Source organism: Lontra canadensis, unplaced genomic scaffold, assembly GCF_010015895.1.
Source record: "Lontra canadensis isolate GAN:19392208 unplaced genomic scaffold, GSC_riverotter_1.0 scaffold89, whole genome shotgun sequence".
NCBI lineage: Eukaryota > Metazoa > Chordata > Mammalia > Carnivora > Mustelidae > Lontra > Lontra canadensis.
In genome coordinates, this window is record NW_022631083.1 from 7,003,328 (window position 1) to 7,291,685 (window position 288,358).

The window sequence follows — 288,358 nt, forward strand, 5'->3', positions numbered from 1 at the left end:
GAATCTTACTTGCAAAGTCCCATTGGGATGAGGAGATAGGGGCTAGCTTCTTTTAGGGTATATATGTTCATATCTACTATGGAGGCCTGGATTTGCCTAGGAACAGCCTCATTTCTCTTTTGGCTTTGACACCCATGCCGGGAGCCCACCAAGAACCCACAGCCTCCTCCTGCTCCCTGAGCTGGCTGACTCGGTACTTGAAATTTTGGGAGGCTTTCTTGTAAAAATTATTATTCACTGCTTCAGCACACCCTTGTTGATCTGGAGTAGGTTGCAACTCAGTTTGGTCTCCACCTCAGCCTGTCCCACTTCTTTTGGGTCCTGTAGATCATTTCCAAAGCTTCTGGCCTACTGGTAGAAAAGTTCTTAGCTTTTTTTTACTGTTTCTATCAAATAATTCTTACTTTTATTTTTACTTTTTTCACCTCAGTGAGATTTTTGGAGGACGACAAGATCTTTACTTTACTTGTGGTTTAGTATCATTCCGCTCTGGGTACAAAAGATATTCAACCAGCAGCCTTGGTCTTACCCAGTCACTGAGCCCAGAAAACCAGGGCTGGCTTCATCAGACGCCTGAAGCAGATCAGTCATCTGGTATATACAAGAATTGTTCTCCTGCCTCAAATTTTGAGTGCATCTCTGACATTCAGGTTCCTGCTTGAATGGGGCCCTCAAGACACGACTGATCCTTTGATAGGTGACTTTCACGAGAGACTTTGAAGTTATCCCAGTAATTCCAGCTGCTGCTTGGGATCATGTCCTAATCCAGAGAAGTGCTGGAGCAGAAAGTCCCTTCTCTTTGGCATTGATTACTCTCCAGAAGCTTCAGACACTTTGACCTGGCTGTTCGGGCTGGCTTATCAGACATCGAATAGAACTTTTACACACGTTTGTTCGCTTGCTAACAACTTTATTTGGCGGTCCAATTCTACTTGGACACCACAGACTCAACCTTTGCCCCACAATATCCCATGTGCTTTTATGGCCCATTGCTGGGGGAGAAGAGAGTCTCTTGATTAATTTTATGGTAGTATTCAGGGGGTAGTTTCAATTTTAACAATATACCTGATGTTATGTTATGGTTATCTTTTGGGGGTTATTATTGTCAGAGATTTTCTCTCTTCCCCTAAATCTACAATAAGAATGGATTGTCTTTTAAGGAAAATAAAAGGCTCAGGTTATTTTGATTTTTTTTTCAAGATTTTGTTTATTTATTTGACAGACAGAGATCACAAGTAGGCAGAGAGGCAGGCAGAGAGAGAGGAAGGGAAGCAGGCTCCCTGCTGAGCAGAGAGCCTGATGAAGGGCTCCTTCCCAGGACCCTGAGATCATGACCTGAGCTGAAGGCAGAGGCTTTAACCCACCGAGCCACCCAGTTTTTGAATTATTATTTTGAATTATTATTCTCAAGAATTAAATCTCTACCTAGAATGGAATGCAAGGACACTAAAAGACTATGTAACAGGTAAAGGAAGCAGTTTTGAGATGGGCAGTCAGTAAGTCTGGATGTCTCCCTGCCTGCCACTTCTCTCCAGAGACTCCCAGGCCTGTCTTCCTAAAGAAAATTGTTAGAACCAGATAAATGGAAGCCCTGCATCATTAGCAGAAGGTAGAAATTTAATGTGCTATATGCAGTTCTAGTGACTGTGGGGTTTGCTACCTATGTTTCAGGGGCAGAAATGTTTAAATATTTAAATTCTTGACTTTGATAAGTTGATTAATAATGTATAGTCTATTGACATTTCTGAAGGTCTGTTCCACCCCAAATCACAATATCCACTGAATAATTAATATTTAAAGCTTTTTATTCTTCTCCGGCTCCCATGCTGGTGTCACTCGAGTTTTGGACCAGTGTTGGTACGGTATGAGTTTTGGCAACTCTCACACTTGAATGTCAAGGCTAAGCTGATGAATTTGGTCAAGTCACTTAATAGTTCCAAGCTTCTGGAACCAAGAGTGAGGATAATACTCTGACCGTAATAATGAAGGGAGTAATGCCTACTCCACAGGGTAGGATTAAGAGAATAGGGTCTGGAATTTTATTGCTTGAGTTTGGATCCCGCCCTGCATGCCTCGCTGTGTGACTTGTTAATGGCACTGATCTCTCCCCAGGCTCAGTTTTCTCATACATAAATTGAGAACAATTATGGTATCTTCTTCACAGGGCTGTGATGAAACCTATAGGTATATTGGTTTTATTTCAGAGTTTAACATGTTATAAATATTTTAGGATTTATAATGCACAAAAACATAGAGTTACGGGCTTTTCCTTTCTTTCTTACTCTCTTAACTTCATTTCATCCTTTATTTGTTCTGTACATATGGGACGCAATCACAGCCGATTTATCTATTGTTTGTCTACCCCACATGTTGTTGGGAAATCCAGAAATAACCAAAACAGCTGTCTAGAAGGCAGGCAAAGGGATTTCGAGAATCGAAATCCGACTGTTACCATGATTAAAAAATTTGCCAAAGAAATAAGCATTTATTCCATTTTCATTCAGTTTTTATTTCATGTCCTTCAAAAATATTTTATCCCTTTGGTCAAGGCGTGGTGCATTTTTTTTTAATACACCGTAGAATTTGCTTATTTATTTATTTTCTTATTATTGTGAGCAGTTGCTCTCTTTGGAATACAGTTTTCAAGTAGATTATCCTGATTCGGAGAGATGCTACTGATTTTCTGTACATTGATCTGGAGTCTGGAAACTTTTTTTTTTTTCTTTCCCCATTCTACTAGTTTGTTTGTGGATTCTGTTTGATTGATTCCGTTTGACCTACTACATATTTATTATTATGTAGACCGGGGGTGTGCAAACTTTTCCTGTGCAAATATTCTTGTCTTTGAGGGTCGTGCAGTCGCTACTAACTCTGCTCTTGTCATAGGCTACATGGAAACACATGGGCATGGCTGGATTAGAACTACAGTAGGGCTTGATTTGATACACATAATCATCTTATTTATAAATTAGGACATTGTGTTCCTGTAGACTTACCTTAAGCCTTTTGCTTCCTTTTCATATATTTTATGGGTTAGGATTTCTAGTATGGTATTATTCAACATGAATAAGTGAGAATTCTTGGCTCTTTCTTGGCTTTATGGCGATTCATTAGAAAGTTTGATACTAAGAATGACATCATCTTTGAACGAAGAAGGTTTCTCTCTGTTGCCACTTTGCCAAAAGCATTTATATAAATACATGTTTATATTTACAACTTTTCTGCATCTGTTGAGATGATCATATCATTTTGTTCTTTAGGTTGATTGATTTTATAACTTTGAAATATCTTTACCTTAGTAATATAAATCTGACTCATTAATGACACGTTATGATTTTTTTTAAGATTTTATTTATTTATTTGACAGACAGAGATCACAAGTAGGCAGAGAGGCCTACTTTTTTTTTTCAGAGCAAAAAAATAATAATTTTTATTTATTTATTTGAGAAGCTCAGGGGCTGGTGAGGGAGGGGAAGGAGAGAGGCCTGGCGATGGCACCTCTCTCTGTACCCTGCCTAGTGCATTCTTAACGGAAATGAGCACCTGACAAAACTAGGTCAGGAAGGGGGGGGTCTGGATCCCACAGCGCATGTTAGCTGGAACAGCAAAGTCTATCTGCTGAGGCTTGGGCAAGTTCAGGTTGTCCATGACCTTGACAAACTCCTCACAGCTGAGGGTGAGCCGCGGGTTCAAAGTCCGCTCCTCCTCCACGGTGGACACCGTGAGCCCACGGTAATCATGAGCAGGGTAGATCAGACAGTCTCCTGGAAGCATGAAGATCTTTTCGTGGACTGAGTGATACAAGGTCTTAGCACAGCCTTGCTGGAAATCTGTCCGTCCACACCCTCGAATGAGCAGGGCATCTCCAGTGAAGGCCATGCTGTGGTCATTCAGAACAAAGGTGACACAGCCCGGGTTGTGGCCAGGGCTTGCTCGGGTCTCCAAGGCAAAGCGCCCGAAGTGGATGGAGTCTCCATCCTCAATGTGCAAGTCAGCCTGGACCCCACTAAGGGGGAGATGACAGACTGGCAGCCGAGGAGAAGGGACCGGAGCAGCCCTGAGCCCATAATGTGGTCCGCGTGGCACTGGGTATTCACAGCATACAGCAGCCGCAGCCCCAATTCCTTGACCAGCTGGGCATCCCGAGGCGCCATCTCCAGAACCGGGTCGATCAGAAAGGCTCCCCGCTGAGCAGAGAGCCTGATGCAGGCTTGATCCCAGGACCCTGAGATCATGACCCGAGTGGAAGGCAGAGGCTTAACCCATTGAGCCACCCAGGCGCCCCACCTGTTAGTTTTATACATTGTTGATTTGACTTGACACTATTTTGTTATTGTTACATGTAGGCTTATAAGTGATTTGGGCCTTTAATTGTCTTTCTGCACTGCCCTTGACTGGTTTCAGAATAGGGCTATAATAAGATCAAAAAATGAGTTGGAGAGCTTTCTCTATTTCTTTATTCTGAAAAATGTTGGTTAAAAAAATAGAGAGTTTTGGGCTCCAGGTAGTTAAAATTATCTTGTGAAATTGATTGAGGAGAGAGAGTTTTTAGACTGCTGATCCAGATTACTTAATGGCTGCTGGCTTGTTCACAATTTATTATTATTATTATTATTTTACTCATTTTGGTGATTAAAGTATTTGGGGGGAATTTGTCATTTCAACATTATTTTCAAATGGATTGGTACAAAATTGTTTATAGTGTTAACTTACAACTAATCTATAGCCATGGGGGCACCCAGCTGGCTCAGTCGGTGGAGTAAGCAACACTTGATCTCAGGATCAGAGTTCAAGCCCAACCTCAGTGGTAGGGATTACATAAAAAAAAAAAAAAAAATCTAAAAAAAAAGTAAAACAAAATTATTTATCCATAGCTATGTTTCTTTTCCATTTCTGATTATGCTAACTTGTGGCTTTGTTTCCTCTTGATCAGTCTTACTAGAGATTTGCAAATAATACTTTTTCAAAGAACTAGATCTTGCTTTTGTTGTTTTTCTTCATTATTTTGTAAAAAAAAAAAAAGCAACTTTACTCTTATGCTTAGTTCCTTTCCATTTGGATTTGTTTTCTTTCTCTTTTAATGTCTGCTTTGGTTGGATATTTCATTCACTTATTTTCAATCTTTTAAACTGCTTATTAAGGGGGCACTGGGGTGGCTCAGACAGTTTAGCCTTTGACTCTTGATTTCAACTCAGGTCATGATCTCAGGGTCCTGAGATCAAACCCTGTGTCCCCCGCTCTGCTCTGGGCATGGAGCCTGCTTAAGATTCTCTCTCTCCCCCTCCCCCATTAAAAAAATAAAAATAAAATAAAATAAAGTGCTTCCTAAGGCTACAAAATATCCTCAAAGAACTCATTTAGTTGTATCCTTCAAGTTTGATATTTACTATCATTTAGTTATACATATTTAATAATATTTTACAATTTAGAAATGTGTTTTTTAGTCCCCACTATATAGTGGTATTTTAGGGCTTTTGCAGTACAGTTTGAATATTATTGCATCCTGATTAAACAGTATCTTCATCATATCAAATTTGGAACTGTGTTGAGCCTTCCTATGTAGTTCTGTGTGAGTTAAAAGTATCGGTCCTGTGTTTCATGTGTTCTTTGGGGTGTCAGGGTGGCGTGAGGTGAAGGGCTGGGGAATTCAGGCGTTGGCAGGTTGAAAGATGCCGCGGGTGTGGCGCACGGAGGAAGCAAGCGTTCGTGCGTTTGTCAGTTGTCTTTACCTTTCTCATTTGTCAGCCTATCAAACTTTATGATGCAGGTTTCTGTATTGTACCGTATTGTATTTTTACACTCTATACCTTGGCATCAGGTATGTATTTTACTTAAGGACAATTTACAAATCAAAACAGAAACTTGCAATAAACTCCCTTTACAGTTGTGGTTATAAGAAGCCTCCAATTCCCTAAGGCTTGATTGATAAAACATGGCGTTTCTCCTATTCCTACGATAATGTTCAGCAAACTTTATGACAGAGGGAAACAGCTGGTAAAGTGGGTTCATGGGAAGGTGAAGGTAATATAGCCATAAAAAACAAGAGGATAATGATTTTAAAAGGGATAATAGTTGTAACAACACCATTAACCTTTTGCTTCAAATTACTGAGTGTGTGGTCTTCTTTAGGGATCTAATCAAAGGTTTTCAGTAACTGCACTGTGGGAAAAAGAAACTATATAGAATTTGCTGTAATTTTTTCCCCTTCAAATTATTCTTTTCCTTAATCCATTAAGAAATCAAGACCATTGCTGGGCTTGGATTTACTTTGAAAGTGTCTATAATTTGCTTCAAAGTGGAGAGAATGTTGAAGGATATATAGATAGAGATAAAGAATAACTATCTAGGATATTATATGTGTGTACATGTATATAATATCTGTATAGTAGACCAGGATTCAAATACCTGGTGTTAAGAACAGAGACCATTGCTGAGAGGGGAAGGCATTTTTATGAAGCTTAAGCATAGAACAGTATTTCCTATTCTCGGTTTATAAGTCCATTTGGGATTTCATATGCCATGTGGATGATAGTTTCATTTAGTGGCAATGAGAATCAGTCTCCCTTTAGACTTTGTGGTTTTACAGCTGACCAAGGTTGCGTGCATGCAGCAAAGGTGAAATTAATAGCAGAGTGAATGGATCGATGAAAGCCAGATAAGCCAGACACTGCAAACATTAGTAAGACTAATTTAGATGAAAAACTATGATAACAGAATGTTTGTTGAGGAAAAGGAGAATTTTCGAGACGGGGGCTCTTAAGCTGGTGTTAATGGTCACATGGAGTTTCTTGGACTAGAGAGGTTTTGAGAACTTCTCAAAATAGCGTGCACAATTTTGTAAGAAGATGCCTGTGTGAATTGTGTTGGGAGAAAGTCTGTAAGGTTCCGCAACTTCTCAAAATTGTGGGGGTTATGGGTCTCTAACCTCCATAAAAGTTAAAAACAGGGGCACCTGGGTGGCTCAGTGGGTTAAGCCGCTGCCTTCAGCTCAGGTCATGATCTCAGGGTCCTGGGATGGAGCCCCACATCGTGCTCTCTGCTCAGCGGGGAGCCTGCTTCCCCCCTTTCTTTGTCTGCCTCTCTGCCTACTTGTGATCTCTCTGTCAAATAAATAAATAAAATGTTAAAAAAAAAAGTTAAAAACAAATGATCTAGATTTTTCTTTCTTTATTTACCTTGTTGCCTGGTAACGGTTAGATTTTCTAGTTCTAGAAGTTTCTGTAGCTAGAGTTTTGAAATTTGGTGCTTCTCAGCTCTCTCCTCTTCCAGAAGAGGCTACTAATGTCTTCTTTGGCCAACTTCTCAGAGTTTTGAACTTACAGGGTATTTCCTTTCCAAACCAACCTTTGGGATACATGGTCCAACAAGCAAGAGAACACTTGGAAGTTAAAGAAGATACAGGAAGATGGGATAGTGAGGCGATCTGGTCCATCCTGGAAAATCTATGGCAAGGTTCTGATATATGCATGAGTTTCTCAACTTTATGTGTATCAAATATGACCCAAATATAGTTGGCTTATTGTTAAGGCCTTTGCTCATTTGTTTTTTAAAAACTTAGATGCAAATACTGCATCTCAAACTCTATTTGTTTTATATGTGACTCCTACTTAACTCTTATGTTTATCTCTCTCTTTATTTTTTATTCCACTTTTGTGACCTGAGTGTAGGCCAGACAGTTTTCAACTTTAGGATGTTATTGTCCTTCTTGTTCTGGGTTTCTGGGGTTTTTTTTTGAGAACCTGGGAAAGGTACAGAGCTTTTCCTCAGAGACATGCTCATTCTGACATTAGGGGCAAGCAGTTGGAGAGCTTCCATAAATCCTTCAAAGAGTGTGGGTCTGAGAGGAAGAACTCTTGAGTTAGGCTCTGCTCATTTCTTGCCTGGTTCTACTGCCTGTGACTTGGGGAACTCCAGCCCAGTTTCCACAGTGGTCTTTTTCAAAGGCCAATGTGATTGTTTTGCACCCCTGCTGAAAACCTTCTGGTGGTTTCCCAGTGCATACAGGCTAAACTCCATAAGGCCCAGTCTGCTCCAAGTACCTGAATGCTTCTCACAACCATCTTCTTGTCTATCTCCTCTGCTGTCCCCTACCTCATGCTATATACTCCAGTGTACACCCTGCTTCTTGTTTGCCTCTATTATGCACATACCCTGCCCCGTTTTTCTTTGAACTTGCCATGCTGTTCTGGTGTCCAGTCCTGACATTTGCTCCTCCCAGTTTGGTTATGCTTGGTGATCTCCCACCTACCCTTCAGGTCCCATCCATCTCTTCCTGAGTGAGGCCGCTCTGACACCCTCCTTGCCTACTCACACCTGGTATGGTGGCCATTACCTCCTATGTCATGGATCCTTGGGTCCATGTCATTGTAATTCTCAGCATACTGTAGTTCATTTATTTATCAATATGTTTGTAAGTTTACTATAGACAGAAACTAATTTTTATTAATATCGGTAGCCCATTTCCTAGTAGGTTTCCTTTTAGTCAACTTCCTGTTTAAATTTCAGCCTGTTGCATGAATGTTTCATTTGGGTTTATTGGGTGCCACAAGGAATTTATTAGCAGGAAATATTCCAAAATTTGAAAAGCAAGTCACCAGTAGATAATGTACAATCACTCTGATCTAAGTCAGTCTATCAGGAGAACAATTTTCCTTCTGTCCCTCTCTTTCTTTCTTTCTCTATCATTTTTTGGAATAGTATTGTGAGAAAAAAAAAAAACATGTTGTTGTTTCTAAAAGAACTAAATTCAAATTCTAGATCTTCCATTTGTTATGAGGTGACCTTAGTGGAAGCCCACTCTTCTACTTAGCACTTACTCTATTCATCTCCAAATTAAGGGTCATAAATATACTTTTTTTTTTAATCTCATAAGAAAACTATATGGGAATCATGCCTGTATGCATATATTGCTTTGGGTGATGTAACATAGAAGTGTTAGGAGCATTAGTTGTGGACTGCTGGACTTCTAGAACTATTATATCAATCTGAAAGTGAGTGCCAAGTGAGAGTGTTCAGACAGGAATAGAAAAGGAGCATCTTTCTCCCCACTCTCTCTTCCTGTATGCATTACAGGCATCACCAATGGATAGCAGAACTCTTTGTTTCAGACTCTTTCTCAAGATGTCATTAACCAGTGTTGATGATTAATCAAGCAGTCCTTCACTGGGTTAAGCTATTAATCAGAGTGGGCTCGAGAGAGAAAATATATGTGCTATTTTTAATGTTAGAGTCTGTGACCCATGAAAGAAACAATGAGTAGGGAAGAATCTTGTTAATATTACAAGTCCACAGACAAATGCCCATTTCACTGCCAGCAGCAACTGTGGTGTTCCATTGTCTTCCTTCCTGATGGCAGAATTTTGCCCAGGCCCAGGGTTCCTCAAAATCAAAATGGAATATTGTGTTCTTTTCTTTGCAGCAGGATGTGGTCATGGAGCATGAGTTTTGGCCAATTGGATAGAAGCTGAAATGTTGAGTGGCAGTTTCTGGGAACTGCTCTCAGGAGGCGGCTGATGCCAGCTCTTTGCTTCGCCGTCCCTACGTGTCTTCCCTCATTCTGCTGCTGGCATGAGGATGTGCCCCAAGGAGTGATGACAAAGCAGTCAACAGGAGAGCTTGTGTCCTTGAGGACAATACTGAGTTGGTCCTCTGGACCAGCCCCAGACTAAACTTCTCTTTTGTTTAAGACACTGTTAAATAATCACTGAAATCTGCTGAGAGTCTGCCCTTCCCCATAACAGTCTGTTTATTTAACCTCCCTCCTTGGAAGTTCTTAGCACATTCACGTTGTAAGGCAAAACACACTTACTGTAGGGGTAGTAAGGCCAACAGAAAGACTTTTGTGTACTTTTCCAAGTTGGAAAAACATGTCCGGTCGATGTCTGCTGGGACTGTTGCCGTAAGTGGCAGCAGGAATGTGATGAGGTAACAGAGCTACGGATTGGGAAATTGGGATGTTGGATTTTGATCGGGGCCCTACATAAGTTGTCTGAGATTGTCCTATGCCCCTAGAGCCTTGGTTTTCTATTTAAAATGTTGTGTCATGGGGCGCGCCCCACTGGCTAAGTTGGTGAAGCATCTGACTCTTGGTTCCAGCTCAGGCCATGATCTCAGGGTCATGGGATCGAGCCCATCAGGCTCCATGCTCAGTGCAACGTCTGCTTGAGGTTTATCCTTCTCCCTCTCCCCATAACCCTACCTCCTCCTCTCTCTACCTCTTGTGCTCTCTCTTCCTAAAATAAAGTTTTAAAAATAAAAAAATAAAAAAAATAAAAATGACATGTACCTCTGAAGGAAAGTGGGGAGAAGTTCATGCCAATGTAGGGGGGAAGGGTGTGAGGCTGTGAGGTGGGGACAAAGCCAGGAGGAGCCTTTCCAAATCCAAGAGATCTCACCACCAAGTTGGGGGCTGACCTGTTAGCTGGCAGGGGCCCCATCAGGGGATTTGTGAAAAAAGGACATTAGATCCCTGACACCTTTGTATTGTGACATTCCCGTATCCGTACATATAGCCAACATGCCTCATCAATTTTCCATGGTGAATAGTTCTCTGCATTTGGTACATGCTGCATGCTTTAAATTTCTGTCACAGAACTCCACTTTCCCCCTTGTCTTTATATTCTGTTTAGGTTTGAATATCTATATTTATACTGACTACAGTAAAAAAAAAAGTATATAATAAAGTCATTCGACATCAAGAACAGCTTTTTATCTGCTTTGTCAGAACATCGTTTAAACAGCTACATTCTCTTAATGCACAGTAGTTAAATAAACTCCAAGATTCTTATCCTGCAATAACCCATTAAATCATCTTAAATACTGTGTCATAATGACAACTTGATGCAACCAGATGTGATATTTGGGGATTTAAAAGAAATACTTTTCTAAAGACACAGCCTCCTGATTTTACGTTCTTGAGGCCGTTTGCACAGCTGTTAAATCTCACCGTTCCCACTTTCTGTGGCTGTATATCACTTCTGCTCTGCCTCACGCATGGCATTACCGAAGTGCAAACGAAATGTTCCCCAGGACATTGTGATGTGCGCAAACGAAATGTTCCCCAGGATGTTGTGATGTGCACTTTTGAGAAATCCACATCCGCCATGATTTAGTTCTCAACGTCTGATTTCCTCACTCTGGAAATGCACAAACAAGTGTCATCCCACTGCAACATGACAGCACTAATATCAGGCCTTGGAAGATGTCCCGTGATCTGGACGCCTTGGTAAGTCCACTGAGCCCCAAAGGCAGTATTCATCATACCCAGGCTAATAGAAGGAAGGCACAGCCTTGCATGGTACACAGCTGAAAAGTATAAACCCACATTCGGGTTAGGAATCCCCTACCAACAGTGTGTTTTCAACGCCATCAAAATACTAACCCGAGTATTCCGTTTCACCCCTGCAATGAATTATTTATAAAAGGTGTAAGCTTCATAGTACTTGAAATTTCCACGTCACATGGGATCAGAAGTGAACTTTTGAACTTCTGATTGTATCAGCCAGTATAAAAGTTGGCACAATTCAAAGCTGGGTATGTGATGAACCATCAAAGAGAGAGAACCCATTTGACAATGTTATACATCGTGTGCAGGGAAAGATAATGCCATCATCAAGCAGGAATCCTAGAAATTAGGTCATAACAGGCAGTACAAGTGGGCCCTAATGAACCCGGATTCATATCTGTGGTGAAATTATATGCTGGATAATGTCCTCGGAAAAGCTGCCATATTTCAGTCTGGAAAGAAGCCCATTGCTGATACAACAAATCAATTGATAAGAAGTGTCTTTATTGCACTCAATAAAAAAAACAGTGCAACCCCAAATAAACATACACGGCTCATAAAACAAATTGCTCACCTAAAATGAATTACACTCTAAGTTTTTTTTTTAAAGTAAATTACACAGAATATTCAGTGATGTTTCCATCCACTAAAGAGTAAGATTATAAACAGCACTAAAAGTAAATGTTTCCACGTTTCTTTTTAGTTCTGTTTTTTTTTTTTTTTTTTTTTTGGGTTGTTGTTGTTCAATCTACAGGATTACCAAGAGCAAAATGTAAAAGGAAAAAAAAAGTGGTAGAAATTGCCTGTTTTGTGAAATATAGGAAAAAATATACCATCTGTGATTTAGCACGGTTCTCCATATCCCATCTGTGATCTAAGCACGGTTCTTAACAAAGGCTGAATCCATTGTAGTTCAATATGATTTTAAAGAAAGTTTTCCTAAGAAGACTACTTTTGTTAAGACGCTAGTATTTTTGGCATGGAGTTCCTTCTGAATGAAATAGTAAATAGTAAATATGGTCTTCATGACTATTTTAAAAATTTGTCATTTTTGTTGCGTGCAAGGGCTTCACAGTTCTGAAAAGCTAATAAACCAGACCCACCTTCTATCACCTTGTCCCCGAAAACTTGATAAATTGTTTATTTCAAATTTTAAAAAAAATTGTTAATTTCAAATAAATTTTGAACCCTGTGTGATGGGTTTCTGTTTCTTTGTGGTTGCTTAAACCACAAAGAAAAGTCTTACGAAGACTTTATTTATTTATTTATTTATTTATTTATTTATTTTTATGAGAGTGAAAGAGAGCACATGTGAGTGTAGGGGAGGGGGAAGGTGCAGAGGGAGAGGGACAGAGGGAGGAATCTTAAGGCTGAGATTCCTCTGAGAATCTGAAGCTCCACACTCAGTTCGGAGCCCAATGTGGGGCTCAAACTCACGACTCTGAGATCATGGCCTGAGCTGAAATCAATAGTCAGACACTCAACCAGTTGAGCCACCCAGGCTCCCCTATTACCAAGAATCTTGTTAGGTGGGTTTTCATGTACAAGGGAGTCTAAAAGCATTGAATAATGTCATTATGCTGTTTTAATAAATGTAGTTTGGTTCAGTATTAATTAGAAAACACAATTTGCTCATCCCAATCTTTTCTTAGGATGATGCTGCTGCCTACCCACTTCCCTCCAATGAACTCATTTGGTGATATGAACCCCTCGTGGGCACCCCTGCCTGTCACCATCAAGTAACATAAAAATAGCCTTAAAATTATTGGGACTTTTGAATGGATAATTCTATGTTGGGAGACTGTCCTGGGCATGGTAGGATGGTAAGCAGCATCCCTGACTTCTAGCCACTACAACCCAGGAGGACCCCACTCCCCCAGCGTGACAACCACAGAAATAAACCACCACAAATTTCCAAATGTCTTCCGGGGTGGGGGGGTGGATCACCTTTGGGTGAGAACCACTCATATAAAAGGAGTTGTTAAATTCTCATATTAGCAATTGTCGGAAACACTTTTTTTTTCTCTTTTTCTTTGCAGAGTAATAGTCAATGATTTATTCCTAACTTCGTATAGTGAATAAAGATGGGATGGAGACTACTGCTGATTAGAGAAAGGAAAAAAGGTGAGAAGTGGTTGAGGAGAAGCTAGGGCCACAAAAACTGTTTTGTAATGTGTGAAAAACAGAGAGCAGACAACACCATTGTCATCCAACACAGTCCAGTTCTCCAACTACCTAGAACTGTTCTTAAATTAACCAGGTTGTCTCAAAGCACCATTCCTTTCTTCATGCTGTGTCCTGGGGGTATGTGTGTGTTTGGTGGGGGGGGGGTGAGGTTGTCTAGCTTTCCTTGGCCTGAAAAAATCCTCTTCATTTGGCAAAGTTCAACTCCCATGTCTTGTCCATTTTTTCTTTGAGGGTCTCCCAGTTCCCACTGGTAACCTAACCTTTTGCTTTCTGTTTCCACGTTGTGGACTTCTGTTAATTTCAATTTAGTGCTTTTCATATTCTGCTCCATATTTCAGTTAAGTGGTTTGATATCTGCCTCTCAAGATATTATAAACTCTTGGAAGCTAGGGTCTCATCATTGCTGTCTACAACATCTAGTCTAGGGATTGTGTTTGACTGTGACTGACAGAAATCTGGCTTAAAGAAACTGAAATAGGGAACTTGTTTCCTTTATATGATAAGAAGCCTAGAAGTAGGCAGCTGAATCCACTGGTTCAGCAACTCGACAACAAGTCTACATCTCCAGACTTCTCTGGGTGTTTTCTTCTTGGTGGCAAGATGGCGGCATCTCAACCAGCCTTCATCTCTGTGTTCTGGGCAGGCAAGTGTAGGGTTCTGCAGAGACCAGCACACTTCCTTATCTCTTAGGTCAGAACTGACTCTCATGGCAATTCCTGAGCATAGCAGGGGTGGGGGGTGGGCAGTGGTGTTGAGTTTTATAGCCTATTATAGAAACTGACAAAAGGAAGCAGGTTGGAATAGGTTTCAAGTTAGCTGCCCTCCCGATGGCTGACAACTCACTCAGTGCTTGTGCAAGGTGTGCAAGGTTAGACAGTGGTCCAGCAAGAACTCTTCCTCACAAGGCCTTTGGAACAGTAAGAACAATCACCGGCATTTTAAGAAATGTAAAAAATATAAGAAATTTAAGAAATTTCCTCAAGTGTGCCGTGAAGCTATAAATTAAGCCTTAATTCAACAGTTGCTTTCAAAAGAGTTAAATAAATATTCATGCATCCTTATTTTTTGCTTTTTGATTCTTTATGGCACAGGGGATGGATTTGATAAAAATAATATGTAGGGGGAGGCACAGAAGTCAGAATGAGGGGGTGCCCGGATGGCTCAGTCAGTGAAGCGTCAGCCTTCAGCTCAGGTCATGATCTCAGGGTCCTGGGATTGAGCCCCACGTCGGGCTCCATGATCAGCGGGGAGTCTGCTGCTCCCTTTCCTTCTGCTGCTCCTCCTGCTTGGGCTCTCTCTCTCTCTCTCAAATAAATAAAGCCTTAAAAAAAAAGTTGGATTGCAAGGATGTGGGGCAGAAGGAAAGCACAAGTATGATTTTACTGTGTTGTGCCGTGAGGTTCCAGGGCCAGAAGGACCTGAAAGGCAGAAAGAAATATGGATGGCTGACATGAACTGTGTCGTCACACTAGGATTAGAATAGAGGTGTCACATGTTAAAACTTGATTTTAAGATTTATCTGTCAGATGATTTATTTTTCAGGCCCATCTGAAAACTTACATAAAGACATCTCATAACCATTTGAGATGTAGTTTGCCTTTTTTTCCACCCCAGTCTTACTGTTTCCCCAAGGAGCCTACGTAAAGCCCAGAAATAGGTGTGTTAGGCTGTCTGCTTGTATTTTTTTTTCCTCCCAAATATGGATATTGGCATATTTAACTTGTAACCACAGTGTTAGGTAGAAAACATTCATTTCATTTTCTTCAGTAACTGTGACAATTTTAACCAAGAAAGGCCACATTGTTTTCTTTTCTTTTCCTAAGTCAAACTCTTGTCTCCTCAATAGAGGCTCACTTTGGGGTTGCGTTAAACAAAGGAGCACATTCTGTTCAGATATTTACTAGGGCAAACCTCAGTCTCTCCCTGTCTTGGGGCTTTCCTCACAGAAGAGCTCACTAGAGGAGCATTTTCCCCCAACAAGAGATCTGCAGATCCACATTCCTCCACCACATCTTTTCCCTAGAAATTTCTTTCACTTCGTCTGGTCTTGGGTGTGATAAATGACACGGGGGTCATGGTGGCCTGAATGCAAACTCAGAGAAAGAAAAATTGGGGAGCGGTTGTAGAAAAATAGTATTTCTCTTTTCTTATCTTAAATAATAAAATTATAAAAAAATAAATAAAATAAAATAATAAACTTACATCTAATTGATTCATGGGTCTTTTCTCATGAAACAGTAAACACTATTAGGAGACATGATGATAAATTATGGGGGTAGGATCTTTGTAAACATTTGCCATTGACTGGTAATAATGGCAGGGAGTGCATAAGATTGATCACACCTGGCTGGCTCTTGAGTCATTGGGTCCAATCGCCTGTCATGGCAGCTACACCAAGAAACCCAAGTGTTCATGATGTTTCTATTACCTGCACTTTCTTCCTAATCATCCCAATGGACAATTAATGAGGGGACATCTATGCATTTGGCTAAACTACAGATTTATGTTTGTACTTTCTACAAGCTCCTGAGGAAAATAATTATTGTTTTGTGTAGCCTTTTTTTCTTTATTATTCACTTTTGGGTGTCCTGATACTCACTTAGATGCTGTTGCTTTAAGGGAAGAATTGCACTGTAGAATTTTTGGGTTTCCATTGGGAAGCAAGCTAATGTTCCTCTTATCCTTAATCTTGTTGGTTTAAAAATTATTTCAGATTGTGAAAGTAATGCAACAACATCCTAAAAAGTATGCAGAATAGGGAAAAATAAATTATTCATGGGCCCGGACAGGGGTGCAGAAGGCTGTGTGTTGAAGTGTTGATGGCAAGAGTGAAAATCAGAGAACAAACTATATGTCCATCACTAAGGAAACAGGTACATAAAAGTTGCCATGAACATGTTAGGGAAATCAATGCTGCTACTAACAAGTAAGGTAGATATTTGTGTACTGATACAGAAAGTTTTTTTTTTTTTTAAGACCAATGTTTAATTGAAAAAAGAAAAATTGCAGAATAACATGTAAAAGTGATAACTTATTAAATATATTATCGTATTATTAAAGACACCCAATACTTATATACTTCTATAATTATATATCTATGTTAATGCATAGGAAAAAATGTCTAGAAAGATGCTCACTACCCTGGAGAGGCTGGGAAATGGGGAAGGGTTATCACAAAAATATATTCATTTTTGTCTAGTGCTTTTGAAAACAAAGACAAAAGAACTGTTTAAAATGAAGGAGAAAAAAAAAAAAGTCCCGAATCTCCTTACTCTAACAAAAATGCTATCAGTCTTCTGTGATTTTTTCCTTCTAAGAGTTTTTCATTTGTGTATATCATACATAGTTGTGCTTTGAGTGAACATAACATTTAAAACTATAATATTGTTTAAAATCAGAGAAGGATGAGAAAGAAAACCAATGTTGGGTAAATCCACCATCCACATTTAGTCCTGCTAAATTACATTTAGTAATTTAGGAATTACATGTTTAGGAAATGCTAAACATCCTTTGAGTGAAAGCCTTCTTCCCTTTGTCCATGAGCACCATTCACCCATCCCTGTCTTTCCCTCCTAATTTTCAAAGGACTACCAAAATTTCCAGAGGATTTCTAAGACTTCTTTTTAGGAAGAGAAATAAAAGCATATATACCAAGGTATGTAAAATAATGACCACAACTAACATTTGGTGAACATTTATCATAAAACTGTTAGACACTCTTCTAAAGCACTTTGTGTCTCAACCCATTTAACCCTCATAGATCTGTGAGTTACAAGGTATGGTTGTTACCATTTTACTGAGAGGAAGGACAGAGAAGCTAGGGAAACTGTTGACAGTTACGCAGCTAGAAAGTGATGGACCCGGGATACCAATCCAGGGAATATGGCTCCCAAGTCTCCACAGGCATTTTTGCCAACCTGCCCCAATGATAATAGATCCTTAATAGTAGAAACTCATGATACTGTATTTCCATCTGAGTCTTTAAATTTTACACAAAGGAGATCCCACCACACCTGCTACTCTGCACCTTACTTTTTTACCTTTGAATTTAAAAGAGTTTTTTTTTTTTCCCATAGCTTATTCAAAAGAATCTTATTTTAATACATTGCAGAGTTTTCTATTGTAGGAATGCAACTCTACTCCTAAATGTTATAGCCCTTTTTTTCTGTTTCTTTTTGGTGTTTTCACCTCTATTGCTTTATTTATGTTTCTCCCTCTTCTGGGGTCAATTTTGTACATTGTGTTTTTCTAGAAAATGCTTCATGTCCCTCTCTGTTATTTCTTTCCTTTTCTGCTCTTACCTTTATTATCCTCCTTCATCTATTAAGTCGGCATATTTTATTGTTGTTTTTCTTAACTTCTGGAATTGGATACTTAATTAATTCCTTTTTACTTATTTCATTATATAAGTTTTTAATGCTGTGAATCGAGACACACACATTTTCCCCCCTCTGATATTCTGCTTAAAACAAAATCCATGAGTAATTCCTTGTTTAAAACTATCTAGTTGGTGGACTTTTCCCCTTCTACACACTTCTATATCCCTGCCTTGTATTACTCTTGTTCTTGCCTTGCGTGTCCTGGTTGATGATGGTTACATCTTCATATTTTATATTATTAAGGTTGATAGTCTTTCCCTTGTCCTCTCCTATTTCCCATAGTAAGTTAATTGCTTATTTAAATTGCTTTATTTAGCAATGAAAATAAGCAAATAATTGCTTATTTTCATTGCTTATTTAAATAAATTCGATGCCCATACACAGTATTTTGTGTCCCGAATTTGAAACTAAACGTGATCGTTTTGTTTTTTATCCTTTTCGACAGAAGCAAGGGTAGTATTTTATGTATATGGTAAGGTACTTGGTGGTTGCTTCAACATTGGATGTTTAGATTTCTTCCCATTTTCCTTTCTTGCACGTTATACTGTAACGGTGTTTTTAAGGATTTATCTCCAACCCTAGACTCTGCGTTATTTCCACAGTGAGAGAGCTCAGTAGGTGGGATTGTGAGTGAGTGGGGGTTTTGAAGCCTCTGGTAATTTATGCGTCTCCGCCTGGGGCGGCCCTCACTCCTGCAGGAATCGTGCTAGACTGCCCTCTTCTGGCACACACTTTAACTGCAGACAGATTTCCATCCCCACACCCCTCCTTACTTACATAGTTGGTAGCCAGACCTGGACCTGGAATTCAGTGGAAAGACTGCTCTCCTGGCGGTGGGACCGTTTCTCCTTACTTCCAGAACATTTTTTCTTGACGTTCAGCATATTTCCTGGACTGAATCTCAGAACCTTTCCCCAAACTGTCCCCGAGAGTTGAGACTGACTGCATTTGCTTTAAGAGAACCAGAGAATTTGGACTCTTAGGAATCTGTTGTGGAATCCTCCCCTGCTCCTTGAGATAATTTTCATGTCCTTATCTGCACAAATATCTACCTGCTCTGTTTTACTTTCACGCAAAACCCTGCAAATATTTTTGTCAAGTTAGTACCCAGCAGGGGCTAACTTCAGATGTAGCATGTTACCTTTGTGATTTAAAAAGGGTTTTCTTAACCAAAAACCAACCCAGAAAGGCTTTCTTACCTAGTTTCAGTAGTAAGGGCCAGCTGGGTTGGGGCTGCCTTGTTGACAGGCCCACAAGTGAGGTGTGAGCACAATCTATTGCTATCAAATAACCTTTTCCTGCAATGGTGTAGGACACAAAATGACCCAGACTGAGCTGATTCTCTTGTCCCCAAATCACTTCAAGCCAGTATATTGAGCCCCTCTCTTGGCCTGTCCTACTACCTTACCTTCTCCACATATTCTATCTGCCACATATCACTTAAAATCCATCCATTCTCTCCCTCCCACTGCTAGCACCCTGCCTCCTCCAGGCTGCCTCAGGATCTCACCTGGACTCCTGCACTGGCCTCCAACAGGTCTACTTTCAAAGCTCCCCTTTCGGTCCCTTACTTGGCACAGCAGTCTGGGGAATTTTTCTAACATGTAAATTTTTACTTAAAAGCCTTCTGCAGCCACTACAACTCTTATGATTAAGTTCAAGTTCATTAATAGGACAGGGTTTGCTCTCTGTCCTGCCTGTGGGTTTTTGTGCATGCTCCATCCTCTTCTGGAACACTCTTCTCTCCCTTCTCTGTGAGTAAATCCCACCCATTCTTAGACCTAACCTTAGATTTTACTTCTCCAGACAAATCTTCCTGCATCTTCCAGGTTCTCTGGATTTATGGCTCCCATGGCTCCCTGTCCCACACTTGTCACATTGTATTAATTCCAGCTGATGAGCCCCTAAGTTCTGTAAAGTCAGGGTATCTTGGTTTGGGGCATTCTATCAATTAGAAATTTCACCTGACAGTGACAAAGGCTAAGCAGAATAAGATAAAAGGATATTTTCCCCACATATCACAGTCCTGAGAAAACTACCTCAGAGTTGGTATGGGGGTTCCAGTTGCCCACTGGAGAGAGTTCCCCTCTAGTGCTGCTGTGCAACCTTAGTCCTTGGCTCTCATCCTTAAGGGTACCTCATGGTCCAATGTGGCTGCCAGAGCTCTAGCCATTACAGCCATGATCCAGACAGGAAAAAAAGAGGAAGGAGAGAAGGACAAAGAAGTCTGCACAGCCAGTTGTCCCCCCTTTAAAGAGCTTTCTCATAATCCTTCCTTACAATGTCTGCTTCTGTTTCATTAGTCAGACCTTATTTACATGATGATACCTAGCTACAAGGACAGTTGGGAATTAGTCTTCCCCTAGGTATAATGCCACCCCAACTAAAGTTGGGGTTCTGGGACTGGGAAAGAAGATGGGACTGGGTATGTTCAAACCACCAGTAACTTCTGCTGTGGTCATCATAGTATCTCAAGGTCTACCTTTTTGAGTTCTCAGTAGATGTTCATGAAAGAGTAAATGTGCCTCACTCCAACCAAAGGAGCAGACAGCCCTGGACACAGAGGGTAAAGGTAATCAAATAGTTAGGATAGGAAATGTTATACTTAGGTCAATAGAAACTACCTCCCTTATAACGATGAGCTTGACCCATCAATAAGTGACATGGCAACACCTGTTTCCCTGATCTGTTCTTCGCTCCAGGTCCAGCACATAGAAGCAGGTATGTGTGGCAAAGACATTCCTGGACTTGGGGCTCAAAGCTAGGGTTCTAGGCTTTGCTCTGTAACTAACAAGCTAGCTGGCTTTGTTCTCCTCACTTAACCTTCTAAATCATTTTCTTCAGTTGTAAATGAGGGCCTGTGCCATCTCTTCTATTCACCTGCTGTAGGGTGGAGGCAGCCTAAGAAGAGAATAAGATGATGTCTAATGGGCTAATGTGTGAACGCGCTGGCCTGAACAACAGTGGGCCAGCACAGACCTGGGGTCAGCTGACTACAGCCCTGCTTTCCAAGCCATGATGTACCCACACATCACCTAGGGCTCTTGTGAAATGCACACCTTCTTCAGTAGGTCTGGAGTGATACCTGATGTTGGTGCTCTGCCCATTGGAACTCCAGGACCAGCTCTACCTTATGGTTCTCTGGGGGTCTGGGGGAGGCTGTGGGGTGAGCAAGGAGGAACTCAATGCTTGTGATCTCTATCTGAGTGCTCCAAGGATTCTGCCTTTCCCTGGAGAGCTGATTGTCTTTGTCCTTTCTTGTCCAGCACATTCCCTACCGAATGGAGCCTGTGTTCCCCAGTGAACCGGCCTGTGTCCTCTGGGGAATCTTTGGGAGTGTGGCCTTGACCTTATTCATGCCTTTGCTTTGTGCCTTTGCTTTGCTGGGTCAAGTGGTGTCCAGACCACCACTGAAGGCCAGATCGTCTTTTAACCCTTGTGTGCAAAAATATCCACTTGGAACCTTAAACAAACAAACAAACAAACAAAACACCATTCAGATAAAAATAAAGTGCACAAAGCAAACAGGATGTATAAACTCGGATTTGCTGATAATCAATAAACACTTCGAAGGACTTGCTATGAACGGCTTTGCTTTCCCTCATTGCCCTTCAACCTTTGCAAGCAGCTTACATGCAACAGAGCCCCAGGCCCAGGCAGGAAGGGTAGAAGGAGGGATTTTTGTTTGGCTAGCATCACAAAACTGGCTCAGTTTTAAAAATGATGTTAAATTTTTTGACTTTTGAAAACAATAGGTATTTACTTGAAAATAAAGGTGGGAGACAGAAGACGTGGAGGAAGGCAAATCCCTTCTCTCTGGGTACGCACTGGTTCTCTGTCTCTCTCCCTCTGTTCCTAATGAGCACGAAAGGAAGTCATGCCCTCAATTTCTGAGCAACGTGGAATACCACAGAGGCATTAGACAAATGAAGGGGGGTGTTTTCTGTTTAATCTTTGGACCGACGTGTGAAGGTGGGGGCCTATGTTAATCCCATTTTATAGATGAGGGAACTGAGGCCATGAACTTACTGGGTTTTGGTTGATGATTTTTTTTTTTAAACGTGCAGTACACATAGGAATATATGTAAATTCTGACACCATTTGTCATAATTATGGGGAGACTTGGCCTAAGCACTAGCATTCTGGGATGCACTAGAGCGACTCCCAACTCAAAATAGGAAAATCAAATGTGGCCTCTCAGAGGAAACACCGAACAGCGATGGGCCAAGTGAAGAGGGTGAGTAGGAAGGACTCAGCTTCCAGGCATTACGGTACACTTCTTGGCTCTAAATTCTTTGCAGGAGGTGAGAGGGACATCCACTTCCTCTTTGCATTCTTCATAATAGGCACGCAAAATAGGTGTGTTGACCATAATAGCAATATAATCTTCCAGAAACCAAATCTAGGCCCATGCTAGCCTCAATAGTTACTTGTCCGAATTATAAAAAGATGATCCCTCTGGGGGTAGGTGTTAGGCACAAGAACAAGGCACCCTCTCTAGACCCTGCTCTAAAGCCTATGGCTTTGAGCTTGGCCCCCACTCGCCTTAGGTATCTTGTTCAGTGCACCCTCTGCACAACACTACCCATCAGAAGTCCTTGGTCATGAGCTCCAGGCTCCTGGTCCTTGGCCCCTGAGCACCGTAACCCCATCTCCCCATCCCTGACACTGGGGAGAAGTAACAAGTGTGGGTCCTATTGGCATGGAGGCATGATGATGAACACCAGATACTTTCAAGACTGGATTTTGATGGTGGCAACAGTGTCCCAAGTGCCTGGAGGGACTGGGATGGAAGCAGTTCTGTGGATAAAACATGCAAGTCAAAATACCCAGAGACAGGCCTTTCTTCTTTCTAGAGATTCTCAGAGTGGCCTTGCTTAAACATGCCCTTTCTTGTACCTTGAAAATAACTTCAGGGAAAATAATTTTATTTGTCCCTCATTATTTTTATGTGACTAATAAATCACATATAATTCTGGCACTTCTTCCTAATAGCAATTAGAATAAACAATAAGAATCATTTCAGCTGCTTGACAATTAGGGTTCTAATGAGTGAAATGGAAGTCGTGTGATGAGGATTTGGACAATTCATTAGTTGGAAACATAAGCAGTTTAAAAAAAAAACCTAACCAAGTCTTTAGCTAAATTATTCAAAACACAATGAAAAATTGGACGGGAGGGACAGATGCCAGAAATAGGCCATATTCTTCACATTAGAAGGGGGGGAAAACATGCTGAAACAAATCCTAAAAAGGATATAAGAATCAAGAGACAGGATGGTGTGAAATCTTCCTATCGCTGAATGGTAGGAAGGCACATTTTTCACTGTGCCAAAAGGCTTCCTCACTTGGCCTGACGATATCCCCCGCTGGCTGAGTGACTGTTTCTCATTGGGCTACTTGCCCAGAGCTACCCAGCCAAGTGACCCAAATGCCTATCTCTGTACCTGTCCACCCTGCCATCTCCAAGGGCCAAGGTAAACTTCTCCTGAGGGGACATTTTAGAAATGGCAGAAATCAACACAGGAAATACGGAACTGGAGGTCATCTCTATCTCCTTTCCTCCTTCCTTTTAACGTGAGCATAATTTCCTATAGTAAAATGCACAAATTTTACCCAAGTGTACAATCCGCGAATAGGGGCACATATGTGCCCACCTGTGTAGCTACCACTCACACCAAGAACTAGAACACAGCCATTATCCCAGAAACGTCCACATGCCCCTCCAAGGGATCAGCACCCAGAGGCAACCGTTGACCCGCTATCACTGTAGGAAAGCTTGTTCTAGAACTTCTTATAAATGGAATCATAAGAGTAGTCAGTGTTTGGTATCTGGCACATAAAGCCATGCTGTGGCACATTGATTGCTGTGAACGATTGCGGGTGTATGAATATACCACATTTTGTTCATCCATTCTGCTGCTGATAGACACTTGGATTATTTCCAGTTTGGGGCTATGCTGAATGAAGCTGCTCGGAGCATTCTCGCGGCACCCACGTTTTGTGGCCATCAACACTCCTCCCTAATAGGGGAATTCCTGGGTCCCAGAGCGGGCTCTGTTTAATTTCACTAGAAAGTGCCGTATGATTTTTTTTTTTTTTTTAGCTCGATCTTTTTTTTTTTTTTTTTCCTTTTTACATGAGCACTTCCTAAATGTTAATTGTTCAACTCAGACTTTATCCACAGGCGAGAGTCACAAAATTTAGAGCAATTTTCGTATCTTTGCGTTCCCTGGTGAGCTGTTCTTTACATCTCATTGTAACTAAGGAAAAACCAGTGAGTCCTTCAGAGTCTTGTGTTCATCAGGTTTTGCTTGTACCTGCTGTGAGGGATTGACTGTTACACAATTAAAAAAAAAAAAAATGGTGTTTTACTGAGCAAATACAAAGGGGAAGGCAGAAAGAGCCCATGGGTGGGGCAGAGCCCCTCCGGTCCTGCGGGAACCGGGCACCTCCCTCCGCTTCGGGCTGCCTGGCTGCGCGGCGCCACCTAGCGTCGGCCGGGCTCCCTGCCGCGCTTGCTCAGCGCCTCGTTGCTTTTGGACGTTTGAAATCACCCACCAGCAGTCCTGTCCTGGTGCCATCTTTTGCCAAAAACCGGAGAGGTCTTCTGAGCGTGCTTGGCTTTCATCTTGCATAGTTTCTAAGCCTTCTGGAAAGGGCGCCTCAAAGCGACTGGCATCTTGATCCCCAGTCCTCGCTGTACCCTGTGGCTCTAAGCGCAGGACGACCATGGACAGCAGCCAGGGCTGCGCTAACCTGCAGGGGCGTCCCCTCCTCCCCTCAGTCCTTCCCACTGTCCACCGCAGTCCTCCCCTCCTGGACAGCTCTCTAGGATGGAGTTTCATTTTTAAAAAGTCCTTTGGGAAAGCCAGAAAGGGGAACTGTGAATACTAAGAACTTAACTTCTCTTGGAATAGGTGTGCCGGGTTGTGGGGTGTTTTAAGAGGCAACAGATTTCTAGGATCTGAAGAGACACAGAGTATATGTGGGGTATTTTATATTTAATGTTCCAACAGGCCTCTGAGGGGGATATCATTAACCCATTTTATAAATGAGGAAAGGGAGATTCAGAGAGGTTCAGTATTTTTTCCCAGGTCACACAGCCATTCCAGAAAGAACCAGATCTCAAACTCACTACTGGTTGTTTCCTTCTAGGCCAAAAGCACTTTTTATGATTCCCTCCCTCCTTCTTGTTTCCTTCCCCCACCCTTTACATCTTGTCCTGCTTTCCCAGGATGCTCATAAAATGTCACTCCCCTTACTTTAGATGTCACGTGTCACATGGTGGGAAGGAACTCCAGCTGGCCCTTACAGACACTGCCTGGCTCCCAGCCAACTGTCCTGAGCCTCCTGGAAAGGCCTAGTCCAATCGTGGCTATGCCGAGATTTCCACACCCCTCCCATGTGACCTTCTCTGCTCTTTGCTTGTATGAAAAAGAATCCCTCTGGGATTTGAAATGTGTTGATGCTTCAGCTCCCTTTTCCCAGGAAGGGGTGCTGATAGTGAAGCAACTAGAAAAGTAAAAATCCAGGGCAGGAAGGGTTCTTGACATTCATTTAGTTCAGGTGCTGCAGGATACTGAGGGAGGAGGACAGTGTCCTAAGTACTGACCCAGCATGACTCGGTGGTGTGGAGAGCAGAGCCAGCATGGGTTACCATGACCTTGGCTGTCCTCGTACTGTCCCTGTGTGGAGAGAAGCCTACAGGGTGTCCATGGAGAATGGGTATAAAGACATGCACAGGCAAAAATGAAACTGGAGGGGAACAGTTACTTGTCTGAGGGGACTTGGGAATTCATAAGTAATACTGACCAGCCTGTGTAGAGATACTCTATGAGGGGTTGAATTGTGACCTCTGCAGCCTAGGTGCCTCTTTTGCCTTACCCTGGTCTAGACCCTGTACGTTCATACCTGGAACCAAGGAAAAGGAAATAAGCCTACAGGATGTCTAGAAACTGCTGTGTGATTGCAGGAACTGCTGTCACAAAACCCGAGATGATCATAGAGAAGATTCTTCTGGACAATGCCTTCATTTCCCTGAGGTTTCTCTATTGGCATGGCTGGGTGTAGGCCTGGTGCCATGATTTTCATGTTCAGTAATTCTCAGAGTGCCGTTTTGAAAGAATCCAGGGAATCCATCAGCAAACATGACCTGATTTTATGAGCTCGAGCTGGCCTTGTCATGGTGCTGGGAGCACAAGAAGAGCTTCAGCCGCGCTCAGAGACAGCCAGCATGGGCGGGGCATGAAAAACAATTATTTTCCACATGGCAGAACGAAGCCAAATGATAGAGCTTTTGTTTTGAACTCTCAGTAAAAGAACTCCCCTCATAGGAATCTCAAATGAGACACCTGGCCTTCCACCATTAAGTTAGGGTTGACAGATAAAGTAAATAAAAAGAAGGGACACCCAGTGAAATTTGATTTCTGGATCACCAATCAACAATTTTTTTAGTATAAGTATGTCCCAAATGTTGCATGAGACAGATTTACTTAAAATTATTATCCTTTATCTGAAACAAATGTAACCTAGGTATCCTGTGTTTTATCCAGCCACTCTAGGATCCCATATAAGGCAATTACCTGGAATGATTGCTGATATGTTTAAGAGCACATGATAGTATGATAAGGAATGGAGGGTTGTGGCTGGTGAAAGTTTTGACCCCTCTCTCTTGCAATCTATATCCAAAAAGAGAGCATTAATCTCAGTAGATCAAGTGCCTCTAATTGTGGAGGCAGGCGTGTCTCACCTAGAAAAATTCAAGCCCGGCTATATAAACTACAGCAGAACTACGTTTTTTGGCTAAAAGAGAGGGGAATGGTATAGCAACCTGTTTGTTTGGAATTTAAATGCAGTCCAGCCTCTAAGACAAGTCTTTCGTGACTTAGAGCTGTTTCCTTGACACTTTCTTCAAGGGTTGGTGTTCTGGGACTGTCTTTGAATGTAAATTACATTTTCATTAAAAATAATTTGTTCTCAAGGACTGCCCAAGCGATGCAGCGGAGAGGACAGTCCTCATGACAGATGTGATTTGGGCTGGTGTCCTTGGCAATTCTACAGGACAAGGGGGAAGCCAGGGTCTTCTTGTTGGAAGTGCTCCTAACTGTCCATCCACCCACACATCCATCCCTCCATCCATCTGCCAAACACCTGGGTTCAGCACAGACGGAGAAGAGAGAGAAAAATGATCCAGTTATATTCTTGAAGAAGCTCAGGGTCTTTAAGGGAAGACAAGCATGTAACTAGGCAATTTTAATAAATTGTGACTTTGTTTCGATAGAGGTAGGCACAGTGGATTATGGAAATACTCAGATGAAAGATTTAATTTAGGAGCAGGAGAGGAAAGAAGAACAAATTTTCAGGAGGAACTGAGACCTTCATAAGTCTGGAAGGATGAGGAGGAGTTATGCGGCTAGGTGAAATATTTAGAAGATCAAGGCAAGCATCATTCCTGGGTCATTATTTGGGTAGAGACTACAGAGGGAAAGCAGAGGGAAAAATCAAAGATGAATCCTAGATTTCTGGCTTGGTACCTACCTCCTTAGGCTTGGACCTTCAAAGCAGTCAATGTTGGGAAGACTTCAAAATATGCATTCTCTGTGAGCTTGCTAGAGCTCACGGTACTCAGTGAGAAAGAGTCACCTCTGCTTTCTGACAACCAAGACACAGGAGGGCCGACCAGTGGGCTGAGTTATTAAATACGCATATGTCTGATATCACTGTAAATGTCAAAGGTTTCCTTTTCTTTCTTGATACCTTGGAATCCATAGTATCGGAAGTCGGGCACATCTAGGAGACCACGGGTGAAACGGAATGGATGTGGGGAAGAAGTCAGCTGTGCAGTCCTGCTGGGTATGGGGCGGTGCTGCTTCCAGACAGCTGCTCAGAGAACTTGACACATCAAATCTGGCAGACTGCCCTTAAAAATTGGACTGCGTCACCGCATGGCACGCTTCAACAAAATGGGTGGTACTGAGTTCCATAGATTGTGTTTTTGGGCAAAATGTACTAGATGAGCTTACAGATTGTATTTTCCATGTCTTCATGACTAATGTTTGCAATTACTAATAGTTGGGGACAGTTCCCACTGGAACAGACGTCTTCAGTATTTTTTTAAATAAAATATTCGTCATGTAGATTCCCTGGGACTTGGTGTTTTATTAAGCCCCCCTCTCTCTCTTTCTCTCTCTCTCTCTCTCCCTTTCCCTTTTCAGAGGAAAGCTTTGTGCTATGCACGCCTAAAAGATTTTTTTTTTTTTTTTTTTAAGTGAGATGTGCATTCAAAGCAAAGTGGACCGGTTTCTGCTCAGAATTCAAACAAATGCCTTTTCTGGTCAAAATGATGAAAGGATCTAAAAGACAACTCTTTGATCAACTATCAGATGATACTTTTGTTCTACACCAGTGCAGCTTGCAGAATGTTTATTTGGCAATAGAAAAAAGGTCACCATTTTAAGGCAGTTCAGAAACCAAATGTTCCCATAATATGGCAGCTTTCTCACAAAGCACCCCTTGGCTTTGCTGCTTTGGAATCCGTGCTTTGGACAAGCACAAGCTCTCTTAGATGTGTGCTGTGTGTGTGTTGGGGTGGGGGGTGGTGGCGGTGTTTGGAGGTCTGTGAATTGCAAAAACGGAGGTCTCTGCTGCAAAGAAACTATTTATATAGCAAGGTGAGTTCTTTAAATAAGAGAAGGAGGTGATGGGGGAAGAGTATCCAGGCTAGGTGCGACATATGTAGAAACAGAACTGCGTGTGCACAGAAATTTGAATCAGGTTGTGTGTGTTCTTCTTTTTTTTTTTTTTTTCCCTACCCAATCCTTTCTTTTAAGCAGCATTTGCACACCCCCTCCCACCACAGAAACCTCTCTAATTAGCTCCCGCAGAATGTGTCTCTTTACTGCCACCTGTTGTTCAGGAAAATATTAGGGCTCAGCTGGGGGCTCTGGGAGCTGGTGGGAACTCTGGAGGGTCTGCCTTGGTTCCCCCTGGCCATCCCCCGCTGGAAGGAACCCTTGGAGGCACAGGTGACGGAGGCGATTGAAGCCACGCTCATCCAGAACCTGCAGAGGCAGATGGGAAACTACGTAGTAGTTTCTTGACACCGAGCAAGCTGCGTACTTAGTTGCTAATCGTTATTGATTTAGAATCTTAAAAAGCCATGCTTCCCCTTTCAAGAGAAGCCGTGGAAAGTATTTTAGAGGTGGAAATTGCCTCTTCAAACGATATCAAGGAAAAAGAAAGTGAGTGGAAGGAATCCAAGGTTGGGATTGTGCGAAAGGCTATCTCAGCCTTCAGTATGCGAATTACAAATACCAGGGAAAAGTTGAAACTAATCACAGCCGCAGGTCAAAGCCCTAGTCACCGCAAGTTAACCCAAGAGGCCCACTGTATACATTATATTTATTTTTGCTTCTCTTGGGTATAGTAAATGTGTCTGGTTTTGTTCATTAAAGCCTCAGATTGGGCTTATTTGGTTAACATCTGTTAGGATGAGGGTCTTACTCTTAATTGGTACCATCTGGAAAGGAGGGGGAAACCCACAGAGGATCATCATAATGGATTGAAGGCCCAGCCTTTTTCTATCTTGCAAAAAAACTTGTTTTTGTTTGTTAAGGTGGTATTATATACAGGAATTCATACATACATGTGCATATATATGTGTATATACATATATACATGCACACCTATACATATTTTATATATGACATATATAAAATATTTGCTCATGTGAGAGACTATAATTTTATAGTTTCCCCACCCAGCAATACCATAAAAAATGATCGGGATATTAGAGTCCCTCATTTACAGTACCAGTGAGATGTGTGTGCGTGTGTGTTTACATTGAGGGATGCTGAGTATCTTCCTTTGCTGGGGTTTCTCCTCTTCGCAGCTCACTAGTGCCTATTCTGGGCATCTCCTTCCCCCTTCCTCTGGCTCTGGTTTCCATAGCTGCGGCGGGCAGGTCCTCCTCACTTGTGCACAGATGCCATTCTGTGCTCAAAGCCACAATGCCATGGGCCATATTCATGTTTCTGGGCTTTCGATCTCTCTTTATGTAATTTGAGATCTCATTAATAAGTACCATTTTGTGTGACTGAAAAATAGAGAGGGAGTCCTGGCAATAAAAATAAAATCGGAGAAGAATCGAGTTAGGAACACAATGCACTTCTTTTTTTTCTCCTTATGTTGATTATAGTCTAGAGATAAGTGGGGACCTAGACGCTCCGCTGCTCAGCTGCCACCCAGACCTCTGCAGGAAGCAGAAATCCGAGTAGACTCTTAGGATTGACTTGCAGGTGCCTCTTGGCTATGGAAGGTCTGCTTCTAACATTCTAATTTTATCCCATTTAATTCCTGCCATCCTGTCCTTGCTGGGAAGCTTATTTTTGTGTGTGTGTTGAAGGGGGTGGTAGTAAGCTTTTGAGGACTGCCTGAGGACGTCTATACAGGGGATTCTGAGCTGGGGGTGGGGGTGTCCCTCCTCTTCCAAGTTTCCTCTACAGCAGACTGTGCCTGTTGCCTTAGAAAACTCTGGCTAAAATGAGAAGTCACTTCTCCAAACTCCAGCTTCTTGTACTTTAAGGCAAAGGGAGTCAGGGAATGCCCCCACAATGAGCAGTGGAACTGGCCCCTGATGTGTTGATATACATGACAGCCTCACCGGATGGTTCCTTCTGCACATTGTGGTTGATTTCTTTGCAAGTTCCGAAAAGAGTGGCAGGACACTCCCCTCTGTTACTGCTGCCTTTTCAAAGACAGACCTGAGCATAGACATAAAGTCAGCCTGTGTCCTTGCTGGAAAGTTTGGAAGAGAAAAATGTGTATTTGAGAAGAGGCTCAATGTTATATGGGGCTCCATCCATATGGCTGGTAATATTTTCCCAGTCATCCATTTTCTTCTCATTGTTTGATAGACGTGTGCGTCTTGGAATAGTCTCTCTCCAATCATGTATCTGCTCATACTCATAGATTTGATTAGGACTATACATGTTTCTAGGGCCAAGTTATCCCATTCTCCAATGGGCCGATTATTCAATGATTTGGATAATTTTTGGAGCCACCAGTGACTCAAGGTCCAATATCATGATGATTTTTCAGGACTGGCTTCAGGAGGGAAGAGTTGGGTCGGAGTTGAGGCAGTTTTTTACCAACCGGAAGGCAGCCTCCAGCCATCCATGCATTCCCAGTTCGGTAAAGTGTTCTTGGACTCCGGTGCTGGGCAGCCAGGCAGGTGCACCCACCAGTGACTCCGGGTCGGCTTCACAGGTGCTCAGATGTCTTTGAGCAAACGTGGCTCCGTGCCTGGGAGCAGGCTCTGCAGGCACTGAACGTGGCAATGGGATCATGGCAGTCACGGGGCTGGAGGAGGACTCCGTACTCCGCCATTCGCTGAGTCCAGTTAAAGCCAGCCTGCCTTCCTTCCTTCCTTCCTTCCTTCCTTTCTTCCTTCCTTTCAAAAAAAAATTATTTATTTTTGAGAGCGAGAGAGAGAGAGCAAGAGAGCGAGCGAGAGAGAAAGAATGCATGAGCAGGGGGAGGGGTGAAGGGAGAGGGCGAAGCAGACTCCCTGCTGAGCAGAGAGCCTGATGCAGGGCTCAATCCCAAGACCCTGGGATCATGACCTGAGCTGAAGGCAGATGCTTAACTGACTGAGCCACCCAGGCACCCCAGTTACAGTATTTCTAAAGGGAAACTCGACTTGCATAGGATAAGATGTTTGCATTTCATGTGGAGAATGCATTTTTAGAGACACAATTCCAGAAAAATGTAGAGTCAGGGGACTGTGTTCTCAGGACACCCAATTTGAAGAAGGTAGGGCATTTAAAAATGTCCAAATACGACTTTTTAATCTATAAAAGTAGATAAATCATGGATAAATGATTGAGTTGCTTCTTAAGATGGTGTCACTTCTTCTGTCCCAGAGTTATTTATTTTTAATTATTATTTTTTTCAATATTAGTGATGGTACCACCAAATAAGAGCTTGTATTTCAAGACTATAGCATAGGGAAATACTAAATTTCTGACAGTATTTAAAAATAATAAAATCAATACTCACTAAAATCATACGCTATATAGTTGAAAAGTCACTGACAAAGAGGATGGGATTTTTACCAGTTAAAGCTGCCATGTATCTGATCTTAAACACAATTTACAATTCCCATAGCTTCAAGTTAAATGGTTCTTAGCTAAGTACAAAATTTTATAGGGAGATTCATATTTCCATTTTTTAAAATATAAGGTCATAGTTGTTACTATCTCAATTGTATATTTCAAATTTGCACAATACAAATTTTTATAAAATATAACTGCCCAGTATTTTTGTAAGTATAGAGGTCTAGTTAGAAGATAATGTTTTATAAAACTCAGGGCTTAGTGGTTTGGTTTGCACTTAAAGAAAATATATTAAATACTTTATTCATTTATTTGAGAGAGAGAGAGAACACATGAGTTGGGGGGAGGGGCAGAGGGAGAGGCGCAAACAACCCAACTTGGAGCTCTATCCCAGGACCCTGAGATCATGACCGGAGGCAAAGTCAGATGCTTAAATGACTGAGCCACCCAGGCTCCCCAACTTTTTTTTTTATTGTGGTAAAAAATTCACATAACATAAATTTTACCATTTTTGACTAAGTGTAGAGGCAAGAGGCACCCAGTATATTCATTATGTGGTAAGACCATCACTACTATCTGCAGAACTCTTTTCATCTTGCAAAACTGAAACTCTGTACCCATTCAATAGTAACTCTCTATTCCCTACTCATCCAGGCAACTACCATGCTACTTACTGCCTCCAAATTGGGCTGATCTGGGTACTGTTATGAATGGAACCATGCAATATTTTTTTGACTGCCTTATTTCACTTAGCATTATATCCGTAAGATTTATCCATGTTGTAGCATATGTCAGAATTTCCTTCCTTTTGGGTGCCTGGGTAGCTCAGTGGGTTAAAGCCTCTGCCTTTGGCTCAGGTCATGATCCCAGGATTGAGCCCCGTGTTGGGCTCTCTGCTCAGCAGGGAGCCCGCTTCCCCTTCTCTTTCTGCCTGCCTCTCTGCCTACTTGTGATCTCTCTCTCTGTCAAATAAATAAATAAAATATTAAAAAAAATAATTTCCTTCCATTTTAAAGCTGAATTAGATTCCATTGAATGGATAAACCACTTGAGTTTGTCCCTTCATCTGTCATTGATCATTCAGGTGGCTTGCCTCTTGTGGCTATTGTGAACAATGCTGCTATAAACATGGTGTGAGACTATCTGTTTGGATCCCTGTTTTTAATTCTTTTGGGGTATGTACCCTGATTTCCATTTTTCTGTCTCTGTATTTTTTGTTCATGGTGTTCACTCCCATGGGTGAATATTCTTCCTCCTACTTGCCACCACCACCACCACCATCCCACTCAAGTTTCAGGGACTGATTTTAATGTCTGCTCTTTGGAGTACCTTCCTGGAAATGCTCAGTAGAAAGCAGGCTACTCTGTGTATCCTTAACACTTTGTTCCCATGGTGGGTACGGATTATGGGAAGAATGAGTGGGGGCATGGTGAACTCTGTTGTTGGCACCAACCTTCACAGAAAGACCAGGCCCTGTGGCTGGAGCCAGCAGGACCATGTTGGTTACCATGTAGTCCCTCTCTTAGAGGCCCTCCTGGTCTCCTTGTGAAGACAGGACATGTTCATATAGAAGACACATGACAGTCTCCTATCTATCTCCCTTGACGAACATGATAGTAGTAGACCATGTAGTTCTAGTTTATGATACCGGAAGTGTATTACCATTGACCAGATTTAACTGAGTACATACTATGTGACTTGGGGAACATACTATGGGGAACACTAATCTTAAGGAGTGTGCAATTGACTTGATCACAAAGATGTTGCATGAAACACTCACTTCCCATCCTGGTGTCTGAATCATTTGTGGCCCACAATAGGTGCCACACATGGTTTTGAATGAATTGATTCATATTTTAGAATCTTGCAGAGCGTTACCATATTTTTACTTCTTTTCTGTGCACGTGATATTTTCTAGCATTTGATAGTGAAACACAACCACAATTTTCTTTAAGGGAAGACCCCGGTCAACTGAGGATTTCAGAGTTGCCCTCTCAGTGGTTCCCCTTAGGGGTGATTGTCCAAAGAAAGTTAGGGCATGGAACAGAATAGCCTCTTTTCAAAGGGGTGACCTCTGCTACTTGTTCCAGGCTTTCGTCCAGAATTCTGTGCTGTTTCTCAACTTCTGCGTTTCATAGTTGGACCCCATTTACAGACGGCTTCCAACAGGTTCATCAATAATTATCAGCCACCTGTCAGGAGGTCTTAGAACTTTAGCCATTTCGTTGGTGGCTAACAAAATGACAATGTCCTCTATAACTGCCCCCACCCCTGATTGTTTTAGTATTCCACATGCTTGAGGTCAACCACAGAACACATTAATAAAAATCATGAAACTCTCAATAGGTAGGCTGATCCATGGTTTCACCTAAAGGACAAATTTGGTTTACCCCTAAGAAACTAGGTACCCCCCTCCCTGCCACCAGTTCTAATGTATCAGTGTAATTTGGTGGGAAAACAGTGGAAGGTTAAGGCATAAATAGGCCAGTTAGACTATGATATTCATCAAATTATTTTTGTTAACAAATTGAATGATAAATTCTTCTGATTGATGTCGATGAGATAAAGTCATTTGGGTCAGTTTGGGTTTTGACTTGAGAGAATTTTATGGACTCTTCCCCACAGTGCTTAGCAGTGGCCAAGGGGGAGAAGTCGGGGGCTTCCTCCATGCATCAGGCTTCCTGAGTCAGTGAGGATCCATAAGGTCATTCAGCGAGAAAATCATGGCCACCACAAGAACAGCTCCCAGTGTTTCCGGCGCCTTCCTATGTGCTGGGTATTGTGTATGTTTGCTTATGTTATCTCACAACATCCTTCACGAACTCTGAGTTAGATGCTATTGTGATGATGAAGATTAGGATATCAGAGTTCCTAGATGAGGAGACAAGGCACAGAGAGAGGACTTCACTTGCCTCTCTTTGTCCAGCTGTGAAGTACAGGACCCACGATTCAAACCCAGGCAATCTGCCTCCAGGATCAATGGCATAAGCACCTTCATGACGCTGCTGCTTCTACTGAAGCCAGTCCATCCCGGTGCTGATTCCTCACAGCTATGCTGCGAAAGAGGTGCCTTCATCATCTCCATCTTAGAGATGAAGCGACAGGTGCCCAGAGAACATACCGATTAACCAAGGTCGCACAGTCCATGGCGAGGTCAAGGTTTGAGCTCTTTAGTTTGCGATGACAGTACCAGCTGGTTCACACTGTGTATCCCCGTGTGGGACTTGTAACAACCAATGTCTGTCATTCTAAGTGAGAGGAAGCACTGTGTTTTTTGAAGAGTTGACATGGTCTCTTCTTTTTCAGAAATGCAGCCTCTTAGATGGGGCTTTGTGGACCACTGGAGCAGGCACCCCTGCCCCCCACCAGTGGCTTGACTGCGACACAGGTGAAACCTCAGTGACCCTCACTTGCTGGAACCCTTCCAAGAGCCCGGGAGGGACCCTAGTGGTGTCATGTGGGGTTTTCAAATTTTCTTTCTTTCTTTCTTTCTTTCTTTCTTTCTTTCTTTCTTTCTTTCTTTCTTTCTTTCTTTCACGTGTCTATGTGTGTGTATAAAATATGGACGAGTAAATACAATTTCTGTAAAATGTGAAAAAGAATTTTGTACTATTTTTCTTAAAGAACCACCAACTGCCTATTGTATAAACCTGTGATTTTCAAAGTGTGAAGCCCAGCAAAGTGTGGGTCCAGCAACTATCGCCTCCCAAGAGAATTCCTTAGAAATGCACATTTTCAGTGATCCCCCCCACCCCTCACGGTCATCTGCCTGAATTGGAAGCTCCAGAGAGGTGTGTTTTCAAGCCCCCAGGAAGATTTAGCTGTAAATCTGAGTGGAAGCACCCTTCCGTGCAAGGGCCATTCTAAAGCCTGGCGGCTGATTTTATAGGACTGACTTCAGATTCTCTTTCTTAAAGGGCTTCCCTGGATTGGGTGAACCTCACGACTTCCACCTCCACCCACCCGTGGTCCCAACTTTTAAATGTGCTTGTTTTCCTAATGCTGAAGCAGAGCACGTTCTTGTCTGGGGCAACTCTGGCAACCTGGCAGGGAGAAGCAGGTAGCACGTTGGCAGCTGTCTTCCAGCCCCTGCCAAGGTGTCCAGGCCTCCAGGTTGAAGGGCTCTGCCGGGCTCTGTCCAGGAGAATCTTCTGTGGGTGCTGCTGCCTCAGCCCCAGTCCCTGGCCCCCTGGGGGCTCTCGGGAATGGCAGGGACAGGGCTGAGTGTTGCAAACTAGACTTGTGGCTTCACTTTTCCCCTAGGGATAAAGACCTTGGGCCTGGAAGGAGAAGTGAGGGGTTTAGGTTGGTGATGAATCAGGTACAAATGGGTCTTCTCTATTTTGTGGTCTCCTAGAATAGTTTTTATCACTAACGCTCAAAATTTTCTTTTTCCTTGTTTTTTTTGTTTTGTTTTGTTTTAAAATTTTAGTTATTTATTTATTTGAGAGAGAGTGAGAGAGAGCACAAACAGGGGGAGGGGCAGAGGGAAAGGGAGAAGCAGAACCCCCGGTGAGCCGGGAGCCCAATGGCAGGGCGGGATCCCAGGACCCTGGCACTCTGGGATCTTGACCTGAGCCAAAGGCAGACGCTTAAATGACTGAACAACACAGATGCCCTGAAAATTTTTCTTGAGAATCTGTTATTCAGAGCTGCACAGGGAGAGTTACCAGCAAGAACATTCTGTGCAATATTTTTTTATCCTAGTGAACAATAGATGCCATGAAGATCCCAAATTAGCAAAATGCTACCTGTATTGCAGGACCCTTCCTATATGTAGTCATTAAAATGGCGACAGGGAAAATTGCCGAATGGCAAAGCAGAGGAATGTTCATGATTGTTGTTTATTTTTTTTAAGATTTTATTTATTTATTTAAGAGAGAGCACACTAGCAGAGGAGAGGGGTGGAGGGAGAGGGAGAAGCAGACTCCCTGCTGCACCAGGAACCCAATATGAGGCTCCATCCCAAGACCCTGGGATCATGACCTGAGCTGAAGGCAGACACTTAACCGACTGAGCCACTCAGGTGCTCCCTTGTTGCTTTTTTTGTTTTGTTGTTGTTGTTTTTGGTTTTAAAGAGTTTGGAAATTACCACGCCCAGTTCAATCTTCTTTTTGTAAATTTTGCAAAAAGAATGAACGGTGGAGATGTACACTCTAAAATGTTAATAGGGTTATCTTTTACACATAATGGGATATTTAGTTCATTTGTCTTTTTCCCTGTCTTTGAAATAATAGATATTGAATGAGTTCTACTTCATCATCACAGAAAAGACGTGCTAAATCAGCTCCTTCGATGGAAAATACCATTTGTTAGTATCGTATCATCATTTTAACGTTTCTGGACTTAAGCAAGACTCTCCAGAGTGTGTCAGCTGAGAGATCAAATATACAAATTACCAAAGGCCAGACCATGAGTAAACACAGAATTCTGACCCACAGCCCACAGCAACAAGTCCAGGAAACCAAAACTCTGCAACAGTGGGCCCCAAATGGCCAACACTTGGTCAGCAACTGACACCTTCCCTAATTTTTGTCCCTGCTTCCAATTTAGGGTCAAGTGGAGAAAGCAAATATGCTCCCCTCCCGATGACATAGGATGTCCCCCTTCTAGTTAGTCCATTTCCTGCCTCTACTTTGGGCACACCTGAACCCTTCCCTTTCCCCACCCCAGTACTGCTCTGCTTGTCTCTGAGTCTCTGCAAAGCACATTTGATGGTGGCTGGTTCCCTTGATATAGTAAACTCAAGGTAGATGGATAGCCTCTGCTTGTTTTCTTTTGGGTGGTCTTTGTTTATTTCCTCAAAAGTGCAGCCTTTTGGAAAAATGTGTACATTACACATGTTATTCACCATGTATGTAGTAGCGTTATGCTAGATCCTACTATGAAAAATCCAGTTCCTCGTTGGAATTATGCTAGTTCTGCTATGAAAAATCCAATTCCTCATTGAAGAGAAATTTTTCATCAGCCGATCACGAAATCTGAATGGTCCAGAATTATTTGGAGAGATGAGGGTCCAACTCATAGTGAATGAAATAAACACCGAACTTGAGACTATAATTAAGATTTCCAGGCGGGGAAGTTAGCATCAGGTGTAGACCTCGCTGGTTTTTGCAGGCCCATGGGATTCTGACACTCCCTAACTATTTGCTAATCTCATTACCTTGTCTCTGGAGTATGAAGTTGAGGTTACAGAAACATTAAGTTTGATTTAGTGGCAAATGAGCTAAAAAACAAGAAAACCCATAAAGGGCTTAAATTTAAAGAGGGTGCTGTCAGCCATGTTGTGAGAAGTTAAATTGCAAATTTCTACTGGCTAAATTGTGTAAATGACCATACAACAGTTGATTGGATCAATCAAACTTCATTACTAATAAGAGTTGCTTAGTGTGTTAGGCAGTTTTCACCTGAGAGAAAGCTAAGGCTAACTTTAGAACCTTTACAGGAGAAGAAGAATGGCAAACAATTTGGAAAAATGTGTTGAAATCCTGCAGAAAAGATTGAGACACTGCGTGAATATGAATGAGGGATTCTGGTTATCTAACAGGTTTTCAGAAGACATCTGTGGTGAATTGCACTGATATGAATAAAACAGGGGTAATTTGATTCCTGTGTTAATGGGCATGTGTAGGTGGGGATGGAGTGAGAGGGAGAAAAGTCACAAATCCGAGCCACTGAAAATGCTTCTATACGAATGCCAAACAATTGGCATTTGAAGTCAGACAATATTGGTGTCAACATACGTCATTGATTCTGATGGCTACTTTGTATATGGTGGGTCCATGATAGATGTGTAACAAATGTGTTAATTCAGTACACTAATCTAAAGATCAAATGGGATTATACAATGTCAGAAAGGTTTCTCCAAATTCAACCTAATAAGATTTGCTGAGTAGAATTTTCAGGTGGGGGGCGCCTGAATGACTCAGTCGGTTAAGTGACTGCCTTCGGCTCAGGTCATGATCTCAGGGTCCTGGGATTGAGCCCCGCATCGGGCTCTCTGCTCAGTCGGGTTTCTGCTGCTCCCACTCGCTCTGCCCCTCCTCTTGCTCATGCATTCTCTCTCTCTCTTCCGAATAAATAAATAAATAAAATCTTTAAAAAAAATAATTTTTAGGTGGGCTGCTTTTCATTGTGAGTGAACACTGCATGCTTTTGCCATACACTTGAAAAACATGCTTACAAGTTTAGAATTGGGTGACATAAAAACACATTCCTGTGCATATGGCATCCAAGAACAGTGGTGATTTATGTTGTTTTTCCACTGAATTTAAAAGTTTAGGGAAGGTTTTGTTGATTTTAAGGCTTACGACTTAAATCATTAAATAGGAAGAAGGTGGCTTTATCATCACAGAATTTATTGGACTGTAGGGGTCCTTCTGTCCTTACTGTACTGAATCAGGAGTAGATTGTCTTTTTTTTTTTTTTTACATTTATATATATATATTTTAGAAAGAGGTAGGGAGGGGCAGAGGGGGAAGGAGAGAATCCGAAGCGACTCCCATTGATGTAGAGCCTGACGTGAGGCTCAGTCTCAAGACCCTGAGATCATGACCAGAGCCGAAATCAAGAGTTGGACACTTACCTGACTGAGATACCCAGGTGCTCCTGGAAGGGTTATATTTAAGGTTGGGTCAGTTTCATAGGTAAGTGGTAGGGCATCATTGTAGATTCATTGGAAGATCCACTTTACCTATGACAAGGTACTTATCTTGCCCACCTCCCTTGGCAGCTAGCCATGCTTCTCTAAGCAATTGTAGTTTTTTTATTTTAGAACCTAAGGCCATGATGGCAAATAGTTTCCATCTTTCAGGCCAACTTTAAGCCACTGGAAGTGGTTACTTGCAATCCAAGATTGCACCTGGGCTCAGGGGAAACAAATTTGAGACCCGCAGATAAGAACTGGGAAGCCTTGTCTTGGATCTATGGCATTACTCTCAGAAGCCACTAAAACAAAGTTTACATTTAAGTTCTTACTTTAACAGCTTAATTGTTTGTACAGATTGGTAGGGTCTACACAGGTGAGGCATGTTTGGACAGAGTTGGAAGAAAAGATTCCACTGCTAGAAACCGCTCAGGTGAGGAAGACTGGTCCAGTTTGAGGTTCTGTCACGGGGGAGATGGGATGCCTGGTCAACCATTGGGGAGGTAAGAAAGCGCTTGGAAGGACTAGCAGAAGGGCAGAAGAGGAGTTTGTGGGAGGCACGTGTATATGAGAGAACTCATGTGGCCGTTTTTTTTCTTTTCCTTTTCCATTTATTTATTTATTTATTCGTTCATTCATTCATTCATTCATTTATTTTTGCCAGCTCTGGTTTCAGAGTTTTGTTTTGTTTTGTTTGCCTTTCTGGCAACTTCTCACAAATTCTCAGGCTTCCCAGTTTGAGGAGAGCAATGGTTTCTTTCTTTTGACTCAGACACTTTTTATTTCCCATTGTTCTCAGGACAGTCAGACTGGATCTCTCTTTGGAGTTCTTGAAGGAACAAAAGAATATCTGGGTAACGAAAACTAGATGCGGATGCCTAGGAGGTGGCCCAGTGTGGATATCATCCTGGGAACTGCTACAGGCAGAACTGTACATATTGATTTTCAAGTAGAATTAGGTGGGTGAGATCGTCTTTCAAAGTTGGCTAAAAAATGAACTTGTCCTTTCTAAGGTCTAATTAAGATCCTCTGTCACAAACCATATAAAGAACTGTATATAATATCACTGGGGACAAGGCAAAGCGTTGGCCCCTTTTGCAGTTAATAGGATGTCATGATTCAAAGAAGTTACCTTAAAAAAAATCAAAACAAACAAAAAATACAAACCAAGACTGAAAAATAAAAAAGAAGCTCTTCTCATTAGATTATATCTGAGTGACCCTGCTGGTCTTATATTTGCAATGTGTTTGGAGTAAAATTCATGGATCGATATGGTTTCTGAGACAGGTTACATTTCATGTGGATGAGATTCAGGTTCCCTTCTGTTATGGCATTATTAATGGATGCTACTTGCTCATCAACCAGTATATACTTTTTTTTTTTTTTTTTTTTTTTTTTTTTTTTTTTTTTTTTTTTTACTTTCTAATCTAGAGAAGTTAGAAAGAAGAGAATATTAAGAAATACTTCTGGGTTAAGCTTTTCCTCCATTTTTCCTCCCCCCACCCAGTGAAATATAACTGGACCAATAAATGGTTCCTGGCTACATATGGAGGCAATATGGGTCCCACAAAGCTTGATGACAGAAAGCAGAGTTGTAATCTATTCCAAATGGACCATCATCTGGATATTTGAAATGTCATGCTGTAAACAGTGTTCCCTTGTCTTATAGGATGTTATGTAGGGTTGAATGCAGATGAAAGCCTAAATTTATATCATGAAGCAAAGTATAAAATGAATGTTAACCTTCTAAGTACTTCTTTTTTTCAATGTCAGATTCTGTTAACTGCCTGTCTTCTAATAGCAGTGCACCTAAAATCCTTAATGCTCTGGCCATTTGATGACCCTCCCCCACCCCCAAGGGGTAAGAAATTTAGAATTCAAAGGAGTTTTGGAATTCTTTTTGATAAACCCGATTTTAAAAATCAGCTCCACCTTATTTTGCAAATCAGAAAACTATGATCTAGGGAAGCTATCTAGTGGCATAGCTCTGTAGGTAGTAAACGATCCAGGAATTTCATGTGCAGACTCCTAGGATTTGATAATTTGCATCATGCTATGTTGCCTTTCAGTAAATACCTATCTTATCTTGTAATGTTTCCATCCCGAGGAGAAGACTGATTTCAGCAGCTTGTCCTCACAACCAGAACAGGTGTTCAGAATGAGCCATTTGATAATGCAGGCTTCATTCATTCAACTTTCATTCATTCATTCATTCAGATAATATTTATTTTCCTCAAGCTTTTCTTATAAAGATATACATTCGAGTATCAGCAGCACCAAAATTCATGTAAAGGAGTACAATTCTCCTTTTTTTTTTCTTTACCACATCATGCTTCCCAGAGAGTTGGCGAAAAAAGCATCCTGTATATCCTTTCAGACATTTTTTGATTTATAAAAATATGTTAAAGTACATAATATAACATATATGTAGGCACTGGTTAAAAAATGGGGGAGTAATATATATATTTTCTGCAATGTCTTTTTTTAACTTTTTTCACATAATAATATCGTGGACACTTTGCCATGTCTTATCTCATTTGCTACTGTTATCAAGTGTGTGTATTTTTTTTTTTTAGATACGTAGCAACCCATATTTTGGATGCTACGGATACTTATCTCACCATCTCTCTGCTTATGAGCATTTTATGTAGGTCCTAATTTTTATGGTGGAAGGCAATGCTATGAGGAATATCTGTTTTTTTTTTTTTAAAGATTTTATTTATTTATTTGACAGACAGAGACCACAAGTAGGCAGAGAGGCAGGCAGAGAGAGAGGGAGAAGTAGGCTTCCCTCTGAGTGGAGAGCCCAATGCGGGGCTGGATCCCAGGACCCTGAGATCATGACCCAAGCCGAAGGCAAAGGCTTTAACCCACTGAGCCACCCAGGCGCCCCAAGGAGTATCTGTTTTTGCATATGCAGGATGCATTCCTAGAAGAGGAATTTCTGGGTCCTTCCATTTATATTTACTAAGTAACTGTAGTTTGCAAAGTGGTCTAAAATGATAGGATGGTCTATAAAATGATATGATGCAATCTTTGCAGGGAGGTGGCTCCTGTTCTCATGAAGCTTGTAGTTTAGGTAGCAAGAAATATATACAAATAATGGATTTCAAGTAGAAAATGATGAGCGCTATTTGAAAAATACAGAGAAACTGCCACGGGACGGTAAAGGCACCTTGACTTTCTAACCCAGCCCCTGCAAACTGACAGTTACCTGGAAATGGGAGTCCCAGTGGAAATGCACTGAGCATTTCTGAATATAGTCACCTGAATGAGTTGAAACATGTGAGAATGTGGGAGGGGGCTTGGGTCTTGGAAGAGGTGTACAAATGTCCAGAAAACATAATTGGTTTTTAACTTTTAGGAAGTATCTGTATTGGCAAAGGGAGAACTGTTGTCATCCACTAGATCATATAAAACTGAAAGAACTTTTGTTTCAAAGGTCTTTCCTCATTGTCTGATGTAAGATGGTTTTATTTGGACTCAAGGCTAACTTGCTTTAGGTTCAGCTTCACATATGTGTGGGGTCAGCTACGGGTAGCCTTTTCTTGAATCTGGACCATTTTGATAAATCACATATCCATCTTCAGCGTAGCAGAGGTTAAGAATGAGCACTTCTATTTTTTTTTTCTTTTTTCGGTTACCATCCCAACCCCATTGTTGCAGGGAAGCTTCTCTTGAAATTTCAGCAGGCTTCATTAAAACATCCTCCTGCATGGAAATCTTACAATAGGATGCAGATTTATGGTTTTTAAAAATCTCTTCAAACATAAAATGATTTATGTGGAGATGGAGGTTATGAGCCATGTGCTCTAACATTTTCATCTTGCCAGTGAGAAACTTGGTGGGGAAAAGTCCAGATACTTATTATTTTGAGTATGATGTTTGGCAAAAATTCCTCCATTAAAATCTTAGAATCCTTTTTTTGCTCCATTTGACTTCATGTCCTTGAAGTTACCTACTGCATAATACAAGCTTAGCCCCCACTTGTAACACCCAGCAAGTTCAAAGGACCCATCAACATGCAGTGAAAACCCGCAGGGTAGAGGGGAAGGTGATCAAAAAACCAGAGAATCTAAGCCTAGGCAGAATAAGAGGCAAATTTCAGAAGAAAAAATGGGGGGAATCTTAAAACATTTTGATCATCCAAAGCATTTCTCAACTCCTAATAAGAGAGGGCAATGCACTAAATCATTGGCAACTGGATTAGGAGTGAGGTCTGGATTCTTCCATCCATCCCAGGGTATGAGGTAGGGGGAGGTGGTGTGGGGGACAAAGAGATTTGCATTCTGAGGAATGCAAAGCAGCCAGCTGAGTTTAAATGTTCCTTTTTGTGTGTGATGTCTTCATCAGGCAGTGAGCAGGCTCCCCAGGAGCCTGTCAGGTCTGGGTTTCCAAAGAGATGCTACAGGAAGCACCATGGGTGGATGCCAGGCAAGGGTCCCCAAGGTCTACCCTCAGTAAGGCCCCCAGAACCTGCAACCCACAAGCAACAAGCAACAGGCAACAAGGGAAAATCAATTTTGGCTTTCACAGGTTATCAGGACTACAAAGAACTGTTTGTAAAAGATGCAACCACCCCCTTCTTTAAAGTCAGCTTGGGTGATTGAAAGCCATGCTAGGTGTTTTCAGATAAGAAAGAGTTTTAATAGGGATGAACGCTCTTACAGAGAAACCCTCTGGAAATGGGTTAGTTAACTTGTTTGTTGATTATCAGAAATATAAAAACGGATGGATGCAGTTAGTTTTCAAGTAGATTTTACCTATCAGAGGGAAACTTACCCTAGATGTTTCTTTATGTTGTGATTTCTTTTTTTTAAATTTTAATAATAAAGAAATCACAATAGAGAGTCAATTATCATAAATTGTGATTTCTTTATTATTAAAACTAGTAACTGAAGCTGGGGCACTTGCCTGCCTCAGTCAATAGAACGTGTGACTGTTGATGTCAGGGTCATGAGTTCAAGCCCTATGTGGGGCATGGAGCCTACTTAAAACAAACAAACAAACAAACACACAAACAAACAAAAAAGTAGTAACTGTATCCAGTCAGTGTGGTCATGGGTTAGGGCAGTGTGGGTTCAGAACCAAGTGGCAACTGGATTTCAGTCTCACTTCTGCCATTCACTACAAGTAAAACCAGGTACAGATGACCTCACCTTTCTGTGCCTTGGTTTCCTTGTCTATAAAATGAGACCCATAATGAACTCTCTCACATAGGTTAGTAGGAGTGATAAAGGAGATGATTTCTAGAATGTACTAAAAAATTATTAATCATCACAATTAATACTAGTCATAATTTGTGTCGTGGTTCGACTATCAGTTACTTAGTATTGAGGCACCTGGGTGGTTCAGTGGGTTAAGGGTCTTCCTTCAGCTCAGGTCATGATCCCAGGGTCCTGGGATCGAGTGTTAGGCTCCCTGTTCAGCGGGGAGCTTGCTTCTTCCTCTCCCTCTGCCTTTACCCTGCTTATGCTGTCTCTCTCTGTCAAATAAATAAATAAAATCTTAAAAAAAAAAATACTTAGTATTATGTTCCAGAATTAGAAGATTTTAAACCAATATGGCTAATTATTAGTGTTTGGTTTTAATAAAACTCCACTTCATCCACATGTTCACAAAATAAGACTTAATTCCTACTCAGGTCAATAAGTAGCCATCATACATACATCTACATACATATACATACATTATATTATACATCACTGACAGTAAAAGTAATTTAGTTAATTAATTAAAAAATATTTTATTTATTTGGAGAAAGAGAGAGAGCATGAGCAGCGAGAGTGGCAGGAGAGGGAGAAGCAGGCTCTCCACTGAGCGGGTAGCCTAACACAGGGCTCGCTCCCAGGACCCTGGGATCATGACCTGAACTGACGGCAGATACTTAACTGACTGAGCCACCCAGACACCCCAAAAGTAATTTAATTTAATACCTACATTGTTCAATATCTCTCTGATGGTGAAGATGATGAAGAGCCCGGCTCTTGGTAAGCACTTAATAAACAGATTATTTTTTATTATCATAAATGCATGCTTCTCTGGTCTGCCTTTTGACTTCCCCTTGCAGATGTCTCTTACAAGTGTCTATAAGCCAGTTACCATGGGACTGCTTTGTCTATAAAGGTCTAGGTTTGAGAACAGGAACAGTGTCTTCAGCACATGAAGGAATAATGGCTCCTGGTGGGCATGAAGCATCTAGCATCGTATTTGGCACATGGTAGGTGCTCTGGTAATTGAATTCCCTTCTGCTGTGAAGCCGTGTTGTTGACTCATTGGATTCCTCTTCATTTGGGGCATGTGGTGATCTACGTTCTCCATTAGTCTGGTGTCATTCCAGGACTTCCCTTGTATATTTTATCCCTCTGGTTAAGAAATCAGGATTCTTGCAAATCAAGGGACAACACAATAGATCAGGCCATCAAAAGCGGCACTTACCTTCCCCTGCCAGGCAGCTGAAGTGGGTGCTGGGGCAGGCTTTTAGTTGCTTATAGTTGTGCCTCAGGTTTATTGTATTTGTTAATTAAAAGGTAAGTTAATCACTCATCATTGCACATTAATGAAGTACAGAGGTTGAAAATATAGAGATGTTGAGGGAGAGTATGCTTTGTTTCAGAGAGGGAGTTGGATTAGCTGAACTAATCACTGGGTACTATTCTGAATCATGGAGAGAAAGGGAGCTGTTGACAGTTCCAACCTGATAAATATACTTGGAGTTAGCGAGATAACAATAAAAGAAAATAAGAGAAATTAAGGTATAAAGGAAAGCCAGATGGTGCCCAGTAGAAGCTGGGTACAACCAACCCACAACCGAGAGAGGATGAGGAAGTTACTGTACAGGACTTGCAGATTCTCAGTCTGCAATCAGCCCACTGGCGCTCAACACACTGGTGGGTAGAGGAGGAAAAGGTGAGCCATCGCACACATCCCACCCTGCAGAGGTGGACCAGCAGCCCTTCTCCCATCTAGGTCCCCATCTTGTTAGCACCACCCCAGCCCCTCGGGTGTTCAGCTGGACTCTGCAGAGATAGGAAAGTGTGTATGTGGATCGGGAGAATCAGGGTGGGATGGAAGGAAGGGAAGGGAAGCAGGGGCAAGAAGGAAAGCTTTTCCTGCCCAGGGACCAGTCCACAGCCCAGAACCTGGCTGACTCTGCTCTGAATATCCTTCCTTCATTATTGGTCACATGGCCAAAGGAAAGAAAGCACGACAGCATCTTAGTTTCATCCCCTTTATGCTTATTTAAAGAATATGGCTTCCCATCACCTGCTCTAGCTCCAGAGACTTGTCTCTTGATTTCTTTTTCCTCTGTGAACCTCCTTCCCTCTGGCGGATGTCTCCACACACTCCCATGCTTCTCCTGCCTCTTCAGCTCTCTCTGCCTTCTGCCCCTCCTGCTGCCTTCACACACTTCCCTTCCCCCACTCCCAGCCCAAGAGGAAGGGAAGTACCACTGAGAAGTGCAAGAGGGCTGTCACCCAGCAGACTTTTCTCTTTTTCTTTCCCCTTTCCTTTCCTTTCCTTTCCTTTCCTTTCCTTTCCTTTCCTTTCCTTTCCTCTTTCTTTCTTTCTTTCTTTCTTTCTTTCTTTCTTTCTTTCTTTCTTTCTTTCTTCCCTCCTTCCCTCCCTCCCTCCTCTCTTTCTTTTCTTTCTTTCTTTCTTTCTTTCTTTCTTTCTTTCTTTCTTTCTTCTTTCCTTCCTTCTTTCTTTCCTTCTTTCTTTCTTTCTCCTCAAGAGTGTATCTCTCTGGCCTTGGTAAGAGTGGGCAAAGGTTTTGGGAGATAGCGCAGAGACTGAGGATGGGAACAGCAACAGTTGCGGCAAGGCCACCAGTGCCAGCATGAGGGAAATGTTAGCTTGCCATTTCTGGAAGCATTTGGAGAGCCCGGAACTGCTATCAGCAGCCCAAATCAGGGCTGTGCCATCCTGGCAGCTTTGCTGTGGCTTTAAGGAAGCATTTCAGTATGCTCCCTTACCTGTGGTTGTCAGCAGAAGTGCCCCCATACTGGTCCTGGGTAGTTTTCTATATTCCTAAATAAATATGTCTGCACATCATGATAAAAGGCTGCATTGTACTCTATAGTGTGAATGTCTCGTGTAACTTACCTAACAGAATCCTGACTTTAGGACATTTGGTCTGTTTCCATTTTTAAGAATTGATTCTAAACAACACTATACTGAACATCCTTTTAACATACACTTTTGTCTATTTCTCTTTTGACTTTGTTAGCAATGTCATTGCTAAACCAAAGAGTACATGTGTTTAATTAATTAAACAAATTAAACATGTGTTTAATTAATCTACATGCGTTTCTAAGATTTTGGTATATAATGCCAATCTGGAACCTAGAAAACATAAACAAATGACTATATCCTTCAGCTAGACAACGCAGGATCTTATTTATAGGTGTGGGTATATGTGTATTTATGTTTTAGCTTAGGAGATATTCTGAAAGATAGACACTACCATGTTGAGAATGACTGTTTCTGGGTACTAGGGTTTTAAGAATATTTCAGGGAGGAGGGAGAGACATTGTTTTCTTTTTTTCTACAATGAACATTTACTACTTTTGTATTTAGAAACCTAATTCTATCATTCTCTCTAAGGCTGGAAGACTAGAAGTGAAAATAACACCCTAATGAATCTTAACTGATTCTTAGTTATTTTCCTAGACCCACACACTGTCAGGGCTATAAGGGATCTTGAAGTTCAGCTGGTCTCACCCCATCCGTGTACTTACTGATGTGGACATCGAGTCTCCAGGAGATGGCTCTAACTGCCTCAAGGGAAAACCAGACCCTAGAGTCCGAGAACATTCCTCACTGTTTGTTGACCAGGCATGTTTTCATATTCTTCCTCCTGCTATTAAAAAAAGAAAATCTTGGGGCACCTGGGTGGCTCAGTGGGTTAAACCTCTGCCTTCAGTTCAGGTCATGATCTTAGGGTTCTGGGATCGAGCCCCGCATTGGGTTCTCTGCTCAGCAGAGAGCCTGCTTCCCCATCTCCCTCTTCCTGCCTCTCTGCCTACTTGTGATCTCTCTCTCTGTCAAATAAATAAATAAAATCTTAAAAAAAAATTACTTGCTTTTATTTATTTCCCCTAACATTTTACAATTATTCATAATAGCTAATGATTACCTACCAAAGCACTGCTGCAGTGCTCTTGGAGACCCAGAACAGATTTCCTAGCTTTGCCTAAGGAAGGAAGATGTAGATTCCATCTGATTTAATATGTGCTCATTTAAAACATTGGATGATAAGAGCTGTAAGAAGAACATGAATGAATACTCAGAAGATCGACCACTGCCATTTCACTACTGGAGTTGCCTGTTCTCTTTTTTCTGTCTTTAAAAAAATTATTTTTTAATTTTCCAGTTTTTCACCCATTCTTTGTTATGTGTTCTTAAATTAAAAAAAAACAAAAACAAAACACAACTTCAAATTGCCCACCTAGGGCAATCATTTTAGACCACAGAAAATGGTCTCTAAGTCTTCAGAATGCCCAAATAAACTCGCTACCATTTAATGGGAATGGGGTTCAGTTACATTGCTGCTTCCCAGGAGGACAGATGTGTGAGCAGGGGAGTTCCACTAATAACTGACCCCACATGTCACGTAGAGCCTTTAAGCTATTTAAAGAATTTTGATAGAGATGTTAAAAATGGGACACAATGAATTGTGGAACACTACACCAAAAATTAATGTCATACTGCATGGTGGCTAACATAACATAATAAAAAATAATAAAATAAAATAAAAATGGAGAAACCCCGATACTGAATTCCGCAGTGCATGGAATGCCTAAACATTTGGGATGTAGATGCCCTCCACCAGTCGTTATTTTCTCGCAAGCTGTAAAAGCAACCTTGGATTCTGTTGTATCTGCTGTACTTCCATTTGACCAAAATATACAGCAGGATCCTGGAACTACAAGTCCTTCCCCTTAATGGGTTGTTAGCTAGGCCACAAGAAGGCAAGCCACTAAGCATTTGACTTCAGTTCAGTTCATCTATGACCTCAGAGGAATCCTGACTTTAGATGGGGAAGGTGGGTCTGGGGGTACTGTGGTTTTTCCCAACATGGTGGACAATGTGCTCACTTGGTGATGGGACAGGTTGTGTTTGATGGGCATTTGTCTCCATTTTTCTGTCCATATGTGTGTGTGTGTGTGTACACATATTTACATAACAAACAATATGATGTAATATAAATGGCATAATAAAAATCAATTAAAAAACATATATATACACCCACACAGAGGTTTTCTTTCTATATAGAGAGCTTCTCTTCATATAATACCTTCCTGAAAAATCAATGTAATATAATTTAATAGCAGGAACAATACTCAGTGAAATCTTTCCTTTCTTATAGTAAATGCAGGTTGGAAATAATGCTACTTAGATTAAGAAAAAAATTGTCATTTTTGGGAAAAATAATAGGAGGAGATCTACTGGATCCTTAGCTATGAAAACTCTGCATTGTCTCCCCCACTTGCTTCTTTTTTTGTTTGTTTATTTATTTTTTAAAATTTTTATTATTTTTTTAAATTTATTTTCAGTGTTCCAGAATTCATTGTTTATGCACCACATGCAGTGCTCCATGTAATACGTGCCCTCCATAATACCCACCACCAAGCTCACCCATCCTTCCACACCCCTCCCCTGCAAAACCCTCAGTTTGTTTTTCAGAGTCCACAGTCTCTCATGGTTGTCTCCCCCTGTGATTTCCCCCAACTCAGTTCTCCTCTCCACTTGCTTTTGTTCATCATCCTGAGTCTGATTGCACGTTATCACCTTCAAGAGAACAGCTGGGTCACTGTGAAAGGGTGTTAATCTTCCAGTGGCTTCCCTAACACCTTATTGACAGCTCAAGTCAGGGTGGCCTAGTTTGGCTTTGGTGAATCTGACTTGTCAAAATTCCTTTTCAACTTTACATTCATTTAAAAAAATATGTCCTCTGTAATTTCCTGAGTCAGATATGTAATGATAACTATTTTCAATGACCCTGCAGAGTTGCACGATAGCTCTCCCATTCCGGGAGGCATTCTGTGCAGCAGCAGGCTCCTACCTGCATGCCTCAGCCAAGCCTGGGGTCTGTCTCCAGAGACAAACTAACATGCAACTAATGAATGAAAGACAGTTCTATGCATTGTACAGAGGCGCTCCACAACTCTGCTGGTCTGAACATTTTTAGTGTTATTACCTGTGCCTGTTAGCTGGAGAGGAGGGAGGACAATCAGTTCCAGATTCTCTGTTGTACTCCTGCCTGGACTTCAGTCTTCCTGCAATGGGCCTGCCTTGGATCAGAACCCATCAATCTAAGAGCAAACCCTGGTTGAGTGTCCACCCATTTGATGAATGTCTAAGCAAGTATGTGAATAGGAGTGAGACTTCAGCAAAGTCCCAGGAAAGCTGGGACAAGTCAGTCATCCTACAGGAAAACCAGAATTGAGAGGAGGGCTGTGGCTAGCCTGGAGGGTCATGGTCTCAGTTCAGTGACAGTTGCCATTGGTTTAAAAAAAGAGAGGAAAGAGCACCACATGGGGCTTGCTGTCTAGCTGATAAAGTAAGACTAGTAAGCACAGGATAGTTTTAGCATTAAAAAAGAATATTTGATGCTGAGCAGATTTAGTGTTAATTTGTGCTTTGCATGTAATTAAAGCATGATCCAGGTACTAATTGGGTAGCTAGGATGAATTACAGACAAGGGGAGAGGTCTGTAGGGTTCCATGTAGGCCTTGAAGTAGATAGATAGGAAGAGAGAATTTGAGTTTAGGCTTGGGTTTTAGGGAAGTTCTAGTGTGGGTAAATTCTACCTGTTAGAAGGGAAGATGTTCTTACCACATAATAATGGGGACACATGACTAGACAGGGCCTGAAAGCCCAGATGGCAACTAGAAGTATAAGAAGCCAAAATTTCCAAGAGGATGTTGTCCAGGTGACCAGGCACATGACATCCTCAGAAAGACAAAGGGTTCCCTGAGGTATTCAGTCTGGGAAATAACCCATGCTCTCTTCCCTTAGTGAAAACTCACAATTAACAGTTACACACTTCAAGTTTGGAGAAGTCTTGCAATAATGAAACAAAGCAACCCATCCTTTCAAACGCAAGAGGCCACCAAGCCCCTTTTGTGTGGAGACAGTCAAGATGGAAGGCAGGCATTGATAATATTTTGTGGAAGAAAGATTCTTTGAACAGTGCTTTGGAGTGCATTACTATAGAGATGAAGGAGGCTTTTTTTTTTTTTTTAATGCTAAAGTGACACTATTAATATGTTTTAGGAGGCTTGCCCTAACAATGATTGCAAAGAAGATCAGAAGAGGTACAATGGGAGCAAGAGCTGTTAGAGGGACAGGCAGACCTGTGCTCAGATTTGCCACTCACTGCCTGTGAGACAGGCCTCACACAGGTTTAGGTGGTTCAATTAAAATTTGGTTTAAAATATCTTGGCACAAACCCTATCACATGGCAAACACTCTAAGGAACTGATTGCCATTATTTTCACTTTTTAATGACAAATTGGAACAAGGTCAAGCCATCAAAGTTTGCATTGCCTATGGGATTTTAGATGTTCCCAGAGCTTTCCCTCCTTCCCTCCCCAGACAAAACTCCCTCACCATTAATAGTCTGCAGGAACCGTCTTTCCTTCCCCAGTGAATGAACTGCTAAAGGGATAAGCAGCTCCCAGCAGAAGCAGAACTCAGCAATATGCAGCCTGTTGTCTGTCAGACGATACAGTAGCAGTCCTAGTGAGGGACCCAGCATGCACACCCCAGGAGAGAAAGTCTTGCTGCAAGGGACATGGGAGATGCTGAAGAGGTGAGGGAAGCACCATATGTTACTGGGCCTTTGTGTGTGTGTGTGTGTGTGTGTGTGTGTGTGTGTGTGTGTGTGTGTAGGGAGAAATAAACAATGACAAAAGCTGGCATAAGACTCAGGCTGAAACACCCACCAAGATGGTTCAGGTACTAGAATGGCATCTCCTAGACACACACACTTGCTTTCCTTCTTCATTTTGGAATAAAAGAATGTTCTTAACTTTGGAACAAAGGGACAGCAGCAAAGCATGCTCAGCCAAAACAAAAGTGAGAAGAGAGGGAAAGGAGAAGAGAACCCATATACTCATGTTCATCTAAGCAAGCCACACTTCCTTTTGAAACTGGGGAGAAGCCATGATGTACTGTGGCCAGCTGTTGCCTACCTAGTCCTGATTTCCTTACCCAAATCCAGCAAAGTGCCAGGTAAGCACAACTTCCCTCAGGGGAGCCCCATGTTTGTACAAAGGAAGTATTTGAGAGGCAAGAGGGGGCAGGCAGATCTGGTGAGTAGAGTTGAAATGCCATCTGTCATTCTTGAGGCATTTTATGAATTCTGCTGCTACCGTAGAGTGAACGTGGGGTTGGTCATTCAAACAGGAATGGTTTTGAGAGTGAGAGGGTGGTATTTAATAATTACATTGGGACGAGTTCACCCTGGATCTCCCAGGTGAAGCAGAGTACATGGCCCCTGTTGTGATCTGAATCGTATGCCTCCACTCATTCATATGCTGAAGACCTAATGCTCAGTACCTCAGAATGTGACTGTATTGCAGATAAGGCTTTTAAGGAGGTGATTAAGTTAAAACAAGGCCTTTACATTGGGCCATAACTCAATCTGACTGGTGTCTCTATAAGAAGAGAAAATTTGGATACACAAAAGAGGAGAGACATCAGGGAGCACACATAGGGGAATGTGAAGGCCCAGAAGGAAGGCAGCCATCTGCAAGCCAAGGGGAGAGGCCTCAGAAGAAACCAGTTTGGCTAACACCCTGATCATGGACTTTCAGTCTCTAGAACCATGAGAAAATAGATTTTTTTTCCTTAAAGATTTATTTATTTAAGAGGGAGGTCTAAGGAAGAGGGAGAAGGGGAGAAGCAGACTCCTTACTGAGCACAGAGCCTGACGTGGGCTTGGATCTCAAGACCCTAAGATCACAACCTGAGCCAAAGTCAAAAGTTGGAAGTTTAACCAACTGAACCATCAAGTGCTCCAATATATTTCTGTTGTTTAAGCCACCCAGTCTGTGATACATTATTATGATAGCCCTAGCCAATTAATAAAGTCACTGATTTTCTCTGATTTCCCTCATCTGTAAAGATATAGAGAAACATGCATAGCACCCAGGATTAAATTGAACAATATATAAGATGCTTAGTACTATAATTGTGCTATAATGTAATGTATGCACCTTGGCACATGTAAGCCTACTAAGGGCCACATCCTGAAAATTCTTGGTTTTACCAGTTCTAGACAATGCATTGGGATCTTAATTATAAAAACAAATAAATATCTGTTTGTCCCATGGAGCCCTTGAAGATGATAGCCTGAAGGGTGTTTTTCATTTGGAACTTTAAGAGAAAAACAAAAGGATCAGTTGAGAATGACTAAACGCACACTCTGGAATGTGAACTAGAGATACCATTTATTATAATATGGTTAAGTTAAGTATGATTCCCCATCACCGAATATTCAGTGATGTGCACTGGCTTTCTGATATGGAGGCTTCCCAGGTCTCTGATGCAAGGTTACACCCTTACTCCTGGGTGGGGTTCATCTGCATGACTTATCCCCTGGCATTGCTCACATTGGGTTGACCGCCTTTTGGGTGCCTCCTGTGGTTCTTACTGTTCCCTGCCTGTGGTCCAGTCTTCCCTGCTTATACCCCAACTCTCCTGCCTCTGGTCATGTGTTTACATCCCATTGGCCACAGCTCCAACTTCATTCTGGGATTAAGCTCAGTGGATTCTAAGAAGGTCTGCTTCTTTCACATACTCTGCCAGTGGCTGAAGCTGGTTACCAGGGCTTGGGGGACAGGGAAGGTGTGGAGGGGGGCTTTGTCTCCACTTGGGCTGAATTTTTATACAGCTTTGCCTTCTCACTTGAGTGTTCTTCCCCCTCAAGATCTGTGGCTTTTGTGGCATGGAGCTTACATGTGGGCAAAGGTCTGCAGAGGAATCCTGGCATGTCCAGAATCTTGAGACTGGTCAGAGAGTCCCAGGAGGGTCTGCTGGACCCCTGCATGCCAGTTTCAGGAAGAAGATTCCACTGAGCCACACTCGAAGAGCAGCAGGCCCTTAGTACTTGGTGGCTTTCCTTTCCTGGTGGCTTTACTAGGAATTATTCCAAGGTTGTCACCTTTCACTCTTCTGAGGAATAAAGGCAGCCTTGCTTCTCCCCATGGGATGTGTAAGGGAATCCATGACATACACAGAAATAAGAGGCCATCTTCAGTCAGCCATAAGAACAACACTGCTCCACCCCTACTCTCTCTGCCCAGGAGTCTTGAGGGGGCTGTAGGTCCAGAGAAGAGGGAGCAAGGACAAGGCAATAGTGAATTAAGGCCTGAACATCTAGGCCAGTTCCCCTTACCCTGACTAGTTTTCCTCTCTGGGCTTCAATTCTTCTCCCTGGCTGAGTGTTTTATTGATACTTTTCCACCAAAACATGAAGACGTCCAAAGACATGACTCTGCCCCACAAGGGCTGATTCCTTTTTAGAGCGAAGTCTTATTCAAAGGACCAATTCCTTGGTTGTGTATAACACCCAGTGCTCATCCCAACACAACTTATGAATCGTTGCACACTACAACAAAGACTTATGATGTACTATATGCTGGCTCACTGATCATCATCATCTTTGTCATCACCATAAAGGACCAATTCTCTTCCATTCAGTCACTCAATGGGTATGCAGGGTCTACTGTTTGTCAGGAGCTCACTCATTTATTTCCTTATGTATTTATTTACCCATTTATTCCCCATCTTTTTTTTTTTAAGATTTTATTTATTTATTTGACGGAGAGAAAGGGAGAGAGAGATCACAGGTAGGCAGAGAGGCAGGCAGAGAGAGGGGGAAGCAGGCTCCCTGCTGAGCAGAGAGCCTGATGCGGGCTTGATCCCAGGACCCTGAGATCATGACCTGACCCGAAGGCAGAGGCTTAACCCACTGAGCTACCCAGGCTCCCCTCCCCATCTTTTTTTTTTTTAATGGAATACTAGATAATGTTTCTAGGCCCTTGGGATTTATCAAATCAAAACAAAACAAAAATTACACTTTTATCCTTAGGGGAGTGAACAAGATATTAATGTTTAGGAACCAACTAATATGATATGCTAGAGAAGATCAGTGCTGTGGAAGAAATAGAGCCAGAGAAGGAGGTAAGAAGCCCCAGAAGGCATGGCTGAATGCAAATTTATATAGGCCTGTGTGTGAAGGGTGCTCTGATTTAAACAGAACACAGATGGGATGGTAGGACAAACCTGGTGGGGAGCCAGAGGAAGAACATTCTAAGTAGTGGACACCAGGATCTGAGCTTGTCCTGTTGGTCCCCATGTGTAGCTCAGGGCAGCTGTCCTGGGTGAGTGGACAGGTGAATGCTGGAGAGTAAGGCCCAGGGTGACAGTGGTTGGGTGGGCTCATATGACATTTATGTTTCTATCAATTTTGAAATAAAATTGACCCACATCAGCTAAATATTTTCCTTCTCTAGAAAAATAAATTAATACCCTGACCATTATAATACAAGGAAAATATACTTGATGTAATATTGCATTTCTTTCAGGTCAGGTCTCCCCCAGCAAAGAGAAGTCAAGAAATGAGATAGTTGTCTGGATAATCAGACAAAGTCATTTTACCCTCAATAATCTATGGAATTTAAAACAAAGTGTTTTCATTTTGTGAATTACCCATGCAGTTCTATCTGCTTTTACTATTAGTATTAGAACCTGAAGGCATCTAAGATTGTTCTGTTCTTCAGTTATTTTTATGTTCAACAAACTTTGCCAAGGTTGGCCCAAGCTTTGACTGGAGGCTGTGGGTCTTTCTTCCAGCTCAGAAAACCTTCACAAAGGGTCTGAAACAATGTGGCCTGGATTGCAAGGTAAGTCACTGGGAAGGTCAGGTAGGGGCCTGGAGCCCCTCCACTTGAACCCAAGCCTAAGCTAGTCCAGGTGGCTGCAGGTGTCTTTATGACTCCCCACATGTATTTTGACTCAACATTCTGCCTGAAACAACTGTCGGGAAAGAACAAAGTGGTGTTTTCTCCTGGGGTCCTGGTTGCTGACCTGGAAAGCGTGGTGTTTATCGAGTGGATTTGGACAGGACCCCAGCAGGTGGGAGCAGGGTCAGGCTACAGGGAGGATAGTTGTGGCTGGATCTCCAACACCTTGAAAGAGCAGTATCCCTGAGATGAGACTTTTTAGTCCCTTTCTGGAGATGTTCTGCCAATGTGTGGAGTGTGGGACTCCTGTAAGTTTTCAGCCTTGTCCCATGTTTTTGTGCTATATCCACTTGTCTCCTCCACCATGTGCTTAGGTAGGAAATTCCTGACTATCTTCAGCATCAGGCTCTCTTCGGGAGCAAAGATGAGCTATGGTTATACCATGTATGTTCCTTTTATATATTCCTTTAAAAGTACAATGTGCTCTTTTTTGTATTTTTATATATTTATCTGAGAGAGAGAATGAGAGAGAGAGAGAGAGAGAGAGAAAGAGCAGGAAGAGGTGCAGAGGGAGAAGCAGACACCCTGATAAGCAGGGAGCCCAATGTGGGACTTCATCCCAGAACAAGGGAATCATGACTTGAGCTGAAGGTAGACACTTAACTGACTGAACCACCCAGGTACATCTGGTCTTTTTTTTTTTTTTTTTTAATTTCAAGATTTATTTTTTTTTTTGAAAGAGAGACAAAAAGAGAGAAAGAAATAGCATGAGCAGGGGGAGGGGCAGAGGGAGAGGAAGAGAGAAAATCCTCAGGCAGATTCTCTGTTGAGTGTGGAGCCCAGCATGGGGCTCTATCCCAGGACCCTGAGATCATGACCTGAACCAAAATCAAGAGTTGGAAAAAGGAAGAGTTAGACGCTTAACTGACTGAGCCACCCAGGTATCCCTCCTCAGGGATCTTTTAGAAGTCTGAGAAGCACTGTCCCTGAGTATGGTGCCTCTGTCCCTTGACAGTGGCGGTGGTTACACGAACCTGGGCACAGTATTTAACCTCCCTTGCCCCTGCTTTCTCATCTACACACTGGGATCAGGGGAAGCTGGATGAGGGGAGGAATGTCCAGTGCTCCGCCTGGTGTTTGGTGGAAAGCAGGGGCCATGGAGAACCCAGGGCTCTTCCTCTGGCAGGTGGAGTGTAGTGCTCCATGGGAACTGGGAACATGTGACTGTGGCCTTGGACAGACAGCTCAGGAAATGCAGCCAGCCCTGACTTGCAGGGAGCTGTGGGCTCTGCTGTGATGCCAACCACCTGCCAGGCTCGTCCCCGCCCCCACCTTGAACACACTGCATCCAAGTGCCAATCAGCTGCAATGAACCCCAGTGGGCCCCCAACAACAGGTGTCTCATTAAACATCTCTCGCCCTCCCAGGCTTACCCACTGACAGGCACCAAACTCACACTCAATCACCGCTTAATCACAGCCAGACTCCATTAACAAGTCATACTAATTACCAACTTCTAACAGTGTCTCCGGTTCGGAGGCAAAATACCTTATTCTTTTTAGATGAAAACTGGCTTGTGATCCTTCAGAAAGACCCATAATTAGGTCTTTTAAAAATGGGGATCAGGGGAGGAGGCAGGAGAGAAGCTGATAGACCCAGGGTGGGTACGGCCCTAAACATGCACAATGAGAAGCTCTGTTTGTTTTAATTTTGTGCCTGCCGGTGGCCCACAAGGGTCCAATTAGCTTGTTACAGATGCTTGTATTGGTTCCATCCTCTTGTCTTGCACTTCCTTCCTTTAAAAAAAAATTTTTTTTTTCTAAGAGGGATAAACTTGTAGCACAGATTGCTGGTCTGCAGGCATCCAAAGATCAACACCTAATTTTCTGTGATCGAACCCCCCTGTGAACCGTGAACGCTTCATTTGCAGAATTCCTAATGCATAGACTGAAGCAAGGAGGGAGCTTGGCCTGGGTTTGAGGTGACTGTAACAGGATCGATCACATTTTTTAAATGGCCAAAATGTACATATTCTTGGCATGGGAACAACTTTTGTGACTGGCTTTTATGCCTATTTCAGTTATATTTTGAGTAATAATAAAGTTATTATCCTTATCATTATTCTTTGTGTTCCCTTTTCCATCATAAAGCACTTCATTTTATTATTTGGAAGGGATCTTTCTTTTTCTTCTATTTTTTTTAGAGAGAGAGCAAGCTTGGGAGCTGGGAGAGGTGGGGAGAAGAGGGAGAGAAAGAATCTTAAGCAGGATCCATGCTCAGTGTGGAGCCTGATGCCCGGGTCAGTCTCATGACCTTGAGATCATGACGGGAGGTGAAATTGAGAGTCCAATGCTTAACCAACTGAACCACCCAAACACCCCTGGGATTTTGCTTTTTAGAAGAACTTATACTGTGTACAGAATAGTCATTGCCAGCCAAACATAACAAATAAACAAAAATGAATTCCTTATTAGATTGAATGTGCTTGTGGACTCAGCCCATGGATGGTAAATACTCTGAAGTCAAGACCAGTGTACCAGCACCCAGCAATGGTGGAAGAGTTAGGACAAGAAGGACAAATACTATAAAAAGTTGCAGAAATGTGGATAATCACTTTTTGTCCCAATTTCTCCTATTGTTAAATGAGGGGGCTCTGTAGCCCAAATATTTGAATCAATTCTACCATTAATTAAAGAATTTGAGGGGCACCTGGCTGACTCAGTTGGTAGAGCATCTGGTTCTTGATCTCAGAGTAGTGAATTCAAGCCCCACGTTGGATGTAGAGATTACTTAAAATAAAATCTTAAAAAAAACGCAAGAATTTGAGATTGAATCAAAATCATGTTTTGAAACACATGATTTGTGTTCCTTAATGGAGATATGATAATTGTTTAAAGGGTTCTGATTTATAAAATGTTTCTTTTAAAATTGCAAAAATTCCAAAAGTTTCCATGGTGCCAGCCAGCAAGTTTTTCCTTCCTTCCTTTCTTCCTTCCTTCATTCCTTCAAAGATTTAATTAATTAATTTATTTGAGAGAGAGCAAACACGAATAAGGGGGAGTGGCAAAGAAAGAAGGAGAAGCAGACCTCCCCCAGAGCATGGAACCCACGTGGGGTTTGATCCTAGGACCCTGGGATCATGACCTGAACCAAAGGCAGACAATTAACCAAATGAACCACCCAGATGCCCCTTCCTATCCTTTTATATTTTTGGTCATTCCAACTCTAGCTGATCAGATTTAGTTTCTAAGGTGGGTGATACCACTTGATGACACTCATTGGAGGTGATGACCATAATCTTAGCCATAAAGCAAGTCATTAATTTTAAATGATTAAAGTCATAGAAGAATGTTCTTTAGCCACAAGGGAATTGAATTCAAATCAATAATAGAAATATATATGGAATATCCACAAATATTTGAAGACCAAATGACATACTTCTGAAAAACACGTAGATCAATGAAAAATTCAAAAGGGACATTAGAAAGTATTTTGAATTCAATTAAAATGAAAATATGTCATGTCAGAATTTGTAGGATTCTGCTAAGGCCATGCTTAGGCAAAATTATAACATTAGATGCCTTTATTATAAAATCTTAAATATCTACAAATTAAACCCAATGTAATAAGAATAAGGGAAATAATAAATATCAAAGTGAAATTAATGAAAGGGGAAAAAATCTTCTGAATTAGTCAAAGAAATAAAATCTAATTCTTTAGGAAGATCAGTAAAATTCATAAACCTCTAGCCAAACTGGCCAGGAAAATGCAAGACATGAATTATCAATATCAAGAATTATGTTGGTGACATCACAACAGATCCCACAGATATTAAAAATATGTGAAGATGATATCATGAACAATTTCAAGATGATAAATCTGCTAACTAAGTAAAAATGGCCAAAAATAGGGGCCAGCTTTCTTGAAAGTCATAAACTAAAAATGATCACTCAAACATAGCTCTGAATCTCCTAAAGATGTGTAATTTTTAGTTTAAAAATTTCTCAAAAGACAATTTCAGATCCACGTGCCTATGCCAGTGAACTTTACCAAATATTTAAGAAAAAAAAAACAACAACAATTATTTACAAATTCTAAAAAAGATTTGAAAAGAAGAGAATATTTTTAAGTGAATTCTTTGAGGCTAGCACTACACTAATACCAAAATGAGACAAAAGAAAACCATATACCCATATATCTCATAGAAATATACAGAATATTTCTAAACAAATTTTGAACAAGTCAAATACAACAATATATAAGAAGGGTAAAACACAGGATAAAGGATTGCTGAGCCATTGGTCTTGAACTCCTGGGTATGTTGTGTTTGTAGCAATGGGCTATGTCCTCTGGAGTTAGGATAGCCCTTCTGTGGTAGCACAGGGACACTGATCAGCAACCACAGTCATGGAGACATGGACCCCACAGAGCCCTCTGAATTCTTCATTTTGTTCTTCTTAACATTCCAGACTCAGCTTCTTGGGTGGATAATATTCTGTCCAATATCTAACCTAAAGGACTTCTTTGGAAGGGTCTGTATTTACATAATGAGCTGGAACCTAAGGGTAATTTAGCAGCTCAATGGAAGGTGAAAGGTGCTGAATTTTAATCAAAGAATTTTCCTTGAATTTTCCACATTACCAGATATAATCATCCTTATGCCTTTTCTTTTATTAGGTATTTATAGCATCGGGTTACCAGTGCTTAAACTTGTACATGATGTCACTCATGTGTGATTTGAAATGTACAACATGGGAGCCTACAATTCTCCTTGGCCCCAAAGGGCCTTCTCAAAATGTTTAAACCAAGGGCTCAACTACACTATACAGTATACACAATAGTATACAGTATGTAAAACATTATATAGTATATAATGTAGACACAGGCTTGAAGATATCAGCTTGGGTGCTTATCATGGGCTTAGTTTTGAAAGGTGGGCTCTTATTTATTTATTTTTTAAAGATTTATGTATTTAGGGGCACCTGGGTGGCTCAGTGGGTTAAAGCCTCTGCTTTTGGCTCAGGTCATGGGTCCCAGGGTCCTGGGATCAAGCCCCGCATCAGGCTCTCTGCTCAGTAGGGAGCCTGCTTCCCTCTCTCTCTTCCTGCCTCTCTGCCTACTTGTGATATCAGTCTGTCAAATAAATACATAAAATCTTTAAAAAAAGATTTATGTATTTATTTGAGACAGAAAGTGAACATGCAAGTGGGGGAGGGGCAGAGGGAGCAGGAGAGAGAAACCTCAAGCAGACTCTGAGCGGGGAGCCTGATGTGGGGCTCAATCCCAGGATCCCCAAAGGAGATTATGACCAGGAGATCATGAGTTGAGCCAAAATCAAAAGTCGGATGCTCAACTGACTAAGCTACCCAGGAGCCCCAACTGTGGGCTCTTTTTAAAATGAGTACTAAGCTTTTCTCCAGGGGTTTAAACAGTGCTCAGGGCCAACACAACCTTTACCGACATTCATAAGCAACATTTGTTAAATAAAATCATTAATTACTGCAGGAAGGAGGAGTCCTCCCCCTTTAAACATCAAAATATGTTGATACCTCTCCCATCTTGAAAACAACACCCCAAATCAACTTTTCTTGACCCATTTACTCAGCTACCTACCACCTATATTCTCTGTCCTCCCTTCATCTCCCTTCAAGAAAGAACTTGCCTTGCCCTTCAGTCTCAGGGAATATGGTTGGCTGTCAGTCTCCAACTTCAGTACCTTTAAGAGTAGCTGCAATATTTGAACTGGGGCAAGACTCTTCCCAGCCAATGAGTCATCACCAGCCAATGACTGAAGACAGCAAGGATACTTGAACCTGACCATTTCTGTCCAGTGTGGGAATTCTCTAACTGGCTCTTAACCCCAGAGCACTCAACTGGCTTGGCTAAGATTTATCAGATCTATATCATAATCTGTACCTCTCCTGGTCTAATCCTGTTTCTTACACTTAATTATAGTAAGTTTTCTTTTTTCTCAATAAAGTTCATGAACTCCCAACTCTGTTCCAGTGCCTACATCCTAGCGAGCCCTACTTGACAATAGCCAACTGCCTGCAACAGTTTTGCAGAGTTGTCTGTTAGCTACATCAACATAACATGTCAAAAATCAAACTCCTGTTTTTCCCCAGTCTACTGGCTCCACAAGCAACTTCCTTCATTTTGCAGGATGGAGGTTCATCCAAAAAAAAAATTCAGCCAAGAACCTTCTTTATCTCTCACGATTCACCTTTAATTCATCAGCATAGCTTGGTGTCTCTACCTTCAAAATATATTGAGACTCTATCCATGTCTCCCACCTTCTACTGCCTGAACCCTGGCAGGACCCCTTAATAGGCGTTACCAAGGTCTATCCACATAGTCTGAGTATCCTTTGATAACTGTTTTAGGTCAGATCTCCTTAAAGCAGACCCCGTGATAACAATTCAGGCATATGGGAGTTATTGAAGGACATGTACCTGGGTGAAACTAACAAGGGAATGAAGAAAGGGATAAAGGAGTGAGCAAGAAAGGGTGTGATTGAAGTAAAGTCCCAGCCATAGAGCAAGGGTGCTCTGGAGTAACATTTATGTCCTAGAGTTCGTCCAACTTGAAGGAAGGGAGTAGTGCTGGGCACTAATCAATGCCTGGCTCCAGCCTGGAGATGTAAATTCCCAGGTATTATGCATCCTCTGTGCTGGGGTGAAGACCGGGCACTAATCAATTCCTGGCTCCAGCCTGGAGATGTAAATTCCCAGGTATTATGCATCCTCTGTGCTGGGGTGAAGACCCTAGTAGCCCACGGACAGTTCTCCAGAGAAAAGTCACAGGTGTGTTTGTGAGAAGGAAAAACACACAGAAGCCAGGGGAGGGGTGCACAGAAGTGCCCAAGGGATTGAATGAAACTGAGAATATCTGCTACAAAAAAATTAGATCATGTCACCCTTTTGATCATACCCTGCAGAAGTTCCCCATTTCTCCTCTAATTGACCTAAGCCTTTACATTAGTCCATAAAGCCTGATACAATCTGTCCCTCTCCAACCATAGACTACTTGTGTGTCTTCATCTACTTCTCTACTACTCTCCTTCCTTCATCTTGCTCTGGCCACACTGGACTCCTGCTGCATATTTAACATTCCAGACGTTTCCTCACCACAGGACCTTTGCACTGGTTGTTTCCTCCCCTGAAAAGCTCTTTCTCCAGATAACCACAACACTAAATTCTCCATTGCTTCTAAGTCTTTGCCCAAAGGTCACTTCCTAATGAGGTGAGATCTCCTCAATCTTCCCAGCCTCGTAATTAAAACTGTAATCTACCTACACTGTGACCCGTTGTTTTCCTGACTTCTCTCACTATGTCCTATTTTTTCCTATAAACTCACTATCTTGTAACTAGAACTTACCATCTTCTACTATATAAGGTAGGTGTTTATTATGCTTATTGTTTACTGCATTTGTTTTTATGCAAAGTCAACACCAGGGTTTCTGTGTCATTCACTGATGCAGACCAAGGACCTAGAACAGTGCCTGACATGTAATAAATAGGCTTCTCAATAGATAATTATCAGATCAACCCTAAAGGGTACAATAAGGTTAGATTCTCTATGCTGGAGATCCTAACAACAGCTGTGGCAAATGTTTTTAAACTGTTTCATTTCACTGCTCTGTGTGCTAGAACACACATCTCATCATGGGAGATTTCTTCAGGATGCTTCCTTATGATTCTTGGCTCTGAAGGAATGGGTTAGGTCCCAGGATGGATAGAACAAATACCCTAGAAAAAATCATGCTCTCTATTTTATCTTAAAGGCCAATGATATGTCAAAGCACGCTGTGTGAGGGCAGAGGCAGTGTGTATTCATTCTGTGAACTTGGCTTTTTTCTTCCCTGCATATTTACATGCCTCGAGTAAGGACTCAATCATGGTCTTGAATGAATAGATGAGTGTATTATCTATTTGTCTCTTCTTCTTCTATAGCCTTCTTTTCTTGAATGGGAGAAGGAAACATTTGACCAGTGAGACTAGTTTTGACCTAGGTTTAAGGATCAGTCTTGAACCCAAGAGTAATTTCATTGCAAGGAAACCTGGGTGTGGTTCTGTTCTCGGTGTGTGCTGGGAACTGTGCTTTTCAGGGTAATGCAGAAAAAACTCTGGTCTTAGCACCAGAATTCTCCATGAATCTTCTGGACACTGGTCTTGTATCTTCTGCATTTGTCTTTTGCTTGCATATTACCTGCAGGGATAAAGTCAGCTCTGGTTCTTTCAAATGGTTCTACTACCTAACACACACACACACACACACACACACACACACACACACACACACACATTGCTGATATCCTTTGAGGGCAGCACCCAGGTGACTGCTGATGGATTTCCTTCTTGCTTTTTCTGTGCTAACTGCCAGGCTTGTCTCTCCCAAATGACCTATTTCTGGACTTTAGATGTATCCCCATGTTGATTGTTTGCCTGGAATGTGACTTGTTTTTGGCTATTTTAGCTTTTGGACTGTCTCTGCTGAAATTTCTCTCATTACCAGCTTCTAAAGCTCATGTCCTAGCCTCTCTTTTTGTATTACCCACAAAACAAATATTGTTTTAGGTTTTAATTCTATTTACCTCGTTCTACTATATTTAACTTTTACTTTTTTAAAAAGAGTTTTATTTATTTGACAGAGAGAGACACAGTGAGAGAGAGAACACAAGCAGAGGGAGTGGGGAGGGAGAAACAGGCTCTCCATTGAGCAGAGAGCTCGATGTTGTGCTTGATCCCAGAACCCTGGGATCATGACTTGAGCCAAAGGCAGACGCTTAACAACTGAGCCACCCAGGAGCCCCTTTATTTAACTTTTTCTCACCTGGCCAGGCAACCATGTCATAAAGTAAACCATATATTAGAGAAACCCTATGTAACTTAAAAATCCATTCTCAAATTTATGTAGACCCAATGTAGAGACCTTTACCTGTGTTAAAGTATCACTGCAAATAAATAAAAAAATCTTAAAAAAAAAGTTCTAGGAAAATATCACTTCAGTGCCTTGATGCTACCTCAGGAGCCCACCACCATTTGGTTGACATGAATATCTCTAGAGACACTTTTTCCTTACTGCTTTAGAATTTGACAGACTTGAGCATTTTCAATGCACACAAATCAGAAATTCTGGAGCTCACATTCCTCTTTGATCAGGGCTTCCTGTGACATTCCCCTGTGTGCTGCATCAGTGAATTCCATGTCTATTTCAAGACTGCAGTCACTTGGTAGGACTTCCCTTCAAAGAATGTTGTTAATGCAGCATGTACAGATGAGAACACCCGCCATCTGCATTTCAGGAAAACAGAAGACGGAGAAGAAATATGCTGTTTAAGCTAAGGATTTGCAATTTCATCAAACTGCTTTGAAATGTGTATTTTGCATTTTTAAAAGGCCCTACAAACAACAGAACCACTGAAATATCCCCAGAGTGAAGAAGACAGACTAGACGGGCTGGTGTCTAGGTTATAAATACAAGTATTACTGAATTCAGACATATCAAAGTTAACATATCTCTTGGCTTCCAATTCATTTTAAGGAAAGACAAATACTAGAGTCATGGTATTGGTATAAGGAAGGCCCTGAAAGATCTTGATTCAAGAACTTTTGAACTGTGTGTCTGAAATCCCAGAATTCTCATCATTACCTCCAAGGGTTAAGACAGGGTAGGGTATAGAATGTGGAAGTTTGGGATATGACAGTGAAATAGTCAAGGCTTTGGACAAACAGGCCCACTTTTCCTGTAGTACATATGAATGATTATAACACGATTTTAAAAAAGTTTTTTATTATGTTATGTTAGCCATCATAAAGTACATTATTAGTTTCTGATGTAATATAACATGATTTTTTAAATAAAAAGGTTATTATTATTTTTTTAAGATTTTATTTATTTCTTTGACAGAGACAGATCACAACTAGGCAGAGAGGAAGGCAGAGAGAGGAGGAAGCAAGCTCCCTGCTGAGCAGAGAGCCCGATGTGGGACTTGATCCCAGGACTCTGAGATCATGACCTGAGCTGAAGGCAGAGGCTTTAACCCACTGAGCCACCCAGGCACCCCAAAAAGGTTATTATTTTTAAGTAGATTTTATTTTCAGAGTAGTCTTAGATTTATAAAAAAATGTACAGAAAGTACAGAGCATTTCCATAAATCCTTTCACCACCCCTGGACCACTTTTCCTATTGACATCTTACACTGGTGTGATCCATTAGTTATAACTAATGAACCAATACTCATACATTACTATTAACCAAGGTTATAGTTTATATTGGGTTCACTCTTTCTATTGTACATTCTGTGGGTTTTGACAAATGTGTAATAACATGTACCCATCATTACAGTTTCATGCATAATAGTTTTGCTGCCCTAAAAATCCCCTGTGCTCCACCTATCCCTCCCGTGAAAACCCTGGTAACCATTGACCTCTTTAATAACTATAATTTTGTTTTTTCCAGAATGTCATATTGTTAAAATCATACAATATGCAGCCTTTTCAGGCTGACTTCTTTCACTGAGAAATATGCAGTTAAGATCCCTCTATGTTTTTTTTTTTTTGTGTGGCTGGATAATTAATTTTATTTTATTACTTATAATACTCAATTGAATGGATGTGCCAATTAGTTTATTGGTTTGCCCGGTGAAGGTCTTCTTGTTTGATTACAATTTATGGCAATTATGAATAAAGCTTCTATAAACAGTAATGTGTAGAAGTGTGTGTGTGTGTGTGTGTGTGTGTGTTTGTGTCTAAGTTTTAAGCTCATTTAGATAAAAACTTAGAGTGCAATAACTGGATCATACGGCAAGTCTATATTTATCTTTGTAAAAAACCTGACAAATTGTCTTCTTACATGGTTTTACATTTTGCATCCCCATCAGCAAAGAATGAATTCCTGTTGCTCAATATCCTTATCAGTTTTGGTATTGGAAGAATGGGGTCTCAGCCATTCTAATTTCTTTATATCATCTGTATATCTTCTTTGGTGAGGTATCTCTTCAGATCATTTACTCCTCATCTTTCAGTTGTATTATTTGCTTTCTCACTGTTGAGTTTAAGAGTTCATGGGGCGCCTGGGTGACTCAGTGGGTTAAAGCCTCTGCCTTGGGCTCAGGTCATGATCTCAGGGTCTTGGGATTGAACACCACATCTAGCTTTCTGCTCAGCAGGGGGCCTGTTTCTCCTCTCTCTCTCTCTCTCTGCCCGCCTTTCTGTCTACTTGTGATCTCTGTCAAATAAATAAGTTAAAAAATCTTAAAAAAATGCTCTTCATATGTTTTCAATACATGGTCTTTATCAGATATGTATTTTGTAAATATTTTCTCCTATTCTGGGACTTATATTTTTATTATCTTAATGGGGCCTTTGTGGAGCACAAGTTTTTACTTTAATGAAGTCAAACCTATCAATTTTTAATTTTATGAGTTGTACTTTGATGTTGCATCTAGAAAGTCATCACCACCCAAGGCCACCTAGATTTTCTCCTTTGTTATCTTCTAAGAGTTTTATTTTACTATTATGCATTTTCAGTTAATTTTTGTGAAAAGTCTTAAGTCAGTGTCTCAACTAATTTTTTGCATGTGGATGTCCCTTTGTTCCAGCCTCATTTCTTGAAAAGACTATTCAGTTTGTTTTTTAAAGTTTTTAAAAGATTTATTTATTTATATTCAGAGAGAGAGAGAGAGAGCAAGAGTGGAGGGGAGGGGCAGAGGGAGAAGGAGAGAATCTCCATCAGACTCCCTGCTGGGCATGGAGCCCAACATTGGGGCTCAATCCCAGGACCCTGAGATCATGACCTGAACTGAAACAAAGAGTCACCTGCTCAACCAACTGAGCCACCCAGGTGCTCCAAGACTGTTCATTTTTTGTTGAACTTTCTTTACTCTGTTTTCAAAGATCACCTGACTGTATGCATGTGGGTCTTTTATGGGCTCACAATTCTGTTTCATTGATCTATTTGTCTGTTATTTTACCAATACCAATGCAGTTGATCACTGCAGCTTTTTAGTAAATCTTGAAGTTGTGTTGTATCAGTCCTCTGAAATTGTTCATTTTCAGTATTATGTTGGCTATCCCATTTCCTATTTCTAGTCTCTTCAATTCCATGTAATTTATTTCTCTTTGTGTGAGTTTTGATAGATTGTTTTCAGAGAATTTATCCAGTTCATCTATGCTATTAAATTTGTGGGCATAAGGAGTTCATACTCTTTCCTTATTCTCTTTTTAATATCAATGAAATCTGTCATGAAGGCCTATTATTTTCTTTCTGATATTAGTGTGTGAGAGAATTCTTTTTTTCTCATGCAGGCTGTCTATAGGTTTACCAATTTTATTGATCTTTTCAAAGAACCAGATTGTGATTTTTATTGATTTTCTCCATTAATTCTTGTTTTCAGTGATTTTTGCTCTATTTTTTATTTCTCTTCTGCTTACTCTGAATTTAATGTGCTCTCCTTTATCTAGTTTCTCAAGATAAAAGCTTATATTAATGATGGTACATCTTTGCTTCTTTTCTAACATATGCATCCAGTGCTCTTCATTTATCTTTAAGCACTGTTTTTGCTACAATGACTCATTTTGGTAAGTTGTATTTTCATTTTTGTTAAGTTTGCTTTAATTTCCCTTGAGACTTCTTCCTTGATCCATGTGTTATTTCTAAATATTTTGCTTAATATCCAAATATTTAATATTTTGGGATTTTCTTGCTATCTTTCATTTATTAATTTCTAATTTAAATCTATTATGGTTGGACGCTTGGGTGGCTCATTCAGTTAAGCATCTGCCTTTCACTCAGGTCATGATCCCAGGGTTCTGGGATCGAGTCCTTCATCAGGCTCCCTGATGAGTAGGGAGTCTTCTTTTTCTGCCTGCTCCTTCCCGTGCTTGCTCCATCTCTCTCTCTGACAAATAAATAAATAAAATAAAAAAAAATCTATTATGGTCTAAGAGCATACTTTGATTTTTTTTTTAATTTTTAAAAAGGGTCTTTCATAATTCTGAATGTAGCTTACCTTGGCAAATCTTCCATGTGAGCTTGAGAAGAATATATATTCTGCTGTCATTGGATCAAGTATTCTATGAAAGCAAATTAAATCCAGTTGATTAATGGTGTTTTTTCTTTATTATATTATTTATTTTCTCCTACTGGGTTTGCCAGTTACTGAAAGGGGACAGTTAGAGTCTTCAACTATAATAGTGAATTTGTCAATTTCTCCTTCAGTTCTTCAGTTTTTTACCTCATGTATCTTGATGCACTGTTTTTAGACACACACACACATTTAGGGTGGTTATGTCTTCTTGGAGCATTGGTCCCTTTATTATTAAGTAGCCTTTATTCTTGATAATTTTTCTTGCCCCCAAATCTACTTTGTTCAAAATTAATAGAGCTACTTCAGCTTTCTTTTGATTAATATTATGATGGTATCTTTTTCTAACCCTTTACTTTTAATCTATCTGTATTTTATATTTAAAGTGGGTTTCTTGTGGACAACATATATACTTTGGTATTGTTTTCTTATCCACTCTGATAGTCTCTGTCTTTTAATTGGTGTATTTAGACCATTTATATTTATTATTTTTTATTTCTTCTAATAGTTTTTATTGTGGTAAGATATGCCTAACATAAAATTTACCATCTAAATCATTCTTAAATATACAGTTTATTGATATTAAGTATGGTTCATAATATGCTACCATCACCACTATTAATCTCCAGAACTCTTTTTATCTTGTAAAACTTAAACCCTATACCTATTAAATAATAATTCTTCACTACACCCTACCCCCAGTTCCTGAAAACTCTTATTCTATTTTCTGTCTCTAATTAGTTATGTACCTCATAAAAATGGAATCATAGTATTTGTCTTTGTATGCATGGTTTATTTCACCTAGTTTAATGACCTCAAGTTTCATCCATGTTTTGTTATACAACAGAATTTCCTTTATTTTTTTTTAAAGATTTTATTTATTTATTTGACAGATAGAGATCACAAGTAGGCAGAGAGGCAGGCAGAGAGAGAGAGGAGGAGGCAGGTTCCCTGCTGAGCAGAGAGCCTGATGTGGGGCTCGATTCCAGGACACTGGGACCATGACCTCAGCTGAAGGCAGAGGCTTTAACCCACTGAGCCACCCAGGTGCCCCGAATTTCCTTTATTTTTAAGGCTGAAAATATTCCATTGTATGTATACACATTTTACTTAATCATTTATCCATCAATGGACACTTGAGTTTTTCTAATTTTAACTATTGTGAAAAATGCTGGTATGAATAGGTGTATAAATATCTGTTTGAATCTCAGCTTTCAATTCTTTTGGGGTTACATCCAGAAATGGAATTGCTGGATTATATAGCAATTCTGTTTTTAAGTTTTTGAGGAACTACCATGTTGTTATCCATAGCAGCTGTACCACTTTTTTCCTACTAACAGTGCAGAAGGATTCCAATTTCTCAATATTCTTGCCAACACTTGTTTGTTTGTTTGTTTGTTTGTTTTAATATAGTAGATATTCCAATGGGTGTGAGGTGGTATTTCATTGTAGTTTTGATTTGCATTTGATTAGTAATATTGAGCAATTTTCATGGCTGCTTAGCCATTTGTATATTTTCTTTGGAGAAATGTCTGTTAAAATCCTTTGTCCATTTTTAAATTGGGTTGTTTGTTTCTTTGTTGTTGAATTTTCAAAATTCTCTATATACTCTCGATATTAATCGCTAATCAGTATATGATTGCAAATATTTTCTGCCATTTTGTAGGTTGCTTTTTTTACTGTGTTGTTAGTGTCTTTTGATGCATGAACTTTTACGAATCCAATTTGACTAGGTTTTTTCTTTTGGGGCTGGTGCCTTTGGTGTCATATCCAACAAATCATTGCCAAATCCAATCACATGAAATTTTTGCACTTTATTTTCTTTTAAGAGATTTATAGTTTTGGGTCTTATGTTTGGGTCTTTGATAGATTTTGGGTTAACTTTTGTATATGGTATTATTTTGGAGTTCAAATTCATTCTTTTGCATGATATCTAAGGACTATTTATTGAAAGAGCTGTTCTTTTCCCATTGAAGTTTCTTAGCACCCTTGTCAAAAATCACTTGATATGTGAGGGCTTGTTTCTGAGCTCTCTATTTTAGTCCATCTATTTCTATATCTGTCTTTACAGTAATACTGCATAGTTTTGATTACTCTAGTTTTGAACTAAGTTTTAAAATCAGTAAGTGTAAGGGTGCCTGGGTGGCTCAGTCAGTTAAGCATTCAACTCTTGATTTTGGCTCAGTTCATGACCTCAGCGTCCTGAGATCAAGCTCCGCACTGAAGTCCATGTTCAGCAGGGAGTCTGCTTGAGATGTTCTCTCTCCGTCTTCCCCATCCCTCCCTCCATAGGCACCCTCTCTCTCAAATAAATAAATAAATAAATAAATAAATAAATCTTTAAAATCAGGAACTGTGCATCTTTTGCATTTCTTTCATCTTTCTCAAGATTGCTTTGTCTGTTCAGAGTCCCTTGAAATTCCATATAAATTTTAGGATGGGTTTTTCTAGTTCTACCAAAAATAGTATTGGGATTTTATAGGATTACATTGAATATGTAGATTGCTTTGGCTAGTATTGACATCTAGTTAAGTCTCCTAACCTTGCTTTTCTTTTCAGATTATGTCTTTCTGCATGACAATGTTTAGTGTGAGGTTTTATGCTTACCTTGCTAAGACTTACATTGTATTTACTCTTTGCTGTACTTACAGGTAGGGGAGGCCCAAATTTCCTCATGTTCTTGTTTTTGTCTCCTCTGTTGTCTTTGGGTTTCCATAGAGGCTTCTTCTTAAATAGGTCTGAGCCCCACAGTTTTTCAGTTGTATTCCTGTTATTATACAGAAGTATGGATGCTATGATAAGATACGAAGGAGGGAGGGAAACCTTTCTATAATTCTATGATTAGATTTCAGCCTTATGGTTAGCCTGTAACCCTGGGCTGTGACCTTCACAAATGTTTCTCAGCTTTCTTTTTAACCTCTTAGAGAGACAGAAAGGCTAACAGGAGCTAGAGTTGGATATTTCCTTTTTTTTTTTTTTTAAGGAGAACAGAACATTTAAGCACATATTTCAAAATGATTAATGTTCCCCTTCCCTTGCCAAAGCAAGAGGGAATTTTCTGTAATCTTCAAAGGGAGAACCCAGTAGGATTCCTGGAGGTATGACTCATGAAAATGTGCACCCTACCCTCCCTGCAACAAGCCTGGGCCCCGGGAGACTTTACCTCTCCAGCTAGTTGGTGTTCAGTCTCCAGTAATTAGTCAATTTCCCTTTGAGTATTCATAACATTTGCTGGCTCCAGTGATGTTTTTTTTTTGCTCCCAATACACTGTGGTCTTCTGTGTCCACCTGTCTTTCTACTTTTGGAGTAGCAATTTGCCCATTGACTTTAATTCTCTGATGGACCTAAGAAAAGTTCCTGATTTTCAGTTTGTTTAGATTTATATTGTACTGAGAATTTATCTTGTTCTGACTAATGACTTCCAAACTCTTCATGTGTTGCATGGAGGACCACAGAGTCCAACATTATTTTTCATCATGTTTGATAATATCACTGATCTAGTTCAACATCTTTTCATGGAAGACCAAATTGTGAACAAAAGAGGTTATGTTAGTTGCCCGAGGTTGCATAAAAATCTGATGACTATGTTAGTAAAAAGCATGTCTCTAGACTTAGTTTTCTATACATCAGTGATGAACAATGTGAACAAAAATTAAGAAAACATTTCCATTTACAATAGCAACCCACAGAAAGAAATACCTAGGAATGAATTTAACTAAGGAGGTAAGAAACTTGTACATTGAAAACTATAAAATATTTGTTAAAGAAATTAAAGAAGACCTAAATAAATGGAAAGACATCCCCTTCTTATATTTTGGAGGGAAATGACTTCATTTGGTAACAAAACAAGCTCTCAAAGAAACCTTCCAGTTGGTTACAAATAATTTTGATAATACAGGAAAAAATTGCTCTGAATATACATGGGCTATTTATTCCTTATTGTTATTTTATCAAAATCTCCTGAAATACACAGCCTGTAGGTGAACAGAGCAGAGATGCACAGACCTGCCTGCTATATGCTTTCTTTGGAATGAGCCTTCAACACCCATCAGACAATGTGTTTCAAAATCATGACTTTCTTCAATGGCTCTGATCTTCTTTCAAAACACTTGTCTTTCAGTGAAAACAATATTTTTCAATATGTGAAAAAGGAGAATATAATCAATTATGTGAGATAAATAACCAATACCCCCTGGCTTTTGGGAAGTAAACAAATATCAGTGCTAACACAATGTTTGGAACTTTGTAGTAACACAATCCAAAGCATTGATGTATAACTAGTACATGCAGAAGTCCCTTGAAACAGGATTCTCATGAAAATCAAATCAAGATGGAATAGAAAAAATGGTAAAGATCATTCATATTTCTGGCCTGAATTCTTTTAGGTCTTTGACATTTCCCTTCTTAAAAGAACTCAAAATAACTTCTAGATATTGATTTGCACCAACAATACCCCCATGAAGAATAGTAGAGGTAATTAATCCACCAGTGTTAGATCCAGGAATACTGAATCAGAGGAAAAATACCACTATACTTGATTATAAGTTAAATGTGGGTTCTCAAAAAATTGTTTATTATGTTTGAATAAACTGAGTGGTTTTAAATATACAAAGAGTTGTGTATATTTAGAAGCAGACTCTGGTGGATTGTAAGAAGCAATCAAGTACATTATGTCATTGTTGATAACTGTGTTCTGATAGGTCTGTTCTGTGAGTCTGGAATTTAGTATGTGCTCCTTGGACTCCTAGCATGGCTGTCCCTTTCTGTGCCAGAGGGGGTGGTCTTCACACCCATGGTGGAGGCAGAGGGGATGCATGTCCAGGGAAATAGGCTTGAAGGTCACATAACTTGAGAGTTCTCTGATGGCACCTTTGTCCTCCCCACCCAGTGATCCACAAAGAGCTAGACCCAATAGATGATGGGAGAGACAGCACCATCCTCTTGAAATCTTCCTCAACTGGAGCCCTTTTTGGAGACCCACCATGCTGAAAGCAGAGACTGATAAAAGCAGGACCACATTTTACCCAGTGGAAGAGACGTTCTCACATTCATGGGCTTTTGGATACTGCATATCTAGGCCTATATCTATAGCTAAATCTGTATTGTTATCTCTATCTCTATCTACCCCCTCTTAGCTGACATTGGTTTTCTAGATCTCCCCAGTCTTTCCCTCAAAGAGCTTCTTCATATCCTATTACTCTACTCAGTCATCTACTCTGCTCCTCCTAAGAGAAAAGAACCATAAATCCTGGGCCCCTTAATGTAGCTTAAAAGCCTTCAGTATGTGGCCTCATGCTAAAATGAGACTTTCCTTTACCTAGACTTTCCTGGTACCAGATAAGGCAGAGGTAGGATAAAGGAAATGATGATACTTTGATTCATGTTCTATTATTTACTAGAGAGATCTTTAGGTGGCTCACCTAAAATCTTAGGTTAATTTTCTTGCCACTCGGATTTATTTTCTTCCTAGGAAAACAAAAGAATTCACGGAACTTGATTAACATAATTTTGCACAAAGTCTTCTTTTTTTTTTTTTTAAAGATTTTATTTATTTATTTGACAGACAGAGATCACAAGTAGGCAGAGAGGCAGGCAGAGAGAGAGGAGGAAGCAGGCTCCCCGCCAAGCAGAGAGCCCGATCCGGGGCTCGATCCCAGGACTCTGGGATCATGACCTGAGCTGAAGGCAGAGGCTTTAACCCACTGAGCCACCCAGGCGCCCCTGCACAAAGTCTTCTAATTAAATCACTTCTAACATAGAGTATAATCTGAAATTCCATTCCCACCATTTCCCAGTTCCATTTCTCTGTTTTGTTTTTCCATTTTCTTGTTTTTTTTCTTTTTCCAAAGGTAAACATAATTGGTATTTTAACATTCCATGCCTTTTTTTTTTTAACTTTTATTCCCTAAGAATGTATCCACAAGCAACATAAAGTATTGATTTGCATGTATTCAAATTTCATAAACATGATATCATACTATACATTATGTTCTGAAACTTGGTTTTTCCTCATTCTGCTTATAAGATTTATCTGTGCCTGCACATGTAGCTCTGCTTCATTTTTTCCCTGGTAATTAAAAAACAAGAGTTTCTGCAACAGAAAAACCCATCGAATAACTACTATAATGATTGCTACACGATGGTGCAACATTATGACATTTTTGAGTGCCAGCTATGAGATTCTAAAAGCTTCCAGAGAGAAAAATTAGGTCATTTGGTGTGTTGGACATTTGTTTGTCCTTAATCCATTCCTGGTCTCCTGTGCTTAGGGGGTGAAAAGCCTGCGAACTATGGTTTTTCACTCTCTGACTGCTGGCTTCTGCCATCACGTATCGCAACAGAAGACACTGGCCCAAGACTGGACGGTGAAAGGGATAGGATAGCCATGCTCCTTCTAGCCCACAGCCCTAGCGGTGCCTTTGGATGGTTCCGCAAGAAACTGTAGGGCCCCGCCAGGGATGCAGAGACAGCGCAGACTGGGGTCCAGCAGGGTTGGTGGTAGCTTTCACATCTGTAGAACGCCCGCCCCCTTTTGGCGGCTCCAAGAATTCCCTTCTCCCCTTTGTTTCCTCACCCCTTCAGCCTCCTAGTAATCAAACTCCCTGCATTCAATACATCTCTGTGCTTTGCATCTCCCCTGACAGATACCTTGGTTTGGGCATCATGACCTAAAGGGGTTTCTAAAAATTCTCCCACTGTAAGCTCCTAGAAATGCTGGATGAAATGTGAACTGCCTTTTGAATGAGTTAGGGGACGACTCACAGGCTAAAAACAAGGTGAGAAATGAAATTTCAAGAAGTCCAAATCAACCAAGAGTTAGTGAGAATTTAGAGTAACTGAGTGGACATTAAATTAGATACTGGAAGGAGTATGAGTTAATACAAATACATTGAAAAGCACTTAGCAATGGCTAGTAAAGTTGAAAGCAAGCATTTCCTCAGGACCTTGCAATAATTCTCCTCCTTCTCCTTCCCTCCCCCTCTCTCCTTCTTCTTCTACTCCTCCCCCTCCTAGTCCCTTTCACCAACTTCTTCTTCCCCTTCCTCTTCCTCTCCCTCCACCCTCCCCCTACTCCCTCTCCCCCCCACCCCCTTTTCCCCACTCTCCCTCCCCCCTTCTTCTTCTTCTTCTTCTTTCTCCTTTTCTCCTTCTTCTTCTTGGGGGTTGGGGGTCAGAAGAAGAGAGAGAATCTCAGTCAGGCTCCATGCTCAGTCAGGCTTGACCTCACCATCCTGAGATCATGACCTGAGTCAAAATCAAGAGTTGGATGATTAACTGGTGGAGTCATGCAGGCGCCCCTGCAATTCTACTTCTGCCTATATATTCCCTAGAGAAATTCCCTCATAGGTGCCCAAAGAGAAATGTACAATAAAGATCATAACGTTGTTGTTTAAAATAGTGAAAACTGGTACATCTGTCAACAGGAGGATTAAGAAGTTGTCCTATAGTAAGGAGGGCAATACAAAGTTAAAGTTAATGAATATGATTTTTGTCAACATTGATAAATATAAAAAATGTGATCTGAGGGGTGTCCAGGTGGCTCAGGGGGTAAGTGTCTTCCACTCAAGTCATGATCTCAAGGTCCTGGGATCCAGCCCCATATCAGGTTCCCTGCACTGTGGGAAGCCTGCTTCTCCCTCTCCTCCCCTCTTGTACTCTCTCTCTCCCTCTCTCAAATAAATAAATACATAAAATCTTTAAAAAAATTTTAAATGTAATCTCGAGTAAAAAAACTATTTGCAAAACCTTGTGATTATTATATTTTTATGTAAAACCTTAAGGCATACAAAATAATGCTATATTTATATAAGAATATATGGATATGTAGTAAAGTATGCATACATGTAAAATAGGTATATAAACTCTACATACCAAATTCAATTCAAGAAGCTGATTAGATCTGTGGGGAAGCAAGAACAGTTGGATAGGTTAGAGGCACCTGGGGAGAAAAAAGAAAATGTAATCATATTCAAAGCAAACAAAATTGTATTATATTTTCATCAAAAATATAATCAAAATTAATACAAAATTTAAAAAATCAAAGTGTTCTTTCCTTTTACAATAGCTTCTTATTTCTATTAGAATGAAAAGAGAAACACAAATTGTACTATGAACGTTTAAAACCTAAATTATAAAAAGCTGAAATGTTTTCTTACTTTTTGAAAAATTGATGAAATATTATGCAATATATTTATAAAAATAAAACTTCTTCCTATTCTACAGCTCAATGATTCGCTCTTTACCAATGTCAGAAAAGGCCTCACACTTCACTTACACTTAATCTGAATTCAAATTCACATTCAAGCTTCAGACTAATTTGTTTCATGCTGCAAAATGGTCCTTAGCATTAAGGGCAACTGTGGTGAACACCTTGTTAATTTCTACACAGATTCACTCTGGGAACACAAGTTGGAACAGAGAGAAAGCCTGCAAACTAGAAGCTGGGCTCTACAGGGAAAAGATACGCCAAACTCTACTGCATTTTATCTGAGAGTAAAATACTGACAAGTTAATTAATTCATGTTTTCACTTTCCCAACTGGTTTTGCCATTCAAAATACTTCTCTCATTCCCAAGCCATGTGCATCCTCTTTTTGGCTCTTTACAACCTATAAAAGTGCACCCCTTGGGACCAGTGGCCTTTTGCAAGGGGACAGAAGGCAAGTGGAATGGCCTCCTGGGATGTTAATCACCAATAGAACCTTCTAGGTGACGAGTCATGCTGTATCCAATTGCAAGTGACAGACGCACCTGTGTGTTCTTTAATAAAAGTATTTATTTGTGTTTGTGATTTGTGAGCCTAAAGCAAGGGGTCCAATATAGGGGTTCCTATTGCCAGGATCTAAGGGTGGTGCTGTTAAAAATAACTTAAAATCAGGGGCGCCTGGATGGCTTAGTGGGTTAAAGCCTCCACCTTTGGCTCAGGTCATGATCCCAGGGTCCTGGGATCGAGCCCCACATCAGGCTCTCTGCTCAGCAGGGAGCCTGCTCCCCCCTCCCCTGCCTGCCTCTCTGCCTACTTCTGATCTCTGTCTGTCAAATAAATAAATTAAAAAAAAATAACTTAAAATCAGCATGATGATGTCTATTTGATTTCTAAAATATTGGAAAATAGTCACAAGTCTAGAGCTGGTCAATCAATCTGGTATTTTTCCATGTAGATTAAGGAAGTGAAAATACGAAGTCAATTTTTAAACATGAAAAAGAAGGCAGTAATGTTGAAATAATCATGGATATTTTCCCCCAAAGATTATTTTTTTAAATCCCATTCTTATGCTAGAGGCAGTTTCAAATAGTAATAGAATCCTCGAGGACTCTAATAAGGGTTTTGACATACCATGTCTTGGTATTTAGCCCTTGGACCATCCCTGTGATGTTGTTGTCCTTTGGGGCCTAGTGGTTTTGCTACTTGTGGTCAGTAGAACTGAAATTCAGATCTGAGCTGTGTGATTTCAAAATCCTTTCTCTTAACCACTGTCGAGTTGTGGGTCCCTAAGGATACATAATTTTTATTGTACAACATTGTGAATGTACTAAACGCCACTGAGTTGTACACTTCAAAATGGTTAATTTCATATTATGTGAATTTCACCTTAATGAAAAAAAAAAAAACAAATACATGATTTTAATTTTCTTTCACTCTAAAGCAGTTCCTGCACTTACATTATCTCCATGCTAAACCATTATATCTGCCGTGGAATTGTACTTTGGGGCCCTTGTAATAAAATGAGATGGCATTTTTACACAATTTTATTGATCTTATGCAAGTTGGAACTGTAAAAAAAAGGCAGTTTATATGTGCAGATGTGTGTGCACTCATATTCACTTATATACAGGCACATTTATGCTTTGTGGTTGTATGTATGATGGGGGGAATGATGACAGGGGCGAGGGAGGAATCAGATTGGAATGGAAAATGCCCGTGTGGAAGTTCTTGGAAGGGCCCTCTTCCTGGGAGGGACCACTTTCACCCAGTTATGCTCCTACATGGTCACTGACATATTTCTGTGCTTTTTGATATTGACGGTGGCTCCAGGTTCCAGGCTTGGGGCTCTGAGAACAGCTCTGGAGTGGTGGCTAAGTAAGGGAAGAGAACTAACGTACCCTATGGGGGAGAGTAATGGACAGACTCAGCAAAAGCAACATATTTGACCCCCAGCAAAACCACCTAAGACATGCAGTGAGTCTCCCCTCTTGGAAAGTGTTCAGCAGTTGACAATGAACGCTCTTTGGCCTTTGATGACAAGGCATAGAATAGGAGCTCTTTCTAATGAATTTAATGTCAGTGTCCAGTATGTTGTAATTTCATCTGGTTGTTTCTTTTTTTTAAGACTTTATTTATTTGCTTGAGAGAGAGCAGAGTGACAGTGAGAAAGAGCATGAGCAGGGGCAAGGGGCAGAGAGAGAGGGAGAGACAGACTCTTGGCTGAGCAGAGACCCTGATGCGGGGTTCGATCCCAGGACCCTGAGATCATGACCTGAGCTGAAGGCAGATGCTTGACCAATTGAGCGCCATAGGCACCACTCTTTGGATTGTTTCAGATATATTCTGGGACATCCTAAAGTAGTATATGCAGCGAGGGATATTATTTTCTCTACCTAATTTGATTCATTTACCATTTCAAACTGATAACTTACTGGGCACCTATTATATAGTAAATACTCTGGAGAGATGAAAAAAATACGAAGCAGGTGTCTGTTCTTTATCACACAGAGCAATCCTTTCTTAGATACTCCAAAAGCTGGAATTATTAAAAAAAAAAACAATAGCTGTCATGTACAAAATAACATAACCCAAATATATGAACTAATTTTCCTGATAGAAAAAAATAAATTGGTGTAAACCAGTGCAAACATCTTATCCCACATAGTTCAGACAGGCATAAAAAAGCCCCTGGCTCTTGAGCACAGATGACACAATACTAAATATGAACTATGGACCAGTAGGGAAGGGTTTCTCAGTACCCAACACAGGTAGCTTTTGGCTAATCCCTAAAATTAACTCACAAACAGGGAATGATTGCAGTCTGTGGGTATCTTGCTTATTCTCGTCAATGAGCCTGAGTTCACATTTCCTTGTGCCAACTCCTCCATAAGCCGACTTAGTCCTATCTTTAACATTAAAGTTTGATCGTGCGATTTTGCTTTTTGAATTCCCATGTTAAATATTTCAACACAGAAGAACACACATGTATTGCATGTCAAACAAACACAATAGATGTCCATACTAAAACTAACATTTTCCTCTCTAGGCGCAATTTTAATCTGATGATATTTAGGGCTCAGTGAAATACTTAGTGACACTTGCAAGCAAATTCCCTTTTTGTCAAGGTGCTAGATTTTAATTTCCCAGTTCTAACGAGAGAGAGAGAGAGAGAGAGTGGTTCAGTCACCTGACAGTCTGGGGTTCATTTTTTCCAGTTGGCTGCAGAGTGGAGAAGAACGACAGCCGCTTGGGGTCCCCAGGCATGCACAGGAACGGCAGACCACTCCTCCCAATTACGGCTCCTTGAGGATGCCATCAATATGCACCAGCGGTTTCTCACTGTTTTTCTTCTTCTTCTTCTTCTTCTTCTTCTTTTTTTTTTTTTTCTTAGCCAGAAGCAAATGAATATATTATCCGTCAGCAGCAAGATATGGGGCAAATGGATTTAAGGAGTCGTGGGTGATTGGGATTCCACGCGTGCGTGGGGGTGTGACTGTACTTCAGAACTCATTTTCACTGATGCTGACATACAAGACGGTCCTCGGAGACCTGTCAATCAAACCGCAGCATGCTCTGCAGAAAAATTAGATTACTCATGCTCAGGCAGAGGGGATGATGGCAATTTAGAATGGCCCCTTAAATACCAATTACACTTGTATTTACAAAGCAAATTAAACTCACGTGAAGGACATTGTTCACAGTGGCTGCCTGGGCTATGGATGAACGCGATTCTTCACTGCTGTTTGGAAACTCATGAAGACATACACAGATAGACACACACACACACAGAGCGCATACAGCTTTCCTTCCCTCTTGAAATTTAATTTCAACATACCCTGAACTCAATATATTTATTTTAGTAGCGAGATTTATTCTTTTACTCTTCTTGCAATATGATGAGGTTTGCAAATCCACTATCCCAAACCCTGTGATCTGTATCCCTACTATCTTTACCCAACTACCTATCATGAGCAAGAAATTTGCAGGTGGATTCTCTTTGTCAGAGCAGAAACTGGGGTGAGGATCCCTTTGCTCACCTCAGGGATGCATTTCTGGGCCTGCGTTTTGTTCACAGTGTTTGCATAGTTACTGAAGACAACAGATGTGTCAAAATCTGTCCGATGAGCCCACTGCCGTTATGCGCAAGCTTGCCAGTAAAATCTATTTTTTTAAAATAAAAATTAGCAAATCCTGTGTAATGAAAAATTACATATCAAAGGGGCAAATGAAATCTCACTGAAAAGCAAGGTGAATAGCTCCAGAGCTTTTTAAAGAAACCAGAGAGGCACGTGACAATTCTTGGCTGGAAAGAGGCCTGGTACATGGGGAGGTCGAGTTTTTCCCAGCACCTCGTGGAGGGCTTTTCACAGAGCTAGATAATGAAAGAGGCTTGCTGGGATAAGATTTCCCTCCTTGTAATGACACGTCAGTGCTAGGCTCTTTGAAACTCCCTGGGTATGTTCCGGAATGCTAATTGAGCATTTGGATCCCCAACTAGTGGGGTGTTCATTTGGATTTACTTGTTGCAGCCCAGTGGTGAATTCTGCCTGATTTTTGTGATCAGCGTAGGGATCATGGAGCATTTCTTGGATTTACAACTCCCCAGACCATGGCCCTTGTAGCTCAGAACTAAACTATGTTCATGTTTCCACATTCTGGTATCTTTCTTTATATAATCAGCCTAGATTTGTTTATCCAGCATTCTGTCATCCAGAAAACTCTATTAAATTTTGCATCTGTTCTTGACTGCTCTTGGGATAATTGATGTTCATAATAATGACCCTGAAGCAATTCAGGTGGCTTTTGAATCATGCCGGATTACATTCTGTTTTGTAGGGAAGGGAGTGAGGGAGTCTCTAGGGACCTGAGAAGTACAGTGGTTTGAGAGTCACAGGCGTGGTTAGCAGGGGACAGAAAAAGAAGCTTACTTGCTCCTATTTCTCCATCTGCTATGCATGCATCCAGCACTCATTTTCTGAATGTGACCAGCCAGAGACTCTGCTAGGCACTGGAGACACAAAAATGGGCTCAACTCAGGCCGTGTCTCTAAAAGATCCTCAGGACAGGCAAGGGTCAGGCTAATGGTTGCAAAACAGAGTTCCTGAGTCACAGCGTGGTTTTGGAGCTCACAAGTATGGGCACCTCAACTGGCAGAGCCCATAATGAGGTCAGATTGCACTTTCTGGTGGGGATAGTGCACAAAGTGATGGCCAAACCTGAATGGGGCTGGATGGAAAGAAGTGTAGTGGGCAGAGGGGAGAGGTTGAGCAAAAGCCCAGGGCCCCGACAATGCAATATCTTCTGGGAACGGTGAGCAGTTCAGTGCCATCGGGAGATGATATGCAAGAGGAAGACACTGGAGGGGGCAGTTCATGTAGGTCCTGGCATCACATAAAAATGTTGCATTTCTTTTTTTTTTTAAGATTTTAATTATTTATTTGAGAGAGAGAGAGAGCGAGAGAGAGCATGAGTAGGATGGGGGCAGAGAGAGAGAAGCAGACTCCCTGCTGGGCAGAGAGCCCAATATGGGGCTTGATTCTGGGATTCTGTGATCATAACCTGAGCCAAAGGCAGATGCTTCATCGACTGAGCCACCGAGATGCCCCAAAATGCTGCACTTCATTTTGAGTCTGTGGGGGCTGTGACAGAGCTCCCGGCAGTGGTCTATCAAGGGCAAATTTCTGTTTTTGATTGCAGTTTTCTCTAACTTTTCATTTCAGTTGCAGAATTTTGCCTTTGTTTTATTTTCCAAGATTAACCTTTGGTAGAGACCTTCCTTTGAAGAAGACAGAAGTGGAACCCTTCTATTTGAAGCAGGGTAATGGCAGGGATCATCTAGGTTGCCTCCTCCATCCCCCTACCCACTGAGGTCCTGGGACACTGCTGGGGGACCTTGGATATGGAGCAGGGTGCTGAACTCAGGGCAAGGGGAGAGGGGATGGTTTGAGAAATATTTAGAAGGAAAATCTGGGTGATGCAGCAGGGAACCTTCTGGAGAGTTTCCCTGCATTTGATGCTATTACTTCAGTAACTGAGAAGCAAGAATCCTGCAGCTTGACCTGGGGTTGGAGACTCATTGTGTGTGATAGTGAGGAAGAAACAGTGTTTTCCTTCCAGAGAAGGTGGAGAAACTTTTTAGTGCTCCTGAGTGCTGAACCCTTCTTAGAAGAGCTCTGGCTCTCTCAAGGTGTGAAAGGGAGGAGAGAAGTGTTTTGTGAGGAGGTTGAAACATAAAGCAACTTCCCCAAATGAGAAAGATGGGTTGTGGCTTAGGCGTGCCATCTATGGTCCCCTAAGACTCATCAACAGAGGGATATTTCTGTGTAGAACTGAAAGAACCCAGCACTCAGAGACCAGGGTCCGTGTTGGCTCATTCCAGAGTCCCAGCCAGAGAGAGCCATCTGGTGCTTGTAATTCTGTCACTGGACAATGAGGAGTGAAGGCAGTAACCAAATCAGTAGGCTCACCCCACAAGGACCTTTCCTGAATGGGACTGGCCAGGGCTCGGGGCAAGACGTCCCCTCTAGGTGTTCTAGAAGATTCAGAAGATGGGCGGGGCAGCAGTACGGGTAGTGGACTCCCTGCCCATAGAGCAGAGGGGAGTTTGTGCTGGTGTTAATGTAATTTATGGAAACAGAAGAGAAGAAAGTATGCAAGCATTTCAAATGGGTGAACAGCTCACACTAGTTAGAATTGTAATGCGTGATTGATGAGGTTCACGAGTAAGGTGAGGCAAAGATTATTCTCAGGTTTTTAGCTGGAGTCACTGGTTACATGGGATTATATGCCCTAGGCGAATAACTCAGGACAAAAGGTGGGTGATGAAAAATTCAGTCTGAGAGCATGAAATTTGAGGGGCACAAGGCATGCAAATGTCTAAGAGGTAGCATATTTTGGAAGTTCTTGGACTTTATTCTATGATCCGTGGAGGGAATAATCTCTCTGTGCCTCAGTTTTCTCCTCTTGAAAATTATTGTCCAAATAGCGTTTTGGTTCTTGAATTGGCTAAATAATTCTTTGACACTCTTCACCTATCATTGAATCTGGGCAGGTTTGTGATGGCTTTGACCAAAAGCAAAAGTATGGGAAAAGTAACAGGGGGTGACTTCAGAGGACACACTGAAAGGCAATGCAACTGTCTTGTCTGCAAGGGTGCTCATGTTTGCAGCTCTGAGGTCTCCTGGAAGAAGTCCAGCTACCCTGAGGCTGCTCTGCTGGAAGGAAGCCCGGTGCTCATGAGCATGTGTAGATGTTCTAAAAGCTCCGACAAAGGTCTCAGACCACAGTCAGCATCAACTGCCATGCATGCTGGTGAAGATAATTCCAGGTGATTCTAGCCCCCACCTATTGGGTTGCTCTTGGCTGCCCAGTCTTCCCAGTTGAGGTTCTAGACATCATGGAGCAGAAACAACCCATCCTTATTGAGCTCTGTCTGAATTCTGTGTCCATAGAATAAGAAAACCATTATTTGTCTCACTAATCTCCCAGGCAATCTGTTATATAGCAATAGTGTATTAGCCTGGGCCATGTGAGAAACAGGTATGGAGAAGGGATTAAATGTCAAGGTATTTATAGAGGAGATAATGAAAGAAAAAGTGCAGATGAAGCCAGGAGATGCTTGGAGAGCCATGATGCATGTCTGTCCCCTACTGAGGGAGAAAGGGAAGGAAGGGGGAAAGTTTGGGCAGATCTGAGCAGTTCTAAGGGAAGTTCAGCAAGACTGCTAGGGAGTCCTCAAGCCAAAGACACCTGTTGGAGGAGGTCCAGGTCTCCTAGAATCAGACATACCTTGGTATCCCACCAGCATTCAAACATGTGATCCTGGGACACAGGCTGTGATGGATTTCAGAGTCGAGTCAATAGCAGAGATGAGAAAGCAGTGTTCTCATGGCTATCACACATTCTATCTAGAACAGATAAGATCTACTTCATTTGAGAATGAAATGATTATGTACACACACACACACACACACACACACACACACATACTGTGCTTAGAGCATTACCTGATACATTGTAAATACTCAATACATATTTACTCGTTTATTTATTTATTTGTAGTCATATTTAAAATAATGAGAGTAGGTAAGACCATCCAGGAAAAGTACCATAAGAAGAGCTGTGTGCTCTGGATAAAACCATGGGGATATTCAAGAAGCACTCAGCAGAAAGAGAACCATGAATGCACCCATTAGCTGATGTTAGCGGTGCCCTTACGATACACAGGGACTGAAGGGCACTGGAATGCAAGCATCAAGAAAGCAGAGACTTTTGTCTCCAGAGTTACTGGTATATGCCTACTGTCTAGAATAGTCCCTGGTTGGAGGCTAAGGGATTTGTTTCAGGGAAGAAGGGGAAGTGCTTCAGGTAATAAATTCAACCATGATTGAATTAGGATATTACCCTTTTGAAGCCTCAGATGAAATAACAGACCTAGGAAATGACCACCAATAACTGTTAATATAGAGTGAGACACTGTGGTATTAGGTACTTCTTGATGGAAAAACACATTATAGATCATAGAGTTGTGTGTGTATATGTGTGTGTAAAATCAAACTTGAAGCTGATCACATGTAAGGCTCTAACTATAAATTTAAAAGAAATATAAAGAGAGAAATATGTCACCTGACATTAAATTTTGCAGTCTGCAAAATTCACACATTAGGTAACAGTAGAACAAAATCACCCAGTTTCTTCGCTAAATAAACTGCAAGAGAAAAAAGAGAGATGGTTTAGCCAATTGCAAAGTATGAAACTTGTTTGGATCTGACTCACACAAGTTATTACAAAATACCTTTGCAGTCACAGTGAGAGTTTGAACGGTACTGGGTATTTGAGGATATTCAGGATTTATTGATATTGAGGTTTCACAATGACATTTTTAAAATGATTTTAAAGGGATTCTTTATCTTTTGAGATATATAGTGAAAATATTTAGTGATGAATGTATGTGATTTGCTTCAAAATAAACTGTGATAGAGGTGGTGGGGGCAAGGAAACAGGGAAACAACGCTGATAATGAAGGGAGAGTTCTCAAAGCTGGCTGATGGGTTTGCAGGAGTTCATTATACCAGTCCCTCAATTTTCATATATATGTGAAAGTCACCTAACTCAAAGTTAAATGGTCAATATTAAAAATAAGGTGTTGCATAATAATAATAATCAATATTAGTAATGTTGTATAATAATTAATAATTATTAATATTAATAATAAAATAAATAATAATAAAATAATTATTAATAATTCTGGTAAAACAAATGAAAGAGTGAACTAAGATGTCAAATGCAGTGAAAGTCTGGTCAGATGAGAAATGAAGGAAAGAGTCACCCGTTGGGCATGAGGAAGTCAGAGCTGTGATTTGCAGTGTGAGAAGTGAGTCTGTAGGGATGGAAGGACATAGCATGCTTAGATTCTTCTTTGAGGAAGTTTGAAACAGGAAGAAAAAACTTGGAGAGGGGAGCTTTCGAGGACCTCGGTCCAGGGATAGAGAGGCAGTTGGGATAGGTCTATTAGGAGCTAAAAATCACATGCAGGGGCACCTGGGTGGCTCAGTGGGTTAAAGCCTCTGTCTTCGCCTCAGGTCATGATCTCAGGGTCCTGGGATAGAGCCCCACATCATGCTCTCTGCTCAGCAGGGAGCCCGCTTCCCCCTCTCTCCTTGCCTGCCTCTCTGCCTACTTGTGATCTCTGTCTGTCAAATAAATAAAATAAAATCTTTAAAAATCACATGCAAAGGGAATAAAGCGGATGGAGGAGTTTGACATAACCCAAGGGATGTCCAAGGAGGGAGGAACATATAATTCAGTGGAGGGGGTGGGATCTGGAAGCCTCAGCGAAGTAGGAAATGTGTCTGCCAAGCACGAGGGCAATGCGGTTGAGTAGAAGTTGTGAATTTCCAGGGCTGATGGCCCAGCTGAGGCTCGAGATCATGATTGTGTTAACCCAATGTGCATGGTCGGACTTTCATTTTGCAGCGTTAAGTCACCCAGAACATAACCAGGGAGAAGAAAACTTCAAGCCCTGATGGAGACTATTGTAGAAGGATGGGGTCCAAGGTATGGAGAGGGCCATTCAGGGACAGGCTCTGACCCTGGGTTTCCAATAGGGGCCCAAAGGAAGAAAGACTGTCGAAGAGGTTAAATTGAATGATGATGAAGGGATCCAGGTAAGAGGCTGTGGTTCAGATGAGTAAGTGAAGGGGGTAGAAGGGCCAGGAAGGATGGTCAAAAGTGGAATATAATTTCTCTGGAGTAATGGCAAGTTCTTGGATGTGACCAAAGTAGGGTCTGGGTCATGGTCATTGGAGTTGAGAGGGTCAAAGACTGGTGAAGACAAGGTATTGGCTCTTCATCCATATGGGCTCTGGAGTTAACCCCAGGTGAAATGTGGACATGTGGGAGAAAATGACAGACAGCAAGATGGCACACATGGTCCTTTATGAAAGCATAATAACCAGACGGGACTGTGGTCATTAGGTTTTAAGATCTCACTTGGGTAGTCTCAGTCTAGTCTGATTGGCCCTTTCAGATACTCTTTGAGTTTTTATTGTGTCTACAAAAAAAAAAAAAAAACCCAAAAAACAAAACAAAACAAAAACCGTGATTCGTCGTGAATCGTGTATGCCACACATTTATGGCGTGTCATTTCTCCAGTCCTAAGAGTTGTAGTCTGTGTTAGCTTGTCCCTCGGCCTCTCTGTCTGAGATACACTAGTTCAGGCTGTGGTGGAATCATAGAGTTACGATTATCCTTCCTTCTCTGAGCTGTGGGCCAAAGAAGAAAGAAAGGCTGAGATGAGATCCCAGGGCTCAGCCAGAAGAGACATTTTTTCCTCGTAACTTAATCCTTTCTGATGCCGTGGAAAGATGAATTGGTCCTTTCCATGTCTCTGCCTTACTTTGAGCTTCCCTTTTTTTTTTTTTAAGATTTATTTTTTTTATTTTAGAAATTGAGAGAGAGAGAGAAAGAGAGAGAGAGAGAGACCGTGCTGTGTTGAAGGTGGGGAGAGAAGAGAGAGATTCCCCAAGAGGACTCCAAGCTGAGCTCAGAGCCAATGTGGGGCCCACTCTCATGACCTGAGCCTAAACCAAGAGTTGGATGCTTAACCAACTGAGCTACCCAGGAGCCTCAGTTAGCAATTCTTTCAAAGATTTTATTTATTTATTTGACAGAGAGATCACAAACAGGCAGAGAGGCAGGCAGAGAGAGAGAGGAGGAAGCAGGCTCCCTGCTGAGCAGAGAGCCCAATGCGGGGCTCGATCCCAGGACTCTGAGATCATGACCTGAGCCGAAGGCAGTGGCTTAACCCACTGAGCCACCCAGGCGCCCCTCAGTTAGCGCTTCTTAATAAAGATCTTAAAGTTTATCTGAAAACCACCCTTTTATTAGATTTGTTGTGACTTTTTGTCTGAGTTTTACTTTTACATAATAAACTCACAAATATAAAATAATGCCAGACAACTGACTCACACCTCCTCTCTACATGCCGTGCTTGCTCTAGTCTTTGAGGCCCCAGGAAGGAAGTTTGAATGGGACACAAAGTAGGACAGAATCTGACCGCCACTTGTACCTACCACGGGCTGGAATGTCAGGGGCCCAGAAGGTAGAGGACTGGTTGGGAAGGCTCTACAGAAATGGAAGCACAGCGAGGACAGGGGTCAGGGAGGTTCAGGCCACCCTCTTGGACCACAGTTCCTATGATTAGAAAGGTTTCCATTCCCTTAGAGCTTTCATCTGCTCTGGGTCTCTGATGCTGTCCTTTTTGTTACAAACACCATTAGAGTCACAGGACTGCCTGGTGGCTGGGTTGTATGAGCCCAGAGGAAATAAAGCAAACAGGGAGAGAGTTTTGATTGTCTTCTCCTATCTCCCTGCTAGCATTTATCTCCCAGAGTCCTCTAATAGCCACTCTGTTCTTCCGGGTTCTCTAGCAGCAATCAGTGGGGAACATGGTGACCTGTTGCTCATCCCCTCTTACCTGGAACTGCAACCTTGAAATTGCAATTTGATTATTTGTTATGAATTCAGGATAAATATAATGTTTATTATTTTAATCATTCATCCCGTTATTTTGACCAAGCTACTCCTTCCTTTTCCTATAATCTTTTTAAGTTCGAAGTCACCCACACTTAGATGTAGTATTTTCGAATCTGGATCCAGAAGCAGAAAATAATTCCCTCTTAATGAAGAGAGAGGGTATAAGACAAACCCTGGAGCAAATTGAATGTTGAATATTCAGGATCCACTCTAGAGCAGGTAGCAAAACTGTGGGGACCAAGTGTCCTGCTCTCGGGGATGGTTTTGAAGGAAAAACATGAAAACCCAGCTAGTCTTTGGGCTCATCATTTGCTTTTCCTTCAAATACCTCAACAGGAAGATGAGCTTTGTCTTAAAATTACTCTAAAGTCTACCCCAATTTACATGAAAGCAAACATGCTTTGTTAATGGAGAATGGAAATACTTAAGGTAACCTCAATGCAAATTTTGTTTAATGAATGTGGCTGAAAACTGGGACAGAGGACAGAGGATTAAAAAAAAGAAAAGAAGCAAGTGGGAAAGACATAAGTGATCAATCTGCAAGTTTTTCGTAAAGGATAAATCCTTCCCTGGGGTTCTCCTACATTGCTATGGAATCCTGGGAAATTTCTAATTTCCAATAAGCGTCCTGCTATTCATCTTTTTCTTCATTTATATGAATACACAGACTTCCTCTGGTATCCAGCGATTGTGAAGAGCATTATTTAATGTTTATTTAACCGTCTCCAGGTGTAGCCTATTTCGTTACACAATGCTTTTGAATTTAACAAAGCCCCTTTTCAATACCAGTATTTAGTATTTTACATCAACTTTAATTCGAAATCTGTTTTGAATAGTTCTGAGTTCCTGACTATATAACTATATATTCATGGGAATCACAGTGCACGCCCTTTGGAAAACAAGGAAATCATCTGGGAGAATCCACAGGCAGTGGGGGATCTTACCCACAGTCCCTGAGAAGATCCCATTCGTGGTAAGAATGTGAGAGGTTGTAGGCTGGTTTTGAGCAGGATCCGCTAGAGAAGCAACGGTGTCAAGATCTAAGTTCCCTCCTTGACTTTGCTGCTCATCAGTTTCATAACTTGGAGAAATTATAGAACGATTTTTCTTTGGGTACAAAAGAACAGGAATTGATACAGTAACTTTTTTTTTTTGATATAATAATTTCTGAGGGCACATCCACTTCTGACATTTAAAGAATGTAATTTGTGGGTACGTTTAGGGTTTTTTCTTCTGAAAGGCAAATCAAGTCCGTTTTTACATTAGGTAGGGGTGAACCTAAATCAGTAATTCTTAATATGGCAGCAGGCAGAAATGGTGCGGGTAATTAAAATTTTTGAGATTCCTGGGCCCCAGTCAAGGCCTATTAAATTATCCTCTCTGGTGGAAAGGCCCAGGAATCTGCACCCTTAAACTTCCCTGGGTGATTATGATGCAACAGGTCCACGTACTTGACTTTGAAAATATCTGGTTTAGGTGACCTCCAAAGGCTATCGCAATTCTGGCCATCTCTGACCCTCACCAATATTTATTAAAGTACCTACTGTCCGTCCAGAACTGCATGCAAATAATAGTGCACTCAGATGAAGAAAACCTGTCCTCAAGAATCTCAATTAAAAAAAAAAAAAGTACACGCATACACTACAAAACATTTGTAAATGTATTCACTCGATCAATAAGCTCCTTATGCAGATACGATAGAAAACCATGCAGTTCTAACAAAACAGGGACATAAATTCACTCGTATAATGTAAAACAATCGAATTGCTTTTGGTTGAATTGTGATAAACCCCTTTATAATACCATATTTGTAAATCCAGAAGAAATATTCAGAATTTACAAAAACCAATGAGTTTCCTGTCAATTTGCCAAAGTCCCAATTTAAAAACCTGTAAACTTATAATGTATTGGAGATATTCAAAGAAGACAAGACAAAAAACAAACACACACACAAAAAACCAAACCAATCCCCCTTCCCACTCCCCAAAAAACAAACAGACCCAGGAAATAAGTGTTTAGGGCAATGAACTTAACCTGGTGTGACTCTAGGACACCAAATGATGATCTTATTCCCAAACTACAGAAAGGTTTCTCTTGCTCTCTTCTCAAACTCTCTTATATGATTTCTCTTTTATTCAAACACCATATGAGATTACAATTGTTTTTTGGTCCATCACTTATTTTAGCCTTTGTTTTAAATTGGGCATGTGCCTGGTTGAGATGGGGAACCAGTCATTGGAGCCCATGTGCGTAGAGGCAAAAGTTAATTACAGGTTCTGTATAAAGCCTCTGAGACTGTGGGAGTTCGGGCCAATCTGCAGTTCAGGGAACCCCATGGGAAGAGTTGGGGGTCGTGCTGAGGGAGCCCTTTCCCCCTGTCTGGATGTGTGGAAGGAATGACCTCCCAGTGTGGGCCAGAAGAATGGAGAATTGCACTTCCTGGCTAAGATATATATATCTGGCTAGCTGGCTATCACCTATTTCTTTATATATTCCAAAATGAAGAAGAATGACAGTATTTCTAAAAAGAAAAGTCTGCAGGCATTAGGGAAATGAAGAAAAAAATGTTGACCGAACTTACGGAAAAGATTCCTTTTAAAACTCTTTTTTAATGTCATTTTTTATTAAAAAGAAAAATGTCATTTAAAAGTAGGTTAAAATATCTCTTGGCTATTTATTTTTAGCGTACTGGAATCGTCCCCTACCTCGAAGGAAACGATGGTAGTTACCGGGACCGTCTCTGTATAAACCCTCACGGGTTTGTAAACTTAAGAACTACGTGTGTTAGAGTATAATGTTAAAATTAAAATAATTAAATGGCTTTTAGTTGAATTTAATACTAAATCTAACAGCTTTATAATACTGTGCTTCTAGATCTAGAGTGACTGTTTAGAACTTAATACATAGTGTTAGAGATTCTGAGTAACTCTCTTTAATTGAGAAGCATCCCACAGGGCAAAGTGGGGCTCCTAGATAGTTCATAACATCAAACTAAACATAGTTTTGAAAAAAAATGCAGGGAGAAGTAAAAGACTAAAACCCACAGCAACAACAAAAACAGTTAAAAAAAAATAAAAACGAAGGCAAGAGAAAACACTTATGAATAAATCATCTCTCGTCTTTGATCTCAGCAAAATGACCGTTGACTTGGCAAGCACTCAAGAGAGCATTTCTTTTATTTGTAAAGTTGAAATGATTTCTCATCGTATTATTTTTAGTGCCAAAGCAGAGGTTATTTTCTCTGGCTCCACATCTGTGGCTACCCCTAGGAACTAATTGGGCAATAAAAGTTTTCGGGCTCATGAAAATCAAATATTAAAAAGACGACCGATAAGTAGTCGTTGTATAAATACAACAATAGGGTTCGGTAACTGATCTCTACCAGTTGTGTACAGAGCAGATTTCAAAATGCCAGAAGTGAAACCGATGTGGCCAAGTGTCAGTGCTGAGGCTGTTTGCCTTTGCTGTGCATGAAACAGCTTTGATGTGGGCTTAAGATGTGTTTTTGTATTTCAAACAGCCCGCAGAAGGGAAACCAGCAAGGCATCGAATTATTTACCCTTCTCAGGAAAATATTTTAAAAGCTCTACGAGGGCTCCATTTCCTGAAGCCACCTGTCACCTAAAGCACATGTAATAAGCCCCAGATGCTGGATCCCAACCTGCGAACCCCGTGACTCGGAGAGAAAATATTTCACTCATTCCTTTGGCACATCCTTAATTTGTTCTAAGCTAAACTTTTAGACCATATTTTCTACTTAAACTTAATAATTCAGCTTTGACATTCCTTCCCGGTGACCCCAAAGTTCCATTTGGCTGCCTCAACACCTGCTCCCAAATGCATTAGAAGCACTCCGATTTTTTTTTTTTTTTTTTTTTTAAAGTATCAGTTTTGTTTTCTTTGCTCAGCCTCGAGGCCATCCTTTGAACGCACGGAAGTAGAGGATACTAGCTTCTATTCCATTGTGAATTTTATTACTGTGTTAGGTTTCTCTCCTTAAATTTTCATGGATCTTGTTTCGGAGACAAAAATATTTTGGTCTACAGGATTTTGGAAATCTATGAACTCACGGTTTTTGAATCTTGATTTTGGAAGATAATGGGGGAAAGATTCTAACAATCCCTGAAGCTGGCTATACAGTCAAAGGAGTTTGTGAAAATAAACTTAAAAGTTTGTAAATCTTTTTTGTGATGTAAAAAAAAAAAAATTGTGGCTACTTATCAATGCTGGCATAGACATAAACACTCCAGCATTCACTGTTCAAAAATTCAGTTAATGTAAAAAAGTATACAGTTTTTCAGATTTAAATGAAAAGAGCCAGGGTTGAGGCTTTTTAATCTGTTTGTTAAAAATCTGAAAACATAGAAAAAGTGCAAATCTATTGAAAAATGACAACAATACCTATTTTTAGTGGGGAGGAGGATTACAGCTTCTTATTATATTATTGTATCATTATTATCATTACAGCTTTTTATAATTTTATTATTATTTATTTTTTTACACGCCAGATGAAATCATTCTCTCACATTTATCTATTTTTATATTTTATTTTATTTTATATTTTTTCCAATTTTTAAAATTTAAATTCAATTAATTAACATATGTATTATTGGCACATTTGTCTATTTTTAAACTGAAGTGTCTTTCTCACGTGAATGAAATGCTCAATCAAAACATGTTCTACGTGGGGAGAGATTTGATTCTGGAGTGTGTGTGTGATTATTGAAAAAAAGGAAAATTAGACCATGAAAGAAGTTTTAGGCTTAAACTCCTCAGATGATTTTATAAAAAGACGGAACTTTATCTGAGAACATTTTAAATGGCAAGTGATTGTATTTGCTTGATATCAAAGCAGCAACACCGATCTGTTATCTACACTTTTCTGAGAAGATTTCAGAAACTCAGTTCCCCAGATTGCCCTGTATTTCAGATAGTAATTGGAAATGGAGGCCTTTTGGTTTTTGGAGGGGGGAGATCAAGAGGTTAAAATAATAATGTCCATATACAACTTGTTGTGAACTGCTTTCTTCTATCAAACAGGGGGAGGCATGAGGAGAGGCCTAGAAACTGGGCTACCCTATCGGATTTCCCTCCAACTTCAGATAACACCAAATAAACCCTTAATCACACAAGAAATCACTCAACTTTTACTGCTCCTCCTGCTCCTTGACCCACCACTAGCCCATTTCATTTCCCATGGTCTGGCCTCTTGGCCTCTTTCTTTATAAGCTGTATCACCTGGCCATCAAGAGACTTCCAGCTCCTGGATCCTGTCTGGTTTCTAGTTTCAGCCAGGTTACCCAGAGTTTACAGACTGGCTGTGCTCCTCCTGGTCCTTTTCTGCCCCTGGAATTACCACCTTCCCTCTACCCCAGGGGCCAAAATCTTCCTCTACGTTGGGCCTATTCTCTTACCAGCAACTTCGAAGGCGTTGATCGGTGCAGGGAGATGTTTTGCTTTCTTTCTCACCAGGGATGGGAAACCTTTCTCCCCAGCCCCAGTGGGAAGACTGAAAATGATACCTCCTTTGGCATTTTTCCATGTGATTTCCCATCCAGAGGTGGATCGGTTGTGAGACTCCCGCACCTACTGACAAGTACAAAACCAGTCCAACATTCTCCCTGAAACAAAATAAGTATGCCATTTCTGACCTGAGCATCCATACCAAAGCTTTAGTTTTTTTTCTCATCATCTCACTGGCAACATGTTCCAGATAACTTTCACCTCTATTCTTCCCTTCTCTACCCTTCCTCTAATGCTTCACTAACCCCTTCTCTTGGCATGGCCTGTTTCTGCCCAGGACACCATGATCTTCTACCACCACACTCTAAACTAGCAAACCTTTGTTCTTCCCTCCCCATAACAGTAGACACAGACTGTATTAGTGGCCAATCCCCCAGCATTAGATGGACACGGCTTTGAATCAAGGGCTGTAACTTTCTAGATTTGGGAACTACCAGATGACCTCCTGCTGAAGCTGAAGGTAGCAGGAGCCTTATCTAGGGTTCTCACAAGGATTAGTGAGATTCTCTAAAACACCTTGTAGGAGCACTAAAAAAGACATTTTCAATGAATGTCAGTTATTGGTTTTACTGTTATTTTTATTTATTTATAGACAGAGCAGGGAGGGGCAAAAGGAATGGGAGACAGAGAACTTAAGTAGGCTCCATGCTCCGTATAGAGCCTTATGCAGGGCTCGATCTCATGAACCTGAGATCATGACCCAAGCTGAAATCAAGAGTTGAATGGTTAACTGACTAGCTGCCCAGGTGCCCCTGGTTTTACTGTTATTAATCATTAAGACCACTAGTAGGCTTCAACATCCTATCTCATTGTTTTTCTGTATCAGTGAGGGTTAAGCTAGAGAAGGGGAACCACAGGGAGGCATTGATTTGTTAAAAGAATTTGATGTTGTGTAGTTGTGGGAGCTGGTTAACAGCTTTAAGTCTCTGTGAGGCCATTGTGCTGTTATCTTTGTATCTGATGCCAGAGCTTCAAGCCCCCAGGGCATACAGTTAGGCAGGGAAGATGGATGTATGGTGTGGGACAACAAGAATAAGCTAGAAGATGAAAGGAAATCAGTTCTTGGAAACTCGAACCCTTCATTGTAGGGCTGAAGACATAAACCAAACCCAGGAGTTGGAGTAGCAAAGGAAGTTCTAGGGCTATATAGAGCAGGGAGGGACCCAACCACTGCTTCACACAAAGGAGGTAAGTCAGCAGGTCACAACAACTTATGAGCCGTGAAATGTCTGGCCCTTCCTTGTTGGCCCTAAATCTCCATTGAGGTCTACCCAAACAAGAAGTATACGAGAAGGGGGATGCCGGGAAACACAGATCCACCTCGTCTAGGAAACCCATTATAAAGCCACCATCCCTTCTTCCAAAAGGTTGTCTCCATGGCTTCCTTTCCCAGTTTCCCTTAGAACTTTGATCTCTAAGTGGTCTCTAGGTCTCAAGGTGAACTGCCTGGGATTGGAAAGTCTTGAGTTCAGATGTCATGGTCGATTCTGGGACCCAACAAGCCAGCATCGCTCGTCCTTTGAGTTGAGGGCTCTCTCTTATGTGCTATTTTCTCCCATTGAAATCTCTTGCAGAACTGGGGAGCTGGTGGAAACTAACAAAATGCTCTGCAGTGAAAGAAATAACATTTTGTATGACTTAACACTATACGCAAAAACAAAAGTGATATTTCATTGTGTGGGAGGAGAGCTTGTTCTCTAGTAAGATAATGTGGGGTCTGTTCCCTGGCTGTTAATGACCAGATCCAACCAAGCACCCTCCCCCCTAAGATCTAATTACATGCACTTACCGTTGTATCTTTGTTTAACCAAGATGCACATACTTCGGGACTCCTATTCCTCCCGAGGAACCCTTTGCTTTTTCCTTTTGTATTTTGTGTTTTAGAGGGAGGAAGACTTAGCATTGTGTGTTAAAGTCAGGATCTGGTCATCTGGTCTCCATTCAAACTCCCCTTTATCAGAAGGGTCCTGACTACGTGTTCTCAATTCCCTTATCACCACTCCTTCTCTTGTCTGGGGTTTATTTTTCTTTATGATACTCATTCATGGATGATGCTAGATATCATCATCATTTATTTCCACATGGTCCATCTCCCCTGCTGGAATACAAGGACTATGTTTTTTTCACTGTGGAATCCCCAGCATCTGGCACTTAGTAGGTCCTTAGTAAATATTTGTTAGTGACTGAGTAAAATGGGATTTGTTTGCCTCTTGCTGGCATATCAGATCACTTTATGTCTCTGGGTATCTGGAAAATGGGAGCATTAGAAGTGGACTGGCTGCTGCTGATTCCTCTGTTAGCTCTTGGGGAGGGTAGCACGGAGGAGCAGAATATGCAGAGAGTGAGAGCACAGGCCTGGGGATTAGACACCCTGACGGGAATCCTGGCTCAGACTCTTGCCTGCTGCATAAACCTGGACATATCCTCATTTTGCTGAGCCTCAGTTTCCCCTTTAAAGGGGGGGAAATGGTCGTACTTCTCCAGAAGGCTTTCATGAAGATTAAGCAGGATAGTAGGAACTCAGTGCTTAACACAGAGGCAGGGCTCATTAAATGCAAGGTAGACTGACTCATGGACCCATAAAAATGGCCACACCCAAATCCTCAGAACCTATCAATATGTGACCTTCCATGGCAACAAGGGCCGTGCACATGTGATTAAGTTAAAAGTGTTGAGGTAGGAAGATGATTGTAGATTATCCAGGTGGGTACAATGTAAGAGGGAAGAAGGAGGGCCAGAGTCAGAGAGAGAAGAGGTTGGAGTGATGAGCTCTGAAACAGAGGAAAAGGCCGCGGTCTTTCCACGTGGCCTTGCTGACAGGACAGACACTTTTTACATGGACTCTGAAGACACCAGTATTTTGTTTTCTGGGACTCCCATAACAAATTATTGCAAACTGGTTAGCTTAAAAATGACAGAAATTTGGGGGGCCTGGGTGGCTCAGTGGGTTAAAGCCTCTGCCTTCGGCTCAGGTCATGATCCCAGGGTCCTGGGATCGAGCCCCACATTGGCTCTCTGCTCATCAGGGAGCCCGCTTTCCCCTCTCTCTCTGCCTGCCTCTCTGCCTACTTGTGATCTCTGTCAAATAAACAAATAAAATCTTTTAAAAAAATAAATTCAGCGTAACTTCTTATTTCTTCTTCTCCAATCTTCATCAAATTCTTTCACTTCCCTGAGCTTTGAATGTTTTTAATCCATAAAAGGGGAAGAACAACATCTGACCAGATCTTTATGCGTATGAAGTGTGAAAAAGCTCTTGGTAACTTCTAAGTTCTCCTCAAAAGTGAGAGGTCGTGTGTATATTCCTGGCTGGGATCGAGTGGTCACACGTGGACAGGTTGGAGCATTCGGCGAAGGTGAAGAAAAGTAGGTGAGTAGAGTTGGGCTGTTGGTACAGACTGGGCCATGTGTTCTAGGTGCAAGGGAAGGTACCTTGAAGAGCATCCAGAATCATGCCCATTTTTTATATGAGGAAACTGAGAGCAAAGGGGTAAAGAGCTGGGCCCAGCTGCCAAACTTCTTTTCCTTTCTTCATTATTTTAACAACATTTATTCTTACCTGCACAAAATTCATCTAGGAATTTTTTTTTTTTTGGTCATTGCTGTTTTTTAGGTTTTTATTTATTTATTTGAGAGAGAGAGAGATAGAGAGAGCGAGTGCAAGTAGGGGAGGACCAAAGGGAGAAGGACAAGCAGACTTCCCGCTGAGTGCAGAGCCCAACATGGAGCTCGATCCCACGACCCTGAGATCATGACCTGAGCGGAAATCGAGAGTCTGATGTTTAATGCACTGAACCACTCAGGTGCCTCCTAAGAAGATTTTTTAATTGTTTATTTGTTCTCTCCATTCCTCTACCACCTAGACTGTCAGTCCTCTGAGAACCAGAGCCTACGGGACTGGTTCATCACTGTGTGTCCAGAGTCACGGGCCTTGGGCTGACATGTAACTGGGCCTTGAAGAAGTGCCCAATGGGTGATGTGCCAGATGCCTCTCTTAGATTTTAGTCCAGGGGCCTTGATGGTTCAACTTCCCATGTCAGGGGTGATGTATGTACCCAGGGCAAGTCCTGTAGTAGGTTAGGGTTTGAGAATCTGCAAAAGAAATCCTCAGCAAAATATTTCCTCAGCAGAGACCTGGTTGTCATTTTGCATCCACTTCTCAGAAATTAATAAACACAGGCCAAAAAGCTACCCATATGGAAGGCATGAGAAAAGTGAACTCCATGAGGTCACGGATAGGGTAGCATGTTTGTGATTGTGTTTCAGTGACCAGGAGCATGACTGGCCCATAGGAGACCCTTGGTCATATCTGTAGAATGAGTTAGGGAATGAATGAATGGTTTCTTTAGAATATTGATGATGGCCCCTCAGTACTCTTGAAAATGAGGGGATGAGGGCAGTACGATGACAAGAGGACACAGCGTGCTTTCATCTGTCACTGGAAGTCAGAATATCTGGTTGGGTAGTTTTCCATGCAGATGGGGGTGGGACAAGGGAGCGCTTGCAGCTGCGTTGGGAATGAGCAGGCCGTCACTGAAACCGTAAATATGCCAGGGACCCATGCTGGGAGGCTGACAGATGCCCTCCCTGCAAGGCTCAGATGGGAGGGATGCGCCAAGTCCAGATTTTAAATTAGATTCACCTGAGCCCAGTCAGGGACCTGTCATCCTTCCGATGGAACGGTAAAGGAAAGGGAAGGGAGGGGGGCAAAGGAAGAAAATCTTTGTAGCTGTGCCTACCTGACTTTCCTCAGTGGGAGACACATGAAGACTGTTTCATGTCAAGGAGAGGTAGTTAAAATGCAGACTGCTCACTCCTGGTCTCAGAATTCGGGAGGTGTGGTTCATGCCTGTAGACCACTCATCTTCCCTTCCTTTGATCTATCACTTGATGTAGAGGAAGGCTTTTATGTGTGATTCCTACATAATGGGTAATTTAGTCCATCCCATTATGAAAAAATAGTAAGTCCTCTTCTAGTATCTTTGCTTCAGTTATTCCTTGAAGTCACTGGTAGGTATTAGGCTCACACACTTTAAGTAGCTTGAGCACTTATGCTCAGTTGTTTATATTATAATTTGGGGGCTCCTTTTAGATGGTTTAAAGCTAGTAAGCTGCAGGTAAAAAATACAATAAGGATGATGACATAATCAGCCAGCGTGTGCATTTTCATGAGAAAGATGACCAAGGGAGTATTTCAGCGTATCGCCCAAATATGACTTGTCTTATTTGTCAGCGACATTAGCATATCACCATAGATGCTAATTCTGGGTCCATTTCAGGTCTCTTTATGCAAGGATCCATCCTTAGAAAAATACCCTCCCTCTGCTCGAAGCCAAAGTATTGTATTTCTGAATTTACTTCCTGAGCTGGCCAAATGGGGGTCCTAAACTAATCTAGAAGGAGTCAACCACAGAAATCCTGAGTCTGAGGCTCACACATGACCATATCTGAACAAAGTGGCTGCCCCTATGGAAGTTCAAGTTCACCGAATTCAGGTGAGCCACTGCAAACCAAGACTAGTAACCCCGGATTCATAAACCATACGTCTACCCTTCATTTCAAAATGACTCAAAAAGTTTTGGGGTGCCTGGCTGGCTCAGTTGGTAGTAACATGCGACTCTTGATCTCAGGGTTATAAGTTCAAGCCCCATGTTGGGTATAAGATTATTTAAAAAACTAAAATGTTTAAAAATAAATCAAACGATTTGAAAAGTTTCAAGGTTGGAGAAAAAGTCTTCCCCTACATTTGCATTTCTCAGAGGAAATTCTATACAGACTGATATTTCTCTAAGAAAGGGTGTACTTTAAAATAATAATTGGCTGAATTGCCCTTTGAGATATGATTTTAAAGCCTTTGAAATAGATACTGTGTGCACTTGACCTTTCTTGGAGAGAGCTTAAAGAAGTAGAGAAGAATGAAAAGGAACAATAAGTTGCGAGTTTCTATTTTGGTTGAAGAAACATGAAGGGGGAAAGAAGGGGGCTTCTATAGAATGGAGTTTTTTATTATATAACTCACAGGGGAAATAGAATAAGAATGTGTGCATATTACCAAAGTGATCAAACGATTTTTTAATATGCCTGATACTGACCCTTTTCTGGCCTTTATACTGCAAAACAGAGGCATGCTTTGTGGACCAATTTGCAGGGGCTTTGAAATGACAGTATTTGTGAACAGGGCAGAGCTTGAAATGAACCAAGAACACAAGTGCAGGGTATAAAACCTTTGTTGACCAATGTGGGCAGAGAAGACCTTGTCTACTGAGCAGAGACATGCAAGTCTAGAACATCACCTCTGCTGCTTCAATGCCCAGAATAGTTTTACAGATTAGAGGCTTTTCTTCTTTTTCAGTAGAACCAAGTAAATTCCATGGATTCTGAAGTGAACTTGGAAGAGTAAATGTGGCCTGAATAATGGAAGGATTTCCTGATAACCTAATTAAACTGGAGCTGAGGTAAGGTTTAGGTCCACAAATTCTTTGTTGCTTCCTTCAGAAAGCGCAGTTTGACACATCATTGATGTATTATCTTTCTCTCCGGAAAGAGAGCTGCTATGTTGTGATCAACATGAAGCTGCCAATCCCTGGCCAGCCACTTGTGAGGAACGGATGGTGTTGACCTCTAGCCCCATGAGTATGTTTGTACATTGCCTTTGCCACATGCTATTCATGAGAGGTTAGTCACTAGGTCCCACACATACTCAAGAGAAAGGTTGACACAAGACTGTCAGGGACCCCTCGGGGCCATGTTACAGGCTACCTTGAGGGCAAATTCAGTTTCAAAACTATATTTTAAGGATAAGGTTAACTTTTCTTCTGGAAATCTGGCTTGCTTTAGTAGTGAAGAGAGTTTGCTAAAGATAATTCCTTGGTATAATGTGTTGTAGAACTCTGGGGAGCATCCAGATGGAAAGCAAACCCCTGATTCCTCATCAGATCACAGTATGTGCTGGATGGTATGTGAAGAGCACAGTGTGAGCCTTTTCTTCCTTCAAATCAGGCTTATAAATGATCTCCATGTCAGAAATTCTTAAATCCCAATAGGTCCAGAGTTAAGCCACTCATGTTGACTCCAGAGCCCAAGGAAAATGGTCTGAGGCATGCTTTCTACAGTGATAGGATTGTTCTCCAGAATCAAGGAAGACACGGTGTGCTGTGCTATAAATCATCCACTCAGGGAAATAGTTAACTGTAATGGCATCTATAGAACTTCAAAGTAAAAAATTAATTTACAGAACAATCACAGGGAGAAAAAATATAAAGGTAAAACAAAACAACAACACTTTAGAAATACATTATTATCAGGCTAATTATAGCCTTTTGGCACAGAATCCATTCTACTGCCTAACAGTGAGAGAGGGAGAGAGAAAGAAAATGAGAGAGAGAGAGAGATCTGACTGAGATACCAGAATCATACAATTATCAGCCTTTAGAAGTAGCAAAAAGATGAGAAGCACTAAATAAATTAATAATATACAAGGCCAGGTACTCACCCAGAGGCTTGTTTTCTCTCCGTGAATCTGGACATTCACCTTCCCACAGCACGACCCTCAGCACCGCCTTGCCAAGTGAGTGAACATTCCTTGTTGGGTTCTGTCCCCCTGACCTTGTTGGCTTCTCACAGGGCTTCCAATGTCAAAGTCCCTACCTCCTGAGGGTTGCTGCTTCTCTTGTTGTTTGGCTCTGACTGCTTTTCAGGACTTCCAGACAGAGATTTGTACAAATACGATCTCTCGTTCTCTCTCTCTTTTCTGGAACTCTTTTTGGAAGGATAGAATTATGCTAAAAGAGATTTTGTGTAGATCCACTAAGTCTTTCTCATAGGAACTCTTGGACCATGTGACTGACTAGTGGAATACTCTTGGGGGGAGAGGACTGATGCATACGACTGTCAAGTCCCAGCACTGCGTAAGCAGAAAGTGTTGATATTTGTCCCAGCTGCTGTGGGACAGACATGGCTCGTGGGGGCTGGCTTGGTCCCTCAATGTCCTTCCACTCCTTATGGCCAGTGCTACAAAACTGTAAAAAAAACTTGGAGACACTGGATGTGTCTAAGATCTTGTGGATCTAAATTCCATCCCAAGTCCCTGACCACAGGACTCTTGAAATGAATTTATGCCTCAGTGAATAAATTATATATATACAAAGTATCTGTGAACCAAACATTCTAACGTTGAGTCTGTTTTTGAAGGAGCTTCTGAAATGTGGTTTAAGCCTTCCTCTTTGTACAAGCTGAGGAAACATGGACGTGTTAATTAAACACCTTTCTGCACAGTACATATAATACTGGTCATACTGATCCCAGGGAGTTCTGTAAAGTCTATAAATAAGGGAAAATCACTAGATAGTTCTTGGCATTTAGTAGATGCTCAATAAATGTTTGTGTCTCAGGCAGTGTAGACAAGTGAACAATAGGGACAGTTTACTGCATACTGTGTATCCTTTGTTGCTTTATAGTGTTTACAGGTGTGTCCCATTCTCCCAACCAAAGCCACTAGAAGACATGAATCATGTCCTGTCATTCCTGGAACCTCAGTGCCTGACTGGTGGTTTTCATGGTAGCTTCTCCTGCTAAAAACAAAGAACAACAGAAAAACTTGATTGAACCAAAGAAGGTCTGGATTCAAATACTGGTCTCAATTCTTTTGGGACCAAGACTTCTGGGCCTTCTTTGCTTCCCTGTAAAAGAAGGGTTTTGTTTTGTGTTGTTCTGTTTTCAATCTGCCTTTTAGGGTTGCAATGGAAAATGAGTATGTTAAAGTAGGTAAAGCACGTAGTAGGTTCATAAGAACTTTTAGGTCTTCCCACATTTCCTTTTACTCAAAATGGCAAGAATCGCTCAGTCATGCTCAAGCCTTGGATGGCCCCGGTGTTGTCTCTTGTTCAGAGAGTCCCTCTACGTCTCAAGAGGCACATGAGTGAAGACAGCAGTTGAGATGGGCAGGAGGCTCTGATGGAACACACCTCCCTCTATTCTTTCCTTCTTCCCTCTCCAGTCCTCCTGTCTACCTCCTTCCTAACTGATTATATTAGATGATATGTACCCAGCCTGAGAGACATACTTCACCCTAGATCTGCAGTAGAATCTGCATCAACCAAACATTTGGATCAAGAGGAGTCAAGGTTAGGGTGCATAGGTAGGGTTGGAACCAGTGGAAACCCAGGATCCTTTTCAGCTATAAAATAACAATAGATGGTGGGCAGACCAAGGTGAGGCATGTCAGTTAGAGGGGGAATCCCCTGGAGAGATGGCTGGAGAAATCAGGAGGAGCCGATTAGAAAAAATATGGGATGCTATGTTCAAGGGTTTGGACCCCATCACATGGCCACTGGGAGAGCACAACTTTTGGAGATGGCAGAGGTGGAAAGATGGGAGGGGTTGTGGGACCAGGAGAGCAAGAGGCTATGGGCATTCATCAAAGCATGGGTGCTGGCACATCTTTATTTTCATTTTTCAAAGAACACTGATTTTAATGGTGTTCTTGGCTTGGGTTGCTATAACAAAATACCACACACCAAGTGGCTTAAACAACAGACATTATTTCTCACAGTTCTAGAGGCTGGGAAGTTCACGTTTGGGGTCCCTGGATGGTTGGGTGTCGGGTGAGATCACTCTTCCTGATTTACACACATCCAGCTCTCTGCCTCCCACATCCCCCATGGTCTTTCCTTGGTGTATGTACCTGGAGAGAGAGAGAGATGCCTCTCTCTTTCTCTTCCTCTAAGGGTACTCACTAATCTCATCATGAGGGTCCCAGCTTCAGGATCTCATTTGGACCTACGTACTGCTCAAAAAACCCATCTCCAAATATTATCACATCACAGGGTAAGGCTTCAACCTATGAGTGTTGAGTGGGAAGGGGGACATGAACATTCAGTCCATAACCAGTGTGGTGCAAAAATGGACTCTTCATATCCCTCAATACAGAGGGTCTCTATCCCTCAATATGGAGAGTCCAATTAGATGACAAAAGTTGTCATTTTTTAATCTGTCATTACTTGATAAGTGCACCTGGAGCCCCATTCCAGACAATCTCATGGGCCTGTGAAAAGGAAGATATAACACATGCATCTATAGTCCTCAATATGTTGAAGATTAAAATGTTCCTATCTTGGAAAGGGGTGGCCTGAGATCTTACTTTTTACCAGAATTTCTTACCGCTTTGTTGTCAAAGAGGTAACCCACATATCAAATGTGAGAGGTATCAGCGCCCCTGAGTATCTGTTTGGTGTCTACTACATATTACCATAGAGATCACTAAATTCTAGAAAAGAAAGTCTCACGTTCAAAATCACTCCGGTGATTTTTGCAACACGTGTGTTATTTGAAATGACTCAGAATCTGCCCGCCAGTGTTTGAGAAATAGGCATCTTCTTTTGAAGTCATTGTCTTTCATTTAAATAAAAAAGGAGAGAGGTTTCGAAGGGAAAGACACACAATGGTGACTTTCTTCTGGCGTTCTCCCAAGAGGTTGAAACATTGGTTTAGAACTTGGCTTACAAGTCCTGTGCATTTTGTAGAGTTCACTGCTGTTTAGGCTTTAAAGGTAATTACATTTAATTACGGTGTCCGATAGAACACACACAGCCACTCTGGCCCCAAGTGCAGCCACAGCGATGAGATGGAAAGTTACACTTGAAGATGCAGGTCTGATTCTTGTGAAAAGAAGTTCCTTGCCCCAAGACTTCTCTGAACGTTTATCAGAGGAAAATGACAGTCAAGACTCTGGATGTAAAGAATGGTGGGAGAGTGGAAGATTTATGTGTCAATTCTCAGATTTATTTTGATAGATTGTACTGTATCAATATGTAAAAATCTAATAAATATAACTCTTTATTTAAAGAGGGAGCAGCTCTAATTTTACTGTTTCAGAGAAGAGGTTTGGCAAAAAGTCAGAATGTGCATTAAAAACACACTTTGAAGAAGTCTAATAAATAAAGTCTTTGAAATATGGTTTCCCAGTGAAAGGCATTTTAAATCATTTTGATAAAGAATCTAAATTAGACCTTTAAATAAGAAAGGCAAGTTTTCCTTAACTTATTATTTATAGATAGTTTGGAAATAAAATCTATGCGAGCTGATTTCTTCTTCCATTCTTTATAAGGCAAATAAATATATTGTCAAGTTTTAACAGCACATGTGGTTAGCCAGAGATTGTCATCCTTAAAAGGGGGAGGCAAAGCCTAGCTAGCTAGCATTTACTGAGTGCTTCATATGTGCTGGGTGCTGGGTGAAATGCTCTCTATTCACTGAGCACATTACTTCCCATCACTTTGCCTTAAATTCCTCACCTCTAAATGGGGCCAATAGTACCTGACTAATAGGGTAACTGGCAGGTCAATTAAGTTTGGACGTGCAAAGTGCTTAGCACTGTGCCTGGTACATAGGAAGTGTCAACAGATGCTAACTCGCAGCATAGTTGTCCTCGTTTTACCTGGCTTCAGGTGACTAAGGGATTTGTCCACAAGTGCATAGTCGCTTAGAATCTGAATCCAAACCCTGGTGTCGACTGTGTCTGGGAACATCCTCAAATCAGCGCATGTGCAGAAAAATGCTCTCCACTGCTTCCACCTCAGACTCTTGTGCTTTCTTTAAAAAAAAATAATATATATATATATATATGTATATATATATATATATATATAATTTATTTATATATTTGAGAGAGAGAGAGAAAGCACACGAGAGAGAGAGAGGGAGACCGAGCATGAGTAGGGGGAGGGGGAGAGGGAGAAACAGGCTTTCATGAATTGGGGTTTCATCCCAGGACCCTGAGATCATGACCTGAGCCAAAGGCGATTCTTAACCGACTGAGCCACCAAGGTGCCCCTCTGTCCTCTTTTGTTCATTCATTCCATCGTATTTTATATATATATGTCTGCATGTTATATACCTATAGTACATAATATATGCTGTATTACTATACATATAAATAATAGTATATTGTAATATGGTATATTATATAATAAAATTATAAGGCAATAATACTGTATAATATGTTATATAGAGATAATACATGATGCATAATGTAAAATATATGACTTGTAATATACCATATAGTATATCATATATTAATGTAGTATATATTACTATATATAAGATGAGGTAAACATGCTTTATATTATTCATCTATTATATTGCATGTAACATGTTATGTATTTATCATATGATTTTTCATATTCTATACTATGTAACAACATGTACTATACACACTACCCAGTGCATAATATCCATGCATGTATATGTTATATATATACCTGTAATATACATGCACAATGCACATGTATGTGTACATGTACACAGACTTACACATATGCACATACGTATACTTACTGTATGCCATGCACTTCGGATGAAGTGTGGCAAGAGAGACCCTGTCCTATGGGACTGAACTTACAATAGAACAGGGAAGACAAGATGTATCAACAATTACGATAAAATCATTAACTGTTATGATCAAAGGAAATACAGGCTGCAAATAGAGTATGTAATGATGGCAGAGTAGGGACAGCTACCTGCTGGGCGATGAACGAGTGTTAACAATCTGGTTATTTTCATTAGACTCTTATTTGCTTAGGTAGACTTCTAATTGACCAGAATGCCCCATTTCCTAAATATTTTGGATAATTGAGCTATTACTGAAACAACTATAGAGATCAGAAACGGTTAAGATGATGCTCAAGGCAAAGTTTAGGCTGATTGCATGCTGCCTGGTAAAGTACAAGGAAGACGTGCATGAGTCAGACACACTTGGGTTAGAATCTTGTCTCTACGGCTTATCCATTCAGTGACTCTACTGCAAGATTTAACTCATCTTAAAGTCACTTGCTATCTCACTGAAAGGGAGACAGTGTTCTTTCATGCAATTTTTGTGTGTTCCAGTGATCTCCGCTCTCAGCTTCGTGCCCAGGAGATAGCTTCCTGTTCCCTGGCAGGTGCGCAGGTGGAACACATCAGGGCACTGAAGAACTCCCCGCGGGGGGTTGACTCCCGATCTGGGGATACTTGAATGCTGAGTAACTTGCCATAACTTGAACCATTTTAGTGACAGTCTGTTCTTTCTATAGATTCACAGTATAAGGGCTAATCTTTACGTGGGCTAGGAGAACATTTAGGGTTTCTTGGAATTTGCTATCCGTTATTGGGGAGTCTATCTGTATAACTTCCCTTAGGTCAACATGTGGTTGGGCTCAACTCTCTTAGGGCAGCGGAGCTTGGGGCTCTTTCACTGGTGGGTTTGGGATCAGTCCGTCTTTCACCTGCGTGCTCCAAGTTAGTTCTGGATTCCCTCTCCAACCTCCAAACCCTCCGCTCCCTAGAAAATGGCACACTGCCGAAAACATTTTATGACCTGGTAGTGTTTTGGGGATGATGCACCCAAAGGAATTAGAGTTGAGGTTTGTACTTAATGACTCCTCCAGGCATTGATGTGAAGGGCACAGAACGCAAGATAATCACTGCAGGAAAGCATATGGACTTTCACATCCTTTTTCCAAATCTATCATCTCAAAAGCCTTGCCAGAGAACCTTTGCTGTGACTGAGACCATCCACCTTCCACCGCTAAATTGCCAAAATGGTGGGGAAGTGGGTGGGGTTGGGGGGTGTTGGGTTTCATATCCCCTCGTATGCATGCACAAGAACACATATTCAGTGGGAAATTTATTCGGTAAGCTCTGTTTAAAAACTATTTAAAAATCAGTTTTTATTTACAAAAATGCTGTGTAGTGTCACGGAGGCTTAGATCCAAGCCTTTCGCCGTCCCAACTTAATAGCCAAATCCACCGAGGAAAATGATTTCTCCATCCCTCTCAACATTCATATTCAGGTGGACGCTGAGGGCCATCACTTTTCATATTAAGGTAATCCACATTTGTTTATATCTCCCACACCCAAGGAAAATGAGACTGCCTCCTTGATGAATAAATTGTATTTCTCTGCGAGAAGAAAGCCATACGGCGAGGCAGTTAAATGTCAGGAAAAATCACATTCAGAAGCGCATCTGAAATTAAAAGTATGCCATGAGATGTGACATTCTTAACTTCGTTGCTACTGAGTAATTGTTAATTAGATTAATGACCGTCCAGTATGCTGAGCTGGAAACTTCATTTTCATGCAGTAAGGTGTGAGCTCCTTGCTTTGCCTGCCTGGGACTGATCTCAGGGCTTCAGAAACAGCTGCACGAGGAAGTGCAGTCATAAGGTTACCGCCGCCACAGCAAAAAAATAAAAAAGAGAGAAGATAAAGTCTCCAAAGCCTTCGAGTGTCTGTGCCTTCCTCCACAAACCCACTTGTTGATTAAATTAAAGCATTCCTTCCAGCTCAGTTCCCCAATCTTCAAACGCTTCTCAATAAACTGTTGGAGATCTTAGCCCTTGTAAGAAATGAATCATATTTTCTCTGTCGTACTTGATCGCTGTTGACTACTAATTCACCCCGTATTGATCTCAAGGCCATATTTCTTACCGTTTAGATGGGGAATTATCTTGGGCTATTAAAATGTGGCCAAGTTTCAGAGGCCTTTACAGTCGCTGTACCCAAAGGCCAGCCTCATCCTCGGGAAGTGTGCATGAATTGGGCATTCAGACCTGACTTCTTGCCCCTTCATTTCTTGTGTCTTCTTTGGTCTGGGGGTCTATGGGTCAAGAGGCCCTGTTATTTGGGGGAGGGAGAGAAAATACAGTGCTTAAGAAGGAGTGAGAGAAGGCTTATACAGAGATGGCCTCTCAGGGAGATGCTTGCCCAAATCGCCTTATTCTCATACTTTTCCCTCATCCTAGAAACTCCAGAAAGAGGCTTATTTAAAAGACTCCTTGGAAGGGCGATATTTTTTGCTTTGTCTGCAATGCAGATCATGTAAAACAGGGAAGATGTAAAAATACCATCTCTTCCTAATTAGAAATGTAATATACACTTATTATAGAGAATGTGGACAACTTAGAAACACATAAATGGGAACATAATAAGGATCCCCAATTTCAGGGACTGCTATTGTCAACCTCTGTGATTTTTTTTTTTTTTTTTCCGAGAGAATAAGAACATGTGTGCGGGCGGGAGGAGGAAGAGAAGGAGAGGGACAGAGGGAAACTTAGGCAGGTTTCATGCCCGGCAGGAGCCCAAGTTGGGGCTTGATCTTACAACCCTGAGATCACGACCTGAGCTGAAATCAAGAGTCGGATGCTTAACAGACTGAGTCAACCAGGCACCCCTCAACCTCTGTATTTTGAAAGAAAGAGTACATAGTGATTTAGAGTGTAGATTCTGACCCCAGATGCTTGGGGTGGGAATATAGGCATCACTATTTAATGGCTGTATGAACCAAGGAAGTTGAATCAACTAATTTACGGTGATCTTATTAATGATGACTTTAAAGGGATTTTGTGAGGGACTCATGTTGAGAACCCAACCCAGTGCCTAGCCCCTAATAAGCATTTGATATGAACAACAATCACCATATGATATTTTGTGGTAGGATTCTCTTCCTCCATACACAGGTGTGTAAATGCATACAAGGGATCACACATTGTCAGGCATTGACTACCACGTCAAAATGTGTTGATCAGCGTTTTATATCATTTCATGTATTGAGCACCTGAATTTAATGTACTTGTTATATGACTCTGCTTTATTGAATCCTAGTAATTTATATTGTTGCATAAATCATAGGAATAGGAAATGAAGGTCCATTTTTTCTCCTTGGGCAGCTGAGGGATTCTAGTGCAATTCTTGGAAATGGAGCCAGATGCCTTATGGGATGGGAGAGGGCCAACTTGGCTCTGGGCACTGGGCTTATATAATTTTCCCCATGAGACAGTTGGTGAGGCAAAAAAAAAGAGAGTGAGGAAAATGCTCCCAGGTTCATTCCCCATCCCCTGACCATTAACAGAGGTCTTATTGAAAGCAGCCCCTCAACAGGATTTGAACCTATGACCTATGAAACATGAAGCCACCCACTTCCCAATCTCCTGCAAAAGCTTTTGTCCTGCTGGGTGGAATCGAACTGACCTGAACTAGCATCTGGCCAAGACCCCAGAGAGAAGGGTTACTTTTCCTTGGAGGTTGGAAGGAGTCCTTTAGTTGCTCTAATGAGTGTCTTTGCAAGAAATGGCCTTGGTGAGCAGGGTGCAATGAACTGGGTTGAAATTGAGCCAGGATCTTTGGGTTATTATCTCTGCTCATTATAGTAGGCGCTAAGCATTGTTAATGACCCTCTGGGTTAGGATCTACGTTTGTAAGAAGGGATAGACTGAAAAAGGAGAGGACAATTGGACTAGAAATAAACAGCCTTGGAGTCTCCAACTTCCTCTCCAGGCCTCACTTTGGTGTTGGTTCTGAGGTGTGAAGAAAAGCGCTAGGATTTCCTTGATTGCCTTTCTGATCTGCCTTACGTATTGACCACTTCTGAAGTTAGCCGCTGGTGTTGCTGTGGACTTGGCGGGGATGGGGTGAGGGGGATGCTAGTTTAATGGTGCAGGAGAATAATACCAAGTTGGTTGGCAACGGACCATTCTTTCCTGCTGACGACAGCACCTGGAAGCTCTAATGGGCTGGGGTCACAGGTCTTTAGACTAGTCCTGCTACTCCCTCCATCTCTCCACCCTGGCCCAAAGTATCCCTCCCTATTTCCATCCCAGCCCATCTTTCCTTTGTACTCCTCCATATTTTTCTTGATCTTTCTCTCTCATACACTTAGCTAAATCCTGGTTTTATAATGCTTGGAGATTTTTGCCAAAATCATAAATATACATTTGTCTTTTCAACACATCTATACAGTTTTCATACACACGTATAGATGAGTCTAGAAAATAGGCTCCCACCAGGCAATACACCTTCCCACCACAAATGTTATCGGAGTGGTGAATAAGCCGTGCCAGTTGAGGGATGAGGAAACAGGCTGGAGGGATCGAGCCACTTGCCCAAGATCCACAGCTAGTCACCTGTGGAGCCAGGGAGCACACAGCCTTGACCTCCATCTGTCTGTGCTCCTCCTACTTGTATTCAGAAGGAAATGACAAGTGATCTCACCCATCATGTCTTCCATGTTGCCTTCTCAGGAGTAATGATGACTCTCACTCACTATGTCCTTTGGTTTTATAGAATGGATTAAAGAATCAGTCAAATTAAGGAGTCCTGTGCTTGTTTCAGCAGGATGGATCCCTTGGACCCCTGCAGGGGGGCTGTCCTAAACACACTGCCTCCCGTTAGCCTTTCGGACACAGACAAGTCCCTGAGTCTCATGAACTCCTACCTCTCTGCCCATCTCCAACTCCCTTGTCCTGGATGAACTGATATGGATTGTTTTTTGTTCTTCTCTGACCAGCCCTCCCCCATCTGTGTGACTTACCCCACCTCATCAGGATGTCCTTTTGATTTAAAGCCAAGCCTTCTCTCTTAGGTCAGGAGGGGCGTCCTCTGGGAGCTGCCACTGCTCTGGGCCTTCTCCTGCCCAGCAGCGTTCCAGGCATGACATGCCTCTCCTCACACCATGCCTCATTTGGTGCCCTTGTTGAATCATTTCTTTCCCAAATCCTGGCAACCGAGTAGCACCTTAACACAGTTATAAACTTCTACCACGAGTTGTTGCTGATGTTTTCCAGGATCAAAACGGCTTTTTTTTTTTTTTTTTTTTTAACCTTCCTCCATCTGAGGCTAAATGCTACTCCTGGAACAACCCAGAAGAGTAAGCAGAAGCACTGACCATGGAGGGGTGACTCTACTCTGCTTGGAGAACAGACGTGCTCTCTGAGCCGTAAAACTGTAGGGGAAAAAAAAAAAGAGAAGCCGAATCCCATGGCATGTGTTCACCGTTACGCACTTATTTGTTGAACAGACATTTATGAACACTGGCTGCTTTTTTTTTTTTTTTAAGATTTTATTTATTTGTCAGAGACAGAGCATGTGTACACAAACAGGGGGAACAGCAGGCAGAGGGAGAAGCAGGCTTTTTGCAGAGCAAAGAGCCTAATTCAGGAGTCGATCCTAGCACCCTGGGATCATGACCTGAGCTAAAGGAAAATGCTTAATCGACTGAGCCACCCAGGCATCCTGAAGTACCATCTTCTTAATGGGGCAAGCATGGTGTTGAGTGTCACAATTATAAAATACAATAGGACAATGGTCCCCTCCCAGAGGAGATATTGGAACAGGAGTGTGGCATGGTGGTTTCTGTGACAGTGATGAACACAGGTGCCAGGCACATTTCAAAATAAAATTATAGCCCCGGCTCCATAAGCATTTCCCAGAGGGGAGGCACCCTACAGAATTGAGCTCAATTAAAATCTGAGCTCAAGAGTTCGGCCGAGGATGGGAAAAGTGTACTCAGGCAGCAGTAACATTTGCAAAAGCCCAGGGAAAGGAGAGAGCATTGGAGGAACTGCAAAGAAAAGAGAAAGATGAGGCCAGTGGGAAAGGCAGAGTTACATAAAGGGTTCTGAATGGTGTGGTAGGGCAACTGGGGCCCTGATGTCTCCTCTTGATGGCAGATGTCATGACCAGTTTTATGTAGTAGGCAGCATGGAGACAGAGAGCAGTTAGGGTGCTGTTTCATTCATCCAGGGGAGAAGAAAGGAAGGCCTATAGCATCGTGGGGGGGGGTGGGGGACAAGGGAAGGCAGAGAGTATTTTGGAGACTGAAGCAAAGGGGTTGGGACTAATTGTTGAGTGAATGAGAGGACAGGGTTGAAGAAGACTCCATTTCTGCCCAAGGCAATTGTTGGACCATGGATGGTACCCCTGGGTGAGAAAGGATGCAGGTTTAAGTCTGGTGACATGAAGATGTGTTTCTTCTGGGATATGAATAGTCATTTGGACAGGTTGATATGAGCTTGGAAGATACATCTGACCTGGAACTGTCTTCTCATGAGAAGGATGTTCGGTGGTCTTCCCATGATGACTGGGAACACCACGAACACTTGGAGAAGAAAAGATAACTCTCAGAAGGATAAAACATCAGGAAGAGCTCACTTGCTTCCAGGACAGGGACAAGGCAAGAGTTTGCTGTTCACTGGAGTCCTTTCCTGTCTTCTCCTACCAGAATCTTATCAGAAGGTGGGAATTTTGGTTTGGCAGAGAGTGTGGTTGGCAGTACCATTGAACATGTACTTGACGCAACTCACTGCAGTTGACAATGCAGTTCTCAAAGCACGTTCATCATCTTGTTTGGTCGCCTAACATAGTGTAGGAAGATACTTTCATTTTTGTCCTTTGAGAGGTGAGAAAATCGACTCAGGGAAGGTGGTGGTTAGGGGACCGTACAGTTTGAAATTAGTGGAGTTAGGATCAAAACCAAGGTTACCTTGTTTCAGTTGTTCAACTTGTCCCACACATGACATTGTCATAAGTGATTGAAAAGCTGCACCTGTTCCCTGGAAAGTCAGGGATCCTTGGAGGCACAACGCTAGCCATTGCTGAGCATTTTGTTCATGCTCACATTTCTGTGGTCCTTTGTGGGGATCATCAGATTCACACCACAACTTCATTTGAGATGAGGATGTCAAGGTTTGTAGATTAGGTAGTCTGCCTCATAGCAGGGCAGGAATTTGAATTTATATCTGTTTAACTTTTAAAGCTCTGATTTTATAAACAAGGGCTGGAAAGAAAGATAAGTACTTGGCCACCAATAAAACAAAAACACAAGAATTATAAGCAAAGACTTTTCACTCTTATTTTTCTTATACTTTCTTATGCTTTTTGCTGGCCACAAAATAATACATGTTCACTCTAAAAATTTTTTAAAAAATGCAAAAAAAGCAAATAAATAAATGGGTTGAATGAAATTGCTCATCAGTTTGCAAACTGTGTGAAGGTCAGGATTTCATCTCTTTTGTTGCTGTTGAGGTCCCAGCAATTGGAAGACTGAGTCACACTGAATGAATGAAAAATGACCCATAATTTCACCTCTTAGAGATAGGTGCATTAACATTTTGGTGCCTATTCTTTTGGAATTAGGTTGGTAGATAGAGGACTGATGATAGATACATAATTGTGTTACCAAAACCCAAGTTCTGCTGTTCATTGCTCAAAAGTTCAATACACAAGAGACAAATTTTCATTGGAAAGGAATTTGAGTTTTATTCAGGAGGCTGGCTCCTGGGGGAACAGGCAGACTCTTGTCCAAAAGCCAACTCCAAGGTTTCTGCCTGGCCCAGAGATTTTTAAAGGGGTTTAATGAGTTAAGGGTTTACAGTGGTCAATGGCATTTCTTGATTATGTAAAAAGAGGATGATGTTAGCTACAGAGTTATCTCTATGCTCGGAAGGTGGGCAAGAAAGTCTGGTCCTTGGTGCCTGGGAAAGGTTGTGCAAGAGAATCCCGCAATGTACAGAGCTGTTCTGTTCTTTCTAGAAAAGAATGCATGATTTATAGATCTACAACGAAAGTTTTCATTAATCAGTCATGTAGGCTAAGATCTTTTGCTAAATCTTAAAGACTGTTAGGTTGGCTGCAGGCGAGCACAACTTCAACAGATACATAGATGATAGGAAGATAGACAGATGATAGAAGATTACTAATCTATATATAGACAGAAGGACAGAGAAAACACACAATACAGGATTCAGTGGTTGAGTTTATGTCAAGACCTCCCTTTTCCCTTTCCTGGTACACTGGGAATGTTTTCCTGTTGGGAGAGATGTGATCTCACTGTCTCCAGTGAATGAGTATTTCTCCATGGATTAGGGTGTGGATTTGAGATGTCTACTCTAGACCTTTTATACCTCTCCCTCCACTTCTCACAGTTTGGGGAGTTTCCATCAAAGCTCAGAGAGTTTATTCCTACCATATTCCTACTAAAGTTTCAGGTGCTTTGCTGAGAGGGAGGTGGTCTCGTGACTTGATGAAAGCAACCCAGCTGTAGGGGCCATTCGCCCACTTGCGGGTTGTCTGTGTGGACACCACAGCATTCCCTGCCAGGAGCCAGTTTTCTCCAGAGACCCAGCTCCTCACTGTGGGACCTTAGTGGTCTTTTCTGGATTTGGCAGACCCACTTTGAGGAAGATAGCAGCCTGAGGAAGCTAGCCGAGGTGCATTACATGCTGCTTTAGAAATGCGGTCTTCTGATCCCTTGTACTAGAAATTTCCCCAGATCATAACACTTTCCCTGGATCTCAAATAACCCCTCCTTCCTAATGGCAGTGAGCTACCAACTCTGACACACATGAAGGATCCAATTTTCTTTGAATTGAGAAGAGGAAAAATACCGTTAGTGAGTTTTCATCATTAATTTGGCTTTTATAAAATATAAAACACTTGGTTATTGCAGTCCAAATACACATCAACCTTGCTGTGAGGGACTTTGGCTGTGGAATACAAATCATTCTGACCAAGCGCACAGAATAAAATTGCCCTATGTTCACATTTTGTATATAAGAGAGAAGGAACTATTTACAATCACGGGATAGCAGAGCCCTGGGAAACAATCCTGCTCTCTCCCTCCTTTAAAGGTGAAGTTGGTGAGGCTTAGAGCGGGTAGCGACTTGCCCAGGTCACAGGCTCGAGGGTTGAGTCCTCAGAGTCTCAGCCCAGAGCTCTGGTCCACAAGTTCACGCCATGAGTGGAGATGCAGAGCCACTGCCTGCTTTGCCCAGCAGAGGCCTCAGAGTCAAGCCTCTCTCAGGGCCCAGGAGATCTAGCACCTTCCCTCACAACTCCTTCCAAAGCCCCACACATAGGACATAGGCTCCAGACTGGGCACCTTACATGCAAAGACTCTTCTCACCTCAGTGATCACATTCATCTCAAGAAGCCAGGAAGTGGTGCCATGTCCCCAGAGTCCCAGGAGATAGATGACATGATTAATTCACGCTGAAGAATTGAGGCTCAAGGCAGAGAATTACTTGCTTATGGAGAGGGTGGTGGGGAGGTAGGGCCTGCATTCAGTCTCAAGTTTGGGTCAAAGATTTTCTTTCTTTATCCAAACATTCATAGTCTCCACTCCTAAATACCAACAGCAATCACCAGGCTTTGTGCTGAGGGCCATGCAGGTGTTCTGTGATATGGTCCACACAACCAACACCACAAGGCGGGGATTGGTGTAGTAGTCAGTGGTAGAGGAGTGTGGAGCCAAGAGAAAGATACAAGCCTGATCTGGCCTTTCTGGCTGGGAGCCACTCTGACATTTGGTATCTTCATCCTGCTGGCCTCTGTGTGACTTTGCACAAAACATGGGGTTGGGGATGCAGGCTGGGCAGCATGCTAGGGAGAAACTTCCTTGCTTTGCTCCCCTTCTCTGAATGACAAACAAAACCCAAATCCCTGGTATCAGTCAGCTCAGGTGGCCAGAACAAAATGCCTCAGACTGGGTGTCTTAAGCGGTAGGTATTTATTTATTCTGTTCTGGAGACTAGAAGTCCATGATCAAGGTGCTGGGAAATGTGATTCTGGTGAGAGCCTCTTCCCGGCTTGTAGATAGCGGGCAACTCACTGTGTTGCCTCCTGGTCTTTCTTCTGGCTGTGGTCAAGTGAGGGTGGGCAAGGTGAGCTCTCTGGTGTCTTTTCTTATGAAGACACTAATCCTATTCAATAAGGGCCCTACCATTATTACCTCATTTGACATTAGGTACTTCCCTAGAGGCCTCAGAGCCAAACACAGCTACCTGCAGTGGGGATGTTAGGGCTTCAACATATGTTTTTTGGGGATGGTACAAACATTCTGTCCATAACAACCATCAAACTGTAAACGCCCCATAAGGCTCCCCAAGGCCTCCTAATAGCCTGCTGGGCTTTGCCAAATGAGGGAGCTTCCTCATTGACCTAAATATATAAATAAATAAATAAATTTAAATTTAAATAAATATATTTAAATATATTTATTTAAATTTAAATATATATAACATTTATTTATGTAAATTTCATATAATTCATAATAAATTTTATATAATTTATAAATTTATATATATTTTATATATATTTAAATTTAAATATATATACACATATATTTAAATTTATATTAAGAAAAGGCTGGCTTCTATTCCAAGTAATTTTGCAAACATGGTACATAGTTGGTCTTCCACCATGGTTGGTCTTCCACCAAGCCAGCCTGGTCCAAGTTGCTTGGCCTTGCTGCATGGTGGCAATGGTCAGGCTCAGGTCAAGGGTGTTCTTTTTCATAGCCGAGATCTGAGAGCATGCAATGCATTTGCCATCATCCCAATAATGAGTAGAGATAAACTTCTAGTGTCCATGATGGTTTGGACTCCATCTGGCACTGGTGTCGGAAGTTACAGTTAGCATGAGCTCCTGAATATAATGTCATATGACATAAAGCACTTAGAATAATGCTTTGATCATTGTCAGCATTGTGTAGATGTGTGCTGTTACACATCAGCCCATCCAGGATGGGCTGCCCTGTACTATACTAAGCACTGACCATTCAGTATTGGCCTCTGAATTCACCTGTCTAAGGGTTACCAAATGACACCGGAGCATAGCAGTGGTTGCTTGGGCAGTTGGTAAGTGACGGACCATACTTACCTTGGAGGTGGAAGAAGGGTACCTGGGGCCTGTCCAAAGGTCTGGGTTCTAGTTGTGGAACAACAACTGACCAGCTCTGTCACAGGGAGAAGGACTTCTCTGGCTCTGGTACTTTTTCCTGCAATGGAAGGAGTTACACATATCATTTCTAAGGCTTCATCACTCTAGACATTCTCTGAGGTAAGGCATGGAAGCCATTCCATGTCAATCAACTTCTCTATCCCAAAATAATCTACTACATTTTTGGTTTATCAGCTTCTGTTGACAAAATTTAGATCCCGTTTGGGTCTATATGTTGTTATATAGAACTAAAACAAAGGATCAATTTTCCAGACCATTTAGTCACTTGTGAAATCCAAGTATCTATCTATTTCATTGACTTTACAGTTTTTGTTCAGATATTTACCATCACGAAGACAGAGCCACCACTCACCATTTGGAGGAGCTGAGATCCTTTGCCTTGTGTCTATCCTTATTGTCATCCTTTTAGGGACCATAGCAGATAATCCTTAAAAGATGGTTCATCACCCATATTGAACAGAACACATTTCTATTTGGGTTTTGTGCATAGTCACAGGCATTTAGACTCTTTGGGAGTGAATAGAGGAGAACTTTCTTCAAGAAAAGGAAGAGCCAAGAGGCACATCAAAAGAGCAATGGAAACATAAAGTTCTAAATGCCAGGCCTTAAATCATCCCAGCAAATTGTAAGTCTTCTTTTTTCCATTCTGGTCTCCAAAGCTTGATGATGGATTGCCATTAGCTGGAAACAGTTGGAGCTTATGATATTAACCTAGTTGTTCAAGTGATTAAGGGCATCTGGTCTCCACAAATAATGGGTCTCATTCTGAGAGTGTCGACTATGGCAAAGTCTTTTAAGTTTTGATGAAGGACTCCCTGGTTTAGAGGTCCTGCCTATACACTCATGAATGGAATTGGCTGACTACTATAGAGAAGATGTTGTTTATTAGGAATTGAGTAACTCCCCCCCCCCCACAAATGGCTTTCTTTCACTGAGAAGGTTTCATTACTATCTTTGAAGTTTGTTGGATTTTGGCAAACCTATGACCTAATAATGCTGATGATAAATTATACTCTGCATCACCATTGCTGGGATTGGTTTCCTTATGTTCTTAATGGATAGAAAAAGTAGAGCACAGAGATATTTTTCTACTTTTCCTAACTTTATTCAGTTGTAAGTGACAACATTAGAGCCTCAGCCCATCATGGCTCTCTCTTCATTGAAGGCATCCCAACAGATGCATAGGCTCCTCAGATGTCTCATTTGTGCTCATATCTGCAAAGCTATGATATTTTGCCCCACTCTTAAAGAAGAAATAGGTCATTTAACCTATTTTCAATTGATCCAGAATGATAAAAATTTTTTTTCCTCAGGATCCTTTTTTCCAAAGAAAAAATAAGGAAACATCCTGTAAATCCAGGAACTTGAAAAATTCCAGTAAAATGCTTTATAGAGATGTTACCCAGAATCATATTTACATTCTTCCCTTCTGTCACACTACATACTCCATATCCTTTAGAAAAATAGAAATTTTCTCCCTCACTTTAATATTTCCTAGCTTTCTTGCCCTTTTCATCAGGGTTATCTGACCAATCTTATGGAAAAAGTCCATTTCATTTAGAACTCCAAAAAGTGGCATTTTCCATAGAATTTTTACTCTCACTCATTCTTCTGAGAATCCAGTTTGAGGGGCTCCCCCTTTTCCACAGTAATTCTTCCATCACTGTCAAGGGAGCATCACCCTATCATAAATTTCATCTTAAATTGTCTTAGGAATTTATAATTTATTCATAAATGGCACCGTTTTGTATATCAAATGAAGAAAACTAGGGGTGCATTGTATTTTTAAAAAGATTTTATTTATTTATTTGTCAGAGAGAGGGAAAGAGAAGGAGGGGGAGTGGCAGGTAGAGAGAGAAGCAGGCTTCCTAGTGAGCAAGAAGCCTGATGCAGGACTCTATTCCAGGCCCCTGGGGATCATGACCTGAACCAAAGGCAGATGCTTAACCTACCTACTAGGTAGGGGTTTTCAGCAATGAATCCTCAGTCTTATGTTCTCTCAGGCTTTTGAAGATAGAATATAGAAGGGTCTATTTGTCTCAGAACAAATCAACAGGTGGTAAAACCATTTGTAAAGCTATTGGAAAGGTTAACTGGAGCCTGGTGTTTTCTGGATGCAAATCTGTGTTTCCCCAGCATGCCGTGTGTAGCCTGAATGCACAATCATCACACCTGAGCCAGTGGAGACGAGGATTGCAAAGGACCTTGCTAAATGCGAGGACCTTGTTAATTGCGCGGACTTTGCTAATTGCACACTAAGGTGGAGGTCTTCCTTCTGAGGATGGTTTGGGGGTTTTGGTATACGTCTGCAAGAAACTCTTTACTGCTTGTTAGGACTCAAGATGACTCACACAAGGCAGTTCTCCTCTTAAACATCCATAGGGTTCTCCTCTTACAGACCCAGTTAGAAACACGGCTGGAAGCTTGGGAGGAGAAGCAGGGAATTTAGAACATCTTCCTCTGCTTATAGTATATACACAAAATCTATTTTCACTCTTTAGAGCTACGCATGACAGTGTTTTTATATTTATGGAGGAAAAAAAACCCACGCACTTCTGCAAGTCTGATTTTTTGTTGTTGTAGAAGCTGTTGTGATGTTTATGAATAACACCTTCCCCATCAAATAGCCCATGAGAAGTTTACATGAAGAGCAATTGTCCAAGGAAAAACAGAATGAAATATTCACAGCAGAGGCAGCTTTGCTTTCCTTGGAATGGGTGATTTGCCTAAAGAGTGTATTTCAGAGACTGTGGAAACAGGCTCACGCCTCTCCGCTTCGATCCCACGTGCAGGTCAGACTTCAGCTGCATATTAATTTTTATGGGGAAGTTATAGACTTGGAGTTGCAGACAGGGAGAGGCAGGGGGCTTTGGTAATGGGGGAGCAGAGTGACCCACACTCTGGAACAGCAGAGAGAGGATTCTTTAACAACGAGCCATTGATTTTATTTTCAGCTTCAAGCTTTCATCACTTACAAAAAGCGTATACAAATTAATGGAGCTTTCTCCATCCCTGGTGGATTAGGCCCCACAGACAACATCTGATGGCTACATAAAATCCTAGTTTACTTATTATCGGCAGTAGAAGGATTTATAGTTCTTGGGTCGTTTGTTAATTCACATGTGTCTCCCATATCAGCCCAAGATCAAAGTGGAGAGAAATAGGATTAATAAACATTGGAAGAAGATACACACACACACGCACATTTTTTTCCCCTGGAAGACACCACTCATCACACTGTTCTCTCTTTATATAATATTTATATAATATCTAGCTCTGTTTCATGCTTAAGAACCAGTGCTTCTGTTGGCAATGAACACTGCAATGAAGTGTCGTTTTAAGACAACTGGGAGGGAGCCTGGGTGGCTCAGTTGGTTAAGCATCTGCCTTTGGCTGAGGTCATGATCCTGGGGTCCTGGGATCAAGCCTCTCATCAGGCTCCCTGCTCAGTTGGGGAGTTGTTTCTTCCTCTGTCCCCTGCTCTTGATCTCTATCTCAAATAAATAAATAAAATCTTTAAAAAAAAAAAAAGACAACTGGAATCTTTGGAACACATGATTGCTCAAATCCTGGGCAAGAGGTAGGAAGGATACAGGAGTTGATGGTCAGATGGGGAGGAACATAAGCCAGGAATGCCTACCCCTGAGCTGCAAATTAAGTGTACTGCATCTGCGTTTGTTTTCTCTGTTCTGTCCATCTGTGGACCCTATCAGGGTGAAAGGGTCACATCTAGCCTGCTAACAAAAAGTGGGAATGTGGTAAACTGACTTGTACTATGTCTTAGAGATGACACACTGCTTTCTTGTTTGCTGGCACATGTGATCTTCACCATGAAGTATGGTGTCTGCATCTCACAGAAGAATCAGAGCTCTGACAAGCAGAATGATGTGCCTACAGTCATGCAAAGGGACTGTGGCAGTTTCCATGGAAGCCAAATCTTTTGCTCTAATCCTGAATTCTTTCAAAGATACCAAGCTTCTCTATAGAAGAAAGGGGAAGGAGAGTTCGGTTTTCTGGCCTTTGTAGCATCTTCCATTATATCCAATTTCAGGAAATTAGGATTTATAAGATAGTTCCAACTGACCCCCTGGGTCAAGTTTTTTCTCTGCAATATGCAAGTATGCTGTGTCTGATAGGGTCAGGATTGAGTTCAATGCTTACAGCTCAGAGAATCAGGCACATGATACCAAAATGTCTCTCAATTATGGGCTAAATACATCATGCATATTCTTAAAACTGTATCTTCACTGCTCATGGCCTTTTAGTAGTGAAAGGTTTCCATGATTAAAAGCAAAGATGCTTGAGTTTATGCTCTATAGTGTAAACAGTATCATATTTTCTTTTTATAGTTTTTTTAATATTAGGAAATTAATAGATTTTTATTGTAGATGATTTGTATTTTCTAGAAATAAAATCAAGCAAATAGTTCACCTGCAATCCCACATTAATACTGCAGATTATTCATTTTTAATCTTTCTTTTTAAAAGATTTTTAAATTTATTTCAAAGAGAGAGACAGAGCAAGTGAGCACAGGAAGGAGGGGTAGAGGAAGAGAGAAACTCTAAGTAGACTCCATGCTGAGCATGGAACCCAACTTGGGGCACGGAGTCCCATGCAGGACTCGATCTCACAACCCTGAGACCATGAGCTGAGCAGAAACCAAGAGTCAGACACTTAGCTGATTGCACCACCCAGGCGTCCTTATTTATTTTGAATCTTTAGTTGATATTTATATTCTATCCATAATATTTTCTTACATTATGTCATGTTAAAAAATACCATATAATAACAATCATATCTAAAAGGGGAGAATTTTTTTATATACTGATTTTTAAACCTTGGGATACTTAAGCAGCTTTATTAATAAATTGCGCCATTTAATGTGTACAATTTGTTCATTTTTGACCTACTTAATGAAACCATCAGCACAATCAGGATAATGAACACGTCCATCACTCCCAAAGAATGCTCATGTCCCTTCTTTATAATCCCTCTCTTTTTTTGCCCCTCCCCCCACCTGCCTCACCTATGTAAACACTGATTTATTTTTCTTTTATTATAGATTCATTCATATTTTCTAAAATTTTATATAAATAGAATCCAATAGTAGGCAGGCACTCCTTATTTTTGTCTCACTTCATTCACTCAACATAATTATTATTTTTTTTAATATTTTATTTATTTATTTGACAGAGAGATTACAAGTAGGCAGAGAGGCAGGCGGAGAGAGAGAGGAGGGAAGCAGGCTCCCCACTGAGCAGAGAGCCCTCCCCACCCCCCATGCAGGGCTCAATCTCAGGACCCTGAGATCATGACCTGAGCCAAAGGCAGAGGCTTAATGCACTAAGCCACCCACGCACCCTCAACATAATTATTTTTTTGATTCTTTCATGGTTGTATATAATAATTGTTCATTTCATTTTTTACCCTATCTTAAGTATTTTATTTTTGTTTTATTATGTTATTTTTATTTAAATTCAATTAGCCAACATATGGCATACCATTAATTTTTGATGTAGTGTTCAATGATTCACTAGTTGCCTATAACAGCCAGTGAAGGCACATGATGTGATGTTCAGTTCTTTTTGTAACTCAGTAGTGTTCTATTTCATGGCTATGCCACATTTGTGTATCCATTCATGTGTTGGACCTTTGAGTTGTTTCCAGCTTTGGGCTATTGTTACGAGCCTTTGTCTGGACACATATTTAATTTATCTCTGGAAAATGTCAAAGAAATGGAATTGCTGAAGCAGATGGTAAGTCATTGTTTAACATTTTAAGAAATTGCTAACCTGTATTTCAGAGTGATTCGACCATTTTGCATTTTCTCCAGTGTTGTAGGAGAGTTCCAATTCTCCACATCATTGCCAAACCTTGGAACGGCCGATCATCTTAATTTTGGCCAGTGTAATAGGTACTCAAGTGTTTTTGTTTGTTTGTTTGTTTTTACTGTAGTTTAATTTCCACTTCCCTAATGACTACTGATGTTTCTTGTCCTGTCATCTGTATCTCTTCTTTGCTGAAGTCTCTCAAAAGTATTATGTCCATTTTGGGGACACTTGGGTGGTTTATTCAGTTAAGCATCTGATTCCTGATTTGGGGTCAGGTCATGATCTCAAGGTCATGAGATTGAGCCCTGTGTCAAGCTCCTCACTCAACCAGCAGTCGGCTTGAGAGTCTCTCTCTCCCTCTGCCCCTCCCCTTCATGTGTGTGCTCTCTCTCTATCTCAAGTAAATAAATAAATCTTTAAAAAATAAAATATTATGCCCATTTTTAAAAGGTGGTGTTTCCTTATTGTCAAGTTTTGAAAAGTTTTTAGATAATCTGGGTATAAATCCTTTGTCCGTTTGTGATAGCAAATATTTTCTTCCAATCTGTAACTTATCTTTTCATTCTTCTAACTGTATCTTTAAAAGAGCAATAGTTATTATTTTTGATGAAGTAAAAATTATAAAATTTTTCTTTTATGGGTTATAAATTTTCCTTTTATAGATTCTTTCATGGGTCATTCTTTTGATATCATATCAAATAAATCTTAGCTTAATCTAAAATCACAAAATGTTTTTCCTTTGTTTTTTTTTTCTAGAAATTTTATAGTTAAATTTAGTCCTGTGATCCATTCTGAGTTAATTTTTGTGAATGGCCCAAGATATCAATTAAAATATTTATTTATTTGCACATTAGCCGTGTTTTATAGCTTCCAGCATGTAAGTCAAAGTTATTTGTTAAATTTATTCTTAACTATTTTATTATTTTTGATGATAATATAAGGTATTGTTTTCTTTATTTTTAGTTGTTCATTGACTGCAGGTAGGAATACAATTGACTTTTTTGTATATTGATCTTGTGTCTTGCAGTTCTGCTGAACTTACTTATTAGTTCTGATGGTGTTTGTGTGTGTATGTTTGTGTGTATTTGAATTCCTTAGAATTTTCTATACACAAGAATACATCGTCTAAGCGTAGAGATATTTTTATGTCTTCCTTTCTAATCTGGATTCCTTTTCTTTCCCACTTGCTATGACTAGAACCTTCAGAGCAATGTTGACTGCAAAAGGAAAGCAGACTTTCTTATCTTGTTATTTCTGCCCTTGATCTTAGGGGAAAATAATTCAGACAAGCCACCTGTGATGTTATCTGTGGGTTTTTGTATATGTTGTCAGTAAAGTTTAGTAGCTATTCTTCTGTTTCTAGTTTCCTGTTCGTTTTTATCATGAACGTACATGGATTTTGGCAAAAACTTTATTGAGGTGATCATGTGGTTTTGTCTTTATTTATTTATTTTTTATTTTATTTATTTATTTGACAGACAGAGATCACAAGTAGGCAGAGAGACAGGCAGAGAAAGAGGCACAGAGAGAGGAAGGGAAGCAGGCTCCCGGCTAAGCAGAGAGCCTGATGCGGGGCTCGATCCCAGGACCCTGGGATCATGACCTGAGCCGAAGGCAGAGGCTTTAACCCACTGAGCCACCCAGGCACCCCTGCCTTTATTTATTAATAGGTTGTATTATGTTGATTTATTTTTTAATGTTAAACCTATTTTACATTCCTTGGATAATCCCACTTGTGGTCATAGTCATAGCTGGGATTTGACGTGCTGGAATTTTGGTGAGGATTTTTGTGTCTGCATTTGTAAGGAAAGTTGGTTGATGTCTTCTCATGGTTTTGGAATCAAGGCAAGACTAGCCTCACAGAATGAACTAGGAGGTATCCTTTCCTCTTCTGTTTTCTGGAAGAGTTTGTGAAGGATTGGTATTAACTCTTTTTAAAAACTGTGGGGGGCCTGGGTGGCTCAGCCCTTAAGCGCCTGCCTTCAGCTTCAGTCATGATCCCAGGGCTCTGGGATTGAGTCCCGCATCAGGCTCCCTGCTCAGCCAGAAGCCTGCTTCTCCTTCTCCTACTCCCCCTACCTTCTCTCTCACTGTGTCTCTGTCTCTCAAATAAATAAATAAAATCGTAAAAAAATAAAAATAAAAATGTGTGGCTGAGGGGTGTCTGGGTAGCTCAGTCAATTAAGCTTCTGACTCTTGATTTCAGCTCAGGTCATGATCTCAGGGTTTTAAGATAAGATGGAGTCTCATGTCAGGCTCCACGCTGCTTACGATTCTCTCTCTCTCACTCTTGAAGCCCACCCCTGCACGCCCCAGCTTGCACACATTCTTTCTAAGTAAGTAAGTAAGTAAATAAATAAACATGTATGGTCTAAGCTTTTCTGTCTGGAAACTTGAAAAAATGCTAACTTAATCTCTAACTTGCTTTAGTCTATTCAGATATTTTTGGGTTTTGTTGTCAGTTTGGGTAGTCTGTCTTTTTAGTAATTTGTTACTTCATTTCAGTTATCTAATGTGTTAGCATACAGTTGTTCAGAGCATTTCTTTCTAATCCCTTTTATTTCTGTAACGTTGATGGTTATCTCCCCTCTTTTCTTCCTAATTTTAGTAATTTGAATCTTTTCCCTTTTTCTTGGCCAATCTAGCTAAAGGTCTGTCAATACTGTGTATCTTTCCAGAGAACCAACTTTTGATACCATTGATTTTTCTCTACTGCCTTGTTACTTCCTACTTATTTAAATCCACTCTATCATAACATTTCCCTTCTCATGTTTGCTTTGCTTTAGTTTGCTCTTCTTTTTCTAATTTCTTAAGGTGGAAAGTTAGATTATTCATTTGCAGTCTTTCTTCTTTTTAAATATAAGTGTTTACAACTATAAATATCCTTGTAAGCGCTGCTTTCACTGTGTCCTCTACGTTTTTATATGTTGTGTTCACATTGTCATTTGTCTCGAATTATTTTTTTAATTCCCCTAGAGGTTTTCTCTTTGCTCTGTTGGTTATTTAACTACAAGAAGCTTAATTCCTACATCTTTAAGAATTTCTGGAATTTCCTTCTGATATCAATTTCTAATTTCATCCATTATGGTTGGAAAACATATTTTATGTGGTTTCAACTCCTCTACATTTATGGAGGCCTATTTCTGACAAAACATATGGTCTGTCCTGGAGAATTCCCATCTTTTCATGTAGTCTCTATCTACTTCTGTCAAGGTTTAAATAGTGTCCTTATAGTTTTGTTGTCCAGGGACTTGTTGAGAGAATCTGTGCTTATTTATCTTGGTCTGGTTATTGTTTTATAATTTATGTAGATCTAGATATAATGGTTAGCTTACAGCAATGACAGCCTCTAACAATTCATTCATAGATACATGTCTATAATACAACTTGAGTTAAGTGCCTGGTATGTATCTGGTGTTGGGGGTACACCGTTGACAAAGAGACTCTAACCTCAGGAATTTTTTAATCTGGTTGAGAAGGAAAACTTATAAACAGAAAATATCATATAGAAACTGAGTACAACAGAAGAGCGGAAAAAGGGATTTCCTTATGAGATGTAGAGGCATCAGGGAAAGTCACCTAGAGCATGTGATATCTGAATTGGACTTTGAAGAAGAAGAGGTCACTGAGAAGACAGGAAGTAGGAGGACACTGCAGGCAGGGAGTTGCAAAAGACAAGTTAGAGCCAAGTGTTATTGTGCCTGTGTCACAGCTAGGATGGCTTTCTTAAATAAAATTAAAAAATAGGTACACTTCGGTAAGTCTTCTGGAGAGAGCTTCCTATTTGTATTCATTTTCTAGGGCTGCTGTTATAAAGTAACACAAAGTGGCTTCAACAATGCAGATTTATTGTCTGATGGTTCTGGAGGCTGGAAGTCCAAGACGAAAGTGTCACCCAGGTGTGCTTCCTTTTGAGAGGCGGTGGGGGGTCTGTTCCAAGTCTCCCTCCTTGGCTTGTAGACGGCCATCTTCTCCCTGCATATTTTCACTTTATCTTCCCTCTAGGCATATCTCTGTGTCCGAATGCCTCCTTTTCATAAGGAGACAAGCCATATTTTTATTTTTTATTTGATTTATTTTTATTTTTATTTTTTTATTTGATCACCTCTGGAAAGACCCTATCAGCACAGGGTCTGACACATCCTAGAGACCCACGTCTGTTACATGAACACATAAATGAATAAATAGTAACTATCTCTGGCCGCCAAGTAGGATCCCTCCCTGACATGGCCACCAAGTTCCTGGTTCTGAAACTGGCACCGAGGAGCGGGATGATCCTGGCTCATGAATTTATTTCCCACAGTGCTGCCTCAGCCAGGCATCCTGGGCCCCTTCCAGCAGTCTAGACTCTCCTTATGCAGCTGTATCCTAATGAAGCTCCTTATGAAGCTTTACCATACTTCCTGTCTCTTCTGTGCGCATCCAGTTTCTGCTCACCCTCCAAGTTGTCCCCTGTCTTCAAAATGTTTTCTGCCACTGTGAGTCCTTCTGGGGACTCCCTTTTATCCCTGATTATTTTGTGTGTGAGTCTTGTATGCCTCCGTGGACATAAACTGATGGGAAACAAATGCCCTGTCATCATTTTTCTGGTATTTTCAAATCACCATTACTCTTCCTACCACTTCTGTTTCCACCCAGTGCTCTCAGTGTGTGACACAGTGACACAACAGTGTGACAAATTCTTGTGAAGTATTTTCAGGACACCAGGCACTATGTCACGTTATCTTTAACGTAACAGTAGCTCTGTATGGCTGACAAGAGGCTATTAGTAAAATGGGAATATATACATATACCTGGCAGGTGAGAATTGAGCTTAGGTCTGTCTGACTCTGAGGTCCATGGGCTGTACCACCATATGCTGGCTGACCCATCAGAGACGTTCAATTAGAGCTGCTGTTGTCATCATTCCTACCACTCCTTTGACCTCTCTGTGGGTCTCAGAGTCATGCAGATAGATTTCTTCTGGCCCATGACTGTGAGTTCACCCTGGTATATCAGTTGATGACCCCTGGATCCAGGGAAAGTCAGGTCTTATTAGGGACTGAAAACCAAATGCTACGTCTTCTGTGGCTGCCTTGGAAGAATCATGGCCAATGATGAAAGAGAATGAGTCCCTCAACAATCCAGATGGTTTAACTTTGGTATATATCAGCTGGGACATTGAGAAATCATTGAATGACATATGGCATTTTCATCTTGAAAAGTAAAACGACTGTAAATATTTTAATATGTATTATAGAGGACTTTGGGGGCAAGGCCCATCACGGGATGTGCAGGATGGCCCCCTGTTGAGACAGGCCTTCAACTTCACACTTGTGGGGCCATTTCCAAGTAAGGTGGTACCTACAGCCACAGATATATTGAGAAGGTTCAGAGACAAAAGCATTCATCTTTTTACTTAATTTCAAAATGTTCGCAATTAATATTTGTCGTGATTTTTATAACCCTATTCCCTATTTTGGCATTTCTCAAATTTAAAAAATTGTCCGGAAACCAAAAAGAGAGAAGAGAGAGAGAGAGAGAGAGAAGTAAAAAAAGAAGAAAAAATTGTCTCTCTTGACTTCTGAGGAATCCTGAGGAAAGGATCTAAAATCTTTCTGTTCTTGGCTCTTCCCTTACCAGCTAGATCAGAAGACTTACATGTTGGGTCTTGTGTTTGATTATTTCCATTGATATGGAAGTGGATCTTTCTAGTGCTCTGAGGAGAGGAACAACCACATTTTGTCTGACAGGAAGAGGCTCTGACAGCACAGAGCCTGACCGCTTCCTCCTTGGGTAAGGAAACTGAGGTCTCCACAGCATCTGGGCCTTGGCCACCACTACATACCCTTTGGTTAGTAGGTGAGTGGGATAGAGTTTGTCCTTGGCCACCGCTCCAATTCTGTTCAGCCTTCCTGAAAGTTCAGAGACCACAGCTCAGGGCAGTTTCTGTACTCAAGTCTGCCATGCTCTGTGGCATCTTATGGACCCCCTTGTGGGACAGGGTGGGGAAGCATGTAGCAAATTCATGGACTGGGTGATCTGGAGAGTTCTTCTAGACAGGAGCACTTCTGAGGCTCAATTTCCCCTAACAATGACTACTGGAAGGTGAGCAGGTGGAACCCTTCCAGGTGGTCCATGAGAACTCGGACCACAGTGCTCAGGTTGCCATGGTCGGTTCTTGTGGATGAAAATGATATTGCAAGACTGGTGGATGGAGGCCAGAAAGGGTCGCACTTGGCCTTACATCTGGGCTTCACCGCTTAACAGCTGAGTAGGCTTCTCTGAAGCTCTGTTTCTGCATCTATAAATTAGGAAACACAGCTAACTCAATGGGTGGTTTGGGGGGATAATCTGAGGTAAAGCCTACACAGTGTGGGGCCAAAGACCATTTTGTTCCTTTCCTCTTAAATTTGTGGGGTATAGATCAACATGGGAATGCTCCTTGAAGTAAAATGCAATTTATTCTGCAAACAAATGGTTATACTAATAGCAACGAGCTTGGTGTGACCAATCCGAAATTTATGCAGCCATTTTCCCCTCCCTATTTTCCATGTAGTTGTGAGGCAGCCTTAGTCTTGTCTTCCTCTGACTTTAAATCCACTCTGAATAGTTACAGTTCACCTGTGATTTTTCTCATCACTGTTAGAGTCTCCAGTCACCAGAGCCACACATCACTTCCTCAGTCTAATTATTTCAATGCTTATCTTATTCATAAGAAGAAAATATTTGAGGGCACCTGGGTGGCTCAGCCGGTTAAGTGTCTGCTTTTGGTTCGTGTCATGATCCCAGAGTCCCAGGATCGAGTCCCTCATTGGGCTCTCTGATCAGCGAGAAGTCTGCTTCTCCCTCTGCCTTTGCCTGCCGTTTCCCTGGCTTGTATTTGCTTTCTCTCTTTCTCTCTCTCTCTGTAAAGTAAATAAATAAATAAATAAATAAATAAATAAATAAAATCTTTTTTTTGTTTGTTTGTTTTTGTTTTGTTTAAGAAAACATTCGTTCTTCGAGTTTTTGAGTAGTTCTCCTTTTCTTCCTCTTTCTCATCTTAGACTATCTCTGGTCAGAAGAACAGGAGGGATGGCCATCCACTCTATCTGATGCTTCTCTATTTCCTTCCCATGTGCAGAATGGTTTATGGAGCTCCCACAAGGAAAAGATTTAAAGGGAACAGCAGAGTAGAGAAATTCTTACTTGACTGGAGGTGTCCTGGAGATCAAGCTCTGTACTCTCCACTTCGGATTAAACTAACTTTAAAACTAACTTTTTCTTTCTTTCTTTCTTTCTTTTTTACTTTCTTTAAAGATTTTATTTAGTTATTTGACATGAGAGAGTGAGTGCGCAGTGGAAGGAGAGGGAGAAGCAGACTCCCTGCCGAACAGGGAGCCTGATATGGGTTTCGATCCCAGGACCCCAGGATCATGACCCCAACCAAAGACAGAAGCTCAACCAACGGAGCCACCCAGGTGCCCCTAAAACTAACTTTTTCTATTCTGATATTGCTCCCCCCACTCCCTCCCCTCTCCTTCTCTCTCTTGTGCCTGGGTGTTTGCTCTCACACACAGGGATCTCTGAGCATCCATCACCCTGAACTTCTGTTGAATGGGCAAATGCCTCCCTGTTCCCACTGGTCCCTTGTGACCACTTCATAACCTCCAACTGCCTTCTGCCCAAGTTCCCTTTCTACAGACCATTGTCTGGGATGTATCTAGATCTTTCTCCTGTGTGGTTCACATTGGAACCACAGGAAACTCTCAAGCATTCATTCTTCAGGCAAACTCTGGGGGTGTACCTGTGTCACTGTAGCATCATGTTCTCTGTTCTGTCATCAGAAAGGCAGCCTGTGTACTGTGACCCTATGACTACAAGGCACATGCATTTAAGTTCTCTGAGTTAGGTTGTTGAAGCCTCTATTGACAAAAGGTTGCCAAATTTAAGGGAGGGGGGGGAAAGAAAAAGAAAAAAAAGAAAAAAAGAAGAAGATACCCAGGAATACTGAATTTCAGATAAACAAGGACAATATTGAGTATAAGTATGTCCCACGTAGTATTTGGGACATACTTATACTACAAAATCTTCTTTATCTGAATTTCACAGTTAATTGGACATCCCGTGTTGTATCCACCAACCCCATGCTGGTCAGCTACAGAAACACCACAACTCCTTTTATATATACCTTAAAGGAGGGTGTTAAATAGGCTGTAACCAGTTTTTATCTATTTTTCAAAAATGTACTCAACTCTGAGACAAGCTGAAATTTCATTTAAATATCCTGCTACATTAAAAAAAAAAAAACGGCCTTGGGAAATCTATATATTTAAGACATGTTTGGTTATGTTTGACTTTGCTCTTACATCAAAGACTTCTTTACCTTCATAATTTGGAGAGAGATTTCACAGGGATTGGCCAGGCTAACACAGTGACTCATTTGGAGGTGTTGGGATTCCTAACGTATTAGAGAGCTCTGTGCTTGGTTCAATTTTTGGAGCTTTGCTGGATCCCTCCAAGTGCTGGGGAGAAGCATGTCTAACTCATGGTGAGCCAAGGTCCCGGTCTCTGCATAGAGACTTGCCTTCTAAGGGGCCAGATCTTGTTTTTTTTCCTTTTCAGTGAATGATATACGATACAAATATTGTTCTTAATCAAAAGTATATTAGCAAGCCACCATAAAACCCGAGTTACAGGGAGACGCGATAGCATATTTGGAAAGGATTAGTTTCATACGAAATGGATTCATTTCTGTCTGCCTTTTATCAACATGTATTTATCAAAATGTGGAAGCTTGCCTATGGGCCACATTTTCATGACTCATAGGTTGCTTGAAGACAGCTGCAGTCTAGGAAGGAGGAGGGATTGAAAAGCATAGGGTGCTCTTAAAATTTGGCCATAATTTTTACTAGAGGATAATGTTGGCTTTCTTCCAAAAATCTAAAGAGAAGTTTCCACCCAGCTTTTTGTGATCGTGGAAATTTCCCCATGGAGCCCTTACACTTTCTCCAATTGATTTCTTAGCCTTTATCATGCATGTATATTGGTTAATATTTTTCAGATTAAAAATTATATAAAAATTATATAAATTCACCAGAGAAGACCTGGAATGTATAATAAAAAAGGGGGGTGGGGAACAGCCCCTTGGAACCTACCACGGTTATAAAAACATTATTTTTCAATGAAACAAATCATATGGAACATACTACTTTGTAGTTTCTCTTCTCTCTTAACAATATACCATAGAGTTGTCTTATTTTAAAAGTATTGGGGCCCCTGGGTGGCTCAGTGGTTAAAGCCTCTGCCTTTGGCTCAGGTCATGGTCCTGGGGTCCTGGGATCGAGCCCCACATCGGGCTCTCTGCTTGGCAGGTAGCCTGTTTCCTCCTCTCTCTCCGCCTGCCTCTCTACCTACTTGTGATCTCTGTCTGTCAAATAAATAAATAAAATCTTTAAAAAAAAGTATTATATAATGTTATTTCTGCCTGTGGAGAATTTCATAAGATGTCCTATAAATAACCCTGTGTTTATGTATGTGGTCTCTCCCATTTTTTTAAATTATTGTAACTAATTTCATAGTGAAGCTCTTTGGATACAAAGTCTTGTGTGTGTTTGATTATTTTTTTTAAAGATTTTATTTATTTATTTGACAGACAGAGATCACAAGTAGTCAAAGAGGCAGCCAGAGAGAGAGGAGGAAGCCGGCTTCCCGCTGAGCAGAGAGGCCGATGTGGGGCTCTATCCCAGGACCCTGAGACCATGACCTGAGCCGAAGGCAGAGGCTTTAACCCACTGAGCCACTCAGGTTCCCCTTGATTATTTTTTAATATAAATTTACAGTAACAAAATCATTTGGTTCCAGGTGAAGCACACAAAAGTGAGGCTTTTGAAGTAGATTGTCAAAGTAGATGCCAGCTTTTAGGAAAAGCTATGGCATGACCTTTCTACTAGCATCCTATGAGACTGAGCATTTTTCTAAAAAAATTTCCTGAACCTTCATTAATCATCGAGTTTAATTGTTTTTTGAGAAGAAAAAGAGCCAACTTTCTTTAGCATGCATGTGAAATTTTTCAGGCATTCAACAGATTAGCAAACTGGGTGGATTTTTAGATATTTAGGTTTCATTTATTTGTGACTAAAAATCAGAGTTCTGAGCAAGATGGTCTCCATCTTTCTTTAACTTATTAACCTCTGACTTAGCAGCTAAGTCCTGGTGAGTCATTAGCAAACCATCCCTGAGTTTTCTCCTCTGTAAAATGAGAGACTGGGCCTTACGCATGGTCTCAGACCCGTTGTGAAAATAGTGGACACCACACAGCACCAGCTTAAAAATATCTAACCTTGAATTCCAAATAGCTTGATCTTGCTGTTGCTTATTTCTACTGGACTAAGTAACATCTGTACACACTTCGTGATATTTAAATTTTGCCCCTCTTACTCGTTCCCTAGACTCAGTACCTCAAGCTTCACATTGACTAACAATTAAGGACATCAAGTCAGTGACAGGATTCAAAGCTAAGGTGTTGACTTTAACACATCGTAATGGGTAACACTGTTTGCGCACTTACAACGTGCCAAATGTTGAGACATTTGTTGTGTTGTGGCAACACAAACACAAATATTTCACACACACAATTTTGTTTAATTTTTGTCATTTTAGCACAGATGCCACAAGTGAAGCTTAGAGAGAGGTGACCCAAGGACACACAGATACTGTGGAAAGGGAGAGATTAACTGCAAGTTTTAATGGGTCTTGCCTGTGCTGCTATACCTGCCACCTGCCCACACTGCCTTGTACCTAGGGTAACTTCACCTGCTCTGTACATTTCCTTTCTCTTGTGCCCGGGACTAAAGGTACCTGGTCTAAACAGCAAGATTCATATAAGGGATGTTTTATTTTGGAAAGTTCTCAATTTTAGATCGTTTTTCTGAAATTTATTATTTATTTTATATATTAGGCCCTCCACAGTAATCTCTCATTCTCCATATGAAGTATGATACCTGCATATATCCACGAAAGAGACTTGCCTTTGAGAAAGAAAAACAAGGAAGGAGATCATTCACGGAAGGACAGTCATGTACTGGTCACTGGACTGGACACTTCAGAAGGAAAACAATCCCATTACAGTTCAACTCTTTCTTGTTTCCAATATATCCCTTGAATTGTGGTTTCCGCATTAAAGGCACAATTTTGGCTGAGACATAGTCTGTATGTTGTTGTGTGTGCCTGTGTCTGGGTGTGTGCAGTTTTGTTTTGTTGGCTTATTAGCTCTCTTTGCTCCCGTTAAAACCAAACAAAATAAATCGGATTTTTAAGTAGACATTGTGTCTGGTGCATGTGTGTACATTCGGGATCCTGAGTGTAGCTGGCTGGGTGCGTGGGGCCTGGGGTGTGCAGCTGTGTTTTCTGTGCAGCATGTAGCGTGTCCCGCAGGTAGAGTAGGGAGACCTGCTGAATCGACAGCATACTTAGCCCATTTCTGAGTCCTTCATCTTTGGGATGTACAAGAGAAAGTCTGCCACCAAGACAAAGGCCCAAGAGCAAGCTCGTGTCTCCTACGTATAATAGAATCACCCCGAATTTTCAGAGTCCATTGGATTCTCCTTTAAATTTCTTGCAGTGCTGCTAAACACGATTTTGTGTGCCACTGGCATTCCTATGGACTCAAGTTAATGTTTTCGAAACTTTAAATATGGTATCATAAAAATCTTTTGTTTCTCCTACAAGTAAAGCTATAGAAGGATGAACTTTAAAGCAGAAGTCCCCAATCTCAGCTATGATTGGTGTAATGTAATTGATGTATACAAAATGACATTTTCTCACTCCCCCCGCCCACCCCAAATCAATGGGATGATCCTGATGGCTGATGGTGTGGAAAGGGTTAGTTTAGTAAATATTTCAGGCAAAAAATTAGTTTTTTATTAGAATTCGACTATCTATACCAACATCTTTGCTTTCAGCATCCCGCTACTTCTTTGGGGGGGGGAGTGGAAAAGAAATACAAGGAAACTTCCAATTTTTACAAATGTATCCACAGATAAAGCAAAGAACACTATAGACAAAGGCCTTGCTCTCACTAACCTTCTGTTTTAAGGAAGGGGGAGATTGAGACGATAAATAGTTCAATAGATAATGTCTTTTTAAAAAATGTTTTAAAGACTTTATCCATTTATTTATTTGATAGACAGAGACCACAAGTAGGCAGAGAGGCAGGCAGAGAGAGAGGGGAAGCAGGCTCCCCGGTGAGCAGAGAGGCCGATGCGGGGCTTGATCCCAGGACCCTGAGACCATGACTTGAGCCAAAGGCAAAGGCCCCAACCCACTGAGCCACCCAGGTGCCCCGATAATGTTTTTTTTTAGAAAAAAGATTTTATTTATTTATCTGAGACCGAGAGTATGTGCACATGAGTGGGGGGAGGAGCAGGCAGAGGGAGAGGGAGAAGCAGACTCCCCATTGAGCAAGGAGTCCCACAGAGGACTCATCGCAGGCGGGATCACGAACTGATCCTGAAGGCAGCCGCTCCTAGTCCACCTAGTCGCCCCTCAGTAGATACTGCCTTAAGTAAATAAATCAAGATAGGGCTGTATAAGTAATATTTTTAGAGTTACCTCCAAAAAGAAAAAAAAAAAAAAAACGAAAGGCATTAAAGAGATTTGGGGAAGCAAACTAGGGTGAGGCAGGACGCACAGGTCTTTGCCATTGTCAGAGCCTTTATCCTACTTGCTTTCTTAAAATGTATTTTAGTTTATAATTTGATAACATGAAACATTTATTTAAAAAAAATTTTTTTTTGAGAGAGAGAGAGAGAGAGAGAGCATGAGTAGGGGGGAGGGGCAGAAGGAGAAGCAGACTCCCCACCAAGGGGGAGTCCCACAGGGGACTCCATCCTGGGACTCCGGAATCATGGCCTGAGCTGAAGGCAGACACCAACAAACTGAGCCATGCAAGTAGCCCTAAAAAACCAAAACTTTAATGGAAGAATATCGGAGAGACAAGAGACAGAGGCTGGAGACAGGATGAAGCTCTACTTTGAGAAGCTTTGGCCAGGAGGAGGATAGGAGAAGCTGAAGTGCAGACTAAGAGGAACAAAAATAATGATTATGTTTAAATGCGTTTGTGGGTGTGAGGGGAGACTGGAGCAGAAAGGGCGACGGCAGGACGCCAAGAACCCTCTATCTGCCTGTCCATTCGCGCTTCGGCACTGATGCCGGCAGGCTCCCCTGGGTCTGCAGGTATCACGCTTTCCGGTTTGGTTGAAGTCGGAGTTTAGACACAGTCCAACAGTTTAAAAACCTTCTAGAAATTGGGAGGGGGGATGGTTCTCAGAGAGTTCTGCTCTCTGGAGGCTCCTGGTACATCCCAAATCACAAATGCTCCAGAAAAGTCTTTGTATCAGCCATTGTTGGTACCCGTGTAGCTCATTTATGTTCTTTCCGTATTTTATAACTTTGCCCTAAAAATTTGGTATTTTAGAACATGATATTTTTAGCAAGAAGTTAGAAGTTTTATATGGTTCCTATGACATTTATCAGGAAGGAAGGTGTTGTTTTACTCCTGGGGTCATTTTTCAAGTTTTCACCTAGCACTGGAGTTTTAAAAATGGAATCGTTTTCAATATTTAAAAAAAAAAAAAAAAACAACTATAATTTTTTTAGATTGAAATTTTGATGAATGGTCTTTTTTCTTTTTCCTGGTGGGAGAGACATGAACATCCTCCTCATCTCCTTTTAGAGATGCTGTGGATTAAGTGAGCGCTATCTATTTTAGTCCAATTTTCAGGAGTTAAAAAGTGGGTTATTAGACCCCAATACTATTAAAGCTCTATTAAATGGAATAACCCTGGCCTAAATATATTAATTCTGGGTCGTTCCAAAGAGCGGAAAGCTGGGGATGAATTCTAGAACTGTGTCAGTCTATGCCAGTCCTGGAATGACCTGAAACCGGCGGGGCTCAGGGACCTGCGTGTCATGCTCTGGTTACTCTTAGAGCAAGAATAGGATCTAAGGGGAGACAGCGGTGCTGGCTCGGAGCGGGTGGCCTCAGCAATTAACTCGGAGCAAAAGGAGAAGCTAGATACTGTTCCCCTTCTCGTTTGCTTTCATCTTTTCTTTGAGTCAGAACCTTGCATTCCCCCCAATAGGAAGAACATGTATTAGGAGAGAACTGGGAGCCATGGTGTGGGTTTTTTGGAGGTAACTCCAAATGGGAAGAGTTCTGCAAGAGAATTCCAAATTGTCCCCAAGTGTAGAGGCTCCTGGCTACAAGGAATTCTCCTTTGTGAGTTGAGTATCCTGCTAGAGAAGATGATCAGGTCATTTGCCTCTTTGTGAGGAAACTGTGAAGAGCAGAAATGGAAAAAAACAGGGGTTTAGAGTTAGAAACTGTAATTGGTAGAGTGACTTCATTATTATAACAGATAATTGCATCATGGCAATTTACATCACAGATTACAGTTATATCATGCATCTGTACTAATTATTTTTATTAATGATAATTATAAGGAGAGCTATCACTTGTTGAGATTTTATGATCTGCTAGGCAATGTGTTCAGCACATAAATGTCATCCTTGAAACTTTGTCTTAAGGTGTGTGATCAAAGTGGAAGATGTCTACAGGGTTAGAGAAAAGTAGTTTGGAGAGGAACAGTAGGAAGTATGATAATTAAATAATAACAGTGTTAGGTAAAAAATACACAATCACTACAAAATTAGGAAAGATAAAATTAGGATACAAATATGCTTTGGCAGGCTAGAACAATGGGCAGTCTCTAAGTAGAATATACCTCAAAGGACTGAATATAAGAATATTTTCTGGGGCACCTGGGTGGCTCAGTGGGTTAAGACTCTGCGTTCGGCTCAGGTCATGATCTCAGGGTCCTGGGGATCAAACACCATCAAGCCCTGCATTGGTCTCTCTACTCAGCGGGGATCCTCCTTCCCCCCTCTCTCTCTGGCTGCTGCTCTGCCTACTTGTAATCTCTGTCAAATAAAAAACAAACAAACAAACAAACAAAAAACTTAAAAAAAAAAAAGAATGTTTTCTTAGTTTGGAAAAAAAAAAACCCAAAGAGCAAAAAGTCCCCAGGAATCTGTATAAGCCTACTAGGAGGACATAGCTCAGCACCTAATGGCACAGATAGAAAAGAGCTGGGAGATTTCTTGAGTGCAAATCCTATGTGGTGTTTGTGACTGCCAAAATACCTACCATGACCTTTGGCTATATTGACAAAAGTAGAAGACACAGAGCAAGGGAGGTGACCAACCTGTTCTGCAAAGTGCTCTCTTTCAGATTCAACATTCAAAGAGTGAATGAAGGAAACTGTGTTCAGGGGACTCTCATCTGACTTGCAAGAGGCATTGAAATAATCTCAGATGTGGAGCCAATGACAGGAAAGAAGACCGTTTAGTTTGGAGAAGAGACCGGGGGTGTGTCTGTATGTTGGGTGGTGAGGGGTGAGGAATAGAATGGATTTGAATCCTGCCCTCAGAATTCTGAAGGGTTAGAGAAGGAACTGGCATTCTCAGGAGAGCCACAGAAAGCAAAGCCAAGCCTAGAAAGGGATGGTTACCCGTACACAGAGTTTGGCTTAGAATAGTGATGTGTTTTCAAGTATCTGGAGTAACCTTCAAAGTAATAAGTTAATCCAGTAGAGCTTTCAAAGTGTTTTGGTCCTAAAATTCTTTAATTCTATAAATTAAAACATTTAAATTTAAAGTATCATAAAATGTATCTTTAAATCGTTACATTTGAACAATGGTCAGTAGATGGCAGTAGGATACCATAGATTTTGCCAGGAGCATCTGGAATTTCATCCTTAAATATTCTGGGAGTTGATTTTTTTTCTAATTATTATTTGAAGGTGTGTCCTAATCCATTGTTCGGAAAGAAATCGCTGATTTGAAAAACAGGAAATAATACTTTCTAATTAAATAGACAAGAATAATTAGCAAATACTTTTATTTTATGCTAGCAACACCACAAGGTTTTTTTTTTACTGGCCTCTAATAATTCATGGTAGGAAGTGTGTGTGTGTGTGTGTGTGTGTGTGTGTACATAAAAGAATGAGAGGTCTGGTTTGTTTTTAAATAATTCCAAAATCTAATGATATCCTAAATTTACATGAAACTTAAAAAAATACCTTAGCTTACTGAATTGAATAGAAAATATTTCAACAATGCAATTTATTGAAAAGCCTTAATTTCTTCCTTATACAAGCATATCTTTGTAGTTGGAAATCTCTGCATTTTGAAATGGAAGTATGTGTTCTTTATAAACTCACTGAAATGAAGCTGTTTCTCAGCACTTTGAAAAAAATACATTTTAGGGAATGCTCAGCTTGGGAGATTTTCATTTATAAAAGATTGCTCCCCCTCTGGATACCTTCAGGAGCTTTGTAAGAGAGAGAAGAGCCTGGATATTTAGACAGGCAAAGCTAGAGAAATAGATATATTTGGAAATAGATATATGTCCAAAACATGTGGGAAATAAGTCATATTGGTCTTTAATCTGGAAACAGGAAAAAAAAATGTCATTTCAACCAACTTCTCCTCCTTTTTTTTTTTTTTTTTTTTTCGGTTTTGGTTTTGGTTTTTCAAAAAGCATAGCACGACATTCATGCCTGTCAGTTTTGTGTGTATCTAACACAGTAACACCTTAAAACACCTTATAACCTCTATCTCTGAGAAATGTATTTCCACTATGTGTCAGTTTTTACATATTCTAGGCTGATTCCATATTAAAAAAAAAAAGTTGCAAGTGGAGAGCAGTTACTCACAAAAGCACACGTGGGCTCCCTTATCCCTTTTCAATTAGAAGCAGTGAGATGTACCGGGGCTTCCAGAGAGACAAATTGTTTGAATTTGCTAACATTTTGGGACTCTCCAGGACTGTAAGAGCTAATTCCAAAGTAGAGAGACCCCCTTGATAGAGTCTTAGCCAGACATTTTTCTAAGATTACTCTTTTAGGCAAAAAACCAAGCAAGAAATTAATTTCAACCCAGGCTTTCCACCCAATCCGTTCATTTATGCTCTTTCTGATTCGTTCTTTCTCCGGTTGCCTTCCCCTTCCTCTTTCTCGTTTTTCTTTCAATTGATAGGAAACAGGAGGAAAAAGTCTATTTTTCTGTGAAGTAAATGGAAGCTGGGAGGATGAGCACCCCATCACAGGAAGGCTGTGAGACTTTTGCCAGGTTTCTCGTGAATGAGCCTTGCTATCAACATGTTTGCTCTCCTGCTGATAAAAACTTGATGGAAACTTACGAAATAAATGCCTAAAAAGTTTTGTTAGAACTCTCTCAACAAAAGTCTCTACAGTAAAAAAAAAAAAAAAAAAAAAAAAGTAACACGAACTCAGACACAGCCCTGTCAAAGCGTTTCTTTTTGGCCAATAAAAGAATCATAATTAATGGGCACCTATGCATTCTCCCTATAAAGCCTTTATGTTGCCCTTTTAAAGGAGAAAATCAGAGGAGACCAAATGTTCTCCTTCATTTTAGCAAGTAATGTTAATACCCTTTTCCCATGAAATATACATCCTCCTCTATGGATAGATACAATGTTTAAATAATGTGTTGCATCTTTTTTCTGCTTCCATGTTTCTGCATGCATTAAAATTTTTAACTAAGTAAAAGTGAAGCTCAAGCATTAGTTTTTTTAATATATAATCCCTCACCAATTAGTCAGGCTATTGCTTTAAGGAAGTACATTTTTTTTCCTGTTTCTTGAATTGAGTATTATTAGTTAATGAGAGGCTGGAGTAATATATATTTTAAAGAAACATGTAATTTAAAAAATCTTAGAGACTTGTTTCCACCAAAGAATCTTGCTAAGATCTGTGTGCAGTTACACACAGGTCTCTAGGTTGTCCAGCTGAAATTCTTCAAGGTTCCATCCTAGCGTTCTGTAAACATAGCTTGATTTGAAAGAATTTGTCAGTGAGCAACTATTCCCATGTTCACACAATAAATTTTTAAGGAGAGAATCAGCATAGAAGCCTTTCACACCAAACAACTTGTTCAGCTTGAACTCATAAGAGATCATGTTATTTGTTTGTTTATTTGTTTGTCTTTTCCTATGAGACATATTTAATTATTGAAGCACTGAGAGCATTTTGTATCCCAGTTAATGGTTGTGTCTTGCAAACCTGAGTCTAATGAGACCAAGTTCTTGCCCCAACTGCGCACTTGCTGACTTATCTGATTTAAAATCAGAGCATCTGAACATTGGTGAGTTATTTTAAATAATGATTTCTTTTGTTGTTGCTGCTGCCTCATGAAGAGTGATTTTTTTTTTTTTTTTTCCTTTTCAATACAACAAAGACAATGGCTTGGATCTGATGTAGGAAAAAAGGCGTGATGGTCTGGCAGACATCTATGGCACGTATATTTATTTAACGGCTTGCTATAATGCATATTATTAATGATGACAATCATGAACTTGCATGCATTGTTTATTTTGTAAATACACATAATGGAGCTTTCAAAAGAGGAGATCAGCTGCCCCTTGCAAAGATGACTGTCTGCTGTGGAAGTAAAAACTCAGGGACCTCTTAGTACGTGGGTTCCTGACCTGGTCCATTTCACTATTTATGCTCTTGGAAAATTTTAAGGCCATCTATAATTTTCCTGAGCGAGTATCTAAAGTGAACCACAGGGCTCCTTTAAATCTATAGGCAGATGAAATTTGAATATCCATAAGTGGATTTGAACATCAACAGCACCTATAAAACTAAATATGTATTAAAAGCCATTAGTTTGGGGTCGTAAAATGCAAAAAAGATCCCAGCGTTCTTCGGTTATGGGGAACACTCCTTAGCCAGGAGATAGGTAATTTAATCAGCGTACCTCTTTAATGCCTACTCTGTTTTGACTCCAAGAAGAAGAAACAGAATGGACAGAAAGTCCTCCCACCTGAGATATCTTGGTTCACTTTCGCACTTAACAATTTTTACTCTGTATTTTTCCACTAACCCAAAAAACTTTCACTGGAGGCCTGGATTCCTTTTTGACCTTTCTTTGGTCTATCCCAATATCTGAATTCTTTGGTTTCAGTGGCAATAGATGGGATAGAATGAAAGAAGGCTGGATTTAGAGGGGCAAGTCTAATCATGCATTAGCTCTGAATTCATTTGCCTGTTACCTGAACCCTGAGCCATCATCAGGCCCGCCTGACGTTAATTTGTCCATCTGATCTGGGAGTTGGAGAATCACAAGGAAACATTTGAATGAAGGGAGAAAACGTTGGCTTTTGTAAGTTTAACCAACCTTGGCTGTAAGAGATCTTAAAAGTTCATCTTATGTGGCACAGAGACTCTAAATATTACATCTGCTTTAAATATGGGAGGGGGTGTCTGGAGCCTTTGTGGAGAGGGTTTCATGCAGTCTTTTGTTGTAGGACAACTAGTGTATTCTGTGATGCAGGAAGGTTGCCGGTTCAAAGGATACAGCGTTCCTTAGCGTTTTCTTTTCTTTCTGTCTTTTCTTCTCCCCTCCTCCGCCCCCACATTGTGGTTTTTGCCGGGGTAGGAGGGGGTCCTCAATTTAAAACATTCACATGGAACTCCCAGTCTTTTTTCTTTCAAGAAAAGACAAGCCCTTTCTGATAATAATTACAAAATCCGCAGTAGGATTTGTAAATTGAATATGCACAAAAATATATTGGCTAGTACCGTGACCTTTGTCCTAAATTAGGTAAATAACTCTAAACTTTGTGTTGGTGGAATGGAAAGTATTTATAGATATTAATTACTGTCAAGCTAATTTAAAGGATCCCTTATTAATTTTCTTCCAGTTTTACAATTTCCAAGAGTAATTGCAGCCACCTACATGCAGAGTCCTTCCTTAATGTTCTTAATTATATTCAAAATCAGCTCTCCCCACCCCAACCTGGTTGAAACAGCATTTTAATAAGTATCTTTTATTCAGAATTTTTTAAGGGCTTTGATTCATTCAAACGAAATATTAGTTTAGAAAGTGGAGGAAGGAGAACCTGGCAAGTGAAGCCGCGTCCTGGGAGGTTTCGCAGACACGGGTTTGGGCAAGGCGGCTGCGTGATTTGTTGAGAAAAGGACTGGATGCGATATTGACAGTTTCCTATCAATAGCTAGACCCTGGAGGCCTGGCTGTTTGGGCCCACACTGATTGACTATTCCTTAATAGACATATAATTGTTGACAAATATCTTCCAATAGACTGTGGCAGCGCCCGGCAGACAAAGGAGAATTCAGGATGATAGAGACCAAAGTAGAACCATTTGGTAGAGGCAGAGCCTTACTGAGGAAGGGACTCTTGCTCAGAGAGAATTCTGCTAAGAGAAACCGGGTCACGGCGTCTCATCACCCACCCTGAACAGCGCTGCCTAAATCGGGAAATTAAAAAGACTTCATTGTCTCCATGTATCATTGAATTCGCTGGGAGGAATGGACCCAGACTTCTCTCTGTATGGCTTAGTGTCAAATCCACTGATATGCTCCCATTAAAAAAAATAATGACATCTGTGTGTATGTGTGTGCAAGGACGTGTATATCGTACACGTACACACACAGACATATAGATAAGAGCATATCGAGACTATTTTTCAGCTTGCTTATAGCATTATAAAATCTATCAAGCTGGTGCTTGCAGGAACACATAGGCTTTTCAGATGATTTCAGATAGCTTTGGGTCGTAATGAGAATGTGGAAACAAATTTTGCCTTTAGACATCAGCCCCGTTCACTACTAGGATTTCCAAGGAGTGTGGATCGGTCCGTCTAAGGAGGGTGCCTCTAAAGGGCATTCGGGATTCTCCATCTCAGCCTCAGTGCTTGTGTGGCTAAAGCTGCCTTCCCAGATCAACGCCTGGCTGAGGAATAGCTCTTGAAAGTTGGCTCCCAGGACGTGTTCCCTGGCCCGTTCAGCTTCAGTAACTCACCCTCCTCGGGGGCTTACTCTCAACCGAGAGAGACCGTGCACGATGGGAGCCTGCTGACAATGGGACCAGGCGATCTTACTTAGATTTGCAAGTGGGTGTAAGCTAATGAAATGAAAACAAAGTTCAAATGCAACCTGGCCTGGTTGGCACAAAACGCTAGACACACCAGCAGACTGAGCCAAGGCTAATGCGATCAGTGAGGCAGGTTCCCGAACGGGGTCCTGCGAGGGCATCAAGGTGACACAGCAGGCCACCTCCTGACATCCCGCATGAAACTGAACCGGCTTGTGCCCCAAAGACCTTGAGTCCTGCCTTTGATTCTTATTGATCAAATACGCAGATTAAATCCCACATCACACAGCAAGGCAAAACCTGAGCTTTCTATGTCAACTTCGAGGAATCCCCGTGAAGCTCCTTTTCCAGTCATCTTTTTATGCATGAAGGAGAATCGAAGTGCTCACGTATTTCAGGAGGACACACAAAGTGGGCAAGTAGATATGTAGGTCTGATAGCTCCCAGGCTCTGTGGCAGAAGGACGAGCCAGATAAGAACGTTATACTTGTTACCTGTTGTCAAATTCAAGCCCATAGTTAGGATTCATTTGGGGAGCGGGTGGGATAAAAGATTATTTTTAAAGTTGCTTCTTTGTAATCTGCGAGCATTCCTAAACAGACAGGCTTCTGCAAACAGCTGCCTCAAAATGTTGTGTGTGTGTGTGCGTGCGTGTGTGTGTGTCCATTAATTCAGAATTACTCCAATTACAAGCTTTTGATGCTCTGAAACCCTCTCTCTAACCCAAAAGAGATGGAGAGCCCTCGGACCGTCCAATCAGATCATTTTCCCTGCCGCCTGCAGCAGATGTAAGCAATTTACTTTTTTATTTCTGCATATTCAGTGTGAGCGGAGCTGTTGGGGACCTCTCACCCCAGAGCCTGCAGGATTCTAACCCTATCAAATTAAAGCATTTTGCTCACTTATTCCCAAACGCTTTGCTGGTGCTAAGCAGACATCCCGCTGCATAGCAATGGCGGGTGTTCGTGTCCACTCATAGCCCCAGCCTAATCAGAGATTATTAAGGAAAATATACAGTGCTTTAATTTGATGAGATTGGTTATAGGTAGTGCAGTTAAAGGTCACACTCCTGCGTGTATCTCCCTCAGTCTCTGTAATATTTTCTTCTCGCTTGACAATCCTGAGCTGCAAACAATAGGCCAAGGCGACACATTTATTTGTGACATGCTGTGATGGGCTCAGTAGAGATAAAGAGGAATTATTTAAAGATTGCATAAACAAACATCCTGGGCCAGGTTTTGGTGACATCTTTCCCTTTGTGCTCTGTGGATGCTGCCGCCTTAAAAGAACATGTTCAAGAAATGTGCCTCCTTTGGACAGGGACAGATTTAGATGAGGGCTGGGGTAGACTGCCACCAGATGGCTGGGTCGGCTGCCTTGCTCCTGTTGCTGGCTCGGCTGGGAGGGCCCCGGCTCCCAGCTCCCAGGCCAAGGTGTCTCTGAAGAACTGATTTGCTCCTCTGACCCTGGAAACTTATCCACCTGCTGTGAGCTAATTGAGCCAGCCTGGGCGCACGGATGGGAGTGGTGGGGCCTCTGAAGGCCATAGGGCCTGTTTGCTTGCATCTGGTGCATCTCGGGAAGAAGTCAGGGTACTGGAGGTGGCCTACTCGTTCCCCGGCAGGGCGAGAGAATTACCTGACTCCTTCTGCTCATTTGAAGGTTGATTTTCATATCCAGTTTTCTTTCGTTCCCAGAGAGACTCTTTCCAATTGCATTGCATCCAAGCCTAGGGGATGTGTGGGGCAACGATGAGCACCTTGCTCCTGTAGGGCTCGTGGGTGAGGCCGAGGCATGATTCCCACTCCTGCTTTTCTAATTCAGACACCATTGAAGGCGCGGAGGGGGACGGGGGATGGCATCCCAAGAAACAAGGGCAACTTCTAATCTTCTGTCAAACTTAATGGTTTCTGTGTATGTGTCCATGTAAGAGACCAATGGCAGGCTGATTTACCTAGAAATTTACATGAAAATTGCTTTATGCAGCTGTATGTAAAAATTCAAGGCGCACAGAGTCACTGTACCACGCAGGTCAAAGCAGAGCCCCGTGGTATTGTAGCCGAAAACAATTTGTTTTCATTCATTGGACCAGGAGGAGGGTGGCAGCAAGGGACATGAGAGGAGAGGGCTCTTCAGGACAGCGCTGTGTTTCAGAGAGTGGAGCGGCGGGGCTGGAGGGATGCGGGCCTCCTCCTCCTTTCCCTGTGTGCTCCTGACTCATGTCTGTAATGCCTTCTTTTTCCCTTGAACCTTTCGTATTTTAAAGGAAAAATTGTGAATGATTTGTTGTCTTGGTCCCAGTTTTTTACCTCAAGCTCATACCAAATCATTTGAAAGGCTTCAGTACATCCACTGAAGGAAAGAAGAGATAAAGCTCCTTAAGAAATCATTGTTATGTGCTCCTTCATCTATTTTTTTTTTCATACGCTGTTTTACTTATAGTTTTCAGACTTCTGAAATGTGAGAATTTGGAGAGAACCGGTGGTCATGATGGTGGTGATGGTGATGGTGATAGTGATGATGGTGAGGATGATGATGATGATGGTGATGGTGGTGGTGGTGATGGTGAGGATGATGATGATGGTGATGATTTGGTGATGGTGGTGGTCATGATGGTGATGGTGATGATGATGATGATGGTGGTGGTGGTGATGATGAGGATGGTGGTGATGATGATGGTGATGATAGTGATGAGGATGATGGTAATGATGGTGCAGAGCACTTTGGAACAGTTCATCATTGGGAGTTCAAGTGAGGCATGTGTGGGCCATCTCCTGCGTCTGGCTCAGTCCTTGAAGACACTACTCCCCCTACCTTCCCAAGGAAAAAGCCAGAATACAACAGCGAGTTCTGTGTTCCTTCTTCAGCAGCCTTTAATGCATTTAAATTTAGGTGTTCGGCATGCTTCCCACTGGCCACACTTGGCCTGGTGAAGCTGCTCTTGGTCCAGGAATCAGAGACCCTGTCTCTGGTCTCTGGTGGTCTGGGTGGCTGCTATGTGGAAAGAGGGCCTGCCTTCTAATTCCTGGGCCCACAGCCTGGAAGTGACCTCCTCCCCAGGTTTCTATGGAGGAATGCTGTGAGCTAACAATGCCAGCAGCAGTTTCTTAGTTTTAGTTAATGCTTTATTAATTTGTCTATGTGTATGTATCCTGCATCCACCAAAAATTTTATCACCACTTGATGCTATGAAATGCTTCCATAAAAAGAGTTACTCTGATGGCTCTCATTTTCTATAGTCATATGGCTAAGCGAATATCTTTATTTAGAGCAATTTGTTATAGCTGGATCTGGGTAGCTTTGAGAACAATCTGGAATTTGATATCATGGGTGGCTGGGTGAGGGTAGTCTCCCCCATGAGACCCACTCCGTCCATGTCTCTCCTGGATGCACCATGTCAGTACTTACCCTTTTATTTCTGTTGCTCCCTATTGCTTCCCATTAAAAACCTGATCTTTTGGGTCTGTGTCTTGTCTCATTTTTGTCTTTGCTTAGCTCCACACTAAATTTCCCCTACTCCAGGAAAAACAAAAACAAAAACAAAAACCAAAGCCCTATATAAAACACAAAAAAACAAACAATGACAACTAAGAATATTTAAAGCCCACTACCCTTTTTTGAGTAATATTCAAAACAATTAAAAAATTGTTTTTGTTTCAATCTTTCCATTTCAAGACCATAACTTGGTCATGGGGGAATACCTCAAATTCTTACCTTTATTCAGATAGTAAATATATAATTGGGGCAGGCTATTCCCCTTCTTTTGAAGAAAATACTGAAGACGGGCCACAGGTCAGATGAGAATTTGCTCTTTTGGTGAAAAAGTAAAGTAAAGTAAAGTAAAGCTATAACTTGACAACCCCCCACCAGCAACACACACACACACACCTTTTCAACATTTTTAGTTGAAAACTTAGCAGTTTTTGGTAGAGAGAAGTTAGTAGGCCAAGAGAAAAGATAAAACTGGATTTGTATGTTGTTGAAGCTGATTATACAGATTAGAAATAAATGCTTGAGCTACCTCTTCTATTACACCTCTGTTCTAATTGCATCCAAATACCTTTCTAAAAATCAATTTTTTTTTTCAAATTGTCCTTGGACTGAAGTCCATATAGTATCCTTATCAGTTTTGCAAATGAGATTCATTATTATTTTTGTCATAGTTCTTGCACATTTATAAAGGCTGCCATTCCCTTTATGATTTTCCACATGAGATCCATGTAATGAAGCCACATCAGCTGTCATATGCATCGCCGAATGTTTCGTTATCAAACGTAACCTGGTGATCAAGAAACACTGGACAGAGAAGTTTGCTGAACATTAGATGAATAATCTAAAAACAAAACCAAAAGAAGTTATTTTTAAGAATTTCTAATGCACATGTTTGCATTTGTCCTGGGTGGTTTATTGTCTATGTAAAATATATGGTACATCTAGTCTCGAGGAGATGATTTTACCTCCCTCAGCCCTGTAGGGAGAAACAAACAAAGGATAAAACAGTGTTCTGGAATTTAAATGTTAGAGTGTACTTCAATCTAACGTAATGTGACAGGTTTAAGTAACTACCGTCCATCTATTGTAGTGAGATATTTTCCTGATATGTTATTGTAATTCTTTTCATGTAGGAATCAGATTACATTTGAAATACCTGAAACCTCCGAAGTTGACTTTTCATGGAGAATTTCTGCTTGTAATTATAAGAATGGCCACTAGGTGGGAGTGGTGCTTATGAGGGTAGTTGAGGTCTCCGTAATTTAAGGGACTTCCAAAGATTAGGGGACTTCCACGTGTGAATATGGCCTTCCACAAAATAAAGGTGTGTATGAAAGCTGCAACACACATATCTTGCTAACCACTACTAACAGTATTTGTATCTGAAACTAAAGAGAAATACAATTTGAAAGGGAGAAAAAGGAATAAAGCCATCATGGTATGCCAAATGCCCAAACCACTTAGTTGCTAATCATTTAGACCTGTTAGGCTTACTACCATACCATTAGGTATAACTGAAAAACTACTCAAGTCCAAATGCTACTACCTTGCTAAAAAAAAAAAAAAAAAAAAAAAAAAAAATTCTTCCTTTACAGGCATCTATTGAGAAATTAATGAGGAGAAAAGGAATTAGATTCTAAGCCATATAAAGAAAAAACAAAAAAGAACTCTGTCCCCCAAAATTACAAATAAAAATTACATGAGTGAAAAAAATTAAATCAATCTATTTAGAAAATTTACTTACTATTCCAAATATCAGGTCAAGAAAGAAATGATAAATACCATTATCTTAAAAGCAAAAAAATAGGCTACTATTCATAACAGTCATTGGATGCTTCCAAAACTGTAACAAAAAGCAAATTCATAGCATTATATAAGACAAAATGGAAAATGAATTAATCATTTAACTTAAGTGAGTAAATGAAACTATAATTACAAAGATGCAATATTTGTAAAGAGTAGAATCTATAAATAAATGGATGAGTAAATATGAGACCAGTTTTAGGAGGAAAACAATTTCAGACATACCTCTAGAATTCTACTCAAGGTAATAAAATGAAAGTACAAATAAAATTAAAGTTGAGTAATGGTTTTACAGCTAAAGAGGGGGATGGAAATTATAAGATCTCTCTGTATAAATGTATGCCAAACATATTGAAGAGCTCAGTACCACAAATGATTTCCTTTATCAGAAACTATAAAATGCTGGTAGTAATTCCACAATGAATAAATTATCTGAGCATGCCAAGTCATAAAAATACAGTAATGAATACTTGCACATAAACTAAAAAAACAAGAAGATAAACAAATGGGGTCAAATAATATTTTAAAGGAATACAAGGTGGAGATTATCACAGGAGTGCCAAAGAAATATAATAAATTCAAAATATAATTGTTTTATAAAACTGGAACTACACATTTTAAGTGACTAATGTGCATATTCTTGTCAACAACACATCCCACACATTCACAGGAGAATCAGAAACAATACATGGATACTGATGATGTTCTATATATGACCCAGAATGTGTTAAAAGGGAAATAATCAAAAGAGAAAAATGACTCAAAGGCAGAAATACAGTTTTAATTTTTGTAAGTAATACTTTTTAACCTACAGAAACTGGAATAATTATTTAGAGAGTATACTAACATTATTTATTTTTATTTATTTATTTTTTTAAGATTTTATTTTTCGAGAGAGAGAGAATAGGAGTGGGGGAGGTACAGAGGGAGAAACAGACTCCTTGTGGAGCAGTGAGCTCGACGTGGAATTTGATCCCAGGATCCTGGGATCATGACCTGAGCTGAAGGCAACTGCTTAACTGAGCCACCCAGGCAACCCAGAGTACTAACATTAACAAGAGAGTTCTTGTAAGTAACTGAATACCAAAGCAATAACATGAAACCCCTCTACATTTCCTACATATAAGCAGTAAACATTTAGAAATGTAATGGATCGCTTCTCAGCCTTTTGGTTAAGATCAAGTGTAGAAATGTAATGGAAACCTCCAATTCGGAAAAAAAAATTAATTGAGGGGCATATCAAGCCCTGAGTAAACGAGGAGCCATTTTCAAAAGATAGGCATAGCTGTTGAAGTTCCATGCTGATTTATCAGTTTTAGCCAAGTCATCAAAATCTCAGTGGTATTATTTTGGCACTTCTTTATGTGATTAGGAAGTTCACTGGATGAATGAAGAACTAGAATAACCCAAAACAGTGAGAAAAGGATAATTAAGGAGAACTTGCCATAGTAAATATTATTATGTTTTTTAAACTGACAGTGATTTAGAAAGGAGCCCTGGTATGAGAATTAACAGACTAGATGGATGGCAAAGGAAGGAGGATCATAACATGGGTTCAACACAGATGTATTCATTTAGCAAAGGTTTAAGATAGCATCACAAATTAAGAGGGAAAAGTTGTTTTTCAAAAGCTGAAGTTGAGATCGGTGTTGTAAAGGATCAACAGAGCGTTATCAAGAGCCCCAGGGCACAGAGGGGTCCTTCTGAAGAAACATCAAGGCAAGAACATAGAACTATGCTTGAAATTCATGGCCAAATACTTCTCACTGGTGACTGCCTCAGATGTGCCAGAAGTCCAGGCTCCCTGGCCACTGTTACTCTTTAATTCCCATCCCCCCACACCATATTTGTGTCTTCCCTAAATGGAGACCACCATTTTTCTCCCTTTCTCCCTCCAAATTTTTTTCTCATTGTGTCCTTTTGATTTTCAGATCTGGGATTAGCAAGAACTCCCCAACACCTTGCTCTTACGGAACATTCCCTAGAATGTGAATCTCCATGAGGAAGCCTGGCTATTACCTGAGGATACCTCTAACATGGCAGGTCTGCAATGAAGGCTTTTTTTTTTTTTTGCTTATACTCTCATATTTCAGGGTCTGGAGATGGAGTATTTTCATTACACATTCCCTCGCTTTCCCTTTTGTTCTTGCTTAAAAATTCTAGCCTTTAGAAGCGGTGACATCCTGCTTATTAGTCTCATGTTTTAGGAACTCATTTGCCACAGACTGTAGTTGGCTCATAGTTGTTTGTTTTCATTGTTTTGTTTTGTTTTTATTGAAGTATAGCTGACACACAATGATATGTTAGTTTCAGGTCAGAGTTTTACTTTCCATCTTTGATGCTATTACCATTTTTGGGGATGTCACCAGCCTTCCATCTTTATGGGTCATTCACACAACAAGTGGCCATTTGTTTTTTTGGTGTCCTTATGGCAGGCAGGTGAATTTGGCACTCGCTCTGCCACAGCCTCCCACTCCTACGTTCACCCCCTGGACCTCTACCACCTCTGAAATCTTAATCTTTTTTTGTGCAGTACTCTGGCTACACCTTATCCTCTCAGCTCACTTAACTTGGAACCACAATTGCCTTAATTCCTGATCATATGGAGAAATATTTTCTCTCTCTCCTTCAACCCCTCTTAGGACTTCTCTTCATTCATTTTGAAAATACGCCATTATAATCATGACATGGCAAACCACCACACTGCAAGCACCCCTCTATTGTACTTCTCTGGCAAAAATGTAGCCTTGGGTGAACTGTTAATGCCATCCCATGACCCACAGCCAATGGTTGAAAATTGGCTGTCTCAGTGGATTGAGCAGCCAAATCTTTATTTTGGCTCAGGTCATGATCTCAGGGTCCAGGGATTGAGGCCTACAATGTGCTCTGCACTCTGGGGGTTATCTGCTTGAGGATTCTCTCTCTTCCTCTCCTCTGCTTCTCCCCTTGCACATACACTCTCTCTCTCACACATACAAATAAATAAAACTATTGAAAGAAAGAAAGAAAGAAAGAAAGAAAGAAAGAAAGAAAGAAAGGAAATTGCCAGGGAAAAATAGCACAGACTGAGCTGATTCCTTTTTAAATGACTACCTCAAAAGAGCAGTTGGAACTTTCTGGAAATCCTATGGATGAGTTCATTTTCCTCTACTGGAGAGGACTTCTCCATACCATTTCCCTCCCCCTCCTCAAACCTTCCTCTTGTACCCTCACTCTCATTTGGTGGCCTTGCCCAATGATTCCCATCATATCCACAATCCTAGCTGCTTCTTCATCCCTCCTTTCTCCCTTCCTTTGATTGGAAAGGAGAAAAGCCTATCTCTTATCCTTTGGATTCCGTCTCTTCTTGCCTTCTCAAGGATCACACCTGTTAGCATGCCAACTTGCTGAAGTTTCTATCATTAAGGAAAATTAAAACTTAAGCCTCCCTAGCCTAGAGGCTTTCAGATAGCATCTCATTCCTTTGCACCCACTTTCAGCCCAAATTCTCTACAGATTGCTCTACACAAACTGGCTCTGCTCTTCTCCCCCATCCACACCTCCAGCTAAAAAGAGGTTGGGACCTGTCCCCACTGCCTCATTGAAATGATTTTCAGAGACCTAAATGAGCCACACACTGCCAAATTGTACAGATTTCTCTGTCTTTAGAATGTAAACCTCATTTGGAATGTTTTCTTCTCTTTTTGTCTTTATTTTTCTTCTTTCTCATGGGCTATTCCTAAGGAGCTTCTCTGCCCCCACAGCTTCTCCGCTCCTACACCAAGGCTCAATCTCTGACTTTGTTCTCTGCTGAATCTTACTCTCTCCTTGCTTCATAGCCAGTCCCATGACTTTAAGTACTGATGGGGTTCAAGACACACTACTTCCATATATGGTGCCTCAGAAAATTGAATATTTTTAAACTGGAGGACTTTGAGAAATGACATGTGTTGGAAGGAATCCCTGAAACAGGTTGTAAGACCCTCAGGTGAGAGGTGGTGTTCCTGTGCCCAGAGAAAAGGAGGATCCATGCCTTCAAGAAAGAAAGGCTTGGAGAGGAATGGGAAGGACCAGACCTTATTAAGTCTTTGTCAGTTTCCTGCACTTTGCTCATATCCTCGTCCTGTCACATTTCCTACAATTTTCTAGTCTTCATCAAACTGCACGTAAAAACACTTAGGTTTAACCTCTTCTCCTGGTCTTCTTTCCTTTATGAACTCTCCTATGTCACATAAACCTTATGTTAAATAAACTTTGTATGCTTTTTCTCTTATTAATCAGTCTTTGGTTAGAGAGAGCTAGCCAAGAACCTGGAACGGCAAAAGAAAAAGATTCCCCCCCACCCCCATAGCACTTGTTCAGGTATAATGATTCCCCCAGTCCACACCTACAGCCCTGACTACTCCCCTGACCTCGAAGCCAAGGTATTCAACTGCTTACTTGGCACCACTACTACAATTCTGATAGAGTCTCTGCCAAAACATGACCAGATGGATCTTGTAATTCTCCCCATACTCAAAGTAGCCCTCCTCCCAAGTTTCTACATAATCCATCCCATCTCAGTAAGAAGCTGGCATCTATCCTTTACCCACATGGAAAGCCTAGCAATTGTCCTGAGTTTTTCTTTTTCTGTCATCTGTCCACTTCTCCATTGACACTGTCTCCCTTTCCCCAGGTGAAGCCAACATCATTGTTACCCAGATGAATTAACTGAACCAGGCCTTCATCCCCCTTCATCCTCTTACAAATCATGCCCACTCAGAGTGAGCCGTTCAAAATTATACACCATACTGGTCCATTTTCCAAGTTACAAACTTCTTCAGAGTTTTCTATAACTCTTGCAATAAAATCAAACCACTTAATTATGATCCTCAAGCCCCATGGTAGAGCTTTCCCCTTCTTCCACTCTTTCCGAAAAACTTGGAAACATTTTCCTGCTCCAGGACCTTTGCATGTGACATTTCTTCTGCCTGAAAAGAAGGCTGTTCTCCCCACCTTTTGCAGGCCTTGCTCCTTCTCATCATTTAGGTTTCTTGGTCCAGCATGGCTTTTTCAGAAAAGGCTTATGTCCCTGAAATTTCTGTCCAAAGTACACTGTGGAAACACGTTCTCATCCCACCCCCATGCTCTATTATATTTCCCCATACCATCTGACACTGATCATAACACTCTTCCGAAATACTCTTCATCTCTTTTTCTGAGAATAAATACTATAGGAATAATCAGAGTGGGGAAAAGATTTATGTGCAATGTTGCTTACCTCAGTGTTATTTTATAATAGCAAAAAATGAACTAAACATTTGAAAATAAGTATAAAGCTCAGTAAATTATAGTACATCCTGAGGACAAAGCATTTGTACAAGGACATTAAAATTGTGTTGTTCAAAAATTGCATTATTCATTGTTTTCAGTTTTCTACACCCACAAACAATATTACAGCAAACATTCATATCTATCTATTTATATCTATTTGTATATCTGTCTACCTCCCTGAATACCTACCTAACTAGATATGTGGATTTAATAACTGATGTTTTTATTTTGTAGGATGGAGTCACAAAAGTAGAATTATTATACTACCAATAGTAGGGTCTTTAAAATTTTGATAGTTACCATCAGAATAGATTTTCAAAATATTTTAAATAAAAAACTAGAAAACAATTTTAACATTTCATACTGCCTATTTTGCTATAGTGTTGTCAGCACTGATTGTTTCAGTTTTTTAATTTTTTGCCAGTCTCATGTTAGAAATGGAATTTTATTGTTTAATGTGTAGTTCCATGATTATTATTGAATGTCAATAACTTAAAAAAAAAGAATATCTTTAAAATCCCTTCTTGTTTTTTTTTCCCTGCATCCGGTGGTAAGGTTGGGGAAAAGGAACTGAGAGGCTTTTAAATTGGGCCAATGACAACCTCACTAACTGAAGTTATTTACTCATCATTATTTTCATAATAGCTAAAATCTACATGATAATATTCTGTATACAAAGTACTTTCAAATACATCATCAAATTTAATATGAGGTACAAACCATGTGCAAAATGGTCTGTAAAGCACAGAAGTAGCTCATTATGCGTAGATATAAAGCACCATTTACTACAATGAAGATTGTCAAGAGAGAACATGTTCTTATTTGCTTTTCTTAATACTGATTTCGGAGAAGCCCATGAGTTGTACACACCAATTTTTGTATTTGTGATTCTGTTCCATCCTCAGTCTTTCCAAGACCCCCCCCCCCCCAAAAAAAAGGTGTTATTCTTGATACCAAGTGTGATTTGGGGATGCATTTAAACTCTCTATGTATGCCCTGAAGTTTGCTAAAAACATAAGGTCTCAATGTGGCAATTTCTTGCCCACTTCAAGGCTCTGCCTTAACATGTTGCCACCCTGAGGCGGTGTGGAGAGGAAGGGCAGCAGCCCCCAACCAAGGATCAGGAGAGCTTTAGGCAGCTGGGCTCTCACTAGCTATGGTGTGGCCAATGATAGCTCATGGAAAGATCGCCAGCCATGTGCCTGTCGTTCCCACCAAGTTACCAGGGCATAGTTCCGCAGAGCAAGAGGCATACACAAGCTCACATTAAGAGAGGATCTCCTCTCAGGGTCTGGTGTGAGGAGAAAAGAGTCTTCTGCCGACAAAAGGTGCCTCTGAAAAGCCTCGGCAGGACACCACATCTGAAGGTATTTGCTACTGTCTGGATATTGAAAATCAAAGAGCTCTCATTCAGGAACAGAGCCCATCTTCCCTTTTTCAGTCTTCAGGGCTTATTGACAAAAACAAAGTTGAGAATGGTAGAGAGGAATTGTGTTGCTGTGGCTTTCATACAGAGGAGGGGCTGGCTGCGCAGAGGGTGGGTAATGGCCCTCCCCTTTGGGGAGGGACTGTGGACAGAGCAATAGAACACAGACATGGAGAAGAGCACGGAAAACCTCTTTCTCGCTCCCACATCCTCTTTTCCTGTGGGCACTTGGAAGTTACTGAGTTATGGAGAGGCCACCATGAGTTGGAGCCAAGACAAAATATGGTGGCTTCTCCCTCCCCTGCCTGCCCCTATCATCTCATTTCCTAAGCAGAGGTAGCTGGATAGAGAAGAGGAAAGACAGCTGATCTATAGAGCTGGCATGCTTACCAAATCCAGGAGGTGCTATTTTCACAGGATACAGTGACAGTGGCACCTCTGGAATTGTGTAACACCCTACGGCCCTGAGTTCCCAACTGACCTTTTCTTGCATCATATAATGTCAGTCAAAATCCTATTGATTATTCTCTTCTACTCCAAAAGCATCCATCATCTCTGGTAAGGATATGCAGAACTCCCCCCATGGCAGTGATGGCGCCTGTCTTCCAGATAAACCAACCCAGGATGAAAGAGAGACTCTTCATTTCAAACCATTCTACATTTAATTCGGGCTTTATCAGCAATGAGAACTTAATTAGGGAAATTAGATCTCCCTAATCCCATCTCAGAATACAAAAAAGCATGTTCACAGCACTTTGATGAATTTGGGAATAGCTAATGGTAGACTTTCGTGTGCCACATGGAAATATTTTACATTTCCATGCCTGCACATTTTATCCTGTGAACTTTATCTTGTCTGCTAAATAAGTTGTTCACTTACTTTAAATAACTACTGAATTAAAAAATCTATAAGGTCACCCTGGGTTCAGGCAGTCATTTGCATTGAGGCCACAGAGAGGGGCCATGCTAGGATGAACTAGTTATAAACTAAATTCACAGAGGTCCCCCCTCCCCCCAGTAAGAGAATGTGTCAGCTTTATTGTTCTTTGTCCCTGTAAAAGGGAGGTGATTTGGGCTCATCTGATCTTTTTAAGGATTCTTTTAATGCCTTTATTTCAATTATCCAAATGGATTAAAAATTATAGTCATCTAAACTAGGTGAATCTTTCTCATTTATTATTCTTGTTTCGAGAACCATTTCTGTTTTCTAAAACTAATAAAATCCCATTCAGATTGTGTTGGGGTCCGGCCAACCTGACTCAGGATGCTAGGTCTGATATATAACCAGAGTGGAACTGTAGTCAACTTACTTAACATCTTTGAGCCACTTTTGCCATCCCACTAATGTGGGATTGAGGAGGCTTACCTGAAGGGGTTGCGTTTTGAGATTAAGTGTACCCTTCCATAAGAGAATACCTATACAGCCCTTAGTTCACTGTAGGGGCTCACTCGAGAGTAATTAAACTTGAATCCAGCTAATGACTAAGGAAGCAGGAGGGAGACAATGTCTGGTGCAAAGGGCCTGAGTTCAGGTGCAATGAATTATTCCATCATTCAGTTGTCTTAAGTGCCCTGCAACCAATGCACTCAACCTCACTCTTCTGGTTAAAATGAGATGTCAACCCATGGTAGTTCTTAAACTTTTTTCTTCGAGTCTTTCTTTACATAAATATTTATTAAATATCTACCATGTTCTAAGTGTTCAAGGCAGTTGAAGGTAATAGAGAAAATTTAGATGGGGATTAGAAATAGCGTATGTCCTGAAGAACTCATATTAAATGAGCTACATCTGAATAAACATGTCGAATGTGATTATAGGGCTTATGTGGCTGATGCGGATGACAGTGAAGGGGGAGAAATGAGTGTCACTTTCTTGGGGCCACACGCTTCCAGGGGGCCCCAACGTTTTCTTATTCATTTTGTCCTTGTCAGTCCCTAGTAGCAGAGGTCTGCAAATGAGACCTGAATGCATGTAATAAATGAGTAAGAGTCCACCAGGAAATGCCAGGTTTTCCCAGTGTTGCATTTACACACACTCAAAAATACCTCATTTGAATCAGTTTGAAGAGCTATTTATTTCCATTCTGTGCTGTAAAGAGGTTCTTTTACAAATGAAAAGCACTACAAAACAAAAATTGTAACACATGCTAAAATGTGAGTCAAGGCAAAGATCTCAAAGCCAACAACTGTGAGAGAAAAGCAAGAGAGGTGATTGAGAAAAGAAGTCAGGAGGCACAGAGAGGCTCCAGGATGGAGTTTGGACAACAAGCCTTCTGGGCCAGAGACCCCCTTCCAAGCAGCAGCGGTCAGACCTGCTTCACTCAGAATGCTTCTGAGCTCCACCCAACTCGGAGCAGTTGATGGATATTTTCACACAATTTTTTTTTTCTCACTGCTTCAGTCTCTGATGGCATGGGGGAAAATTTGCTGATTGTCTCTATTATCCAGCACCACTGCTAAGAAACAGAGTTGAATCTGAATTCCCATCCTGGGAGCGCAGCACCCCAATGTGCTTTTGGGTGAGCATGCAGAGAGAGTGGTAACCCCTGGAAGTCATCAGGGTTGTCACTATGGCCTTTGAACTCCTTACCCCTAAGGACTGTTGCCTCTCTGAGGTAGGAAAGAAGACATTTCTGCTCAATGACTTCAAATTTATCCAAGATACCTCACATACTGAGTTGTCCAACTCTCACTTGGCCAGCCTTATCTAACTTAAGATATGCTCCCCATGCACTGGGCCTCAAGATGGTCATTGGAGCTCTCCTAAGTTTGGAATGCTCAATGGTTTTGATCATCTGAAACCGGTCAATGATGCTAGCCACCACCAGCCCCCCAACCCTACAGACTACCTTTTGAAAGGGTTTGGCTGTTTACTTTGTGCTTTCATAGGCATGATTTCTCTTGAGTTTTAATATCATTTTGAGGCAGGTAGGGAAGGAAGATTATATGTATTTTATTACTGAAGAGGCAGTGGTTCAGAGAACTCATTTGATTCATGCAACCAGAATCCCATGTCTTAACAGGCATGGAGTTGGGGCAGATCTGATGATGATTTCCATTCGAGCATCTCCATTACATGCCAAGTCAGTCCTTGTCCTCTAGGGACTCCGAGCTGGAAGAATTAACCAACGTGGAAAATATGAATCTTGAATAGAACATTTTCCAATTATCAACACCAGTGACTGAATACTGATCAGTTTTCCAGCATCTCCCTGTAAAAGTTACCCAGGTAGTTACTGACCCTTATTTACAAAAATACCCCACACAAACAGGTTAGCCAGCCATCATGTTGTTTCCTGCTGTTAAATTATGTTCTCCTGGAGAACACTAAGAAACTAGGCTAGGATATAGCATTGAGAAGTGGGGAGCTGACCCCCGCTCTCCTTGGGGCTGTGGGCAGGTTAACGCTCACCACTGGCAGATGAAACAGGGCTCCTGGGCCCCCACAGAGCCTCCTAGCTACGTTGGCCTTTGCTCTGTGAACTCTGCCCTCTTATTTACAATAGGACATTTCTAAAACAAAACCAACATTTGTGAAAGGTCAGCCGCCAAGACGAGCAGAGACTATCAGTGAAAATGACAGGAAGAAGATAAACAAACTGGAAAACATCTCTCTCAAATATTTACCCAGGCCGCCATTTTGGGATAATGGCCTATGGGGTGAATAGCTAAGATGCTGGAGGGCAAAGCCCCTGCTCTCTCCTCCCTACCCTCAGACATGAAGGGGACTCGTAGAGGCTTACTTGCCTACTGACTGTTCTCTTTATGGGTCTGATTATTTATATATGCTGCTGTCTAGTTTTAACAATTACAAAGGACCATGCTTGGGAAACATTGAGCATCTTGTGAATTCTAGAAATAATTCAAGGTATCACACTAGGGGCTATGTGAGGGGTCGGGTGGGCAGGGAGAAAAAGGCGGGAAGGAAGCATTGCTTTTCTGAACTGCTGGTGTTAGTTTAATTAGGTTTTTCGTTATTCTATTCTATTCTATTATTTTATTTTATTTTATTTTATTTTATTTTAATTTATTTTATTTTATTTTATGGCTGGTCATTCCTGCACAAACAGGAGCAGTGTATCTGGAAAGAACAGCAGCCAGATTGTTGAGCTACCAAAGCCCACTTGTTCCATGGCCTTGCCTGGGTCTCTTCCAACGCAATTTTGTCCTATTGCAAACATCCTGGCCGTAGCGGGGGAGCCCTTCTGAAAGCCATCAAAATGGCCCTGACAGCATGAATCTCACAGGTTAGAGGTAGATTATCACTCAATCCATCAGTGACAGTTCCAGGGAGGAGGGGAACCAGCAGCATTTTAGGTGGCCTGTTTAGTGGAATTGTGCCCAGGATGCATGGGTTCCCAGAGACCCAGGCAGAGGACGTATGTGTTTACTGAGCCCATCTTGAACGCCAGTGGAGGGGATGATTTACTGGGATATATTAGGTGAATCTTATGGCAGCATCTATCATGAGAGACAAACTTCCTCTAGATTTACCATAAGGTTCTGGACTTTGTCTTTGAAATCAATATCATAAGATATTAATGTTTCTATATAGGTCAATGCCAAAGATTTGCGGTGTAGCACTACTAAAATTTATTAATTTATAATAGCAGTAAGGATAATTCCTGGAAATTTTCGCTCTTGCAAGAATAGCTGAAGGCCCTCCCCTTGTTAAAAAACGGGGCTGATTATAATAGTGATCTGCATATCCTGGGGGTTAAATCATTTTCCTTGAAATGAAGCAACTCTAACAATTAAATCCTGATAAAAAGTTGCCTATAACACTGGTAAGGATTCTGTCTCCTGCACCAAACTTAGAAAATAAATTATATTTAATAAGTGAATTTCTTAGGGTTTTGTGAAAGATATTAATAATATCATCTGTGTTATTTCCCTTTTTTTTTTTAAATATCCACTTTCTATGTATTTACACAGTTATCTGTAAATGAAAATGGAGGCATAAACATGTATCATTTACACACGCACACACGCACACCCCACCCACACACAGAGCCTTTCCTCATACAGACTTTGCTTTTTTCTGTCCAATTTTTCCTCCTGCACTCAGTGAACATTGAGGGGGTCTTAGCATTGATATCTATCTGTACTTCTATTACCAGTATGATAGGATACGGTAGAGCACATGTGTTATCAAGAAAGAAGTATGGCAAATAGTTTAGAACATTTGGTTTGGGCTCGAACTAACCTGGTTCAAAACCTGGTTCTGCCCCCGAAAGGGGCCATCACTTTAGGTCACTTATTGAACTTCCCTGAGCCTTGTTTACTCATCACTGAAATTGGTGCCATCATACCCACTGTATAGATGTTTGCACCTGTGCGCATGTGCAAGATGCAGGTGTTCAGAACCACACCTGAATTAAAGTGCTCAGTAATAATGGCGATTACTATTAGCATTAGAATTCTAACCATAAGGCATAAATTATATTAATGCTTTCCACTTATAATATCTTTCCACTAATAATAATTGCTACCAGGGAGGCAAGAGAGCATTATGGAGAGAGGACATGGATCTATGGTTTGAGAACCTGGATTTTTTTTTCCCCCCAAGAAAATGTTTTATTTTCCAAACAATGAAAAGGGGATAACAATACTATAATATCTCAAGTTCCCCTTCTTGTCCTGCATGTTCACGGTGCTATGGTGAGGATAATGAGTCAAAGAAATAATATAGGTAAAAGTTCTTTTTGAGTTGTAAAATGATCTCCAAATATTGGTTATTGTTCTTGGCTGCATGTCATTATCACTGACATATAAGATAGGGTCAATTTACGTTAGATCCTACCCAACAAGTTATCAAATGCGCATATATTTTATATATATATATATATCCAATGGATATATACATTTAGATGGAGTGTTTAAAGATCCTCACAATATGCTACAAGATCCTTTTATGGTAATGGTCCCTTAGAGCTATGGTACGATAAAATTTCAAGGTGATCACTTCCGTGGTCCACAGCAATGAAGGATTTCTATTGATTGGATGAATTAAGAAAAGTCAGGTACATCAACCTATATCACAGGTAATATCTTTAACAGATACTTTTTGAGGGAGAGGTTGTGAAATTCTCATCAGGAGACTTAGGTAGTTTGGGCTCTATCTCCTTCTTTACAGCTGACGATCCAAGGCAAACTACCTTAGTTTCCAAGCCTTCCATTCTTCCGCCTAAGGGTGTCGGGGTGGTCAAGAACACACTAAGTGACCCTTTTTCTAACACCTCTTGGAGCTCTAAGATCAAATCATTTCGTGAAGACAGAGGTGAATGTGCTTACATACAAGGAAGGTGAGAAGGTGAGTATTTTTACCTACTCATATGCATATCACCCAGCAGCTAGAAGGAAGCCTCTCATTTTGAAAGTGGAACTGGAAAAAAAAATATGTGAAATACTTTTGAAAAATTAAAATTAAGGTTAGATTATGCCAATTGACTAGGAAAAAAAAATAACCCTTTGGCTAACATCGCCGTATCCAGATCTGATTCTTAAAATGCAAAGACTCAGCTTTAAATCATGGTTCTCTTAATTAGGGTCATTGCTACAAATGAAAGCTGATTTGGGTGCTCGTCTAATAAGAAAATGCCAGTTACGGTATATTATCAACCCCGACTTGCCAGGCATTGAATTTCCTGATATGGTCTGCTGGGAACCTTAAATGAACAAGAGCAATTATAAGCCTAAAGTCTGCAGCCATTTGTTGGCATTATCTCAGGATAATTTCCCTGAAACATTCATGATGAAATGCAAAGGTAGATAATTTAAAAATCCATTTAAAATAGCTGTGGTATAATTTAAGCTAAGATCTTTCTCTATACTGGACATTACAGCAAGGCCGTGCATTCTGCGAAATGAATCCTTTACAAATGATCTTTTGTTGGATATCATTGCCCTGGGAAGCACTTTAAACACGTCGAAACAATTTTCTTTGGTAGCATGAGTAAAACAAAAACATCAGTACTGTTTTTGTTTAAACGAAGAGAAGCATAAAAGTTCACCTGATCAGGAGTTTGCCAAAGGCTCGTTGTCACCGAAAGGAGAGAAAAAAGTGGTGAACAATTTCACAAGGACATTACTACCTTTTCTCTTTCATGACTTTTGTACGGTGCTAAACTTCCCGTTCCTTTTAAGTTTATTTATTTATTTTTTTACTGCAGTCTCGTTGACATGAAATCTCCTGTTCTTTAGTTGACTTGAGGAGCAAATTAAAAGGGGAAGATGTGGTTATTTTGTGGACATGTAAGTATGGCATCTGGGTAGAGGGAAAACTGATATGACTTTACCGTTAATTTCCATCTCTCAAGTAATAATTCCTCTACCAAATAAGCCCAATGATAAATGGAAACATAATGAAACAAAAGTGTACCTTATAATCAAAACACAGCTGAAATAAATTCAGAAGTGCAGGAATTATAGTTGCCTGTCCAATGGTTTGTTTTCCATTTCTTTCTATCTCTACCCTTCTCTCTTTAATTTCTCCTCTTACATTCTTGGGCAGGGACTGCATATCAAGATTAAGGTTCAATACTAGCCCAATTTTATTGTTGATCTCTCAACCCAGAAAATATGGCTTTATAATGGAAGCCCTGACACAGGCTGTGCTCTAATAAACCACGAGATGGACCAATAAACTACAGCAAGAGCCTATTACGACAAACCATTACTACTCAGGGAACAGAGTAAAATTTATCGTGTTCTGAATCCTGCTGGAGATCTCTAGCCTAACACAGGCGAGTTTGGACTTGGCTCCATGTTGAAGAGAAGCCAGTCCATGCTTAGCCCAGAGGGAAGCCCTGGGCTCCTGAAGGAGGGACCTTTCCTGTAATATCCCATGTGTGCCACATCAAAATGGGAAGTGACTCATCTCTGAAGGACACTTACCTTGGGCTACAACAGAAAAGACCTATGGGTCATAGCTACTATTGGTTCTAAAGTGAACCCCTTGAGAGATGGCTAACATATTGTTTTCCAACTACGGTGGTGTTGTGGTAGTCTGTGACCTTTCCTTCATCCCAGAAACTACTTGGATGGGTTCCTTTAGAAGTGGTGCTCTGGTCACTGCTTCTTTGTCCCTTCTCATGTCTTCAAGTCCCACAGTACATCTCACCCCTAGTATTGCAATCACTTAGCAATGGCAACTTGTTGAGAATGGTCATTTGATGTCACCCACGGTAGAATGATGAATCAGAATTGAACCTGCTGCCCTCCAGGCCTATGTTGTGACCCTTGAACTTGTTCTTCTTCCAAATATCAGGTATTGGTCAAACACAGAGTCATTGTTATGTCCAGTATAAGGCTCATCATTTCTGGTGTTGAACTCCCAGTTCTTACATTTCTAAAATGGGCTTTCCGCAAGATGAAATGCAAACAATTTCAGATTCAAGGACATGACACCTGGGTGACTACTTCCATCAATGTGAATCTCCTGCCCTTATCAGACTGTAGTGGCTTTGATTTTGATTCATCGTAGGATTGTGCCTCTTGGTTTTGCCCCAATGAGGATTTAATTTCTCAATTGATTTCCCACAATTGGACATTGATCATTTTTTTCTGAATCATTCCCTGTGGTACGGTTCAGTCTTGGCATCCAAACGCCTACCTTCTCTTGGTTTTACATTTACCTTTTGATTTCCGAACAGTCCTGCCCCTGCCCTCAGCACAAACAAGTCATACCAGTTCCACTTTGACAAGTGGTGACGTTTGGGATGGAGTGGAACTCTGTTTACCAAAGGCTGAACAAACTGTGTATCTATATTTAAAGCAAATTCACAGACGAAAAGTCTAACATCATCATAAAATAAAGCTCCAGCCACTGTTTTATGCATACTTGCAAATTATACACTAGAAACGAACAAAAAAAATAAAAGAATGCAACCGTGGTGAGTCAATATTGCTGTACAAAGATCTTTCTTTATGACTTTGTCATCTTTTAGCTTGTTGGTTGTTACAGTAAATAATTAGAGGCAGAGCAATTCCGAGCCATTTTATGTGAACGTTGTTAAAGGAAATAAAGGTGAAGGCAGACAAACATAAAAACTACTAAGAAACCATGAACAGAAATGGCTAATTATAGAGCTTCTATTAAAATGCATTTTCCCCTTTCTTGAAACAGAAGTTTTGTTTGGTAATTAACAGACCTACAGGTCCCATTACATTCTCAGACTCTGAAGGTATTGCTCCCTCTGTCTCTTGCTGCCACATTTGTTCTTTCTGGGTCTTCTTCCCTCGAAAGTTTTGCTGATCTTATAACTGAGGGGTGGAGTGAAGATTGGGGTAGTCACCAGAGAGGACCCACTGGGGTGGGGGTGGGGGCGCTCTCCGGTTGCCTGTGCAGTTTCCCTGCTTTATTTTTATTTATTTATTTTTGTTCTTTATTTTGATTTTGTTTTTTTATTTTGTTCTTTATTTTGATTTTCATAGTACGGAGATTCCATATCAGGGTATGGTTTTAAAAAACAAAACCCTCGGATGCAACATATGTATGATTAACCCAAACAGGTACTCTATCTCTAGACATATATTTATCTTTTAAAACAGATGATTCCATTTAACCCAGGCCCTTTTTGTGTCTTCCAATTGAAAGGCATGAAGTGCAAGCAATTTCTACAACCATGAGTCCAATTCATAGCTCAGGAATGCTCAGGTTATAGTGAATTGGAAAATGAGACACCTCACCCCTTTTCCTAAGGAGGTTTGTCTTTCAGAGGATGCTTCCCTACAAAGACATCTTCTTGCCTTAACCTTAGGGACCCAGGAAAGAGCCCAGTGGACTCAGGATTCTCCTCTCAGCCATGAATGGTGGGGTAAGGGACAGGCAGACTTAGCTTTGAAGGCTTATTGGAAGAAAGCTATGTGTCAATCCATCTTCAAAGGAGAAGGGGTCTTGTCCCAATGACATTCTGACTGACCACAGGCCATTTATTTAGCTCCTGACATCTTCCGGTGTTATTCCCTGGCAAACAGCTCCCCTGAATACTCCTCTGACCAGTGTGCAAAACAATTCATTTCAGATAACCTGCACTTATGCAAACCCAAGATCAAGAAAGAGATGTGGTGGGAAAAATTCAGAACTTACGTATTCTGAAAACATCAGAGTTTTTTTTTTTTTTTTTTAAGGTCTTATTTTAGTATTAAGAGACTCATTTTAGTAACGAAGGACAGGTCAAGGCTTAATATAGAGTGAAATTATTTTTCCTTTCCACTTCTGAATTGTAGATTTCTTTAGTATGGATCTTGCGCATAGTAGGGCCTTGGTAGATTCTTGCTTTGGGATTTTTGTTTTTTTTAAAACACACCCTGAGAGTGAAAATAAGAAAAGAAAACAGAGAAAGGATTCAGTGTTAACATTTCCCTGTCTCATTCCACGGTCACAAACCTGCTGGAGTTGAGACTATGGGTTGGAAAATTAAGGAGGAAGACAGACCCTTATTCCTTTATGCAGTGAGATTAACAAAACGGGTGGTTGAGGGAGGAGGAAACAAGTGTCTGTTACTGGAGAACAAGGTCTGATCTGCCCTGGCAGACTAGTAATGAATAGCATGTTAATCCAGGCAGAGCCACAGAAACTCCATAATCTAATTGAAAGTAGTCCTTGAATGCCAAGAATTCAAACTGGACCTAAGTTCCCTTGCCGGGCTCCCCCTTCAGAGATTCCCTTACCATACCGGCCCATGGGAGGGCAGAGTGGACTGCCCTGTGGCCTTCTCATGGGCTGCCTGCCTGTGTCCCAACTGTAACTTTACCACTAGGGCCAGAGATTTATTCCTGACATCTGCCACAGGTCCAAGGCTGGAAGGGGACCAGAGTGCCCAAAGCTGTTGCCCAGGAGCTGGGCTGGTTCCCTGCACCCTTGACTAGCCAGACTTCTTAGACTGTTATCTGAATGTCCTTATTTCTTTGGCCCCATCTGTGGCTTCTTTCTTTCTTCCTCTCTCCCTCACTTCCTTTTTAATTTCTTCTTTCCTTCTTTCCTTCCTTCCTCCCTCCCTCCCTTCCTTCCTTCCTTCCTTCCCCTCTCTCTCTTCTTCCTCTCTCTCTCTTCTTTCTTTCCTCCCTCCCTCCCTCTTTCCTTTCTCTCTCTTCCTTTTTCCTTCTTTCTTTCTCCTTCCTTCCTTCCTTCCTTCCTTCCTTCCTTCCTTCCTTCCTTCCTTCCTTCCTTTTTTCCTTCCTTCCTCCTTCCTTCCCTTACTTTTCCCTAAACCCTGAGCAATAATTTGATTCTTGTGTTGTTTTAATTCCTGAGGTTTAGCTGATTCATAACCTCTGTAATCTCAGGGCTTAGCATTTTTCTTCCCGAAGAATCTAAGTGAACAGGCAGGAATCCATCCACATCATGGGCTCCAGTCACCCCTCCTTTCATCCCGCTCTGTCCCACACATGCCCTCACTGCTCTGCTCCTCACCCACCAAGGCCGGCAGCAAGAGGTCGACATCAAAGCTCGCTTGCAGCCCGCAGCTTGCCTCTAATGCTGGCATTATAGAGGGAAACGGAGTGTGTGAGCGAGGGGCCGAGAGAGAAAGAGAGTGAGGGAGAACTACCCGATGGCTTGAATGGCCTCTCACACAGAAAGAGCCTGAAGAATAGAACAAAACCTTCAATTCTCCCGCTCTTTGTAATAAGCCTGGGCAGAATGGGCATGTGTGGTGCATAGCTGAGTTTGAACTGCATTAGCACTCTTTCAGTTTACAAACAAGAGGCCTAATTTAGAAGAAAAATCTCCTATCTGATTATTTCTTTGTGTTCATCCATGTGGAAAAAATGTCTGTTCAGGGAAGGGGGTGGGGTATTGAAGGTGGCTTATTAACTCTTCAGGCTGAATCATGATTGTGAAGGGCAATTGGGAGATCATTATTCATCCTTAATTTCCAGACTAAAAAATAAATTAAGGATTGCTAGTCTTAAGCACTATATAAAAATATTAAGCAGATCTTATTGTCACTCTGCCTAACCAGCTTCTTTACAAGCAATGCAGCCAATACTTGCAGTATTTGATTAAATGCCTCCTTTCTCTTAATTATGTTTTATGGCAATACAAGAGGATGCAATTAGGGTCACTGATAGACAGAAAGCTCCAGAGAATTTCTTGAAACCTCTCTGGGTTAGCAAAACCATCACAGGTGCTGATTCCCAGGGTCCTAACTGGCCGCAGGTTTTTCAGAGGTCCTCAGCTCAAATGGGTTGGGAGAACACAACTGGGAGCTTCATGAGAAGGACAGATGATGGTTAAGTTGTGTTTTTTGTTTTGTTTTGTTTTGTTTTTTTTAATGTCCGCCAATGCTAGAAGTCTCTACTGGGAAGAATTGATTTCTCAATAATGAAGGAGGAGAAGAAAGACAAAAAAGATTGTAAGACAAAAAAGATTGAGTGCATGGTAGACAAAGAGTTGGTTTTTCTTAAGATAATATCTGAGTCTTTCCTAAGTTAAGTGAGATAGAACTATATTATGGAAGAATATCCCTTCTTGCATTTTGAACATAAAATATGCTTTAGGGAAAGATAAACCCAGATACTCGTTTTAGAGGGTGTATGGTCTTTCCCCGTAGACAGTTGTGTAGATCATTCTCATACTGTCATCTTTTCCCTAAATTCTTAGAAGCTTTTCTGAAGTTGAGTAGCCTGGGGTCTTACGAATGTGGTTCAAACACTGCACAAAGCCACGGCCTTAGGAGGACATTAGGAGGATTTAACCATTTATAGCTGGAGGCAGTCTCTCATCTATAGACGGGAATGAGAACTTGAATAGGGATGCCAAGCTTGGAAAGTATCTTCATTGAAGATCAAAATCTAGAGGAAGTATGATTGGTCCTCAGCATTTCAGATGTGTTCTTTCTCCAAGGCAGGAGGAATGCAAAGGTATTTCACTTCACATGTGACCACTGATTGATTGGTAGTGGTTACTTTTTTCATGCCTTACTCAAATGGCTAGGTTACCTATACAATCTTGAATACAGATTTTGAGAGTAGACATTCTTGTCTTACTCCTGCCCTTAGGAGAATAACATTTAGTCCTTCACTTAAGTATGGTGTTAGCTATAAGTTTTTGTACATGCCCATTATCACGTTGAGGAAGTTTGCTTTTATTCTTAGTTTGCTGAATATTTTTAATCAGAAATGCATTCTGTTAAATGCTTATTTAACATTTGTATTGAAATCAACCTATAGTTGTTCATTTTGGGTTAGTTAATATAGTGGAGTGCACTGATTGATCTTACCTTGTAGATCTTTTTCTACATTGTAGATCTTTGATGTAAAGTTGGCTTTGCTTTCCTTTAATAATCCCCACTTGGCCATGATGTGTTATCATTTGCAAATTATTGGGTTGAATCTGCTAAAATGTCTAGAATTTTTGCTTCTTTATCCAAGAAGTCTATTCTTATTTATTTTTCTTTTATTGTTATTTATTTGTCACAATCTAATCTGTAGGTAATGCTGGCCTCATAAAATACATTGGGAAATATTATTTCCTTTTCAATTTTCTAGAAGAGCTTGTGAATAATCGGTATTATCTCTTCCTTAAATATTTGGTAATATTTACTCAAGCAGTCATCTAGGTCTTTGCTGAAAAGTTTTAACCCTAAATTTAAATTTTTCAGCACATACAGGCTGTTCTGATTACCCATGTCTTCTTAAATAAGTTTAAATATTTTTCTTTTCTTTTCTTGTTCTCTTCTCTTCTCTTCTCTTCTCCTCTCCTCTCCTCTCCTCTCCTCTTCTCTTTTCTTCTCTTTTCTCTTCTCCTCTCCTCTCCTCTTCCTTTTCCTTCCAACTCCATTTATGGTGATGAATTTATCGACATAATGTTGTTTGTAATATTTCCATATTATCCCTGTAATATCTGTAGAATCTGAAATGATGTCACCCCTCACATTCCTGATATTTATAATGTGTGTCTTCTCTCTTCTTTTTTGCTGATAAGACTAGATAGAAGTTTTATGATTTTATAGCTCTTTTCAAATAACCGGTTTGGCTTCATTGATTTTATCCCATTTTATATTATCTATTTAATTGATTTCCACTCTGATTTTTAATATTTTCTTTCTTCTTCCTACAGTTGTTGGACTTTGCTCTTATTTTCCTACTTTTTTTAAAGGTGGAAACTGAGATAATTAATTTGATACATTTCTTTTTATTATAATGTAAGATGTTAATTGATATAAATTTCCCTGTAATTATTGCTTTAGAAACATCTAACATTTTGATATATTGTGTTTTTGTTTTAATCCAATTCAAAATACTTTCTACTTTTCCTTTTGATGGGTTATTTTTATGTATGTTATTCTGTTAATATCTTTGGGGATTATGCAAATATCTTTTTGTTAGTGATTTTTATTTATTTCCTTTGTTGTCAGAGAACTTACATGATTTGCTCTTTGAAATTTCGCCCACACTTTTATCCATATATTTTCCTTTTTCATGGCCCAGAATATAGTATATCTTGGTAAACATTATGTGCATACTTGGAATAAATGTTGTTGAGTAGATTTTTTGTAAATGCCAATTAGATCAAGTGTATTGACAGTGTTGTTCATTTATATTCTTACTGATTCTTCTAATTGCTTTATCACTTAGTAGGGAAGGTTGGATAAATCTCCAGCAATCACTAGGGTTTTGAAAATTTCTCCTTGCAGTTCATTCAGTTTTTGATAGTTGTATTTTGGAACTCTGTGGCTGGATACATAAACTTTTAGGATTTTTATGTTCTGTTTAGGAATTAACCCACTTATAATCAGGAAATGTCTCCCTCTATCTGTAGTAATATTTTTTCAATGAAGCCTACTTTATCTAATAAGAAAATAGCCACTCCTGCTTACTTTTGACTACTTTTAGCAGAGTGTTTCTTTCCCAATTCTTTTTCTTTTAGTCTAGTTTGTGTCTTTATATCTTATTTCCTGTTGGATCTTGTTATTTTATCCAAAAATAATAATTTCTGGTTTTTCATTGGCTCTTAGACTATTTATACTAGAACAATTACAGATCTGATTAGATTTACATATACCAGATTTTTATATTCTTTTATATGTTGCATTTCTTCTTTTGTTTGTTTTTGTTCCCTTTTTCCTGCATTCTTTAGGATTAATTTTTAAATTTTTTAAATTTTAAATTTTTATTTTGGGGGGTTAATTCTTTTTATGATTTTCTCCATCATCAGCTTATTAGCTATTACTTTTTGAATTGCTTGTTAGTGGGTGCTTTAGGGTTTAGCATAGTCTATCTTTAAATTATATCATACCAGTTAATATGCATCACAGTAACCTTACCATGTTATATTCCTGCTTCCTCTTTGCCTTTCTGTTATTGTATATTTTGCTTCTACATATGTTACATCCTCTGACAGCATTATTTTTTAAGCCATTATCTTCTTTCTATGTATACGAATTTTTAGTAAAATCAACACTTTTATTTAAATAAAAGAGAAAAAAAATATTTTATATTTCCCCATGTAGTTGTTATTTCTGGTACTTTTCATTAGTTTGTATAGGTTCATATCTTGCTATGATATCATATTTCTTCTTCCCAAATAACTTTTAACATTTGTTATAACAGAAATTTGCTGTTGCTGACTTTGCAGCTTTTGTGTGTCTGAAAATATCATTTATTTTGCTTTCATTTATGAAAAATATTTTTGCTGGATTTTCACCCTTCAACACTGAAAGAATTTTCTTCACTATGTTCTGGCTTGCATTGTTTTCGACAAATCTTTGTTTCTTTGTTAGTAACATGTCTTTTAGCCTCTGCTTCTCTTAAGATATTTTTTATTGTTTCATAAAGAAATTTGACCATAAGGTATTATGGTATGATTTTTATCTTATTTTTTGTGCCTGGATTTCTTTGAACTTGGATCGTGGGTTTATCATTTTCATCAAATTTGGGAAATTTTCAGTCATCATTAAATAAATTTTCTTCCATTCTCTCAGGGATTACAATTACATGTATATTGAGTCAAAACTGTTTAAATACAGTTTAAATAAAGTTTTCTGATACCTCAATGAAGTTGTGTACTGTATTCAGCCTTTTTTTGTGTGTGCATTTGATCTTGGATTATTTTATGACTTCAAGATCACTTATCTTTTCTCTTTTGGTATCTAATATGCTGTTAGCTGAATCCATTGTACTTTTCATCTTCATACAGTGTTTTTCATCTTTAGAAGTCCAAACATTCTGTTTATTTTTTATATTCCCATGTCTCTTTTTAGCATGATGATTCTTTCCTTTAACTTCTTGAATATATGGAGTACAGTTACAATAACTTTTAATCCATCTTTGCCTACTGATTCTACAGTCTCTGTCATTTCTAGGTCTAGTTTTATTGACTTAATTTTCTCCTCATATAAGCCATATTTTCCTGCTTCTTTGTTACCTGCTAATTTTTCTGAATGTCAGATTCTGTACATTTTCCTTATTCCTAGATATTTTTGCATTTCTATTAATATCTTTGAAATTTTTCAGGGCAAAAAAAATTATTTTTTCAATTTACTTAGGACTGTTCCATTTTTTTTTTTAAAGATTTTGTTTATTTATTTGACAGATAGAGATCACAAGTAAGCAGAGAGATAGGCAGAGAGAGAGAGAGGAGGAAGTAGGCTCCCTGCTTAGCAGAGAGCCCGATGTGGGGCTCGATCCCAGGACCCTGGGATCATGAGCGGAGCCGAAGGCAGAGGCTTTAACCCACTGAGCCACCCAGGCGCCCCCTGTTCCAGTTTTTAAATTAAACATTCTACATGCCAGGAACCTTCCTATTTAGGGAAAACTTGGGTCATTAGTGAGGTAGTCTAGACAAAAAACTAGAAAAACTTTGATGCTTTTGTGGCTCACTTTTAAGATTTCTCACCATTATTGTAGGGCCAAACTGCCCCGCTACTAAGGAAATACCTTTCTGAGTCTTGTCTGATTCCCTTTGGATTATGAAGTTTTCCATACTGGCAGTGAGGGGAGGAATTGTGTAAGGTCCAGGGGTTGTTCCTTTTGTTAATTTCAGGAGGTTCTTTTCCTTGTTTTTCTTTCTTCATACACGTGTGCTCAGAAATACCTTGTTGAAGACTTGATCAAGGGTGACCCTTTGCTGATCTCTGGAGCTCTCTCTATGTAGCTCTTTCTTTTCTAGTATTCTGCCCTGTGAACTCTTGCTGCCTTTGTTTCCCTAGAATTCTGGTGTCATCTGCTTATTTCAGGAAGACGATTGGGCTCTAACTGGACTCACTGTCTCTGAATTCCAGCCTGGAAAGTTTTTCCAGGTTGTAAACTGGTGAAATCCTATGACTCACTTCATTGGTTTCTTCTCTCTCAGAGATCACTGCCAAGCATAGTGTTTTTGGAAGAAAACCGATGTTACTGTCAGAATACCTGGGTTGAAATCTCGCCTTCACTTTGTATGACCTGAGACCCTTCACTAATGCATTAACACCCTGAGCTTCTGATTCCTCATCTATAGAATGAAGATAATAAGAAAGCCTGAGGAAGACTCTGTATTTTTAAATTCTTTGTCAAGTGTAAGCTTTATTCAAATATAAAATGGTTCATTGATTATTTGTAGTCTTTCAATAAAAATAAAATTACAGAAGCTTTTTATTACCATGTGAAAAGAAACATACTGGTATACAGCTTCAGCTTCACCATTTGCAAGATATTTATTTTGTCAGAAATTTCATTTAACCTCTGTAGTAATTTATGGTGTAGTCCATAACACCAAAGTTGGTACATTTAGGAGTTTAAATGATTCATTCATGATTACACAGTTGGTATTTGGCAGTAACAGAATTCTCCACTGTAATATATAACCTTACTCAATACTTTAAAGTAATGACAGAACAAAATATATAAGGAGAAAATTTGAACATCTAATGAGTAATCTAATACACCTGATAATATTGAATGATATTCTTTTCCATGTACATCTGCAGTGATAATTCTGTAAATGCGTAACGAATGAGGAAATCCAAGGGGCCATGTTTATTTCACTGTAGCTTCTAAATCTGTAAATCACCCAGCTGTGCAAGTGAGATTTAGTATGCGTATCTTTGGTGATTCTTTGAGTAATCACATTTTTCAAATGACCGTTTTAGGTAGACGTTATGGATTGCTTATTCAGCAGCAATTCACACCTTTCCTTGGTGGTAGATATATATCTATATTGATAAATATAGATAGATATAGCTATAGATCTGTTTCTTTTTTGTATTTCTTTATACATATATTATATATAGATATATTTATATTTCTTTTTCATATTTATTTATATCTCTTTATAGCTATATGTATATCTATATGTAGATATATATATTTTTTGGTGGCAGATATTTTGTTTAGATACTCACCTATTTTCCCTTCTCCCAACTCAGTTGTAGATCCTGATTAGAGTGAAGCAATAATGACCATATATTTTTAAAATTAATTCCTTTTGAGGCATGTAGCTATAAATCCATTATTTCCACCATGGATGTAAGCATTTACTGTGTGCATATATTGAAATGCTTCAATCTATTTACTTGTAAATGTTAGAGTGGTTGTTATTATGATTTTAATATTATTGCTTTAATGGTTATATATGAATGGTTATTATTATTATTATTGCTGTTATAACACTAATGTCATGAACATTCTTATACATGTCCCTTGGAATTACAATTCATAATTTTTTTTGTTATTTTTTCTATTTTTATTTTTCCCCATTTTTGAATAGGAGTTTGTCCTGTTTATCTAAAATGTGACTTGTCTTAAACAGAATCAGACCTATAAATACAGAGAACAAACTGATGGTTGTTGGCATGAGGTGAGGGGCTGGGCAAAATGGGTAAGGGGAATGGGACATACAGGCCTCCAGTTATGGAATGAATAAGTCATGGGAATAAAAGGCACATCATAAGGAATATAATTAATAATATTGTAGTAGTGATGTATTGGGACTGATGGTAGCTACACTTGTGATGAACATAACATAATGCATAAACTTGTTGAATCACTATGTTGTACACCTGATACTAATGTAATATTGTATGTCAACTACACTCAAAAAAAATGATTTTTTTTTTTTGGGTGGGGGAGAGAGAAAGTGCATGAGTGATGTGGGGGGAGGGGCAAAGCGAGAGGGAGAGAGAGAATCTTAAGCAGGCTTCACACTCAGCACAGAGCCCAAGGCAGGTCTCAACCTCACAATTCTAAGATCATGACCTGAACCAAAGTCAAGAGTCAGATACATAACCATCTGAGTCACCCATGTGCCCCCAAAGAATTGATTTGTTTTAAATATTTGTGTGTTTTCTTCCTAATATTAATTGGACCTTCATGAACATTTAGCAGTTTTAGCACTTAATTGGCACTTACAAATGCTGTTTCCTTTCTTTCTTTTTTTTTTTAAATTGAGGTATAATTGACATAAAACATTATTAGTTCCAGGTGTACAACATAAAGATTTGATATTTGCATATATTGTGAAATGACCAAAATAAGTCTAGTTAAAATCCATCCCCATCCATAATTACAAAATTTATTTTTCTTGTGGTGAGAACCTGTAAGATCTACTCTTTTAGTAACATTCAAGTATGCCATACAGCATTATTGACTATAGTCACCATATTGCACATTATATCCCCATGACTTATTTTATAACTGGAAGTTTTTACATTTTGGATCCCTTCACCCATTTTGCTTATTCCCACACTCTGCCTCTGATAACTACCAGTTTGTTCTTTGAGCTCATTAAAAAAAAAAAAAACAAAAACTTTTATTTATTTATTTTTAGAGAGGTGATTGTAGGGGGAGGGGCAGAGGGAGAAAAAGAGAAAGAATCTCAAGCAGATTCCATGCTGAGCATGATACCCATATTTTGTTTTACTTTAGATTACACATATAAGTAGAATCATACAATATTGGTCTTTTTTTTAATTTTATTTTTTATAAACATATATTTTTATCCCCAGGGGTACAGGTATGTGAATCGCCAGGTTTACACACTTCACAGCACTCACCATAGCACATACCCTCCCCAATGTCCATAACCCCACCCCCCCTCTCCCAACCCTCCTCCCCCCATCAACCCTCAGTTTGTTTTGTGAGATTAAGAGTCACTTATGGTTTGTCTCCCTCCCAATCCCATCTTGTTTCATTTACTCTTCTCCTACCCCCTTAACCCCCCATGTTGCATCTCCTCTCCCTCATATCAGGGAGATCATATGATAGTTGTCTTTCTCCGATTGACTTATTTTGCTAAGAATGATACCCTCTAGTTCCATCCACATTGTCGCAAATGGCAAGATTTCATTTCTTTTGATGGCTGCATAGTATTCCATTGTGTATATATACCACATCTTCTTTATCCATTCATCTGTTGATGGACATCTAGGTTCTTTCCATAGTTTGGCTACTGTAGACATTGCTGCTATAAACATTCGGGTGCATGTGCCCCTTCGGATCACTATGTTTGTATCTTTAGGGTAAATACCCAGTAGTGCAATTGCTGGGTCATAGGGTAGTTCTATTTTCAACATTTTGAGGAACCTCCATGCTGTTTTCCAGAGTGGTTGCACCAGCTTGCATTCCCACCAACAGTGTAGGAGGGTTCCCCTTTCTCCACATCCTCGCCAGCATCTGTCATTTCCTGACTTGTTCATTTTAGCCATTCTGACTGGTGTGAGGTGATATCTCATTGTGGTTTTGATTTGTATTTCCCTGATGCCGAGTGATGTGGAGCACTTTTTCATGTGTCTGTTGGCCATCTGGATGTCTTCTTTGCAGAAATGTCTGTTCATGTCTTCTGCCCATTTCTTGATTGGATTATTTGTTCTTCGGGTGTTGAGTTTGCTAAGTTCTTTATAGATTTTGGACACTAGACCTTTATCTGATATGTCATTTGCAAATATCTTCTCCCATTCTGTCAGTTGTCTTTTGGTTTTGTTAACTGTTTCCTTTGCTGTGCAAAAGCTTTTGATCTTGATGAAATCCCAATAGTTCATTTTTGCCCTTGCTTCCCTTGACTTTGGTGATGTTCCTAGGAAGATGTTGCTGCGTCTGAGGTCGAAGAGGTTGCTGCCTGTGTTCTCCTCAAGGATTTTGATGGATTCCTTTCTCACATTGAGGTCCTTCATCCATTTTGAGTTTATTTTCGTGTGTGGTGTAAGGAAATGATCCAATTTCATTTTTCTGCATGTGGCTGTCCAATTTTCCCAACACCATTTATTGAAGAGGCTGTCTTTTTTCCATTGGACATTCTTTCCTGCTTTGTCAAAGATTAGGTGACCATAGAGTTGAGGGTCTATTTCTGGGCTCTCTATTCTGTTCCATTGATCTATGTGTCTGTTTTTGTGCCAGTACCATGCTGTCTTGATGATGACAGCTTTGTAGTAGAGCTTAAAGTCCGGAATTGTGATGCCACCAACTTTGGCTTTCTTTTTCAATATTCCTTTGGCTATTCGCGGTCTTTTCTGGTTCCATATAAATTTTAGGATTATTTGTTCCATTTCTTTGAAAAAAATAGATGGTACTTTGAAAGGAATTGCATTAAATGTGTAGATTGCTTTAGGTAGCATAGACATGTTCACAATATTTATTTTTCCAATCCAGGAGCATGGAACATTTTTCCATTTCTTTGTGTCTTCCTCAATTTCTTTCATGAGTACTTTATAGTTTTCTGTGTATAGATTCTTAGCCTCTTTGGTTAGGTTTATTCCTAGGTATCTTATAGTTTTGGGTGCAATTGTAAATGGGATTGACTCCTTCATTTCTTTTTCTTCTGTCTTGTTGTTGGTGTAGAGAAATGCAACTGATTTCTGTGCATTGATTCTATATCCTGACACTTTACTGAATTCCTGTACCAGTTCTAGCAGTTTTGGAGTGGAGTCTTTTGGGTTTTCCACATATAGTATCATATCATCTGCAAAGAGTGATAGTTTGACTTCTTCTTTGCCGATTTGGATGCCTTTAATTTCCTTTTGTTGTCTGATTGCTGAGGCTAGGACTTCTAGTACTATGTTGAATAGCAGTGGTGATAACGGACATCCCTGCCGTGTTCCTGACCTTAGCGGAAAAGCTTTCAGTTTTTCTCCATTGAGAATGATATTTGAGGTGGGTTTTTCATAGATGGCTTTGATAATATTAAGGTATGTGCCCTCTATCCCTACACTTTGAAGAGTTTTGATCAGGAAGGGATGCTGTACTTTGTCAAATGCTTTTTCAGCATCTATTGAGAGTATCATATGGTTCTTGTTCTTTCTTTTATTAATGTGTTTTATCACATTGATTGATTTACGGATGTTGAACCAACCTTGCAGCCCTGGAATAAATCCCATTTGGTCGTGGTGAATAATCCTTTTAATGTACTGTTGAATCCTATTGGTTAGTATTTTGGTGAGAATTTTCAGATCTGTGTTCATCAAGGATATTGGTCTGTAGTTCTCTTTTTTGATGGGATCCTTGTCTGGTTTTGGGATCAAGGTGATGCTGGCCTCATAAAATGAGTTTGGAAGTTTTCCTTCCATTTCTATTTTTTGGAACAGTTTCAGGAGAATAGGAATTAGTTCTTCTTTAAATGTTTGGTAGAATTCCCCCGGGAAGCCGTCTGGCCCTGGGCTTTTGTTTGTTTGGAGATTTTTGATGACTGTTTCAATCTCCTTACTGGTTATGGGTCTATTCAGGCTTTCTATTTCTTCCTGGTTCAGTTGTGGTAGTTTATATGTCTCTAGGAATGCATCCATTTCTTCCAGATTGTCAAATTTGTTGGCATAGAGTTGCTCATAGTATGTTCTTATAATTGTCTGTATTTCTTTGGTGTTAGTTGTGATCTCTCCTCTTTCATTCATGATTTTATTATTTTGGGTCCTTTCTCTTTTCTTTTTGATAAGTCTGGCCAGGGTTTATCAATCTTATTAATTCTTTCAAAGAACCAGCTCCTAGTTTCGTTGATTTATTCTATTGTTTTTTTTGTTTCTATTTCATTGATTTTTGCTCTGATCTTTATGATTTTTTTCCTGGTTTTGAAAATATATTAATAAAGATAAATATGCCTTGAAGAAGAAATATTTTCAAATTCAACTAACTATTCATCCCTATAAATACTCATCCAGCTTGAAAATATTTATTTATTTATTATTACTTCAGTTTCTTCTTGTATGTGCATTCTCCAAAATCAATACTTTAGAAAAATTGGAAGGTTCATCATTTTGCTAAAGAGAATTGCCTATCTTCTTTGCCCCATAATTGCAAAACATTTATTTTTTCAGAATTATAAACACAAATTAGGATAATCAATTCAATAAGCTTTAAAAAACATTTCTATATCCTTTATTTACTTCTAATCATCTCTACACCTATCTTCAGCATGTCTCCATGTGAAAACTATATTTTGGAGGCAAAAGCTAGAGATATTTGCTACAAGGATCACTGGCAAAAATGGGGGAGTGTCAGACAAACAGTGTATATTTGAAAAGGGAACAGAGAGAGTGCATAATAATAAAAGAGGATATCTCACAGATTTTCTTTCTAATTTGCATTTTAAATGTTTTATGACAAGTCCACCATGCTTCATAAAAAAATGAAATTGTTTAAATTTTAAACTATTTTCTGACCAAGATAGAGCTAATTTTAGTCCTATGGAAATTACTATTTATTATTCTTTCATTGTGTCTATTTAGGTACTTGTTTGATCTTCTCAATTATTACTTAAGATTTGACTTCCCATAAGTCAATAAACTTTGTAAAGAAGAAATACTATCTCATCTTATTTTCATGTAAGATTATTTTGATGCAAAGACCATTCGCTAAAGAAGTTTATGACAAGGGATGATGGTGGAATCTAGAACTAGGGTTATAAAAGCATGACAGAGCTGAGCCTCTACCTTCTTCAGCTATCAATGCAATAGTGCTGTGTAACAAACAGTCCCAGCCTTGTGGCTTAAAACAACAAACTCTTATTTCTCACAGCCTGTTGGGCAACTGTAACTGTTCTGGATAAGTATGGCTCCAGGCGACCAGAAGATGTAGGTATTTTCCCCTCATGGATCTCCTTCTCAGGTCTCAAGGTGATCACTACAGTGTAAGTGTTCAAGGAGTTAATATAAACATGTCTGTGGCTTCTACTACCATATGGGCTAATATTCCATTGGCCAAAGTGATTCCCAAAGGCCACTATCAGAGGGGTGGGAGGACACTGAAAGTTACATGGCAAAGTGTGTGACTCTATTTTTATTATTCTTCACAGTACTGGGACACATAATCCAATCTATCTCAGCTTTCATGGAGGGTAATGTGGGATTCAAGGATATTCTGAGGTTCTTCGAGAAGGATTTTGTAGCCTTAATTTGAGAGAATTACCCAATCCATTTAACCTATACTTCTTCTCTCTTCATTATCCCTTTGACAATCAGTATCATTGAGACTTTGGACAGTAACATGATCCCATTCCTCACCTACTTTTCTAAAACTCCAAGGAATCCCAAATGGCCATGTGTCTGTATCAGCTTTCAATTTAGAGAAACTATTCACTATGGAAGCATCTCACTCTGAGACTTAAAACTTTTAGATTGCAGAGCTAGAGTCTTTTGTCAGAAGAGCCAACATTTTTAGTGCAAGTTATGTGTTGTAATTGTGCATGGTGCATCTTTGCTCTCATGTTCTTTTATTTTGACTATAAGAGAATCATTCCTACATATTGGTTATTTATTCAAATCATATGCTATATCATTAGGACAATCTTGGAGGATTCATTCATTAGTTCATTCATTCATTCATTCATTTTGGATTCATCTTGGATCAGTAGCCAAGTATTAACAAAGTATTCTGATAATTTAATAGATCAACTGCTTATGGATGATAAGTACATGATGTGATCAGTAAATGCCAGTTCAATTTTATTGCAGCTGCAATAAGAATGGGAATTTTTAACATGCCTAAAAAATGCTTAGTTTCCTTCAGTAATGCCCTTAACATTTCCAATTAGATGATTCACTGGAATCTGTTTGGGGCCCAGCCCAGGTATTAGTTGTATGGATTTATGTCACTTAATTTCTCAAAGGAATTCCATTACCTTATTTGCAAAATGGCAACAAAGAAATCTAGTTGGCTTTTGTAGATCACACACACATTCATCTGTCAAAATCCAATTAAAAGTCCAGAAAGAAGTTTGCTAAAAAGTAAAACAAGAGAATGGAAGAGAAGAGATCAACTGGGAAATCAAGAAATTTTGTTGCTTTTAATTAAAAATTTTAAACAAAATTTTATATTAGGAGTCCTACATGATGTTTTTATATACATATATAGAGTTGAATAATTACTGTAGTCAAGGTAATTAATATATCCATTTCCTCACAGTCACCTTTAAAAAAATTTTTTTTTTCTTTTTTTGTGGTGAGACCACCTGAAATGTCTTCTATTGTCTTGGAAGCATAGCTGGAAAAGGAGTCAATGAGCAGAAAACTGTTCCATAGAATTGGTGAAAAATGAAAGCCAAATGGTTTTTTAACTAAAGCAAACCCTTTGAGTTGTAGAAGGCTAGAACATCCCAGTAACTAAAGGACCCCAAAATTGTAAAGGATGAGATGGATGAGTAAATGAGAAACAAGAGGAATGGTTGGAAGTCTGTGTGAGGAGTAGCTATCTCTATGACTACCTCTCCCTGCTCCTGGTCTCCCTTCTTGATGGAGGCATATGGACAAAACTATCGACATGTACCCATAGTGTTCCATCCTGCTTGTGATCTTCCCTTCCCTACAAATTTGAGCTTACATCAGCCAGTCCAAACAGTTGTGTAAGCCAGTTCCTTGGATGAATCTCTTTATATACACATATATGGATAACTATGTCTATATCTATCTATAATCCTATCTTTATATCTCCTACCGGCTCTGCTTCTCTGGTTGCACTATGACTTATAGAGGTCATCAGTATGTTTCTAACTGAGCTTTCAGAAAGCTGACTGGAATAACTGGTACTGCCACTTGGGTGAAGTATTGGGTGTCCCCAACATTCATTCATTCATTCATTCATTCATTCATTTTCCCCAAAACTAAGAGTGTGGAAGGGCAGAAGATGTTCAGGATGTCTGACCAGGTGCCATTTCTCATCCTAACTTGGCCTGTCACCATGGCTCCTTGGTTCACATGGGTTTACTCTTCTTGTCTGTATCAGCCAGGAAAATAGGAGCATAAATATTTAACCTTCAAAAAAGGGACTCGTTTACTGGAACTCTGAATGTATGAACGAGGGTTATAAATCTTTCTGAGGTATTTCAATATGCATAAGGGAATGAAACCACATGAATGACGGAGCTAACTTTAACCTTTGATTGTTTAAAAGCATGGTCTTTTTCCCCTCTCTTAAAAAAGGGCCCTCTGAACATATACTCTATTGTCAGACATCCATGAGGAAATTTATCTTTTAAAGTGGCCCTTCTTTCTTTTCTTTCTCCCTGTACACTGAAATTTATATCAAGTCTGTCAAGAAGCTGAAAGGAAATTATATTTTACAGTTGCCTATAGGTTTTGTCATGCTGGAAGAGAATAATTTTACTTTGCTCACAATAGATTGAAAGGCAAATTCTTCTTCTTTGGCTGTCTGTCGATAAGACGGGGGCAGGGGGGGTCTTGGGGACAATGACAGGCGACAGAATCCTGTAGACCAGGGTCCATTGGACTACTTATGTGTTCTTTTGGAGGGTTTATATTTAATTAAAAGAATCTGTTAATCAGCAAAGAAGAATTGAATTTCTTCTCTATGTACAATGCCCTCTTAGATGCTAAGACAACATTAATCTAAGAAGATGTAGAGATTGTGCAAAAATGCTTATAAGACTCAAACTTGGGAGCGAACAATAGAGCTGAAGAGACAGGATGGATTCAGAGACCGGAGGGTCTTTTCTGTAAAGAGCTGGCTTTATGTGTATTTTATTTAAGTGTTATGATCTTGTTACCATGCTTATTCCACACAGGAGAATATCGAAATTCAACGAGTTTTAAATTCCCACTCATTTGGGAAGTGAGAAGAACCTTATGAGTCCAGAAGTAGGTTCTCTCCAACTCCTGGCTTTCATTTGGATTTATTGTCACAGACTTTACTGAACACCTAGGACAGATGAGTCGCTACACCTGACCTCAGGATATTTAGTGTATTTTTATTAAAAGCACTATTATTATTATCATCATCATCCTATCAAACACTGAATGTACAGTACAGGCATATTTCATTTTATTGCCTTTTGCTTTATTGCACTTGGCAGACATTGTACTATTTTTTAAAAGATTTATTTACTTAGTTGAGAAAGAGAGAGAGAGAGCATGAGCAGAAGGGGCAGAAGGAGAGGGGAGAGAGATTCTCAAACCAACTTTGCACAGAGCATGAAGCCTGGTGCAGGCAGGGCTCAATATCATGACCCTGAGATCATAACCTTAGCCAAAAGCAAGAATCAGATGCTTAACCGACTACACCACCCAGGTGCCCCAGCGTTGCATTTTTTTTTTTTTAAGCATTGAAGCTTTGTGGCTATCATGTATAGAACAAATCTATCAGTGTCTCTTCATTACTAACATTCATTCACTTGATGTCTCTGTGCCACATTTTGATAATTCTCACAATATTTCAAAACTTTTCATTATTCTTATATGTGTCATGGTGATCTGTGATCAGTGATCTGCGATCAGTGATCTTTGTTGTTATTCTTGTAATTGTTTTGGGGTGCCACTAACCACTCCCACATGATGACAAACTTAACTGATAAATGTGTGTGTTGGGGGGTGCGCCTGGGTGGCTCAGTTGTTAAGCGTCTGCCTTCGGCTCAGGTCATGATCCTGGAGTCTTGGGCTGGAGCCCCACGTCGCATAGGGCTCCCTGCTCAGCTGGAAGCCTGTTTCTCCCTCTCCCACTCCCCCTGCTTGTGTTCCCTCTCTCGCTGTGTCTCTCTCTGTCGATTGAATAAATAAAATCTTTTTAAAAAAATGTGTGTGTGTGTTCTCACTGCTCCACCAACTGGGTGTCCCCCATCTCTCTCCCTCTGGGTTCCCCACTACCTGAGACACAACAGTATTGAAATTAAGCCCATTGAAAACCCTACCATGACTTCTAGATCTTCAAGTGAAAGGAAGAGCCATGTGGCTTTCACTTTACATCACTTTAAAAGCTAGAAATGATTGAGCTTAGTGAGGAAAGCTGTTGAAAGCTAAGAGAAGCTGAGAGCTAGGCCTTTGGTACCACTTAGCCAAGCTGTGAATGCAAAGGAGAAGTTCTGGAAGGAAATTCAAAGTGCTGCTCCAGTGAACCCATGAACGATCGAAAGAAAAATAGCCTTGTTCCTGATATGGAGAACGTTTTGGAGGTCTGGACAGAAGACCACAGTAGCCACAACATTCCTTTAACTCAAAGCCCAGTCCGGAGCCAGGCCCTAACTTTCTTCAATTCTTTGAAGGCTGAGGGATGTGGGGAAGCTGTAGAAGGAAAGTTCGAAGCTAGAAGAGGTAGGTTTGTGAAGTTTAAGGAAAGAAACCATATCCATAACATCAAAGCACAAGAAGCAGCAGGTGCTGATGGAGAAGTTTTATAGCAACGTAGAGGCAAGACCCTCCACCAACAAAAAGATTATGACTTGCAGAAAGCTCAGATAGTGGCTGGCAGATTTTAGCAATAAAATATTTTTTAAAATATTTTATTTATTTATTGGAGAGAGAGAGAGAGAGCATGAGCAAGGGGAGGGGCTGAAGGAGAAGCAGACTACCCTCTGGGTGTAGAGCCTGATGTGTGGACTTGATCTCAGCAGCCTGGGATTATGACCTGAGGCAAAGACAGACGCTTAACCGACTGAGCCACCCAAGCACTCCGGCAATAATGTATTTTTAATTAAGGTATGCACATCGTTTTTTAGGCCTAATGCTATTGTACACTTAATGCTATTGTACTGTAGTATAGTATAGCCATAACTTTTATGTGCACTCGGAGATGAAACATTTACTTGCCTTATTCTGTTGTGACATCCGGCCTTCACTCTATTGCCATGGTCTGGAACCAAACCAGCAACATCTGTATGGTTCACTTGTATTATATTTATTGATGGCTAGAACTAACTTCATATTAAATCTGTACAAGCCCTGATTTGAAAGACCATTTCCATCAGGGAAATACATTTATTTGTTGTTAAAATTTTAGGTTTTGACTTATTCTCCTTCACGTCCTCTTTTCTGGATATTTTTCATCGGAACATACTGTGCCCTTTATACCCTAATGCTCACAGCAACACTCCAGGTGACATCCCTGAGTCCTCCCTTTCCCTTATCCCCCAAACACGATGCATTCCCACGTTTTATCTGCACGGACTGTACCTGTCAGCCTCTTGCCACTTCCTCTTTGCTTCTTCTGCCTTCTTACTCATAGATTCTCTGGCGAAAACCTTGCTGCCTCCACTTTTCCCCTAACCAATCCATTTTCCTCATGGAACCTAGAAGAATTTTTTCCCAAACATAAATGATCCTCTGCTCTGAGCTCTTCTGGGTTTCTTATTTTTCTTGGATAATCTCCGAAGTGTGCCATGGACACCAGGTCTGCATGGTCTGGCCCTTTCTGATCCTTGCCTGCACCCTGTGTCCCTTGCCCTTTGCCTCATGGCCCCTTTGCCCAAGAAGCTCTATTAGTGCTGCTCCTTCCTGTTCTGGGAGCATGCCAGAGCCTTTCCCGCATCTCGGCCTTCACACATGATGTTCCCTCTGCTGGGAATGCCATTCCCTCCTCAGCTCAGCTGAATGCCTGACTTCTTCCTAATCTGCAAGTCTTCATCCAAATGGCCACATTCTCAAGGAGATCTGCATCTCCTGCTTACTCACCACCCCCCATTACCCAAGGCCCCAGCTTGTCTTAGCAGCACTAATGATACCTGTAATTGACTTGATCACTTGGTTATCATGAAAAGGCTCAGTCTATTTGTTTTCTGCTATAGGTCCAGCAGGAGGAATAGTGCTTGGAGATATAGAATACTAAATAGACAGAGTACGGTACTGAATAGTTTGCTCTGAATGTTGAAATTGAGGAGAATAAAGAACCCATGTGCTCATATGAAACTGAACCTATTTTTGCCAGTGACTCCTGTTTCAGTCAGTGTGCAGGCTTTGGACCAGCAGGGTTGAGACTGCCTTCTGCTCAAACAGAAAATATAATTTTGCAGTGTTCCATCTTGAAGCCAATGTGTGTCCTTAGGCCTCTGAGGTTGGTGCCTGGTGCATGGTCTGCATTGGGCAGGAAAGAGGGTGGGACACAGGCATGGAGGACAGTCTTCTTTTAAGGGAACAGAATAATTAAGGGGGTAGACATGGTGACCAAGCTCCCTGGGGGAAAATAAGAGTACCTACCTTATAGTGTTATTTGGAAGATTTGATGAGTTTATATTTGTAACTTCATATTGTCTGGTGTGAAGTATCTGCTAAATGAATGACAAAAACATAAAAAAATATATATATATATTCCCTTCCTTCCAAAGCTGATAGGTTTTCAACTGCATATACCTGTCTTGGTTTTAAGCTTCAACAAAATCCCTCTTGGCTAACCCACTGAGCCACCCATTCGGCTCAGGTCATGATCCCAGGGTCCTGGGATTGAGCCCCACATTGAGCTCTCTGCTCAGTGGGGAGCCTGCTTCTCTCTCTCTCTCTCTGCCTGCCTCTCTGCCTATTTGTGATCTCTCTCTCTCTGTCAAATAAATAAATAAAATCTTAAAAAAAAAAAAAACACAACAACACCCTCTTGACTAAATTCTTGCTCACTGTTCTTGCTTAGTCCCTAGAATGTCTGTGACCCCTGGGTCTTAAATTGGGTCAGCTCTGGTCTGCCGATGGTCCTCTTCATTTTCCCTTTTGTTTTCTTTCTCTCTTTTTTTATTTTTTATTTTTTAATTTTTTAAAGATTTTATTTATTTATTTATTTGAGAGAGAGAGAGAGAGAGAGAAACATAGCAAGAGAGGGAACAGAAGCAAGAGGACTGGGAGGAGGAGAAGCAAGCTTCCCGCTAAGCAGAGTCTGACATGGGGCCCGATTCCAGAACCCCAGAACCATGACCCGAGCCTAAGTCAAATACCCAACAACTGAGCCGCCCAGGGGGCCCCCTTTCTCTCTTTTTAAAAATTTATCTATTGGCCTAATAAAGTGTATATCTCTTCAGAGCAGAAACTGAAATTATTCATCCCATTTCTTCAACACATGGCACAGTGCCTCACTCGTGATGGTTGTGTAGTGGATGAATGAGAAGTACTGGTTGACTACGCTCAAGATCAGTCAGACCCCAGGCTCTGAGCCCACTGCCCATCCAGACTTCTCTTCCTTAAGTGACTTTTCAACTTTTAAGACTTTTCTTAGCATTTCTGGCCTCTCTGGTCCCTCTCACCACTGCTTCAACTGAATAATATATATATATATATATATATATATATATATATATATATATTAGGTGGGGGGGCAGAGAGAGAGAGAGAATCTTAAGCAGACTTTATGCTCAGTGCAGAGCTCCAGGTGGGGCTCAATCCCAGGACTCTGAGATCATTGGCCTGAGTTGAAATCAAGAGTCAGTCACTTAACTTACTGAGCCACCCAGGCAGCTCCATACAATCCTTTCCTTTCTTTTCTTTTTCTTTCTTTCTTTCTTTCTTTCTTTCTTTCTTTCTTTCTTTCTTTACATATTTAAAGTCCTTCTTTAAAGCTTATTCAGCTTAACTTTTGTTTGAATTTATTTTTCTTTGTGACAAGGAAACCTCTGGCAGCTGAAATGGTACCATCTGACTCCAACTTTTTTCTGGAATTCGTAGCGGTTCCTCAGTGAACTTAATTGTCATTTTGGTTTCTGAGAGCAGAAACAATATTTGAAAAGTCTCACTTTTTAATCAGTTGAGTTAACATGAAACTTTGACCTCTAAACCAAACCTTGAAACACTCAACTTGGCAATTTATTACTTCTGTAGTTATTGCTATTAGACCAGCCCTAGGAACAAGGAACTCATCTAAAACACATTGTTCTCCTGCTGTTGCTATTAATACAGGAGCAAACCTATATGACATCAAGCAAGTGGTCATTTGGGCAGACAGCAAAACGGGGTGACCCAGAGTCACCATCGACACTCTACAGTGTGACCTCATTGTCCCTTATCAAACTAGCCATAAAAATCAGTCTTTTAGTGAAACACATATCTTTTCCTGGAGATGAGAATGGTTATGTACATGAATTCTACCTCTGATCTCGCAAAGGTAAACTATACCTTTGAATGATATATATATCATTCAATTTGGAAAGTCAAAACCAGCCCAAACCCTTCAGAGGAGATAAAATGGAAGAAAAACTTAATATGAAAAAATTTTTTCTGTAACCTTTGTGGATATTTGAGTACTCTTTGACTTCTGGTTAAACGCAACAAAACAAAACACCTGTTTCCTTCTTGGAAATGCACTTAAATAAGCCATAATACTGGTGTGGCCATTCCAGTCTAAGTAAGACTTCAAAGTTTAAACATTGCAAAAGTCTCCATGCCCAAAAGTCCTGATGAGATGCAAATGGTGTAAGTGGCTGACTGTTTTATCTTCATTATTTTTCTGAGTGCATGAAACTGGTAGACTTTTCTCAGAGTGAATGAGGTGCTATAGATCTCTTATTATAAATTAAACATCTTCTAATATAAAATGCCTTTATTTATTTATTTACTTAAAGATTTATCTATTTATTTTAGAGAGAGAGAGAGAAAGCGTGCACAGGGGAAAGGGCAGAGGGAGGAGAGAGAGAGAATCCTCCAGCAGACTCCCAGCCAAGCATAGAGCCTGATGCAGGGCTTGATCTTATGACCCTGAGATCATGACCTGAGCCAAAATCAAAAGTCGGAAGCTTAACCAACTGAGCCACCTAGGCAAACCTAAAATGCCCTCCAAACAGAAATTGTAATGCTAAGACTTTGGTGGAGCGAATAGAAACCATAAACATCGGAGCATGAAATGCATGGACTGTTCTCATTGCAAAGTTTTCCTGAAATCCTCACTATTCTTTTCAATACACAACAAGCTTATCTCCCTGGGGTTGTAATTCACAGCACAGTAACAATAAAAATAGAAGTTTGAAGTGACTCCAGGCAGGTAAACCAGCAGGATGGATTCACATGGGTTGTCCACCCATCCCTTGGCAGCAAAGAGAGGATTAAAAAAAGAAACAGCAACATTGTTTTTACGAAGTAGCAATTAGAGGAAAGGAACTCTTTAGGGCCACTGAGTGCAGGGGTAAACTGTCTTCCTGAGGACACTCCTATTGCAGCTGAATGCCAAATTTGATATTCTGTATAATGATTCCTAGAGGCAATTGCAATTATTTCAATATGTGTTAATAACGGATTTCACAGTTAGCAGGGTTCCATTCCAAAATGTTCAAAAATGGGTATGTTTGGCTGTTCGAAGTGTTAAGCTTTAATCACCAGAAAATTTCCTCATTAGAAATATGTTATTCTCTAGTAATGCTATACAAGCATGAAAAAGTAATAATAATTAATAAAAAATAATTAATAATCGACTTAACCTTGAGAGCTTGCTCCCTTTCCAGGCTCTGTCTGGAAGACTTAACAGGATTGTCTCGTCTAATTCTTAAAGTAATCCATGAGATATGACTGTTTTCTTCATGAGCACACCAGAGAACAGAGAAGGTAATAAGCATCTTGCCCCGCATCATGCAGTTGAGGAGAAATTCAAACTTGTGTTAATGCTCATGCTTTAAACTATACCCTGTCATCTCTGAGATCAGAGAGTGATCCAGTTCCAAGTTCCAGGCTGAGGGGCTCATATGGAGTTTCAGGGGGGGAAAACATCATTGACATATAAATACTGGTAATCTGTAATTTTTAAAAAAAATTTAAAGATTTTATTTATTTATTTGAGAGAGAGAGAGCAGGAGCAGGGAGTGGAGGGGTCAGAGAGAGAGGGAGAAGCAGGCTCCCTGCTGAGTAGAGAGCCCCACATGGGACTCGATCCCAGGACCCTGAGACCATGACCTGAGCTATAGGCAGATGCTTAACTGACTGAGCCACCCAGGCACCCCTATATATATATATTTTTAATTATTAAGTCTAGAAAATAAATATATTGCATGGAATTTTAGTGTCAATGCATTTTGTGATATCATACAATATCTAATCATATATAACTGGCATCACAGTCAGCTGTTATCAGTGAACACATGGTTCCATGAAACAGAATTTTAGGAACTTTAAGTGAATTGAATACTTTATATAAGAAAAGGAAACGGGAAGCCAAACACTAGGAATCCTGTGGGTACACACTTTACTTCTTCAAAGACTTAATTTCAAGAAACCACCGTTCAATACTTTTTTGGAACCTACTACAGAGAATGGAAAATTCACTTGTGAGTACTAAGGACTGAAAAGTTTAAGCAATATAGGCTCATGAGGGACATAAAAATGCCCTTGATAATTTATTCATTACAGAACAAAGAATGGAGATGTGTAATATGCAAGATTTTCTTCCCAAAAAGCATATGTTGAGTAAAGGGGGAAAAAAAAAAAGCACACCTTATTCCTATTCCTATTATTATCAAGTGCAAATTCTCTACCACATCCCCCAAGTGCTGTTTGATCTGGCCATATTCACCCTCTGTCTTCTCTTCCTCTTTCTGCCCCTACTTTCCTTCCTGAAATGCCCTGGGCACTTCCTCCCCTCCAGGATCCTGGGGACTCCTTCCCTCTGTCCAGGACCCTGTCTAATATAAACACCTCAATTTCAAGTTTCAAGTGCTATTTCCCCTGGAAAACCTGCCTTGGGGAAGATACCACTGTGTGATCCTTTGGGACAATGTCAAACAGCACATGGGGGACATGGTAGAGAATTTGCACTCGACTGTCACTTCTTGATGGAGTGTACCTCTGGTCCTTCTCTCCTTAGGCTGTAAGATCTGTGTGCACGGGGATGGTATCTGTCAAGTTTGTCATAGCAGCCCCAGTTCATAACATATGAATGTCTTTTGTTCGAACTCATAAACACATGTATGGTTTAATTATAACCTCATGGTGTTCTACAGAAGGTTCCGTTGATGAAGTTGGCTCACCTGTTCACCATCACAGCAACACCGTGTCCCCTAAGATGGTGTGCCTGAGATGTGCCACCTGAGATTGTCTGAGTGCCTGAGATTGCCACCCTGTCCCTGTCACATGTGACCCAATACGGTGGGTTTCCCCCTCCCCTCGTTTGTAAGTTCATTCATCTGAGAAGTTTTCTAGGGAAATTTAAAATAAAGTTACGTTCCATCAAAATTTGGTTAACGACTCTTCATGAAGAGAATAACATTCTGTGAGCTGTGTCTGGAGAGCCTGGGAGCTATGGCCCCACAGCGACAAAGCTCTCATTTGTCAGCAAAGGCAGTGTCTCCCCATCCCCAGGCACCAGCACCAGAAAAGGTTCTACTGTCATGTGATTTCCTTTTATTGACAATCTTCTTTTATCACCTGGTTTTCTGGAGGCTTGACAGGTTTTGTTGTTGTTCTTGTTGTATTGTATTCCTGAGCTTGGAGCATGGGTTTCCCTTATTTATCATTCTGTCCTTGGTGTAAGTTTCTTTTCAAGGTCACTTTCGCTCTTCTAACAAGTGTATCTAAATCAAGAAATGTAGGTATTAGCAAAGCCTATTTGTCTCTACTAATTTAAACGTGAATATCGGTTCTAACAGCTGGGCCCTGAATGACACCAGAGCAACAGTTAAAGTAGGGGGGGGCACTTCACCGTTCAGGATATTTATTTTGGACTTTCCCAGAGATGCAAAAGAAATAAGGCCCACGCTTCTCACCAGGGCATTCGAGATCTTTCACCTCTGGTCCCATTCCCTTTGACAGTTTCATCTCTTAGTCCTGTGCACATACAAATACATGTGGGCTAGGCAGATTCCCTTGTCTGAAGCTTTGCTCATTTCCTCATTTGCTCATATCCCCACACCCCTAACAATCTACATGTCGAAATTACATTCCGTCGTCGTCTTCTTCTTCTTCTTCTTCTTCTTCTTCTTCTTTTTGAGAGAAAGAGAGAGAAAATGAGCAGGGAGTTGCTGAGAGAGGGATAGAATCCCAAGCAGACACCACACCTGGCCAGAGCCTGGCATGGGGTTCGAACACATGACCGGGAGATTATGATCTGAGCCAAAATCAAGAGTCAAATCAAGAGCCAAAATCAGAGCTCAATCAACTGAGCCATCCAGGCATCCTAAAATTACAGTGGTGCTTAAAACTCAGCAGACAGCACCATGGCTTAGCAACTTAGCATAGACGTCAGGATAATTTATAGGAGTAATATTTGCTCTGAAAAGGATAAATGTTCTTGTTGGTGAAATCAACAAGATGAAATCACTCCTAGGACAAAGGCAAGAAACACGGGAGGGAAGAACAAGTACCTCTCTTGAAATAGGTTTAAACTGGCCCAGACTCCAAGTTGTGAAGATACCCAGAGCCTTTCTGGAGGAACCTACCCTTGGAAAGTTGGAGGGAGGTCCGAAGCAAGGCAGGAAGCTTGCCCAGAAATGTCCTCACATCAGATTGAGTTTTGGCAAATATATTGGTGGCCCCGAGGCCATGATAATAGAGAATAATGACCCTCAGGTAAATGGCAGCTTTTTGTTTGTCAGTTGGAGAATAACAGGCTCTCTCTTTGTTCAGGTCCAGAAGAGCTACTGGGGATCTGAATTCGCATTGGAAATCTGACTTGTTTTCCAGCTAGGAACATGGCGGTCTTCTGGGCACTCCCAAATAATTATAATTATTACTACAGTCTGAGAACAAACCCCACTTAGTTTCCTGACGGCCTCTCTGTCTGGAATGGACCATGCCACTGCTCTCTCTCTTAATCTCATGTAGAACAATAGAATATGCCTTTGTCTTAACAATATCATGCATCCTATATGCTTTTGAGGATAGCCAGGAATGAGAGGCAAATATACGGGGAATAAGGAAACTTTGGGAAGACAGGAATATATCTTTAGCTTTTCTTTTCTTTTTTTTTTTTTAAAGATTTTATTTATTTATCAGATAGAGATCACAAGTAGGCAGAGAGGCTCCAGAGAGAGAGGGGAAAGCAGGCTCCCTTCTGAGCAGAGAGCCTGAAGCGGGGCTCGATCCCAGGACCCTGGGATCATGACCTGAGCCGACGGCAGAGGCTTTAACCCACTGAGCCACTCAGGCGCCCCTAGCTTTTCTTTTTGAAGATCAACACTGATACAGCATCTTTGATGATACTGATACTCTATCTGAAATGCCACAGGGAACCCCTTCTCCCAGGAGAAAGTCAGAAATGGATAACCGAAGTTCAAATGCCAAAAACTGAACTGTATGGGGACATCGTACTTCTGGACACAGAATGTGGCTGAGGTTACAGTCCTAATCAAGCCACTGGGGCTGTGCTTTGAGAATCATAGTTATGCATGAAGAATAGAATACATGATTTTGCTACAGTTCATTCAGGCTTATGTTTCACTGAACTGAGCCTAACACCAGGAGGGCCTCTACCCCATCCCTCTCCACCTGGAGAAGTTCCTGCAGGAGAGAGATTCATAGAGTTATGGAACACTGAGAGGCAAAGACCTGGAGGGAGAGTGTTCTCAGGCAGGGGGAACAGAACACACTAATACTCTATTACTATGAGGGGGTGAGTCAGACCACAGGAGGAAAATAGGGAAGTGGTTGGCTCAGATATTTTCAATATATTTATGAAGCACACTGTGGCTCACACATAGCCAGTGCTCATATCCTGGTGCATTTTTAAATGTGTTATTCTGCAAAAAAATTGCTGATTTACATGCAGTCATAAGAATAATACAAAGAGATCCCATATACTCTTCACCCAGTTTTCTCCATGGATGACGTGTTGCATAACTACAGGGCATTATGGCACCCAGGATAGTGGCAGGGATACAATCCACCACAGATTTCCTTAGTTTTATAAGCACTCTTTTGTGCATGTATATGTGTGTATGGTTCATTGTCATTTTATTACCTGTGTGGTAATATGTGACCATCACCTCTATCAAGATTCAGAAGGGGCACCTGGGTTGCTCAGTGGGTTAAGCCTCTGCCTTCGGCTCAGGTCATGGTCTCAGGGTCCTGGGATCGAGCCCTGCATCGGGCTCTCTGCTCAACAAGGAGCCTGCTTCCCCCATCTCTCTGCCTGCCTCTCTGCCTACTTGTGATCTCTCTCTCTCTCTCAGTCAAATAAATAAATAAAATCTTAAAAAAAAAATTCAGAAGAGTTGCTTCACATGGATCCCTCCATCTTCCCTTTTTTGGCCACCATCACCATTATGCCACCTACCTCCAACCCTGGCAACCGAATCTGTTCTCCATCTCCCTAATTTTGTCATTTCAAGAATGTTATACAAATGGAATTATCCAGATGTAACTTCTGGGAGTTGCCATTTTCACTCAGCATAATTCTCTTGTGAGAATTCTCTTGTGATTCATTTTCATTGTTGCCTGTATCAATAGTTTGTTTCTTTATTATGATTTTTGGCTGAGTAGTATTCCATTGCATGGATGTACCACAGTTGTTTTAACTTTTCACTCATCAAGGGAGATTTGTTTCTAGTTTTTGACATTTGTGAATAAAGCTCATACATGAGTAGACATCTATGGACAATTATTTATATAATGTAAATTTTTGTTTTTTTGGTTCAATTCCTAGGTCGTAAGGTAAGTATGTGTTTAAGTTTTGTATTTCCATCAGCAATATGATGTTATTAGCTTTTTTTTTAATTTAATTTTATCCATTCTAGTAGATGGGTACTGGTATCTCAAGTTTGAATTTGCACTTTCCTAATGACTAATGATGTTAAACATCTTACCATGTGCTTGCTTGCCCTCCCTATATCTTCTTCAGTGAAATGTTCATCCATGCCCTTGGCCTAGTTTCTAATTGGATTATTTACTTATTTAGTTAGTTTTTTTGCTTTTGAGCTTTGAGAGCTCTTCATTTAGCCTCAGGACAAGTCCTTTCCTGGGTATGTGTTTTGCCAATATGTTCTCCTACTTAGTAGCTTATCTTTTCATCCTCTTAGCAGGGTCTTCCATCGAGCAGAAGTTTTTATTTTAATGAAGTCCATGTTATCAGTTTTTCCTTTTATAGATTGGGCTTTTGGTGCCAAGTCTAAGAAATCTTCTATTTTTTTTTAATTAAAAATTTTTTTTAAAAGATTTTATCTATTTATTTGACAGAGAGAGAGATCACAAGTAGGCAGAGAGGCAGGCAGAGAGAGAGGAAGGGGGAAAGCAGGCTCCCTGCTGAGCAGAGAGCCCAATGCAGGGTTCGATCCCAGGACCCTGGGATCATGACCTGAGCCAAAGGCAGAGGCTTTAACCCACTGAGCCACCCAGGTGCCCCAGAATTCTTCTATTTTTCTAAAAAATGTATGTTTTACTTTTAAGTCTATGATCCATTTTAAGTTAACTCTTGTATAGTGGGTGAGATTCAAGTTGATATGTATTATTTTGCCTATGGGTATCTTTTGTTCCTGCCCCATTTTTTGAAAAGCTAACCTTCCTTCATTAAATTGCAATACATTTTAAAAATCTACACACTATGTTAATCTATTTACATAATTTATCACATGCGAATGTCATGTGGAAATCTGTCACTCTTTCTACTCTCCTCCCTTTATTCCCACCCCTTTGTCTCTTTGCAAAATGTTACATAGACTTGCTGTTCCAGCAAAATATATTTAAGCAAACTTATATAAATGTAAACCTGGAAAAAAATGGCCATATTATGTTGGTGTTATTAGAGGTTCTACCACTGAGTAGTCCTTTTATTATCTTTACAGTAAGATCGCTAAAGGGCAGTTCTATATGGGTTTCAGGCTGGAAGACTATGTGTTCAGAATGCCTGAGACATTAGAATAAATGCACAGATACCTAGCTACCTAGACATTTAGCCACCAGAAAATGCACTGGAGGCTAGACCTAGAATAACTGTAGGGCTAGTTCAGAAAGAATAAACTCATTTAGAACAGGACAACCTTAGAAATGCTGTACCTTTGCTTGTTCTTCAAAACAAAAACCACATGCACACACAACTGTTCCCTCTCACAGCAACACATAGGAATTAGGTAGCCAGCCAGTAGTGGTTGCAAATGAGGGCAGAAGAATTATGCTAGGACTGTGGAATACTAAGGTATCATACTGGAATGGAAGTACTAATATTGATATATTATTAAAAGTATGACATCGTTGCCATAATATTATAGACTCTTAATTATGAGACTGCCAAGATCAAAGGCCAAGGTCCCTTGTGTTTCCTGCTGCAATTCCTCTGGGAAGGATCACTAAGGAAGAAGGCTGGGGTGTCAAATAAAATATGCTAGGTAAGAGCATAACGGGACCCAAAAGAATGGGTCTGATATTGGATAAAGAAAGATTATGGAAAGGGCATGTGGTAAGGTTCTGCCGAAGGGTTATAAATTGTACCAGATACACTCTTTCACCACCTTCAAGGCCACTGACCTCTGAATCCAACACCATACTCTCTTATTTTCCTTAGCACTTCTTCTACTTCTCATCCCCCAGACCTCTGGAGTAGATGGAGGCCTAACTTATTCTCTGGAAAATGCTTTCCATAAATGCACATTACAAAAGAACTTAACCTTTTTAACAATCTGGATAATGGGAATTTATTTATTTATTTATAAAGATTTTATTTATTTATTTGACAGAGATATAGAGAGCACATGTAGGCAGAGCAGAAGGCAGAGGGAGAGGGAGAAGCAGGCTCTCCACTGAGCAGGGAGCTCGAGGCAGACCATGATCCCAGGACCCTGGGACCATGGCCTGAGCCAAAGGCAGCTGCTTAACCAATGGAGCCACCAGGTGCCCATGGATAATGGGAATTTAAATGAAAAAACAGAATGCCTTGGAATAAGGAGTCATCTTGTATAAGGAAGGATGTGGCATATTTGTCTCTAAACAATGCACCTTTGTTCTTTTTCATATTGTAAGGTAGATTTTAATTCTCTGGGCATAGCAGAGATACAAACTATAACTTGGTATTTTTGATACTTAAAGATAGTACTGTCCAATGGAGTTTCATTTATGAGAATTCCATGAGTTGGCTGCATGTGGATGGGGGATGCATGTGAGTGTGCCGTGTCACCCGGATTTGGAAGTGTCACCTCTGGCTTCAGAGATGGAATGACCTCCACTCCCTGGTGATACTCCAAGGTGGGAGGCACTGACAATACCCTCTAAGCTAACCTCTAAATGACTTGCAAATTCTGTACATTTTCTCTAGGAAAGAAAAAGCCAAGATCTGCTTGAAAAATATCTTTGGAGAAATTTACTCAGTTCTCTCCAGTTCATTTATGTTTCATTCTGTTTTTTCCTTTCTTTCTTTCTTTCTTTCTTTCTTTCTTTCTTTCTTTCTATTTCTTTTATTGAGGTAAAACTCACTGCCTTGTAACTTCTTGACAGAAGCTCTATGCTCCAGAGTACACAGAAAAAGCTGAAACCTGCGTGCATATGACAGGCTTTTAAAAATGTGAAAGCACTTCTCACGTCTCTCTCCCCAAGCTTTTTCTTTTCTAGATGAAATAACTGCTTCTATTTAGTGAATCTGAGCCATGCAAGGCACACGCTTGATGTGTTACCCAAACTGTCTTCGGAATGCTGTCAAGAGCCCTGCCTGGGAGAGATAATTATTGACACTTTCAGATGAAGAGACTAAGGTTCTGAGAAGCAATGGCCTCAGGGCATTGTTAAACTGTGTTAAACCTGAAGCTAGAACCCAAAACTACTCACTGAAGCATTGACGTTTCCCTCATGGAGGTTGACCTCGATGACTGAAGACTCTCAATTCCTTTAAAGTTGTCCTCATATCCCAGATTCTATATTATCCTTATTCTCCCTGGCATCTCCTCCAGTGGACACCTATTATTCATTTGGCCCTTGCTCTGGCTTCCATGGCAATGACTAGTCCCTATTTCAACTGAAGGGTTACTTAGGAGCTGGCATTTCCATGTGCAAATCCATGACTTCCACCACATTAGATACAGATAGTGGTAGGAACCTTACCCAAGCCAAATATAATCTTCCCTAGGGTTGTTTTTGTTTTTGTTTTGTTTTGTTTTTTAAACTGGATCTCTGAAGGAGAGTCATCCTCTGATGGGAGGAATTATAAGACATAACGAGTGGGAATTTCTGGCAGCCGCTTTATGGTGAACGTTTGTCTATAGAAGTAAGAAGAATGGTGATATGTCAGAGGTGTGTGTGTATATGAGAGAGACAGAGAGAGAGAGAGAGAGAGCATGTTAAAGTAATACCACCTGTGTCTCTTCCCATTTGTTCCTAAAATGAAGCCGTGTCCTACTGTTGGTGTATTCGATGTTTGATTTTCATGAGCCAATTTCCTTCATATGGCTATCATTGTTTTTTTTTTTTTTTTTTTCATTGATAAAAACTGATTCCTGTCTAAGACCAAAGTGGGATATTTTATGTGAAAGACCCTAACATGTGGAATTAGCTGAGTTCAGGTGGGGTGTGAAGCAGTAAGAATCCTTCTGTTTCATGCTGGGAAGTTAGCTTTGTCTTCATTATGCCATAGCTAAGCAGTTGGTCCAACTATTGCCTGTAATCCCTTGGGACTCAGACCATATGCCCACAAAGTCTGTAGCTTTAGGCAACTTGGTGCAAAAATGTGGAAGTACTGAGTATGCCAGTTACTCCTGGCCTTTAATAAAGTGCTACAACATAGTTGCAGTGAAACTGGCTTTTATGAAAGAAAATAGGAAAGAGCAAGACTGGTGTATGTAGTCAAAGAGCATCATTTTGTGATGTAAAAACACATAATTTTAATTCAAAGACACTGTGATGATTATCAAAGTTTTCCGCTTTTAGAGAAACATAAGAAAATGATGCATATATATTTAGTGAAAGGAAAACGAATTCTGGACATAAGGTGGCTAAGGTAGGTAATCAATGGTTGATATCTGCACAGGAATTATGCTATAACTTTTAGGGTCATCTTTCACTGAACAGAAAGCATTTCATCCCTATAAGGGAGAAACCATTTTCATTACTATTGAGCAATCATTGGCATTGCGATTCAACAAAAAGCATTTACAGTTTATCAGTTTTCTCCCAATGAACACTAATTTTTAAAAGGTTGCAAAATATCTGGGCCTTAAGAAATAGCAAATGGCCCAATGGTCCCCATGTAAGCTTGTTAGACAATGACTTAACTCGATAATGAAGATTACTCTATCCCTTTTACTTCTTTACTTTATTTGCAAGTATCAGACTTTTTTTTTGTTATCAAAATAGTATTTGTATGAAGTAAAGCACTTTCTGTGTGTAGTTCATGGTCTTTGTAGAAGATCAGCAAATTTTTGCCTTACCCTAATGCTAGAGCACAAAGTTGGGATCCTAGAATCTTTCATTTTGAATAGCGATATTCCACAAGAACCTGAAGAATCACAGAAAATATGATTCACAGTGTCTCACACGAGTGCCCACTCCCATTAACCCCTTGCCTCACAGGACTGCCGAACTCTCATCAGCCTGGATCAATCCAGGATCATCTCTCTCTTGAGGTGGTTTGTAGTATTTTTTTCAATTATAGCCCAAAGCAGAGTGCTGAAGTCTGGGAATAAGAAACTAAAATTAAAATGTAAAAATTCAGATTGAAAAGGCATAGCTAGGCCATTTATATGTATATATACTATTGATTATTGGTGAGCTTAGAAAGATCATGATTTTCAAGTTTATACACAAATAACTAAGGTTTAATCAGAAGGACTTCGTTTGATTATTCCTGGTAGGAGCAGTGCTCAAATTTTACTGCATATCAGGGATCATGTTAAAAATCTCATTGCTGGGGCACCTGGGTGGCTCAGTGGGTTAAAGCCTCTGCTTTCGGCTCGGGTCATGATCCCAGGGTCCTGGGATCGAGTCCCGCATCGGGCTCTCTGCTCGGCAGGGAGCCTGTTTCCTCTCCCTCTGTCTGCCTCTCTGCCTACTTGTGATCTCTGTCTGTCAAATAAATAAATAAAATCTTTAAAAAAAAATCTCATTGCTAAACCCCATACCTAAATATTTGTTTGGTTTGTGTTAAGGCCTGATAATCCATCCATTCTTATAATTTTTAACCTTCATGGATGTAGATGCTCGTGTTCTGGGGATACCACTTTGCACCACTGCTTAAGTTTATGCTAGACACATGTACTTACTTTAACTGTAAATGCAGTGCTTAGAGAGCACGACCTTGTGGGAAGAGTCTTTCCATTCTCCTTCTGGTGTTTGCCTATGCAAGAACTGAATGAGGATAGTATCACACTGGCCAAATGATGAGGGTGCCAGTTTGGCTGAGGAGAGAATTGGTTTCATGATTAAGAAAGTGAATCAACTAATGGATACCCAAAGGCTTTTTTGAACATGTCTTGTCCCTTTGCATTCCTGACCGGAAGGAAATGACATACAGTATAACAATGAACACAATTTCCTGTTTCTACTTTTCTCTTTTGCTAAATGAGAGCTTTACCAAAGTTATGTCTGTTTTTCCTTTGCCATTGCATATCAAATGTTCTGGGCTTATGAATTTAAAATTTTTAGAGCATACAATTCAGATGCATAAGAGGCTTTATGTAGATTGAATAAGATTAAACTGTACAAGGAATAGAAATACCTCTGAGAGGAAAGAGGGGACCTGTAAAATAGCCTGTGGATGAACTAGCTATTTTGCATTTAGATCATTCCTATTTGGAAGGGCTAGGGATAAATGCATTTGTGGTAGTACATGATATTAAGAAAAATTATCCAATATTTGAAAAAAGGGGGAAGTCCTCCTGCATATCATGTTGAAGGCAGGCCAGAGCAGCCCAGGACATTGTAAAAAAAAATATCATGTATATGAGAAAAAGAATATGCATCTAGTGGGAACCCAAGTGTGGACTGTGGCAGAAACTTTTAACTTAATTTAATTAACTGATTAATTAGTGGATTTATTGATGGTCTCACCTTCTGCAGGTGCATTATTCTTTTCCTTCTAGGGAATGCATGTCCCCCAATTCTAATGATGTCGTTATTGGTGTCGATAAAAGGGATAGTGCTCTTTGGCCACAGTCAACTGAGCCAGGGAAAAGCACTTAATTAAAGCTGCACAAATAAGTCAGTAAATAGAGTCTGCTTCAAGATATTTTGAAAATAATTTTTTAAAAAGATTTTATTTATTTATTTGACAGAGAGAGATCACAAGTAGGCAGAGAGGCAGGCAGAGGGAGAGAGGAGAAAGCAGGCTCCCCACCGAGCAGGAAGCCTGATGCGGGGCTCCATTCTAGGACCCTGGGATCATGACCTGAGCCGAAGGCAGAGGCTTTAACCTACTGAGCCACCCAGGCGCCCCTAAAAATGAAATTTAAGAGGCAATGAGGCCATCTCTTGTAGAATTGGAAGTTGTCAGATGTTAAACACAGGATATGTTAGTTTTCCAGTGTTCATTTGTGACAGAAAAAAAAAAAAAATATTAGGGAGAAAGATTGTATTCTGTTACTCACTCTTTGGAATTGAGACTATGTTTTATTGAGAAAATGACTACTAAAATGCAGTTATGGGGCGCCTGGGTGGCTCAGTGGGTTAAGCCTCGGCCTTCGGATCAGGTTGTGATTAGGGTCCTGGGATCGAGTCCCACATCGGGCTCTCTGCTCAGCAGGAAGCCTGCTTCCCCCTCTCTCTCTTCCTGCCTCTCTGCCTGCTTGTGATCTCTCTGTTAAATACATAAATAAAATCTTTTTGAAAATGCAGTTAATTATTTGATTCTAAAGGGAGTTAAAAGAGGCAAGGTGTGCCATGATAACAAGGTCAGGTTTGGGTCAGAAGAACTGGGTGTGTACCATGCATCATGGCTTACTATTTAAGAGAATGCGGACAGATTCTTTTAGAGCCCTCTGTCAGTGTCCTTATCGATAAAATAAGGAACATCACTTTCCTTAGGGTTTGTTCTGAGGTTTGAATAGTGGAAGAGCTTCATGAAAGGAAATGTGTGCTACAGATAGGATGAATGAGAATATGAAATGAATAGAGTGAGGAAAGATATTCATTGGCATGTTCTGTCTTAGAATAATTGCCATTGACTCAGAGCCGGTAATGTGACCGGCACCCAACCATTCTTTTTATGGAGAATTATTCACTTCATTTAATGTCACTTTCGCCCTGTACCCTGGATCTTGTTATCCAAAATCTAAAGATAAAAATTGGTGTGACTGATATAATTAGGTCCAAATATTCTCAAACAATGCATCATGGGGAGATGATGGGGCCAAGTATTCTAAACAGGGAATGGAGGGCCAGGCCACTGGCCCTCTGTGTGGCCAGGGCTTATCTCTGGACTCCTCAGAGGTTCAGTTAATTCACCTGTAAAATGGGAAGATAACAGCTCAGTGTATCCCAAAGTGATTCCCAGCAAACTTTAGTTCTTTAGAATATTAGTGTGTTTTTTTTTTTTTTCACTAATAGAGATATGTTGACAGATGTGGGGAGCACTGCCTTTAAAGAACCTAAACAGGACTTCTCAGAGCCTTTGGTGTGCTGAGCACCGTGAATCTCTTAAAAGCAAGACACAGTATACAGGTACTTATTCATCTGATCTACATTATTGAGCAGGGAGCTTATACCAGGCACTATTCTAGGTACTGGGGATGTACTCATAAACATAGGATGTGAGTCCTTCTGTCAAATGTTTTCATTCTAGAGAGGAAACACACAGAGACAGTTAAAAAAAAAAAAAAAGAATCTGAAGCTTAAAGAATTGGAGCAATCTAAGCAAAGTCACCCCCCAAAATTTTCACCTAACATTGACACCAAAAGCATGATCCGTAAAAGATGTTGGTAAAATTGGACTCATTGACATTAAAAATTTCTGCTCTACGAAAAACCCTGTGAAAAGGCTGAAAGGATAAGCTACAGACTGGGAGAAAATATTTTCAAATCACATAAGCAGCAAAAGACTTACACGAGATACATGAAAGAAGCCTCAAAACTCAACTATGGATGGAACAAACAATCCAATTAGAAAAACGCATAAAAACAAAAACAAACAAACAAAACCAAACAAACAAAAAGGAAAATGCACAAAAGACGTGAACAGAGAATTCATTGAAGGGGACATGCAGATGGCAAATAAGTCCAGAAAAGCTGCTGAACATCGTTAACCATTAGGGAAATGCAAAGTCAAACCACGATGAGACGATATGATGCACCTACTGGAAAGACTAAAATAAAAAAAAAATAATAACACCAAATGCTGGTGAAAATGTGGATAAACTGCATCCCTCATACATTGCTGGTGGGAATGTAAAATGGTACAGCCATTCTGGAAAAGGGCTTCTCAGTTTCTTAGAAAAGGAGGCATGTGTTCACCATATGACTCAGCAATTGCACTTTGGGCATTTACCCCAGAGAAGTGAAAATTTATGCTACACAAAAACCTGTGTGTGAATATTCATAGCAGCTTTCTTCATAATAACCCAAACCTGGAAACAACTCAAATGTTCTTCAACAGTGAATGGTTAAACAAACTGGCACATCCAGACCACAGACCATAAAAATGAACAAATTATATATACAGGCACCGACATGAGTAAATCACAAGGGAACTGCGGGGTAAAAACAGCCAGTTTCAAAAGGTTACTTTCTGCAGAATTCTGTTATTCTGTTTGTATTACACTTTTGAAATGAGAAAGTTGAGAGATAAGAAGAGATTGTGGTTGTGGTTGTTAGGGTTTAGACAGCAGGAAAGGAAAAAGAGGGGACTCCCGGTAAAAGGCAGCATAGGGGCGCCTAGGTGGCTCAGTCAGTTAAGAGTCTGCCTTTGGTGCAGGTCATGATCCCAGAGTCCTGGGATCGAGTCTCACATCCAGCTCCCTGCTCAGCGGGGAGTCTGCTTCTCCCTCTCTCTCCCTCTCTCTCAAATAAATAAAATCTTAAAAAGAAGATGTGGTCCATATACACTATGGAGTATTATGCCTCCATCGGAAAGGATGAATACCGAACTTTTGTAGCAACGTGGACGGGACTGGAAGAGATTATGCTGAGTGAAATAAGCAGCAGAGAGTCAATTATCATATGGTTTCACTTATTTGTGGAGCATAACAAATAGCATGGAGGACAAGGAGAGATGGAGAGGAGAAGGGAGTTGAGGGAAATTGGGAGGGGAGGTGAACCATGAGAGACTATGGACTCTGAAAAACAATCTGAGGGTTTTGAAGGGGCGTGGGGTGGAAGGTTGGGGGAACCAGGTGGTGGGTATTAGAGAGGGCACGGATTGCATGGAGTACTGGGTGTGGTGCAAAAACAATGAATACTGTTACACTGAAAAGAAATTAAAAAAAATTATAAAAAATGAAAGGCAACAGAGGATGTTGACAATTGAACTGTTTTGTGTCTTGTGTCTTACGTATCCACACAGCAGCTAATGTTGCATCAAACTAACACATACACACACAAATGAGCATATGTAAAGCTGGTAAAAATCCGAATATGGTCCATTGGTTTTATTGGTGTCAGTTTGTTGTATCAGTTTCTTGGCTGTGATATTCTACCATAACGTGTAAGATCTTACCAGTGGGGGTTGGGTGAAGGGTACATGGTACACTGATTATTTCTGCATAACTGGATGCCAATGTCCGATTATCTGAAAAGAAAAAGTTTAAAAAAATGAGTTTACACTGTGGCATAAACACTGTGTCCACATCTGGGACTCCTGGTGGTTTGGTGAGTGACAGCAAGCATTTTACCTAACCATTCATGATGATGCTTTTGTCATCTGGAAAATGGGAGTAACCCAATCTATCACCCATAGAGGTGTTGATTCAGTAGTGACAATCTATGTAAAGCACTGACTATAGTGCCTAGCACAGAGTGAGCAATCCATAAATGTTACCTATTGTGTTTAACTATTATTGATAATAAAAGCGAATTCTGAAATTTAAACAGACCTATCTAATTACAAAATTTTGTTATTTTATTAAACATCAAATGATGGACAAACTGATTATTCTTTCCTCCAATTTCCTTTAAAGAGCTCTTAGACAGGGATGCCTGGGTGGCTCAGTCGGTTAAGCATCTGCCTTTGGCTCAGGTCATAATCTCAGGGTCCCGAGATTGAGTCCCGCATCGGACTCCTTGCTTTCTGGGGAGCCTGCTTCTCCTCTTCCTGCTGCTCCCTCTGCTTGTGCTTTCTCTCTCTGACAAATAAATAAATAAATTTTTTTAAAAAAAAGAACTCTTAAACAATATCAATACTGAGTGCTTCCCGCCACTCCCCATGAGAGGTTCTAATTTAATTGGCCTGGGATGGGACCCCAGCAACTGTTTTTTTTTTAAATTTTTTAATATTTTTTAAGTGTTTCCCAGTATTTCTAATGTTCAGCCTTGGATAAATGGTTAAGCACTACTACTGTACACAGTGGTTACCTTTTGATTCTGTCTGTTTAAAAGTTTCAAGTTGAATTAGTCCAGACCGTGGTGACATTACCCATCTTGTTATCCCTGCTGTGGCCAAGGGCATTGTTTCTCAGAAGCATGCTCACCTAAATGACAGCAACCCCCCACCCTCCCTCCAATCACCACGAATGCATGCCACTTTGATGCGTGTGGGGTCTTTCCTCATCCATCGCCTACCCCACAGTCAGATGGAGGAGGCGTTTTCCCAGGAGGGGAAGGAGGAAGCAGCCACCAGAGCACTGATGAGGACACGCAGCTCTGCTAACACTGAGCAGACAGGAATTGAGAAACATGGAGAAGAGAATTTCTTCCTCTCCTCACCTGTGAATGACAATCCTGGGCCTCTCTTCCAGAGCAAATTGCACTTTTCAATTCAGACCAGTCAGAGGCAGACAAAAGACATGGGAAATATTCTAATCAATACGCTTGGCAGTTTTCAGCAGAGATTTAAAAAGAAGAAAACCTCTGTTTCCCCGTTTTTCAATACTTTACGTGTTCTAACAAAACAGGGGATAATACTATAAATTCAAAGAGGCTTTTTTGTTTGTTTGTTTGTTTGCTTTGCTTTCTTTTTTTGTAAAAAATGGCATGAAATTAATATAAGGACAATCTAAGTTAATTTACTTATTTCAAAGAGGATCTCTTCCTTCCCACCTGTAGCACACCCTCAAGCTGAACACATAGGCTGTGCGGGCTTCACATGGCTCCAGCAGTCCACCCGCAAACCGCCCCCCTCAAGCCCGCACACCCTTGCTGTAGCTGTAAGCCAAAAGCCATCTTCCTCCAAAGAGCTGGAGAGAGTCCTCTTCAAGCCTTGAACCTGGACTGGCCCTCGGCCTTGCTGTGACCACGTGGCTGATGACAGCCCCTGGCATGGCACCTGAGGAGTTCAGAAGATTGTGACTTTGCTGGTCTCAAAATCCAGTTGTCCACAAGGACTGCCAGAGAGACACCACGTGGAGAGGACCTAAAGATGAGGTAACACCTAGAGAGAGAGGCCACACCCTGGCGCACTGGATCTGGCTGATGCTCAGTGTCAAGTCCCAGGTGGGCGCTGAAGGCCTGTTTGGAGACCTTATAGCTCAGCCCAGCCCCAGCTGAATGTCTTCTTCTTCTTCTTCTTCTAATTTGTTTTTTTTTTAAGGTTTGTTTATTATTTATTTATTTATTTACTTGAGATGAAGAAAGCACATGAGCCGAGGTGGGGAGAGGCAGAGGAAGAGGCAGAGGCAGACTCCCTGCTGAGGCAGGAGCCAGAGGTGGGGCTGGATGCCAAGACCCTGAGATCATGACCTGAACTAAAGGCAGATGCCCAACAGACTGAGCCACCCAGGTGCCCCTAAACGCCACCTTCTGAGGGGTCCCTGTGAAGGGTGTGGGGAGCAGAACAGTCCTGGCCAATCACAGAACCATGAGAAATAGTCATTCTGGGTTAATGGCACCAAGTTTGGAGGTGGTTTTGTTATGTGAGGTGAAAAACAGGCCATCTTCCAATTTTAGGGAGAGCTGATACAATTTGGCTGGCTCCCCAGGGTCACACATATTTTAGTCAGTGCTCATTTGTTCTCAGTCTCCAAGAGCTCTGTTGATTTTTCTTTTAAGAAACATTGTTCCTGGGCCCCTAGGTGGCTCAGTTGGTTAAGCGACTGCCTTCGGCTCAGGTCATGATCCTGGAGTCCTGGGATCGAGTCCTGCATCTGGTTCCCTGCTCTGTGGGGAGTCTGCTTCTCCCCCTGACCACTCTCCTCTCATGCTCTCTCTCATTCTCTCTCAAATAAATAAATAAAATCTTAAAAAAAAAATCATTCCTGATGATTATCAGTGGAAACACATCAAAACAGTCACGACCACCACCATGGCTAACAATAACAAAAGTCCAATCCTCTGTTGTGTTTTGCTTCTGCATCCCTCCAGCCTGAGAAGGGGAATCTGTCATTGTGTTAGAGAATCAAGGGGGCACAGTCCGTAGATAACACCTGGGGCAGAGAGGCCAGCCTTTAATGGTGGTTTAAACTCTGGTTTGCCTTGCCTGAGATCAGCAGTTCCCAGTGTCCATGTCCCCCGCAACCCTCCACCCCACCCCCGCTCCTCCAGACCAGTTCCTAAACCTAGATTATACCTCTCTTCCTTTAATGCAGTTCTGCTAAATTGCATTAGTATGTATTTGTCAGATAAATTTGAAAAATACTGAGGGTCTATTAATTATGCCTAAGACCTTTGGTAAATAGGTGTTTTTGGAGAGAAGCCATGAGAAGGAAGGGATTTCCTAATACAGATTAGATGCCTGGCACTATAAAGCTGAAAGGAAGCAAATGCATCTTGAGGTCCAAAATGCTTGGGATGTTAACAGTGAAGTTAATACTCATGTTTCTGATGCCGGGGCTCAAACTGAGCCCCATGGATTATTCTAGGCCATTAATAACCACAAACTGCTTGGAATAACCATGGCAACAACCAGTAGCTAAGTACAGTACAATCACCCTGATTACCATAGAATTAGAACAAAACAAATGTTTATTCTTTTCCTAAATAGATGTATTATTACTATGATAACAGCTTTCTATTTATCCCACGTTTTTCTCCTCAACCACTCCTGCTCCAAACAATGGGAAGACACATCTTTGCCTGACATTTGTTTCTGATTTCTTTTCCCAAGAACCAAGGAGAGTGTCGGTGGGGAATGGGTGGTAGCTGACCTTTCCCTTTCCTTCCCTCAATCTGATACACCAGAAAACAGAACACACACATTGATTCATTGATCACTTTCTGGGTGCCAGGAGGGGGAGGCTAACCTTTAAAAATGTGCTTTGAAGCTTCAGATTTAAATGATCAACCTGAATTTCTTATTAATTGAAATCCTGTAGTTTTGATTTCTTTGGGATCCAAAGAGCAGAGCCCCGCATGCCATTTGCTCCTGGCATATACGGTCTGTGGGGAGGGAGACACACCAGAGCCCAGGACATGCTACCTGCCTCCCGTCTCTGCCATGGTTTGCACCTGCTGAAGTCGCAGTCAGCCAGCCCCCCGCACAGTGTGGGCCAGCCAGTGGAGACTAAAGTCTAGTTGGAGCCCCCGCTCCCGCCGCCCCCCACACCCAGCCTTGTGAGTCCCGCCACAGCTAACACTCAGCTGTCCCCCAGACCCCTTTCATAGTACCCAGCGCCACGCTTCCTGGGCGATTGAAGCAATTAGCTGCCGTGTGCCTGATGTACCCCGCAGAGGACTGGTGGCTCGTCTGACACATCTGGGCACTGAAAGTAATTGAAACAGCTGCTTCCGCCCATATGGCAGCAAAAGCTGGTCGTGCAGAGTCTGCTGCCTGGGTTGCACCAACCTCGGGCAAATTAGCCGTCATTAATGCCCAGATCTGACCAGCATACTCAGAGCCACTAATCAAGACAGCTGGGTGGGGAGGGGGGAGTGCTGAGGAGGAGAGACTCCATGTAAGATTTCTAAATGGCATCCCAGGTTTAAAGGAAAAAAAAAAAATTGAATGCACACACTCAAATTATAGCCTTCCTCTTCATAACCCCTTTCAGGACCCCCCACCCCCCACCCACCATCAGACCAGGTGGGTCTGCCTGTTGGTGTTCTTCCATTAGGATATTGCTAAAATAGCAGTGCGACTTTCTAGAAGTGTCAGTGCAAGCCTGTATGCAAGTCTGGCATCCTGCGGCTATAAATAGCCGGACATGGGAGAGCAGGAATGGGGGGATTGTGCAGTCTTGGTGCTCTGGCTCTTAGAAAGAGAGAACCAGTGCCGAGCAAGGCCGGCTCTCAGAAGGTGAGCTGTGGCTCCAGAAGGAAGAGCGCAGGCAGCTTCCCCTCCCCCATGGAAGGTGCGATGCGGGTTTTTGGAGGGATCCGTGGTTTCCGCATCTGGACCTCCAAGGGATGGGTCTTCCTCGATACGGAATTTTTAGGCTAGGAGTGAGTTGTTGCAAGTGAGCCTCGGTGACAGGTGAGAGGTCAGGTGGCACCTGACCGGTAAAAGGGGGCTCATCACTGAAGCGGAGATTTATGACAGCGCCCGTCTGCGGCTTCAAAGGAGTGTGTTGACTCAACTTCCACAATGTGGGAGAGGGGCAGGCAGCTGTCTCATTTACACCCTACGACTGATGTCATTATTCAGATGGCTTGTCATTATGCCTGACAACACCCCCGCGCGTTAAATAGGTGATGCTCAGTGCATCTGGGGGCGGGGGAGAGGGGGTGGCGGTGAGCCCAGCCCCGTGGATGTGTAATCCCCGAGGTCTGAGGCAGTATGGGTGTCTGTGTGGGGTGTGTCGCAGGCCCCTGAGGCCGGCGAGAACAGTGCAGACACGGCGACTGCAGTTCTTTGAGAAATGGAAATTTCTATAATGAATTATATTTGAATAAGGAAATAGAGCTGCTATTAAATTCCTCCTCAGGTACCCTGGTTCCTGATTTCCCCTCCAGTTCTGCAGGGCAATACCTTTCCCGTGAGGTGACAGCGACTCTGGTATCTGCCTTACAGGTCACCTATTTGCTTTCCTGGTGTCAGAATCGTGGCCACTTGCTTCATTACGAACGTTTGCACTTTCTCCCCACTGTTCACCTGTGCTAAGCTGGCCTAGGTGATGACTGGCATAAAACAAAGAATAAATGAACCCCGTAATGGGGAGGGGTGTGTGACTCAGTTCATTGCGGAAATGACCCAAATGAGTTGACAGAATTATTATTATTTATTTTATTATGTTTGTCACCTTATAGGAGAGAATTATTTTTTACCAATCTTGATGTCACTGTGATGACCACTGTCTTCTGGGATTTTTATTTAGGGGCTGGAGGAGGGAGTAAAATCAGCTCTTGTAAATGCAGCAGAATAGCAGTTGGTCAAACAGCTACTTCAAAAAACATGGTTAAAGTTAACAGTAGGAAGACGTTCTCTGATAGAGCATGGAACCTATCCCATGGGACTAACATTTTCTTAATGCAGAGATCAGTTGTGCAAGGAATAGTCTTCCTCAGCACTTTTTCCTCCCTCAGATGTCCCTTTAAGTGGATTCAGGAACACAACGAGCATGTCCTGTAAGCCCATATTTTTAGTTTTTGTCCTCACTTCAAATTTATTCCCTTCTGGCTGAATCGCTTTATCGGCCAATTGAGGAACTTACTACTCTTTAACAATAATATTTATAGAAAAATAACACTTGCCCACACCAATTAACTTGTTTATCTGACAAACACTTATCAAGGGTCTACTGTGTGCTGGGCACTCTTGTGCAGCAAGGGGCATATGCATGTGAACAAATCCTGGGCCTCGCGGAGCCTGCAATCCAGCAAAGGGAGACAGATTAGCAATAAGTAAAACCCACACAGGGTGCCCAGGGGTGGTGAGTGTTAGGGAGAAAAAGGATAAAGTAAGGATGAAGAGAAGCCATTCTGGGCACATCAGGCAGGATTCCCTGAACAGTGGACATCTTAGCAAAGAGCTGAGGGAACAGAGGGCAGAAGTCATGTGACTCTGGCGGGGACACACCTTTCAGTGGGAAGAGCAGCTAAGCTAAAAGGGCCTGTGCTCATTGGGTTGGAGATTATTAGCCTGGCACCCAGGGTCTGCGGAGGACAATGGGTATCAAAGAAAAAGTCAGACACTAGCTAAAGTGGTAAGGACAGAATTTAATCAGTGAGATAGTATGGTGATAGGGAAGAAAGCCCACCATGAACTGAACCCAACTTCGTTTTGTACCGAGGTCTTGGCATTTTAAAGAGAGAATAGGGACTAGAAGGGGTGAGTGGGGCATCAGATCAGGGAAGTAAAAGATTACAAAAAGCAAAAAGTGGGGTTGGTCCATATGAAACCCACCTGGGATTTATTATCTGGAGTTTATCAAAGTGAGGAACTCCCCCCACCTCCCCCTGCAGAGATACAGAGAGACAGGGGTCCTATTCTTGGGTGCTGGCTGGAATACACAGCACTTTCCCCTGGCAGTCTTGAGTTTTCTCAGGCAGACACTTTAAGGGGACGAGGGTCATCCTAGGGATGTGGCCTTGAGCTGGTAGAAGCTAAGGCATTTATTCAAATCTTTATAATAGGCCAAGGTTGAAGCCAAGTTGAGGGCCCCCAGGAAGCGGCTAGGGTTTGGTCAATGGTAGAATCTTGCTGGGGAGGTGGGGGTGGAGAGGGGAGGCAGGGAGGATTGTAAGACTTGAAACCAGAAAGAAAGGAGTGATGATGGTGGGAGTGTCCTCCCTGTCTTTGTAGATGGAAAACCACTGGAGTTTTGAGCAGGTCTGGTATGTTCTAGTAATACTTCAATGGAATGTGGTGATTGCTTTCAGGATTGTCTGAAAGGGACAAGGGAAAAACCAGGAAACCAGATAGGAGGTTATTGCAAAGACCCAGGCAAGTGGCGTGCACCATGGACCAGGGGGGTTATGGTGCAGGAAAGAGGAAGCTGGATCTGTGTACATTCTGGAGGCAGAACCAAAGAATCAACTGAGAATTCTGATGTAGGATGTGAAGAGAAGAGTAAGGAATCATTCAAGGACACTTTGGCGGTACTTTACTGAATCCTTGCTCTGCACCAGACTCCGAACAAAATGCATGCATTACTTCACTCTTGGAGTCATCAGACAGTAGCCTGCGTTAGGTGTAAAGATCTTCCCTTTGACATAAATGAAGTAACTTGCCGAGGTCAAGTCAGAGAATCAGCCAAGGTGGGAACCTGGGACTGGGTGACTTGGGGGCCCAAGAACTTCATCCCTGTTCTGCTTTGAGGAGCCAAGGAGGGTACAGAACCGAGAGCTAATTCTCAGTCTGGCGTGACACCTCAGTCCTTATCTGCCATTAGCCATCACCTCCTCCGTTTCAACAGCAGCTTCCTGATGAATGAGAACAGGGATGGAATGATCTTGATGCTACCATTTAGTCTGCAGACCTTTTACTGCAGTGATGTTTCTAATTACAAACAACAGAATATAACTTGTTTCAGTGGTTCTTTTTTTTTTTTTTTAATGATTTTATCTATTTATTTGAGAAAGAGAAAGAAAGGGACCGGGCACAAGCTGGGAGAGGGAGAAACAGACTCCCCACTGAGCAGGGAACCTGATACGGGGCTTGATCTCAGCACCCTGAGATCATGATGTGTGCCAAAGGCAGATGCTTAACTGACTGAGCCACCCAGACACCCCTCAGAGCTCTTTATATCTTCTTAATAGTGAGATCCCAATCCCCCAGTATGTTCTTAATTTTTCTCCATTTCCCCCATTGATTACACCATACACTTCATTTCCTTAGATTTTCTTCATGGGATAAAATTCCTGACCTAGTCATTACAGCATGACTTCATCATAGAACAGAAGTCTCCCCACATTATCTGGCTTAGGCATTGGGAGAACTCAGCTCTCTGAAATTCATTTTCTTGTATATCCCCACATACCTTAGATGGTATAATTTGGAGTTACATCCTGAAATTTCTCAGATGCTTTTAAATGGGGGATTTATCTCCTCCAGGAGTTATCTTCACGGCACACTACTTAAGATCCCTTGATCTGGGGTTAAATTCCCTGTGGATGAATCCTTGCTCTGTACTTCTGGGCTGTGTGCTCTTGGGTAAGTTTCTTCACCTCTCTGTGCTTATATCTCCTCTTTTATGAAATGGTGATAAATAATATCAATATTATGGAGTCGTTATGAAGACTAAATGAATTAACATTTGGAAGGTTTGTAGAACTAGACATTGGTAAATGCTTAATAGATAATAGTCACTTAAAAACTAAATATTAGCCCCTTGAAAATAATAATTTATTATGGTATAATCATTGCGGCTATTATCATTATCACCGTCATAATCATATAACACAATCCTGGCTAAAAAGCACCTCATGCTGTTGGGGTTGAGTTGAAGACACTCAACTGGAGATCAGTAATATGGACATCACGTGCCTCAACAGTTTAGATGTGCTTTCCATCCAGATACGGGTATGCTACTTGCACCTGTATCTTAAACAATTACTTAAAGAATATGCTTTTCAGTTATGGACTTACAAACAATTCAGAGACCAAGACTTATCATAATTTAGAGTTAATTACTGTCAGGTCTAACCGAGAATTATGAAACACAAACCACATCTAAAGTTTATGGGTCCAGGGAAGGAGGACAAGTTGGAGACATACGTGCCATATATTTAAATGTTTAAAGGATACCACACCCTGGACTGTATAGATCATCTCAGACAATGGGCACAGACTTCTGGGTTCTGGGTAGCCTTAATAGGGTCATTGGAATTGCAATTTAAACTCACTTTCTGCTCTGCAAGCTAATAGTCCATTTGCCTTCTGTCCCTGAAATTTGGGTGACAGGTCTACAGAATATGTACCTCATGGAAGGAAAGAAACAGTGTAATGGTTTCAGACAAGTCTTCTGGTAGGAGCCTTTGTATTAACAGGTCCACAAAGCCCCAACATTGCATCCTGAGACACGGATCTTGAAAAAGAGAGAGTATGCACACCCCAAAAGAGTCTTATCTGTTTGACTTTTCTAGAAATATGCTACAAATGGCCTTTGGGAAAAACAGCAGAGGGCTGGCCTCAATCCACCCACTGGGCCTTATCCTCCCTTTGTCTCTAATATTAGTCTCCTAGTACGGCTCTGTTTAAGAATGAGGGCCAGAAATACATAGAAGAACATATCATAATCAGGGAGAAAGGCAGACTTAAAAATCCCCCTCACACTTCAGAGGTCTGCTACTTCCTCTGCCCTTTCACCTACCTCCATCTTAATCATGGGCAACATTCTAACTAAACAGTGATCTTGGGGCACCTTGGTAACTAAGTGGCTTAAGTGTCTGCCTTCAGCTAAGGTCAAGATCCCCAGGGTCTTGGGATCAGGTCAGGCTCCCTGCTCCGTGGGGAACCTGCTTCTTCCTCTCCTCCCGGCTTGTGCTTTCTCTCGCTATCTCTGCCTCCCTCTCAAATAAATAAATAAATAAATAAAATCTTAAAAAAAAAAATAAAACAAAACAAAACAATGTGCTTCCCTGTTCCATCTCCAAGGCAGACTTTTGTCTTCCTCCCTTGGCAACAGTCGATTCAGAGTTTTAATTAAGTTGTCTTTACAGCAGGGGCAGACACGAATTTTCCCTTCACACAGAACACACTATGGAGTCCAAGAGGGAAGAAAGACCTAATAGTGCATGTTAGAAAGTGACTTGGAGGGGTGCCTGGGTGGCTCAGTGGGTTGAAGCCTCTGCCTTAGGCTCAGGTCATGATCCCGGGGTCCTGGGATCGAGCCCCGCATCGGGCTCTTTGCTCAGCGGGAAGCCTGCTTCCTCCTCTCTCTCTGCCTGCCTCTCTGCCTACTTGTGAACTCTGTCAAATAAATAAATAAAATCTAAAAAAAAAAAAAAAAGAAAGAAAGAAAGAAAGAAAGGGACTTGGAATCAGTCACTAAACCCCATCCCGTTGTCCAAGAGCAACTTCAGTTCACCTGCTCCTTTAAGGTCTTTGGGTAGAAAATCTCTTTGCCAGTCAGCTTTGGGGGGTCAGGGAAGGACCCTGCAGTGCAACGGTATTTTCTGTGTGTGTGTATGTGTGTGTAATGATGGAGCTTCTCTGTTCCTAAGCTTTTCTGGTGGAGTGGAAGATGGGGGTGGAATGAGTTGTAAGCAGTGATAGTCTCTTCTTTTCAGTTTAATACTTGAGAAAAATGAATAAGCTCCTCCACATGGCTAAAGAGGCTGACAAATTAGTTCTTCTCTCTTTTTCTGCTCCTATCTCTGGCTCCTAGTCTTTCATGGCATTGTGATAAGTCGGAGGAGGAGGAAATCAATTCATAGGGTAAAAGGACATAGTCCAGTTATTTCCTCTTTCAGTTATACGCATCTCTCCCCTCTATTGTGGTCCCTAGGAAAGGTGCTCTTTATGCCCTTTTGGAAGGGGCAAGTCAGCAACCTAGTCACAAAGAACCTGAATGGGCAGCCAAGAATCCAGTATTATTTTGCAAATTTCCTCTACAAGCTGATAAGTAAGCAGTAGAGTTGGAAAATGAAATCTTCTCTTCTCTTCAGATGCAAACTTTATCTCAATCTCTGAGGAAACATAGGATCTTTTAATTATTCAGAGAGGAACTGCTAGCAAAGATCTTATGTTTTGGTAAACTTCCTCACTTCTCTCCTGGTGTATTTTTATAGCCTAACAGGACAAGAGCTTGCAGATACTTTTACTTAGCAGAAAATACTCACTTTTCCATTGACTATAAGATTTTACACCCACATGTAGGAAACAGTGTTTAAAAAAAAAAAATGCAGTGAGTAAACCCTCGACTAGAATTCTCTGAAATGTGATGCACACTTACATATTTGGGTTTTTCAGGTGTTAGGTCAACTGTACTGCTTCTGGGGCGCCTGGGTGGCTCAGTGGGGTAAAGCCTCTGCCTTCAGCTCAGGTCATGATTTCAGGGTCCTGGGATGGAGCCCCGCATTGGGCTTTCTGCTGGGTGGGGAACCTGCTTCCCCCTCTCTTTCTGCCTGTCTCTGCCTACTTGTGATCTCTCTCTCTGTCAAATAAATAAATAAAATCTTAAAAAAACAAAAAACAAAAAAACTGTACTGCTTCTGTCCAAAGGCTGGTATGAAACATACAGGGCAGAAGATAGATCCACTGTGATCTTTTTCTGTTCATTTTTTTAGTGACCCATAAACTAATATCATATGTATCAGAAATGACAAAATTATATTTCTGAGTTAATGAAGAGATAACAATTTAGACTGACTATATAAGGGTAGCCATTAGACCTTAAAATGTTGTCTGTATTAATTTTTCTTTTCTCTTTTTTTTTTTTTCTCGAAGTGATCAGTGCTACATACCCCTAGAACAGATAATATATAACTCAGTATGTTTCTTGAGTGAATTCGGACTCTAATAATGCTTCCCTGAGTAATATTATTGGATGTTGGGGGAAGGAGACTAATGCAATGCCAGTCATTTGCATATCGTCTCCGCTTCAGTGATACCCAGAGGGAGACAAAAACCACATTTCTGCTTTGCCAGCTGCCCACGTTATAGGCTCTGCCAATAGGGGGCGATAGAGAGACACAGCTGGGCTGGAGGAGGAAGGATGGGCTGAAATCTTCCCAGTTAGTCTCTTGTCCTTTTCAGTGTTTCTGCAACAATGCAGTTGTTTCTTAGTTTCGCTTCCCTTGGGCAGAATCAGCACCATTATGCCCTGTTAAAGGTGTGAGCCCCTCAAACAGTGTTCTCGCAGTGCAGCTCTGAGCCTGAGCCCCACGGAGCTCCTCCTCCAGCTCCCAGGTTCCCATATCCACAATCACTTCTCTTTTCCCTCCCAGTTATTATCTTTGGGTTATTTAACCCAGTGTTCTCTTCTGGTTCTTTAAGCACCCAGAACGCATACATGAAATTCTGGACCCTGGAATATAATAAAGATTACATATATCTGATGGTGTAGAGGTCCTACAGGGAATGCAAAGGGATTATAATGTTGTCTGAAAAAAAGAGTTCTAGAGAGATTATATAGACACATACTGTCAAGTTTCATTTTTTTTATTTATTATATACAATATCTTATTATTAACATTCTAGAGTCAATTATATATAATTTATACATAATTACACACACACACACACACACACAGTCAATTTTCATTGTTTGTTGTAGTTACGTGGTGAATGCAGAACCCTTGTCACTAAGGGGAAATACAGGGTTAGTTTCCTATGAGTCTCTGGTGTTTTGTTGTCAACCCATCAAAACATAACCTCTTTTGTGTGTACTTCTGTTTTAAAAATCTTATTTAATATATTCTTATTGAATAACATGGCACTCATGACCAACAGTGACCATGTCTGAGTAAAGCTTCTCTAACATACCTATTTTCTCCATGAAGCACATCACAGCCTTCTCGTGCTTAGGAACATGACTCAGAACCTCAGCACTATGCTTGAGGGCGTTTTAAGCAATGAAACCACCAACAGGAGGCACAGAATGCAAAACTAGTGAGATCTGTGGTGACAAGGGCACTTATTTACAGTAGGAGATCGGAAGCTACAAGACAGTGTATCACTGGGCAAGTGTTGGGTCAGGTGTCAGGTGACTCAGTTTTTGCCACTTTGCCCCAAATGCAAATGACTACAAAAGCCCCACAAGTATTGATTGTGGGGTTCCAAAGCAATTTTAACAAGTAGGAGAGTTGGCCAATGCACAATCTCCAAATAATGAAGATTTGCTCTCTATTCATTCATCCATGTGTCATTGGTCTTCTTGTCTACCTACCTAAAGACTCCCAAATGATCTCTTGCTCTTAAAGCGAACGTGGATTAATAAACTTATATTTTCTGCTCTTGCCCCAGGCTGCTTCTGAGGACACCAGTTTTCTTGCAGTGACACCACATCCCACTCCCTTTATTTGGGGGAGTGACAAAATGGTCTTCTGGGGTACTAATGAAATAGTTGCCTCTAACCCTGATGTTGTAGTCTCCACTTGCAGCATTGTTTGAAAGGGCCATGCCAACTTCACTGAAGGCAGGAGTCACTCTGAGCAGGCCAACAGGCATACACCCAGGTCCTCCCAAACTCATCATATCCTGGATGGGTTCAGGGTTATGTGCAGAATAGAATAAAGGACCACCCTAGAAGCCCGCATTATTACATATTTAAACATGTGGTGAAATAGAACCTAAGGAAATTGAGGAACTCAGGAAATTGCTTTTCTACAGACTTGTCTGTGCCAGACTGGCTGCCTGAAATTTACCAAAGGATGTCTAAAAAATGCAGGCTATTATGGACAGTTTTGGCCGCCGATCCAACGGATACTTCCCCATGGCACCTCTCGGTAATAAGGCAGCCAGTTAAGTCAGATGAGACTGGATCCTGCCCAAATCCAGGACGGAGAATCTTAATTGGTTACAAATTATGTTAATTCTATTTCCATAACCAGGGGTTATTTAGGAATGGAGTTGTGATGGGATTCTGGCCAAAGGGGAGTCAGGGAAATCAAATGGGGAAACTACGGACCAAGGAACACAGTCTGGTTGTGGTCATGTAGTGTAAAGATAGGAGCTGCAGTAACTATTGTGTGGTGGGGGTGGGGGAAAACATAGCCTAAGGTTGTCACACTGAGAATAAGTCAACGCACTGAAGATGGTAATGAGGAAAGTTCTGGGGTATTTTCCCATGTTGCTGAACTGCTTTGTTAGTCGACACTGAATTGCTCTCCTGAGTTACTTGTGTGAGATAATAACCCATCTTAGTTAAACCACTTTATTTTAATTTAATTTTATTTTTAAAGATTTTTATTTATTTATTTGACAGAGAGCAAAAGAGGGAGTGCATGTGCCCCATCGCAGGTGGGGGGAGGGAGTAAGGGAGAGGGAGAAGCAGTCTCCCCACCAAGCAGGGAGCCCAATGACTCAGGGCTGGATCCCAGGACCAGAGATCATGACCTGAACTGAAGGCAGACACTTAACCGACTGAGCCACGCAGGCGCCCCTTTTTTAAATCATTTAAGAAGAGTCATCTTTCACTTTCATTAATATTGGGTCCATGGTCAAAGGAACGAGACTGATACAAAGCGAAGGTCAAGCAAAGCTTTATTTCACGCCAAGCATCGAGAATCAAACCGACCAGCCGGGGCCATCTCTTGCAAAGAGGCAACCTCTCCCCGCCTTACCGACTAACTTTTAAAGGGCAAGGGCCATGGGGTTGGGCCTGGCCACGCACAGGTGGCCAATGAGATTGTAACGCACAGAGAAAGCTGCACAGACATGCTAGGTCGCACACGGGTGGCCAATTGAATTACAATTTACCCTAATAGATATTTGAACTAGCCTATCACCTTGGTCAGAATTGAAGCCCAAAGGCACCCAAAGGGCGGAGCCCACACTCCTTGGTAGCTAGGGAGACGTATGTGTCCCCTCTGATTGGATGTCTCCACCTGGCCTGCCGCACCCTTGTATTTGGGCTTTGTTACCTGGGACTGGTTTCCGGGACCTGTTTTTAAGTAAGTTCTCTGAGGGAGGGGGGTAGGGTCAGTTTAAGTTTTACTGCATAAACAACAAAATCACTGTTTAACAGGATGAAGCTGCTCTAGCTAAATAGGCCCTCACAATTAATAGTCCCCTAACTGACTCACAGGTTTCTTTGTGGAAATCCAGATTCAGTAGGCGTGAGGTATTGTGGTCTCAGGAAATTGTGGTTTCAGAAAGTTTTTCTACATGGACAGCCATTCATGTCTATATCATGGAGTCCCAATAAAAACTCTGGACTCTGGGATTCAGGTGAGATTCCCTGGTTGGACAGTCATTGGCTGCAGACTCCAGTCCCTCTGGGTGTGACCCAAAGCCTCCACTCTAAATCACATTGTTTTGTCTTTCTAGTGCAGGTAGTCCCACCATAAGTCACATTGTTAGACTATCCTGTGTGAAGCAAGGCCCCTAAGAAAACGACTCCCATCAGTCATGACATTCCAGGGGCATAGAGGTTGCTTCTCAGAAGCCAAGGGCAAAGACCAGACGTCTCTTCGGGCAAGGCTCAATTCTCTACTACACAAGTAGACAAGAGTCAATATTGGTCACAAACTCTACTTTAGCTAAAACATCCGGGAACTCTGGGGAAATGTTGAAACTAAATGAGGATTTTTAAATTTTTTTCAAAAACACCTGGGTTTTGAGGCTTTAGGGATTTAAGGATCACAAGGCTATGTCCATTTTCTATGCAGAAAATTTTAAAATGTCTTACAGAATATACATCGCTAGAGGTAAAGAGATATAATTTGAAAGAAAATTTAGGGTCAGACATGTTTGGAAAACACTGGGATCTAACAAAATTAGGCAAGTTTTTATATCACTGGACTCTTCATGGTCTTTAATATGCTAATATAATAGTTCTGAAATGTTTGGTCTTAGGACACCCTACACTCTTAAAAATTATCATCAACTTTGAAGGCTTTCCTTTAAGTGGAAATTATCTGTTGATATTTACTATGCTAGAAGTCAATCTGAACATTTTAATATTAATTAACTATTAACTCATTTAAATGTAACAATAATAAATTCATTAATGTTAACACAAGTAATTTCTTTTTATGAAAATAACTGTTTTCCAAAATTAGAAAAAAAATTAAACAAAAGAAGCCACATTGTTTTACACTTAAAACCTTAGTGTTTGGCCTTACAAAAATCAGCCAGATTCTCAGTACTACTTCCGCATCTAATTAGTAGTGATACGTGGTTTCAATTGAAATATATAAAGAAAATCTGGGACTGTAGCTATCTGTAGTTAGAAAAGAGTAGACTATTTTAATAGATTTTACGTATAATTTTGGATATGGTACTTTGATAATATATCATGAAATTTTCAAATTCTGCTATATTAGTATCCAGTATTCTATCATGTACTTTAAATGGTTCTCCCACCCATGTGTGATTTAGTAACATCATGCATTGATTATTTGGAAAACGTTGGATCACTAAGTTATGCAGATCATCCCAATATTAACACACTTCAGTATACAATATCAAAAGTTCATATTTTTTATATCAACACCAATTTCATGGGCAGTCTTGAAATATTTGGAGCTGTCAAGATCAAGATACAAGTTTTTCAAACTTCTCAGTTTTTCTAGAAAACCTACATTTTATCACAAGCATTAAAATTAGAAGGAGCACAATAGTAGTATGTAGTCAATAATTATATATGTTTTAATAGTGATTATCACTGTGGAAGATCAATGGTATTTAAATCACCCAATATTTCTTTATGAATTGAAGTAGAAGAAATTCTTCAGTATTACCTCTTTATGGCTTTTGGGTTTCCCAACAGCGGCATCCTCAAAGTCTATAAATCTAGGCATAGTGTGACCAAGGCACTTCAAGTTTTATGAACCCTTTCCTCAAGCTTAACAGTGTGGTTCCCAAACCTATTCCCTTTTTAAGTTTTTCATTATAATAGCATTTCACTTTCACAAGCCAAAATCTGAACTGTTTACCTATCGCTGTATAATAAATCAGATCAAAATTTAGTGTTTAGAACAACAAACATTTCCTCTCTTATAGTTTCTGTAAATCCAGGCATAGCTTTGTGAGATCCTGACTCAAGTTCTCTCCTGAAACTTTAGTCAAACTGTTAGGACCACAGTTACCTCAAGATCTAGGGAGTGGAGAGGATTTAGTTTGAAATGCATTCAGGCGGTGGTGGGCAGGATTCAGCTGTTAGAAGCCTTTCTCCGTTTCTTGCCATATGGGCCACATGGAAGGAGAATTCACATCATGGCCCCTGGCTTCCTTCAGAGTGAGCAAGCAAGAGAGAGTGAGTGCCCGAGACAGAAGGCAGGCAGTCTGATTGTAACCTAACCTTCGAAGAGCTATTCTGTCATTTTTCCATAATATATTTAATAGAAGGGGATTCCAGAAGAGGAGTTCTAGAAGCCATGTTCACTGGGAGGAGACTATAGAAAGCCATGAAAACCAGAAGGTGGGGTCATTGAAGGCCATCTTCAAATCTGCCCATTATAAACACGAATATAAAGCACACTTCTTAATAACACATGAGTTGCAGGAGAAATCAGAATGAAAATTTCTGAAGTATTTAGAAATAAGAAACTAAGCAACAAGAATAGTTGTATATAACAAAACCTGTAAATGTAGCTATAGGAGTATTCTAGAGTGAAATCTGAATGTTAAATGCTTATTTTACCAGACAAAAAGAGCAAAAATGAATGAGCCAACAGAAGTTGAGAGTTCCTTACATCAAGAATAGACTTTTTGGAAAAAAAAAGGGGGGAGGAGAAAATTAAAACTAAAATTAAAAAAATAAGATGAAATAAAAAACAAAGAATCACTGAAGGTATCAGGCTCAGATGGTTTTACAGGTAGGTTTAACAAAGCTTCAAGGAAAAAAATTATGCATCATTATATTTGTAATATTTCAGAAACTAAATAAGAAGCATAGCTGTTTCTATTCAACCTATTTTAAGAAGCCAACATAATCCTACAATTAAATATAGACAAGGGTAGCAAAATTCACTAATAGGTATAGAAGTAGAAGTACCATATAAAATATTAACAAGACAATTGTTAATTAATATTAATTAATTATATATTAAAATAATATATCACAAAGAAGTAGAGTGTAACCTGGCGTTGAAAGGGTGTTGTAATAGTGGGATATTTATTAATGTGTTTACTAAATTGCCTGATTAAGGAAAAACATAGTGAAATCTCAATAGATAAAAAATATTAGCTAAAATTCAACACCATTTATGATAAAAACTTTTAGTGCACTATCAATGGAAAGGCACTTCTTTACTTGGTTAAATGGTTTCTACTGAGCTGAAAGGGGTCCATTGGTAGCGTCAAAGTTCCTGAACTTATCTCTTCCCACAGAAACATCAAATTTATAGCTATGTATGAAAAATTCCCCTCTGAAAAAGGTCTGAAAACTAGATGAACTTCTCTGCACAACAAAAGATAAACACATTGAGATGGGTAGGAGAGGCAGAGTCATAGTTTTGAGAAAATCCCACCTCTGGTGTGGCAACACACAATAGGGAGGGATCTCAGCAAACAGGCCCTGCTCCTAGGGGAGCACGGGGTTGGTGCCCCACATCTCACACCCAGCACCTAGGATCTGGACCAGAGAGATGAGCCCCCAAGATGTCTGGCTTGGAAAACACAATGGGGCTGACATTTGGGGGTCCCAAAGTAGGGCACTGAGATTCCTCTTAGGGGACTCACATGTGGTCTTGCTCAGGCCAAGACCCAGTGGGAAAAGAAAAGAAAACAAAACAAAACCAGCATTTGAGCACCTAGGCTATATCAGTCACTGATCTGAGGGCATTGGCTAGTGAAGTGAAGGTTAGTTGAGACAATCCCCAGAAACGGAGGTGCTAGAACATGCCATTATTGCTCTCTCTGCATCACCTGCTCACACAGACCAGCAAGCGTAGACAAGGCACCCTCCAGCCACCTTGCTGAGATGGGTGGTGACCCGTGGTCAAGGTGGTTGCTGAGTTCAGTAAGTGCGATTGGTTGCCGCACTCCCAAAGTCTCCGGCTGGGGCCAGCAAGCATGAGCCATCACAGACTTACCCACTCCCTAGCTAATGAGCACATTCCACCTGGAGACACTGCCCTTGGTCACTCTGTTCTGGTGGCCAGGAGGGCTAGTTTCCAGAGCTCCTTGGAACTATAGCAATCAGAAAGACAGTTCTTGGCAGGCTACCATCCCCAGGGCACTGCAGAGATAGCAGACTGAAACACAACTCTGCTATTCCTGGAAAAAAAAAAAGTTCTATTTACTTAGTCTGGACCTTCAGCCTCAGAGAAAGGCTTCAGGTTTTCCTCACATCTAAAAGCTAAGGAGGTGCTCCCAGGAATCCACCATGACACTTGTGCATCTCCTTGGCCTTGTGACAGCTCAGCAAGACTTCCAAGGAAGGGGCTCTGGAGCCTTGAGTTTTCCAGTTGTCATCCAGGGAACACTTCCCATCCTCCCGGCCTGGAGGAAGCAGGGATGATGACTGTGGCCCTATAATCTGTATATATTTGCATACTTCGAAAGCTCCTGGCTGAGGGTCTGCCTTCCAATCAGCCTGAAAGTAGGCGCTAAATGAGATTCCTCCCCTTGGATCACCTTATACCTGTCAGAATGGCTATTATCAAAAAGATAGGGAATAATAAGTGTCAATGAGGATGTGGAGAAAGGGGACCTCTCATGCCCTCTTGGTGAGAATGTGAACTGGTGCAGCCAGTGTGGAAAACAGAATGGTGGTTCCTGAAAAAATGAAAAATAGCACTACCCTATGATCCAGCAGTTTTGTTACTGGTAAGTATTTGAAGAAAACACACTAATTTGGAAAGATATATGCACTTCTATGTTTGCTGTTGCATTACTTAGAATAGTCAAGATATGAAACAACTTAAGTGTCCATCAGTAAATGAATGGATAAAGAGAAAGTGGTGTGTGTGCGTGCGTGTGTGTGTGTGTGTAATGGAATATTACTCAGCCATAAAAAAGAATGAAATCTTCCCATTTGCGTCAACATGGATGGACCTTAAGGGTATTATGCTAAGATTATGCTAAGTGATATAGCTTGAAGCCAGATAATGTGATATGCCCAGCTTTGTTTTTCTATTTCATCATTCCCTTGGCGACTTGGAGTCTTCTCTGGTTCCATACAAATTTTAGGATTTTTTGTCCCACCTCTTTGAAAAATGCCAATGGGATTTTAATAGGGATGGCATTGAAAATGTAAATTGCTCTGGGCAGGATAGACATTTTAACAATGTTTATTCTTCCAGTCCATGAGCATGGAATATTTTTCCATCTTTTTGTGTCTTCCTTAATTTCTTTCAAAAGTGTTCTGTAGTTTCTAGAGTATAGATCATTTATGTTTTTAGTTAGGTTTATTCCTAGGTATCTTATGGTTTTTGTTGCTATAGTGAATGGAATTGATTTCTTAATTTCTGTTTCAAAAGTTACATTGTTAGCATATAGAAAAGCAACAGATTTCTGGGTAGTGATTTTGTATCCTGTCACATTGTTGAATTGCTATATGAGTTTTAGTAATTTGGGGTTTCTACATAAAGTATCATGGCATCTATGAAGAGGGAGAGTTTGACTTCTTTGCCAATTTGGATGCTTTTTATTTCTTTTTGTTTTATGATTGCTGAGGCTAGGACTTCTAGTACTATTTTGAACAATAGTGGTGAGAGTGGACATCCTTGCTGTGTTCTTGATCTTAAGGGAAAATCTCCCCCCACCGATAATGATATTCACTGTGGGATTTTCATACATGGTTTTTATGATATTGAGGAATGTTCCCACTATCCCTATACTCTGAAATGTTTTAATCAGGAATGACTGTTGTATTTTGTCAAATGCTTTTTCTGCATCAAGATGAATAGATAAAGAAGATGTGGTCCATATATAAAATGGAATATTATTCAGCCATCAGAAAGGATGAATACTCAATATTTGCATCAATATAGATGGAACTGGAGGGGATTATGCTAAGTGAAATAAGTCAAGCAGAGAAAGGCAATTATCATAAGGTTTCACTTATATGTGGAACATAAGGAATAGCATGGAGGACTTTAGGAAAAGTAAGGGAAAAATGAAGAGGGGAAGCAGAGGGGGAAATGAATCATGAGAGACAATGCACCCCAGGAAACAAACTGAGGGTTTCAGAGGGGAGAGGAGTGGGAGGATAGGTTAGCCCGGTTATGAGTATTAAGGAGGGCACATATTGCATGAAGCACTGGGTGTTATTCATAAACAATGAATCATGGAACACTACATCAAAACAAATGATGTACTGTATAATGACTAACATGACATAATACAAAAAAAGATTATGCTAAGTGAAATAAGTTAGAAAAAGATAAATTCCACATGATTTCACTTATATGTGGAATCCAAAACAAAACAAAACAAACAAAACAAAACAAAACCCAGACTCATAGACACCAAGAAGAGATTGGTGGTTGCCCAAGGGGAGGAGCGATAAGATGGGGGGAGAGAGTGGAATTAAGGAGAGAAAATTCTAGCTATAAAATAAATAAGTATCAAATTAAGTATAAATATAATAAATAAGTATTAAATTAAATAAATAAGTATTAAATAAGTAAGAAAATTCTAACTGTAAAATAAATAAGTCATGGGGATGTAATGAACAGCACAGGGAATATAATCAGTAATGTCAGTTGGTGTCACTGGTTGAGCCTGGCATAGCTCTGACCATTGTTCAGAGACCTCCATCTTAAGGGAGAGAGTGTGTGCAGTCCTAAGTCATCAGCTCCCATAGGAGCACTCAGACTTGTTTACTGCCTCTTCCCTGGGACCTTCATCTAGATGTCTGGGTGGGAATCTATCTTGAAACAGCTCTTCCTACTCTTGCATACATCGTGAATCTAAAATGAGACAACTCGTGAATTCTCTGAGCCTCCATGGTGAGTCCCTCATTTCTTCTGAATCCTCCATGACCACATTTCCTCCCACAGCAGTTTTCCATTGCCAAGGTATTGATTGATGTCTTAAGATTGTTTCCATGGTCAAAAAATATATCTTAGTATTTTTTAGGGATTTTTTTTCTATATAATTCCTATTGTTAGCCTTAACAGGAGATTCCAGAAAACCTTTTCTGAGTGATCGTCTATATGTTAGAACATGTTTATATCTAGATACAAATTTAAGCTCCACTGAGGTCTGATGGAGAGATGAAGATTGAATGGGTAGGTAAGTGTGTTGGAGAGAATTGTTGGCATGCTCTGTCTGTCCTTGAGTGTCATTAAGGTGCTGATAGGAGAACAAAATCCCAAGGTTAGCTGGTATAAGGGTTGCCTCCCCACAACACACTTTTATGTATCAGTAATGTACATGATAAAGAGATATGGCCAACCCCATATGACTTAGTTTTTTCTGTTAGGCTCCTGATATTTCATTCATCCTCCATTTCAAGGAGAATGTACAAGATTTAATGTTATGGAGGAGAGCATGAAAAGGTGGTGGTGTAGGTGAGGCATGGGAAAATTACATCTTTGCAGGGCCAGATAGTAAATATTTTAGGTTTGTGGCCATGCTGTCCCACTTCAACTAATTTCTGCCATTATTGCATGAAAGCAGATAAGGACAGTATTGAAATAAATGGATGAGGCTGAACTCCAGTTCAACCTTATTTACAAAAACAAATTTGACCCATGAGCTTAAATCAGATGGAGACAAGTGAGAAGGTGCAACCAAAATCTTATCTCCTTGAGCCCTGAGCTTGGAATGTCTAATGAAATATAGAAAATGGGAAGAAACAAAGTCAGGCAAGGAACTTCAGGAGGGCAAAGGTTTTGGAGTTAAAGAATATAAAGACCAAACATAGGAATTAGCTTTTATTTAAAAAAAAAAAGTTTAAAAATTAGCTTTTATTTAAAAAAATTTTTAAAAAGAGGGAGAGAGAGCCCATCCCCTGCTGACTGAAGGCTCAGGAAGAAAATTTTTTTAATGATTTTATTTGGGTACTGTAGAGCAAGTGGTTTCTAGAAAGTCTCATTGAACTTTTGCAGGAAGACAACCATGTAGAAATCCATCCAAAACTGTAAATAGAGTGGAGTAAAAGACAAGACATACTTTTTGGTTATGCAGTGGGGTTCCGTCTGAAATGAAATTCCAGATCATTGGTTTTCCCACTCAGACCAGGTTCTATTTTCTCAATGTGATCTCTTCAGAGAGCAAAATCAACAATATATATGTCTCAAAAACGCCCAGTTGTGCTATGATCAAGACCTATCTGGCTTTTAGAAAAAGAGCAATAGATGTCCAGATAAAGGAGCAATTCTAAATAAAATGTGAGTATTCTCTTAATCTGGCCAAGGGTAGTATCCAAAAATAGTAAATCATCTCCGTGGATCAGAGACGCCATGACTAGCGTCTGCATTAAGGTTTGGTTTGACAAAAAACGACTTTAGCAGAACAGCCAATTAGCTATGAAGTACGATTAAAATAAGAATTACAACATGCTGAGTTTCTTCTAGTCTGTGAATAAGGTCAGCCAGTAGAGCATTTTAGTCCCAGGGTGATTTCAGACTTGTGAACTATGTAATGATCCTTAAAGGCATCGTAGGAATTTTCTTATGGCTATGAGTAGCAATGTAGGCAAGAAGAAGCAAGCAAAAAGAAAGGTTTTGGGGGGAGCGAGAGAGAAAGGGAGAGAGAAAGTGAAAGAAAGAGGGAAAAGAAGGGAGGGGAAAAAAGGGGGAAGGAGGAGAGAGGGAAGAAGAGGGAGGAGGAAGATGAAGGAGGGTAAAGGAGGGAGAGGGAGGGTGAGGGAGAGAGCAAGCTGATGACCCGGTCTGAACTCTCGGATTCAGACATTTCTGAAACCAATTAGTCTCCTGGAATTCCAGTTACATAAACTAATAAAAATTATTTGGTATAGTTTACATGGCAATACAAAGGAGAAATATTAAGAGTAAAGTTTGATACGTTTTAGCAAATGTATGTATTCTTGTAGCCCATCATCCCTTTCAAGACATAAAACATTTTCATCACCCTATAAAGTTCTTTTGTGACCTCTTCATGTCAGTTCACATGCTTTACCCAAGAAGCAGACATTGTTCTGACTTCTATCTCTATAGACTAATTTTGACTGTTCTTGAAGGTTGTATAATAGAATCACTGAATGCTTACACTTCTGTGTTTTTTTCTTTCATTCCATGATTTTGAGGTACATCTATGTCATTGCATGTAATAGTTCTTTTTATTGCTGAGTTTCAGTTTATTTGTCGCGGCCGGCGTGACAAATCGACCAGGAACATGAGGGTAAGAGGATGAAGAAAAGAACTCGAGAAGCAGAGAGATGGGGGCAGGAGGAGCACTGAGGAGGATGTCCAACAGTGCTAAGATTATTCAAAGCATTAAGGCCATATATATAGTGATATTACAATAGGAGAAGCAATACATCTGTGTCTAGTTAAATAACCACGAGTTCCCAATGAACTATAAGCAGACCTTGTGACGCCAAATGGCTGATGCCAGTACAATTGTTCTATATTGATACAGCAAACCTGAAAGTAATTTATGGGCTGTACTAGGGCAGCAAGGACCAGCCACGAACTTATGACCCCAACCGAATTGTTCTCATTTGTTTAGCAAGCGTGTGGGAAGTCACGTAGGCGAGCACACAACACATAGCACAGACCCTTTCTAAGTGCTACTCAACTTTTCCCATCCTAAACCTTTTGTTAGGTTATTTGGACTTTAAAGGAGGCACAAGTCAGGGCCTGGTTTCGTCCTCGTCTCAAGCCTTATTGCGGCCTCCCACATTTATTGAATGAATATGCTTCAAATTGTTTATCCACTCACTTGTTGGTTGACATTGGGTTATTTCCAGATTTTGGCTATAGTAAACAAAGTTGATGTGAACATTCTAACATAGGCATACTTTTCTTTTTCTTTCTTTTTTTTTTTTTTTTTTTTTGGTGGACATGTATTTTAACATGGTGGGAAGGTAGTATAATCACTAGTAGTATAGTTATTGTTTCCTGGGGTAAGTACAGAGTTAGATTTATTAGAAACTAACAATTTCAAAGGGGTTGTACCATTTTACACTCCTACTAGCAATGCATTCATATCCGTGTGATCTAAATGTTTGCTAACATTTGGTTTTCTCAGTTATTTTAATTTTAGTCATTCTGTCTATAAAAGCCCCTTTCCCTCCCCTCTCAATTTTTGTATTCTAGTAAAATACACAGAACATAAAAATTATCATCTTAACCATTTTAAAGTATATAGTTCAGTAGTATTCAATCATAATATCGTGCAACTATCACCACCATCCACTTCCATAACTCTTTCATCTTGTAAAACTGAAATTATAAACCCATGAAACAGCAACTCCCCATTCTCCCCTCCCCCTAGACCTTGGAAACTACTGTTCTGCCATCTCTGTCAATTTAACTACTCTAAGAACCTCATGTAAGTGGAATCATACAGTATTTATCTTTTTGTGACCAACTAGTTTTACTCAGAATAGTGTCCTCAAAATTTATCCATGTTGGGGGCGCCTGGGTGGCTCAGTGGGTTAAGCCTCTGCCTTCGGCTCAGGTCATGATCCCAGGGTCCTGGGATCGAGCCCCGCATTGAGCCCCGCATCGGGATCTCTGCTCAGCAGGGAGCCTGCTTCCCTTCCTCTCTCTCTGCCTGCCTCTCTGCCTACTTGTGATCTCTCTCTTTCAAAATGAATAAATAAAAAATCTTTAAAAAAAAATTTTATCCATGTTGTAACATATTGCAGAATTTCTTTCCTTTCTAAGCCTAAATAATATTCTGATCAATGTATAAAGCACATTTAACTTATCCATTCATCCGACAATAGACATTGTTTTACTTCCATGTTTTAGCTATTGCAGATAATGCCACTGTGAACGTGCGTGTACAAATGCCTTTTCAAGGCTCAGAAATGGCATTGCTGGATGGGCTGGTAATTCATTTTTAATTTACTGAGGTACTATCGTACTATTTTCCAGTGGCGGCACCATTTTGTATTCTCACCAACAATGCACAAGGGTTCCAATTTCTCTACATTCTTACAATAGTTATTATTATTATTTTTTTAAATAATATCCATCCTAATGGGCATGTGGTGGTATCTCATTGTAGTTTTGATCTGCATTTCCCTTAAGATCAGTGATGTTGAGGATCTTTTCGTGTACTTAGTGGCCACTTGTATATCTTGTTTGAACAAATACCTATTAAAGTACTTTACCCAGTTTGGTATTGGGTTTTATGTTTTGTTGTTGTTGTTGTTGTTGAGCTGTATGGGTTTTCTATATATTCTAAATATTAACCAGATATTTATCAGATAAATGATTTGCAAGTATTTTCTCCCATTCTGTGGGCTGCCTTTTTGCATGGTTGATACTGTTTTCCAATACACAAGATTCTTTAATTTTTATAGACTCTAATTTATCTGTTTTTTCTTTTGTTGCCTCTGCCTTTGGTGTAAAATCCAAGAAGTCATTGACAAATTCCATGTTGTAAAGCTTATGTCCTATTTATTTCCAAGAGTTTTATATTCTACAGTTAAGTCTTTGATTAATTTTGAGTTAAATTTCATATATAGTGTTAAGTAAAGGTCCAAATTAATTTTTTTATGTGAATATTCAGATTTCTCAATACCATTTGTTGAAAAGACAGTCTATCCTTATCTTAATGGTTTTGTCATCTTTGTAAGAAATCATTTGACAATATATGTAAGGGTTTATTTTGGGGATCTCTATCTATATGTCTGTCTTTATGCCAGTGCCACACTATTTAGATTACAATAGCTTTAAAATAAGTTTTCAAATGAAGAAGTGTGAGGAAGTATGAGTCCTCTAGCTTTGTTCTTTTTCAATATTGTTTTGACTGTCTGGGTTCTTTTGAGATTCCATACAAATTTAGGATGAGTTTTTCTATATTTGCAAAAATATCATCTGGATTTTGGTAGAGGTGACATTGAATTTGTAGTTTGCTTTAGTTAGCACTGGCATCTTAGCAATATTGGGTCTTTCAATCCATGGACAGGGGATGTATTCCTATTTATTATGTCTTTTTCTTTTCTTTCAGCAATGGCAGTTGTAGAAGTTTCAGTTTTGTAGTTTTTGTTGTGCAAGCCTTTCACCTCTTTGGTTAAGTTAATTGTTAAATTTTTTTTTGTGTGTGTGCTACTGTTAATGGAATTATTTTTGTAATTTCCTTTTCAGGTTGTTTACTGTTAGTGTATTTAGAAATGCAGCTGATTTTTGTGTGTACTTTGTATTTTACTACTTTGCTGAAGTTACTTATTAATTATAACAGCTCTTGTATTAAATCATTAGGGTTTTCTGCATATAAGATCTTTGTCCATTTTTTAAATGGGTTCTTTGTTTGGGTTTGCAGAAATTCTGTATCTGTTCTGGATATGAGCCTTTTGTGAGACACAAGAGTTGTAAATACTTTCTTTCAATATGTGACTTGACTAATCATTTTTAAACAACACCTTTTACTCATTGGAAATTTTTAACTTTGATGATGTCCAATGGTAATAGACCCATTCCACCTATTAGAAATGTTGGCTGCAAAAAGCTTACAATGAGAACCTTCTCAGAAGAATTGTCAGTCAGTGGGAGTCATTTTACCTAGAAATTACTGGAGTACCATGTTTTTTTCTGAAATGGCTTGTAGAAATGATTGGTTGTTATGATGGTACAAAAGCCTTATACCCTGATCTTCATATGGGGTAGAACAGAAGTGTCATTTGTGTCTGAGCCTCCATGTGGGATCAGGCAGAGTCTGGACTACAGCTGACCCTGCTCCTTTGCTATACTTCCTCTTCTATCCTATCTTACTTCACTTACTTCTTTCCAGACATTTCTTATGTATTTACACAATAAATGACTCACACAAGAGCACATCTCATGCTCTTCCTTTAGGGAACTCAATCCAAGATACCAATTTATTAATTTTTCTTTTATGCTGAGTTCCTCCTTTGTATCCTAAGAAATCTCTGCATACCTCATATTGTGCAATATTCTTCTATTTTTGTTTTTAGGTAATTTATAGTTTTAGCATTTGCATTTAGGTATGTGATCTATTTCATATTAATTATTGTGCATAATATAATATAAGGGTTAATTCTTGTTTTACTTTTCACAAAAATACCCAGGCATTCCAGCACTTTTTTCTTGTCCAAATGAATTGTATTTGCATTATTATTAAAAAAATCAATTGAGGGGCACCTGGGTAGTTCAGTGGGTTAAGCCTCTGCCTTCAGCTCAGGTCATGATCTCAGGGTCCTGGGATCGAGTCCCACATTGGGCTCTCTGCTCTGCAGGGACCCTGCTTCCTCCTCTCTCTCTCTCTGCTTGCCTCTCTGCCCACTTGTGATCTCTCTCTGTCAAATAAATAAAATCTTAAAAAAAAAATCAATTGACCATATGTTTGTACAACATTTATTTTTAGTTTTGCTTTAAATAGCTTGTCATGGTTTTCTTTCACCATACCCGTAAATAAACTCAAAATGGATTAAAGACCTAAATGTGAGGCCTAAAATCATAAAGATCCTTGAAGAGACCATAGGCTGCTCTCTCTGACATTGGTCATAGCAACATTTTTCTAGATAATGTCTCTTGAGACAAGGGAAACAAAAGCAAAAATAAACTATTGGGACTACATCAAAATAAAAAGTTTCTGCACAGCAAAGGACACAATAATCAAAATAAAACTCAACCTTCTGAATGAGAGGAGGTATTTCCAAATGACATACCTGATAAAGGGCTAGTATTCAAAATATACAAAGAACTGACACAACTCAATATCCCCAAACCAAATAATCCAATTAAAAAATGGGCAGAAGATGTGAACAGACATTTCTCTAAAGAAGATGTCCAGACAGCCAACAGATACATGAAAAGATGCACAACATCACTCACCATTATGGAAATGCAAATTAAAACTACAATGAGATATCATAAATAAAAAACCCCATGCAATTTGGGGAACATACATACATTGAAAGCTTTACTAATGTATATCTGAATTTAGAAATTGAATGTCCTGTATTTTATCTGACATTTACCTCACACCTGTCAGAATGGCTAAAATAAAAAACACAAGAAACAACAAATGTTAGCAAAGATGTGGAGAAAAAGGAGTCCTCTTGCACTATTGGTGAGAATGCTATTTGGAGCAACCATCATGGAAAACACTATGGAATTTCCTCAAAAAATTAAAAATAGCACCACCCTATGGTTCTATAATCACATTACTGGGTATTTGCCCCCAAAATACAAAAACACTAATTCAAAGGGATACATGCACCCCCATGTTTATTGTATTATTTACAATAGCCAAACTGTGGAAGCAGCCCAGTTGTCTTGTCAACAGATGAATGGGTAAAGAAGAAGTAGTACATATATACAATGGAATGTTATTCAGCCATAAAAAAGAATGAAATCTTGTTCTTTACAACAACATGGATTTGGCTAGGGAGTCTAATGCTAAGCAAAATAAGTCAGCCAAATACCATAGATCAAATATGATAGATCAAATATCAAGAAAGACAAATACCATATGATCTCACTCATATGTGGAATTTAAGAAACAAAACAAATAAGCAAAGAAAAAAAAAAAAAAGGAGAGAGACAAACCAGGAAACAGACTCTCAACTACAGAGAACAAACTGATAGTTACCAGAAGCAGGTATGTGGGGGGATGGGAGAAATAGGGGATGAAGATTAAAGAGTACATTATGATGAAAAAAAAAAAACAAATGACAAAAAATAGAGATGCTTAAAGTTGTGAAAAAGGAAAAATGTAAGCCCTAGGAAAAATATCCATTGACCATATATTTGCACATTTATTTTTATTTTTGCTTTAAGTAGCTTGTCATCTTTTTCTAGTTAGAACTGAATAATCCTGGCTCATTTAGGGTCTCCTTTTTAGGTGGATTTCCACCTAGTGTTGCCTGACTTAGTGAATAAAAAAATAAAGGATTCAAGTTAAATTTAAATTTCAGATACAGAAGAAATAATTTTTAAATATAAATAGACCCCATGCAATTTGGGGAACATACATACATTGAAAGCTTTACTAATGTATATCTGAATTTAGAAATTGAATGTCCTGTATTTTATCTGACAGCCCTATTTCCACCTGACACCTTGGATTCTGAAACTGTGTATCTCATCACCACCTTCTGTCTGGCTTTCTCCCACCTACCTGTAAGGTGAGGTTTTCTGTACCTCCCCACTCTGATGCACTCCATTCTTCCCGTCTGGGAGGCTGGAATGGACAGTTCACACTCTTATCACATTCTTCAACTCATTTGGCTGTCAGCTACTGAAACAACTTGATTATTTTTTAAGTAGTGTTCCACTTCTGAGGTGCAAATTCAATGTTATTGACCTGTCAGAACAGACAGAAAGGTGTTGTGACTTCCTAACTCGTAGCAGGTTGTAGGTTTAGGCCAATCAACTCCTATCTTCATACCTAAAACATCATGACTGGGCCTAGAGCTGCCACCTGTGACTGTCCCTGAACAGTGCCAAACTGGCTGGATTTGGGGACACTTAGCCTGTGATATTGGTATCTGAGAACCAAATTGTGGTTCTTCTCTACCACACACATGGGCTCTGCAAATGTATATCGATGGAGTGGAAAAGCTGATGACTTCTCTCCACAGGGACTGTGACAGATGCAAAGTGAGATGGGCAGGTTGGAGTGAAGAATCATGGCTCACAGCCCATTCCACAGTGACTTTTTCCCTCACAGGGAGAGTAGAATTTCAAAGGTGCAGATGTTGTCTTTCTCATGGAACATTGCCTTGGCACGGAACGTGGGATGAACCAAATATGGAGCCATAAAAGGTAACCAGCCAAAAACTCGTAATGGTTCTTCAGTACCAGAGACAGATTTCTTGCAAAGCTGATGATGAAAGTTTAAGCTTTGGGGCTCTATGGGCAGGTACCTATGAATGCTGGGAGGTGCCAGGGGTGAGGGCCTTTCTGGTGATGAATGAACCAACTTGCCATTGCAACTACTGTTCTACAACCGTTTCTAGCAAATAACCTTAAGCTACCACAGAAGAGTGGACCTGAATTCCCAAGTCTCAAAAACGTTGTGATTTCTTTGCTTATTCTAACTGAATATTTCCCTTCATAACTAAATTGTATTTGTAATTTCTTTTAGCTGTTGTTCTTTAAGAGGGTCCCTCAAAATGTATGTACTTCTAATTCCACAAAGTCTGAACTGTACCTTCTCATGACCATGGGGTCAAGGACAGGAGATGTGTAGATTTGGGCTCATGGCTCCAGGACATGGTGGAAAATCTTCCTCACCTGGTTCGTGCATCTGTCTCACAACCATCAGACCCCTGTCTAGTAAACCATCTGGGACAACAGCTCCAAGACTTGGATTTATTTAGAATCTGCATCTATCTCTCTCTGAAGAGCTCATTCCAAAAACACATCTTCCTGTCCCACTCTGCACCTTTCATACTCTCTGCCTTACTAACACATTTTTTAACCATCCCAACCAGAATGATTTAATTCTCATGAATGTGAACCAAAATTACTTTGTTTCTGGAAGGGACTTCCAGATGTAAGGTGGCAGGGACTAGAGTTTTGTATAAAAAATAGGAAAAATGATGATTTTTGTCTACTCCCTTTAAAGCACTTATTGCAAAGGCTGGAACACTCTGAGCCTTTATTAGATAGAGAATAGAGCACCAATTTTGATATGCAAAAATATGTAAAGTTATGTCCTACTTTATGAATATTTAACATATATTCTATACAAACTGTTATATAAAATCTAAACTAAAAATTCTCTTAAGAAGTAAGCTATTCTTATTCCAAAATAATAGTTATCAGAGTCTCTAAATTGAGTTCCCTTAATTCTTTAAAAAATTTATTTTGATTTATCATAAATCTATTTCTGATCAGGTTTTAGATTTTTTAAAAAGATTTTGTTTATTTACTTGACAGATAGAGAACACAGGTAGGCAGAGCGGCAAATAGAGGGAGAGAGAGAAGCAGACTCCCCACTGAACAGGGAGCCTGACTTGGGGGTCAATCCCAGGACCCTGAGATCATGACCTAAGCCAAAAGCAGACGCTTAACCAACTGAGCCACCCAAGCATCCTGTGTTTTGTTGTTGTTGTTGTCGTTGTTTTAAGATTTTATTTAAGAGAGAGAGCACAAGTGAGTGGAGGGGCAGAGGGAGAGGGAGAAAGAGACCCCCTGCTGAACAGGGAGCCTAAGGTGGGATTCCATCCCAGGACCCTGACATCATGACCTGAGCTGAAGGCAGACAATTAACCAACTGAGCCACCCAGACACCCCTCTGATCAATTTTTAGTAACAGCTTTTGAATAAACCGTGATATATTTACATTCTATCTCTTCTAACAATCTTGGTTTATCATGAACAGGACGAGAGAATCATAATTTTTAACTTGTTCTGTCTAGAATTATTACCTAGTTACAGAAATTTAGCGGCTTAGTTGGAGAAATTTTGCTGAATGTTTTTCTGTGATCTCCTTTGTTTCAATTGGGATTGGTTGAAAAATCATTCAATTAATCTTATTATTAAAAATAATGATAATTATTTTAAACTGTGTTTATTACTTAGGAAACAAAACATTATGGACTGTCATTACAATTTTCTCTTATGATTCATTTTTTTATCTTTATTAATATGGATCCTTTTTTATTCTGTTATAAAATGCATTTATCTATGTTTAAGTGCATTTTATAAAATTTATTTCTATATTATATACACATTTATATATACATATATACATATTTATGTATATAATGTATTTAAATATATTATATTGTTTAATCCTCACAATATCATGATAAAAATAGGGCAGGCAAATTTTTCTTCATATTAGTGGTTAAATATCTTAAAAATGGATGAGACAGAATTGATACTTAGATTTCCAATTCCAACTTAGAAGTTTTTCTACTGACTTTGGTATACCACCTCTTTTCCTTTATCCTTCTCTTCATCTTTCTGACCTCTTGGTATGTAAATACTTAGTATGTACTCAAAACTGTGCTAGAAATGTAATATAGGCATTGCTTTTCTTTTCTTTTCTTTTCTTTTTAAGAATTATTTTATTTTAGGCTGATTATTTTTTTAAAGATTATTTATTTATTTATTTGACAGACAGAGATCAGAAGTAGGCAGAGAGGCAGGCAGAGAGAGGAAGGGAAGCAGGCTCCCTGCTGAGCAGAGAGCCCAATGCGGGGGCTCAATCCCAGGACCCTGGGATCATGACCTGAGCTGAAGGCAGAGGCTTTAACCCACTGAGCCACCCAGGTGCCCCTAGGCATTGTTTTTCAATGAATTTATAGTCTAGTTGGTAGGCAGAATGCATGCAAATATACACAAATACACCCATATACAAATAAGTATACATACATCATTAAAGAGTCACAGGTATTGGCATTTCAAGAGTTGTTTCAAGTTCTGATTTATATATTAATTTGAAAAACTACTTGGAGCTAGGCACTGTGTATGGGCCAATTGAAACCAACTGATAAGATTTCTTGTTGAAATTTAGAAGAGGTGGGGATATTTGGGCTGGTGAAAGGAAAAAAACACACAAATTTTATGAATGGGATTTGTAAGCAGAGTGGGACAAGGCTAGGCAGAGAAAATTGACAGGGACTCAAGAAGGAGAAGTTTAGAGGCAGGAAAAAACACGGGTACCTTTTATAACAGTAAAGCTCTTCAACTGGAGTAGAGTCATTAGGTAAAACAGTATGGATTTGGAAACAGAAATGGGACAGTGAGTGAGGATCTCATCTTCTAGGCTAACTCCATTTTCTGAAATATTAATAATGCTCAGAGTTCCACACTTGACTCATTGTTTATGCAGACAGTTCTTTGAGGATTTTGAGCTCTTTGAAAACTTGTTATATAATGAATTTCCTCCTATTTATGCACATAAGAGAATGCATATTTGCCCAAGAGTTTTAGAGGGCTCAGAATTCCCTAAAGTCCATCTGAGGACCTCTAAGTTTAAGGACTCTTGTTGGACAATTTAGCTAGAACTTAAAACTCTTTCCTGAACTCCAGATCTACATATTCAATTGCCTATTGGACACTTACCCTTTGATGATAATCTCAGCATGTCCTAAATAAGACTAATAGTGCATCTCCAATGACCTCTACAGTAAACCTAACACAGTAAATGGTAGATAGCTAGATCATTCAGGTGACCAGCCAAGCCAGAAATCCAAGACATTCAAGGCACTCACCACCTCCTTTCTACTTCTAGCTAATCACTCAGACCATGCTCTTTTGCATCCCAGAGATTCCCATCCTGGTTAAGTGTCTTATAACTTCTCACATGGTTTTCCATAGCAGCCTTCCAACTGGGTTCTCTGCCTCCAATCTTGCTTGCCTGTTCCAGTTTGTCCTTTATGTTTCTGGAAGAGTAGCTGGCAACACTAATAACAAATCTGATCCCACCATTCACCAGCTGAGAAGTCATCGATGGTTCTTCCATTGTTTTAAAGAATAAAACTCATTCCTTAGTAAGTTATGGTTTGGCTCTGTCTTCTTTGCTGCCTTGATACCATTTATATGCTCGTTGTTAGCTCCATGTTTGTCTGTTCTCTTTCTCCCTGTCTGAAGTGCACTGACTATGTCTGCATCTGTCCAACATCAAGTCCTCCCCAGAGCTCTAGTTCTTGCCCTTACCTGTGGAAGCCCATTTAGATGCTCATCCTCTCCATTCTCATAGTGTTTTGATCTTGTTAGGTCCCCCAATAATGGGTCCGTGATTAAAGGAGCGAGGCTGATACAAAGCAAAGGTCAAGCAAAGCTTTATTTTGCACCAAGCATCGAGAATCAAACTGAACGTTCGGGGCCGCGACTCTTACAGAGAGGGCGGCCTCTCTCTGCTTCACAGACTAGCTTTTAAGGGCAAAGGCCATGTGGTTGGACCGGGCCACGCACAGGTGGCCAATGAAATTGTAACACACAGAGAAAGCTGCACAGTCATGCTAGGTCACACATAAGTGACCAATGGAATTACAATTTACCCTATAGTAGATATTTGAACTAGCCTATCACCTTGGTCAGAATTGATGCCCAAAGGCTCCCAAAGAGTGGGGCCCATACTCCGTGGTAACTAGGGAGACAGTATACGCCCCTCCACCCCAATGATTGGATATCTCCACCTGGCCTGACCCACCCTTGTATTTGGGCTTTGTTACCTGGGACTGGTTTCCAGGACTTGTTTTTAAGTAAGTCCCCTGGGGGAAGTGGGGGCAGGGAACAGTTTAAGGATTAAACAACAAGGTTATTGTTTAACCGGATGGAAGCACTCTGGCTAAATATATCCTTACAATCTGAACTCTAGTAGGGCAATATTCACATTAGGATATCCTGTTTTCTTGTCTGTCTCTCCTTAGGGTTGTGACTCCCTTGAGGTTGGAGGAGTTTCCTTAGTTTCCATGTGAAATCCCAGAGAACGTACTTTGGGTAAATACAGGGATCTAATAAATGAATACATTCGATGGGCCAGTGGTTTTCTACCCGTCCCCAGATGCCTCTGAGGACACCTCAATGAAGCCATAAAAATGAAATACCTCCTTTTAAACAATAAGAATGTAAATTGCCTAAAGAAACCATTTATTTCCTTTTGTTAATTCCCTAGTAATCCCTGTAATATTTTATTTGCCAAAATGTTACACTCTAAAAAATGTGTCTGTAGACAACTCAGTTGTACTTTAGAACTCAGGACCAAAAAAAAAAAAATGATAACACTATTTTTGCAAGAGTTCACTGGCGTAGTGAGAGATAAGCCCTGGAAAATCAACGATATGATCTGGTCAGAAAGAAAGATGAACAATTCTTTCTTTTTTTTTTAAAGTTCAATACCACATTAAATTTCCTTTTTTAACATTTCGCTTAGGGCTTTGGAATAAGAGGTTTAAATTTTAACAGCAAGCACTGTGTTCCGTTCCCTATCTTGGCAAAGTTCGGTGGCATTCTTATAGTCGACAATGCCACAAATTCAATATTTTCAAACTCACTCTAGGATCCAGGTGAAAGGAGAAAACGTCTTTTGAATGTGTTCAAAAAAATATAGTTTTTCCCTTAAAGAAACAGAACATTCATTGTCTTATCCAATAAGTGCTTCAAAAAAGTAGGATGGACTGAGTTTTAAATAAAATGCCACAGACATTTCGCAGGCCTCCCTTCTGAAGAATGCAAAAGCTGCATGGTCTTCCCCGGAAGGGAGGCTCTCTCATACATTTTTGTGTTAAAAAAATAAACAAAAATTCCCCATTGGATGATCATCTGAAAAGTCCCAGTTTATAGAAAATATATACTCTGACTTTTAAATGTCGACCAGCCTTGGAAATCTATAGGACATAAACTTTTGCCAAAAAATCAATCTTGAGTTATGATTTGATTAGCAGAAAATTGCTATCACATTTGTTTCTACATTTGTCTACCTCATGTCCTTTTCATTCATAGGCTGGCTGATTCAAACCTTCTTTAAAAACTCCCCGAGAAAGTCTCTGACATTAAAATGTCCTTTGATGCTCTTTCAGTAAGCAGTGAATATTAACAGTTATGGTGACCCTGTTCCCTAATGTGTCTCAGCAGGATCAATAGCAGTTAAGTGCCACTGTTTTACAATTAAAAAGGGGATCATTTTAAATTTAAAAGCTCGTAGCTAATTTTCTTCTTGGCACTTAATGGCGTAATTCATTTTTGAAAAACCTCATTGGGAGAATGTGGGCTTATTTTTTTTTTTTTTTTTTTTTTGGTGGCAGCATAGGAAGGGGCTAGTTTTAGGACGTCTTGTTGACTCTGAGATGATTTGTAGCAGTCCTTTCATTTAGCTGCCAGTAAGGCATCCATAAAATTTTCTCCAAAATAGGGGACCCTGTTGCAGAGCATAGGCAATCATTGCAATTCTCCAACAAAACTATTCAAGGGCCACTTTCTTTGGAACTTTCTTCCTGAGTGCTGCTGTTTTCAGCCAATCTTGCCTTTATATTCACATTTTTTTTTTTTCCCTCCAGATTTTTGCTTTTCTTTTTGGTGACCTCTTCCTGTTCCCTATTAGGAATCCTAGGCACATGACAGGTGGATTGGAGCAGTGCATACATTTTTCCAACATCTAATTGGCTAACATTATGCTGGAAATGTCATTCTGATCCTACCTCATTGACATTGCAGAGAGCCCTGGCTCTCTTTCTACACAACGATGGCTTTCTTGGTTCCCAATTACAACAGTAACAGACGCATCAAGTTACGTATACGGTATATCCCTGGGGATAATCACTCTCGATACAGATCCACTCTGGGGTAAGTCTCATGTCTGCTTACAGAATTTATATTATCTTGAGGCAATGAAGTGATATTGTCTGTCATTTATATTTGCCGCTTGAAGCTTAGCAGAATATATTCATGCATTTGGTACTTTTTAAAAATTTGTCTAATTAAAAAGTAGACGATATCCACCAGTTTCTTCCTAAACACTCACACTCCCTCTAATTTAAAAAGCAAACGACTGAATATTGATTGTATGCAAGGCACTGTTCTCAGCTCTTGATACAGCTTTTCTCTGATCCTCCGCTCTCTTTACAAGATAGACCTTACTTTTCTTAATTCACAAGTGAAGTCATTGAATCTCAGAGAGGTTAAGTTACATGCTTACAGTCACACAGCTTGTAAATTAATGCAGATGGGACCGCATATTTGAACTGTCTCCCTCTCAGATCCCTTCATCCTTGAATTATACTATTTACACATCCATTGAAAGTGCTTTGGATTTAACTATGTATCTTGGACTTAAACCCCAAAATAAACTCACCAGAATTTATAGGCTTTTCAAAAACATTTCCAAGATACTGCTTATTAGAAAACTGGGACCAGTCAATATCTATTATGACAGTTCTTCACATAAGATTTGATCTTTTAAAATTTCTTTTAGCTCTGGGGCACCTGGGTGGCTCGGTTGGTTAAAGCTTCTGCCTTCAGCTCCAGCCCTGATCCCAGGGTCCTGGGATTGAGCCCCACATGGGGCTCTCTGCTCAGCGGGGAGCCTGCTTCCTTCTCTCTCTCTGCCTGCCTCTCTGCTTGCTTGTGATCTCTGTCTGTCAAATAAATAAATAAAATCTTTAAAAAAAATTCTTTTGACTTTATGTCTGTCACAGACGGTGAGCTAATACTAATTAAAGACTACGTGAAATATCTCATTTCATTCACTTTCCTTCTGAATCTGATCATTTGCTCTGTAAATATAAATTTTGGACTCAACACTAATGTTCCAGTAAGGAATCCTGAATAAACAGGGCCACATGCCTATTAGATTAAGGTTTAGAATTAATATTAGGACATCGGGGACTAATGTTCCCTGAAAATATGATTGATTTCTACTAGGAAAGTTTGTCTTAATTTCCCTGGCCCCTGTGTGAAAATAGTATCCATGGAAGAGGGAAATTTATGGATATTACCACCTCTTGCAGGAAACTGGCTCTAATTAAAAAATAAAAATAAACGATTTTCTTGTATACCAAAGTCATTCTTTTTTGATCAACTGTTTTCTTGCTTCATCCCCTCTCCCTTTTTAAAGTTTTATTAATTTAAGTAATCTCTACACCCCGTGTGGGGCTTGAACTCAGGACCCTGAGATCAAGAGCTGCAGGCTCTTCAGACATCGGCTCCTCTGAGATGTCCCTCTCCTTTTTTGTCCCTTTCCCTTTTCATTCCTTCCTTCCTCTCCCCTCCCTCCCTCGTTCTCTCCCTCCTTTCTTCTTTTGCTTTTTAAAATCCCCCCCCCCCCCACAAACATGCTACAATCCAACACACTTCTTGAATTCACGTTTCCTCTTTTAACACCAACATCTCTGTATCAGTGGCAGAAAAGGACTCCTATCCCAGCCCCCAAAAGGTAAGATACAGGAGTGTCATCTGTGCCTGCGTTGATTTAAATGAAACCTGAGACCACGGGGACACTGCCACTGGACCCGTTGGTCCTGTAATCCAAGTCCTGGGTCCCAGGACCAGACGCCTGCGAGGCAAGGGTGGGTTCGCACACCGGCGCTTGGGGCTAACAAGCCACCGAATAACACAATTAGCCACAGACAGCAGGTGCTGACTGCTTCCTGCCACGTTACACTTCTCACATTTCATGTAATGGTGTTTGTAAAGTGCTTCCCCTTTTCAATTAGCCCAGCCTTGCTCATTCCGCTCCCCCATTCATCTGTGCGGTTCCAGGGGACTCGGGGAGCCTGCGGCTGGGCTCGCAAACCGGACGCCACCCCAGCATCCGCACCCAGGAGTGGCTAAGCGGCTTCAAGCCTGTCATTAGGCATCATTTATTCCATATGCTCTCGATGAAGCCAAGCAGGGCTGTGATTTCTCTTTTGTTTATGTTTTAAGAAGAGGGAAAGCCTCTATAAATAAGCTCCAGTAACTTCATCGCTGCGTGTGTCCCTTGGCTACTTGGTGCGTCCTGGGCATGGAGGGATTTTGGAGTGGTTGAGCCTCGGGTTTTCTGCTTTGAAGTACTGCACGCTGCAGCTGGCCTGCTTTGTGCATTCAAAACCCCACTCGTCCTCATCCCTGCGATCACCAATACCTGCTCCATCTTTTTTTTCCTGCAGTAATTATCCTTTTATATTTACATAAAGGGGCTGCCCTCCGAGCAGGCATAAATGCTGAGGAAGGTAGAGTTTCTCTGTGCCTGCCTGGATTGCATTAGCTGCTAATTACTCCGGAGTGCCCCCAATGCTTCTGGTCTCCACTAAAGCACGCTGTGTAGTTTAAATTTACATTGTGTTCTATTACAAGGGGGTTATGACACAGCCAAATGTATTTTGACATTATGTTTTAGTTGTCCCCCCCACCCCCAATGGTGTTTACAGGAAGAAGGTAGCAGTAGGTGTGGCAAGACCCCTAGGATCCTGGATTCAGGTCCTGCTAGTCTCATTCCAGTTGAAGCTGTGCACCTTTTTTTTCTCCCTGAGTTGTTAGCAGCCGCCTTTCCATGCACTGCAGTAATTTCAGCTTGTGGTCAGAGTTCCCTCGTGTTTGTGCGATGCTAGCTGGGCGATTTACATTCATTTCTACATCAATCCTATGAGCTGGTCATATTATTCTCATTTCACCAAAGGGAAAAGGGGTACCCAGGTTTGTGAGGCAAAACCACTCAAGATCATCACCTTTGAGAGTGGGTGTGAGGCCTGAAGGTGAGTCCCTTACATATTTGTGCCCATCTCCCCACTCTAAGATTTGGGAATGCATTTGCAAAGTAAAGGGTCAATTTGGTTTAGGGTTGTTTGTGGGGGTGTGGGGGGTGTGGGGGGGATTAACACTGATGGTACAGATGGGTCTTCCCTAATATCATTTGAATTAATTGATCCTCACAAGTATCTCACACAGTGGGTGAGAAGTGTTCCCACTCTGTCCTAGAGGGTCATCAGGTGGGTTCAGGCGGAGCAGGCCATCTGGACTAGAAACTCCCAATTGGCCTTTTGTCTAACAAAACACGTCCAATTTTCAAACATGTTATTCCGTGCACTGGATCATCAAAGAGTAGTGGTCTGAGCTGGCTATTTTTGGGAGGACTCCTGAGTCCTGTGTAACTACAGGACCCATTCTCAGAGAGGGATGATCACAGGGTTCAATAGGGTCTAGTGCCTTTTCTGTGCTCATTGACTGGGGGGTAACTTTCCCTCAAAAGCAGAGCTGGGCCTCTGGTGCCCCAAGCCATCAACCACACCAAGAAAGCATTTGACAATCATTGGAGCAAAATTCCAGGTTGCCTTTCTGAAGTTAACATGAATTCAGTGGAAAGGATGGGCTTTTTCATCCTTTTTTCTGAATGTTCCAATGTGAAGCTGCCGTATTATGAGCAAACTCATGAGCAGAGGATCGTAGTGGATGGGAGGGCCTGGATTTAAAAGCCCCTTCTCTTCACTAGCTCCAAGATTAAGGGCTCGTTATTTGTCTCAGGGATGCTTAGTTTTCTGGAAAGTGGAGATGGTAAATATCTACCTTTCGGAAAGGCAAGGACAAAAAAAATAGGCATCTAATCATCTGTGGTACATAATAGTAACTCAAGGCAACGGACCAGGCTCTTTTTGTCTTTCTTCTTCTCTTTCGTTATCTTTTTCCTTTCTTACCTGTTTTTTTATCTTAGGTTTTACCACCACGTTCCAGAGAAAATAGAAACTCTCTGACTGCTCCCTTGCTTGAACCCCTGACATTTTACTGGGCACCAGCTACTGTCTAATCTGCCTTTCTGGTGTCACCGATGCCCATGACATTGTGTTCATCCTCACGGCCGACATAATTTCTAATCTGTGTCCAGTGTCTTGACCTTCCAGCCATCTGTCTTAATGCTGCCAGAGTTACCCTTCTAAACTCAGGCCAAGCCATGCCAGTCCTTGTTATATCCTCAATGCTAACGTGTTTAAATCTTTAAAAAAAAACCTAAGAAGCCTATTTTTAATTGAGGCATAGCTTATACACCATGTTACATAGGTTGTGGGGATACAGTGCAGTGATTGGACAAATCCATACATCGTGGTGTGCGCACCACAAGAAGCCAGGTTTGTTTGCTTGTTTTTGTATTTTTTTTTTTTTAACTGATTGTTGCTCGAGTACACTTGACCATGGAACAGCTGTGAACATTTCATGGGACTCTGTAGTTACAAGAGCAGCAATTTGGGAATCAGTCTTCAGAAAGTGCTATAAAGCTTCTCTTGGCTCTACAAAAGTATTTCTCCGTGTTCCATCATTACTTGGTTGGTGACAGTAAAGAGAAGCAGATGCCCAGGTCATTGTCCACAAGTTCATATTTAAGCTAACTTTCAGTGAGCCCTTATTCCATACCAGACACTACGTTAAACATTTTGCATGCACTAACTTACTGGATCTTCCCCTGAATCCTACTAGGAAATAATGATTATTTTCTAGGGTGGAAGAGAAATCAGATAACTCTCCTGAATTAGGTCACTGAAATAGTGGAGCTGGGGTATTGGGTTGATGCCATTTTTAAGGAGGCGGACGTATTTTGATGTTTTGTATTTTATTTATTTTTTTAAGATTTTATTTATTTTTTATTTTTAAAAGATTTTATTTATTCAGTTTTTTGACTCAGAGAGAGAGTGAGTGCACTCAAGCAAAATCATGGAGAACAGTAGAGGGAGAGGGAGAGACGCAGGCAGGGAGGGAACCTGACACAGAGCTGGATCCAGGATCTCAACATCATGACCTGAGCTCAAGGCAGACGCTTAACTGACTGAGCCACCCAGGTGCCCTGGTGTTTTATATTTTAAAATCTTGGCCCACACCATGAGATTTGCTAATCCAAGTGCCTTCCAAGGTGTACCTTCCCCTGTCAGAGGGAAGGGGCTTTGAGGCTTATCATCTAGAATATTCAGGAGACATTTAAGTGAAACACTGAAGAAGACTATATTTTTCCTCTTAACCCTGTCTTGTTCTATTCCTGCTGTGACTCCAACCACCCTGTAAATGGAAACAGTTCTTTTCCCTGCTGTCTGAGATCCATGCCAGAGCTACAATTTTTATCCCTTTTTTTTCTTAACAAGAGGTTTCTGGTCAAAAGCAACTTATCTCCTTTAGTTTAATCACAGATTGTTGGGGGTACATTTCTGAGTTTGGTAAGAAAGAAAATGAAGCCACATGGCTGGCAGGTTGGAGAAGGAAGCCAAATATTCCTACTGGTGTGTGAGGAAAGATGGTTCAGGACAACGCAGGGGTCCACGGATCCTGCCGCTTCGTGTCCCCATTGTCCCAGCGCACGGTGGATACTGAGGGCTTCCCCCCCAGACACAGGACTGCTCAACAGGAGAACTCTCCTGTTTCTCGCTGACCAAGCTGAAGGAAGTGAGTTGTGGGACCTCAGACAAAACAGTTCCTTCTAGGTCCACGCAACGGGCTGCCCCAGTGACCCTGGCCTCCTCACTCTTGCCCTGGATCCCTGCCTTCAGCTGCTCTTTCTCTCTTCCTCTAACCTCTAACATGCATTGTCGCACCTCCCTGGAACACAGCTCAAGTCTGACCTTCCTTGTGAGGCCACGCCAACCCCAACTACGCTAATACCACACATCGCCTTTGCCTCCTTCTTACCACCACAGTGCTCTGCCCCCCCATCCCCCACTTTGCCCTGTGTTCATTCCAAAGCATTTATCATTGTTTAGCCTAATTTACCTAAAAATACATTATTTTTAAAGCATTTTTAAACAGAAAATCGTGCAGACAATAGAGTTCCTATATAGCTCCTTTACCTCCTTTGCTTTTCTTGTTAATAACATCTTGCATTAGTGTGGTATGTTTATTATAATTGATGAGTCAGTAATGATACATCATTATTAACTCATGTCCATAGTTTACATTAGGGTTGACTCTGTGTCCTGCAGTTAGATGGGTTTTGACAAATGTATCATGACATATATCTACCATTGTGGTATCATACTCTAGAGTTTCACTGGCCTAAAAATCCCCTTTGCTCTACCTTTTCATCTATACCTTCCTTATGTCCAATTCTTGGCAACCACTGTGATCTTATTACTCTCTTTTCCCAGAAGGCCATGTAGCTGGAATTCATATAGTAGGTAGCCTTTTCCAGTTGGAGTCTTTCAGTTAGCAATACACATTTAAGGTTCCTCCATGTCTTTCCATGAATTGATAGTTCATTTCTTTTCTTTTCTTTTTAAAAAAATTTTGTGTATTTATTTGAGAAAGAGAGACAGAGATAGTGACAGAGATAGCAAGAGAGAGCGTGAGCAGGGAGGAGAGGGAGAAGAAGGCTCCCTGCTGAGCAGGGAGTCCCATGACCTGAGCCAAAGGCAGACGCTTAACCGACTGAGCCATCCAGGTGCCCCTCATTTCTTTTCATCACTGATTAACATTCCATTGTCTGGATGTACTACTGTTTATCCATTTACCTACTGAATTATAACTTGATCGCTTCTAAGTTTTGGCAATTATGAATAAGTTTCTATAAACATTCATGGGCAGGTTTTCTAAAGGACATGAGTTTTCAACTCATTTGAGAAAATACCTAGGAGCCTGGGGTGCCTGGGTGGCTCAGTTGGTTGAGTATCTTGAGTCTTGGTTTTGGCTCAAGTCATGATGTCAAGGTCGTGAGACTAAACCCCTGATTGGGATCCACACTCAGTGGGGAGTCTGCATGAGGATTCTCTCCCTTTCCTTTTGCACCACTCCCTGCTCACATGTGCTCTCTCCTTCTCTAAAATAAATAAATAAATCTTAAAAAAAAAAAAAAGAACAATAAACAACAACAACCTAGGAACATGATTGCTGAATTGTGTGCTAAAACTATGGGTAGCTTTGTAAGAAACACAAACTGTCTTCCAAAAAATGGCTGTACTAGCTTACTTTTTAAATTTTATTTATTTTAATTGTATGTTTCATCAGTCATTATAGAAATGCCTGTTTTGCATAGCGTTCTTAACAAAGTAGTTTGCCAAACTAGGATTATGCCAGTCTAATAGGCAACAAATTATATTTCAGGATAGTTTTAATTTACATCTCTCATTTTAGGAGTGAGGTTGGTATGTTTTTATATATTTAAGAGTCATTGGGTTTTCTATTTCCGTGAACTGGCAATTCATATCTCAAGCCCATATTTCATTCAGCTTCTAGCTCTTTTTTTGGTCTCTATTCAACAAGGTTATATATACTAAAGATGTAAATCTTTCATCAGTGATATAAATTGTAAGTATTTCCCCAAGTATGATATTTGTCTTTTTTTACTTTACTCTTGGTGTTTTTCCTTTATTATGTTGAATTTTCTTTATTAGCATCGGTTTGACAGTTCTTTCCCTTATTATGTATTGATTTTGAGTCATAGTTAGAAAATTTTCCCCTTCTGGGATTGTAGAAGAATTCGTCCACTTCTTTTTAAAATCTCTGATCCATTTGGAATGCATCGTGCTGTAAAGTGTGAAAACAGATCGAATTTTATCGTATACCATATGGTGATCCATGATCCCAACATCATTTATTAAAAAGTCTACTTTTTTCCACTGATTTTTGAGATGTCACTTTTATATATGCCAAATTTCCATTTGGACTCTTTCTGCATTTTGTATTTTATTGTATTTATCTGTTAATTTATGCATGCACCCAAAACACCATTTCCTTTACAGATAATTTATAATATTTCAATATGTGGGAAAACATGTTCCCCCCTGCAAAAGAAAAAATTCCTTTTAATTTTTGAAACACAATTTATGTGCAAGAAAATTCATCCATTTAAACTGACAATGCACTGCATTTTGACAAAAATATTGAACTGTGAAAACCACTGCTACAGTCATGATGCCAATAATTTCCGACACCAGCAGTTTCCTGTTGTACTTTTGCAAGCGATTCCTTCCTCTGTTCCTGGGAAACCAGGAATCTGCTTTTTTGTCAACGTGGATAGTTTGCATTTTTTATAATTTAATGGAATTGGAAACATGCTGTATTTACTCTTTTATATCTCATTCCTTTTGCTCAGCATAATCATTTTAAGATGCATAATGTGGGTCAGTGGTTTGTTCTTTTTTATTGTAAGTAGAATTTCCTATTATGTATAAGCTGTATTTTCTTTATCCATTTCACCTATTGATATATATTTGTGTTACTTCCAGTCTCCTTGGCTCTTCAAAATAAAATTAAATTTTCTATGTAAATGTTTGTGTAGGCATATGCTTTCATTGTTACTAGATAAATACTTGGGAGTATAAGTATTTTCTTATATAATACTTAGAAATTAGTGTATGTTGAATTTTTAAAGAAACTGCAAAGAATATTCCAAAGTAACTGTACCATTTTACATTCCACAGGAGTCCCACTGTTCCATATCTTCATCAGCACTTGGTGTTGGTAGTCTTTTAATTTTTTTTTATAATGGATATATATTGCTATATTGCTATTTTTTGGTGATATATCTACTTTTGTTAAGAGTCTGTTCATTTTTTTTTCCTTTTTAAAATATTGTTTCTTTTTCAATATTATTAAATCAAAGGAGTTCTTTGTATATTCTGGGGTACAAGTTGTTCATCAAATATATGTTTTCCCCCCTGAGCAAGGAGCCTGTTGTGGGACGTGATCCCAGGATCCCCGGATTGTGACCCAAGCCAAAGGCAGCTGCTTAACTGACTGAGCCCCCAAGGTGTCCCTGTTTTTTTACTTTTTTAAAGAAACACACATACTTTTTATTTCAAAATAGTCATATTTATCATTTTTAATGTTTTGTTGTTGTTGTTGTTGTTAAAAGATCTTTGTCTACCCCAAAGTTGAAAAGGTTCCCCTCCCTTTTATTCTTTTACCTTTGACAGTATATCCATCATCCATTTTCAGTAAATGCTGTATTGTGTGATGTGAGGGTAAAAGGTCACTTTCCTTGCCCTACAGAGATGTCTAGCTGTTTCTGTGGGGTTTGTTGTAAAGAATTCCCCATGGTCAAGTATCAGTTGTGTGAGTCTTTTTTTCACATTCTTTATTCTGTTCTATTTGCCTGATTGTTTTTTCATCAATACCACACGGTCTTGAAATCTAGTAATGTAAAATTTTACATCTTTATCCTTCTTTTAAAATACAACTCTTTTAGTTGGTTTGAGCTTCCATATAAATTTTAGTACCAGCATGTCAAAGTTTGAACTTTCTTTTCAGAGAAAGGAACATCTGGTAGAATTGATTAGGATTAGATTGAATATTTAGACCACTTCAGAGGAAAACTTAGAGTTTTATAATTAAGAAAAATAATATATATAAAAAAAGAAAAATAATATATCTCTGCATTTATGTAGGTCTTTTTTAATACTCTTCAGCAATATTTTACACTTCTCCATGTAAATGACTCACAGATGCTTTAAAAATTTTCTAATTATTTATTTTTTTAAGTTCAATTTATTTACACTAATAAAACCCCCCCAAAACGGCTCACTGATTTATTTCATCCTACTCCCCACCTCCGGCAACTCTCAATTTGTTTTCTGTATCTATGAACTTAGGTTTTAGATTTTGCATATAAGAGAGATCATATATTAGGTGTCTTTCTCTGCCTGACTTATTTCGCTTAGCATACAGCCCTTGAGATTTATACATGTTGCCACAAATTGTAAGATTTTATTTCTTTTTATGGCTGTATAATATTCCATCGGGGGCCTTTCAGGAAGATGTCCCCAAAAGCCAAGAAAGAAGCCTTTGCCCCTCCCAAAACTGAAGCTGAAACAAAGGCTTTGAAAGCCAAGAAAAAGCGGTGCTGAAACGCATCCACAGACACACACCAAAAAGGTCTGCTCATCACCTACCTTCCCATGGCCCAAGACACTGCATCTCTGAAGGCAGCCTAAATATTCTCAAAAGAGTATGCCCTCAAGAGAAACAAGCTGGTCCACACTACCTTCATCAAGTTCCCCCTGACTACGGAGTCAGCCATGAAAAAGACAGAAGACAACAACACACTTGTGTTCATTGTGGATGTCAAGGCCAACAAATACCAAGTAGAGCAGGCTGTGAAGAAGCTCTATGATATTGGTATAACCAAGGTCAACAACCTGATCAGGCCCTGATGGACAGAAGATATTTTTATTTATTTATTTGACAGAGAGACATCACAAGTAGGCAGAGAGTCAGGCAGAGAGAGAGGAAGGGAAGCAGGCTCCCCATTGAGCAGAAAGCCCAACGTGGTGCTTGATTCCAGGATTCTGAGATCATGACCTGAGCTGAAGGCAGAGGCTTAACCCACTGAGCCACCCAGGCGCCCCAAGAAAGCATATACTTGACTGGCTCCTGACGATGATGCTTTGGATGTTGCAAACAAAATTGGGATCATCTAATCTGAGTTGAGCTGCCTAAAGCTAAGTATAAATTTTTTCACCATAAAAAATCCCACTGTGTGTGTATGTGTGTGCTTCTATGTGTATAAATTATATATCATGTTATGTACATATACACGAATGCACAAATATACAAACACACACACATATAAAGGCACACCCACACATACACAAATACATAAATATAATAAATATACAAATATATATGCCACATTTTCGTTATTTATCCATCAGTGGACACTTAGGTTGTTTCTGTGTCTTGGCTATTATAAATAATGCTGCAATGGACATGGGAGTACAGATATCTTTTCAAATTAGTGTTTTCATTTTTGTTGGATAAATACCCAGTAGTGGAATTGCTGGATCAGATGGTAGCTTTATTTTTAGATTTTTTTTGAGGGAACTTCATGCTATTTTCCAGAGTGGATGCACCAATTTATATTCCCAGAAACAGTGAATGAGGTTCCTTTTTCTCCACATCCTTGCCAACACTTGTCATATCTAGTCTTTTTGATAATAACCGTTCTAATAGATGTGAGGTGATAACTCATTGTAAATTTGATTTGCATTTCCATGACTATTAATGAAGTAGAGCATCTTTTCATATTTCTATTGGCCATCTGTATGCCTTCTTTAGAAAAATGTCCATTCGGTTCTTCTGCCCATTTTTTCCATCGGATTGTTTTTTTTTGCTGTTCAATTATATGAGGTTTTTATATATTTTTGGTATTAGCCCCTTATCAGATACATGATTTTCTGATATTTTTTCTTATTCTGTAGGTTGCCTTTTCATTTTGTTGTTGGCTTTCTTTGCTGTCCATAATCTTTTTAGTTTGATGTAGTCTTACTTGTTTGTTTTTGATTTTCTTGCTTTTGCCTTTGGTGTCAGTTTAAAAAATCATCAAGAGCTATGTCCATGAACTTAAAGCCTATGTGTACTTCTAGGAGTTTTATGGTTTTGGGTGTTAAATTCAAACGTTTAATCTATTTTGAATTAATTTTTATGTGTGATAGAATGACCCAATTTCATTATGTTTTGCATGCCATTGTCCATTTTTCTGAACACCATTCATTGAAGAGAATGTCCTTTCCCCATTTTATATTCTTAGAACCTTTGTCATAAATTAATTGACCATATGTGTGTGGATTTATTTCTGGGTGTCTTATTTTTCCATTAATCTCTCGTCTGTTTTTATGCTGTTCATCACACTTTTAATAATATCATACTGTTTTAATTACTAAAGCTTTATAATAGAATTTGAAATCAAAGATCGTGATGACTTCAGCTTTGTTCTTTCCGAAGAATGTTTTGGCTGTTTCTGCACAAATTTTATAATTTTTGTTCCATCTCTGTAAAAAATGGCATTGGAATTTTGACATAGATTGCATGAAATCTTCATATTGCTTTGGGTAGTATGAATATCTTAACAGTACTAATTCTTACAATCTATAAGGATGGAATATCTTTCTATTTTTGGTGTCTTTTTCAGTTTCTATCCTTAATGTCTTATAGTTCTCAATATACAGGTCTTGGTCTTCTCCTTGGTTAAATTAATTCCTAAGTATTTTATTTTATATTTTGATGCAATTGTAAAGGGAGTTTCTTTCTTTCTTTCTTTCTTTCTTTCTTTCTTTCTTTCTTTCTTTCTTTCTTTCTGTCTTTCTTTCTTTTTCTTTTTCTTTTTTCTTTCTCCTTCCTTCCTTCCTTCCTTCCTTCCTTTTTAAAGATTTTATTTATTTATGTGACAGAGAGTGAGAGAGGGAATACAAGTATGGGGAGTGGGAAAGGGAGAAGCAGGCTTCCTGCGAAGCAGGGAGCCCAAATGCAGGACTTGATCGCAGGACCCCATCATGACCTGAGCCGAAGTTAGATGCTTAACAACTGAGCCACTCAGGCACGCTGGGGATGGTTTTCTTAATTACTCTCTCTGATAATTCATTTTTAGCACATATAAATGCAGCAGATTTCTTTGTGCATTAATTTTTTTTATCCTACAACTTTACTAAATTTATTAGTTCTAACAGTTTTTTTTAATGGTGTCTTTAGGGTTTTCTATAAACATAATGCAATGTATTCTGCATAGTGAATTTTACTTCTTTTTTTTTTTAAATTTGGATGCCTTTTCTTTTTCTTGCCTAATTGCTGTGACTAGGTCTTCCAATAGTATATTGAGTAAAATTAGTGAGAGTGGATTTCCTTCTGTTTTTCTGATATTAGAGGAAAAGCTTCCAGCTTCTCACCATTGAGTATGATGTTAACTGTGGGCTTTTTAAGCCTGAATTTTATTATGTTGTGGTATGTTCCTATTATATCCACTTTGTTGAGAGTTCTTATCCTAAATGGATGTTGAATTTTTTCAAGTGCTTTTTCTGCATCTATTGTTATGACCATATGATTTTTATCCTTCATTTTGTTAATGTGGTATGTCTTGCTAACTGATTTGTGGATGTTGAACCATCCCTGCATTCCTGGAATAAATTTCACTTGTCATGATGTATGATTCTTTTATTTATTTATTTTTTTAAAGATTTTACTTGTTTATTTGAAAGAGAGAGCACACAAGCAAGAGCACAAGCAGGGAGGAGGGGCAGAGGGAAAGGGAGAAGCAGACTCCCTGCTGAGTAAGGAGCCTGACACAGGGCTCAATCCCAGGACCCTGGGATCATGACCTAAGCTGAAGGCAGATGATTAACTGTCTGAGTCACCTGGGCATCCCAAAATTTGACTTTATTTTTTTATAGAGTTTTAAGTCATAGCAAACCTGAGCAGGACATACCATTTCCAACACCCTTAGCCCCCGTATGTACATAATGTCATCCCCTTCAACATCCTGCATTAGGGAGGTACATTTGTTACAATCATTGTACTTGTTCTTATCAGCCAAAGTCCATCAATCTCTATTTTACTTTTTTCCTGCTCTAATCTTTGTTATTTTCTTCCTTCTACTAATTTTTTTAAAAGATATTATTTATTTCAATCTCAAGTACGTGGAGAGGCAGGCAGAGAGAGAGAGAGAGAGAGAGAGGAGGAAGCAGGCTGAGAGAGAGCCCGATGCGGGGCTTGATCCCAGGACCCTGAGATCATGACCTGAGCCGAAGGCAGAGGTTTAACCCACTGAGCCATCCAGGTGCCCCCCTTCTACTAATTTTACACTTCACAATTTCTCTTTTTATTTCTCAGTAGCATGTTGTTCAATCTTCACATATTTGTGAATTTTCATTTTGTATTTTTCATGCTACTGTAAATGGTCCATTTCCGTTTCTAATTTTTGGTTTTAGTATATTTTTGTATATTTACCATGAATCTGAGATCTTTCTAAATTTACTTTCTTAGTTCTAAGAGCCATTTTGTAAATTTCTTAGATTTTTTAAAAGTAAGCAATCATGCCATCGTTAAATAGAGAGACTTTTGTTTTTCCCTTTTTGTTCTTTATACTTTTTGTCTCTTCTTTTTACTTTTTACAATAGTTGCAACCTTTAGTATAAGGCTTAATAAAAATGGCCAGTGTGGGAATGCTTATTTTATTCTTCCCACTACATTAAAACATTAAATATTTCACCTTTATGCTATTTGATCAGGTTTAATCTTTGAGCCCTTATATTTTTCCCCAACCCATCTAGGCTCCACTGAAACCTGGTACAATTTATAAATCTAAAATTATTAATAAACAATGTTGGCAAGCCAAGAAAGCCTTGTGTGAAATGCTGCAGGTATAGATAGTTCCAGAGCATCATTGATCTTTAATTAATAGATTCCAGAGTATTGGCTTAGAATCAGCAGTTTTGGGGATAAATCTAGACTAACTGAAATTAACCAATGCTACATTATTTCATTAGTTAATTTTGATTCTGGAAACAATCTTGCATAACTGGATAAACCCTTTTATTATACATTTATAAATAATTTTGGATTCAGTTGGTAATAGTTTTTGCATCCATGATCATGAATGGTTTTATCCATTTTGATAAAACATCAGATTTTAGTGCCAGAGTTATGCTGGCCTCATAAAGTTAGAAACTATTCCCTCTTCATTTGTTTTCTGAAAGCTTTCATGTAATTAATATTTGTTATAACTACCTTGATTGTTTGGCAGAATTTACCACTAAGACATGTGGGTTAGAAGTTTTCCTGGTAGAAAAGCTTTGATGACAAGTTTAATTTATTTAATAGGTATTGCACGATTCAGATTTTCAGTTTCATCTTATGTCATTTTTCTTGTAGCTTTCTTTTTTCTTGTATCTTTCAATGAATTTGTCCACTTCATGTAAATTATAAAGTTTGTTTTGATGTGTTCCTTATTTTATTTTATTGCTCTGCTAATGTCTGCTGATTCTGCATTGATTACATTTCCAACACTCCTAATATTAGTCACATGTTTTCTTTTTTTTCCTTGCTCAGTCTGGGTAAGGGTTCATCAGTTGGTTTACCTTTAAAAAAATAATTGTTGCTTTTGTTAATTTATCAACAAAAGGAATTCTATGCTATAGATTTCATGTGAAGTGTATCAACATGAATAACAACAGAATAACATGCCCCATATGACAAAAAATATATATATATCTTAAGCAATATACTTAATCATTATACTATACACAGTATATTAAGGTCATGCATTTTACAAATATGAAAAAATATTAAGTCATTTATATTTATTCAGATATTTACTATTTGTGATTCATACCATTTCTACTGAAGATCTGAGTTCACTCTGATATCGTTTCTCTTCAACCTAAAGAAATTTCCCTACCTTTTCTTATAGTAGAGTATGTTGCTTAGAAGTTCTTTTAATCTTATTTTATTAAAAAATGTTTTTAAAGGATATTTTCATTACATATAGAATTCTGGATTAGGGCTTTGTTTTTGTTTTTGTTTTTCTTCTTGGCATCTTGTGATTTTGTTGTTTTCAAACTCATTATTTCTGAAGAAGAGTACATGTCACTGAAATTATTGTGCACCTGCCATAAAGTGTCATTTTTCTCTGGCTGCTTTCAAGATATTATCTTTGTTTTTGGTTTTCAGCCATATGACACTGATGTGCCTTGGTATGCTTTTCACCATCTTTGGAATTTATTTACCGAGATTCTTGAGTCTGTAAATTTACACCATTCACCAAAATTGAGCAACTTTGATGATGACTTCTTTAAATATCACTCTCCTGTCTCCTTTCTTTCTCATCTTTCCTTCTTCAACTCAAAGTGCATGCATTTTAGATAAAATTAATCTTGATCCATATGTGTCTGAGGCTCAGTTCACTACTTTAGAGCTTTTTTCTCTTTCTTCAGATCGTATCATTTCTATTGATTTATCTTTAGGTCAATTGATTCTCTTCTCCATTATCTCCATTCTGCTATTAAGCCCATTCCATGATTTTTACACTTTATTTTTTTTAAAGAGTTTATTTATTTATTTGAGAGAGAGAGAGATCACAAGGAGACAGAGAGGCAGGCAGAGAGCGAGGGGGGGAAGCGGGCTCCTCGCTGAGCAAAGAGCCCAATGTGGGGCTCCATCCCAGGACCCTGAGATCATGACCTGAGCCAAAGGCAGAGGCTTAACCCGCTTAACCCATTGAGCCTCCCAAAGTGGTTCCCCTACACTTTAGATATTACATTTTTCTGACCTCCAATATCAATGTGGTTCTTTATATTTTCTGTTTCTCTTTCTGTTGCGTTTCCCAACTTTTCATTATTATGAGTGTGTTTTCCTTTATCTCATTGAGTATTTTCTATTGTCTTCAGGACATTGTGACTATCTTGTCTGGAGATTTATATATGCATATAAAATAATACACACACACACACACACACACACTCCTCATGAGAGTTTCATTGCTTTGTTTTAGCATGCAATTAGATTGATTAGACACAAAGTGCTGATTTTTTCCCCTCTTCTGCAATTACAGCCACTCAGACCTCACCTCAATTATTTCAGCCCTAGCTGTGTTGTTTGGAGCCTGTCCCAAACATTTATTGTTCTGTGGTCCTCCTGAGGTCTGAGGAGAGTTCATACACACAGGACCAGGGGCTCTCCTCAGCCTTTCCTCTTCCCAGACTCGCCCCTCATCTTACAGCAGTTGTGGTGCCCAAGGGTTTCCATCTTTTTTAGGTCTGAGATCTGGTGGGCACTTTTTCAGAGCTCTGTTGCCCTGCATCACACTATGAGAATGGTCTTCATGAAGGCCAAAGCCCTAAATATGGAAAACTCATCCTGTGCTCTTCCTTGTTCCTATCATTTTTTAAAGACTTATTTATTTATTTTAAGAGACAGAGAGTGAACAAGGGGAGGGGCAGAGGAAGAGGGAGAGAGAGAATGCTAGCACATGCCTCACTGAGCACAGAGCCCAAAGTGGGGCTCCTTCCCAGGACCCCAAGATCATGACCTGAGTGGAACCTGAGCCAAAATCAAGAGTTGGCCTCTTAACCATCTGAGCCAACCAGGCACTCCCCTTCTTCCAAGTTTTAACTCCCTTCCAAAACATGCCTACTGTTTCTTCACTCTCCAGAATTACCTGGTGGGTGCTTTTTCCACTTTTTCTGCTTTTTCCAGACTTTATGTTTTATCTATGGGAGGGTTGGTTTGCTGGGAACGTATTCTGATATATAATGAAAGCAGGTTCCTCTGGAAGGACTTTTAAAAACACTTTATACGGGGTGCCTGGGTGGCTCAGTGGGTTAAGCCTCTGCCTTCAGCTCAGGTCATGATCCCAGGGTCCTGGGATTGAGCCCTGCATCGGGCTCCCTGCTCAGTGGGGAGCCTGCTTCCCCCTGTCTCTCTGCCTACTTGTGATCTCTGTCAAATAAATAAATCAAATCTTAAAAAAGCAAACAAAATTATACCTTATAAAAATAATTTATGTTTATTACATATGAAAAGAGACAACACAGTAAAACGTAAATATAATTTGTGACTCCAATATCTCAAAATCAGAACAAAATTTTTGTATCTACTTAACATTTATCTTTCTATATATGTATGTATAATACATAAAAACATATTTTTAAACAAATATGGGATTTAATTATATATTTTCTCAACCTTCTTAAAATGTTTTGACTATTGTTTGTAGTTAACAAATATATACTATCATAATATATATGGTAATGCGCTGATCTTTGATATACCATGTATCTTTTTCCCTATTGTTACATGGGAGTAAACATCTTTATGTGGGCAAACTAATGAAGTTTAAAAGTGCTTGAAGAGAAACTTTTCCTAACATATAAATGTGATCACATTTTAATGGGTAGGTAAAAGAATTGGAAAAAATAAACTTCTGCCAATTATATAAAAGGTTAATGTATTTAGTCTTCAAATCACTTAATCAATACAAACATATTTAAAGCCTATTAACTAGCCAAAGAATGTGAACACAGATTAGTAAAGTCATATTGGTAACAAACACAATAATGAAGTATTCAATCTCAGAATAAAGAAATATGAGTAAAAATAGAATTATTGCACCTATTAATTTGGCAATTAAAATAAAAATCTGCATTTTGAGGAAGTGCAATCAGACATGCACGTTTATGCATCAATGATGGGGATACAAAACTTCTTTTGTAAAGATCTAATATATACATGAATTTAGCCCCTAGAAACAAGGATGAGGTAAGACATTTATTTCCTCTAGTCTTATTCAACCCTCTTATGGATACCTTAGCCAGTTAAACAAGAAAAGCCACAGAAAGATGATATTTATATACTGAGAGAAGAATCTTGGCAGATTATCTTATGTCTGTTTAAACATGGAACCATATTTAATATAATAGCAGAAATAAAAAGATAAACATTCATGTCATTATACATTTGTCCAAACAAATAGAATGTACACCAAGACTAAACTTTAATGTAAATTACAGACGATGGGTGATTACATCATGTCAAAGTAGGTTCAGCAATTGTAACTAATGCACCAGTGTGATGGGGGCTACTGATAGTGCTGGAAGCCACGCATGTTTTGGGACATGGCTTGTATAGGAAATCACTGTACCTTTGTCCTAAAACTTCTCTAAAAATGTAAAGTCTTAAAAAAAATAAGATAGTTTGGTAGCTCTGTATACATTAAACACATCAATAGCTGTTCTATATAGTAGGAATGGCCAATAAGGAAATGTGGAGAACAATTCTATGTTAATAATAAAAACAATAAAGTATCTATGAATAAAACTAAAAGAAATGTTCAAGACCTAGGTGTGAAAATAATGTTAACAATTTACTAAATAGTTAAAAAATGGATATATACTCCCTGGTTTGGGATAGAAAAACTACTACTATTACTAATAGTAATAGTAATAATAATAATAATAATAATAATAAAACTACATATTAGGCATTATTAAGTGCTGATATATAATAACACACTTTTCCTCATAATATAGATGTCCTAGATGCATATGTCCATGTAGTTTTTTTTTTTGGTAATAGCATTTACAAACAATTAAAGAGAAATCAATAGCAGAATTCTTTAATAAATAATGACACACTGGAATCATGGAATTCTCAGTAGTGGTCTAACAGTATTAAGGAGATATGGACATTATAAACCAAAGGACATCTTAAAATTCATAAATAAGCATGTTTCAGAGATAAAGAGTGTAGTAGCATCCAATTTAAGCAAAAACTATAAACTAACTTTCTATCACCCTCTCAAACATTAATGCTTAAATGTATATATTAAGCTTGTAAATTTGGTTGCACTTTCTTCCATAGGCAGAGTACTCTGGAATGTTGCCATGTTAACCTTCCTCTGTTGGCCAGATACTCAGCTCAGTTTCTAAGCTTGCTGACCCCACACAACAAAACAAACATCTCTGTGGCTAATCAGGTAAAAATGCCAATGAAACAGTGTGCAAAATATTACATTTATTACAGTTCCAAACATTTCTCTTGCATTATTTAGTTTTCTGATAATTAGAGCAATTTTGCAGAATATGCCACATCTTTACTTTGAGAGGATGTCCTTTAAAAATTTTTTTTTTTTTTATTGGTTAGCTCTAGGGAGACTATGCAGCTGTTTCAATAGTTGACTCAAGAGTGGTCAGATATTGTAGTTTTCAGCCTTATGCCTGATGGATGACCCTCCCTTTCTGAAGATTGACTCATAGTTTAGAGAACCAATTGCTTCAACTTTAAAATGATACATTATTTTGAGGAAATGCATCTTATTTACGGATATGTATGTTCTTTTTAAAGTAGTTTAACATATTAATGAACACTTAAATGTTTCAGTCTTTTTCTTTGCCTACCCAGTTATGAACATTTTCAAATGACTGGTTGAAATCATACTGAAATACATACTGAAGATGTGTATTCTTCTTGCATTTTACTTTTATGAGCTCAAACATACCTAACTCTCAAATGAATTGCCTTAGTGCTTTTGGGCAAGTTACTCAAGATCTCGGGACCTCTTTTATCAAATTCCTTTATTCCTTTTGGAAAGTACAAACATTTAATAACACAGCTAACTTTCTTCTGTCTCAAATACATAGGTTACAAGTGACTAAGGAAAATTATTTATTTTTTAAAGGTTTTGTGACATATTAATACAATACAAATGGCCCCAATGTTTATAAGCATCTCAGGTACTTTATCTGCTATACACAAAAAGAAAATTTAAACCTCATTAACATATGAGAAGAAGTCAAGAGCAGAAAATAAGTCTTAAGTGATTGTTTGGATACCAATCAGCCTGTCAACTCTCTTACATATATCAACCATGTAATATCCTTTATAAAAGGTAGAATAATCAACTCCATAAGAGTGCTACAGCATCATACACATAAACATGGTTAATTGATTATATTTTATACATAAAACTGAAGACACATAAAAGATAACAGAATGATTAAAAAATAAACCTCGAATTTTTGGAAGCTAAATAGTACACTTTTAATGAAAAAATTAAAAAGAAAATTAGGGAATTTTATTATCAGAATGAAAATAAAAACAGAAAATATAAGTATTTGTGGGCTGGTGCTAAAGAAATACTTAGAAAGAAGTTTATAGTCCTGAACACATTTATTAGAATAAAAGAGAAAGATCTCAAATCAATAACATCAGCTTTAACATTAAGAAACTAGAAAAATAAGGGCTTCTGGGTGGCTCAGTCACTTAAGCAACCGACTAGATTTCAGCTCAGGTAGTGATCTCAAGGTTCTGAGACTGAGGCTTGCATTGGGCTCCATGCTAAGCATGGAACCTACTTAAAATTTTCTCTCTCTCTATCCCTCTTCCCCTTCCCCCACCATCCACTCACTCACTCTCTCTCTCTCTCAAAAAAAAAAAAAAAAAAGAAAAGAAAAGAAAAGAAAAAAAAAAGCTAAAAAAAAAAGATCAACTGAAACATAAAAAAGCAGAAGAAAGAAAATAATATGGATCAGAGTAGATACCAATGAAATAGAGTAGAAATCAACAGAGAAAAATTAAGTATAATCAAAAGCTGGTTCAATTAATCTCTACCTAGACTTATCAGGAAAATAGCAAGAAGACACAAATAGCATTATTAGAAGTAAGAGAGGTGACAGCTACTATGGAGTTTACAGATAAAAACAGAGTGATAAGAGAATGTTATGAATAACTTTATGTCAACCAAGTGAAGACTTGATGGAATGGACCAATTTTTGAAATACACACACCAAAAAACAATGCTTATTAAGGCAGAAATGAATAATCTGAATCTCCTAAAATCTGTTGAGTAAATTGAGTTTGTGGTAAAACAAAAAACCAAAACCCAAACCAAAACCCTTCCTCAAAAAAAAAACAACTCCAGGCCCAGGTGACTTAAAAAATTTGGCGAAGTCAAACTTTTAGAGAAAAAATAATAGCAATTCTACACAAATTCCTCTAACATATGAGAGACGAGGGAACATTTGCCAATTTGTCCAATGAGGTCAGCATGTCCTTGATATAAAATCTACACAAAAACATTATAAATAAATAAGCAAACTAAGTAACTAACAATAAATAAAACCCAGAAAGAGAACTAAGGGAAAAAATGTTACAGAAACACAGATACAAAGATTCAAAACACAACATTAACTAATTTTATTTAATTTGTGTATATCAAATAAAAAGGTAATATATTATGATAAGTGGGGTTTATTTCACACATGCAAGTTTTTTTTAACCTTCAAAACTCAATTAATGTAATTTTCCATATTAACAAACTAATATGAAGTACATCTCAGTTGATACAGAGAAATATTTAACAAAAACTGACATTTATTGTTGCTAAAATTCTCTGGACAAACCTCAAGTAAGCCGAACTCAATTAAGGGGGAAATTTGTAGGTGTGAATTCTTACATTAAGAAATAAGAAAATATCTCAAATTAACAAACTAACTTTACAATTTAAGGAATTAGAAAAAGAAGAGTTAAATGAACCCAAAGCTAACATAAGAAAGGAAATAAAAAGTATTGAAGCAGAGATAACTGAAATAGAAACTAGAAAAATAAAAATCAATGAAACCAACTTATGAAAGTTGGTTCTTTGAAAAGATCAACAAAGTTGACAAACTCTAACTAGAGAAAACAAAAAAAGAGAAGATTCAAAGTACTAAAATCAGAAATGAAAGTGGCATCATTGCTGCTGATTCTATAGAATTAAAAAAATAAAAGAGTACTAAAAATAAATTGTATCCCAATAAATTGAATTGTCTAGATGAAATGGAAAAATTCCTAAAGACACAAAACTGATCAAGATTAAGTCATGAAACAAGAGAAATGTGATTAGACCTCTCACTACTAGGAGACTGAACAGTAATGAAAAATCTCCCAACAACAACCAAAAAAATGCCCTGGACATGATGGTTTCACTACTGAATTCTACCAAACATTTATTTTTATTATTTTTTAAGACTTTATTTATCTACTTAAGAGAGTGGGAGAAGGGAAAAGAGAGAGAGGGAGGAAGACAGAGAGAACAAGAGCATGACCTGGTGTGGGGGGGGGGGTGGCCAGAGGGAGAGGGAGAAGCAGACTCCCTGCTGAGCCAGGAGCCTGACACAGCCTTCTACCCCAGGACCTCTGGATCATGATCTGAGCTGAAGGCAGATACTTAACTGACTGAGATACCCAGGCACCCTTCTACCAAATATTTAAAGAACTAACACTCATCCTTCTCAAAGTTTTCCAAACAATTGAAGAGGAGAAGACATTTCCTAACTCATTCTATGAGGCTAGTGTTACCTTAACACCAAAACCAGACACAGATACTACAAGAGAAAGAAAACTATAGCCCAATATCCTTCATGAACCTTAAGTAGAAATACTCACCAAAATACTAACAAAAAGAATTTAAGAACATATTAAAGAGATTATATACCATGACCATGTGGGATTTATTTCTGGAATGTAAGGATGGCCTAATATATAAAAATTGTTTACTAGAATGAAGGGGAAAAAAACCCCAATGTGGTTATTTTAATTGAGGCAGAAAAAGTTTTTGATAAATTTCAACATTCTTCCATGATTTAAAAAAACTCAACAGGTAATATTAATATTGTTAATAGAAATAATCAACCTCAACTTAATAAAAGAAATATGTAAAAAACCCACAGGAGCATCATATTCAATAGTAAAAAACCAACAGGTCTTCCTATAAGATCAGGAACAAGGCAAGAATATTTGTTTTTGTCTCACCTATCCCACATAATAAAGAAAAAGATAAGAAAAAAAAAATAAAGACATCCAAATTGGAATAAAAAAATAAAAATATCTCTGTTCACAGATGATATGATTTTATATGGAGAACATTTTAAAGATATTCCCTCTATCCTGATAGAACTGATAAATAAACTCAGTCAAAGTAACAGGATATAAATTCAACATATAAAATTCAGCTGCATTTCTATGCACTAACATTGAACAATCTGAAATGGAAATTGTGAAAACAATTCCATTTACAGTAGCATTAAAAAGAAAATATTCTGAATTGAATTCTAGATCAGAATAAGAACATTAGTAGGAAAGTTCATAAATTTGAATAAGTATAGTATAATTAATTTTATTGTATCAGTGTTATTTTATGAGTTCCTGCTTCCACAATTGTACTGTGGTGGTGTAAGGTGTCAATTTTAGGGGAAGCTAGATATAGGTCATACAAAAATTATTCTTTTGTAGTTTTTCTATAAATTTAAAATACTTTCAAAATAAAAAGTTGAAAAGACAAAAAGAATAGAGAATAAAATACTAAGGAATTACCAAGGTGGTCAAACACTTGTACAGTTAAAACTAAAAAACTTTGCTGAAAAAGTTACAGACAACATCAATGAATGAAAACACGTTCCATGTTTATGTATTGGAAAACAGTATTGTTAAGATGCCAATGTCATCCAAAGCAACCTATAGATTCAAATCAATCCCTGTCAAAAATCACATTTTTTTTCAGAAATTGAAAAATCACTTTAAAATTCAAATAGAATATTAATGAACCCAGAATAGTGGATGGAATTTTGAAAAAGAAGAACAAAGTTGGAGGACTAATACTTTATCATTTCAAAAGATATTACAAAGCTACAGTAATCGAAACAGTGTGGTACTAGAATAAAGACAGACATATAGACAATGGAAGAGAATAGAAAGCCCAGAAATAAACCATTGCATGTATGGTCAGATTATTTTTGAAAAGGGTGCCAAGACCATGCAAGGGTGAAGGGATAACTTTTTCAACAAACGGCGCTGAGAAAATTGGATATCCACATACTAAACAATTAAGTTGGGTCTTTAACTAACACTGTAAACAAAAATTAACTCAAAGTGGATCAAAGACATAAATATAAGAATTAAATATATAAAAATCTTAGAAGAACACATAGGACATAAGCTTCAGGATAGTGGATTTGGCAATGATTTCTTGGATATGACACGAAAAGTGCAGACAACAAAAGAATAAAGCAATAAATTGGACTTTCTAAATATTAAAAAAAGATTGTACAATAAAAGACTATCAAAGATAAAAAGACAACTCATTGAATGGAAGAAACTATTTGCAAATAATATATCTGATAAAGGATTAATATTCAGAATATATTAAAAAAGAACTACAACTCAACAACAAAAAGCATACAGCCTGATTAGAAAATGGACAAAGGACAGGGGTGCATGGGTGGCTCAGTGGGTTAAAGCCTCTGCCTTTGGCTCAGGTCATGATCCTAGGGTCCTAGGATTGAGCCTTGCATCGGGGTCTCTGCTCAGCTGGGAGCCTGCTTCCTCCTCTCTCTCTGCCTACTTGTGATCTCTGTCAAATAAATAAATAAAATAAAATAAAATAAAATAGAAAATGGACAAAGGACATTAATAGACATTTCTCCAAAGAAAATATACAAACAATCCATAAGTACATGAAAAGATACTCAACATTCTAAATCATTAGGGAAATGCAAGCCAAAATCATGCAATATCAGCTCACATACATGAGGATGATGACTATTAAAAAAAAATCAGAAAGTAATACTTGTTGCAAGGACATGGAGGCATTGAAATCCTTGTGCACCATTGGTGGATTTAATGGATCCATAGAATTACCATGTGACCTAAATTTTCCGCTTCTTGATGTATACCTACAAGAATTAAAAGCAGGATCAAGAAACAGCATTATTCACAATAGCCAAATGTGGAAGCAAAACATTTTATCCATTGTTGGATGAATGGATAAACAAATTGTTTAACAAAATGTTAACTATTCATTGTAACAATTATAACAAAATGTTATTCATTCATTGTTAGATAAATATATAAACACATTCATATCTATCTATCTATATAATGGAATAGTATTCAGTCTTAGTAAGGAAAAAAATTCTGACATATGCTACATGGATGAATCTTAGGGACATTTTGCTACCTTAGAAACATAGAGTCAGAAAATAGAAAAGGTACCAGGAGCTGGTGGGAGTAAAGAATGGGGATTCATAGTTTAACGGGTAATGAGTTTTTGTTTTATAAGATGGAATGATTTCTGGATAGGGATGGTGGTAATGGTTGTATAACATTATGAATGTATTAAATATCACTGAACTATGTGTATATTTAAATAGTTAAGATGCCAAATTTTATGTGTATTTATCAGAATAAAAGAATTGGAAAAAGCTGTGAACAAAATGAAACTGAGTTGATATATAGAAAAATCCTGGAACTTCTACTAAATACATATATATCTTTTAAGGATTTTATTAGTAATTTGATGTAGGTAATATCATGTAATTTTACAGAAGAACAATTTGAAGCTTAAAGTATTAAAATGACTATTAAGAAAGTATGAAACAAGATTCTACTCTCTTACCCACTATGCTTACTTGTACTTTATAGGGTTGACTTTTGATCTATTAGAGATTTTTATTGGCGTTAACTATAGACTAATACATACAGACACAGACACACACACACACACACACACACACACACACACATATATAATGAAGTCTTGTACTTAGTAATGAGGTTTTAAATTACTTAAAACCAGAAATAATAGCATTCACAGCAGTGGAACAACAGCTCCTATTTTGCAAATGCCTGTGTGCATTTGAAACATTAGGTTGTATTCTGTTTTGTTTTGGTATTTTGGAAAATAACAATGAGCTTGTATTTCTCCAATGGGTACAATTACAGTGGTGAATTGACTTGACAAATATGCCTTATGTGAAAGATAAAAGGTAATTGAGCCTGAGTAAAAGAAATGTTAGCGTGATCATAGTTCAAGATTTCAATGACTGCAATATGGAATGATGTCGTATTTCTTATGGGTAACTTCAGGGATAAGGATTAAGGCCAGAGAGGCAAACTTAAATATAAAAATGTCTCCCTACTGACACCATAAAGTGGAAAGATAAGTTTCCTTGAGAGTCTTCATCTGGATGGTGTTTGCATCCACTGGCTGACTTTGTAGAGGATATCCTGGTACTGAGCTCATTTTCATAAAAAATGTTTAAGGTTCCATTTCATGCAGTAAGATAAAAACAAGAGAACAAGCTACTTCCTCAATCAAATATAAATATACATATAATATACATGTGTGATTCATGAGATATAGGACAATAGCCAAATTTATCAAATGTTTATTGCTTATCAAGGATTCAGGTATTGGATCCACTTCCCTTATGAGACAGTTACCATGATTATCTTTCTTTCTCAGTGGGGGGATGAGGCCAAGAAAAGTTATAAATTTCCCAAGGATATACTGCTAAGAAGTAGTATTAATATTCCAGAAAGATGAGGGGTGAGCCTGAAAAGTTCACTAAATGTAGATTTTTCTTGTCTTTAAAGGCAGAGATGTAAACTTTGGCTCCTTTTTTGTAAACATCAGTCCATTGGGTCATTTTGAGTAAGATGTAGACAAGATAAAAATAAGACTTTAAAATGATGGTACATATCATCACTTTTCACATTTTTACACACTGGTGGTATGCAGGAAATACTACAAGGAGTATTGGAGATACTGGACATTGGAAAAGTCCACTTGTGAGGCATTCGGGCCCCAGAGAATTGAATGGCAGTGAGAATTGAAAAGAATGGAAAGAATTCTCAAAAATTAGGGAAGGTAGTGGAAAAAGTAAAAACGCCTCATATCATAACACTTGGAGAGCTGCTTTTTGCTGATATCTATCTTTAAGAGTCAGGAAGGATTTCCAAGATTTACTGCCAAGACTGGGATCATCTCTATAACATTGTCCCATCTCCACTGGGTTGTCAAATGTTCACCTTTTCTGTAGTCTAGCCATTTGTGAAGAAGAGACAACCAGCTCTTCACAAAATTCATTTCCCCTTCTTCCATTGAACTACCCTTCTGGTCATGCACATGGCTCTTCCATTAGTTGACCCTACCGAGCTTCTTGTGTAGTCGATGAAGCCATCATAGTGATGGCTTTTCCATATTTGCCATGGAAAGTGATTTGAGGTTCTGAGGGAGCAGCTCCATGTGCTCGGCTGGAATGCTTACATGCAAATGACATGTGAGACAGGATAAACTTTCCTAGTGCTCCGCACTAGTGTTAGCTCTCTTTGTTTCACTAGCCTGGCTTCAGCCAAGTTACTATGACATCTTTTTTTAATATAGAAACATGGCCTTTCTCCAGGCGACAAAGGAAATGAAGCTCCCTTCACAGAGTAAGAAATATAGGTATGTATATAACTGGTCGACAGGGAGAACATTATCTGTAGTATATTTTATTTAATTATTTTGCCTCTTCGGAAAAATTCTGTTTAAATGGACCTTCCCAGCATTGAATCCAGTAAGCAAGACCCACTCATAGGTGTGATGTGTGTAAACATGTAACGCATGCTCATTGGGAATCTGAGATTCCTTTGCTGTGGGCTTCTCAGAGTCTATACTGGCACACACTGGGGATCCCGAGAGAGAGAGAGATTGTAGGGTGTTTCCCACATTTGTTGATCTTGGCACTAATTCTCTCTTCTCCTGGAGTTTCCTGAGGGAATGGTGTTCCATATTCAAGAACAGAGCTTCTGACTATCAGTGACTCAGGTCAGATTCTCACTTCATTCTCTTCCTTCCTCTGCCTTCCTGTAAATAGGGGGACTATAGATACTGGTTGTCCCGGGGGGAAAAAAGTCTCATTTTAATCTGTTTTCCTCATGTAATTATTAATAACATCCCTTTCACTCTAACCAAGAACTCAGTTTGCGATGACAAATTATATGGTCTAGTTTACTACTAAGTGGGTACTATCTATGCTGATATCTCTTTCCTCCTTTGGTTCCTCAATCCTTACTCCCTTGGTAAATATGTTAGTTCAATGGCGTAGCACTCGCTAATGCTTGGTCGAATTTACTGTATCTGAAGAAGCAATGTGATATAATGTCCATATCCAAAGAAGGCCAAAACAATACATCAGTTCAAAAACCTTAGTTACAATTCCATCTCGTTCAGTGTGCTCAGTTGGAAATAACCACCTCTATTAATTACTGAACTGGACTGGTAATTCAAGGTCTATCAGCAGCCAATGAACATTTCAAATGCTGGAGGTTGATGGCCACCAGATGAAGTATGGAAATGACAAATCAGCCAAATAGGAGAGCTTTGGAGCAGTAGAGTAACAGCTGGGGCCAAGCAAGGGATATTTAAGAAACTGTATATGGAAGAACGGACTTATTGGAATTCATTAGTGGATTCAACAAGTACATAGTGGGCTTTAGTCATGTTCCAGGACATGTGCTAGGAAATGAGGCTTGAGAGCTGAGACACGGCCCCGCCTTCAAGAAGCTTATGGTTCAGTGGGATGAGACACATTATTATATGAGTGACAATTGCTCTAATGGAAGCAAGAGGAGATATGAGTTTAGGAAGAACTGTGATCAATTAATCTGATAATAAACACCATTAACATTACTGATGTACCAATATTATAGCATAAAACATTACTTACTTTGGGCCAGATTTGGTCTGCATTATCTCAGAGATTTTCTTCTGGTAATGGCATCACGCAGGTATCTAGTATTACCCTATTCGTGAGTTAGAAAACTGAGTTTTAGGGTTTTACCCAAAGTCATAAGCACTAAGTAATTGATTTTGAAGACTTGGTCGGGGTGAGGGTCTGCAGGAAGAGGGGAGTTTGGTTAAACTTGTAATTGTGAAAAGAAAAAGAAGTATATTATCTACAGACATTCCTCAAGTCTGTTAGCCTCATTAATGTTAAGATTCGATGTTCTCTTTTAGACTTTTGAGCATTTTAGGGTTATTTTTCTCCTCATTAAACAATGCTAAGCAATTACAATTCTATTTTGGTACAATGGCCAGATTTCTGCATATTTCACCATTGTCCCTAGCCTGGTGTTTTGTCCCTAGCCATGTTTATTTCATGGGGGGCAGGGTTGTGCTAGAGCAAGGCCAGGTGGAAGGCAAAATCTTTTAAAAAGGGAGTGGCCGAGATTGCTCCTTGCTCTAGGTTGCTTCAGGAGAGAAACAGAGCCGTGGATCTCTCGCACCTGTCTGGGTCTCTGTTCCTGTCTGGGAGCCCCTGGGAGACCTCTTACAATCCACTTCCCACTTAATTGCATGCATTCAGAGATGCCCACGAATTGTTCAAAAAGGATGAAAAATGAAGCCAAAGTTTGCATAATTGAAACAAGAATGGCATTGCAGCACATTTGTTTTTAATTTTTCAGGATTCTGAGAAATGCAAAGTACAAATGAAGAACATGGTACTTAATTGAATTCAACATTTATTTCAACAGCACTGCAGAAAACCTAAGTCACAGCAGGGCTTTGTGTATTCTGCAAAGGTAACCTACCTCCATTTGCAACTGACTGCTGTGAGTGATAGGCAGAGATGGCTGGCATCTGCAGCCTGTCAGATGGGAGCAATGGGCAACTTTGACACTGTGGTTAGCTGAATCGCTAATCATACTGGAATCTCTGAAAAAAACACAGTTCAAATGGCTAACGCGAACAATGGCAGAGAAACAGTTACCTACATAGAGAAACTAATGATCATCTCAATCAAAATACTAACAATACTGATACTAACAAGAGAAGCCCATTGTCTGACATTTGAGTGTGTGTCCACTGTGCTGGTTCTCCAGAATGTTGATCATCATGCTATTAACTCAACAGAGTCTGGTGTATCTGCTCGTGGTAGTCTCTAGTCCTAAATTTACTCTTATATATCTAATTCACATTATCTCATTTTATACACTTTAGGAACTTTCTCGTCTAGAAAGAACAATTGTGGGAGGATCAAGTAATTTGACTTTGTTACAAATGTTATAAACAAACAAAAGTATTGTCCCCTATTTCTTTTGAGGGGGGATGATGGATACAACAAGAAACTTCTCTCTAGCATCTACGATTTCGGTCCTAATAAAGCAGTGTGGTGCTTCTCAAAGCATCAGCCTCACTTGGAAACCCATCAAATGAGCATGTTCTGAAGCCCCAGCTCAGATCTACTTAATCAGAAACTCTAGGGACATTTCTGCATTGTGATAAGTCCTCCAGGTGACTCTGACACTCACGGTTGAGAACTTGTGCTCTAGCATGATGCTTAACGGAAAAAAAAACTATGATAGGGCACCTGAAGGCTCCGTTGGTTAAGCAGCTGCCTTTGGCTCAGGTCACGATCTTGGGGTCCTGGGACTGAATCTTGCATCGGGCTCCCTGCTCAGGGTGGGGAGCCTGCTTCTCCCGCTGCCTGCTGCTGTCCCTACTTGTACTCTCTCTCGTCCTCTCTCCGAAAAATAAATAAATACAATCTTAAAAAAAAGCCACGGTAATCTGACACTCACTAAAATGAATGGATAGGTTTCAAAAGACTACATCTATGTAAATAAAATGCTGATCTACACTAATCCTTCAGAATCAGATGGAATTTTTTATTCTCCTACAAGAATTGCAAAACACAGGGGAAGAGTGAATAAAACTTGCACTGATTCGATGTCCAGTATGTGCTCAGATTTGTCCTGAGGCTTTTCATTTCAGTATCTTTACTCCTTAGCCACAACCATATTAATCGATCAGCATTAATCTTATCTTAAGGACCAGGAAACTGAGTGATTTCAACATACCCAAATGACAAAACTAGCTTCTTTCTTTTCTGAGGTCAAAATGGAAATGCTGAAAGAAGCCACTCGGGTAATATGAATGAGTGAAATAAAAGTGTAAAAGACAAGAAGTACAAATTTGATGGAAAAGACAGCTGATCTTCAGCATTGATTTGGCGAAAAATAGAGATTGGGGAAAACAATGCATCTTCTAGAGGTAGTTGCTGTTTTCAGCTCTTTCATTTGTGGTCAGCGGTATTTTGTACCCAAGGTTGTCCAATAACCTGATTTTTATTTTCTCCTCCCAGGGAAGCCTAAAATTAAGATTTTTCATAAAATCTCCTGATTTGTAACACTAGCCTTGAAATGATGAATATTAAAAAGCATTTTGGATACCGAATTAAACATAAAGTCTGCCTGTTTTTGTCCAGGTAGTCATCTGTGACCCATTGTAACGTCACCCTTCCTGACACCCACGCTGTCTGTCTGCCAGCGTGAGAGAAATACTGTGGAAACTCCCCCCAGGTATTAGCTTAACATTTGTTCAGGCCAAAGTCTAGTGTTTTATCCCTTGAGGAAAACATAGAGTTCTATTTCTAACAAACTCCCCAGTGCTCAGTGTAAGGGGGGTGGCGGGGCAGCTGTCATGGGGAAGGGCATCTAATGGAATCCTCTGGACCAACGGGTTGTTTGTACCAAGGCGAAGGTCTCCACGATGGCAAGACAGGGCTATCTCACTGTCAACGGACTGGGGCAGCGATCGATATTTCTGTCATTACCTTGCTTCCTCTTTGGCATAGCTAAAATCCAGTCTCGTGCAAGCTCAGTAAACAAAGCCTTTCTCCATTCTTCTTTTTAGCCTTCTTTACATATTTATTAGACCGTTTTGGACTCTTCCATACAAACTGACTGAAAGTAACCAGCAGAATGAGGCCCACTGTTGCCCGTTCTCCCCAGATGATCAAACCATCAGTGGAGATTGGACAGGTCCTGATGAAATAAATGTTGGCTGCTGACTCGTCCAATTTTGCTGCACTTCTCCGTGTCACCGGTGCAGGCTTGTCCAAGATTGAGATATTTGCAAACTGTCATCTTTCATAAATATCTGCGTTGAGTGACACTTACTCCCCCCACCCCCATGCTTCTCTTTGAAATGCACCTGGCGGGCTCCTAGCCTCAGGACTTTGATTGCTTGTGATATGTGATTAGCACAGGGATGTTTCCTCCTCCTGGTGCCTATCCCTTCTCCTCCGACCCCACCCCTCCCCCCACCAACCTACCCCTCCTTGACCTTCCCCCTTTCCTTCCCTCCTCTCCACCTCCTTTGGGAAAGGCCTGAGTCATACTTCTAAAACGCTAAAGACAACGAATTTGTCAGAGGTGTTATGATGGCAACTCCAAAAACAGTTATTGGACTTGCCAAAATTGCAGAGAATTACAATCAAAAGTTTGTCAAAGCCTTTCAAATTAATTTAACCTCCTCTTCATACGAAATCTCCTAAAAGCTCCAGGAGGGATCTCAGAATGTTAATATGCTTATAGGAATGAATATTGTCTTTCTAAAGGCCTCTTTGACTCTAACCTCTAACAGAAATGGGAACAGCATGTTTTAATGACAAAGTTAGTAACAATATTTATTACCATTTCCATATCCTGTTTTTTTTAGGATTGGTGGAAGAGCCCCCCGCGGCAGCCAGGACTGCCTCGACACAAAGGAATCAATGTGCTTGCACATAAATGTTGGGATTACTGTAAGCACTGAGATATGAAACTCAAATCTCCAACTGGAAAAGGATCACTACGTTAAATGGAATTACCCTTTATTAGAAATGAATATATAGAGATTACAGGATAATCAAACATTCGCAGCTCCTAATGTATCTGATCATATTTTCTATGCATAATTTAGCTGAAAGAGGTTTAATATCTTAATGTAGGATCATTTCTTATATATCTGGATTGGAGAAATTTTAATCAGTAGGATTAAGAGAAATTCTAATTTTCAGGGTAATCTTGGTCGATTTTTAATGACCGTAAATAATATAATCTAGCATACAAAACCCTTAACAACCTTATTTTGCTGCAAATGTTTGCAATATTTCAAACTGTTGTCAGTTGAAAGATATTTTTAATCTAGTGCTTAGTGAATAAATTGTCTCTCCAGGTGATATGAAAATGGCAAAGTTGCGTTATAAAAACAAAAGTAGTTTGGATCCGTGTACAAACTGTGGTGTCTTGCCATTTATGATTTTCAATGCAAAGTTGTGACAAAAACAATGTGACTGATGCTATATAATGTAATGTGATATTATACATTATGCATAATGTATAGGTACATAGTATGTACATAGGACATATACTATTGTATTCTGTAATATTATAAAATAATATGAAACATATTCTGTTGCCGGCTTGATTTCCACTAGAATTTTTTTCATGTGCTATGTAAGCATTTTAGTATTTATATAATATGATTAGCATGTGTTTAATATAAGCTTATATAAGCCTTGCTAAATACATTTTAAAATTTATTCCTTTTTAAATCTTTACAATTTTTATTCTGTATGATTATAAATGTTATGGGCTATGATATATTTTAATTATATTTTGACACCTATTGAACAATGATGAATTTAGAGTGAGCAATTAATAGAAACTTAAGGAGTCTTTTATTTGATCTCAGAAATAGAATTCAACCATGCTCTGCAGATAAAAATTATGAACATCAATGGAAAAGAAAAGTTCATAAATATTAATTAATTTTCACATATCTTATATAGAGATATTTTACCATATTCAATTAAAATTTCCATACTAACAGGTAATTTCCCTTCTGCTAATTCTATCCATACTAGATAGCAAAATGGGAGCTCAGCTATTCAGTTACATTCAATTGGTAGATTTTGGCATATCAATCATATGACAGTCATTGGACAATGTTAAGTAATGTCACAAATTTTATCTCATGTATTCTTCACGATCATTCTGCTGGAAAGTAAGTGCTACAAGTCCCATGGTTCAGATGTTTAAACGCAACTTCAGAGACTTTAAGAAACTTGCTTCCAAAGACAAATGTGCATATGGGTAGCTGGGAGGGGACATGGGGCCTGGTCCTCCTGATCAATAACCCTATATATTTAGACTTTTCAACATAGCTCGTTTATCATTTTCTTTCAGATCCTTGGCCATTATTACTGTGTTAACAATAATCAGAGCTCCAGCAATTCTAAATTTTACATATATGTATTTGACTTTGGATTGTGTTGGAGCCTTTCTAAAGCTCATATAATTTTTTAAAAACATTTAAAATTTTTAAAATTTTTATATTTTATGTTAATTTAATTTTATATCAATTTAATATTTTAATAATATTAAATAATAATATAATATATGATGTAAATATAATAATATTTAATATTTTACAATTTTATATTAATTTAATATTTCATATTAATTCTATTTTTAATTTTTAATATTTAAAATATTTAATTTTGGGTGCCTGGGTGGCTCAGTTGTTGGCTGTCTGCCTTCCACTCAGGTCATGGTCCCGGGGTCCTGGGATCCGGTCCCGCGTCAGGCTCCCTGTTCTGAGGGAGGCCTGCTTATCCCCCTCCCACTCCCCATGCTTGTGTTTCCTCTGTCTCTGTGTCTCTGTCAAATAAATAAATAAAATCTTTACTTTAAAAAAAAAATTTTTTTAGAGCAATTTTTTTTTTGGTGTTGGGGATGAGAGTACAGAGATTTCCCACAGGCCCCTCCCCACACATGTGGACAACCTTCCCCACTATCAGCACCCCCCACCAGACTGGTACACTTGTGCAACTATTGAATCTACATTGACACGTCATATTCACCCAAAGTCCGTAGTTTACATTAGGTTTCACTCTTGGGTTTAGACAAACATGGTGACATGTATTAACCATTATAGTATCATAGAAAGTATTTTCACTGGCTTAAATTTTCTCTGTGCTCCACTATTCATTCACCCTTTTCCTAACCCCTGGCAACTATGATCATTTTACTGTCTCTTTAGTTTTGCTTTTTCTAAAATGTCATATAGTTGTAATCATACAGTATACAGACTACTTGGATTAAGCTTGTATAATTTTTATCCCTTTAGGATTTTGTTCTTGGGGCTTTGATGGCTCTGGGATATAATTTCTAGCTAGAGCCCTGAGGATATAGGACATGGACATAAACTTTTTATAATGCTGCTATAGCTGGCCTATTGAAAGTTATTCTTTGTTCTTGGACATATATGATCAAAAGTTATATGACTATCTATTAGGAATACCAGGGAAGATACTCTCGCCCAGAAATCTAAGTTCCTTAGATCCTTACAGCTCTGAGGTTGCAAGTCTATAGAAAGTTCTACTTAAAACTTCATTAATCTATTAATTGTCTTCCTTCCTCCCTCCTTCTTTCCTTCCTTTCATTTCTTTCTTTCCTTCCTTCCTCCCTCTCTCTCCTCCCGCTCTTCTTCCTTCCTTCCATTCATTTATTTCTTTCCTTCCTTTCTCCCTCCCTCCTTCCTTCTCTCCCTCCCTCCCCCTTTCCTTTTCTTTCCTTTTTTCTTCTTTCCTCCCTCCCTCCCTCCGTCTCTTTCTCTCTCTCTTCTTCTTCTTTCTTTCTTTCTCTTTCTCTTTCCTTTCTTCTTTTCTCCTTCTCTCTTCTCCCTCCCTCCCTCCCTCCCTCCCTCTCTCCTACCAACTTTCTTGGCTCCACGCTCAACCTGGGGCTTGAATGCAGGAGCATGAGATCAAGAGTTTCATGGTCTACCCACTGAAACAACCAAGTGCCCCCCCCCATTTAACCCTTTAATGAAACCTGTATTTGTGTATTTCTTAAACTATTTTCTGTGGACTCACTTGAGTTTTTTATTCTACTGACTTGGATTTTTCAATAGATATTTGGACACTGAAAATATTTTGTCTCTTTTACAGGATTCCCCCCCACCCCATCTGAAAGTCACGTGTCTCTATGAAACTATCCTGAAGCTGAAATGGTGCAAAACAAAAAAGTAATTACCATTAGTTTATATGGAAAAAATTTTGAACATTCTCACTCCCTAAAACTAACCTTGCATAGGCTTTTCTGAGAGCTCAGGGCTTATCTTGCTGATGGATGCACAAAATAAATCAAGATAAGATGTTCAAAGACACAGTTCAAAGCCCTGGTGGCTTGATGCTGAGACACTGAGTGTTGTTTCTCTGGAAAAGAGTGGGGACAGAGTGTGGCAGGGCCACTGTCCCTTCTAGGTAGGCCGTGTGTGATGTCTATAACGGCTCACTGCAGAACCAATGCTGAGCATTATTTTTGCATTTTGCAAAAATCCTCTTTAGATTCTTTCTGTTAGAGAAAACAGGTACCAGTGTAAGTCTTTCATAAAAGCAAAGTAGCATAATGCAAACTTTTGAAGGGCAGGAATTCCTGTACTGGTCTCAGAAGCACTGAGTCAGCTGAATGAAGGTGGAACAAACTTCTCTTATGGTAAATCAGTAATAAAGTTATTAAAGAGATTTTTTTTCCTGTGTGTCTTTAGTTTAATTCTGAGATTTGCCATTTGATGACTATCTTTGTATCTTAGAAAGGGCATATGTCAATTCAGTGACCAGTTTTCACCAACAATAAGGCAAGTATTAGGTATTCCTTCAATATACTCTTGAGTTATCATCAGCCTAATAACACCTGCTTATCAACTGCCTTCATTAGTGAGTTTTCATTAGTCATTTTGTAATTCTGTTGTTCCATTTTCTTGGAAGTTAGTTATGCAATCCATTTCCTGAAACTTGGGCATTTTGTTTCAATTTGGAAAACCAAATGGAGAAGCTACCTCTTTCAATTTAAAATAAGGTATTTTCTTATTCAAAAAGCATTCATTAAAAACGATGAGAAAATATTAAAATATTTATATATGTTAAGATGACATTAATGATGGGGGAAGGGTTATAGTCTCTTTAGCAAGTTACTGCACATCAACTATAATGATACAATCACTGAATTGATGGGTCTAAGGTGATTTAAAAGTTTGAGATTCTGGGGCCCCTGGGTAGCTCAGTGGGTTAAAGTCTCAGCCTTTGGCTCAGATCATTATCCTGGGGTCCTGGGATCAAGCCCCACATCAAATCGTGCTCTCTGCTCAGCAGTGAGCCTGAACTCTCTGCCTGCTTCTCTGCCTACTTGTGATCTCTGTCAAATAAATAAATAAAATCTTAAAAAAAAAAAAAAGGTTGAGATTCTTATGATAATTTTGCCTAGCTAGCAAACGTTGAGAAATTTCTTTTTTTCTTTAATTTTCTTTTATTTTTTAAAATTCTTTTTGTTTTTTTATTTAAATTCAATTTTATTAACATATACTGGGCTATTAGTTTCAGAGTTAGAATTTAGTGGTTCATCTGTTGCATACAACACCCAGTGCTCATTACTTCAAGTGCCCTCCTTAATGCCGGTCACCCAGTTACCCCATCCCCCTACGATGCACTACCAGTGAAGCAAAAGAAAGAGAAATCAAGGAATCCATCCCATTTACAATTGCACCAAAAACCATTACATGCTAAGAATAAACTAACCAAAGAGGTAAGGGATCTGTACTCTGAAAACTATAGAACACTTAGGAAAGAAATTGAGGAAGCTGCAAAGAAATGAAAAAATATTCCATGCTCATGGATTGGAAAAGAAAGGTCTTTTTATCTATACTCTCTTCACAGACTCAAGGAGTAAAGCCAGTGTTAATTTGGAAGATAAAAGAAAAACCTCAAGTGTATAATACACATTCATTTTTCCTTTTTTTTTTAAGATTTTATTTATTTATTTGACAGAGAGAGATCATAAGCAGGCAGAGAGGCAGGCAGAGAGAGAGAGAGGAGGAAGCAGGCTCCCAGCTGAGCAGAGAGCCCGATGCGGGGCTCGATCCCAGGACCCTGAGATCATGACCTGAGCCGAAGGCAGCAGCTTAACCCACTGAGCCACCCAGGCGCCCCATCATTTTTCCTTTCAAATGCTGTTTGCTGACATTGTTCAGGTTTAGTAAAACCTGTGGCATAATAACTAACTTGTTTATTGAAAAATAACCTGAGCACTAGAGTCCCTAATGTAGGAAAAATGATTTCTCAACCTCTTTCACCTAAAAGAACAATGTGAATTGGGTGGAAAAATCACAGTGTAAGCCTAGCACTTTGGTTGACCCACAGTAGGTGCTCATTACACATTAATTGAATAAAGAAATAAATTAATCAATGAAAGAATGTATTGGAATTCCTGATTAATTGAGAAATGTCTTTGCTACCATCTCAGTTTATCTTCCAGGAGTATATCAGTTTGACTTCTGATTCAAGGCCATGTTTATTTGTAGAGTATCTACAACATGAAAGGTTTTTCACTATGTACCAGAGTGGATGTAAGAATAAATAAGACGGAGTTCTTGACCTCAAGGAGCTGACAGAATAGCAATTTTTTTCTTTTGTCAGATGTAGTCAACCTTGAAAAGATTTGAATTCTACTGCAAGAAAACAGCAGCTGTAATTGTAAGGTAGAGCCTCTGCACCTATGGGTTTGCAACATGCCTCTTTTGTGAGTTTATTGCTATCAAACAGAACATTCCATATTTGTTTTGCAGGAAGAACCTTCAGTTCGTTGCTTCTATTTGAAAATCTCATTTGCAAATGTGGCTGTCTGGTTTCCTGACTACATGCCAAGTAATGTTTAGGGCCCATGAAATACATTAGGACTATTACCTCTGGCATGATTTAAGAGGAAAAAAATCCTTGCTCAAGAAGAAACTTCATCTCTTGTCTTTTATCTGGCTTTTTGAGTCAGCAAGATAAAGTTTTAAGTGTTTGGTCTGAATAAATAGGGAGACCAGATGAACTCTAAGGTTCCTTATTCTTATTTTGACATCTGAATGCCTCCGTACTTCTTTATTATTTAATGTAATTTGCTTGCATAAAACCACATATGTATTCCTTTTTTTTTTTTTTTTTTTAAACTAACCCTCTTCTAATTGGGCCCCAAACATTGGTGTTGGCTTTGGTGTGAATGGGCCACTCTCCCAGAACTAGACTTGTGCTGTTTTTGAAAAACATACTCCCAGCTTCCCATTAGTGTGATTATAGTTCTCATATCTAATTGTCTATATGTAGAGGCATGTTACAGTCTGAGCTCGGCTTCCCCAACACAAATACAGACACACACAAAGACCCACACATATACCATTTCTCCTCCCAGTTAATCAAATTTAAAGGGTTGACTAGGAACTAAATTCAACACTATGGGGGGAATTTCTGGCCCTTGGAACACACAAAAAAGACTGCTCATTCACAAGAAAAATGGAATGAGTCCCCAGAAAATTAAATTGCAAGCGACAGTTCAACCATTACCATTAACACCCATTACCAGTCCTGAATCTTTGTTTCGTGTTTCTTTTGTATTTTTTCCTGGGTTATTTTCTCACTTGCGATGAAAATAAACATAAAAACAGGGAATACAGATATAATGTAATATTTTTCTAATGTTTTCAATTAAGCAGCAGCTGCTGTTACCAAGCTGTCATCTCTGTTGCTATGGGGGTTTTGTGTGTGTGCCAGTGCAGGACTGGTTACTTTTATATACTAATCCTATTGCTAGGGCTGTTGTATGACATCTCCGTTAATATTGTTAACTTAAGAGTTGAAAACGGGGTTCTGTCTTCTCTGTTAAATCTTCCATGGTGGAGAGGTCAAGATTTCTTAATTGGAAGCTCATAAAGATTCCCAGAGGTCCGAAGAGATGAACCAGACAAGGAAAATCCAAGACTGAAGAATCTCATTGTTGTTTTGAGAGTCATTGTCTGCAATGCTTCTTTGGTCTCCCCAGTGTAACTAAGCTCAACATCGTCCGAAGGTAACTGAACTCAGGTGAGTGCTTGTCTTTCCGCACATGGTTTGTGAAAGCTCGCACTTGGTGCATGCAGGGCTGCCCTATAGCAAGGAACCTCCCACAAAGCCACCATAATTTGGGAGCTAAACCTCACAGATCCAGCTCTTGGCCCAAAGTCTGGTATACCAGAAGTCTTGGAAGAGATTTTTGCTGAATGAACAAAATTATTCAATGAACATTGTATTATAACCCAGACTTTCAGCTTCTTTGAAATGTGAGTATAGTAATTCTTCCTCACCCTGAAGCTCTTATCCCCTCATCTAGACTTGTAAATTTCAAAATAGAAAATTGCTACTTTGTGAGAACATGGACTTCTTCCTTTGACCTGGGTTTTGTTTTGTTTTGAGATACTCAAGTTCCATAGCATTTCAAAGTTGCCAGATGGGTCTCTCTTGCCTATCCTACAGGGAGCTGAGTCCTCCTGGGCTTTGAGGGTGCTACTTGGATATTACACTTTTAATATCCATGACCTGGTCTGTTTTGTCCTTCAGCTGAACAAGCCAACTAAAGTAAAACTCTGAATAAACTAACGGGAAATAAGAACATGATAGACTTCATACTTGACATCATATTTGTGACTGGGTCACCATCACTTTGAGAAAAGAATTATGTCTTCTCTCTTTTAAATGTCCCATGGTGTCTGGCATACAATAAATGCTCAATAAATGCACTAATTCTGTGAGACTAGAGAAGAGGCTGTACCAGACCTTCTCACACTGCCTTACATTTATCTGTGGCTAATACTGCTCCAAGCTTCTTATCCTTTACCTTAGCCGTTTAAAGATAGCCCCAATGCTTTTTTTTCTGTTTCAAAACAGTTGAAGAACTAATGTAATTTTATCCTCCGATCAGTTCTTGTGCCTATACGTGTTTTATGAACATATGGCTTTCCCCAACCTGGTTATTGATAGAGCCATGGCTAAGACTCAGGTTTCCTGAATGTTCAGCAGGCAGGTGAGTGAGAAATCAATCTTTCTTGTCGCCAGGCACATTTATGAGGTTGTTACTGAAGCATTACCTATAGTTTTTCCTGACTGATACAACCTTCTTTCAATCACACCATTTGTTGTTTATTCATAATGTTTTTTGTACCTTTCTATAGTGATTTCTATATCATTTGTGTGTTTACTTCTATTCTTGCTTATTAAGTATGTAAACATTGTAAACAGTGATTGGTTTAAAATATCTCTGTACCAAACTAGAGGTAAATAAATGTTATTATCCAAAATTCCTCTATTATTATCTTTTATATCTTTGTATTAAATTCATTTATTTGTGTGTGTGTGAGAGAGAGAGAGAAAGAGAGAGAGATGTTTGGATTTACCCATTTAGTTTAAATTCCCCATCAACTCTAAGCTAGGGATAGAATTACCCTTCTGGAGATTAGGGGCCTCTGAGATCTCATAGCTGATCACCCAGTGGTTTTCTCTAAGAGAGAGCTTTGCCAAGTGGGGTGATTTTGTAAAACTAATCATGAAATTTCTCAATGACAGCAAAAAAAAAAAAAAAAAAGAAAGAAAAAAAAGAAATGACACCAATATATAAACCATACTGACTTACTCACTGTAAATACTCTTTTTTAAAAGATCTTATTTATTTGATATTAAATATATCACAATGAAATTTTAGAACTTGGAGATTAAAGATAGACTTTCTCAAGAAGAACACACACACACACACACACATACAACCATACAACCACACATTTTCTCACACACAACAGAATGCACAAAGCAAAAGGATGCCACTGTTTGTGCCTGGCCATTCCTACAAGACAAATTAAGAAAGCAAGTCTTGGTAGTTGGGCTCAACATACCACCCATCATCCAGCAGTCAATGTTGACTACAAACAATGGGCATAAAGTCAAAAGTCTGAAGCTCTGAAGACAACCTCCATTCATTCACAACTTGCCTTGGGACCAAGGACCTCCTCCCAGATAGATACCATCATAGTGCAGGGGAAGATATCACATAGGTGATCAGCCTGGGTGATAGGGTTTAGCCTTCTTAGCAAAGTGCTATATGACTTTGGGCAAATTCCCAAAACTTTCTAATCTCCCAGCCAGTTCCTTGTGTAGAAAGGCAGGGGCTGAGTTTGTTGGTTCCTGAAGACCATTCTAACCTTTTTAATCCATGTCCAGTGAAGCTCATCCACTTCTCCAGTGTTACTTTCCAGAACAATTTCCTCACTTATGAAACTGCTTGATGTGGCTGGCATCATGCTTCCTTCCAATTTCAAGGAATTTTCTGTTTTCTTACTTTACTGGACAATCCGTGTTCTTTGTGACTCACTCTTGATAGATAAGTGTCAAGCTTTTTCTGCAAGATTCTGTGTTGACCAAACTCTTTAACTCATGTAACAAGAGGATTTCTCCACTGGCAGGAGATTTATATTAAAAAAAAAAAAAATCAGCTTCCAGTATGGGATGCTTTTTGGATGCTTATGAAGCAAGCCCATTGCTTCCTTTTATTAAAGGAACTATGCATTAGGGACCCCTTCACCTTTTGGCTACCTTTCCATCTATTTAGGATTCCAGGTGTAGAGTTATAATGGCCTGCTATCTTCTAAGGACCATATTTCATGTTGATAGGATATCACAGGAATAGAAATAAATGATTGAATGATTGCTTATGGATCACCTTCTAGGGGCCAGACACTTCAAAATGAAAGCCCTCAGTCATTGTGGGAGGTAGGTGTTATTTCTACTTTATGGATACTGAAATTAAAGGACAGAATGCTAGACATTTGGCCAACCAAAAGCTCTACTCCATCCTGCCTCTTCAGGGCTACAAAATTACAGTGTGTCCTCATACTGGTAATTCCCAGTAGTGGGGCCCAACACTTAGGAGTGATGCATTGGGGGAACAGCAGAGTTTTGGATTTAATGTAAAACATGTTTCTCATGTATGGTTTCTTACCATGGATAGAGCATATTTTGACTATCTTTTAAAAAGAGTTTTTGACCAATATCAAGATGACATTTAAATAACAAGTGCTGCTTTTTTCTTCCCTAATGAAATCAGCCTGACAAAAACTCCTTCTAACCTAAAGGCACAGAACCAAGACTAGAAGGGGTCCCAGTAGAAAAATCACCCATGCTCTTACCTGTCGTTTTCTGTTTTTTGAATCATAGCTTGATTTGGGGGACCAATCCCCAATCTTTTGTCTTAGAGCTATTGAAATGTGCTTGCATGCTTCTACTTCAAATTTCTTAAGTGTGGACAATGGTTCTTTTACATGGTGGATTCTTAATGCTTTTTGTTTTAATATTGGACATCGCCTCTTGACACTTTGATGAGCGATGCCATTTTGTGGCTGATTAATGTGTCCCAGGAATTTAATAAAGGCCAGAAGCAGATTAGAGGGAGCGCTCAACATCCTCCAGGAAGATAATCTTAAATTTTTGTCGATGTTGGTGAAACAGAAGTGCAAACAGGTCAGGTTAAATTTCTTAGCAGCAGAAAGACATTAAAAGAGGTTTTCTAAGTTACCTCACCTTTAATAAAATGAAGTCATCTTATATATTAATATATTAATATTACAGCTGGGTTTAAACTCATGTAGACCATGCTTTACTTAATAGTTACATCAAATTGAATCTCAGATTTTATGAGTGATAAAATGACAATAAAACGGGTCTGGTCAGTAAAGATAATAACTTGATTCAGTACTTTGGATGTAAGTGTTTAAGGTTTCCATGATAAAACTGTAATTTTATACCCCAAAGTGTGTTAATAACATTAAGTGAGGTAATAGGCAGAGTGCACTGACAATGTAATACCCACAGGACCACAGTAATAGAAATAATTTATAATGTATCAGCAATAAAATCTTTAATGTTATCTCAATTCAGGCCAGGCACCATATCTGGGGTTTCAGATTACACATGTCCCCTTTCCTCCTCCCCCTGTTATGGACACAAGTGTTAACTTAAAATAATTAAGAAAATGGTTTTCAGAGTGCAGAAATCTTTCACAATTATGGGCATAATGACCATCCTATTAACTATTTCCATCCTGATCCATTTATGTTTGATTGATGGAATTTGATTCCAAAGTTTGTAAGGTAAGCATTTCTAAAAATAACCCCAGGAGCCATTTTAATTCACTCTTGGCTTTCTTTAGTCCAAACAGAACCAATTCCTAACTTTTAAAGTATATATACAAAGGAATTATTTTCCAAAACAGAAGAGCCAGTAATTTGTATGACCATAAAATTATTTTGGAAAGTCCTAGCTCGATGGTTTAATAGGTCTGAAACTAATTTCACAAATTGTATCTTTCTTGAATCATCCCCAAACAAATGTTTTCCTAATGATCAAAAATAAAACAATTTTATTGTCAACTTAAATTAGGGTAACTTAAGTCAGGAATATTTCTTCTGATAACTCGCTTCACGGTATGCAGAAATAAGGGTACATTTAAGGGACTAATTCATAAAACACACACCATTTCATAGGGCAATAGTTTTATGCCTGGTTTAAAAGTACATTTTAGGGGCTCCTGGGTGGTTCAATTGGTTAAGCATCTGCCTTTAGCTCTGGTCATGATCCCAGGGTCCTGGGATGGAGCCCTGTACTGGGCTCCCTGCTCAGCAGAGAACCTGTTTCTCCTTCTCCCTCTGTTGCTCCCCTGGCTTGTTCTCTCTCTCTCTCTCTGTCAAATAAATCTATAAAATCTTTTTTAAAAAAGTACATTTTATAAAAGTATGGGAAAACTTGAGATCCAGTTACTAAAATTTCATCCTGTCCCTTTCTTTCTTCCTTCCTTCCTTCCTTTCTTTCTTTCTTTCTTTCTTTCTTTCTTTCTTTCTTTCTTTCTTTCTTTCTCTCCTTCCTCCCTCCCTTTCTTCCTTCCCTCCTTCTTTTTC

At 39.9% G+C, this 288,358-nt stretch overlaps 1 protein-coding gene across 1 annotated transcript; it reads right to left on the reverse strand.

Moving 5' to 3' along the window:
• Positions 1-3,424: 3,424 nt before the first annotated feature.
• Positions 3,425-171,085, reverse strand: LOC116854242 (persulfide dioxygenase ETHE1, mitochondrial-like). Its single transcript, XM_032835941.1, is given in 4 exon segments — positions 3,425-4,013; positions 4,016-4,187; positions 169,201-169,262; positions 171,007-171,085. Coding segments are annotated over 4 exon segments (774 nt in total). The 3' UTR covers positions 3,425-3,552.
• Positions 171,086-288,358: the final 117,273 nt, after the last annotated feature.